This window comes from Monodon monoceros, unplaced genomic scaffold (genome assembly GCF_005190385.1).
Source record: "Monodon monoceros isolate NGI ecotype Baffin Bay Population unplaced genomic scaffold, NGI_Narwhal_1 Super_Scaffold_20, whole genome shotgun sequence".
Taxonomy (NCBI): Eukaryota; Metazoa; Chordata; class Mammalia; order Artiodactyla; family Monodontidae; genus Monodon; species Monodon monoceros.
In genome coordinates, this window is record NW_021703777.1 from 109,300,358 (window position 1) to 109,588,715 (window position 288,358).

The 288,358-nt window shown below is 39.4% G+C and overlaps 5 protein-coding genes and 2 pseudogenes across 9 annotated transcripts in view; 4 read left to right on the top strand and 3 right to left on the bottom strand.

Annotated features, from left to right (window-relative positions):
- FAM241A (family with sequence similarity 241 member A) overlaps positions 1–16,973 on the top strand; it is a 37,157-nt gene extending 20,184 nt beyond the window's left edge. The window contains exon 2 of the mRNA XM_029235897.1: positions 14,764–16,973. Within this exon, the coding sequence (XP_029091730.1) occupies positions 14,764–15,009 (246 nt within the window). The 3' untranslated portion in view covers positions 15,010–16,973. The remainder of the gene's footprint in view (positions 1–14,763) is intronic.
- A 50,787-nt stretch (positions 16,974–67,760) lies between these two features.
- AP1AR (adaptor related protein complex 1 associated regulatory protein) lies at positions 67,761–93,509 on the top strand. The gene is made up of 10 exons (XM_029235853.1): positions 67,761–68,197; positions 78,375–78,423; positions 78,916–78,942; positions 81,541–81,566; positions 83,874–83,970; positions 85,146–85,244; positions 87,189–87,247; positions 88,063–88,136; positions 89,197–89,325; positions 92,446–93,509. Exons 1-10 carry the CDS (start codon positions 68,115–68,117, stop codon positions 92,709–92,711), a joined length of 909 nt encoding a protein of 302 aa, XP_029091686.1. The 5' UTR covers positions 67,761–68,114; the 3' UTR covers positions 92,712–93,509.
- Positions 93,510–96,519: 3,010 nt separating this feature from the next.
- TIFA (TRAF interacting protein with forkhead associated domain) lies at positions 96,520–106,062 on the bottom strand. The gene is made up of 2 exons (XM_029235854.1): positions 105,776–106,062; positions 96,520–100,901 (listed from the first exon to the last, which is right to left on the bottom strand). Exon 2 carries the CDS (start codon positions 100,875–100,877, stop codon positions 100,320–100,322), a length of 558 nt encoding a protein of 185 aa, XP_029091687.1. The 5' UTR covers positions 100,878–100,901; positions 105,776–106,062; the 3' UTR covers positions 96,520–100,319.
- A 16,056-nt stretch (positions 106,063–122,118) lies between these two features.
- ALPK1 (alpha kinase 1) lies at positions 122,119–238,164 on the top strand. Of its 5 annotated transcripts, none has more exons than XM_029235607.1 (15): positions 122,119–122,577; positions 130,094–130,145; positions 177,955–178,186; positions 182,493–182,647; positions 215,659–215,857; positions 219,581–219,640; positions 221,705–221,791; positions 222,545–222,621; positions 223,496–223,591; positions 225,510–225,614; positions 226,292–228,422; positions 231,057–231,210; positions 234,427–234,589; positions 235,849–236,035; positions 238,039–238,164. In XM_029235607.1, exons 3-15 carry the CDS (start codon positions 178,066–178,068, stop codon positions 238,053–238,055), a joined length of 3,552 nt encoding a protein of 1,183 aa, XP_029091440.1. In that variant the 5' UTR covers positions 122,119–122,577; positions 130,094–130,145; positions 177,955–178,065; the 3' UTR covers positions 238,056–238,164. The 5 variants fall into 5 exon arrangements, with proteins under 5 accessions (XP_029091440.1, XP_029091438.1, XP_029091439.1 ...); XM_029235605.1 differs by lacking the exon at positions 238,039–238,164 and adding an exon at positions 237,190–237,842; XM_029235606.1 differs by lacking the exon at positions 238,039–238,164 and adding an exon at positions 237,190–237,842 and having other exon boundaries at positions 178,007–178,186.
- LOC114903296 lies at positions 193,040–193,206 on the bottom strand (annotated as a pseudogene).
- A 28,223-nt stretch (positions 238,165–266,387) lies between the features above and the next one.
- NEUROG2 (neurogenin 2) lies at positions 266,388–269,046 on the bottom strand. Its single transcript, XM_029235999.1, has 2 exons — positions 268,715–269,046; positions 266,388–268,337 (listed from the first exon to the last, which is right to left on the bottom strand). Exon 2 carries the CDS (start codon positions 268,334–268,336, stop codon positions 267,512–267,514), a length of 825 nt encoding a protein of 274 aa, XP_029091832.1. The 5' UTR covers position 268,337; positions 268,715–269,046; the 3' UTR covers positions 266,388–267,511.
- Positions 269,047–282,510: 13,464 nt separating this feature from the next.
- Positions 282,511–288,358, top strand: part of LOC114902448 — a 12,884-nt pseudogene continuing 7,036 nt past the window's right edge.

Below are 288,358 nucleotides of genomic sequence, written 5' to 3' on the forward strand. Positions count from 1 at the left end.
CTGAAGTTCCCCTCTCCTGCTAACTCCCAGTCTAGGGCTACAGTTTCACCTGCAAGGGTAGGCCTTCTCATCCCTTTCCTCCCTTCCCCCTCAGCTCCATGTTACAGGAAGTCTATTCCAGGCAGGCATGGCTAAAAGGACCAAGTCTCCCTCCCCCCAAGCAACCCCCACCCTAGGCACAGCAAGCTGAGAACACTGAGGCCGAATTACCCATCCCAACTCACTATAAGGTAGAGATTCCACACCAAGAGAGGCAAGCCATGACCAAGAGCTGCTCCCCACCCCCAGGACCTCCTTATAGAGCCAGATTGTCACTTTAGGAAAACAGGGTCCCTGCCCCCAACTCCAGTGCAGTGGTGCAGGTGTTCTGCCCAGGAGAAAAGGCAGACCATAGAAGTAAGGAGCTCTTTGGATCTGCCTGAGAAGACTGACTTCAACTGGAAGAAGGACTGGAGGACTCCATGCCTAAAGGTGTTGTTGAAAACAGTACAGATCTTGATGAAGAGCAATTAAGGGGAGGCTGGTAGCTCCATAATACATCAAAACAACAGAGCAGCCAGAGGTTTTAAAGAAAGAACCAGGGAAAGAGTCGGCCATGAAGAACCTTCTTGGGATCATAGTCACCTGTGAGGATCAGGAAGGCAAGTGTGCATGTGTTAGGCTGCACCCACTCAGGAACAATTGTAGCAGGATGTGGGGCAGACTTGAAAGTATACCCTAAGCTGCACACAGACCCATCAACACAGGGAAGAAGCCTTACAAAGAACAAGGGGCTTAAATACAACCTGTGACCAAACACTGATTGAACAATACGCTACTCTGACCCAGGGATAACTCCTAGGAAGCAAGGCTCCAAAATATCACAATCACCTGTGACAGTCAGAAAAATTGTATACATGCCCAAGGCTATACCCTCTCAGGGGTAGTAAGAGTAGGACCCTCCAAGCTACTAGTCCCTCGCTGAATGTGGGGCAAAGAAGTAAAATCTCTGAACTATGATAGCAGTTTCCAAGCTACAGATACAACCAATGGTAAGCATGAAAATAACTGGCTAAGGGACCGTAAGCACAATCTCTAACCAAGAAATGGCTATACTAGCCCAGGGACAACCCCTAGGTAATGAGACTAAAAGATGAAAATAAGGGGGAAAAATGTGAGTAGTAACATCAGAGGCTGCACACTGCAAAGGAATAGACTTTGCAGAATTAGTTCAGCCAAGTCACTAAACAAATAATCATGAGAATAACAACCACTGCCACCCCCAGAGTAGTGGTAGGGAATCAGTATATAGTGTTGCAAAAATATATCTAAAATGTCCAGTTATTGACAAAAAAAATTATGAAACATGGAAAGAAATAGGAAAGTATGATCCATAAGTAGGGGAAAGAATCAGACAATAGAAAATGTCTTTGACGGGGCCCAGTGATATACTTAGCAGACAAAGACTTCAAAACAGCTATTATAAATATATTCAAAAAACTAAAGGAAACATGCTTAAAGAGTTAAAGTATGATGACAGTGTCTCATCAAATAGAGAATACTAATTAAGAGAAATTGTTTTTCTTTTGAATTAAATGGAAATTCTGGAGTTGAAAGTACAGTAACCCAAATGAAAATTAAGTGGGCAGAAGATAAAAATCAGTGAACCTGTAGATTGAGCAATATAAACTATGCAATCTGAAGAACAGAGAGAAAAAAGAATGGAAAAAAATGAACAGAGCCTCAGAGAACTGTAGGACATGATTAAACACATCAGCACACAAATAATGGGACTATGAGGAGAGGAGAGAAAGGGACAGAAGAAATATTCTAAGATATATATGGCTGAAAATGTTTCAAACTTAATGAAAAGCATTAAGCTACACATACAAGAAATTTGATGAAATTCAAGGAGGATAAACAGTGATCCACATCTAGACACATTATGGTCAAAATGTTGAAAGAGAAAGAGAAAATCTTGAAAGCAGCAAAGGAAAAACAACTCATCACATAAAAGGAGACCCCAGTATGATCAATAGTTGATTTCTCATCAGAGACTTGGAGGACAGAGGCAATTGGACAACACATTCAAAGGGCTGAAAGTAAAAACCTGTCCACAGTCTTATATCCAGCAAAATTATCTTTCAAAAATAAAGGTAGGGGCTTCCCTGGTGGCACAGTGGTTGAGAGTCCGCCTGCGGGTTAAGGGGACACGGGTTCGTGCCCTGGTCTGGGAGGATCCCACATGCCGCGGAGCAGTTAGGCCTGTGGGCCACGGCCGCTGAGCCTGCGCGTCCGGAGCCTGTGCTCCGCGATGGGAGAGGTCACAACAGTGAGAGGCCCGCGTACCGCAAAAAAAAAAAATAATAATAAAAATAAAGGTAAAACACATTCCCAGATAAAAACAGAATGTTTTGCCAGCACACCTGTCTTACAAGAATGATCAAAGGAAATTATAAGGATGAAAGCATCTGATATTAGACACTACTTTGAATCCACACAAAAAAACAAAGAGCACTGGTAAAGGCAATAATGTAGATAATTACAAAAGATAGTATAATCGCACCATCTTCTCTTGACTGATTTAAAAGCAGCTGCATAAAACAATATGTATATATAATTGTATTGTTGAGCCTATAACATACTGAAATATAATATATTTGACAATATCAGCACTAAATACAAAGGTGGAAACAAAGTTGTATTGGAGTAAGGAAATGACACCAAATAGTGACTCACATCCACAGGAAGGAATAAAAAGAACCAGAAAGGAAGGTGTTGAGAAGACAGATTGTATACCAGCCAACAAACAAGAAAGATTAGAAAACTATAAATGCCTGAGATATTTAGGATTTAAACTCAACAGAACCCACTGATAATTTGGATATAGGAAATTAGGAAAAAGGTTTTGCAGATCATTCCTGAGTTTCTTACTTGCAGAAATTAAGGATGGATTTTATTCCTGAGAATCTGTTCATTGAATGAAGACCAGTTTTGAGGAGGAAAATCATGGGTTTGGGCTTGGGTGTGTTGAATATTGAAGTATATTCAAGATATCCAAGTGTAAATGTCGAGAAGGCAGTTGAATATATGGGTCTAGAGTGCAGAAGAAAGGTCTGAGCTGGCTATAATACTTAAATAACTGATTTACTGGTGGTAATTGGAACTGTAAAGTTTGGATGAGCTTATTTGGGAAGAGAATATGGAAAGAAAAGAGATAAGGGCTGGGGACTTCCCTGGTGGCGCAGTGGTTAGGAATCCACCTGCCAATGCAGGGGACACGGGTTCGAGCCTTGGTCTGGGGAAATCCCACATGCCGCAGAGCAAATAAGCCTGTGCACCACAACAACTGTTCCTGCGCTCTAGAGCCCGCGAGCCACAACTACTGAAGCCCGTGCTCCTAAAGCCCGTGCTCCTAGAGCCCGTGCTCCTCAGCAAAAGAAGCCACCGCAATGAGAAGCCCATGCACCGCCAGGAAGAGTAGCCCCCACTCGACGCAACTAGAGAAAGCCCACACACAGCAACGAAGACCCAATGCAGCCAAAAAGCAATAAGTAAATAAACAAATAAATTTATTTTAAAAAAAGAGAGGGAGAGATAAGGCCTTAAGACCAGAGGTTGAGGATCAATATTTAATAGCTAGGTTGAGGATGGTGAACCCACAAAGCAGACTGAGAAAGGCATAGCCAGAGGGATGAAAATAGAACGAGTAGAACCAGGAGAATGTAATACCATATAATTCAAAAGAAAAGAAAAAAATGGTTATTAATTCTACTTAGGGTTTGAATAAAATTAGAACTGAAAAACTCTAATTTTTTTTTCTTTTTTTTTGGCCCCGCTGCATGGCTTGTGGGATCCTAGTTCCCCGACCAGGGATTGAACCTGGGCCCTTGGCAGTGAGAGCGTGGAGTCCTAACCACTGCACCGCCAGGGAGTGCCCCTCCCCCCTGCCACCAAAAGAAACCCTCTAATTTACTGATACGGCAGTTTACTGGTAACCTTTTCAAGAACTGTTTTGGTGGTGTAATAGGAACAGAGGCCACGTTGGAGTAAGTTGAGGTCTGACTGGAAGATTGTGGGGAGCAATTCTCCATGGATCTCTTGCATTGAGAACTTTTGTCTAGGACTGTTTTTCAAGGATGTTTGTTAAATGAACAGACTTGGAAGATCGGAATATTGTCTCCTTTTGGAGCAGAGGGCAGATTGTCTGCTACACAGTGTAATAAAAATGATGTCTCCCTCTGGGACAAACATCAGGCAGATTTGCTTATAGCCCATTGTAAAAGATGAGAGTTCCCTAAGCTCAGAGTTCTTCAGCTGAGACATAAGCCCACTGCATGCAGCATCTACCTGTGCCACTCTGTCACCCTGTGGGACTTAGGAGGTAAAGGGGACCAACATCAACATGAAACTCAGGCTGCTTCCTGTGGCATGAGGAATAAAGTCCTTTGTCTCTGACCAAGGAGGCTTGTGTCTCCTGCCAGTATCCATGAAACCAAGACAGGCTAACTTGTTAACTTGCAAGTAGGATAAAACATCAGCCCCTTCACAGTTCCTGACAAAGATGAAAATATGGAAACAAGCAGAGTGAATTGTTTCAAACAGTTTGGTTATGAAGGAGAAGAAAAGGCAAGGCAGAGCTAGTGGCATTAAGGGGGAAAAATCTAAGCATGTATAAACACTGATGAGAAGCAGCCAACTGAAAGGGGAAGGTTGAATATATATGAGACAGAGGGATAATGGAAAAGGGATAATATAAGATATAAGGTAGGAAAGGATGCGAGCCTAAGCATAGGTAAGAGAAATTGGACATAGAAAGAGGAATACGTCCTTATTTCTTTATTTGTAACAAAAGAAAATGAAGAGAAGTTGGATGTAAACTTCGGTAGTTGATACATTTAGTATCACAAAGTTAAGGAAACTCTTCTGACTGCTTCTCTTTTTCCTGAGAAATAGGAGGTCAGGTAATTTGCTGGAGGAGAGGGATAAAGAGAGGAGTAGGAGGCAGTTCAAGATTTTTAAAAGAAGAGATTTGAAACAGCCCTGTGTAGAGAGCAAAAAAAAAACCCAAAACAAAAAGAGTAGAGCAGAGAAATGAAGTAGGAATGTACTTGAAGATCTGTTTGGGGTTGTCATAAACTCTTGGCACCCTATGGTGTGACTTTCTCTAGCACCACAGGTACTCAGGTACAGACATAGAAAATAGTTGTTACTCTAAGATTAGGGTTTCCCCTATGAGACAAAGGAGTTTTATTAAAGTTTTTTAAACTTTGCATCATAGAAATCAAGCTGAATGTGAAAAGTGAAGAAGAGGGCTAGTGGATTGAGAGAAGTTAGAGACGGGACTACAATCCCAGTGAAGTTGAAAAACAGTGGGAGTACAGGTATTCCCTGCTTTCGAAAATTTGCTTTCTGCCACTTCACTTTTATGAAAGACCTACATTAGTTTGTACCTGTTTTTGATAAGCAAAAGAAATCCAAAGAGGATTTTTGCTTTTAAGAAAAAAAGGTGTAAAGCAAAAATAGCATTCAGCATTTGTTTTGTAGCAAGTTAGAGAGGCAGCACACATCCCAAGTAGCTAGAGTGACAACATCAAGCTCCTTCCCCAGGAACTACACTCAGCATCTCAGCATCAGGCCACCATAGTTTTGAACTGTGTCTGTGAGCATCTGTGCTTTTTCTCAGTTTGTTTTGTGTATCCATTAGCAAAACGTGCCCTAAGATAATTGCTTCTTTGCTTTACACCATTTCGGTTTACGAAAGCTTTTATAGGAACACTTTACTTTTGGATAGCAGGGGAAACCTACAGTTGAGTAAACAAGTTGAAAGGAGAAGAGGTTGCAGCAAGAAGATTTAGGAGTTGTTCATTCATTCATTCGTTTTTTCATTCATTTAATAAACCTCAGTTCACAGACTACTATGTGCTATCCAAAAATACTTTTGCTCAGTATGTACATCTTGATATGTATACCAAAATAAATTTACCTTCCCAGTTATGATTTCCATGGGCTTGGGTTACTGAGGCTGGCTCTGCTTGATAGCTAGGGAAGGTTAACCTAAAGTGGCAAGGAGAAATCAGCATCTTAGTCTTTACTCTGTATTCGTGTTATCTGAATACAATAACCATTTATCCATGTATTCTTATGTAGTTTTTAAACACTTTTAGAAAGTTGTATCTAAAAATTTCTACTTGCATAACCCCCATTATTATTTTTTAATATTATTAATACATTCTTCGTGTTAATTATTGCTAGTAGCAATAAGACCAAATTAATGAGGAAGTTCTTGAGCACTATAGTTAAAAACACAGGCTTTGAAATTAACTAGTAATACTTATTATAATAAATAATAATTAGATGGCATAATGAATGTAAAGTGCTTAACACAATATCTAGCAGTAGAAAACATTCAGTTAATGGTAGCTATTACTATTTTTGGCTGCATGGCATGTGGGAACTTAGTTCCCCAACCAGGGATCGAACCCATGCCCTCTGCACTGGGAGCATGGAGTCATAAACACTGGACCACCAGGGAAGTCCCAAACCCTACTTCTGCCTCCAAGTTTCAGGCCCTTTTTTTGCCTGCACTGTGCAGCATGTGGGACCTTAGTTCCCTGACCAGGGATTGAACCCGCATGCCCTGCATTGGAAGTGTAGAGTCTTAACCACTGGCCCACCAGGGAAGTCCGTAATGGTACCTATTACTACTTTTTATCATCATAATCATCATCATCTATAGTCCGAACTCTTAGTTCCAAGCAACAAAAATTCAACTTTTACTAGGTTTTGCAAAATAGGAATTTACTGGCTCATGTTATTAAAAACAACAACAACAACAACAACAACAAAAAACAGGTAGATGCCCTAGCTGGATTCAAGTATTCAAACAACATCAACTATGTAATTTCTTGGCTTTACTTTATATTAGCTTCATTCATAGCCAGCTTTCTCCTCATTGTAATAGTGGGTTGGCCAAAGAGTTTGGTTAATGAGTATGTTGTTCAATAAAGTTCTTGGTGAAAATGAAAAATGTGTCTTTTATTTTTACTTAAAACCTAATGAACTTTTTGGCCAACCCAATAAGATGCCCTCCATTTTGCCAGCTAACCAATATCAGTGGGGGGAAAAAATGTCACTTTTTCAATAGTTGCAGCAAAAGTCTCAGAGCTTTCATTGGCCTGTCTTGGGTCACATGCTCATTCCTTAACTAATCATATGCCCAAGGAAATGAAATGTTCTGATTGTTCAGGCCTGGAACTGGGGAATGGGCACACATTCAACCAAAACACATGAACCAAGAGTGGGTGGGGGAGGGTTTTCCCAAAGTTAAATCAAGGTGATACCTGCAGAAGAAAGTAGCATAAAAATCAGACAGGCAAAAACAGCAGACTTCCAATACTGCACTCGGGAAAACAGCTGAAAGTGAATCTTAAATTGTCACCCACTCAGTGAAAGCCTGTTTATAGAATGTAGCTTGTACTCTTCTTAAAGTAAATAAGCAGGCTTTGCCATACTAATGTGCACAGATTGTTCCACAGGTAAGGATGTGCCATAGAAAACATCCCACCTCAACTTCTATATAATGAAATTGTCGTAACACTTGAAGAGAAATACAACTGAATTTAATTATCACAAGAAAGGTGATCATAAGGTATTAATTATCTCAGGCAGCATGTTACAATAGAAAGAGAATAGAAGTAAAAATCACAAGACATAAATTCTACCAAAACTGTAGTAATAATATTAGTTACCATATATTGAATGACTGTTGTATCTATTCTGAAAGCTTTTTATCTGCTTCCTCATTTTATTATCACAACTCTATGAGGTAGATATTAATATGCTCCTTTTATACCTGGGGAAACTGAGGGTCAGCGGTTAAGTAATTTGCCTTGTATAAGTGACAGAGAAAGATTTGAATCTGTCCATCTTGCTTCCAAAGCCTGTGTTTTTTGTTAATAAGCTGTGTGACTTAACCTCTTATTTCTTGTTTCTGAAGTAAGAGGCTTTGTTTAAATTATCTTTAAGGACCCTTTGCTCTTAATAATCCTATGATTATTTAAGGGTTCACCTTTAATTTCTTTTTTTTTTAATAAATTTATTTATTTATTTTTGGCTGCGTTGAGTCTTCGTTGCTGCATGCGGGCTTTCTCTAGTTGCAGCGAGCGGGGGCTACTCTTCATTTCGGTGTGCCAGTTTCTCATTGCGGTGGCTTCTCTTGTTGCAGAGCATAGGCTCTAGGCACGCAGGCTTCAGTGGTTGTGGCACGAGGGCTCAGTAGTTGTGGCTCGCAGGCCCTAGAGCGCAGGCTCAGTAGTTGTGGCACATGGGCTTAGTTGCTGTGCGGCCTGTGGGGTCTTCCCGGACTAGGGATGGAACCCGTGTCCCCTGCCTTGGTAGGCGGATTCTTAACCACTGCACCACCAGGGAAGTCCCCCACCTTTAATTTCTCATCACTAATTTTGCATATTTTTAAAGAAGGATTTTCAATCAATTTTAACACCCCTATGCACTAATCATGGACAAAAATAATAGCACTATTTTGGTGAGAACACTTTTTAATGTGCATGTCATAGTCAGTACTATCATATGGTCATGAAGGAAACTGTACATTTGACAAATATTCTTCCATTGGGACCTCACATACAAAGAATAAAATTTGGCAAAGACACAAAGTGACTAATGTTAGAACGGGGGGAAATGCCATCTGCACTTTGCATTGGTTTATTTTATGTGTGAAGTGTTTGTGTGTGTGTGTTTGGTTGGTTGGTTGGATTTTTGCCTAATTGCAACTCGGCCAAGCCTATCTCCTCATTCTTGCTTGGAGTCTTTTTTTTTTTTCTCACATTTGAATCTGAATTCTAATCAATACTGAAAGGGCTATGAAAAATTTGCTAAACTGCTGCAAATAGCTTTACCTTGTTTAAATTTTTATATAAGATGAAAATTAAAATTTGAGCAAGTTTTGTGCTTGATAAACTCACCTTCAAGTGTAAACTGAAAAAAGATGTAATGCAAAAAAGATACTGATGTTGATTTCACTATGTTAAGTGTACTCTTTCTATGAAAAATGAAAATGTGCTTACATAGCTTGTCTTTTTTCAGAGATCAATATTTCTCTCTGCAGCATTAGACAGCTGCTAGCTATTAATAATATAATAATAACTGGAGGGAGTATAACATAGGGATTAATGGTGTTGTCTCTGGAGTAAGAATGTCTGAGTTCATATCATAGCTCCTTCAGTTACTAAGTATAAGTCAATGGCCAGACATTTAACTCCCCTGCAAGTTAATTGCCTTATCCGCAGATGGGGAAAATAATAGTGCCTCCCTCACAGCCTGTTGGAAAGACTAAACAAGAGAATACATGCACAACACAGTGCCTGCCATACAGTAAGCCCTGAGTGTTAGCTGTTCTACTATACCGTTAACAATAGTACCACCACTACTATTACTCTGAAAATTACACACATCTGAGAGTGAGCCAAGGACTCAAGAACTCATCCGTTCATATTAGCCTCTGCTCTTAAAATGCAGTGGTTTAGGAATTGAACTGAGCATGTGAATTTTAGCTAACAGCTCCCATATCTTATAATCTAAATCTAAAACTTATTTACAAATATTTGAACAAATTCACAACTGTACTCATGGGGAAAATAAAATAATTTATGTTACATGTAAAGTTTTTATTTTTTGAGTTATTTTTTACCTGATATGTTATTATAGAATATTTCTATTGTTTATTCAACTAATATTTATTATGAGCCTACAATGGGCCAGGCACAATGCACTATACTAAGTACTCATGTTAGTACTATATGATATGGTTCTTGCCTTGAATGACGTGACCTTTCCTATCAAAGATAGTAAGAATAGATATATAAAGAAATAATTTTAAAATTAAATATTGTGGTGCACAGAATAATGGTTTCTCCCCACCCCCCCCAAAGATGTCCACATCTTAATCCTTAGTACCTATGAATATGATACCTTACATGGCAAAAGAGATTTTTGTAGATGTGATCAAATTTAAGGACTTTGAGATGGGGAAATGATCCTGGATTATCTAACTGGACTAGACCTAATCACATGAGTTCTTAAAAACAGAGAACCTTCCCCTGCTGTGGTCAGAGGGAAAAGTTAACTACAGAAGGGTGGTCTGCGAGCTGCAACATTGCTGGCTTTGAAGACAGAGGAAGGGGACGAGGAGCCAAGCAATATGGACCTCCTCTAGCAGCTAGAAAAGGTAGAGAAATAGATCCTCTCCTAGAGCCTTCAGAAAGAAACACAATCCTGATGACATAACTTCTAACCTGCAGAACTATAAAGTGATACATTTGTGTTGTTTTAAGCCACTAAATTCGTAGTAATTTTGTATGGCACCAATAGAAAATTAATACAAATACAGTAAATTCTCTCCACTTAAGGTCTGTATGTGGAGAAATAGAATAAGGATCACTTTCCAAAGTTGTATCAGAAGAGCTAGGAAGAATTTTCCCAGAAAACCCACAAAAGTCATCATTCCAAAGTAGATCACATGGCCTTTCCAAAAGCCAGCTTCTAGTAAAGGGAAGGGGATTACTCTTAGACCCATCACCTCTGAAGCTGTAGATGGGATTTTCCTCACATAAAGAATGCAGACTGGATTAAGGTTCTAATAGGAAAGAGGAAAGAGTGAATGGATGCTTATTAATATCCACAACCAAAAAGGACTGCTAATTCCATAAAAATTGATACATTGTTTTGAGATTACTATAATAAATAATACTTTGGAAAAATAAGACCATCTTTTGTTTGGCAAAAAGTGGAGCAGGTAGAAAACCTATCAAGATATTGCTTTAATGCTTGCCAGACACATGATAAATTCTCTCCATCTATTCAACAAATATTTACTGATACAGAAAATACTGTAATGAGATTAACTGTAATGCCAGTGATTTAAGAATGCTGCCTATTTTCTTTTCCATGTTTTTAAGTGTCTTTCCTCTAGGATTATTCAAACCCCCATCCAGTTCATTGCTGGACATCTTTGATGTTTCCACAGAACTTCATTTGTGAACATATGCCGCTTTTAGGCATTCTTCTAGTGACTTTACTTTTTTCCTCTCCTTTAGATTGCCCAGATTAAGAAGTGCTTCAGTAAAGTGGCAAATTTTTAGTAATTATTTAATCTGGTTGATAGGTATTTAGGAGTTCATTGTACTATTTTCTCTAATTTTGTGTGTTTGAAATTTTTCATATTAAAAAAGAAGCGGCAGGCTGCCACAGCACGCCTAGGCCAGTCCTTATTAGGCCTTCTACTTCCCTTCTCAGTCCCCCCAGCTGCTCCCAGGATCTGAGATGATATGATTAAATGCTGCCTCCCCACCTGGCCTCTAGGAGTTAACTAAGCATTGCAACACCTACCTCTTCCCCTGAAAAACCCACAAGCAGTTTGTAAAAGAATTCAAAGAAATCTTCAGAAAGAAGCATTTCAGATTAGGGTACTTGCTTTGTACTAAAACCACAAAAATACTGAAAAAGTCTTAAAAAGCTTCAGTAACAACAGAAAACCCCAAAGTACAATAAGTGCATAGATTAAAAGAAATTAGAGGTGGTAAAAAAGAAAAAAAAACTTTAATTAAAAAAAAGAGGCCAAAAATGATACCAGCAATGCTAGACACTGGAGTAGAAGAGAGAGTTGAGGGACCAGAAGAATTACAAACTAAATCAAGAGCTGTTCAAGTTCTTTCCTAAAGAAAAGAAAGCCTTAATCTCAGGAAAGAACAAGATTTTTGTTTTTCTTTTTTAATATAGTATATTATCATGGAACACATAGAAAAGTATGAGAAGCTGAGAAACATAAAATTGATTACAGCACATCAGTGAAGGAAAAGATAACTTAGAACTTAAAATACAAAAAATAAGGAAAGGTTAACAAATTATAATTCAAGAGGGTATTATCAGTATCAAAAGGGGTTCATATAATCCCATTTTATGGATTAGAAAACTGAAGCTCAGGAAAATGAAGTAACTTGGTCAAGGTCATTCAGTTGAAGTGTTGGGAGACTAAATCTGAACTCTCCAGATATCTCTACAACATTTGGTTTTTCTCTTTTTTTGGTAGAAATGGAAATCCAAAAGTAATTTATTAAATTATATGTACTTGTTAACTCAAAAATAATTCTGGCTTAAACTTAAAATATAGACTTAACAGTGATGCCCCTTTGAGTCTCATTTTTCCACAACACCAATGACACTCTGTGTGCTACACAAATTACTGTTATATGGGAAAACACCACCTTAAAATCATATTGAAAATCATTTTTTCTGACTATTGCAAATAAAATTAGATTTTTTCACTCTCTTCCCTTAAACTGTATATGTAGAACAGAAAATAAGGCATTTTTTTAAACGAAAAAATATTTTTAGTTATTTACATACTGATTACTGAAATGGTTAAGCTTTGGTTTCTACTAAAGGAATCTAAGTTTGATTCATGTGTTTGAAGAGTGCCTCAAGTTAAGCTAATTAACTTTTTTTGGCATAGACAGCAAAATTAATGGCATTTAATACTTACCTGTTATTATGTGAAACCCTATACCCAAAGTCTTCTTTTTACACATGAGTAATTTTCTACCTTGCACCTACTATAAGCAAGTATATGTTCAATAAATAATTACTGATTTGAATCATCACTCCTAAAAGAAATTAGGTTTAATAAATTATAATTACAACTATGTCATCTACATGACAGTTTTTCTTTTGTGACTGCATTAGGGGCTAGTGAAGAGAGGGAAACTATACCAATTATTTTAAAAAAGATAATCTAATATAAAGAATTGTTGGAAACAACCTAAGTGTCCATCATCGGATGAATGGATAAAGAAGATGTGGCACATATGTACAATGGAATATTACTCAGCCATAAAAAGAAACGAAATTGAGCTATTTGTAATGAGGTGGATGGACCTAGAGTCTGTCATACAGAGTGAAGTAAGTCAGAAAGAGAAAGACAGATACCATATGCTAACACATATATATGGAATTTAAGGAAAAAAAAATGTCATGAAGAACCTAGGGGTAAGACAGGAATAAAGACACAGACCTACTAGAGAATGGACTTGAGGATATGGGGAGGGGGAAGGGTAAGCTGTGACAAAGCGAGAGAGTGGAATGGACATACATACACTACCAAACGTAAAATAGATAGCTAGTGGGAAGCAGCCGCATAGCACAGGGAGATCAGCTCGGTGCTTTGTGACCACCTAGAGGGGTGGGATAGGGAGGGTGGGAGGGAGGGAGATGCAAGAGGGAAGAGATACGGGGACATATGTATAACTGATTCACTTTGTTATAAAGCAGAAACTAACACACCATTGTAAACCAATTATACTCCAATAAAAATGTAAAAAAGAATTGTTAAGTAGGCATTGAAGAATAGAAAAGGCAAAAACATTAAGGCAGTGATATTCAAAAGATGGTAAAAAGATAGCATCATAAGTATCCCCTGGAAACTTGCTAGAAGTACAAATTCTCAGACTCCAAACCCCACTCATGGCTTACTAAATCAGAAACCCTGGCAGTGGGCCAGGAGTCCATGCTTTAAAAGCCCTCCAAGGGATTGTAACTTATACTAAATTTTTAAAACCACTGCACTAAAGTAGGCTAGAGGGCCACAGATAGTAACAGCAGGAAGCAGCAACCACTCCTGGGCCTGAGGGAGTAAAGAAGAGAGGTAGAATACGAAAACTGAGAAGACTGGGGAAGGCCCCATCCCATGCAGCTGAAACTCAGACCTCCAAGAACTGATCACTGCTCACCTGGTGCTGGTGTTTCTGAGCTCAAAGGAGAGACACCATAGGCCTTGGGAACCAGATATCTGAGGAAAAGGAACCCCCAAGTTTGATCTGGTGTCTCAAGAAGGCACATTGAGATTGGTTCTGCAAGTGTTGGGAAGCCACTAAATTGAGATCAGTGGCTGCTACCGGAAGGACCTACTACTGCCAGAGTGAACTATGACTAGAGACTGACAGGATCAAGAAACCCATGAGAGGCAAACAAGGAAAGAGCAAATCCCTTCCTCCTCCAGCTGTGCAGTGTCTCTCTAGTTCCTCTATTGGCAGAGCCTAACAGGGAGACAGATTGTTTCCAGAATTCCAAAGGGTGGGATTGAAGCTGAGAGATAGTAGCTTAATTAACTGACATAAAGACCGTAATTGTAATAAGACTGAGAGGTAATAGAAATAGTACTTAATTTTTGGTATCTATAATTGGGCACAGATGGACATTTTCTAGGCGACTGATATCTAGGTAGACTTTTGGGCTTATTTTACAAAATGATTCCTATTTGGAGACTATATGTTTCTCCTGATGAGATTAATAAGAAACATTTAGGACATCTATAGAATTTGGACAGGAAACTACGCAAGGACCTACACTGAAGTGTTCTTAGCTCCCCAGCTAAAACTGAAAGATCACAGCTGTAATAGCTGAGGATGGCTCAATAGTAGCAGCAAGCCCTGCTCCAGTCAGCTGAGGCTGGGTTCCTTAAAGTCTTAGTGTCAAAGGAATGGACTAAAAAAGAGGCTTATTTACCAGGACAGAGCAATCAGAGCCTGCCTCTGTTTTTGATGACAATCAAAAGGAACATTCCCAAGTGTTACTGAATAATTATCAGAAGTGTGCCCAGTACATACTTTGGAAGATAAAGAAGAACTGTGAGATAGTCATTATTCTTAAAGACCTTCACCTATTTCTCATTTTATGTTTATGTTTTGTTTTGTCTTGTTCTGTTTTTTTAAGGATATTGAAGAATCACAAAACCCCACTGGTGAGCCTGTTGGAGATGACTACAAAAAGATGGGAACACTTTTTGGTGAACTGAACAAAAGCCTCATCAACATGGGCTTCACAAGGATGTATTTTGGAGAACAAATTGTAGAACCAGTAATAGTCATTTTCTTTTGGCTTATGCTGTGGTTCCTTGGCCTACCAGCCCTTGGACTAGTTGCTATTCTTTGCCTTGTCATTATTTATGTGCAACAGTAAAATATGGCCGAATGAACTACTGACATTTGGCAGCCATATATGTAATTAGTGAAGTTATGTATTTCACCACATAAAGGCTGAAAATTTTGCCTTGTTTCAAATTGTGTGCTGGTTTGTAATTAAATTTATAAGTTGATGTTGTTATAAAATTAAACTCAACTCGATTATAACAGGGTTGAATATATATTTTGTAGCTTATTCATAACACTTGTTTAACTACTGTGATCTGTGCCCACTTTTAAACACTCCTATTCCCATGCCAAATCTTGAATAACACCAAAAAGTGAGCAGGGAATGTTCCCCTGTTCACTCTTTTAAATGTTCTAAAACATTTTGGAAGAAAAAGGATGAAACAAGGAGCTAAAAATAAGTTGTAATTGGAGAACTGCTCCCCACCTACCCCCACCAATAAACCCATATTATCTGGGAAATAATTTGAATTTCCATTGTCCCTGCTTAGCCCAAACCAATATAAATGAAAACTTCTATATACTACCTTAATATTTTGATGAAAATCAGTAAAGCTAGCACATTTTCTAAAGATTGAAAAGAAATATATTTATTATTGCTGGGGAAACTTCCCAAGTTAAATGTAACTTTTTTATAATGTAATATCTGGGCTTAGAATCACTTCAGTATGTCATTTGGAGTTTTAGACAGTTTTGGTGCTAATTACTTTTTGTGAATTTTTAAAGTCTCATAAGCCAGGTTCATAGTTGGCTGTACCCCATGGTAATGAATATTTTCTTGTATCTAACCAGTTGTGTATTTTTTTCCTAGAGAGGCATTTTCAGTGTATTTTTTTCAGAAATTTATATTTTTTAGTTCTTTTATAGCAATTATTCTAAGATTTTAAAAATCTATTTCCTATCTTGACATGGATATTTTTCCCCCAAAATTGATTTGTACTATGGCTGAAATTCTTTACTATTTCTTTAAAAAAAAAATCATCTCATTTTCTTTGATATCTGTATTAGAAAGTACAGTATTACAGTATAAAACCAAATGCTTAAATTTGGAACTCAGCAGCCAATTGTATAATATTCCTCTAAGGCTAAAGCCAAGATAGTAATTGGCCAGGCATGTTACTAATGTGTCTTAATTCAGCACTTTGGGGTTTTATATTGAAATAAGCATTTCTTTCAATATACTTAGAAAATGAAAATGGCTTACTGATATTTTGGATTTTGTTAGAGAATCTAAAATCTTTACACTTTCATCTGAAAGACTTTCTATGTAGACAAAGGATAGGTAGTTAAGATAATTATCTGGACATTTAAGTTAAATAGAGGAAAAATGGAACAATGGAGCATTTTTATCTTTGGCAGGGCAATAACTAAAGTGTGTAATGTGTTTACTATTCTACTTTATAAAGTTTTTATCCAATACTAGTTTTAAAATTTATTCGATAAGTTCTCAGTGTCTTCCATTCCAAAGCAGAAAAATGATGAAAATGTTCAATTTAGATTTCTAAAATTAGATCATCCTGAACCAACAATACCAGTCAGAGGGCACTAAAAAGTATTGTGCATTTGTATAAATACAGAACTTTTAAAGTTTGACTTAAAAAAAAGACTTTGTACTATATTATTGTGTTTTTATTGGATTTGTAATATTTTTATAGAATATTTTATAGAACCTGGCATAAGTGCGAGTTATTTGAAAAGGTGTCTTTATTTGTGTCCAGTAGAATTGAGAGGTTTTTAATAGAAGTCATGAGATTTTGTATATCTGCATTCAATATTAAAAAGTGTATTCTTTTCTAATACTACTAAGAATTTTAATTTCCTTTTGGAATGTAAAAAGATATAGTATGCATAATAAAAGCTCTGGTTCCACCAGTGCCTAATATTGAAAATATTTTAAAAGTAAGTTTTAATTGTAATTATTTAGTATACGGTCAAATACTATGCATCTACACACTGCTGTTAATAGAATATATATTAAATTCTATAAAGAAATGAGATATTTTGCTGCTATTCTTTTTGCATATATTATTAGAGCAGTATACCATCAAATTATTTGCTTTTATAGGGAAAAAACAAACTTTGCTCATTTGATGGAAATAAAATATTTTCTCTTATGAAATATAATAGAATGCAAATTATACTGATATCTTGAAATGAAAAGAAACTGGTCATTTCTTTGCTTCATGATATAAGGCAGGGGTCCCCAACCCATGGGCCACAGACCGGTACAGTCGGGAGCCTGTTAGGAACAGCAGGAGGCGAGCAGCGGGCGAGTGAGCGAAGCTTCGTCTGCCGCGACGCACTACTGCCTGAACGATCACTCACATTACCGCCTGAACCATTGCCACCCGCCTCACCCTGTCCGTGGAAGAAAAGGCTTTCACAAAACCGGTCTCTGGCGCCAAAAAGGTTGGGGACCACTGGTATAAGGAATTTGTTCAAAAATGGTTCTCAGGGACTTCCCTGGTGGTCCAGTGGTTAAGACTCCGTGCTTCCACTGCAGGGGGCCCAGGTTCAATCCCACATGACTCGCAGTGCGGCCAAAAAAAAGTGAGGGGGAGGAGAAAAAATGATTCTCGATCATTTCAATCTCAGATACGAGCCAGTTGTAGAAACTAGTACTGCTATGAATAAAGAGATAGAAGTTACAAGGCTGCATTACTAGATTAGTGTATATATCACTCATACCACCAGCCCTCGATTCAAAGGGAAACGGTCAAGACCTACAAGTAAACTGACTATAGTTGAATAAATCAATTTTCATTAAGGGAAAAACTCAGTTTTGTAGAATTCAGTTGTCTCATATGTTAAGCTGTCATATACAAGGCATTCTTCCGTTCCTAGGCACCAGTCAGATCATTCTTGGTCCAGTAGTGTGCTGGAGCCAGCTTTCATTGGCTTGCAAGAGCCAACTGCATACATTTTATCCCTACTCTGCCTTTAGTGACATCAAGTTGGTAGCTTGTCATTGAGTATGGGGGCAGTATTTACACTATAAAAACTGGCAAACACAATACATCAGGGCTCTTTTTTCCCAGCAAGCCAGTTGTTAAACATATGCCAGCACATCACTGATTAGCCACTCTAGAGGCCCCATTTCCATTTCTACTCCTACAAATATAAAGGAAGCATATTAAGGGAAATCCCCATGGACCCATCCAAAAACTGTATTTGAATCTTTTCCATGTGGGAACTATGGACCATGATTGTCTTCTGACCAACATATATCTCTGTTTAATCACATTTTGATCAGAGAAAATCTCTCCGGGCTATCACTAATCTGCAAATCCATTAAAGACTATCCAGATGATCAGGAAATAAGAAACAGTTACAGAACTGATAGAGGGCAAATTACAGCCTAAGTAAAGGTCTGTTGCAAAGTATTAACCTCAAAATAATCAAAGCTAGGTATTGAGCAATAAAGGACTGTTTGGTTTGTGATTATTTTGAGTTATTTTACAAAAGTTTATTGATTTCACTTTATTTTAAATGTTTTCATTGCAAACTAATGGCTTTACAAGGTCAAAGAAGAGAAAAAAATCAAATAAGACTTTCATACCTATTAGGACTTCTAGTACTGGACTTGACCAAGGAGAATATAAACTAATGTACAAATTATGGCTTCAGTATTATTGCTGGACTTAAGTGTATTTTGTAAGTCCTATTTCTCTGCCCAACCCTTAATTTTTGGTGTTTTGACTGTTCTCTCATCACTCTACACCTTGCCCTGGGCAATATCACCACTCCCATGGCTTCAGTTACCATTTCATACTAACAGCTCTCCGGTCTACATCTCCAGTTCAGAGAGTTCCATACAGAATATAAGATTCATACATTCAGTTGCTTGCCCAACATTTGTACTTGCTTATCCCTTAGTACCCCAAATTTAATATGTCCAAAAAGGAACTCAACATCCTTCTCCCAAACTTTTTCTTCTTCCTATGTTTCCAGTCTCAGCAAATGACAAAATCCCCTCCTACACTGCCCACATTGTAACCAGTCACCAAGCCCTGCTCTTTTACTTCCTAAAAATATCTTTAACCTTTCCACTTCTCTCCATTCCCAGTATCACTTAGTCCATGCCACCATCCATAGATTGCTATCTCAGAATCCTCATTGGTCTCCTGCCTGCGTTTTTCCACTTTATAATCAGAATAATCTTTCTAAAATGTGACTCTAATCTCCTTGGCCTAAATCTCTTCAATGGCTTCCTGTTACCATTATGATAAAATCCTTACTCCTTAATATGTTTTACAAGGTCCTTCATGAACTGGTTCTTACAGACCTCACCTCTCTATACTTCCACTTTCTCTTTCCAAGATTCACTATACTGATATTATTTTCAGTTGAGTGATGTGTTTCTCCCTTCCATGACTCTGTGCATACTCTACCTTCTTTCTTTAACTCCTCCCTACCAAACTGACCAACATATCCACGACTGTAAGGCCGCAATTTAGACATCGCGTCCCCAGGGAAAACTTCTCTGACTCTTTTAAATCCAGTTTTGGTACTTCACGTGCTTTCAGAGAACCCTGTATTTCCCCTATCAGCATTTATCATGCTATTGACATATTGTAAAAGCTTATGGTCAGCTTCTTCCATTAAACAATAGGCTTCACACCGCAGAAAACATGTCTCTCGTGTTCATAACTGCACTGCCTAACAATGCCTGGCATACAGTATGTGCTCAAAATCTTTGTCAAATGAATAAATCAGCTTCATTTATTCATGCTCTCCCCAGAGTGCATTAACAGAAGATCTAGAGTTGGTTGTACTTGAGAGTTTTTTGACTCCAAAAATGTACTTATTGTGCATAGAGTGATTGATGTATATGTTATCATTTATAAAGTTTATTCGCTTTTGATGGAAGAATATTGCTGTTATTTGCATACATATACAGTATTGCTACTATATGCTTGCCTTTTTTAGGAGAAAATGTATTTTCAGTGCTGTGCTTGGTGGAATCACTGTTTCTCCAAAATGCATAGGGTCACTCATGTTACCTGAGTAACATATAAAAAATATTTCATATTTTTCCAGTATTTTTCAATAGACCTTTATTTACTAAACTTTAATTTTCTAAAAATCTCAGAATTGTGAGCAGGAATTCTCAAGTATGTAAGCTTGGTATTTTGGGCTCCAGAATAAATACTTTGTTATTCTTTCTAATAAATAATACCCTTTCACAACCCTGCATTCTGAGTCTCCCTTCTGGCTCCTTATATTGTGTTCTACTTGTCAGTTAACTGCTGCCACATCAAGTTTGGAAACTGTCACCTGAGAGTGAAAGCAGCTTATTTTCCTCATCCATATTGCTGGAGCAGAAAGCCAAGGCCTGATATGTGTATAGCTTCCCAGGCAATAGAGTAGTGGGAAAATCTAGATCAATAACAACCAAATTGTATTTCTTCTTTCTGTTGACTACTGTGTAAATTAGAATTATTGAATGAGCTTAGCAGGAGCCTGCTAAGATTCAGAACTGGGTCATTCGTATGCTTATTAAATTTGAATTGTTATCTTTTCAGCAGCTAAAGTTTTTTTTTTTTTTTTTTTTGAGGGGAGCCGAGTTCAAAGGTGGGACCATAGCATAGTTTTAACAGGTACCATCTTGGACTTTTTTTTTTTTTTGGAATTTTTGAATTTTATATATTTTTTTATACAGCAGGTCTTATTAGTCATCCATTTTATACACATCAGCAGCTAAAGTTTTATCATTTAACCTTTCATCAAGTTAATCAGTTGGAAATTTCTTTGCTAGTTTTCCAAAGCACCATAGAATATAGTGACTTTTACTACAAGACCATGGACCTTTTTTGTTACGGGTTTACCCCTGTATTACAAGAGGCTAGCTGATGGTATATTTTTTAATGTGAGATTTTTTTAAAGGGAAGAATGAAAATTCTATATACAATATAGTTATTTATACCATAGCTGCTTTAAGACAAAATCTTAAGAATTATTTTTGTGGGGCTAGGGGAGTGGGATATGTAAAAACTCAATATTTTAGAATATGTGCCATCTACTGAATGCCCTTCTCTGGTCTGTCATGATAGCTTGTTATATATTTTCCTGGTTTTACATATGTAATATAACAAATATCATGTCTATTATTTAATGTATTTTCAGCTTTTTAAAAGGCACAAGAGTATATGTGTAAACGTAACATACAAATAAAGATCAAGAAGAAACAATTACACTCCTTAGATGTTGGTTTGGAAAGATTAACCTACATAAATTAATCTTGCACAAAACCATAATGATGATTTTTCATATAAGGTGAAACATTGTTTAATTGCTGGATCAGTGGCCTTCAAAGGTTTTAGTTTGTTTTGCTTTAAGTGAAATCTTACATAAATATCCAATATATATCAATGATAAAAGCAGAGCTGCTATAATTGATTTTGCTGTAGGTCCCAGTTCCCTGGGCGGCAGACTCTGGGAAGACATTAGCATGCGAGAAATTTATTAGGGAGTGCTCTGGGATCAACACCTGTGAAGGAAGTAAAAGAAGCAGGATTGGGCAGTTCAATACAGTCACAGCAAGGCCTCAGTGACTCTACCGGGTGCTCCCAAACAGGGAAGACCCTTAGGGATTGACCTATAGTTGGGACAAGGGAGCCCTCTTCAGCCAAAAGTAACCGCCAGAGAGGACTGACAGCTGGGGGTTGTCATCTAGCAGCATTCCAGCAGCCATCAGAGAACCTTTGGTTCTGAAGGAAGGGTCTGAGCAGCACAACACAGCATCCACGTAGACTCTATTCTTTTCTCACCTCATCTTCCATGATCCCTGAGCCGCTTCCAAAAACCTCACTCTTCAGAGTACAGTATGAAGATGACTAACTTAAGTAATAAACTCATTGGTCAAGGTAGGTTAAAAAATTTTTAAATGGGTACAACCTTTATTCTGTTGTGTTGCCTGCTTCTATTATGAGATTCAGGTCTCCAATTATGATAAAGTTTTAGTTGACTAAACACTATGCCCAGAGTTCAAAAACGGCTTGAAGTTATTACAAACAGGTGGGCAAATGATTGACAGAAAGGCCCATTACTTAAAATCAGGAGTAGGAAATCTATGAAATTTTGTATATGTAAACTGCTTACACCAAAATTTATGCTAATAAGTCCCTCAGATAGTGCCTACAAGACATCAGGACAAACCATCAGGGCGTGTCTTGGGAGCTAGGTAGGTTCAAGCCTAGACGTAGGTAAGTGTTTTGTGCTTTCTGGCCCCTTTCCCAAGTTCCAAAGCAGTTTTAATCCTCAAACTTTTGGAGCATGTTTAAAATAAAATTTTCAATGGCAGAGCAGAACTCACTTGTAAAGAAACCATATTCCCCTTGCCCCCAACACACTACTGCAACTGATTTATGACTTGTGGAGATTTGGCCCGAATCATGGCTTTTCTATTTATTTTTAGCACAAAAGTCTCAGCAGCTGAATTTGGTAATTCAGTAGGCACTTGAACTTTCTCCAGTCTTGGCCCAGAATATTTTGGGGGCCTCTAAGGGTAATTTTACTTACTATTTTTATCCCTGGAATTTTAGGAGTGGGCAAAATCAAGCAAGACAGTGGCCCCAAGCCAGTTATATACTAAAGCTATAGCACTGTTTAGGCATGATTTCTCTCTTTGGTTATAGAAAAATTTTAGAAAAACGTACAGATAAAAAGATCAGATAAAAAGATCTCTTTATGTTAGACATGAATTTTAGACATGAATTTAAGACTTGGTTCTGCACTTACTAACTGTATAATTTGTATAAGTCACACCCACATCTCTTTAAACTCCAAGATTCTCACCTGTAAAATGGGGTAATTTTATGTAAGGCTGAACAAATTATCGCATATCTTATCGTAGTGCCTTACACATAGCCAGCTTTCAATAAACGACAGTCATTAAATATAAACATTCACACATAAGAGAGGACATTCTTCATTATCCATGGATACATTCAGAGCCATAAAAGATGAGTATTTTATTGTTGCCAAAAGATAGATAAATACAAGTGAATTCTATTACAATGCTATGGTTCACAATTCTTCATGATTGAAACTTCTGTGAATTGTCTTATTAATTTCAACTATTAGTGCTTCATGAATCAAAATGGTCATAAAAATAAGGAATCAAAAAAAAAGAAATAAGGACTCAAGAGCCTAAAGACTTGAATAGAAATGAAATATCCTCTGTACAACCACACCTTCCTTAACGAGATGTTGTTTTCTCGAAACACCTGCTTACCACAATACCATGCACTTTCTACTGCTCCTTTGCCTTAGTAAACTTAGGTGCAGAATCACACTCACCAATGCATACACAATTCTGCTGTGGATTTGCACAGTTTATAAAATGAAATCAAATCTGAAAATACTTTTCTAAGTTTTACTCCATTGCATAGGCCAAGAATACTATGTTATGTTTATAGAATTGCAAACGGTATCTTGCTTTGATTCCAAAGTGAAATTTCAGATTAATCTGTTGGTTTATATGTTATATTACATTTTCAATGTGCACTAGAAATGTTATCACCAAGATATATATAATTGAACACTAGTACTCTCACATAAAAAATCTGGTACATACATGGATACATTCTGTACACAGGTAGATAGTATAAGCCAGTAAAGATTATTAATATATAGTGTTTAAAAGAGTTTTATTAATTTATTCATGAAGTCTTATCTTTTTAGTCTGTAAAGACATGCTAAAAGCATATTATGATCTTAATTTCTATTGTAGTAAATCTTCAATTACATTGTTCCACCTTTCATACTTCCTTTTCTTTTAAGTATTCTCCCTACCTGAAAAGTGAAAGTTCCTCAAATCAGATGTTTATGGATATGAATGTTTTATAATAAACTATGGCATATCTTTAGTGCCATCTCCTAGTGCACTTCAAAACTGGTTCTCCCACATTTTCCTTAACTGTCAGTTTATGCTTTCAGATATTTTTATAAGATGCTCAGATAGAGCTAATGTTGGCAAAATAGAGCTCTCCTCAGGCATTTCTTCCTTTTTCAACTTGTAAGAAACATTTCTTGAGAGCTCCATGCCTAGCTACCTAATCATCACAATCTCCTTCCTCTGTAATGGAAAGATACTGTGCTTTTCCTTCCCCTGCCATATCACTGACACTCAAGCCAATGCCAGGCTTTTTTCCACCAGCCTGACTTGCAAAAGACCTAGGCTAACAAAGAAGACATTATTTTTGTAATGCAGAAAGGTTTAGACACAAAAAGGCCTGAACTTCCATGCCTGTTTTAAATTGCAGGTGCTTTACTGATATCACTTACTAGTGCTAGGTGCTGCTGCTTCATCTCTGCCAAAGCAAGTAAGACAAACTGCTGTGAAAACTACCTCTTTACTAGGTGAGTCACTTCTCTCCATCAGTGCCTAGTGGAAGTGGTCACATCAGGAAAAAATGATGCTAGTGAATCCTCAAAGTATTTCTAAACTCCATACTTCATCTCTTCAATGCCATCTAGTCAAAGAGCAAGGTTGTTGCCCCACCTTCCCGACTCTTCTATTTCCTCTAATGTTGACCGAGCTTCCAGGTCTATGCAGGGCTTTGTGCCTCATAGAACCATGTTTTTCAATACAATCTAATCTTCAGAGGAGGCCTAGAGAATGGACAATAATTTTTTTTCATAGATTTGGCACGTATAATCATAGCAAGACTGAAAGGAAACTTGCTGTGAGACACCATCTGTTGCCAACTTTTTTCTTTACGGAACAAGGAACATCAGTATGAACTCATGTTTAGCCTAATATAGATACAGATACATAAAGACAGAAATAAGTATAGATATGAGTATATGCAATGGCTTAGTATTGAAAGAGTTCAGGACATGCCACCCCAAAATATACCACTTTGGTACATTGATTATTTTGAGCCGAAAGCACCTGAAAAGCAGCAAATGCAGAGGAGGCTTTCTCTGAACTCCCCTTATCTGCCTAAAGACAGATCCTCTAAAAGGAACTCAGTCATAAATCCTCTTGACATGAGTTTCATCAACCAGGGAACGTTGACACCTATCACAGGGGAGGTGACTAGTGGACACCACAGCTAGATACACTTTGTCACAAACCATCATACCTCCCATCTCCCATTCTTCTAAGAGCCCATTCAACTTTCCTAAAAATCATTTTCTAAATTGCCTACATCCCCACTCCTCTTCCCCTATTAAGATGGTATATAAGTTCTCAAATCTCACCGATTGGCGGGGTGAGGGTTAATTCGGTTTTTTTCCTGTGATGCTCCCATGCATGAAATATTAAAATTTAATGAATTTGTATACCTTGTCTCCTATTAATCTGCCTGTTGTCAGTTTATTTCAAAGACACAGCTATCCAATCCAGGAGGGTAGAGGGGAAGTCTTTGCTCCCCTGCAGCATACACTCATATATTTCCAAACTGAGAGCACCTAGAAGTAAAAACAGCCCAGTGGTAATCAGTACACCAGCACCCAGACCTTTGTTTCTAATACCATTCTCTAATAAAAGGAACCCAGGCTTCCTGAAGAAATGGCCGATTCTAGCCTGGGCAGGGAATATACAAGATGAGCCTGGGATATCTAACAGTGCCAGAAAGTAAGGGCTAAAATCAGTCAGTCTCTCTCTTTCTCTCTCTGTGTCTCTGTGTGTGTCTCTCTCTGTATGTTTCTCTCTGTCTCTTTCTGTCCCTGTCTCTCTCTCTCTCTCTCAAACACACACACACACACACACACACACACACACAGAAGGGGTATAAGAGACAACTGAAAGAGTTCCCAATGACCAAAGCTGGAACAATTTGAACAAGAAAATATATGAAGTAGTATTGTATTGTAACACAAAGTATAATATAAATACCCATGAGTTCATCCTGATATAAATAAATTAATGTGGGAGAACAGACAACTCTCCTGTACAGAAGAATTCAGAATAATTAATATAGATACTGCCCCCTCAAGAAGATGGAGCATAACTCCTCACCCCTTAAGTATGGGCTTTTACTTTCCAAAGATTACTGTATGAAAGGGAGATGGGGAAGTAACTTTATAGTCGAGAAGCCTGACTACCTCAGCCATGTTATCAAGCTCAGTATCATCTGTGGTAAGTCATGTTAACAGCACGTACCCTTGATGGGATATGATAAGAATGTTACTTTACATCTGTGATCGTCCTCTCAAGAAACCATATCACCATGCTAACCATGGGGAAAACATCTGACAAATCCAGATTGAGTATCTTTCTACAAAATATCTGACTGGTACTCCTCAAAACTGTCAAGGTCATTAAGAACAAGGAAATTCTGAGTTACTGTTCCAGACAAGTGGAGGCTAAGGAGACATGACTGTTGAATGTAATGTGGTATCCTGGAAAGGATTCTGGAACAGAAAAAGGACATTAGGTAAAACTAAGGAATTCTGAATAATATATGGACTTCAGTTAATAATAATGTATCAATATTGGTTCATCAGTTGTGACAAATGTACAATACTATAAGTACAAATGTAAATGTAAGATGTTAATAGGAGAAACTGGATGCTTGGATAGATAGGAACCCTATGTACAATCTTTGCAACTTTTCCACAAATCTAAAACTATTCTAGAATTAAAAGTTTACTTTTAAAAAAGTAATTTAATGAATTCCACCTAAACCCTTAGTCATGTCAGTAACTGTGTATTATCCCCTTTACTGTAAATTTAATTTGTGTTATCAGACAACATGAGTTTCTGATGATTTCTTTTCATCCTCTTTATTATTTTATAATAGCAATATGAAATTCACGCTAATTCACTCTTCTTTGAAAAATCATTGACCTGTAACTTTCCATGTGAGCATCTGATTAATGCTTAATAAATTTCCAGGGGAAGGGAAAAGAATAGGAAACTAAATGTCCTGATACAAAGCAATTAGCTCATACCCAAGAGAGCCTTTGGGTTTGACATATACTCCTATACTTGTAGATGTTCCTTCTGGGTGTGGGGTGTGCTTCCAGAATGCCCTGGAAGTGGACACACTGTGAATGCAACAGAGAGTCTGCTGGCTCAGAGGTCCTGACGAGCCTCACCACTGTTGAGTGTTCTGACCTGCTCAGGACACACCAAGCTGGAACGCCGTCTCCTTCCCCCACCAACACCCAAAGAAAAGTCTTAATCTCAGAGCCTACCCAGAAGAGAGTTCCTAGGCTGTAAATATCTTAAAAAGTCTTTCCAGGGCAGCCTCCAAGGTTCATATCGATATGCCCCTGTGGCCTTAAGGGCCCTGGAGAGGAAGCATGCAAGGATGGGTCTTGCAGCCTGGCAACTTCCTTTCACTCATATCTGCATGTCACTAAGAGGCCTTCTCAGGGGAGAATAACAGGTGCTGGGTACTCTCTACAGGGCAAGGCTTTACAAGGTTTGATAACTGCTTCTGACAGCAATGCCTGTTTTCTTCTCATTAAGCGATCTTGTGCTTTCTGAGCGTTTGAAACTATTTCTGCCTGAGTATCTTCAGTATATTCCCTATCATTTTTTGAAGGCCAGCGATTCTAACTATCCAATGGTGATTATGGAGACTATCTATACATTGAACAGGTGACATAACAGAGAAGAAGGAATTTCACTTGCAATCTATTCTTCACTCCTGCCCTCGAGGAAGCAGGCTGTGCTTTGGTTTTCCTGTTTGTAAATGTCAATTTAATCTAACTCTCAAAGGGGTAAAACATTATCAGATAAGGTTTAAAAAACATCTTGACTTTGGTTAAATATTAAATTTAAATTATTGGGTTACAGTTATATATATATTTATTATGAATATTTATTATACTTATTTAATTTTTATATACATTTTCCAGAAGACATAGTAAGGTGTTAACAGTGGTGGACATGTTTTTATTTAATCATTTTTGCTTAATTTATTTTCTACAATGCAGTCCATGTACACTAGTAGCAAAAGGCTATTGTTTTTAATCTATGCTAATTTATGCCTTCAGTACATTAAATTTCTCTACCTTCTATCTGCTCCCTGCCTGGCAGAAAAGTGATTTTTTTAAAGGATACTCTATTTAATGAAATAGAAAAGCTGCAAAAATACATACTAACAATGTTAATAAACTGAGTTTTTATTCATAAATAAAATGCTTCTCGAAGTTTTCCATGAGGTATTGGCCTTCAAGATGGAAATTTCCAAACTGTTTTCACTTGCTACTATAAAAATTGCATGAGTGGTCAGGCCTGAACACAGATGGGGAAACTTGGTGATGTCTAGATGACAAAAAGGATAATAAGGCCCATATGCTGAGCTGTTTTCTTTACACTGCACCTGGTCTATGGGAGCCCAAAGTGCTCCAAAGCTGATGTCGTTATTGGTTGTTGGGAAAATGAGCTTAATGTCACAGAAGGGTCAATCGTAACACTGAAAACCATTTGAAATAACTTCTTATCACTGTACTTTGAACGTAATTTTTTTTTTTTTTTTTTTTTTTGGCGGTACGCGGGCCTCTCACTGTTGTGGCCTCTCCCGTTGTGAAGCACAGGCTCCGGACGCACAGGCTCAGCGGCCATGGCCCACGGGCCCAGCCGCTCCGCGGCATGTGGGATCCTCCTGGACCGGGGAACGAACCCGTGCCCCCTGCAACAGCAGGCGGACTCTCAACCACTGCGCCACCAGGGAAGCCCTGAACGTAATTTTTATACAGTTATTTTGTTCAACTGTTTGCATACCCAGGACAAATAACGAAAGTTTAAATTCTGGAATCCCTGAAAACATTTTTCAGGAAGTCCCTTACCTCTGCTGCTCTTCCACTCCCATCATAACAGAATGCTAGGAAAGAGGGGAATAATTCCAAACAAGGCCAAGACAAGTTCCTTTTGAAGCCCACTTGGACCATCTGCTGGAGCAGTCCTGTTCTCTCCCTCAAGTTGGCAAAAATGCCTATTTTAATCTAACTAATCAAATAAACAGCAAGTCCAAAATTCTTATTTCTTAAATCTTAATTCTTCCCTTATACATAATCAAAGTGCCTTGCAGACCTGCTTAACCAGGCTTTGCTACATTCTGGATAGTCTGGGAGTTAGGTAGTAGCTGAAACTAAATAATACGGCCCAGCTCTCAAGTGATTTGCTCAAGTCTAAGTGTCTATCTCCCAAACATTATGACTGCTTTCCTCATTTCCTTTCATGTAAAATTGTACAGAACTTATTTAAATATTGCAAAAGTAAAAAAGAAAAAAGTTCAGTTACAGATTTTTTGTGTGTGTGTGGTACGCGGGCCTCTTACTGCTGTGGCCTCTCCCGTTGCGGAGCACAGGCTCCGGACGCACAGGCTCAGCGGCCATGGCTCACAGGCCCAGCCGCTCCGCGGCATGTGGGATCTTCCCGGACCGGGGCACGAACCCGTGTCCCCTGCATCGGCAGGCAGACTCTCGACCACTGCGCCACCAGGGAAGCCCCAGTTACAGATTTTTAGAAGATTTTCTTACTTTCTTCAATATTTTCTCAAAACAATGGGCAAAGTAAAAATTTCTCACCTATATGTTATCCAGACATTTGCAGGGAAGAGAACCCTTTGGAAAAGCAGTCTGCGCCTTCACTTGGCATTTGCTTTCTGTACTGAGATTTTGGGGTTTTGTTTTATTTTGGTCTTTTGGAAAAATTTTGGAGGTCTGCTTTTTCTGTTGAATCACTCAACCTGCAAACACTTATTAAACACCTACAATCTGCAAAACAATGCAGGCATGACATGCTATAAGAAATTCAAATTATAAAGCCTGGTACTAGCTGTTACAGAGTTTATAATCTAGCTGGAAGAAATCAGAAATAAATGTGAAAATTTTAATAGCAACAAGACATAAAAATAGGTTATAGATCCAATTCTGTGGTTGAATATGATAAAGTTAGAATACTATTATATGGGGGAGTGACATCAGCAAAATCGTGGCATAGGAATTTCTAGTGCTTGCCCCCCGCCAAAAAAACAAACCATCAAATTGAACAATTATCCATGCATGAAAATATTTACCTTCACAGAGCCAAGGATTCCAGGCGAGGGATTACAGCACCTGGGTAAAGCATAGAAATAAGAAAAGATGCAGTGAGGAAGATAGGAAAGATAGATTCACATTATCCCCATCACTCCTCCCCCAAGCCCAGGCCCCCGAACATGGAGAGAGGACCCTCCCCGTGGAAGGAGAGTGAAGGGACCAGCCGCCTTCACCTCAGACCCCAGCACCAGGATGACTCCCACGGCCCTAGCTGGCTCCGTGTGGGCTTCTGTGAAACCAGGCCCCGGGCTCACCCCAGTGTCTACTGGCTCCAGCAGCCGCAGGTAACTCCTGAGGCCCCAGGCAGCTCTTGCAGCACCAGGCTCCCAGCTCACCCCCGTGCAGGACAGCTCCCAAGCCCCAGGCTCCAAGTCAGCCCCCACTCCTCCCCTGCAAACCCAGGTGCCCAACCGGGCCCAGGGCCAGGCCAATTACCACAGACGCAGGCTTTCAACCTACCCCAGCACCAGGCTGGCTCTCGCAGCCCCAGGCCCCCAGCCCTCTCCAGCACCAAGCTAGACTCTGCAGACCTAGACTCCAGATTAGCTCCCTCCACTAGGAATTGCTCCTTTCCCTCCTTGGAGACACTAACCTTAGTTCCTTCCCCTAATGTTAGAAATTATAGTTTTAGCTGCTCTCCTATGCACTTCTGGGAAGAAGAACCACTGCTTTCCTTGCTTGGACTGGAGATGCAGAACTCCTACATCTGGGTTTAGGTGAGCCTGGAATCACTCATATACAGAGAGCTGCATAAATCAGGATAGAGCATGGACTCTAGAACAAAACAGACCTGGGTCTAAATCTCAGCTTCCCTACCTCCTAATTTCTGATCTCTCAATTTTCTCATCTGTACCTTGTTGAGATGTTCTGACAGCTAGGGATAATGAGTCTGGCTTCTTATAAATACCCAACAGCGCAGTTATTATTTTCTCAGTCCTTGACTTACTTGCTTAGGTCTCTATTAACAGAATTTGACTAGATGTGATGTTTGCTAGCTCCTTACAGCTCAGTAGGACCCAGTCTTGATTCCCTATCTACCAGTCCTGAACTGAGTCTGTCAGGGAGAGAGATTAAGGGCAAATCCTTCCACTTCAGAGTCACAGGCAGACAGAAACCCACTGGGCAGTATTATTGAGCTACATGCTACTGAGGTAACAAAGGTAGGCAAAGAAATTATGATGAACTAGAATTTGTCTTCAGTGTTTGTCTGCCAGCCCCTTTCTTTAATTTCATCTTTTGTTTCGCTTTGCCATTAGTCATCCTGTCTCTCCCCTGGGATCTTTCTTTTTCATTCTATCAATTTTTTTGAACTAAAATCATGGCCTTACAAGTTGAGAGGGACACTGAATACTAAGTCCATCTGTGTCATTTTAGAAGTGAGAAAACTATGGCTCAGATTAGTAATTTGCCCAAGTAAAGCCAGCTTCTTTGTTCCAGACCTGGGATAACCACACAGGTCTCAAGGCTTCTGGTCACATGCTCATTCCATGCCTCCCTGCTGTCTTCATATTACAACTGAAGTAAAATCACCAAAGAAAAAAGTCTACAATTCAACGGTATGCTTTGGGAGTTCATTTAATTTTTTTTATTTCTTAATATACATAATAAAGATCAAGGATACATTAAGTATGAGTGTCTTTATGCATTTTAATTAAGAGGATATTTTGTTAATAAGACAGACAACCAATATGAAAGTTTTTAAATTGCAGTGGGTATGTAAATAATGTGGGAGTTTCTTAAGTCCAGAAAGTGAATATCTAGTAATTTACTCAAAAAATTACATTTTCTCTGACACCATCACAGATGATCAGATATTACAGAACTAAACTACAGGTAAGGGAAATGGTACCATGAGAAAATTAATTTTATGTCTAAAATCCCTCCTCTTATGAAAGGAAGGATGAAATAGTCAATGGTGGAAGGAAGGAAGAAAAAAAGAAAAAGTAGTAGAAAATGCTTATTTCAGAAAAGGTTTAACTCTGCTTCAGGAAGATTTCACAGCAAAGTATCAGCAACAAATTCCAGAAAGCCAAATTTATTATCAATTCAAAAGCAGAAACATTCCCAGCTTCTCTGTATATTTGTAAGATACATGATACTGAGAGTGAAATAGTTAAACCTTATGCCCCTAGGAAGTATTAATAATATTTCATAGTCAGGATAAAGATGCCCACGCTTCTGCTCAATGGAGAAATCCATTACTGGCTAAGGCTCAATCAAGAAATTACTTTTTCTGCCAAAAGGAACAGAATTTAAAATGCCTTGTGCAGTGCCTATAGAGGTATAAATTAGAGCACTCAGAGCAAGTTTAAGGGAACTATGAAAGGTAAAACTTTTCTTTGTGTAACTACTAGAGATATTTTACAGAGCATATTGTAGAAGTATACTTTCTTAGGAATACCATTTATAAAAACTCAATACTTCAAGTAAATATGGAACATACACAAAGAGACTGGTAATTCTGCAAAATAATAGGCAAAGAATAGGATCAACAGAAGTGGAGCAAACAAAAAGAAAAAGAAACCACATTAGACCAGAAAAGAGACCCATTGTCTTAAACCATCCATGATTTATAATTTTCACCAATAAATACTATAAAGAGAACTTTAAAACACGTGTGTGTGTGTGTGTGTGTGTGTGTCTGTATGTGTAATATCTCTGCAAGATTATACCAGACACTGGTAATAGACGTTGCTTCTGAGTAGGGAAACTGGGGCACAGGGGAGAGAGAGACTTAACATTTCACTGTGTTCCATGTGAATGTATTAACTAGTTTTTTAAAAAGTAAATAATCTTAAATGCATATATATAATATCCAAAAGGATTCATACCAGCATGTTAATAGTGGTTATCTCTGAAAAATACAGACTGATTGTTTTTCTTTTCTCTTTTGTATTTTATAGTTGTCAAATTTTCTACAATGAGTGTGTATTAATCTTATAATCACAAAAATATGTACCATTAAATGTCTTTAAAAACATAGAATAGTGAGTAACCAATGAATCAAAATAAATAAAATTAATAATATCAACATTCTTACTGTATAGTATTAGTTGTTGCATGTAATTTCACTTAAGTCAACAGTATAGAAAACTAAATAAAGTTGTCATTAAACAGTATTCACTTTCAACAAACTTCTTTTTTCTTCATTAATTTCACATCTTAAGGAACTCATCAGGTACAGATACCTGAACTAAGTGGTGCCTACCCTGGTACACTTGGGTACCTACCCTGGACATTTGGGTACCTAGGAAGTACAAAACTGGATAAGCAGCACTGCTAACAAGCTCTACCATGGCTAACTTCCACATATCACGTGCTCAAGGCTGGCCCTAGAGAAGCAGATGTAGCTGATATAAGAGTAATGTAAAAATTATAATTTCATACATAAAATATCTTTAAAACTTTTATACCTATATCTATTAATGTCTTGGATAAATAGGTGACATGAGAAAGTTTTTTAAATTTTTCATTATATTTCACCAAAGAAAATATACAAATGGCCAATAAGTACCTGAAATGATACTCAACATCATTAGTCATTAGGAAATAAAAATGAAAATCACAAGATACTAGTACACACCCACAAGGATGGCTATAATCAGTAACAGATAATAACACCTGTGCAAGGATGTGGAGAAACGAACACTCATAGATTGCTGATGGGAATTTTAAATTGTGTAGCTGCTTTGGAAAACAGTTTGGTAGTTCCTCAAAAATTTAAACATAGAATTTCCATATGACCCGGGAGTTCCACTTCTACATATATGCCCAAGAGAAATAAAAACACACATCCACACAGAAACCTGTACACAAATGTTCAAAGCAGTATTATTCATAATAACCAAAAAGTGGAAACAACATAAATGCCCATCAGCTGATGAATAACTAAACAAAATGTTGTATATCCACCCATACAATGGAACGTCATTCAGCCATAAAAAAGAATGAAGTACTAACACATGTTACAACATGGATGAACCTTGAAAACATTGTGCTTAAATTAAAGAAGCCAAAAACAGAAGACCATATGTTGTATGATAACATAGATATGAGATGTTCAAAGATAGAAAATAGATTAGTGGTTGCCAGGGGCTGAGAGGAAGTGAAAATGAGGAGTGACTGCTAATGGATACAGAGTTCCTTTTGGGGGTGATGAAAGTGTTCTGGAATTAGATAGCGATGATGATTGCATTGTCTTGTGAATATGCTAGAAACTACTGAATTGTACATTTTAAAGGGGTGAATTTTATGGTATGCGAATTATATCTCAATGATTTTTTAAAATTTCATTATGAGCTGCATGCCCCAGGTCAGGGTATCAACCTGGTCAAGTTTATTGACACACGGGCATAAGGATCATGTGGGCTGATTCTTTGGGAGACAAGGGTGTTATTGTTACTTATTAAATAGAATATTAAAACTAATGCAATACAGACCATATTTAAAATCTCCTCAGGGATATGCTAGTTCTTAAATTTTATTTTGGAACTTATTACCAAAAGAAAAGTAATATGACACACAAACAAGAGCAAATATGCTTTTTCACAGACTTTCATTATAATAGCATAGGGGTGCTGGTTATTTTTAGAGTTATTATCACCAATGACAGTGAAAATTGATAGCAATATGGCCTCAAATATTAATTTGACTCATAAAGCAAGTGTCTGGCAGTATACACGAATATGGCCATAGCCTGACTTCTAATATTCATCAATACATCTTGTATATTTTACACACAGATTATGCAGAATCCGTATTTTAATTACTGTAAACTAAACATTATTATGACTAATTTTTAAATTAGAATCCTTTTTCATGTTGAGAGTATACTGCAGTTATTAAATTTCTATGTATTATTGACATATTTAAATGAAAACATCTAAATTCTCTTGGTTTTTCTCCTGAATTATTTGGTTAATATTTTGTTAATATAATATTGTAAGAGGACAATAAAATTAATGAATAACAGTTCTCCACCCCTCATTTCCCTCTTCCTCCCCTACACACATGAAGTACTCACAGTTTTATTTAAAAGTGTTAGTGCCAATTAAAATGTTTTTACTTAGCATTTCATTAGGAAATTTTTTATGCCAATAAAGTTGATTTTACCTTATAATACTGAATTAGTTATCTACTGCTACATAACAAATTACCCCAAATCATAGTGATTAAAAACAAAACCATTGGGCTTCCCTTGTGGCGCAGTAGTTAAGAATCCACCTGCCAATGCAGGGGACACGGGTTCGAGCCCTGGTCCAGGAAGACCCCACATGCCATGGAGCAACTAAGCCCGTGTGCCACAACTACGGAGCCGGCGCACCTAGAACCCGTGCTCTGCAACAAGAGAAGCCACCGCAATGAGAAGCCCGCGCACCGCAATGAAGAGTAGCCCCCGCTCGCCACAACTAGAGAAAGCCCGCGTGCAGCAACAAAGACCCAACGCAGCCTAAATAAATAAATAAATAAATAAAATTTTTAATTAAAAAAAGAAATTTAGGGCTTCCCTGGTGGCGCAGTGGTTGACAGTCCGCCTGCCGATGCAGGGGACGCGGGTTCGTGACCCGGTCAGGGAAGATCCCACATGCCGCGGAGCGGCTAGGCCCGTGAGCCATGGCCGCTGAGCCTGCGCGTCCGGAGCCTGTGCTCCGCAACGGGAGAGGCCACAGCAGTGAGAGGCCCGCGTACAGCAAAAAAATAAAAAGAACAAAAAGAAAAAGAAATTTATTATCTCACTGTTTTCGTGGGTCTGGAGTTTCAGAACTGGGTGGTCTGGCTCAGGAGTTCCCATGAGTTTGCTGGAGCTTCAGCTGAAGGCTTGACTGGGACTACAGGATCCATTTCTACACCAGTTCTGCTACATGGCTGTTGGCAGGAGGCCTCAGTTCCTCACTGTACATAGAGCTGTTTGGTATATTTCCCCAAAGCCAGTGACCCAAGAGAGAAAGCATGGAGGCAGCCATGATGCTTCTTATGATATAGTTTTAGAAGTCACAACCATCATAATATCCACTGTATTTTATCATTAGAAGTGCATCTCTAAGTCCAGCCCACTCTTAGAAATTAGGTTCCACTTTTAGAAGAGAAGAATGTCAAAGAATTTGTAGACATATTTTTAAATCTTTGAAATCAATCAATCAGCATGAGTGTATAGTTAATGCAGTATAAATAAATTTCATGTTGTATTAATTTGGCTCCAAATTTCACTTGACTAATTTTAGTTCTTTTTTTAAAAAATAATTAATTTATTTTTTCAGTAGATTTGAAAGGTTTCTTTATTTCAAATCAAGAGATCTAATAAGAGAATCACTTGTCAACAGGCATTCTGTGCACCTTATCACATGCAAATTTTATAGACTAATGCTGCTGACCATAATCACTTTAGGGAAATGTTTCGCTAATAGAAATAAAGACTAAATATATTTAACTATGTCATAGAATATATTTCAGAGTAGGCTTAGAATCTGTTTTTTGTTTTTTTCACACACACACACTGTATTTTATTTTTACAAGAGATAAATAAACTGACACCAAGTATTGTAAATGGATGACCACAACAAAAGCAACAATGATTGCAATTAGAAACAGACTCATACTATGTTGCAATATTAACATTCATTCCAGTAATCCTCCACTGTAACAGGTCCTTTACTTTGCAGTGGAAATTGATTTGTATATTTTTTGCCTCTGAGTCCTTGTGGGATTTTTTTTTTATTCAAACAGAAAGTCACAAAAATTATAATCATCCTCATCAGTTCACTCAGTCCCATGTAATTAATTTTTTTTCATCTTGATCTTTTGTTAGCACTTTTATGAATTCATCAGTTTTCCATTAGAGTTCTGAAAATGCTTATTCATTCAGTTCAGCAGTATAGTCAGTTACCAGAAACCTGTACTCGTCAGAGTCTTTTCCATGAATTCCTTGAAGATGAAACCCTTTCATGGGAACATTTTTGCAAAAGCATCAGAGTACACCCAGGACTGTCTGTAAAGGACAAGAGACTTAAAAATGACCACGGTTAAAGATTTCTTTTCTTTTTTTTTTTTTGCATTACGCGGGCCTCTCACTGTTGTGGCCTCTCCCGTTGCGGAGCACAGGCTCCGGACGCGCAGGCTCAGCGGCCATGGCTCACGGGCCCAGCCGCTCCGCGGCATGTGGGATCTTCCCAGACCGGGGCACGAACCCGTGTCCCCTGCATCAGCAGGCGGACTCTCAACCACTGCGCCACTAGGGAAGCCCAACGGTTAAAGATTTGATGAAAGTTCATAATAATGCAATTGACAAGGAAATTTAGTTATTTCTGAGCTATACATTTTAAAGTAAAGGAAGTTCTATATTAGGATTCTAATTATTTTGTTTGAATTTTTTTTTCTCTATTTCATATATCACTTTTCTGTAAAAAAAAAAAAAAGTCAAGATTTAACAATAAAAGCAATGTGACAGAGACTATTAATTCTCCTAAAATATACATGTGCTTCTGTATATGTCATAGCCTTCCCTACAGTTAGATTGGGGCCATACATCAAGTCCTAGCCAATAAATTGTAAACAGAAGTGATGTCATATTCAAGCCGAGACAGTTAAAAGCTGAGTCGCCTTTTCAAGCCCTCTTTTCTCTCCCAAAGCAACTTTGAATAGTGCATGTTCCAGATCTATAAGAAGACATCTCAATCATTATTGAACTATATTGTGAATGAAAAGTAAACATTTATTTTGTTAGGTCACTAAAGTGTGAGGATTAATTTGTTAGCTAGCATAGCATAACAGAGCATAAAGTGACTAATTCATACTGCTAATACTTTAAATATTTAAAAGTACAATTTTTTATGTCCTAAACAAATGTTTTTATCCTTATTAGAAATTAGGATGTTTCCTTTCAAGAACAAATAAAAGCAACTGACACTAGAATATTTAAATCCAGTCAATGGAGCATCATACTGTATCCCAGTTAATTATTACCTAATGGGTAGAATCAAAGAAAAATAGCCTCGAGAACAAAGAAGCTATGAGGAAAAATTAATGGCAGCAATTTAATCTCAGAAAAACCCAGAGATTAAGAGAAATAGTAAAAGACGTTCATGACTTTATGTGAAATTCACTCTAAACTGATATTTCTTAAAGCTAAATCCAAGGCTTAAAACATAATTCATGGAAGAAACAAGAAAAAGAAACAGCTAAATTTGCACATTCCTAATCTTTGGAGGCTAAAATCTGAGATAAATAATGTTTTACACATGGCAAGACTTAGGGTTATGTACATACTAACCAATCGAAAATTAAATTCCTAAATCCAATCATTATTGTTTAGAAATCTTATCACATGTGTCTTTTGGTGTGGAGGATAGTTGAATAAGGGAGGTGAAGAGGATGATGTTGACAAAAGAACAAGTGAAAAAATGGGAATTAAAAAAAATAACAACAAAGGAAAATCAGGAAACACTGGTAAATCATTGGAAGAGGGAACTAGATTATTTTATTTTATTTTATTTACAGTAGGTCCTTGTTGATTATATATTTTAAATATTGCAGTGTGTACATGTCAATCCCAAAGTCCCACCCTATTATTTTAAATAAAGAAAAAATGAGTACTGATGATGAATTCAATCCCATTCAAAAAGAAAAAAGGCCCAGTGAATTGCTATTTTATTTTTTGCCTGCAGGTGGCAGCTCTAGCTAAATATTAACAGAGATATTACAAAGTATTTCTGTACTATCCTCACGTAAGTAATCAGAATTAAACCTATGCTCTCACTTTAAAAAGAAAAAAAAAATAAAAAAGCCAAAATTGTATTTCTGTCACTTCTTAATACAGTACTAAAATAGGAATTTTTCAAAATTTTTCATGGTTTTTGTCACTTTGCTAAATAGCATATTTTTATTACAATTTCAATTGCTTGCTGTAGTACATACAGAAATATGGTTGATTTTTGTATTTTGACCTTATATCTTGAAATCCTGCTAAATTCACTTATTGACATTAGTATTTTTTTATAGATTCATTGGGATTTTTTATCTACAGGTTCATGTCATCTTCGAATAAAGACAAAGAATGCCTATGGCCAATATGCATATATATTATTTCTCTCTCTCTCTCTCTCTCTCTCTCTCTCTCTCTCCCTCTTTGTCTATTTCACTGTCTAGGACTTCCAGTTTAATAGAAATGGTGAAAGCCAACATCCTTGCCTGGTTCTTCATCTTACCAAAAAAGTATTCATTCAGTCTTTCACCATTTAGTGTGATTATAGCTATAGGTATTTTATAGAGTTCCTTTATCAAGTTGAGAAAGTTTCCTTCTTTTCCTAGTTTGCTGAAAATTTTTATAATGCATGGATGTTAAATTGGTGAAATACTTTTATTGTTGTTGTTGTTGGAGTAATGGCTTAAGTATTTATTTTCTGCTTTTAACTTTATTTTTAAATTTTTTTTCACACACACACTGTATTTTATTTTTACAAGAGATAAACTGACACCAAGCATTGCAAATGGATGACCACAACAGAAGCAACAATGATTGCAATTACCAAACACGAAACACACTCATACTATGTCATAATATTGACATTCAGTCCAGTAATACTCCACTGTAGCAGCTCCTTTACATTGCCGTGAAAATAGATTTGTATATTTTTTGCCTCTGAGTCCTTGTGGGATTTTTTATTATTATTATTCAAACAGAAAGTCACAAAAATTATAATCATCCTCATCAGTTCACTCAGTCCCATGTAATTTTTTTTATCCTGATCTTTTGTTAGCACTTTTATGAATTCATCAGTTTTCCATTAGAGTTCTGAAAATTCTTATTCATTCAGTTCAGCAGTATAGTCAGTTACCAGAAACCTGTACTTGTCAGTCTTTTCCATGAATTCCTTGAAGATGAAACCCTTTTATGGGAACATTTTTGCAAAAGCATCAGAGTACACCCAGGACTGTCTGTAAATGACAAGAGACTTAAAAATGACCACGGTTAAAGATTTGATGAAAGTTCATAATAATGCAACTGACAAGGAAATTTAGTTATTTCTGAGATATACATTTTAAAGTAATAACTAGAATTATGACTTATAACGTTATACCAGAACTTATAAGATTTTTAGAAATTTCATGTAATGACTGAAACATTTATATTAACATATTTCCATACAAATAACCCAAAGAAAGTTTAGTATTAGTTGTTTTTGGTTTGTTTTTTTTATACTGCAGGTTCTTACTAGTCATCAATGTTATACACATTAGTGTATACATGTCAATCCCAATCGCCCAATTCAGCACACCACCATCCCCACCCCACCGCAGTTCTCCCCCCTTGGCGTCCATACGTTTGTTCTCTACATCTGTGTCTCAACTTCTGCCCTGCAGACTGGTTCATCTGTACCATTTTTCTAGGTTCCACATACATGCATTAATATATGATATTTGTTTTCCTCTTTCTGACTTACTTCATGCTGTATGACAGTCTCTAGATCCATTCATGTCTCAACAAATGACTCAATTTCGTTCCTTCTTATGGCTGAGTAATATTCCATTGTATATATGTACCACATCTTCTTTATCCATTCGTCTGTCGATGGGCAATTAGGTTGCTTCCATGACCTGGCTATTGTAAATAGTGCTGCAACAAATATTGGGGTGCATGTGTCTTTTTGAATTATGGTTTTCTCTGGGTATATGCCCAATAATGGGATTGCCAGGTCATATGATAATTCTATTTTTAGTTTTTTAAGGAACCTCCATACTGTTCTCCATAGTGGCTGTATCAATTTACATTTCCACCAACAGTGCAAGACAGTTCCCTTTTCTCCATACCCTCTCCAGCATTTGTTGTTTGTAGATTTTCTCATGATGCCCATTCTAACTGGTGTGAGATGATACCTTACTGTAGTTTTGATTTGCATTTCTCTAATAATTAGTGATGTTGAGCAGCTTTTCATGTGCTTCTTGGCCATCTGTATGTCTTCTTTGGAGAAATGTCTATTTGGGTCTTCTGCCCATTTTTGGATTGGTTCTTTGCTCTTTTAATATTGAGCTGCATGAGCTGTTTATACATTTTGAAGATTAATCGTTTGTCCGTTGATTCGTTTGCAAATATTTTCTCCCATTCTGAGGGTTGTCTTTTCGTCTTGTTTATGGTTTCCTTTGCTGTGCAAAAGCTTTGAACTTTCATTAGGCGCCATTTGTTTATTTTTGTTTTTATTTCCATTACTCTAGGAGGTGGATCAAAAAAGATCTTGCTGTGATTTATGTCAAAGAGTGTTCTTATTTTAAAGTCTATTTTATCTGATATGAGTATTGCTACTCCAGCTTTCTTTTGATTTCCATTTGCATGGAATATCTTTTTCCATCCCCTCACTTTCAGTCTGTATGTGTCCCTAGGTCTGAAGTGGGTCTCTTGTAGACAGCATATAGATGGGTCTTGTTTTTGTATCCATTCAGCAAGCCTGTGTCTTTTGGTTGGAGCATTTAATCCATTCACATTTAAGGTAATTATCAATATGTATGTTCCTATGACCATTTTCTTAATTGTTTTGGGTTTGTTTTTGTAGGTCCTTTTCTTCTCTTGTGTTTCCCACTTAGAGAAGTTCCTTTAGCATTTGTTGTAGAGCTGGTTTGGTGGTGCTGAATTCTCTTAGCTTTTGCTTGTCTGTAAAGCTTTTGATTTCTCCATCGAATCTGAATTAAATCCTTGCCGGGTAGAGTAATCTTGGTTGTATGTTCTTCCCTTTCATCACTTTAAGTATATCATGCCATTCCCTTCTGGCTTGTAGAGTTTCTGCTGAGAAATCAGCTGTTAACCTTATGGGAGTTCCCTTGTATGTTATTTGTCGTTTTTCCCTTGCTGCTTTCAATAATTCTTCTTTGACTTTAATTTTTGCCAATTTGATTGCTATGTGTCTCGGCGTGTTTCTCCTTGGGTTTATCCTGTATGGGACTTGCTGCACTTCCTGCACTTGGGTGGCTATTGCCTTTCCCATGTTAGGGAAGTTTTCGACTATAATCTCTTCAAATATTTTCTCGGGTCCTTTCTCTCTCTCTTCTCCTTCTGCGACCCCTATAATGCGAATGTTGTTGCATTTAATGTTGTCCCAGAGGTCTCTTAGGCTGTCTTCATTTCTTTTCATTCTTTTTTCTTTATTCTGTTCCACAGCAGTGAATTCCACCATTCTGTCTTCCAGGTCACTTATCCGTTCTTCTGCCTCAGTTATTCTGCTATTGATTCCTTCTAATGTAGGTTTCATTTCAGTTATTATATTGTTCATCTTTGTTTGTTTGTTCTTTAATTTTTCTAGGTCTTTGTTAAACATTTCTTGCATCTTCTTGATCTTTGTGTCCATTCTTTTTCCGAGGTCCTGGATCATCTTCACTATCATTATTCTGAATTCTTTTTCTGGAAGGTTGCCTATCTCCACTTCATTTAGTTGTTTTTCTGTGGTTTTATCTTGTTCCTTCATCTGGTATATAGCCCTCTGCCTTTTCATCTTGTCTATCTTTCTGTGAATGTGGCATGAAATACTTTTTTTTCCTGCATCTATTGAGAGGATCATATGGTTTTTCCTTTTTAGTCTATTGATATGGTGAATTACACTGATTAGTGAACATGAACCAACCCCACAGTCCTGGGATAATCCAACTTAGTTATGATGTTTTATTCTTTTTATATATTTCTGGATTTTACTAGCTAATATTTTGCTGAAGATATTTGCATCCATGTTTATGTGATATATTAGTCTTAAATTGTCTTTTCTTGAAATGTCTTTGATCTGAAATCAGAGTGAATGCTAGTCTCATAAAATGAGTTGGGAAGTATTCCTTTCTCTTCTATTTTCCAAAAACATTTGAGTAAAATTGGTATACTTCTTCCTTAAATATTTGATAGAATTTACCAGTGAAGCTATCTGAGCATGGAGTTTTCTTTGTAGGGAGGGTTTTAATCACAAATTCAATTCAATCTAACAATGTCTGCCATCACGTTGGGATGTTTGAAGCATTTATAGTTAATGTACTTATTTATATGACTGAATTTAAACCTACCACCTTGTTATTTTTTCCTTTTTCTCCAGCAGTGGACTGTCATTGTTTGTTACTTGATGGGTAGTTTATGGTGGGATGTAGAGGGTTCTTATTTCTCCTGCCCATCCTCAGCCTTAGGCAGGCCATGTGTACCCAGGTGTTTAGGTGTAGGCTTTCCCAATTCTTCTGTCCCTCCCAGCTCTAGGAATCAAACTCTTGGGAGTCTTGGGCTGGAGAAGGTTTTCTGCCTCTTCTCCAGCAGCATACAGCTCTTCTTCCCAGTACAAGACTCGTGGTTGGGCAGAGGAGTTTCCTGTCCTTCTCACTGTGACATATGTCTTTTGCTTCTGTCCCTTCCTCAGCAGCACTGTACCTATGCCTGGGCCCTGGGAGTAGAATGGTTTCCTGCCCATCCCCCAGAGGTTTACAGCTTTTACTTTGCATGTGAGAAAAGTCTAGAAAGTGGACAGATTTTCACCAAGGAGCAAGCTCTCAGATCTCCTGGCCTGTACCCAAGACTGTACCCACAGTCTTTTTTGTGAACACCAGGTAGAGACCAATGGACAAGAATTGACAAATGAATGGCTCAAAAGTTCCCATATACCCTAAACTGTCAGGGTAGCCCCCACTCAGCTTTAAGGTTTTATTAAAACTTTAACTGTTTTCTTTTTCCTGCTTTTATGACAACAACCTCTTCTGTCTATGCTCTGCAAAAGGTGAAACAGGTTGTCTGTGCCATTTCTCCATGGCGAGACTTGTCACCCTTTAGAATTTATCTGTTTGCCTTGCAACCTCAGTTCTCTGATGGGTTTGATAAGTTATTACCTGGCTTTTTTCTCATTGTTAGGATGCAAGTGACACTTTTTTTTTTTTTTTTGGCCATGGGAGATGTGCAAGGAGATAGATGAAACAAGACTGGCAAAATGAGTGACGGCAGATGGAGATTAATATTCTTTTTTTTTTCTAATTCTGTATATGTTTGAAATTTTCCAGAAGAAAAAGTTTTTGAATAATTGCCTGAAGATTGAAACACTTTAGAGATTAGGCTTCATATTCTAGAAACTGCTTTATAATTAATATTTATTCTAAAATAGAAGAGTCTTTGATAAACTGTATTTATAAAGTAAAGGATTTCACCTCTGAAAGCAGAAGGATGTTAGAAAGAATAGTGAGGAATTTGCCCTAATAATTAACTCAGAAGCTCTGATTATTGCATTTCCATCCCATGACCTCTGCAATCTTCTTGTTTGCCAATGTTGCTAACTTCACTCAGTGTAAAGAAGTTAATTTTCTTGTCAACTGAACTTTGAGTCTTTTTATTACCAGCTATTACAGATACTTGTTTAGATTTCAATCCTGGGAGAAAGGACCCCAATGATGAAGAAATTTTATTAAATACTCCAACCCTTAATAAAAAGATTCTATTTCTAATTTTATTTTTTTATTGAAGTATAGTTGATTTATGATGTTGTGTTAATTTCTGCTGTACAGCAAAGTGACTCAGTTATACACATATATACATTCTTTTTTTTGTATTCTTTTCCATTATGGTTTATCCCAGGAGATTGGATATAGTTCCCTGTGCTATACAGTAGGACCTTGTTTATCCAGTCTAAATGTAATAGTTTGAATCTACTAACCCCAAACTTCCAGTCCATCCTTCTCCCTCCCCCCTCCCCCTTGGCAACCACAAGGCTGTTCTCTTTGCCTGTGAATCTGTTTCTGTTTTGTAGATAGGTTCATTGTTTCCATATTTTAGGTTCCACATATAAGTGATATCATGTTATTTGTCTTTCTCTTTCTGACTTACTTCACTTAGTATGATAATCTCTAGTTGCATCCATGTTGCTGCAAATGGCATTATTTCATTCCTTTTTATGACTAAGTAGTATTCCATTGTATGTTTGTACCACATCTTCTTTCCTCATTCATCTGTTGATGGACATTTAGGTTGTTTCCATGTGTTTGCTATTGTGAATAGTGCTGCTATGAACATAGGGGTGCATGTATCTTTTTGAATTACAGTTTTGGGAGGTATATGCCCAGGAGTGGGATTGCTGGATCATATGGTAAATCTATTTTTAGTTTTCGGAGGAACCTCCATACTGTTTTCCATTGTTGCCTGTACCAACTTACATTCCCACCAACAGTGTAGGAGGGTTCCCTTTTCTCCACACCCTCTCCAGCATTTGTTATTTGCAGACATTTTAATGATGGCCATTCTGACCAGTGTGAGGTGGTACCTCACTGTAGTTTTGATTTGCATTTTTCTAATAATTAGTGATGTTGAGCATCTTTTCATGTTCCTACTGGCCATCTGTATGTCTTCTTTGGAGAAATGTCTATTAAGGTCTTCTGCCCATTTTTCAATTGGGTTGTTGGTTTTTTTGTTGTTGACTTGTATAAGCTGTTTGTATATTTTGAAGATTAAGCCCTTGTCAGTTGCATCATTTGCAAATATTTTCTCCTGTTCCATGGGTTGCCTTTTTGTTTTAGTTTTAGTTTTTTTATGTTTTCCGTTGCTGTGCAAAAGTTTGTAAGTTTGATTAGGTCCCATTTGTTTATTTTTGTTTTTATTTCTATTGCCTTGGGAGACTGACCTAAGAAAACACTGATACAACCTATGTCAGAGAATGTTTTGCCTATGCTATGCTTCCTTCTAGGAGTTTTATGGTATCATGTCTTATGTTTGTCTTTAGGCCATTTTGAGTTTATTCTTGTGCATGGTGTCAGGGTGTGTTCTAACTTCACTGATTTACATGCAGCTGTCCAACTTTCCCAGTACCATTTGCTGAAGAGACTGCCTTTTTCCCATTGTACAGTCTTGCCTCCTTTGTTGAAGATTAATTGACTGTAGGTGTGTGGGTTTATTTCTGGACTCTTTATTCTGTTCCATTGATCTGTATGTCTGTTTTTGTACCAATACCACACTGTTTTAATTACTGTAGCTTTGTAGTATTGTCTGAAATCTGGGAGAGTTATGCCTCCTGCTTTTTTTTCCTCATGATTGCTTCGGCAATTCTGGGTCTTTTATGGTTCCATATAAATTTTTGGATTATTTGTTCTAGTTCTGTGAAAAATGTCATGGGTAATTTGATAGGGATCACATTAAATCTGTAGATTGCTTTGGGTAGTATTGCCATTTTAACAGTATTAATTCTCCCATTCCAAGAGCATGGGATATCTTTCCATTTCTCTGAATCCCCTTTAATTTCCTTTATTAATGTTTTATAGTTCTCAGTGTATAAGTCTTCCACCTCCTTGGCCAGGTTTATTCCTAGGTTTGTTTTTTGGGGTTTTTTTTGGTGCAATTTTAAAAGGTTTGTTTTTTACATTCTCTTTCTGATATTTCATTATTAGTGTAAAGAAATACAACTGATTTCTGAATGTTAATCTTGTATCCTGCTACTTTGCTGAAGATTCTCCTATTTCTTAAACCACTCTCTCTGGCTTCTTTTTCTTTGCATAACCCCAATGCTCCTTGACTGCCAGTCCACTCTATAGCACTGACCATATATAAGGTGCATAGTATGTGCCAGGTGCTGTGGCAGATACTTTTATACATATTACCTTCACATCACACAGCCTCTCCTCCATTTCCACAGGTTCTCCTGTTGACCTCATCTGTTGCTCTGCCTCAAATCTCAATTCTAGCATCTCCAGGTCTGCCCTTTGTCCACAGGTCTAGGGCCACATTCCCAACAGATGGACTTCTTCATATTGTCCTCTCTTGTCCCTCAAACTTGATATGTCTGACATAGAAATACTTATGCCATTCCAGCTGCCATTTTATATTATGCCAGAAAATATGTGCTAAAAAATTACCACAGAAAATATTAAAGCATATTTCAAGTCACACTAAATATTGAAAAAATTCTACATACCTCAAACCCTATAAAGTTGTATTTTTTAATGATGTGACATTCCTTATCTATGTTATTGACCATGCTAAAAGGGGAATAACTCTTACCTTTTGGCAAAATAGCTGAAGAATTATCACAAAATATATTAAATACTCACTATAAGCTGAAAATATGAAAATGTAATTCCTAAAAAGGATGAACTCTCAAGAATTTGGGGGAAGAGCTTAATAAAAATCATTCTCTGAGTTAACTTTCACAATGTTAGAGTGTTCTCCCAAATTAAACTGCTCCTTAATTTTATCAAAGGGAATAAATATAAAGATAACTTTGGGTATTTTTTTATTGTTGTCTATAATGGTGTCATGCTATGTAACTGAAGAGTAATGATCATTATAGGGTCTAAAATAAGAATGCCAAAGAGCAATGTTTGTCAATATTTATCAACTTTATTCATAGCAGAAGGTAACTTGATTGACCAATTCAAGCATTTGAATCAGATTCACTTTATCTTTTTTTTTTAATTTTTATTTATTTATATTTATTTTTGGCTGTGTTGGGTCTTCATTTATATGCGAGGGCTTTCTCTAGTTGCAGCAAGCAGGGGCCACTCTTCATCGCGGTGCATGGGCCTCTCACTATCGTGGCCTCTCTTGTTGCGGAACACAGGCTCCAAACGCACAGGCTCAGTAGTTGTGGCTCATGGGCCCAGTTGCTCCGCGGCATGTGGGATCTTCCCAGACCAGGGCTCGAACCCGTGTCCCCTGCATTGGCAGGCAGATTCTCAACCACTGCGCCACCAGGGAAGCCCTCACTTTGTCTTTATATAATAGTAAGAAGCTCTTCTGGTTTGATGACAACTCTCCACAGGTCCACCCGGCTACCTTCCCTTTTTGCTGTACCAGATGGTCCTTCTTTTTTTTTTTTTTTTTTAATTAATTAATTAATGGCTGTGTTGGGTCTTCATTTTTGTGCTAGGGCTTTCTCTAGTTGTGGCAAGTGAGGGCCACTCTTCATTGCGGTGCATGGGCCTCTCACTATCGCAGCCTCTCTTGTTGCAGAGCACAGCCTCCAGACGCGCAGGCTCAGTAATTGTGGCTCACGGGCCCAGCTGCTCCGCGGCATGTGGGATCTTCCAGACCAGGGCTCGAACCCATGTCCCCTTCATTGGCAGGCAGATTCTCAACCACTGCGCCACCAGGGAAGCCCAGATGGTCCTTCTTATTGGGAAGAAATGCAATCAAAAACCAACTCCAAGATAACTGAAAAATTGAATTTCTGTGCCTTAAAGCTAAGACCTGGGCCTTCAACCACAGGTGACTGATCCATTTATAACACAGCCCCTCCCTAGGGCTGAACAAGCAGAATCTAGTTTCCCCTTTCCCTGCCACATCTTACAGTCACCTTCATTTGTGTAAAATTCTGCTTGGTATGACCTAATGAAGTGTTCCAATTTTTATTACAGGCCTAGAATTCTGCTCTTCATTCAAACAGTAAATACATTTGCATTTGCCTGAAATACTTGAATGGATTTTTTATAAAATTTATTTTAAGAAAAATTATCAATGTCTTGTTAAAATACTTGAATTTGTAAAAGGAGAGAAAAGTCCATAACTTTGTTATTTTAATACAGCTGTTATCATTTTTTTGTGTTCTAGTCAAACTGCTTTGCAAAAGAGTGACAACAGTTGACAACTCAGGAATGTATGTATACAGTGGCAATTTTTTTCAGTAAAAGGCCAGACAGTAAATATTTCAGGCTTTGCAGGCCATACAGTCTGATGGAACTATGTGACTCTGCTTTTGTGGTACAAAAGCAACCATAGACAATACAGAAACAAGTGTGGCTCTGTTCTAATAAAACTATGAACATTAAAATCTGAATTTCATATAATTTTCATGTGTCACAAAATATTACTCTTTCTTAATTTTCTCTCAGCATTTAAAAATGTAAAATACAGTCTTGACTTGTGGGCCATACAAAAGTCAGTAGCAGGTTGGCTATCCCTGGGTCATAGATGGCCAGCCCTGTTTAAGACCTTATCTCTAGTTGTAAACCATGTCCTGAGCTCCACAGCCACAATTTCGGCTTCTTCCTGAACATCCCATCAGCACCTCAAACCAAAACCATTTCAAACCTAACTCAGAACATACGTCTCATCTAAACTGTTTGCTTGTCTCAAATCTCCTATTTCTGTTCATGGAACACTGTCTCCCAGTCATCCAGACCTGAAGTTTAAAAATCATTCACTACCCTTGTCAGGTCCTGTCCTGTCTCAAATATGTCTCCAGTTTGCAATTCCCACACCCAGCATCTGAGTTCAGGCTTTCATTGTTTAGCCTGCATTGTTATTGTAGTACTATAATTGGTTTCCATGCTTCTAGCACTCCAATGTATCTAATATATTGTTGTCAGAATACGCTTCCTAAAGGGCTGCTCTAATTATGTCACTACGGAACACTATCTTAAAACTCTGTGTAACTCTATTGCTTGCCAAATTAAATACAAACTTTTCAACTAGCTTTCAAGACCATCCAAAACATCCCAAATATCTTTCTAGTCTTGCTTCACCCTAAACCTTTGTTCATTCATTCAACAAAAGTGAAGGAGCGCCTATTAAGTACCAAGGCACTGTGCTGGATACACAAGGGGATACAATGATGAGCAAAAACCACATGACCTCTGTCTTCATAGAGTTTACAGTATAGTTGTGGAAAAAGACATGAGTCAAATAATCACTTAAAAGGTATAAGAAGAACATGAAGCAATATTTTCAAAGTACTGAAAGAAAAAAACTTCAAATCTAGGGCTTTACATAAAACTAAACTATTATCTAAGTGTGTGGCTGAAATAATGATTCTTTCATGCACATAAGCATCAGAACATTCATCACATAAAGACCACCTTTGAAAACACTTCTAGAAGTGCAATAAAAAAACAAAAACAAAAACCTCTGGAGGCTCTGAGATCTATGGGAAGCAGGTCTACTTTAAACTTTGATAGGCCTGATTGTGGTGATATTTTACAGCTGTATACATACGTCAAAGCTTATAAAATTGTACTTTAAATATGTGCAGTGTATGTATGTCAATTATACCTCAATAAAACTGGCAAATATTTGGTAGGAAAAATATTTTAATGTTAATGTACAGTTTAAAGTAAAAGAATAAAAGGAAAAAGAGAATAAAAGATACACCTAGGTTATTTTTTAAATCCATAAATAAATGTAAAAATATGACTGTGACTATAGAGAGAGCATAGATGCTCCACCCCTTTTCCCATATCTTGCCCTATTTGTCTCTTCCATCTTAGGAATGGCTGTTCCTTAGTTATAGCCGTTCATAATGAACCAGTGATCTAGTAAACAAAATGTTTCTCTGAGTTCTGTGGGGTGCTTTGCAAATTAATCAAACCAAAGGAAGAGTTCATGGGAACCTTCAATATACAGCCGGTTGGTCACAAGCACAGGTAACAACCTGGGCTTGTGGTTGGCATCTGGAGTAGGGAGGGATTAGAGAGTACTGTGGAACTGTGCCCTCGACTTGTGGAATCTGATGCTGTCTCTGGGTAGATAAGGTAGAATTGTAGAATACGCAGCTGGTGTCAGAGCATTGCTTGTTAGAGGTGTGGGGACAAAATCTCCACCCCCATAACTTAGAATTGGGTGCTCAGAACCAAAAAGACCCCCCATTTTACAAATTAGGAAACTGAGGCACAGAAAAGCTAAGTGTCTTTCCTGAGGTCATACCGCCAGTGAGTAGTAGAACTGGGATTACAAACCAAATTAATCTGGTTCAAGAGTCCATACTCTTGACTATGAAATTAATAGATGAAGAGGGAAGAGAAAGAATTTCAAGCAGATGAAACAATACGTGAAAATACCCCATGTGCTTGGGGAGTATGGGGATTCAACGTAGGCCAGTGTGGCTAGGGCAGAGAGGGGAAAGAAACATGAAGACCTCTCTGAGAGGAAGTAGAGGCCTATTATGCAAAACCTTCTAAACCAGGTTGCAGAAAGTTGTCTTTATTCTTAGAACAATGGATACCATTTAAGTCTTGTAAGTAGGAACTAATAGGAATTTTGAAGATATTATTTTGGTTTCAATGTGGAAAAGAGATTAGAGAGCGCTAGAGTGGATGTGAATAAACTCATTATTGCAGTTGTACACATGAGATATGTTGATAGTTGAACTATGATAAAAGTCAGCTTGGGGCTTCCCTGGTGGTGCAGTGGTCGAGAGTCCGCCTGCCAATGCAGGGGACACGGGTTCGTGCCCCGGTCCGGGAAGATCCCACATGTCGCCGAGCGGCTGGGCCCGTGAGCCATGGCCTCTGAGCCTGCGCGTCCGGAGCCTGTGCTCCGCAACGGGAGAGGCCACAGCAGTGAGAGGCCCGCATACCGCGAAAAAAAAAAAAAAAAAGTCAGCTTGAAGAAAGAAAGGCAAGCTGGAAATAAACATCTTACTGCATAACTCAGAAGTCTTTTCCTTTGTAATAATTAAGAGGCAGATTGATATTGGGAGGGAATGGATCTGCTCCGAAACTCTCAAGGTGATGGTAGACATAAAACTCAAGTTCTGGTACAGTGAAGCCTGGAGGAGATTGCTAGTGTCCTGCCCACTCTAAGCAGAATTTTTAAAATAGGCTATCTTTGGAGAAGTGCAGACAGCCTTCTCCCACAGAGAAAGTATTAGAAGAACACAGAATATAGCCCCTAGTGAATAACTATTGTTTAATGTGTGCCAAGTGAAATTTTATTATGTACTTGGTTTAAATACTTTCCATAAGAACTCATCTCCAATTTTATAATGGAAGTCAAAGGGAAAATAAATTCCTACAACATTTAACTTGGAAGAGATATTAGATATTATGTAGCCACATTCTTCTTACAAATGAGGAACCTCATCTAAGCTGTGATGTTAATAATTTAATAAACAGTAAATTAACTTGAAAAGTACCTGGCACATCATGACACATATTAGCCACTTAATAAGTAATATTTATTAGTATTATGCTTAACATCACTATTTTTGATAAATATTATGTTAACAATAAGAATTCAATAGATGTTTATTCAGTGAGTTCTATGTGTCAGATGTTGGTCAAGGCTTGGAATATAAAAATAACTAAAACACAATCCTTATTTTGAACTTGAGGTGTTCACATCCTACTGATGATTAAATAAAATACGTAAAAGGCTAGATTACAACGTGGGGGGATAACTGCAACATAGTATTAAAGCTTTAAAGCTTTGTGGGAATTCAAGCCTTATTACTTACAGATCCCGTGTTCTTCCCACTCAACCATTTTGTCTATTCATATAACCCAATACACACACACATGTATACATACAAACTCAGAGGCAGGTTAAAAATAATACACTCATGTTCCAAATTAGAGAAACACCGAATTGAAAGTGAAATTGGTTTTATCATAGGGATTTTCACAGCGTGGACACTGTGAAAATCAGTATTCGAAGCTTAAAGCTTTTGTGGTTCAAAATTCAACAAAATGGCATATACCTCACAGGTTTTTCCTTTTATTTTAAGAACAATTTGGATCCCAAAGAAAAAATAACCAGATAATAGGCTATCAACCTAAACTTTATTTGGATTTTTATGTTTGACTGGGAGAATCCATGCTTATAAGGATTATTTTTGTTTAGATTAAGATCCCAGCAACCTCACACTTAGCAGAGTGTTAAATATATTAAACTTGAGAAGGTTTTCTGATACATGTAGTAGAGGACATTTCTTTTCTGCTCAGCATCCTTTCCTTTGGATTAATATGGAATCTCATCCATTCCATATTAATAGTTTCAGTCCATGCAAATCAGGTAAGACTGTCATGACTCGAACAAAACCTATTAAAATATCTCCAGATCATCAGAGATTTCATATCTGGTAACTAGGAGGGAGTGTAATGTTCTATTTTTCTGGACAAATGACTTTTAAAATGAAGTAGATTTGGAGCAACACTAGGCATCTTTCCATTTTGATATTCTCTTTCTGAGAATGAGGTCAGGCAAAGATGGATAATCTGAGTGATGGAAAGAAGTAAAGAGTCCTAAGGATATCATTTCAACCCTTGTATCTAGCTGTGCCTTAAAGCTCTAGCTCCTCCCACTGAAATTTCCACATATGGGAACCAAAAGAATATGTTTTCCACTTAAGCTTGTATGAGTTGAGTTTCTGTTGTTTGCAACCAAATGGTCCTGACGCCTACATGCTGGTAGTACATAACATTTATTGCTATTATTATTTCACAATTATTCAGCACCAGCAATACCTCAAACAAAGTACTGTACAATATAACAGGTTTAGCATCACAATTCCTATCATCTAGGAACTTATTTAAATTCGGTCATGACACATATATACAATGGAATATTACACAGCCATAAAAAGAAACGAAACTGGGCTTCCCTGGTGGTGCAGTGGTTGAGAGTCCACCTGCCGATGCAGGGGACACGGGTTCGTGCCCCGGTCTGGGAAGATCCCACGTGCCGCGGAGTGGCTGGGCCCGTGAGCCATGGCCGCTGAGCCTGCGCGTCCGGAGCCTGGGCTCCGCAACGGGAGAGGCCACAACAGTGAGAGGCCCGCGTACCACAAAAAAAAAAAAAAAAAGAAACGAAACTGAGTCATTTGTAGTGAGGTGGATGGACTTAGAGTCTGTCATACAGAGTGAAGTAAGTCAAAAAGAGAAAAACAAGTATCTTATATTAACGCATGTATGGGGAACCTAGAAAAATGGTACAGATGAACCGGTTTGCAGGGCAGAAGTTGAGACACAGATGTAGAGAACAAACATATGGACACCAAGCGGGGGGAAGCCGCGGGGGAAGCCGCGGGGGTGGTGGGGATGGTGGTGTGATGATTGGGATTGACACGTATACACTGATGTGTATAAAACTGATGACTAGTAAGAACCTGCTGTATAAAAAAATAAATAAAATTTAAAAATTAAAAGAAGAAACTAATACTAAACTTTCTTTGGGTTATTTGTATGGAAATATGTTAATATAAATGTTTCAGACATTACATGAAATTCCTAAAAATCTTACAAGTTCTGGTATAATGTTATAAGTCATAATTCCAGTTATTACTTTAAAACATATATCTCAGAAATAACTAAATTTCCTTGTCAATTGCATTATTATGAACTTTCATCAAATCTTTAACCGTGGTCATTTTTAAGTCTCTTGTCATTTACAGACAGTCGTGGGTGTACTCTGATGCTTTTGCAAAAATGTTCCCATAAAAGGGTTTCATCTTCAAGGAATTCACGGAAAAGACTCTGACAAGTACAGGTTTCTGGTAACTGACTATACTGCTGAACCGAATGAGCAAGCATTTAGAACTCTAATGGAAAACTGATGAATTCATAAAAGTGCTAACAAAAGATCAAGATAAAAAAAATTAATTACATGGGGCTGAGTGAACTGATGAGGATGATTATAATTTTTGTGACTTTCTGTTTGAATAAAAAAAATGTGATGTAAATTTATGTAAAAAGAACTTAATGTAAAACAATGCCACTCTTCTCACATATTTTTTCTTGTTTTGGAAAATATAGATATTTTCTGTTAAAAACGTGATTTATGCTGACACATAATAGGTTGATTATTGTTATTATAAATGAATTAATAAATATTTTTAAGTTTCAAAAAAAAGATGCAGACGTAGAGAATGGACTTGAGGACATGGGGAGGGGGGAGGGGAAGCTGGGATGAACTGAGAGAGTGGCATGGACATATATACACTACCAAATGTAAAATAGATAGCTAGTGGGAAGCAGCCGCATAGCACAGGGAGATCAGCTCAGTGCTTTGTGACCACCTAGAGGGGTGGGATAGGGAGGGTGGGAGGGAGATGCAAGAGGGAGGGGATATGGGGGTACATATATACGTATAGCTGATTCACTTTGTTATAAAGCAGAAACTAACACAACATCGTAAAGCAATTATACTCCAATAAAGATGTAAAAATGATTTAAATAAATAAATAAGGCCATGAAAATAAGAAGGATATTCACTTGTCAGGAAAGAAGGTGAGGTAAATAGAAAAGACTGTGATACTACACTTATCTCTCTGATGTGCTTTTCCTTAGGCATTGCCCTTACCCATTCAGAGGACAATCTGTAGTAATTTTACTAGATTAAAGCAAGTATGAGAAGGTAGAATAATAACCAACAAGAGGATAACTCAATTGCCATATACTCATAAAACTAGAATACAACAGCAGTAAAATAAATGCACCACAGCTCCACACATCACATTGATGAATCTCAAACACAATGTAGAGTGACAAAGCAACTTCAGAATACTATAAAATCATAAACACTTAATGTACCACTAGAAATATATAAACATAGAGTAAAACTATAATGAAAATTGAGGAAATGATCAAATTAATATTCAGAATAGTAGTTACTCTTGGTAAGAAAGGAGAGGGATGTGACTGGAGAGGGGCAGATAGAGGCTCTCAAAGGCATGGTTAACATTCTGTTGCTTAATCTGGGGTAAGAGCACATAGGTGTACTGGTCCCTATTGCTGCTGTAACAAATTATTGCAAACTTAGTAGCTTAAAACATTAACATTTATTATCTTTCAGTTTTGAAGTTTAGAAGTCTGAAATGGGTCTTACGGGGCATAAATCAAAGTGTTGGCAGAGCTGAGAGCTTTCTGGAGGATCTAGAAGAGAATACATTTTGGGGCTCTTCCAGTGTTTAGAGGCTGCTGCATTTCTTGATTTCTGGCCATACTGCTCCAACCTCTGCTTCTGTCATCACATGTCCTTCTCTGATTCTGACCTTCCTACCTCCCTATAATAAGAATCCTTGTGATTACATTGGGCCCACACAGATAATCCAGGATAATCTCCCCATCTCAAGATCTTTAACGTAATCACATCTGCAAAGTCCCTTTCTCCATGTAAGGTATAATATTCATATGCTCCAGGGATAGTACATGGACATCTTGTGTGTATGGTGGGGAGGAGGGCAGGGATTATTCTTTCCAATACAATGAGTGTTTGTTTTATTTCTTATGTCTTATTCATATTTTATATATATTCATAGTGGATGCTGTAGTGTACCTCTCAAAATTCTGTTCAGGCCTAAGGCACTCATGCCTTCTGGGGAAACTGGCAGCTGACAGTGCCCTCTCTAGGAACTGCCCTTAACCAAAGACAGGCACTTCACCCGATGTTTTCCCCTTCTCCAGAAGCAGCAGATACAGACAGATATAGGAGTATAAAGGCCTGGCCTCCAGAGCTGCCCAACAACTCCCTCTGCCCAGTCTTACTTCTTTTCCTCCCCTTATAGGCACTGATCTCAAGAACATGTCACAGTAGACTCCCTGAGCATAAATCTCCCTCTCAGAGTGTGTTTCCTGATCTACAATAATATCATTTTGTAAAGATAAAATATTTCATGATCATTTAAAAAAATTTAAGGACTACTTAGGGCACTAGTAGGGAGTAAATAAATTCAGAAACAAAAATGAGATGAACTGGAGTAAAAAGAAACTGGAAGCACTAAGTCCAATTTAAAATCCTATGGAAAAGGACACATGTACCCCAATGTTCATTGCAGCACTATTTACAACAGCCAGGACATGGAAACAACCTAAATGTCCAACGATAGATGAATGGATAAAGAAAATGTGATATATATATACAATGGAATATTACTCAGCCATAAAAAGGAATGAAACTGGGTCATTTGTAGAGATGTGGATGGACCTAGAGTCTGTCATACAGAGTAAAGTAAGGCAGAAAGAGAAAAACAAATATCGCATATTAACGCATACATGTGGAATCTAGAAAAATGGTACAGATGAACCTATTTGTAGGGCAGGAATAGAGATGTAGACGTAGAGAATGGACATGTGGACACAGTGGGGGAAGGGGAGGGTGGGACGAATTGGGAGATTAGGTTTTACATAAATACACTACCATGTGTAAAACAGATAGCTAGTGGGAACCTGCTGTATAGCACAGGGAGCTCAGCTCGGTGCTCTGTGATGACCTAGATGGGGGTGAAGGGCGGGGAGGGAAATCCAAGAGGGAGGAGATATAGGTATATGTATAGCTAATTCACTTCATTGTACAACAGAAACTAACACAACATTGTAAAGCAATTTTACTCCAATAAAAATAAAATAAAATAAAAATAAATTTAAAAAATAAAATAAAATCCTATAGATATCTAGATACCTAGTAAATGCTTTGATTGAGGAATTAGCAGTAGATTTCAAAAGAATTAGATAAATCCAACATTTCAGAATAACTTTCAATATGAATTAGCAACTGAATGGTTAACACTTTTAATTTGGACTTTTGGATTTAGTCCCAACTCTGCTTCTTAACTTCTGTGAGCTGTGATTTTCTTACTACGAAATGAGATAATTGGCTGCTGATCTCTAGTCTAAATAGTTCTAAAAATATTTTAATCCAATCACAAAAATAGTATTTACACCAATTAAAAGATCTGAAAAATGAGAACAGACATAAACCAAACAATTTGCCTTTGAAAAAAATGCTGAACCTTTTGTTCTGCTAGCTATTAGGTGCTCAACATGGTTCCTGTACTCTAAAAGAAAAAGTGTGGAAAAGTCCAACCTCTCACAGAGAGTCAGTGATAATTCAAAATCTACATTTGAAAATATTTTCCTCCCTACTGACAAAAGTCTGAATAGGTCCTGACTTTCATATTTTACACTGTGTAAATTTCAAATACAACATAACTAAAGAAGATTAACTCAGTATATCTCTTTATCTACTATTTCACTTGGAATATTAATATTGAATGTGTATATTCATGCCATGACCTGTTTTGAATAATACCTTTCATGCCTATTATGTCATTAGGAATAGTATATAAAATATTCTATATTGTATATAGCTATAATCTATCCACACAAGTGAGGATTTATATGGCTAGGGAAGATACATTATATGAACTGGTAAGCATAGACAGATGTTCCCTGCAATCACTGAGCCATTTGGTTTGAAGCAAGCCCTAGTAGCATAGATCTAAACCACCATGGGCTCACAGATTGGAGAAAAGTCCATTGTGGAGTAAACACTCATTTATCAGCAAGTGTGTGTAGTGCAGGACATGTGACAGACATTTCATCTGGAAATCTAGCCTTGGCCTAAAGCCCCAAAACAATTTTAGAACTCACTAGGTACTCTGAACTGAAAATAACACATCCAAAGCATAAGAACCAATTAAGAGACAAACCAACCAACCTACCTCTTAAGATTAAGAAAAGTACTGCTTTAGATTTGCTCTTTAGTTTCCCATGTCCAGTTTGATATTAGCCTCCTAGAACCATAAATAAAAAATGGTTTTGAAATCATATTTGGGCCTAAATCATAACTTTGCCACATTTTGGTTTTTTGAATTTGGATGATACCTAATTATTTTAGCTTCAGCTTTCTCATTTGTAAATCTAACTTCCTCATTGAGAAAGAAAAATGAAATAATTAATTTAAACTACTTTAGGATTCTAAAAGGCTATGCAACTGTGTTTCTGTTCTTGATGAAGTTGGTTTTGATGGTGAGGGGTTGACAGTGTTACCACCTTATTCATAATCAATAGAATCAAGACATTAGAAGAAAAAGAAAATGCCACAACAGCAGCATGAAAGAGGAGGCTGGTGGCGCAGGCTTTTTTTCCATTCAATAAATGACTAACAAAGGCAATTACATTGGAAATAATATTAATATGGGATTTGTATACTAAATCAATCCACCTTCTAGGCAGCCATCCTAGTTAACCAGTGAACCTAGCCCTTCTTCCCAGATGTGCAATTCATAAAACTTATCAATCCCATAGGAAACAGTTAACCAAGCCATGTGCCCATTCTTGTATATGTCAAACAACAACAAAAAACACAAAATCACTAAATTGATGGTCTCAAGATTATGTTTCTAATAACTGCAGAAAAATGCTAGCACAAGTTCAGCTCTTGTCAAGCCATTGGTTCAAAGGCAAAACAGATTATAGAAAAGGGGGAGAAAAGAGTCTAACTTAGAATATTATAAATGACACTAGACTAGCTGTCAGTAACCAGAATTCAAATGCTAGCTCTTCCATGAATGAACTGTTTTACTTCGTATAAGCCACTTTGCTTGGCTGGGCTTCTGCAATTACAAATGCATTCTTTGGCTTATTTATTCAACAAATATTTCTTGATCACATACTAAGTACCAAGCACTGCTTTAGTTGCTAGTGGTTCAATAGTGAGCAAATACAGATATAGTTCCTACCCTCATGGAGTTACTAAAACTTGTTTCACTTTGTAAATCAACTATGCCTCAATTAAAACAAAACAAAAACCTGCTTCACTGGATTATTGTGAGAATGAAACAAGTTAATATACTTAAAATATTTTGTTGTAATGTACTACAGGTAAAATCTAAATGCCTCAGTGCCCACCACTCTTTAGTTAGGTTTTGAAGCATTTAGAAAAGTATAGAGAATAACATAAACCTGTATGTACCTATCCTCCAGCTCTAGTCAATCTTGCCATTTTTGGCTCATTTTGTTTCTTTGCTTGCTTTAGCTCTCCTCTCCCTTTTTCCCAATCTTATTTCCCTTCCTTCTTCCCTACATGTAGCTACTATCCTGAATGTTGTGTTTAACATTTCTATGTAGTTTTTAAAAAATAGTTACTACATAAATTAGTACCTTACAGTAGCATTGTGTATTTTGGAATTCCATTTAAATTGTATTACACTGTACATATCGTTCACCAGTTTGCTTTCTTTCATTAAAAATTTTATTGGAGATTTTAAAAAATATTATCATAGTACTAGTTCATTCATTTCCAGTGCTATAGAGAAAGGACTGGCAAACTTTTTCCATAAAGGGCCCGATGGAAAATATTTTAGGCTTTTGGGGCCATATTGGCTTTGCAGCAACTACTCTGTGCTTTGACACAAAAGTAGACATACACGACACATAACAAATGAGGATGGCCATGTTCCAATAAAACTTTATCTACCAAAATAGGCAGCTGTGGATGGTAGTTTGCCAACCTCAGCTGCTGAGCAGTAGTTCTCAACCTTGACAGAACATTAGTGTTACCTGGAAAGCCTTTTAAAAATACCCATGCTAGGTACTGAGACTAGACTGGTTAAATCAAATCTCTGAAGGTGGCCCCTGGCACTACTGGCTCCCCCCTCCCTTTTTCTCAAGAACTTCCAAGGTGCTATTAAAAATTTTTACAACTGATATGCTAATCTAAATTACTATAGAAATCAATATATAGATTCAAATATTAAAAATGTATTTCACCTTTGTCCTCTATACTATAGAATTATGTAAAACTGCTTGTTAGTAACATAAATTATAATGTGTATCATTCATCAAATCATTCTAGTTATTTCCAAATCATTTACTGAATTTTACAAATTGCCATTACAATCTTTTATTTTACATAGGTGTCCCTTGCTGAATGATACCCCTCTCTTAGCCATGACTTGACATAGGAAACTATATCAAACTGTTTCAATAAACTCTGCACTAAATTGAGAGTAATCAGGCAACTTTCAGTCTCAGTACATAAAGAAGTTCTCTTAATATTGCTACCAAGCACGGGCTCGCTGCCAGACATGCAGAGACGTCAATACTATTGCACCAGCCTTTGAGAAAAGAAAGAGCTTTACTGCAAGGTCGACCAGCAAGACAGGAGGCAGGGCTCAACTTTTTTGAATTATGGAGGACAGGCTGGTATGCACAACTGCTGGCGGGGCAAGTTTCCATTGAAGATCTTTACACTTGGCCATAGATGGCAAGGTATGTAATGGTGGGTTTCAGCATCGGATCTTCCTGGACAATGGACCCCTTGTTTCTGAAAGGGTTCCAGTGTTCAGGTTCCAAGGGGAGGAGATGTAGGTTCTGAGTGTTATTTGAGGGGGGCTTTCCTTCTCTGCACATGTCCAGGTTACCTGACTTGTAGTTTTGGCTCTGCTGTATCTGCAGGACAACTAAACATCCTTTTTATCAACAGAAAAGGACCAGTTTGAGCTGGTCCTGTGGTTATATTAAAAATTTTAATTGTTAAAATATTGACTTATAATTTTTTTTCCAATTCTCATATTACTGTCTAAGATTTTTACATAGTTATTAACTCTATTATCTCTTACAGGATTATCATACTTAATTCGGTTAAACCTAATCCTACAATCCAGAAGAAAAGCACAACATTGCAATGATTATGACTGGCTCTGTGTCTAGGCTTCCTGGATTCAAATACCAACTCTTCAACTTATGTTTTGAATATCTTGTTTATGTTTTAGTATTGCCATTTGTAAAATGAGAGTGATAGTGATAATTCTATGACCCAAATGTGATTCTATGACCCAAATGTGTTAATATATGTTTATAGTGACGCCTGACACAGAGCAAGCAGTATATAATTTAGTTCTCATTTTTACTATAAAAACAAATGTTGTGTGCCTGTGATGGAGGGTGTAAAAATGGTTTTAACAAAGTCATCCTATTAAATAGAACTGAAAATAAACAGGATAAAAAAAAGGGCATCCTCTGGCTCCAAACCACCCATGTAGGTCTGCTTATCCTCTGTGGCCTTGTGTCTGCCATGGAATGTCTCCTATGCTGGAAGAACTTGGCAGCACCTGAGCAGGGACAAAGGTGGCCTCCGTTACTGCTATTAACTGATTTCTGTTTCTTCATAGCTTTCTCAAAGTCCTAAGGAGATTACAATTCCCACAAGTGACCAAATGTGAATCCAAAGGCGAGTCAGCCTGCAGCAGGTGGCCACAGCATTGGGGAGGGAGTCAGACTGGTGCTGAGCATTTGTCCCCAAGGGCTGCTCCAGTGGGACAGAAGCCCATTTTGGCCTGGAGAACATTGTATATTGGGTGTTACCACATGGGAGCCACAGCAACCTGGCTTATAAACCTGTAGGCTGGCAGGTACCTGCACATACTTCCAGTGGTACCCACGTTGACCTCCACCACAAGGACCAGGTGATAGGCTCAGGCAAAGAATAGGCCAGTCCTTTGGGGGTTCTCTGGGACATCCAATGGCAGTGCCTGGGAAGCAGGATTTGGCAGATGGGCAGGACCCAACCAATCAAAATAGACACCAATCACAGGGCTGGAACAAGGTCCTGGAAGCCTCTCTCTGTGCCAGGAATTAACCTTTTAGTTGTTAGATTCTATAGAGGTGGGAGGGAGGGTCTCTAAGTCTACTTTTATTGACTATTTTTCTTGATTATAGTCCCACTTTTCTGCTTATTTTCATGCCCATTAAAAAAATTTACAGATATTTATGTAAAACAGCAATGAAAACAAAAATGTAATTTGTTTCATTTTGATTATTCCCAGAAAGTGTAAGCCCTTTCCTCAGTTAGGGTGAGGGTGATTATTCAGATTATTCCAAAAGTTATGCTGAAGAGAGTCAAGCCACACTTTTTTTTTTAGCTTTAATTCACCCATAATTAGCCCAACTCCCAACACATTAACTCTATGTCTTTTTTTTTTTTTTTAAGTATTTGAGTTGGGAGGAGGTTGGGTACTTTCAGATAAGTTTGGCTCATTTTTAGATTCAACTCTGGTAAGGCCCAGAACACCAAACATTGTGAGGATGTAGAGGAGTATATTTTTTGTATCTATTTTCCAGGCTTTACTCCTTATTGCTGCTTTCTTGGCAATGTTTGGGTGTAAGTGGTATGTGGAGAGGGGAGAATTGTCAAGTTGTGTAATTTATTTTCAAATTTGGAGCTTATTCCAGTTATCTATTGATCCATCACACATTACCCCAAATTTCGCTGTTTAAACATTTGAAACAAAGACATTTGAACGGAAATAAAACAATAAAATTTGAAATAAGATCATTTTATTATGTTCAGGGATTATGTGAATCAGGCTGGAAGTAACCTGCCTCCAGGGAGCAGGAATCTTCTAGAGGTGGCTCCAATCACACACACGCTTGTGGGTTGATCCCGACCGTTGGCTGCGAACTCAGCTTGGGATGATCCAGAACACCTCCACATGACCTTTCCTCATACCACAGCAGCTTTAGACTCCTTACATTGCAGCTGGGGTTGCAAAGTCATGCATCGCGAGAGGTCCAGCTAGAAGCTATAACACCTTTTATGACTTAGCCTCAGAATTCACATATCATTATTTTCACCATTGTCACAAACTTGACCAGATTCAAGGCAAGGCCCATGAACACTACCACTCCGTGGAAGGAATGTCATTGTCACATTGTAGGAAAGATTCTGTAGAATGGAAGATACTGTTGAGGACATTTTTGGAAAACTCAATCTACTATAGTCTTCTTCCAAATTCCTGTGCATCCCACAAGCCCACATTACTGTCAAAATCTTGGTTGGTTTCTTCTCATCTCCATCTTTGACAAGCTAATTCTCCATCTGCCTGTATTTAGACCAGGTGCCTACTCCCAAGTGGGAAATTGCTGAGGCTTTCTGTTCATTTATGAATGCCTCATTTCTCTTTGAAAAGCAGTTCCTCAGGGTTTTCTTTCATTCTTCATTCCTCACTGACCTCATTGAAAAATATGATTTTAACTTTGTTGAGGTTTTTCTTGTTGTTACCATTTGTCTTTCATGTACTTCTACATCTTAACTGAAAGCAGAAATCTCTCCTTACTGTTTGATTTTAATATCTTCATTTTTAATTTCTATTAGTTGTTTAAATTAACTATTCTCTTGTATTTCCTTGCTTTCTTTTTTATGACATTAACTATTTTAAACATACTTATTTTAGAGTATCTGCTTGCTTTATTACATTTATTCTATAAAATGCATGGGATTTTTTTCCCTCTGCTATCCCTGTGTCATGCCTATGTCATGGTAGTTTGTAATATGTGATCGCAGGTTCATTTTCAGTGTGGTTTTATATCCACGGGAGTCCTGTGCAACCTAGAAGGAAGTTATATCCCTCCCTCAGACCAAATATGTTTTTGCTTTGCAAGAAATCTCAAGGGCATCACTGCATCAAAACCACTTTTATGTTAATTTCTTGGCCTGGCATTTCAAAACTCTGAGGTTACTGTAAATTCCAACTCCTTAAGTAGAAAGAAGACAGACCTTGTGTTTTTTGTTTCCTAACCCAGATCACATCAATATTAAAAAGCTTCCTTTATATCTCCCACCTTTCTTTGCCCTGTTTTCTGATGCTACAACTCAATTGTGCAGACTACCTTTCTCCTTTGCTGGCAGGCTCTATGCTGGGATCTTCCAATAAGGGTGCTAGAGGGACACTGCAAGGCTGGAAGAAGCAATTCACTCTTTTTCTGCTGTTCTGTTCTCCATATGGTGGCAAGCAGATGAGCAGGAAGGAATCCTGGCAGTGATTACCACAGTGGCCACAGCCCTCTACTTCAGTGGTGAATGCCCTAGCCTACAGAAGTGGGTTCACCGGCAGACAGCTTTCCATCTAGCTTCTCAGTTACCACCATGATAGGCAGCATGTTTCTATGGCATCCACACTGTCTTCTCAGAGGTCTGAATGTCTAGTATGTAGGGCCTTCCTCTAAATGTCTAAATTTCTTCCCTCTTTACTTTTCCTCAGTCCCGGGCTGGTGGCAGCTCCCAGCAGTAGCTACATCTGTTAGACCTTCAAGTTTCCTTCTAGCATTAACCACTACTTACCTACCTAATGATTCCTTGTGTTAAATTTTCCCTGCTCAAATCACTAGTACACAGTTTCTGAACAGGCAAGAGAGATCTGGGACAAACTCTACCCAGTGGAAGCACTTCATATTAATCACATAACTGTTCTTATTAATCCCTCTCTTTGTGAAATGTAAATGTTGAATGAGCAAAGAAGGAAGGAAATCACTCAGTGTTCATTTTACTCAGTGGCTCATCACACACCCAAAAGTCAGAATAAACGGGTCACTGGAGATTCAGCCAAGATTTAAGTAATTTCCCCTTCTACTTTCCCTTTTATCTTTAAGCCCATCTTTGCATCCCTTTGTTCTCAGAAAATCACTTAAACGGTCCATTTAGCTATTTAGTTATACACATGTAAAGTAAAAGACCACTGCAGAAATAAAGTCATTTGAGAAGTGATTTTAAGGAGCTAAACCCCTCTGTAAGATAATGCAAAGGCTGTCTGCATTGTAGGCAGAGTTGTTTCACTTGGACTTTTTTTGGAGAAATGTTTGTTTTTTAAGTATGAACTTAAGCTGTGACATGCCTGCAAAATGTCAGGACTTATTTTTATGGAAATATGCTCTTTTCAAGCCACTTTTGAGCATTCAGAAGGTGAAACGAGGTTTAGTGCACCTAAATTTTCACTTCATAATGAAGGTAAATATGTACAAAAGAACTAGGCAATGCTGGGTTAAGTTAAACCTGGATTGGACTATTGGTCTTCTACACAGTTAAGAATTAATAACAAGACTTTAGGAATCATAATGATACTGGATTATTGTGTTATGGTGAGATTGTGGGCTCCGAAGACAAACACTCCTAGCTGGTAGGGGATGAGGTCTCCCTGTAAGTCGGTGGATATTCTAACTTTCAATCATCCTGGAAAGAGGCAGATCATGGGACAGATAAGGCCTGAGAGTTTGAGAACTCATTCCCACGTAGGCCACACTTGCTTAGAGCCTGATCTCAAGTAGTAATGTGGGGTATGCCTGAATGCATGCCTAAGAAGTGCAATTTTGAAAAAGCTAACTTTTTTCATGGGATGCCAAGGATGTAGCTACAAACGAAAGAATAACTTGTTGATGAAAATCTCCTTTGGTCTGTGGATAATAATAACAGCTAATACTTATATTACATTTATGGTATTACAGATAATTACAGCATAATATACAGAGTACACGATTGGAATTATATGTGTAATTATATTATTCTAAGCACTTACTTTTATATTACTAAGCATTTGATTAAATGCTTAATCATTTATACTGACAACAATCCCATAAGGTAAATTTCATTATTATCTCCATGTTGTAGTGGTCATATCTAGTATCCTGTGTAAATTTGGTAATTCAAACAATGCTCCAATGAATTAAAAGGATGCATCTACATCAATAAACTCAGTGGACGAGTGCGGCAATGAGGAGCACAGAATTCTTCCCCAGCAGGGAACCCTTAACCCCCAAAACAGCACGATGGTAGCAACCAATCTCAAAAGAACAAAAAGTGATTAATAGTCAATACAGAGGGAGTTCTGAGCGAAGAGAGATTCCAATTTGGAACCACATAATCCAAAAGACAGTTCAAGGTATAGACTGTATCCTGATGGACTCCAGAGCATCTACAAGAAAAACTCTTGCTTTGACTTCAGGATAAACTACGAGAGAGAAAGGAACTTTGAAAGGGATGGGGAAGACAGAGAAAGGTCCTATTACCTGGAAGGTGGGCACATGGGGTCTCTCTAGAAGGCTGACATTAAGTGCCCATCATTGTAAATAATCGATTTGTGTCTCTTACTGGTTAACTTAATATTCTGCCTGGGCAACTGCCATATAAATGAATTCTTCAGCTGTGTTACACTTGTCTATTGTCTTTACTGATTTCATACCCATGCCCAAATGTAGGGTTGAGAAAGTGATACTGTATCCATTCAGTATAATTTCCTGCAGATTCATTTAAAGTGTGTGTATCAATAATATGTTCTTTTTTGTTGCTGACTAGTATTCCATAGAATGGAAATTCCATTGGAATAGAAATTCCAACTGGAATAGAAATTCCAGTTGCTTTAAACATGTAGAGTTAAATTTTAAAGACTATTTCACAAATATATTTGCTTGATTTCAGGGGCTGAAACGGGAAAAGAAAATACAGTCACTATTCAGGAAGTTATTCCGCCAACATTCACTGATGGCAGACTCTTGGGCCAAATATATCCCTATACACTTGATTATGAAAAAAGACTAAGACCAAAATAAAATCAAAATTAGTGAAGTAGCAGGGCTAAGGTTGAAACCCACGTCGGAATAGAATTCAGGAAGCAAGAAAATGAGGTCAAAGAATATGTTATCATTAATAACAATTTTCTAAAATGTAAAAATATTCCTAAAAATTGGCATGTCTGGTTAGTTAGTAATTAAAACATCCTATCCACTAGACCAGGCGTTTACTAAGCCATGACTTACACCCGATTTTAAGGCCAACCACAGAAAAAAACCTAGTTTTAAAGGAGCACTTGAGGAGGGTGCCGCAAACCAAGTCGCATCAGAGTAGCTGTCTCTTCCCACCTACTACTGTTCTGGGAAGCACGCTTGGACTGGCAAGGCTGGTGTCCCTGAAAAACCTTAGCCCTCTAACATATTTCCTCTGGACCCCAACCGCTCCTCCGAAATTATCTGACGGTTCGATTCTAAACAGAACAAATAAGGCCAGTAGGGCACTGTTTATAAACTTCCCTACAATGTTGACAGTATGGAGACTGAAACGCAAATTACAGACGAGAGAGAAAAAATTCTTAGTGCTTCAAAACAACCACAGTCAGTTCCCTGACTCTATTTGCCACTTATGGTGTAATATAAACAAAACCTAAGCACACACCTCACAGAGAAGTGCCCCCTTCACACCTGGTGACTCCTGGCCCGGGGCTCTAGGTAAGCCGCTCACAAGGCTTTGGTACAAAGTTCGAAAATTGAGCCTTGATAGTGTGACACCGGAGACGCTTGGGACCCAGAGGCGGGAAACTGCAAGGAAAAAAGATTTCCTAGTCAGGTCAAGATCCAACAAAACAAACACCCACACCCACGAATTGAGATGCGTACCCAAGAGTTGGCGGAAGTGACGTAAGGCCAGTCGCCGGAGGAGGCGGGGCAGCCGAGGGAACGACCTATTGGGGCCCGGGAAAGCCTGGGGGTGTGGCGGAGACGGTAGCTCCGCGCCGGCCTGGGCGCGCCGGAGGGCGGGGCCTGGGCGCGCGACTCGCGGAGACTGGCCTCTTTCGGCGCCAGGAGGCGGTCACTGGATCTGAGCTTGGGGATCTGAGGCGAGCGAGGGGCCATGAGGACAACGAGGGAGTCTAGAGCCCGCTGCCCGGCCCTCCTCCCTCGCACAGCGGCCACTCGGCGGCCGCTGGAGTAACCGCTGCCTTTGTTCCGAGCGCCTGTCCCTCCCGCCGCCCTAGCCTCTCACTCCGCCGCGCTCCGGCCGGCCCGCCCTCGGTCCCCGAACCCCCATTCGGCTCGTGCCGCGCGGATGCGGCTGACGGGTCTGGGTTTGGGCTTTGAGCTGGAGGAGGAGGAGAAGCGGCGGCACCTGGGCGGCATGCAATGGGGAACTGCTGCTGGACGCAGTGCCTCGGACTCCTCCGCAAGGAAGCTGGGCGGCTGCAGCGAGTAGGCGGAGGCGGAGGGTAAGCCCCCGGGGGGAGGGGCCCGGCGCTCGCTGGCTCCTCCTATTCGGCCCCTGGCGGGGAACCCCTTTCACTTCCCCAATGGCTTAGAGGAGGCTGGGAGCCCCGGTACCCTCACAGCTGAACAGGCGTCGAGCGGGTTGTCGTAGTGGAGGCCCTGGGAAAGAGGTAGAGAAGGGGGCGGGGTGTCGCTCTTGCCGCCTCCGAGCGAGATTCTCGCTGGGCGCGCTATCACGCGGGGAAAGAGTGACGGGAGGCATCATCTCTAGGAAGCACGGGGCACGCTCACACGAATGGTCAGTAGAACAGGATCCACGGCGACCCGAGCATTCCCTACGTTGAGCTTGGTTTATTGCTAAAGCTGGTAGTAGCTATGTGTTTGATTCTCTCTTTGGCTCTGACAGAGCAGGTGGAGACTCTCTTCCAAAAAGTTGATGTCTCTGAGAGATTTTTTAGTAGAAGTCATTTGGATGCTGGAGTGAAATAAGGTTTCAGACATTGAGCACTTCCTTGATACTTGCGAATTGCCGGGTTTCCACTGGGCATTCGGATTCTTAATGTTAATAACAAGAGGAGCAGTGTGTAGCTTTTTCATATTTATTTTTTGGAATTTCGAGGGGAATGCCATACCCTGATTGCTACCCACAAGCTCTGTAACACTAGGGAAATCACAGTCCTTCTGAAGTTCTCTCGATTAAATCTGGGATATGCCTAGGTTTTTCTACCCACACCATCCATAGAATAATAGAATTTTGTAATTATTCCATTTTTGTGTTTTTATTTCATAAGGTAGTGAAAAACTTAAATTCCTTGGAAATTGGCTTTGTTGTTGTTGTTAAATATTTCCCAGGAATTCAAACTTAGAATTGAAAATCTGAACCACACCACTTTATGTAAGGAATAAGACATTAATTTTGCACTTTCTGAAACAGATTGCTAAGTTTTCACCATCTGTCCCATTTAACCAACATCATTAGGTAATAAGATGTTCAACATACACATACTGAAAACAAATGATTTATCATTTGGGTCTTTTGGCGATGTAGATATTATATGAGTCACTCATTCGTTCATCAGGCACTGTGTGACCTCTCTGATGCAGAGTAGTTAGGGTTTTACACTAAGTGTCCCTTGAATGGAAAAGTAAGGACTTGAAGACTTTGTGCCTAGTTTTAGTATTTTGGTTTTCCTGACTTAAGGGTTATTACTGTTACAGGGGAACATGGCAGCTCTTCTATCTTGTCAGCAAAAGTCATCTAAGTTACTTCTAATTTTTATTCGTAGGTACTCATAATAGTCAAGCTGCTTAAATAGGCTTGCCTAAGGACTAGGTGCCACAGAATCTTTGGCTTTGTTAATATTTTTGTTTGTTCATTTGTAGTTGTATTGTAGAATAACTAAAAATAGGATCTTATATTCAAATTAGGTAAGCAAAAATCATTTATATTTCACTTTGGGGTACATTGTTTGGTGTCTGGGATTTTGGGGTTTTGTTCTTTCATGGTGATTTTACAAACTGAAAATGTTTTCCTTAGAGTATAGCATTAAAATTACAGGTTTTACTCCCTGAGCACATGAACTTGACAGCATAGGGAAGGGTGAGGGGAAAATCAGTGAATCATTGTGAGTGTTAATTGTCTGTAGATGTGTCATAAAAGCATAATAGCTGGATCTGTACTCTTCTGGCTGTGGGCAAAACGAACAAACAAGTTCTATTGCGGCAGTGAGAGTCTGTGGGTTGTGGACACTGTCATCTAAAACAATATAATAATGATATCCATCCTTTTGTTTTAGTCCATAAATGTAGGTTTGGACAGTCAGTTACTTGAATCTTCTGATTAACTTATTGTTTTATATTCATTTTAGGAGCTTCTAATAAACATGCAGAGAGGAAGGTGGTTATAGTTCATTGTTGTTTACAGAATAAGGTTAAACTTTACCTCTCATGTTAGTAGTTGCTTTTTTTTAATCACCTGGTAGTTCTGATTTTCTTTCGGTTATAGGTCTAGGTACTTAACTAGTAGTTCATCTAAGGGCAAAAAAGTTGAGGAGCAATCTGAAAAACTTGATTTATATTTTGTCAACGTAGTGACCGTAGGTGGAAGAATCCTGAGCTTTCTTAGGCTGCTTTAAGCTGGGCCTCACAAGGGTACGTTATAATCCAGGGCCTGATTTCTTAGCCTTGTAGATTTCCCAGGGGTAGCTCAGAGTCAGATCACTCACTTTTCACTATCCAATTTCAAAACCAGAATTACCTATTTTTAAATTTATAACATATTAGAGAATTCTGGTATTTTATATTCTAGAATATGTAGACTAGTCAGAATATCAATATCAGTGTTAAGGTATGTCAGAAACCTTGCTACTAATAAAGTTATTTGATGGTTAAAGCAGAGGGAGTTAAATATCTTCAAGGAATAACATTTAGGCATCCTAATGAGTCATCCTTTTTCACTCCAGGGAGTTTTGCCTACCACACATTCTAGAGGGCTCCATCTGCTGGTCAGCTCTCCTTCTTTTTGGGTAGTACGAGAAATCTTTTGTATAGACACTTATCGTGTTCTTAATTTTTTCTTTCTCAAACTGAAGGTCCAATTAAGTTTTGTTGTGTTGTATTTTAATTCCTATTTCTATCTTACCATATAATTGCACGTAGTGGTTCCAGTTAAGATGTACTGTAGGTTTATATGAAAGTATGCTCAGGTTTTATATCTCTCTTGATATTTAACATTTGTTGGCCTTTTTGGCTGCAGCAGCAAAGTTGCCTTCAGACAATAATTTACAATGATTTGCTGTTTTCTTTACTGGTAAATAATGATTTTAATAATAGCTTCCAACATATGATTACTTCCTGTGTTCCAGGCACTGTTCCTAAGTATTTTACACTATCTCATTTATTCCTCACCACAATTCTGTGAGGAAGGTGAGTACTATTATATACACTGTAGGTTGAAAATTGAAGCTTAGAAAGTTTAACTTGCCTAAGATAGCAGAGCTGAGATTGCAGCCCAGGTCCCTCTGAACTGAGAGCCTTTACCCTTAACCACTAATATCTCATGGTTTTGTATTAAACATTATAAACATTTTATTAAACATAAATATTATAAACATTTAGTTGCTCTATCTCTCTGTGCATTATCTTGTACTTTGTCACTGGGAGATCTTATGCATATATCTCCACAACTTGGCTCTTTATTCTGTGTGATAAGCTGTCTTCCTTTTCTTGAAACTATGCACTTGACCTCTGCAACATTGCTTTTATCTTTTTATTTTCCTGTTCCTGTCCTGACTATATTTACTCTCTCTACCCATTAAATATGGAATTTTTCTCTGTCTTTTCTTTATGTAGTTCCCTTAATTTCATCCACTCCTATGGTTTCAACCACCACCACTTCCAAATCTCATGTCTTCTGAACAGACTTCTTTTCAGAGGTTCAGCACTGTATTTTCAGTTGCCTATTGAAGAGATATACTTAGATGTACCAAAGCTCCTCAAATCAACTTATCTAAAGTATCTAATATTTAATATTTGTGTCCCATTAAATATCTGAAATAGTGCATTTCCTTTTCCCCTAGATTTTTTCTTCCTCTGCTTCATGTATTCCCTAATCAGGGATTAGGGACTCCCTTAACAGCTCTGTTCACAGTCTCTGTACTACCAACTTTATAGTCCTCACTAATCAGCTATTCAGTCTTTCCTTAATACATACTGAACCTGTTTCCTTCCTCTGTGCTTCTTCCTTAAACTTTGTCTTTCACATTGCTCTCCCTGTTGTATCTCTACGCTTCATGCCATCTCCCCTTCCTATCAGTAGAATTAAGCTTTCTAAAACCCACACTGGATCATGCCATTCCCTTGCTTAACAATTTCCATCTGCCAACTATTTCCTACAGCTAAGTTGTTCAACCTTTTTTTCCTTCTGTGACAGATGATGAGTTGCATAGCATTCAAACATGCAACATAATGTCCATCTGAATACTCAGGATTATATGCAGTTCTGCATTTGGGTAAAGAGTATGATCTCACTCTTTGTTCTCTCATTCAGAAAATCATGTCAGAATACAAATCAGAATAACATTAAAAGGAAAACAATGACTCTATTCTAATTTCAAAAAACTTAACTCATTCATAAACCTTAGTATTTTAACTTTTTTGATAAATGATAACCCTCCAATTCAGAGTAGTATGAAGTTCAGACCCCTGATAAGATAACTTAACCTTAATCTATTTTACCAGCCTAATTGCATTTTCTAATTATATTTTCCTTACAGCGTAGCACTAAAATTGTAGATTTTACTCCTTGTGCACATAGCGTGGCAGCACAGGCGGGGGGAATTAGTGAAAGGATTCTCTGCCATTCTTTCACTTGGTACATCCCCAATGGCCTGTATACCAGTTGGACTATACCTGTTTCTGTTTTCCTAAATGAACTTGTAAAATCTAGAAAACAGTATTTTCTCCTTTTTTTTTCCTCAAGGTAATTCCCTAACTTTGGCATCACTCACATAGTTAAATATATATCCTACCAGTTTTATGTTGACTTACTTTTTAAAGAGACCGTATAGAGAATGAGAATTTTAGATATTTTATCATAATGTACATTGCTAAAGTGTACTAATCAGTAGTTATTATTGAATGATTCAGTTTGTTTTCTGCATGTTTGTCAGCTTTGAGAAATATACAAGCATAAGATATTTCTCTTGAAATCTCAGAAGTTAGGAAGGAAAACAGTAGCAGACTTACATGGATATGAATTTCCTGAACATTCTGTGCTGTACCTTGAAGACTCCCCAGGGCTGTGTTCTGAATCTCACTCTGTTCTTCCTTAATATATTTTCCTTCCTTAATGTACTTTCCCTGGGTGATGGCAGGAAAACACATGACCTTACCTACTACCTGAGTACTAATGAGCTCAGTCATCTCAGCCTGAGCCCTGAATATCTTAATTGCCTACTGAGTATTTCCCCTTGGGTATCAAACATAACCTCAAATTCGGTTTTTTAAAGTTGAGCTCATCTTTCTTTCCTGCTCACAGTTCTTTACTCCTTTTCTTCATTTTTTTAAAGCCCGAACCATTTTTACTACTTTGTGTCCTACTTTGTGAGTAGTAAAATAATATACGGTTACCAAAGCCATGAACCTGCGAATCATAATAAACTCCTCCCTTTCACTCATCCTCCAAATCTGTGTTGTCAAGTTCTGAATGTCCCCTACCATTTTCTTCAGTGGTTTACCACACTTCTAGGATAAAGACTGAAATATTTAATGTAGCTTTCAAGACCTCACATTATCTATTCCTTGCCTTTTTTTTTTTTTTTCTGCCTCATTTGTGCCACACTCTTCCTTGAATCAGTTTCTTCCCTTTTTAGTTACATAACTCCTACTCATCTTTTAGGTGCCAGCTCAAGGATTATTTCCCACAGAAGTCTTCCCAATCTGTTTCCTACCCTCAGGGGATGAGTTCTCACACCATGATGGAACCATCTTCCTTATCCTCTCATCACTTCCTCAGGTTATAATTATACCGGAAATAGTGTCATTATTTGGTTAATGTCTGTCTTCCGCTCTCAGTGTAAAGGAACAAGTTCATGCCTATTTTGCTTACCATTGAATACACAGCTCCAAGTTATGTGCATAGTATGTAGTAGATGTTTAGTAAATACTTGTTGACAGAATTAATGTATGCAGTCTTGATCTTTTCATTCCCCTTTGCCTTTGGTAGCTGCTGCTCCCTGAAACATTCCTTTCCACTACTTGGGGGCCTGGCTAATTCCTTCTCCTTCAGCTGATTTTTGATGCTCTTCATCTGAACGTATCCCTTTCAGAGCATGGTAGTTGTTAATTTACCTGTGTGTCTACCCCATTAGACTGTAAACCTCCTGGGTACGTGGGTCAATTTTTTACTCACTTCTGTACTTTAAATATAAATACATAGCTATGACTGTCATTCAGTTATCCAGGGAAGTAAGAAAAATTAGAACATTCAAAATCATAGCCACATAAGTGGCAACAGTTTCTGAAAGAAGAAGGTGGTCAACAATTTCAGATGCTGCTCACAGACTGCAGAGGATGAACGAGAAAGAACTAAAAGACCTCTAAGATCCCTTCTAGTTGTTGGTCTCCTCTAAATCAGGCTCCTCTTAAAGGACAGTGACTCTTTTTGACATGTTTTCCATCTTCAACATGTTTAACAGGAAAATTTGTCTCTTCCAAGGAACACAATAAATGTTTTGAACATCCAGTCTTCCTAAATTTGCCTTCATTAGGGAGGGGCTTATTTAACAGTAAATATTATTACTTTATTATTACCACCTATGTTGATGCTGTTCTACCTGGAAAATCTGTTGATGGATCATCCCTTGAGATCTGAATGCTTAAATCTTCACTGAAGTATTTGGTACTAATTGAAAAACAATGTGTCCATCATCTTCAATGTAATAGTTTTTGCCAGGCTTCTATTTGTAACCTTTCCAATTTTTGTCTAGAAAAGAAGAGTCTTGGGAAGCTTTTAATTTTTAATAGACTGTGGAACAGTTTACCATGGTTCTTCATTATTTTTTTATAATGTCAAACAGAAGATATAAAGAAAGACGGTTATTTTAACAGATACTATACAGGAGAATATGAAGAAAAGGACCAATAACAATGTAGGATTTATGAGGATTTTTTAGTTATCTTTTACTTAAGTCACTTTGTTATGAGTATTTGCCTGCTTTCCATAATAACATGTAGAAGCATAAAAAACTGCATTTTCATTCTATTCTTGATGGGACTGATTTTATCCTTAATAAAAGATTGTCTTGATATCTGCCTTCACAACATTGACAAATAAATATATATGCAAGAATTGCCACTTTTGTACCTCTTTACTTTCAACCTTTTACAAATTCCTTTACATGCCACGATCATTCAGAGTATGATAGCCTATCTTTTCTACCTTTTTAATATCCTTTACATATTTGAGTCTACTTTCACATCGTCAGCAATAGTAGAATGGTTATATAGAAGCTTACATTACTTAGAGACAGCTCTCAGGGGCATAAGGATTGTGTATAAAGGAATGTCCATGGATGGCTTTGGAGAGCAACTAACACACCATTGTAAAGCAATTATACTCCAATAAAGATGTTAAAAAATTTTTTAAAAAGAAAATACAAAATATCAGGACAGTTTTTTTTTTTTTTTTTTACAGTGGTGTGTTAGTTTCTGCTGTATAACAAAGTGAATCAGCTATACATATATCCCCATATCTCCTCCCTCTTGTGTCTCCCTCCCACCCTCCCTATCCCACCCTCTAGGTGGTCACAAAGCACTGAGCTGATCTCCCGGTGCTATGCGACTACTTCCCACTAGCTATCAATTTTACATTTGGTAGTATATGTAAGTCCATGCCACTCTCTCACTTCTTCCCAGCTTACCATTCCCCTTCCTTGTGTCCTCAAGTCCATTCTCTACGTCTGCATCTTTATTCCTGTCAGGACAGTTTATAATGGGAAATACTGAAAAAGTCACATTCGAAATGTGTTAGGCTTTTAAGAATCCAATAATACAGAAAGATTTTAGTTTCAGTTTCTTTCATTTACTGCTTAAGTAATGGAGAGCACTCTGAAATCTGAAAGGATACTTTCAAAAACTGGCTTTCTAATTACTTTTAAAATGTGTATCACAAAGTTTCTTTTCAGATAAATTCCAGGATAAAGCTCTTCTAATCATGTTACCCCTGAGTTTGCCAAATTGCATATTACTTTAATCTATCAATATAATCTTAGCATTTATGGTAGTAGGAGTCAGTATGTGCCCTTTGTGAGTAATAAGGTCTCAATCTAATCTGTCCTAAAAGGAAAGCTTAAATTTTCTTCCAAACTTATTTTGCTTTTTTGTTTTCTTTCCATTAAAATTTTTTTTGCTATTTTTTTAATTTGCCCTTTTGCCATTCTATCTCTTAGACTCTTGTTTACTTATTAGACAGGACTTTGGTTATGGGGACAGAAACCCAAATCAAACTATCATAGGCAAAAGGTAGAATTTCTTATAAGGATACTAAGTTTGTCAAGTACTAAGGAAACTATGGGCAGGGCAGGGATGCAACTGGTCCTTAGGAATGACTTCAACACTGTCAGAACACTCTTTCAATTGATTTCATTCCTCTTTGCAGGTTGTCAGAAGTATAACCCCTAGCAGCTCCCTAGAGCTCTCAGGAGGGTATATGTCTGCTCAGTTTCTGTATAACCCTGAACCAATCAAATGAAGTCTGGGGGATGGCTATGATCTAGGTTGGTCAGATAATCAGGGAGTCAGGGTCATGCAAGAGCATGATTGTCCTCACCATAGTTAGATGTGGAGAGAGTGGACAGAAAAGATAGACATTTACAACAGCCAACACCTTGGGCTTCTACTGAAGTTAGCTATATATCTGTGTAAAATTGGGACAGAACACAGTACTCTGCCGTCTAATGTAAGTGTAGTGCAACAGTTACTTCCCTTGGTTTGTATTGAGACAGTCTTAGCTTCAGGCTTTGCTTCAGCAGTGAAGTCACACTGACGGCTTATACTGGGATGCTTGGTATTAATAAACTTTATTTTACTATTCAGTTATATCATTCAGTAAGCCTGGAAGAGGAAATAGATTAATCAGAGACAAACTCTTCATTCAGGGAAGAGAGTGATGGTTGCTGAGGGAGAGCGTATAGCACTTTATGAATGAATCCTAATGCCAGAACACAGTGCTACTGGAAGGCTCAACTCATTTCTGTTTTTATTTGAGAAATAGGGAAAATAAAAGAATGGGAGCACTAGATGCCTAGAGAATTGGGGTATTTTATTTATATTGGATATGTGCCATGAATTATTAGACCTATGGGATGACAATACCAAATGTTCCGTTTTTACCAATGATCTCTTAATGGGCAATAAAACTGCTTTGCATCTGTTAGCAAATAAAGATTGTACAGGAAAAATTGCTTTTTTTATTCTTTATGGTAATAAAAACTTAGTCATGATAATATACCATTCTCTTTTACTAAGCCCATCCGCCACCTCTGCACACATACAAACATAATACAAAGCATTCTGACCTGTCCTAACCCCAGGATTCTTCCCATCTCTCAAAGGGGTGGTTTTTGTTCAAGAGTCCTGACACATTAGGAACCCACAGTGTGATTCTGGATCCCCATGGGAGGATGGGGGGTCTTCTATGCCATCAATTTAGGCAGCAATAACAGGATCCACATTATAAGTGAAAGTCTTAAAATTTCCTGGTACTTCCAGTAGTAAAGGAGCTTGAGGGGCTCTGTCCTGTACCAGCTTTCATACTATAATATTTAGAGGACATATAGTTAATAGAATGTGGTGATATCTTTGGAGCAGATATAACAAAGGAGATGCTTATTTGACTACATGTAAGTTTCACTAGTAGGAACAGAAGATAATAACTAGAATTTTTAAATTTCAGCTTTATTGAGGTATAACTGTCAAAATTGTAAGACATTTAAAGTATAAATTGTGGTTATTTGTTATATGTATACATTGTGAAGAGAAATTAAAATTAAAGTCAATATTTCACCCTAGTTGAAAAAATTAATGTAATGGATTATTTGGTAGATGTATATGTGATGTATATTGTTTTTCATTTTCTTTTATTTGTGCAGGCATGGGATGAGAATAAAAAGTACCTAAGCTTTATATAAACATATATGATCCCACCATCTAGAGATAACTATTCTTAGCATATTGGCATATATCTTTTTTAGATTTTTGTTGTTTTGCAAATGTTTAACAAAATTGGGAACATGCTCTTACACATTATTTAACACAGCAGTACTTTAACAAGATATTTTTCTTGATACAGTAAAAATAATGAGATAAAATTTTAAATTTAATTGTATTCTGTTCTATGTAGTGAATATAGTAAATTAACTTATTATTACAGGTATAGTAAATATTAGAACCAATAGAAAAATATTGGTTGACTAAACACTTTTAAACCTACAACTAAGTTTAAAAACCTGGAGTGTTTATATTCTTATGTAAGTTTAGTGGTTCCTTTTTGTAAATATAAGATACTATACATTGGAGAATTTAAAGTCGCTTTTGAGGAAATGTTTTTATGCCACTATATTAACTCAGTTTTAGGATTGATTGTAATTTTTAAAGTTGTTTTCCTGTTTTTCTTCCCAGATCCAAGTATTTTAGAACATGCTCAAGAGGTGAGCACTTAACTATAGAGGTAAGTAGAGTCGTAAATCTGATTGAATAAAACTACCTTCGGAACAGCAGGAGAGACACTTTTTTTTAAGTAAGGGGAAGGCTCTGTACCTAAATTTAGTATGGACTCTTTATATTTTAATATTAGATAGCTAGTGAATAGGGAGAGAATTGGAGTGGTGGGGGAAGCATGAATGGGGAGAACAAGTTTGCAAAAGATTAAGATCCCATTCTTCTAGTAGAATTGTTATTTCTACTTAAGAAGTGGTGGGATTTTTTGTTTGTTTTTGTCTTTTTTCTGCCCTGTACAACTGAGCGAGAGGGTACACTTCTATCAATTATAGTGGCTTATAGTAGCCAGTGATTCTAGAAACAGATCATTGGTCTGCCCTAGTAGAGGTGTGGCAGAATCAAAACAGCAAGTTGATTTTGAGCAACTCCACCATATAATTTTTTGTGAGATATGTACCTTAGACAAATATTCATCCTAACACTCACTTTCTTGTTGTTTCAGTTTGAGAATCTAGTAGAAAGTGATGAAGTAAGTATTTTCACAGCAGTATAAAATCCATATTTGTTCTCATTAGTCATCTCATAAGTTCTGACAATTATTTTTTTAATTTTTATTATATTCTTTTATTTTAGAATTTTTACTTCTTAGTTGTTATTTTTACTTTTTAGTCCCTTATCGTTTCCTTCTTTTACTAATTTATATTAGCAAATTATTCAGAATTTTCTATTATTTAACATATATAATACTATATATACTACATATATATTATAGTTTCATACATCAGTTATATATTATGTGTGTGTGTGTATATGTATACATATATATAAAACGGGTTTTTAAAGTATTCTGTAGAACTTGAGGAACTTTAAAAAAAGATATTTCTAACATCTTGCCATCTTACGTAAGGTAAAATTCCTCAACAATCCAGAGTAGACCCATTGTTTGACCATAGTTTTTATAGATTTCTGAGGGTAGAATTTATACATGTTTGTTCTGCAATCACTTTCTGACTTTAGCCATTATCTTTTTTATAAGTTATTCTTTCTGTTGATTTTTGTATTTCACCTCATCTAAAAATCAATTTTAAGATGCATCCCAAGTACAGAAATGTTAAAATGGAAAAAAAAAAAAGTACATTTTAAAATTAGTGAAATATGGTATATATTTCTTATGCACTGGTATAGTTAGAAGAGTTTTAGTTTGTGTGTTAATTTCCAACTTTGCTAAACTAATTATATGAGTTTGTGTAAATTATTTAACCTGCCTTGGGCCTACTTTCCACACCTCTAAAGTGAATTTGACTAGAAGAGCATTGCAAGTTTTTTTTTTCTTCATCATTTTTGTTTTCTAAGGAAAGAGAAAAATGTATTAAACCAAATTTAAATTATTCTTTAGCCCAGCATTTCCCAGAGTGTGTATAGAATACTAGTCTCAGAGTGTAAATTGGCATATTAAAGGTTCTGGGAAGAATTATTAGAGAAATTGTTAAAGAACTGTTAAAGAAAATTATTTAAACTTGTCCAATTTAGCATTTCCCAAATTAATTTGGGTATAAATCTGTTTTTAAAGTAGTAATACATATTTATTATTATCTGGTAGAATATATTTGAGGACCTGCCTTAGCCTTTTGCTTCCCAGTAAAATTTCTCCCAAATATTTTAGTGTTTCATAGAATCTTGTTTCTTTCCCTTTTCAGAAGTAACATTAATTTTGTGTATTTTTTTAAACAAACACTTAACATGATATTTTTAAAGTTTCTGACAAGTACTAAATGTAAGATTTCTGTTAACCTTCAATATAGTTCATCCCCCCCATCATACAGCTCTTTAAAAGAATGTGTGATTCCAAGTGTTTTCCTAAGGTGCGTTTTGTTTGGTTTGAGTTTGTTTGTTTGTTTGTTTTGCTAACCAGTCTTTTCCTCTCTCATGTCATAGTTAATGTTTGGTTTAGTTGAATGTCACATCCTGCTTTGTAGTGCTTTTTCCTAAGTTAATTTGGACCATTTGAAATTTTATTTCTGCTGTTACTTAGTCATATATTTTAATTGTGAGATGTGAATAGCACAAATGTGTAAGAAATGCATAAATCCAAATCAGTCTTGAAAGTAGTTACAGTTTGCTTTGGAGGAAAGAACTATAGGTAATTTCAGAATCCCAGGAAAGAGAACAAAAGCAGTCTCGTTATCTGTGGTAGTTACATTCTATGAAGTTGCCGTGAATACTGAATTAGTGGATACTGGAATATTACTCCTGGGGAAATACAGAATTAGCTTCCTACAGGCTTCTGATCACAACATTTTCATCAACTGATCAATATATAACCTTGTTTTATGTTTCTGTTTGACACCTTATTTTAGTGTATATTATTGATTCATTAACTTTGAACTCACTACCAACAGCACTAATAATTCATGCCTGAATGAAGCTTATCTAACACATGTATGTGTAGGCACATGTAGGCATGTCACACCTTCTTAGGATTAGGAACAATAGACAGCACTTCAGCACTACACATGGGGGTCATTTTAAACAGCGAAATCAGGAACAAAAATGCAAAAAGTGATACTGCATAGGCTGCAAAGAGGGCACAGTAAGAGTGCTGAAACAGGAAGGCAGAGCATCACCTTCTACTTCAACTGGGAATGTGTATGTCAGGCAGCCAGATTTTTTGCTGCTCTGTGTATGCCCATGAATGACCATAAGAGTGAGGGGAGCATTGGTTTTGATGTTGCAAGTAAATTTTAACTCATTGGTGAATTTTCAAACCTGGAATCTGCTAATAATGAAGATCAATTGTAAATGATGAGAACATAGAGAATATGTTGTCTAGTACCATCTTGAACCCAGAAGGTTATTTGGAGTAGAGTAAATATTTGTTATAAAAATTTAAGAAATGTCCAACAATTGGTTGTTATATAATTAAGATAGATAGTAAACTAAATTTTGCCTTTGAGAAATAGTAAAATGTTAAAGCTTTTTGTTTAAAACACTTTTAATAATGAAATTTATTACCAAGGTAAAATAGATAAGCAGAAAATATTTTGATTAAATAAAAATTTTATTGGCTTGCCTTAAATAGAATTCAGCTAGTGAAATTTGTATAATTGTTTAATTAATTCTTGCACAGGGGGAAAGCCCAGGAAGCAATCATAGGTAAGGCTTTTTTTTTTTTTAATAAAACAAATGACTTCTATGTGAACTGTAAGAAGCTCTCTAAAAATCCAGGCTCTGTCATTTGCTTGCTTTGAGGCATTGAACAGTTTACATTTCAGGACCTTGGTTTTCTCTTTCATAAGATTGAGGCAATATCTCAAAAGGTTGTTTTGAACATTAAAGAATTTAATCTACATAAGTGCCTAAGTGCTTTCCTACTGAACGTAAGTTGTTATGTATATTCTAGTTTTAAAAAACTATTTAATATATTAATATTGATAAGTATATTTCTTTGAATTTGTAAAACTCTATCCCCCTTTTGCTTCCTTATGACATTCTAAAACTTGTTTTACTAATCATGTTTTTTATTTTATATAAGTAATACCTCAAAAAACAAACAAACAAAAAGCCCTAGGCAGAAGTTAGGGCTAAAGGAACAAAAGTAGGAGACATTACCTTATACATGGCTGGTTATAACCATGATAATTATCAAGACCTGAAGTTGGGGAAGGGGGAGGAAGTGGGGTGATTGGAGCATGGAGAGAGAGCAGTTGGTCTGAAGACTGAATAGGCAGACACTAGAAGAGGATTCAGAAGATAGCCAAGAAGCAGTGGGCAAAAAGAACCAGGAGAGCATAGAAAGCCAAGGGAGGAGGTAGAGACAGACTGACAGATGGAATGGAGGGAATGGTCAGCATTGCCATATGAAACTGAAGAAATATAATAAGGACTTAAACTGTCTCATGTTTGGCAACATAGAGGCCATTAATTAATTACCTTTGTTAGAGTTAGTAGAGTGATGAAAGCAGATGCAGACTGTCGTGAGTTGATGAGAGAATGGGAAGTAAGGACATGGAAGAGAAACAGTTGTTAGGAACAAGGAGCTAGACTACTTGGGTTCAGGTTCTAGCTTTGCCATATACTATATGACTTACTTGGACATAATCTGTCTTCATCTCATTTCCCTCATATGTATGATCTCTGTATCTACCTTACAGGGTTGTTTTGAGAATTAAAATTAGTCAATATATGTAAAGCGCATAGAAAAGAACCTGACACATAGTAAGTGCTAGATGTGCTATCAATAAACTTTTAATTTCAGACATTTTGGCTGAAATGGGAAGGAGAGAGGGAGCAGTAGTTAGAGATAGATATAGGTCAAATGAAAGTTTTTCCTTCTTCCTTTCTTTCCTTCCTTTCTTCCAATCTTCACAAGGAAGAGAGGTGAAAACAGACAAAAAGAGTAGACTGAAGAAAAGAGGTAGTAATTGATGGAGCAATGTCCCACAGAATTCTCTGGAGTGAAGGTGGTGTGGGGTAGCATCAGTGATGAATGAATCAAGTATAAGTGTGACAGGTGACCTTGAACAAATTAGGGAATACCACCTCTTTAGAGGAAGGAGGGAAGAGTAGGGAGGATAGACTTAGGTGAGAGGAGGACTGGCAAGAAGTTGAGGGATTTGATGGTTGGAGACATGCTCATCATGTCTCAGAGTGGGGTGAAATTGACTTCTAAGAGAAGAGAGTTTGAATGAAGAACTTAAGGAGTGTGTTTGTGAAGATTTTGAAGTAGTTAGCATAGGATGTGAGAGGGGGTTGGCCATGTATAAGTAAAGGGTTATTGCTAGGGGCAGAGGGCCAAACATGTAGGATTTTCTCTCACAGCTCTCAGCAGAAAGAGCTAATCATGGAAATGATCCAAGGTCAGAGAATGAGTAATCTGGGTGAATAAGGCATAATGACAGGTGTGCAGGAAGGCGAGTATGTGGGTAAGAAAGTACTTCAGATTTGCCACAGAGTCCACACTGGTTGTAAGTGAAGTAAAGCCAGAAGATGATCAGGATCGATAAACTGAGAGAAAAGGGAGGATCAAGGGCCTGGGGTGGTTAGAGGGATTGAGCAGGATAAATAGGGCAGTGGGTATGAGAGTTAAGAGTTCCAAAATGATATGAGGTCTGAGATCAGAGTATAGTATACTGAAGTTTATATTTTATGATGAACATTTTGGGATATAGTCAGATGGCTGAAGAGCCAAAGTAAAGGGAGTCCACATTTCTTTAAAGTTGATTTTAGGGCTAAAAAGTGGTACTCTGATAGTATATCATCTTATATACCAAATTATAACAAGTATTAGAATGTATGAGTTTTTACTCTAACAATTGAAATCATAGCATCAAATTGCTTTAATACGTTTTTGACAGTAAAATTTCATAATTTCACTGATTTTATGAGTATTTTATTTAACTTGGACTCATCAGCACTTTTTTTTTCCTTTTCTTTCTTTTTCTGCCTTATTTTTCTCTGTAGGCCTCTTACTGAGGAAGAAATTGTTGACCTAAGAGAGAAGCATTATGATTCTATTGTTGAAAAACAGAAAGATCTTGATATGAAAATCCAAAAGGAGGTAAATAGTCTTATGTTGCTTAAGTATATATTATCATAAAGTCTCTGTTTATATGGGAAAGATGTCATTAAATAATATATTGCATGTGAACGGTCATTGGACCTAAATTTAGATATATAGAGGTGAAAATGAGTTAAAAGTTAAAAAATTATTCCAGCCTATAATAATTTGGTTTAGTTTGGTTCAATTTATCAGAAATCATATGCTGCCAATAAGTGAAGAGAATACATTCTTCTGAAAATAATTTCTGAATTCACAAGTAGGGACTCTGGCAAGATACATGCACCTTTGTGTTTAAAACTAATTACTCTGTTTCACAATAAGTGGTTTATTTTTTTAAATCTTTTATTTTGTCTTGGATTTATTTATTCTTAGTAAGTGAACCAAGTACTTCTAACAATCATAAATGTTATATTTACTTTAATATATTTACAGAGGTGGCCTGTAATTATAGTTTTGCATTCACTAAACTAAATGGAATTAGTCGTATTCCATTATACATTTAAAAATAGTCTGTTTAGTACCAATTAGTGATTTCAACAGCATTAACTTAAGCTACACAATAAATGCTAATATTAGGCTAAAGAAAAATATTGTGTTGAAATTTGATTTTTAAATTTGATTTGACTTGCTGTAGATTATCATTAAAGCAGTTCGTATGCTATTATGAATGGCAGGAACTTAAATTTGGAAGTAATTTTTTAATAACTTGATGGTAATAAAATACAGGACATGTGTATCAATGCACCATGAACTTTGTGAAAGCTTACTTCACTTTGGTAGACAGTGATATGATTGACCTTAGTTTTAAAGACCTTGGACTAAGGAGGGCCCAAACCATGAAACTAATCAGGGTGATCGGCATTGGAACGATTGTTGAGAATGAAGATCACTGCATATTCTAAGGAAAGAAACAGTTTTGTATTTATGCAAACTAGATGGTCTACTTTATAATTCAGCTTCTAGAGAATTCTGTAACATGTTTGATATCATTTGAATTATTTTGTAAAAAGAGAAATTGAGAAATCACAGAAATTTAATTCTATTATGCTTTGTAGAGCTCAGTTATTTTTTTAATAATTTATTTTTTATTTTATAAATAGAAACATTTTATTTTTAGAGCAGTTAGACAGGTTCTGATTTTTGTTAATCCTTATTGTTTTGTTCATGTACAGTTAGCCTTACAAGAAGAGAAGTTAAGACTAGAAGAAGAAGCTTTATACGCTGCACAGCGTGAAGCAGCCAGGGCAGCAAAGCAGCAAAAGCTCTTGGAGGTGAGGGGAAAAGACCCTGACATATATTAGGGCTGCTTTTCTCCTGATTTTCTTTGACAAATGTTAGTTGGGACTTTTTCCCCCTAGAATCAAGGGCTTCTTGTTTAACAACAAATGTATTTATTCCTATACTCTTAGGAATTTTAAAGGGAAATTAGTTGGTCTTTAACAGCTAGAAATAACATCAAATTATATGCTTGTTACTGAGTGCTGTTTAGCTTTAAATTACCAGAAGCTAATTCTTGTTTATCCCAAAAATGAACTTTATACTTTTCCAAAATTCAGCATTCTTTTGGAAAAATAAATATACTCTTAGATGAAACATTGCAAAACTAACCTTTAAATATCATTTCTGCAGCATTTTTTAGTTTATTTTGTGAGGTTTTTTTTTTTTTAACAATTTCTTGAACTGCTAGACTTTCTTATACTTCCTAAAATTGGGTAAGCTGAGCGATTTTGCCCCATAGGAATACTCTGTATTTCTCATCTTTATACTTGTGTCTTTGGGAGATTGGGAGTTTGGGTCTTGGGAATCTTTGATGTAGTATCAGAAAAAACAACAGATTTATCATATCTTACCATGCTGTATTCAAACATGGCATTGTTATAATGCCAGACAGCTATTAATAATAGACATTTATGGAGCCCTGGCTAAGTGTCAGTAACTGTTCTGATTAGTTTACATGTTTTACCTTGTTTAATCGTCACAACAATCCTAGGAGAAAGGTAGTGTTTTTAATCCCCATTTTATAAGCGATGAAACCAAGGGACAGAGATGTTAAGTAACTTAAGATCCTACAGCTAATAAATGGCAGAGCCAGAATTCAAGCACTGCTTAGCCACTTTTCTATTTAGTATCTTCCTCCATCTTTTGCCTGTGTGAACTCTACTGCGGTGTTAACTGAAGTGTAGTACAAGGATTATGTCACATAATTATTGTAACTTAGATGAACTAAAAAATCATGTATCATTTTCTGTGTGATTTCTATGGGACCCGTGCTCTTCATCTCTCTCTCTCTTTTTTTTTTTTTGGTGTTTCAACAGATTAATTAGATTATGTGAGGGAGTATCTTTTATTTTTATTTTTTACTAACTTCTAAGTAATGGGAAAGTTTAAAAATTAACTCACCTTCTACTAAGAAAGGAAAGTATTTTTCTGGTTATAATTTAGACATCTCTTTTTGCTATAATAAATTCTCTGCTGCTTACCTTTTAAAGACTAAAATGATTCCATATGCAAAATCTGAGTTCCTGAGTTTTTTCTTCCTTGAATAAATATTGATATAGGAACACATAGCAGTCTGTACACATATGCTGACACAAAGATACACAGATGCATGCAAATTCATTTGATTTTAACAGTAGCCGTATGAATTTGCTAGGACAGTATTATAGCCATCTGTAATTTACAGATGAAGAAACAGAAAATAAAGGACATGCCAGGGACATACAGTAATAACTGTCAGAGCCATAACTCTGACAGGTTTTCTAAATCCTCTGTTTTTATTATTTCTGAGTCAAGCCAGCCCGGTCTTTTAGATTTTTTGTTTAATTGCTACTTATTTCACCCAGAATAGAACTTCATATACTGTTTTAACTATTACTTTCTTACCCCTCATCTTTCCAGTTATTAGAAGTTCTTAGGTGTAATAAGGAAGTCAGATATACCAATATATACTTTTAAAGTTATTTTTTAATAACAGTATGAATATTCTGACCACTTAAGGATTATACACTGAAAAATTGTGAGAAATTCTACCCATGAATAAGAGGATATAGAAGTGAACAGTGATTAATTTAAGGAAAGAAAAACTTCAGTGGAATAACTTTTAAAGTTTTTTTTTCCCCGAAACTAGAAAATAACACTTTTTGGCATTGCATGAATAGTGTTAAAAAACATAATTTTACAACAGAGTGATTTTGTGTTGCATTATGTTTCCAAAGCAAGAAAGACAGAGAGTTTTGCAGCAATACCATCCTTCAAACAGTGGAGAATATCAAAGGTAAATAGTGAAATATACTTCTTCCCTTTGTGGTAGAAAATATTATTTCCAAAGAGAACACAGTACACGTCTGGATGGTTATATACATATTCATGTGTATATGTTGCATAAAAAATGATTGCTTCTTGAAGACACTTGTAAGAATACTGAGAACATTTGTTTCTTTATGTTGGAAAATGATCATCATTTATTTTAAATTGACTTTATTGCATTCTTAAGAGTGGTCACATCTTTCATACAGAATATGATGCAATAGCACACTGAATGCCTTTGGATAAATTGTTTATGCCTTGGTTGTTTGTGTTTTCCTTAGCTCCTCTCTTTTCTTATAATAAAGTTTATGTGTGATCTTTTTTTGGCTGTGCCATGGGGCATGCGGGACCTTAGTTCCCCGATCAGGGATCAAACCTGTGCCCCCTGCATTGGGAGCAAGGAGTCTTAATCACTGAACCGCCAAGGAAGTCCCTATGTGATCATTTTTTAGAAGATACATTTCAATGTCACATTTCCAGGAGTATTTCCTACTCACTCAAAGAAAATTGTTCATGCTTCATTATTGTAAATTACAAGTTAGACTTATGGCTAAGCTTTGGATTTTGACTTCAAGACTAACCAAAATCTTATTATTTTTCAGTTTATTGCTAGCATTAGGAAAAGTAAGACCTGTTTTGACTAGGTTATTCTAATTGTACAGCAATTATGAATTTGTATGGGATAGACCTTTTCAAACCAAAATGCCATCATTTAACTTAAGCATGAATTATGTTGTATCTACTATGAATATATAAAAAAAAATTATTTCACTTTTATTACAGTTCAGAACCAGAAGATGACTTTGAATCTTGTTTGAGAAATATAAAGTCACAGTATGAAGTATTTCGAAGTAGTAGTAAGTCTTTTAAAATATCTGCGTTCATTTTAAGGTTACTTTATGCCATGTTAAACAGATAATTGAAGATCCTGGCTCTGTTTTTCTAGAAGAACTTTCTGCCCTTCAATTTATGTTGCCCAAATAAGTCAATTAACTAGTCCTTAATTATACAATTTTATCTTTCCTTTTTAAAAAGGAGTTGGAGAAACAGGAACAGACTCAGAGATACAGAGAACAGACTTATGGTTGCTGGGGGAGGGGGGAAGGGGAAGGGATTGATTGGGAGTTGGGGGTTAGCAGATGCAAACTATTATATATAGAATGGATAAACAACAAGGGCCTACTGTATAGCACAGGGAACTATATTCGATGTCTCATAATAAACCATAATGGAAAAGAATATATATGTATTAACTAAATCACTTTGCTGTACAGCAGAAATTAACACAACATTGTAAATCAACTATACTTCAGTAATATAAATTTTAAAAATAAATAAAAGGAGTTGGAGCAAAGAAAAACCTCAGGCTATTTCTGTAGATATGTATAGGGAATCAGGAATTCCTTTTTCCATTTCCACTCTGTTCTCACCTCTCCTCCTCCCAGAAAAGGGAAGTAGGTACACAAAAGTGTATTTATTTTACTTACTACAAATTACAAGATTAATCTTTTCTCCAAGTTTCAAAAGTCAAAACTCCTGTGCTCCCCAGATATGAAAGAATAGTAGTGGTTCCTTTTGAAAATATAGGCTGCTTTTCGTTTATCATTTTTAGTTTTTCATTTTTTTTGCCCCCTTTTGTAATTGACTATTAAAAATACTGCCTCGAGTTCATCATATTTTAAAAATTTATAATTCATTTAAATTTGCATGTGTACTGTGCTATATGGCAAAAAAAAAGTAAAAAGAAAGCAGGAAAAGCCCTTTATACTATTTCTAACAGAAACTTACCAATGTAATGATTTCAATAATTGTTTTTTATGATGTTATGATTTGAAGAGAGGTAATTATTGCAAAATAAATGGTTGTAGTAAAAGAGTATAGCTCACCACATCTAATTGTATTTGGTGTATATTCTAGGACTCTCATCAGATGCCACAGTTTTGACACCAAATACAGAAAGCAGTTGTGATTTAATGACCAAAACTAAATCAACTAGTGGAAATGATGACAGCACATCTTTAGATCTAGAATGGGAAGATGAAGAAGGTATTTTATATTTACAATTTTACCTGAATATTTTTTAAAGGAATTTTGCCTTTTTTTTTTTTTAATTTTATATATTTATTTATTTATTTATGGCTGTGTTGGCTCTTCGTTTCTGTGCGAGGGCTTTCTCTAGTTGCGGCAAGCGGGGGCCACTCTTCATCGCGGTGCACCAACCTCTCACTATCGCGGCCTCTCTTGTTGCGGAGCACAGGCTCCAGATGCGCAGGCTCAGTAATTGTGGCTCACGGGGCTAGTTGCTCCGCAGCATGTGGGATCCTCCCAGACCAGGGCTCGAACCTGTGTCCCCTGCATTAGCAGGCAGATTCTCAACCACTGCACCACCAGGGAAGCCCTACCTGAATATTTTTATTTAATATGTGTTAATTTATAGAAATCTACTTTGTGTTTTACTTTATTTAAACTGAAATGAATTCAAGGCCTTGAAAAATTAGTGTAAAAATTTCTTAGACTCTTATATTTTGTCATTTGTTGTAAATTGTTTAGAAAGTTTCTGAATTCTTTTTTTTTTATTGTTTTTATTTTTGGCTTCATTGGTCTTTGTCGCTGTGCATGGGTTTTTCTCTAGTTGCGGCGAGCGGGGGCTACTCTTCGTTGCGGTGCATGGGCTTCTTATTGCAATGGCTTCTCTTGTTGCGGAGCGCGGGCTCTAGGTGCGCGGGCTTCAGTAGCTGTGGCACAGGGGCTCTAGAGTGCAGGCTCAGTAGTTGTGGTTCACAGGCTTAGTTGCTCGGCAGCGTGTGGGATCTTCCCGGACCAGGGATCAAACCCGTGTCCCCTGTATTGACAGGCAGATTCTCAACCACTGTGCCACCAGGGAAGTCTGAAAGTTGCTTAGTTCTTAGTGTTTCTTGAGATTTAGAAAATAAATGTTGTTTCTCATTTTAAGGTTTTTGTAATCCAGCCCATTTTACTCTGTAGGAATTACTGCCCGCTTGTGAGCAACCTAAAGCCAAAATTTAATTAACTTTTGGTTCATAATAAATAAGCAATTTGTTAGTTCTGTTGGTAGTACAAAAGCCATAACACAGACATGAGTTTGAATTTTACCTGGTATATCTTCCCAGCTATAGAACTTTAGATAGGTTTCTTAATCTCTCTAAACTGCAGTTAGTTCATCATAAAAAGGGAATTATAAACCTACTTTGAAGAATGATAATTCACTATTATATACTGATGGTCTAAAAAAGCTTGGCACATAATAGACAGTCAATAAATATTTGAACAAATTAAATCATGAATGTTAGGAGGAGTAAATAAAATTTATATAAAACACCCAGTACATAGTGTGGCACATAGCAGGTACTCAAAATTATAGCTAAGTGTGGACTTTTTTTTTTAATTTTTTAAAAAAATATTCAGCTATTTCACTGAATAAGGCCCAAGTCTTTATTTTCATTTTAAGAAATAGGTAATCCCAAAAGGAAGAATCAGTTACAGAATATGGAACTTTAATTTTTTTTAATATTCAATATCAAATATTTCATAGAATTTTGAGATGGAATAGACCTTAGATATCCTCTAGTTGAGCCATTTGTTTTATCAATAAAGAAACTGAATAACTTTAGCAAAGATTGCGTTAATTTACTTAAGTCTTCTCAGCTAAACACTGTTTCCCCAACCCTATACTTTTGTTATTGTGTATTTATATCCCAATCTAGATTTTAAATTTATTTTTATTTTAGCATCTTGTTCAATTTGATCTAAAGCCTTTCAGGTGTTTTAATTCCTGATTTGTCATCCTTGCTGTATGCTAATCAAATTTTTAGATAACATGACTTTCAAGTTTGTTATTCAAATTATTATAACAGAATTATTAAACTAGGTAGAAGACAGAACCCTCTAGAAACCTGATAATGTCTAATCCAGCTTCCTTTAGACATATTATTCAATTAAATACAAATCCACAAACTTATATTAGTCTCCAGCTCATATTTTTATTGTGTCTATAAGGATGATTTCGTTTGCTAGATTGAGTGTGCAATTTTGGGGGAGTGACAGACAATAGTGATAGATTTATTTATTTTTTTTAAATGTATTTATTTGGCTGCACCAGGTCTTAGTTGCGGTATGCGGGATCTTTAGTTGCAACATGTGAGATCTAGTTCCCTGACCAGGGATCGAACCCCAGCCCCCTGCATTGAGAGCGTGGAGTCTTAACCACTGGACCACCAGGGAAGTCCCTAGATTTAAATGTTCTTTTATTATTGTAGGATCTGATTCTTTAAGCTCAGAAAACAAAATTATTGGGTGTGTCTAGAGATATTCTCTTATAATCTCTTTTCCTAGATTTTAATTCTATTAGCAGTGTTGATTCTGCACTTGCAAATTCAAATTTCTTTTCTGTCCTCCCTCTCTTCCTTCTGCCAAAACGATGTTTTTTTCTTCGAAGATTTTTGACGCTCACTTTACTGATCAATTTCTTTCTGTTCAGAATTAGATCTAGAACAGTTTCCCCTAGAAATGTCTCTACTTTGTTATACTAGAGTCAGACTAGCAAAAGAGCACAGACTTTGAAGCCAAACTGCATGGAATCTGTTTCTTGCCCCACTACTTCTATTGCTATGTGACCTTGGGCAAATCACTTTCCTCTTTCTGCCCTAGTTTCCTCAACTGCAGAATGGGGGATAATGATAGTACTGTAGGTAACTTCATAGAGTTGTTGAGGATCAAATCAGTTAATATATGTCAAGTGCAAACAACATTAACTGGAACCTAGTAAGTGCTGGAAATGTGTATATTGTTATCATTAGAGTTACTATTATCTCTGAGAAATGAAATTGTCATCTAGGTAGGAAAGAAGTTTTGCAGACACACTAATTTGGCCGTATAAGACTAATAGCAATTGAAATCCTCCATGCATTCTGCTTTACTTATGGCTCTTCAGAAATTTCATCTTACTAGATTACCAGTGTTGCATAAAACTGTCCTTTGTTGAGTATTAATGTTCACTGTAGGATTATACCCTAACATTTCCCTTAAGAAAGGCTTCCGTATGACTGGCTTTTTAAGTTAATTCACAAATCAAGTCTGATAGTTTGTCTTTTAATATAGCTCTTTAAATCTTTACTGAGATTTCTAATAACCCTGCCCATATAATAGGAATGAATCGAATGCTTCCAATGAGAGAACGTTCCAAAACAGAGGAAGACATTCTCCAGGCAGCACTTAAGTATAGCAGCAAGAAGACTGGAAGTAATCCTACATCTGCCTCGGATGATTCCAACGGGCTGGAGTGGGAGAATGATTTTGTTAGTGCCGAAATGGATGATAATGGCAATTCTGAGTATTCTGGATTTGTAAATCCTGTATTAGAACTGTCTGATTCTGGCCTAAAGCAATATGATGTGGATCAACAAAAACGGTAGGGAAAAATTGTGTGATCTTCTTTATCAGTTATGACCAAATGTTTAAAACCAACTAGAATGTATAAATGGTTGTGCTGAGCCTTTTTGTAAGAGGGGAAGTAAGAAACATGTTATAAATGCTTATCAGAAAGGAATAGGAATGATAGGTTATATCTGAATTGCTTCAGAATTAAGTGCAATTTCATCATCTGCCTTCTGCTTTTCAAAAACAATTTAATGGTTCTGTCATGTTATTAATTAAATTTCTTTAACTCTTTTCTTCATAGCAATCCTGTTTACTGTTTGTAGATTTTCAGCTTTTAAAATAGTTTTATTAATTTCACCTTGAATGCTTTCTTAACTCTGTTTCAGTAGCTAACTGCGAAAGTATTAAGGCATTTTGTGTTAATTCTCAGCAGATGTGAAGGGAGCATGAGGAGGGACTGCCAGATTCAGATTCAGAATAGTGTTCCCTTTTCCAGCATTATTCATTTCTATGACTTACTTAAATTTTATTATGTGATAGTAAGCACAATTAATTTGAGTAGATGACCGGAAAGAAAGGCCGAAGTATCAGTTTCTTTCTACACTTGTTGCATATCCTACTATAATAATGTTGACTCAATCTAAACAAGGTATGTGATATGTTAAGATAATCTTTCAGAGTTTGGACACTTAAAGTGAGTAATCAAAAGATATTTAAGAAAATATATATACTTAGGTGGGTTTTTTTGTGTTTTGTTTTTTTGGTTTTGTTTTTTTTGCGGTACATGGGCCTCTCACTGTTGTGGCCTCTCGCATTGTGGAGCACAGGCTCCAGTCATGCAGGCTCAGCGGCCATGGCTCACGGGCCCAGCCGCTCCGCGGCATGTGGGATCTTCCCGGACCGGGGCACGAACCCGCGTCGCCTGCATCAGCAGGCGGACTCTCAACCACTGCGCCACCAAGGAAGCCATATACTTAGGTTTTTCACTTCCTTTTCTGTGCCACTATAAATGAATGTTGACTTTAATTGATATAGTAAATTTCTATCTGTCATTTTTTAAAATTCTGTATTTCCAATGAATGGTCTTGAAAGATTTTACACAGAACATATTCTCTGTGCATGATTTATTAAGAAGGAAAAACCTGAAAAAGGTAATACGGGTATTTCAAAGTAAATAAAATCCTTTCTGGCATGAAAGAATCCATTGATTTTATTAAGCTTTCCTTTGCCTTGTAATACAACATGCTTTAATGGGATGGAACTAAGTAAATCAATATATATAACTGAATTTTACAATATACAGTTAACTTTTCTTTTCTCTAAAGTTTACGTATCAATTTAAAAGGCCAAGGATATAAGACACTCCCTGATTGCTTGTCTTGATTTTGCTGAGGATTGAATATGACTTTAGTAAGCAAACTGTTTTTCAATTTTTCCTTAGTGTTTTTTTTTTCTTTTTCTTGCAACAATGACAGTGCATGTTCTCGAAAATATAGGAAGGTCCAGATATAAATAGTAATTTAAAGTTCTTGCTATACTTTAAAAATATCATGTGGCCCTTTCAATATTTGAACTGCTGGGCAATGACATCTATAGTTTTGTCACCTTTTTTTATCTCATAGAAATAAATATGACACTTTAAATATGTAAATATATTAGGTAATGCTGTCATTTATGTCTCAACATAATTTAAGTTGTAGCTATGTCATTGGAAATATTTTAAAGATAATCTATATTCACGTTGCCTGTGTTATGCTTTTTAAAGTTTGTATACATCAGATGTATATTTTTGGTTTGGCATAAGCTACTATTGTAATTTTTCTTGGCATTTTGTTCATAAAGAATTTTTTGAAGGAATGGTAACTTCTCAAAGATTGTGAATAAACACATTTTTACATTTAAATAATTTGATTATTATAATAAATTATTTGATTATTACTAGTTTTACTCCATAAACATGCAACAGTTTTGACTCCTGGCTTGTAATTATTTTATTAAATCTGCTATGAAGACAAAAAGGAATGAATTGGTAAAGCAGGATGGAACTAAACTTGAAAATGTGTTTGAACTGCTAAGAAAAGGATATCAATTTTCTTGCTTTGTATGTTTATAAAAAACACTAGAAATAACATTTATTCAGCAAATATTGGAGAATCTACTGTATCTGGTAGGGTGTTAGGGAGAGTGAATTTTATTTGATGTAGAATAGGAAGCCACTGACTTTTTGTAAGCCAGAGTGTACAGTGATCAGATTTGCATTTTCGAAAAATTCCTCTAGCTGCTATGTAGAGAATGTGCTGTAGGAGGGCATAAGTGGATATATGTATAGTACCCCCAGTGGGACATGGTGTGGCTTGGATTGATAATTGCTATAGGAATGCAGAACAGATTACCTTTAGAGGTAGACCAACAAGATTTTTTTTCAGTTTTATTGAGATATAATTGACACAGAGCACTGTATAAATTTAAGGTATACAGCATAATGATTTGACTTACATACATTGTGAAATGATTATCACAATAAATTTAATAAACATCTATCATCTCATAGATACAAAATTAAACAGGAAAAAATTTGTTTTTCTTGTGATGAGAACTCTTGGGATTTACTCTCTTAACTTTCATATATAACATAACAGCAGTATTAATTATATTTATCATGTTGTACATTACATCCCTAGTACTTATTTATCTTATAACTGAAAGTTTGTACCTTTTGACTGCCTTCCTCCAAATTCCCTCTCCCCCTACCCTCCACCTCTGGTAACTACACATCTGATCTCTTTTTCTATTTGTTTGTTTGTCTGTTTTTGAAGTACAGTTGACCTACAACACTATGTTAGTTCATGTTACACAACATAGTGATTTGGTATTTCTATACATTTCAAAATGATCACCACGATAAATCTAGTTACCATCTGTCACCATACAAAGATATTATTACATAGTTATTGACTATATTCCCCGCACTGTACATTTCATACCCATTACTCATTTATTTTGCAACTGGAAGTTTTTACCACTTAATCTCTCTCACCTATTTCTTTCTTCCCCTTACCCACCTCCCCTTTGGGAACCACTTGTTCTCTGTCTTTAACTTTCTTTTTTGTTATGTTTGATCATTTGTTTTTTAGATTCCACATATAAGTGAAATCATACAGTATTTGTCTTTCTCTAACTTATTTCATTTAGCATTATACCTTGTAGGTCCACCCGTGTTGTCGCAAACGGCAAGATTTCATTGTTTTTTTTATGGCTGAGTAATAGTCACACACACACACACACACACCATGTCTTCTTTATCCACTTATCTATTGATGGGCACTTTGGGTGCTTTCATTATCTCTGCTATTGTAAGTAATGCTGCAATGAGCATTGGGGTGTATATATCTTTTCTAATTAGTGTTTTTGTTTTCTTCAGATAAATATCCAGGAGTGGAACTGCTGAATCATATGGTAGTTCTATTTCTAATTTTTTTTTTTTTTTTTTTTTTTTTTTTGCGGTACGTGGGGCTCTCACTGTTGTGGCCTCTCCCCTTGTGGAGCACAGGCTCCGGACGCGCAGGCTCAGCAGCCATGGCTCACGGGCCCAGCCGCTCCGCGGCATGTGGGATCTTCCCGGACCGGGGCATGAACCCGTGTCCCCTGCATCGGCAGGTGGACTCTCAACCACTGCGCCACCAGGGAAGCCCTATTTCTAATTTTTTTGAGGAATCTCCATACTGTTTTCCATAGTGGCTGCACCAATTTACATTTCTACCAACAGTGCACAAGGGTTCCGTTTTCTATACATCTTTGCCAACACTTGTTATTTGCTGTCTTTTCGATAATAGCCATCCTGACAGATGTGAGGTGATACCTCATTGTGGTTTTGACTTGCATTTCCCTAATGATTAATGTTGAGCATCCTTTTATGGCCTGTTAGCCATCTGTATGTCTTCCTTGGAAAAAACGTCTTCAGATTCTCTGCCCATTAACTGTAGGGTAATACATTCAGCATGGTGCCCTGGCGACCTTGCTCACTTTGCATATCTGCATAGCCAACACTCAACCATAGCCTGACCCAGGTCTTGACAGGAACCCCTACGATCCTTCCTGGAACATGGCAAGACAGGCAGTCTTAGAGGAGCCACCGCAAGGCCATTTATCATCTGCCTCCCTGGCTTGCAGAAGACTGCCGTGAGGCAGTTTCTCATCCCACTCCCTGGTTCCAGCAAGGCAAGGGATGTTCGCCTCACCCGCATTCAGGTACAGATGTAGGCTAACAAGACTGCTTGGTTGGAGTTTAGAGTTAGCTCCTCAGTAACAGAGCTACCCTCCACTGAAGGCATTTGTCATCTGGCCCCCTCGGTTCAGTGTTAGCTCCGGACATCCCTAGCGACCAGGGATGTGCGACGCTGACTCCTCACTGGTCCTGCTTTTTCTGTTTGTGTAAGTAATAAACTGTCTAAATCTATTGGAGTTCATTGCCTTTCTGTTGGCCAAATCTATGGAAGTATGACAGCCAAACTAGCAGCTACAGCTACTCTTGATGATAACTTACTGGTTTCTGACTTAATAAATGTAGTGGGAGGAACAGGTTTGGGAAATTGGAGGAAATTAAGAGCTCTGTTTTGTAAAGTTAAATTTGAGGTATTTATTTAAAAAAAAACCTGAATGAAGATGTCTGCCAAGTAGGTGATGGGATATATGTCTACAGCTCAGAGAAGAATAGGTACAAGTTTAGGAGTCAGTAGTAGGTAAATAGTAATTTAAGTAATTATTCCAGCTGAGATCCCCCTGAGGAAGCAGACAGGCAGAGAAGCCCAATTAAGTGTTGCCCTTCAGAAGTCGGGGGTAGAGAACAGGCCAAAAGAAGCAGATAGGGGAGGAATTCGAGGAACCAAAGAATGTGGTGTCACCATAGCCAGAAAGAGAGGAGTCAATGATATCAAATGCTGCTTGGGCACTGAGAGAAAGGGCAGGTGCATCAGCTGGGCTTGGGAACATGAATATTGCATGTTCCATTTTTTCAAATGAAGGGATGGAAACTGAGAAGTATCTTGTAAGGGGTGAAGAATAAAGAATGGCCAGTGTAGACAGTTATTTGAAAAGTTGCGGTCAGAGCAGAGAAATGGGGTAACTGGAAGGTATATGGAGTTGTGTGAGGGTTTTAAGATGCTAGAACTTTTAAAATGGTATAACCAGGAATTATGCCTGCTTTTATTTTTCTTTCCAGTAATTGGAGCGTTGTGCGACTTGTGGGGATCTTAGTTCCCAGACCAGGGATTGAACCTGTGCCGAAGCGCGGAGTCCTAACCATGGGACCGCCAGGGAATTCCCATGTCACACCTTATTTTGACTGTCTAACCCCACAAGTTTCCTGTTTTAAAATATTACTACCTTGATTTGGGTTTTTGAGAAATGATTCCACTAACAGTATTAAGAAAGCCGTTGTGTTCCCCTGCATCTCACGATGATCTCTTCTATGAAGATGCTAGTAAGCAATGCCAAACTGGTTCATCTCTAGTCCCTCAGTGGCCTTCCACCAGCAACAAAATGTTGAAACCAGCATCAGTGCTAAAACCACTGCTTTCCTATTTTTTTCACCAGTGTCCCTGCCCTAAATGCATCGCTTAGAGAGATACCTGGCCAAATAAATATTTTCATGTAGGTTTAGTAGAATGATGAGTGATTGGACTTGGGTACAACTCATACCAACTAGAAGCCCAGTAAATTCCAATCACAATTTTCCAAGTGCTCATCCTCCGTCATCACCTGAAATGGAAGATCTAATTGTTTCAATCAGGCTCCAGAAAGTAAAATAGTAACCTTACCTGTTATTTTAACAGATGATAACAATTACTGTAAGGAATTAAACAAGTGTTAGAGAACTGGAAATGTTAAAAGGGCCATGAGATAACATGGAATCAGCTAGTAAATATATACACACAAAATGTGAACAACAGTTATCTCCTGGTAGTAAAGATTATAGCTAATTTTTCCACAAGGCGTATTAAAATTAATACTACACTCATGTTAGAGCCTAAAAGTAATGCTTCTTCAAGTCAGTCAATGCAGTAGATAGTAGAGACAGAATCTTCTAGAATATGGTTATATAATCACATAGCATATGAGATTCCACTATTGGAAAGCACCCCCTTGTCATAAAGTTGCAGGTTCAAGAAGAGACTGCCTATGACTGTAACACTGGCACCAATTAATACACCCCTTTACTTAAACAGCCCAAGAAAAATCAGTTTCCTGGGACAAGTGAGTCCTTAAGAGGTGAACAGCAAGTCTCACAACTTAGCTGCAGTACCTAGTATCAAACACCAACATTTTTGTTTGCCCTCACCCACACCCCACTGTGGCCATTTTTTGAGAAAACTCTTTTCTTATCCACATGGTCACTGACTGGAGCAGCCATTATTTAACGTGACATGTGGCAAGTTGGTTGGTAGATGGGTGGGCACCTGACCCAAGCTGACCCTTCTCTTGGACTGGAATTGGGAGATAAGGTTCTCTTTGGGTGGGTGATCGGTAACATATAGAACTTGGGAGCTACTGGTGGCCATGGGCCTCCATGCGGGGTGAGGAACAAATAATGGAGCCAATATGCATTGAGGGGCACAGCTGGATGTGTCTGAATCCCCAGCCACAGCCTCTGCCTGCGGCCTACTGCAGTCCTCCCTTAAGAGCAGTCTAAAAACAGTTCCTCCCTTTCTTCAGAGTTTCAAAGAAAATGGTTAGAGAATTAAACTTTGGCTTTATTATGTACATGGATGCTGTTAAAAGTTTGAATTCATGGAATTTAAAACTCTGTAGTACATAAAAAACTATTTAAAATTTGGTAATAAAAATGAAAAATTGGGAATCCCTGGCAGTCCAGTGGTTAGGAGTCAGCACTTCCACTGCCAGAGGCCGGGGTTCAATCCCTGGTCGGGAACTAAGATCCCACAAGCCATGTGGTGCAGCCAAAAAAAAGGAAAAAGAAAAAGAATTCGAAACTTAACACAGTGGTTTGTTAAAATGTTTAAAATATTGGTTTTAGATACTGAATACAGATAAGGAAAGTGGTATTCTTGGGAATAAACAGTATAAGTCTATAGAGAAAAAAACAGAAAATCAAGGTATTATTGCTCAAATAAGTCTTCCCATATTAAAACCACAATGACACACTAAAAAACATGATGCTGTGTTCCAATGCTCTGGTACAAGTACCAACAGGCTACAACACCCATAATAACTTGTTTGTAGCCCTGACCTTGAAAACAAATGACTACTGTGAAATAATATGACCAAACCAAAACTTACAAACCAAAATGAAACGATATAAAACATAGGACCAAAATCAGGCATAAAAAGAAAGTAACATAACCATATTTTGAGAACACTATTCCTTCATCACAAAGGATACTATTTGTACATTAATGCTCACAGATATACACGTACAGTAATTCTTCACACATCCAGCAATGCAACAGGTGACTAAATCAATGACTAACACAAGTTACAGACTTCAAATGATAATACCATATCTCAAATTTGACAAAGTAATAGATGACAGTAATATACTACACTAAGAAACTCTTAATAAGTGGAATGTCTGTAAAGTGTCTACAGAGTTCTTCATCCTTCATGATTCTCTTAGCCCTGTGCGTTTACCATTCATTTTCACCCATTTCTATAGGAGAATTGTTTTGGGTGGAACAGGATGAATAACTGCCACACTCAGGTATGCGATTCTGTGGCAGCCAGTTGTTTTCTTGCAAGAGTGGTCTTGTCGACAAAGAAAATTCAATCTCAAAAAATTCTAATGACTCTCCATCTTCCTTCTCCATCAGGAACTGATAGTCCCCAAACCTAACCAGGCATTTGTGTGGCAGGTCCATTTTATTTAGGTAGCCCAGCTCCTTGTTGTCCACAATCAGATTGGTCTTCTTACTCATATTTTTAATTTCAAAAGAGAGAACTGAGCTATCAAACTTTTTAAATAGCTGCAAAGAAAACTGAACTCGGGAAACCTGTTTGTCCTGAAAGGTATAATGACAGGTGTTGGAATTTCGGCCAAATTTCACCACTTCGCTGGAGGGGAGTTTTTCTCGGTTAAAAAACCTTATTGATTGGAATATTCCATTTTGCTGGTGGCCAGGATGGTAAACAGTCATCTGGAGACAAGTTACTGTCTCTTCTGTGTCGGCATCTTCGAAACTGGACATGATGTACACCAGAATCTGACCCGCCTGCAACAATCAAGTCAGCACGTTAGTTCACTCCCATACATCAGGCATTGAGATCTTTGATTCTAATATTTTGATGAAAATCTTCTGATTTATTTAGACTTTAAGAAAACAATACATAGGCAGGATACTTTCAGTTAATGAGTAGATATGTGAAATCTTATACCAAACCCCATACGAACTGGTGCATTACTTTTTCCTCTCTATTTTTCATTTCTAGTTTGACAGTAAGACCATACATATAATCTGGACGATAACAAGGAATGACTATTGATAAAGTAATTTGGGGGAGCATAAAGAAACTTCTGTTCCTTTTTCATTTAAATAGAGTGACTTGGTCCCAGACCAAACATGACAGCTGTACTTTAAACAGAAAATCAGGAATAAAGAAATGAAGATATACACATGAAGAAAACCTACAGTTTATTAACTGAATTAAAACTTAATGTATTATGAATTTTGTATTGTTTTGGGTGGAACAAGATGAGTAACTACCACACTCAGGTATGGGCTTCTGTGACTTTTGAGGTATTATGTATTATCCTGATTAAAGACATGTAAAAGTTACATACAAATAACTGCAACATTTGTCCTTTATATCCTGATTTAGATTTCTAGGAGGTAAAGGGTTAAAAATAGTAAATGCTTTAAAAGTTTACTTTATCCTATAATTTTTTAATTTAGACATTACACACTTTTTATTTAAAAAAAAATCTCCATGAGCTAGTTCTAAATATCATAGTCTATACTTGTACTGGAATTATTCATTTTTGTCAATGGTTCCTAATGACTGGAAAAACTGTCATTAGCCACAAGCAGCTCAATCTAACTGCTGTTAACCCATCCCTCTAGAGTGCACGGCCCCGTGGTGCCCTCCACCTCCAACTCACTATATGTACCTTTAATAATCAGGAGTAGTTTAAACAGTAAAACAGAAGAATTAATTATTAAAATCTATGAGAGATTATTTTGACCCAAAACTGCCATTTTAAAGCCAATTTATTTTAAAAGAATTACACACACATGATTTAAAAATTCAAACACTTAAAAAGGATTTTTTTAAGTATCTTCCCTCCACCCTAATCCATTTTTTATTCTTCTAGAGTCAACCACTATAAATGTTGCTTTTATCCTTACAGAAGTCTTCTTTACAGCTCAAGCAAAACTGTGTGCACTCAAAGACACATAACACATTTCTACACAGAGAGAAAAAAATTTCTTACACAAATAGGAACATATTGTATTTAGTTCTAGACCTTGTATTTTTCAATTAGTAACACAAATGGGTGATTTTTTCCATATCTATACATATAAATATACCTCAATCTTAAACAGCTGTATAGAATTCCTTTAATCTAGTGTGGTAGTAAATTATACCAGTAGGTAGAGTGATGCTGAGTGCTGCCTGCATTCCTTAAATACTATACAGTATTTACAGTGGGGTTTGGGGAGCAATAGCCTTAAGCGAAGTTGATTTGTAGTTTTATTGGTTTTTGTTTGCCATCTATATTAGATACTGGTATCAAAATTATGCTGGTTAAAAAGAAAAAAACAATGTTTTCCTTTTCTTTCCATGCTTGCTACTGTTTACTTTTAAAATACAATCTTCTGTTTTTCAAAGTTGTGTTGCAAAAAATCAAACTCAGTTTATTCAATTACTTAACAAATAACTAAGCAAAATTTCTTTTTTATTGATTTAGAAACGTATTTTTAGTTTTAAATTTACTTTCATAATAGGTTCTTTTTGGACATTATTTTACCATATTGCCTTACCCAAGCAACAAATGTCCAGCTCTAAGCAGAAAAAGAGAAAGGAATGCTCAGAATCTTGGAGCAAGGGTGATAAAAATTACTATGAAACCAAAGGCAGCAAGAATTAACACACAGTGGGTAGAACTGGTTAATCACCATGATTTGAAAATACTTTAATTACAATAATAAAGTCGTTATTCAAGAAACAGCTTAGAATAAATATAATAAATCATGAGATGATGCAATTAATGGTTGACAGGAAAACAATTAGCTGATAACAAGTAAAGAGCCTAAAAAGAAAGAGCAAGGGCTTCCCTGGTGGCGCAGTGGTTGAGAGTCCGCCTGCCGATGCAGGGGACACGGGTTCGTGCCCCGGTCCGGAAAGATCCCACATGACGCGGAGCGGCTGGGCCCGTGAGCCATGGCCGCTGAGCCTGCGCGACCGGAGCCTGTGCCCCGCAACGGGAGAGGCCACAGCAGTGAGAGGCCCTCGTACAGCAAAAAAAAAAAAAAAAAAAAAGAAAGAGCAAGAATCTGTCATGATTTCCACCTTGTCTAGGATACACTGCCATCACTCTAATTCATTCTTGGACTTTGGACAATAACAGTTCCAAAAGGAGACCTGGATTTTAAAACATGGTATATTCTGGATACAGTCTTTTGGTAACACCCAAATTTGTGTTTTTTATGTAACCTAGTAGCTTAGAATTAATTCAGTCTTTTGAGAAAATCCACCATCAAGAAAATTTTGCCCCGTACAGGCTCTTATGCCTAGTACCCAGGGGAGATATATTAAAGGAAAAATTTGGCATTCTGGCTTATAAATCAGTGGCTATAAGTGTCTTGGGGTGACTCAATTCTAAGCTTTTGATGAACTTCTGGGTTCACAATTGTAACCTGTGTTACTATCAAGTATTTGCTGCCCCTCACTACCAGGCCTATCCCTACTGGTTCTGCCCCTTTAGAAAGATGATACTTCCCACTCCAGTGACAACCATATCAATGAAATGTGAATGGAAGTAACATGAAGCTTATTTCCAAGCGCAGGTTTTAAAAACCACTGTGTAGATAGACCTGCCTCTTCTCTTTCCGTGTGCCACCTCGGTGCTCCACAAAAGTAGCAGCTCAGCGTGGGCTCCCAGAGGGAAGGGCCAAAGACAGAGCCATAGAGACTCATAATATAAGCAAAAATTAACCCTTCTTGTAAGGTGTTACTGAGCCATAAGGTACCCTGACACATGCACTCACCTATCTTATGAATGTATGAAGTGATAACAAAGGCTGCTACTTACTGTATGCCTTTCATGCGCCAGGCACAGGGCTAGCCCTTTATACGTACTGTCTTACTTAATTTTCAAAATAACGCTATGAATCACCGCTTCACAGATGAGGGAGCTAAGTCTCAGAGGGTTTATCTAAGTAACCCAGGCCACAAAGACAGTGTCAAAGGCAGGATTCACACAACAGAAATGCACCCTCTCTCTTGCCCACTACAAACATTACTCCCAAATACCAGTTACTTCACAAACTATAGCAGCTAACCAGTAGAGAAGAGGGCCACAGAGGTGTCTGTCAGAACTAGCAGGACACCAACCTAGAATCTAGTGTTGGGGAGGCAAACACAGTTACTGGCTCCTCATAAGAGGAAGAGGCTGTGAAGCACCAGGTTACTTCGATTATCAGTTAACCTTAAGCCTGCGTGTATGGACGTTGGCAGGTCGCTAATAATTATGGCGGGTTGTTAGGGAGCTCCAAAATTTAGGAAACCATGGTATCTGACCTCAAGGAACTCAGAAACTAACATTCATTAGTTTGCAGAGCTGCAAGTTCCCTCTACAAAGTGACCTGAACCTCTGACATTTCAGAGTGGTCAGTAGAAAAACAGAAAAGACAGAAACTAACAAAAAAACCCTAAAATAATAAAATCGTTGGATTTTTTATTTAAAAAGTCACTAGCGTGCAGGTGCTCAAAAGCAGCTTTTTCAAATCTGTTTGGCCTAAGTTATCAAAGAAACATAGTAACAATGAGCTTATATAGTGGTATCAGTGGTTACCTCTGGAGAGGGAAACTGGGATTGACAGTGGAAAGACTTGTCACTGCACACTCTGTACTTTCGGAATATTATACCATGTGCATCTAATATCTATTCAAACATATAACAAATATTTTCTTTACAAAGTCACAAACCATCTGATTTTTATGGAACTAAATGGAGTTGGAGATTGTCATCAAAGTGGGTTTAAACCATGATCTCTGACATCAAAAAGCTGTAAAACTCTGTAATGATGTCTGACATAAAGTAATATTTGTGTTAACAAATGAACTACAATAACTTTACTGGCACTGAGCTAATAGGAAGGGAAGAGAAACTTGGAAGCACAGCAAAAGACAACTATCCTGACCCCCCTCACCAGGTCATCACCCTGTAGTGTGGCTTTGAAGACATCCGTGAACGCTATTGTTCAGCAGAATCAATACTTAAGCAACAGGTCTTGCTAAAGGAGTCGTGAAAGCCAAAATCAACAGGACGAAAACCTTAGTAAAGCTCAGTTTTTTCCAGAGACGATGTCTTCTTTCTCCCACTGTGCCTGATTGGCCTGTAGCCAGCCAACATTGCAGAGTCCTGTTCTCCGTGGCTGCGGACTTCCGCTGCGAGGCTCAGGGTGTATTCTCGCTCTAGAAAATTTGGGAAATTCCTCCTTTCAATCTGAAAGCTGGAGAAAGTCCCAGGAAACAACGGATTACGTTATTTTCCTAACCAAATAGGCTGAAGCAAGGCAGGTCTACATGCAACCGCTCGGCGAGCTACACTTCATAAATGGAATTCCTTTTTGTTTACTGACTAGAGGGGGAAAAAAACTTTGCAAAGCACAGGAAAGTACAGGAAAACCCATCTCCAATATTTCCTTTCAGTGCTCCCTCGCTTCATTTATAAATATTCCTATAGTTTGGGATCACGCCGTAAATAATCGCTCGAGCGTCTGCCCGCCACCGAGTCCGCAGGAGGAGCAGATGACTCTACGCAACACCCCGGAAGACTCCTCGACAAAGCTTCCCTCTCCGGGCGATAAACAGAAAAGACTCAGTCCCCACTTTACACCCCAGACCTCCCCTAGACAGGTACCTTGGGGTCCCAGAGTCCGTGAACTTCCCTTTGCTTTCCGGGCTAGGCACGAGGTTAAAGGACGCGACCTGGAGGAGGTCCTGGATCGAGGGGTGGTCTCCGCCCGCCGGCCGCGCCGCAGCCACTGCGGTCTGGGGTGCGAGGAGGGGGAGCAGGTGTGAGCCGAAGCGGAGGGACAGGGCCGAGCGGGGAGAGAGGGACGCAGACGCAACCCAGCTGGGGCCGCGGGGGACTGCGGCTTTCAGACGCGGCGGCGCGCACGGCGACTCCTTCCGTCGGCCGGCCGAGTGCGCCCCCTCCGCTGAGCCCTTAACACCGAAAGCGCGGAGATTCCCAGACTCCACCCCGGCCTTGCCAGCCCCACCCCGCCCCCTGCCTTCTCCGTGTCCGACGCTGCCCTGTCAGACCAGAAAGCCCAGCCTCCAGGTCGGGTGGGATGCGAGGTAAGCCGGCGAGGACCCCACCTCCCAAACGAGGGCCCTTCCGAAGAGGGTGTGGCTCTCGAGCCGGATTTTGAAAAGGGGACTGAATCACTTCAACATTAAGGGCGACTTCCCCCCACACACTGCGAGTGTTGGCCTGGGACCAGCGTGGGGAGAGGAGAGGAGTTGAATTAACCATAAAGCAAGACAGGTGCGAGGCGCACGTTATTCTTATGCAATCCTCACAGTCGGGAGAGTAGGTCCACTTTACAGATGAGTCAACTGAGGCCCAGAGAGTGATTAAGTTTCTGAGCGAGGAAGAGGCAGAACTTGCTCCAGAACTCCTGATCAGCCTCCTGGTACCCATGGTGCCCTCACCTTACACCCGAGCATCCAGGCGCTCCCTGTCTCCCCATCTACCTGAAGGCAGTCCTCACTCAACACCCAGGGTCTCGGGTTCCAAAAGTAAGGGCTAGTACCTGATGCAACAGGAAACAACCTCCCAGGAGTCCTTTATAGCTTAGAGTAAATAAGATGATACTATTTTCCTGCCTCAGGGGGACGATCTGGGATGAACTAAAGGTGGAGAAAGCATAAAGACAATAGGTGTCTAGAGGGAGACAGGAGACTGTATGAAGAGAAAAAGGGCTGAGAACAGCAGTGGGGGGACAAAGCTTCTGGTGACCGAGGTCATACTGGCTTACTTACTTCAAGGCTTGGGAAACCGCCCACCAACTCTGGTAAATGTCTGATGGAAGCCGCTCATTTGTCTAGGTTCCATCCTTGACCTCAGGAGAGGGCTTGTTTATGGGTCCGTTTCACTGGTAATAAAATAAGTGATGCTTGCTGCGTCACCACTTGATAAAGAGGTTCTGAGGAGGGGTTAAGTATTGAACTCTCAAAGTTACATGTAATCAAGAACCATAAGCATGAGGAAGGATCGGTGCATCTATAAGTGAGGCAGATTCCTGTAAGGCTGCAATTTTGTTCGTTAATCATCAACACTATTTCTCCCCTGAAAGACAGTCACAGTATCTTCTTCCAGTCAAAGAACATTAGAGCAGGTGGAAGATAAGACATGCAATTTGACTACACCAATAAGCTCACACAATGAAATAGTATTACCGGAATTGGAGTTTCTGATCTCTAACCTTTAAAATTAAATGAGATGTGAAAATGCTTTATAAACTGCAAAGGACTATTTAAGTAGGTGTTATCAATAACACTAATCGAGAAGACACAACAACTGTTAAAATTCATGATGCTGAACATTATTCCATTTTTCTCTTTCCTTTAAGATGACTTATTTGATTTACTAAATGACCCAAAATGAAATTTGAATAAGCCTTCAATTCCAGATCAGTATCTAATCTCAGTAATGGTTTTCACCCTCTGACAACTGGTTAAAAACAATGGGCCTTGAACCGAAAATGGCTTGTGCAAGTTGAGAAACAGCCAAGAGTGCACGTATGAAAAGTTTCTGTTCCTTAAAGGTTTGAAGGGACAGTTGGTGGTGGCTACCTGCTCCTGGTTTCAAACTATGCTACAAAGCTTTATAATCAAAACAGTATAGTACTGGCACAAAAACAGACGCAGATCAATGGAACAGAATAGAGTCCAGAAATAAACCCATGCACCTATGGTCAATTAATCTAGACAAAGGAGGCAAGAATATGCAACGGGGGAAAGACAGTTTCTTCAATAAATTGTGTTGGGAAAACTGGATAGCTACATGCAAAAGAATAGAACTAGACCACTTTCTTACACCATAGACAAAAATAAACTCAGGATGGATTAAAGACTTAAATGTAAGACCTGAAACCTAAAAGAAAACATAGGCAGTGTACTCTTTGACCTTGGTCTTAGCAATATTTTGGGGGTGTCTGTCTCCTCAGGCAAGGGCAACAATAGCAAAAATAAACAAATGAAGGTACATCAAGCTAAAAAGCTTTCACTCAGTTAAGGAAACCATCACAAAACAAAAAGGCAACATACTCAATGGGAGAAACTATTTGCAAATGATATATCTGATAAGGAGTTTGTATTCAAAATATACAAAGAACTCATACAACTAACATCAAAAAAACTAACATTAAAGAAAGGGTAGAAGACCTGAGTAGACATTCTTCCAAAGAAGACAATACAGATGGCCAACAGGCACATGAAAAGATGCTCAGCATCACTAATCATCAGGGAAATGCAAATCAAAACTACAATGAGATATCACCTCACATCTGTCAGGATGGCTATTATCAAAAAGACAACAAATAAATATTGGCAAGAATTTGGAGAAAAGGAAACCCTCCTGCACTGTTGGTAGGAATGTAAATTGGTGCAGCCACTATGGAAAACAGTATGGAGAGTCCACAAAAAATTAAAAATAAAACTACCATATGATTCAACAATTCCATTATTCTGGGGTATTGATCCAAAGGAAACGAAAACACGAATTTGAAATTGTATATGCACCCCAATGTTCACTGCAGCATTATTACAATAACCAAGATATAGAAACAACCTAAGTGTCCACCGATAGATGAATGGATAAAGAAGATATGGTAAATATATACAATGTTATATTAGCCATAAAAAGAATGAAATCTTGCCATTTATGACAACATGAATAGACTTAGAGGGCATTATGCTACGTGGAATAAGTCAGACAGAGAAAGATCAATACTGTATGATTTCATTTATATGTGGAATCTAAAAAGAAGTGAACAAATAAAACAAAACAGAAACAGACTCATAGATACAGAAACCATACAGGTAGTTGTCAGGGGGGAGGGGTATGGGAAGGTGGACAAAATAGGGAAAGGGGATAAAGAGGTACAAACTTGCAGTTATAAAATAAAGAATTCACAGAAATCTAACATACAAGATAGGGAATACCGTCAACAATATTGTAATAACTTTGGTGAGAAATGGTAACTGGACTTATCATGGTGATCATTTCATAAAATATAACAATATCGAATCACTATGTTGTACACCTGAAACTCATATACTAAGTCAACTGTACTTCAATTTTAAAAGATTTTAAATCACTAATATGTAAATTAGGCAAAGTACTCTGTAATAATTGCTTCATTTTGTTACTGTTTGTGTAAAACCACTAGAAACATTTTTAATAGAAGAGATTATTTTACAGTTCTACTACAGATTTTACTTTTTTTACTGTTATTCAAGATCAAAGTTTAAATACAGTAACAATAGCATTTACAGAGAAGCATGAACGTCGTCCTTTGATGATGAAAATGTCTTTGCTGTTAAAGGAACACAATAGGACTTTATGTGATGAAAGTACTAGATATTACAGGAAGAGGTTTATAAAATACCCTCATCTCAGCCTGTGATTTCTCTGAAAGCAAGAGAATTACTAAAAGCCCGTGTGAAAATACTTCAGCCAAAGTAACATCAGTCTGAAGAAATGTAAGGATTCCAGCATGTGCTACCATCACGCATGTGCTGATGAGAACATACCTACTGAAAAGCACTTTTTAGGGCTCTTATTTGCAGATTTCCGTTTCGGAAAGGAGCAAAACAATTTTTGTTTTGGTTTCGATACGGTTGTGTCATTTTGACAAACCCGTTCTTTGATTTTGAAGTTTCATGAACTTTCTCTTGCACTCAGAACTGCTCATGAGTTTTCAACATCTTTTAAATTACACGGAATGTGGATAGACTCCTTTCCTGTGAGTTTAATGAAGGAAGACTTTGGATGGCTTTAAAGCTTGGTTAACTTCACTTGACACAGCCAAATGCTGTGAGTGTTGCTGGGTATATATGGAGTAAGCTAAATGCTTTCTGGAGGGTTTAAGTATTCCTAGGCTGCTAATTAGAGAGATTAAAAGGAACCCTTCAGAGAAATGGCACCTCAAAGGTCAGACCAGAATTGTTTATCAAAGCAAAACAGAAGAAACACTAGGCATCTATATTGTTGATGCCGAAAAAAAAGAGGGATTTACTATCTAAATTAGTGATGAATCATTTAATCTGGAAATAACATAAAAATGCCTACAATCCAATAAATTTCTATCTAGCTTTGAACAATTTGAAATTTCCAAATTGTATTAATGTTAAACCATAAAGTAAAATTTTGTCTCAGCTCTCATATTCAATTGATGATGTCCCCTTCAGTAACTGTTTCCCCTTCTATCACTACCACTCACTTCCATGATATGGGTTGCAACATAATTTCTAATTCAGTTACTTCCATGTTCGGAATTACAAAAATATTTGTCCATGGAAACAACCTAAAAAACTGCTTTCAGATACTTTCACTAGCCCATAACTAAGCTGATATACCTGAAAGCCTACTGTATTTCACTTAAAAATCAAAAATAGAAGCTAATTTGTGGTAATACAATTGCACACTATAGAAAAAAATTAGAAAGTGTTGCTTTTTTGCGTCGCCTGCTGGCAACTGGGTTATACGATACTCGCCTTGTGCTCAGTGCACTCTAAGCACCTTGGCTACAGACTCATCTAACTCTCCCAGGCCCAGCTAAAATGTTCAGATTCAGAGTGACTCAGTTCAGGAGTGTCCCATCTCAGGGCTGATGCTCTCTGCAAACCTGTGAAAACATTCAGAATCAACTGAGATAACTCACTTAGCTCTTTTCCCATTATCTGCTAAATGGGAGACAGGAGTGGGCCCAAAGTATTGAGAATGAAGAAAAACTAGCCTAGACTTCACTTTCTCCCTATTTGGGGGTCAAGCATCTGCAGTTAAAACAACTTAGATCTATGTGGAAAGATCTGATGGATGCATCACTAAAGCAAAAAACCAAAGTGCAGAACAAAAATGCTATATTTGTGGGGGGGGGCGGGGAAATGTCTGTTAATGCATGAACTATCTACAAAGAGATCCAAGAAATGGAACTGTATACCGGTTAGTCTGAGAAAAAGAATTTGGGAGACAGAGGGCAGAATGTGGAGGTGGGAGAGATTTTTCATTGTGTACTTTTTCAAACTGTTTGGATTTTGGTCTCATTTGCAAGCAATATGGTTCCATGCACACACAAAAAAGCTTTTTTAAGAAGAACCAAATGAAAGAAATCTCCTGAGAGAAAGGTCTCAATGCTTTGATGCCTCAATATTTTTCACATGAGGAGAACTGCAATAAAATTCAGTCTCTCAAGAGAGTGAGCAGATGGTGAGGAGAAAATTGGAGCCCCCAGAGGCAGGACACCTGGAGGGTGGAGGGAGAGAAGGAGTCATGCTGTCTCGGGCCATTTGTCTGGCCCCTCCTTGGGCAGTTACGGGGAAGTTGTGTGGTAGGCAGAATTCTAAGACAGCCCCCAAGATTCCCACCCCATGGTATACACAGTTTGTAAAATCTCCTCGCCTTGAGTGTGGGCAGAATCCATGAATATGATAGGATATCTTCCTGTGACCAGGTTTCTAATCAGTTGTCTTTGAATCCAAAGGGAGATTATCCGGTTGGGCCGGACCTAAACATGTGAATCCTTAAAAGGGCTCAGCCCTTCAGGAAGTCAGAGACACATGCCCCTGCTGACCTGGACGCAAACATCCATGTCAGGAACTGTCTACGGAGACCACACGGCAAGAAACTGTGGTTGACATCTAGGAGCTGAGAGTGTTCCCCAGCCAACAGCTACCAAGAAAATTGGCAACCTTGGTCCTATATATGGAATTCTGCCAACAACCTGAATGGGCCTTGAAAGAGTCCCCCCAGGCCTCACACGAGAACTGCAGTGTTCTCAGCTGTAATGTGCCCAGATTTCTGACTGACGAGACCTTGAAATAATAAATGGGTGCTGTGTTTTTTTTGTTTTCGTATACCAAAGGACCTTTATTACTTTTCCTCTAAATTCTTAAATACTTATAAAATGTCCATGCTCTAGTTATATCATTTTATAGACATTTAAAATGCATCTTCATTTATAGATATTTTACATTTAGTTCATAGAACAGATCATTTAATGGGTGCTGTTTTAAGCTGCTAAATTTGTGGTAATTTTTAGACAACAATAAAACACTAATAAGGTTTTTTGATTAGAGGAGCCCAGTGGATAATGAGAGTCTCCAGTGGATCCTGATCCTGGAATCCCCAGTCACTTATTATGAGAGCTATGTAAGCAGGAAAAGAAGGGCCAGTTTTGGGGGGAGGGATGCATTATTTCTACCTGTCACATATCCTCCAAACCAAGTAACTTAATTTTGCCTTGTTAAATCTAAACTTTGTCATATAGTACTCCTTATTAGTGTAATTTTTAGTAAGAAAGAAAATAAAAACCCAAAACCTCCTCCTCTTTAATATTATATTTAAATATTTACATATCATTTGTTAGTGCTTTTCCATTAATTTTCTTTTGGGGGGGGTTGCACTGGGTGTTAGTTGTGGCAGGCGGGCTCCTTAGTTGCAGCATGCAAACTCTTAGTTATGGGATGCATGTGGGACCTAGTTCCCTGAACCAGGGATCGAACCCACACCCCTTGCATTGAGAGCACAGAGTCTTATCCACTGCGCCACCAGGGAAGTCCCAGTGCTTTTCCATTAATTTTTAAAATCTAATGAATTACTAGCATCCTAACAAATAACAACTTTATACTACTAATGAGGGATTAGACCATATACATTATTTAATTTATAATACAATAATTTCATTTTCTCATAAAATAAAACAGAAAGTCTTTCCCCAGAAAAATGCCATACCTGGAATAAGTTCTCTTTTTATCCTCCATCTCTGGTTCTTTCTTTATGCTTATCATCATTGTGCTGACAACTAATTGAAGAAAGTTCCAGAATGACATTCTGGCCATTATGCCCATAGAAGTCTCACTATTCCCTGCTGTTTGTGGCCTTCATGTTTATTATGTAGTTAGTTATATAATAAAAGGGTTAAGTTGGTCTTGAGATCATATTGCTCCATCACTGAAGACCTTTGCAAAGAATGTAACCCCCTCCAAAAATAGGCTCCACCTGGATATTTTATTTAATGTAGGCTTAGATTGAAAGATTCTCTTTCTACTCTATTTATCTTACAACGACTTTTAAAATATTTCATCTCCTTTCTACCACTACTCCACTGAATTTGTTCTTATTAAAACTATCCTTGACCTACTTGCCAAGCCAATGGACACTTTTCTATCCTCATCCTTCTCACTTCTCTGCATCATTTGGTACTGTTGACCACTCCCACTTTATTGAGATATGACACAACCACTCTCACCTACCTGGCTTTTAGGAAGGGCTGGCTTCATGAGGGTGTGACCTGAACGGTGGCACAGGGCCCCATACTCAGGGCCTCATGCTTGGCTCTGCTGTCGTCATCTTGAAATTCTTAATAATTTTTGGACAAGAGGTCCCACAGATTATACAGCCAATCCTGTTTTTAGAGCATAATTTTGTCTTGCTTTCTCTGCTGTGATCTACACATTCTTTTCCCATCTCGTTTGTGGCCCCTCTCTTCTGGCATGAATACTGATATTACCACACTTGCTCTTTGTGACTTTTCACATCCTCCCTCGGTAATCTCTAACTACAGTTATTGTTTTTGGACAGCCTCTAAGTCGTTTACCCATACTTCTATGTCTCTCACACAGGCCTGTGAACCTAACTCCTAAATATTTCTTTCTACTTTTTTTAAAAATTTATTTATTTTATTTGTTTATTTTTGGCAGTGTTGGGTCTTCATTACTGTGCACGGGCTTTCTCTAGTTGTGGCGAGCGGGGGCTACTCTTCCTTGCAGTGCATAGGCTTCTCTTTGTGGTGGCTTCTCGTTGCAGAGCACAGGCTCTAGGCACGTGGGCTTCAGTAGTTGTGGCACGCAGGTTTCAGTAGTTGTGTCTCGCAGGCTCTAGAGCACAGGCTCAGTAGTTGTGGCGCACGGGCTTAGTTGCTCCGCGGCATGTGGGATCTTCCTGGACCAGGGCTCAAACCTGTGTCCCCTGTATTGGCAGGCAGATTCTTAACCATTGCACCACCAGGGAAGCCGGTATTTCTTTCTGCTTTTTATTTCTACTGTTATTCTTATTAATTAAGCCCAGTCATCACTGCGGTATAGACCAGTGCAGTAGTCTTCTAACTCAATTTCCTAACTCCAGTCTTGCCTTCTAATCCATCCACTACCATGATTTTCTCCTGGAATAAACCTTGTCCCATAATCCAACCTTCCTACTACAATGAGCATTCTTTCTAAAATAGTTATATGATTTTACCATATTCCTTAAAATTTTCTATGATTCCCCAGTGCTTTCAAGATAAAAGTTCAAACTCCTTAGAATTAAACACAAAGCTCTCATATTATGAGCTAACTCCTATCTTTCCAGGTAATTTCTAGCCATATATCCACCAATCTATCTGTCGCTGTGATTGCATTAAGGGTATTTCTTACGTGATCAGTCTGAATCCATGGCACCAATGTAACACTAGGCACAATATAAATGCTCTAAACATGTTATTTGAACAAACGAATGATATCAGCTTGTTTTAGCGATTTATAGTCAAGATTAGAAAATAGTCAAACCTAGAAAATAAAAATGAATATGATGGTGCAACCAGTTTTTCTAAGTGATTCATAATATACTTCTTTTATGAGTGTACATCTCACAATAATTGAGGCTTGCATTATTAGTTTTCCATCTCAAAGAATTTTTATCTTTGAAATCTTTCTAAAGCTCAACATTGTGATCATAAATGAGACATTCTATCTTTGTGTTTCCATGGCTCTGGGAATTCTACCAGAAATCGCTATTGGAGACAGATTCAACTGTTGTCCAGATAGTAGGCAAGATAAATGCCTCATTGCATCCCTCAATTAAGGATGATAAAAGTATCAGTACCCTTTTCTCTCTTTCCATTCCCAAGTATCCAATGCCCTCTTTTAGGCTCTAGAATACTGAATTTCTAACATTTTTGCTCATTTACCCTCAAACAGAATTTTACAAAAATAACCCTCTCACACATTTTTAAGTTGATATCCATCTTTTATCATCACTTTAAATAGTTGCAAAGGATCTAAGTCAGATGTTTAATAACTCTTTTAGATGTACCCAATGGAAATTATATATGCTAGTAATTTGCTGACCCCATCATCCATTTAAAAACACAGGTACAAGTTCTTGTACATGTACAAGTTTAACAACTGGAAAGTTTATATTATTCATCTCCTTTAACTTTTATTTCCTTTCCACTTTCTCCATAGAATTTTCTCCTAATATTAGTAGTTTATATGCTTGAAAGTTATTTTAATCATATTTCTTGGGAATTCCCTGGCGGTCCAGTGGTTAGGACTCCGCACTTTCACTGCTGAGGGCCTGGGTGGGGGAACTAAGATCCTGCAAGCCAAGCAGCCAAAAAAAAAAAAAAAAAGTCATATTTCTTTACAATAAAAACATGTGCATACTAAAATTAAACATTTTTAAATTTTGTTTTTATTTCCTCTGACCATAGACTTTAAGTGTTAATTTTTTAAATACAGAGTTATACATTACAAGGATTATGAATTCATAATAGATTAGAAAGACAAAAATAAATGATATATTCTGGTGAATAACTATTAAACAGAATAAGATTTTATGGAAAATGCATTTCTCAGTGAGATTTATAAGGTTTTCTCTCTTTTTATTATTTAGTTATTTATTTATTTTTTTGTGGTACGCGGGCCTCTCACTGTTGTGGCCTCTCCCGTTGTGGAGCACAGGCTCCGGATGCGCAGGCTCCGGATGCGCAGGTTCAGTGGCCATGGCCCACCGGCCCAGCCGCTCCGCGGCATGTGGGATCTTCCCCGACCGGGGCACGAACCGGTGTCCCCCACATCGGCAGGGGGACTCTCAACCACTGCGCCACCAGGGAAGGCCGATTTATAAGGTTTTTAAAAATTAGTTCATGGATGAATGTTACTGAAAGCTGGAATAAACCAGCATTCTACAAAAAAAATGCATACAAAGAAAAGAGAAACTCTTTACATAAATAAAAGGAGATAGAAAGAGTTTTGATATACAATTCATTTGGTTATTTGAACTTCTTCTAAGGTCGTATAGTAAGAATTACATAGTAATCTATCATAAAAATTTTTTTAAGTTGTCTAAATACTGAGTATTTAGTACTTAAAATACTTAGTAGCTGAATACGTAAGTAGTTTCTTTTTCTGTTTTGTTGAGAAGCAGAGTTGGAAACCAACCAGCTTGCCGAAGGATTTGTCACCCACTTATTCGTCATTCAGTTTCTCAGTTTTGGGGAACTATATCAAAAAGGCTTTACCAAGACTTATCAAATTACTACTAATGAAATGTCTTACTCCTTCACTGGAGAGGACACTTCTTTAATCCAGCAGGCTCAGAAAGGACTGAGGAAATTAAAATACTGTTGACGTCAACAACTTTTCCAATAAAATGTTGTTAAACGTTTAAATATCTTTTCATGTACTTTTGATATTATTTTGTCAAAATTTGGAGCCGCAGATTTAAATTGAAGGACGATATCCACTATATAACACTAGTTGATAGTCCTCACTGTTAAGCCAATCAGCCCAATGAGATTTTCTATGAGATAAATTCCAACTTCATTTTTTTTTAATTTTTGAATTTTATTTAATTTATTTTTTTATACAGCACGTTCTTATTAGTCATCAATTTTATACACATCAGTGTATACATGTCAATCCCAATTTCATTTTTCAATTCAAAAAACTTGGTAATATAGGTGTCCTTGTAACAATAAGCTCAATTCTGCACACTAATTCTAAAATAGATGGAGCGCCGAATGGTGCTGTAACATGAATTTCTTTTGATAATAGATCACAAACAATGTCATGTTCATTGTTTCTTACTAACGGTCTCTTTCCTCGGCTCTCAAGGGGACTGGCCCTCCATTCTGACTTAGTCCAAATAAGGAGTTTTCTTGCACTTTCTTTAGAAGAAGGAACTTTTCTGTAGTAATACAACTCCCAGAATACCTTTCACTAAAGCAATTCTAGAACTGCTGAAAGTCCCGGAGTTGAATTACACAATCAAACTCTGAGACAATAACAGCCTATGTTTTCTTTCAAATTCCTACTTCCTGAAACGGAGGCCGTTTATGAGAAACAGTATATTTCAGGGAGGTTGTGCTATAATTAACTTTTTTCAGAGTTAGATTTGCCAGTTTTATAGTGTATTTCCTCTTCTTCGAGATAAAGGTGAGTATCAGCCTTTTAATGACAAAAACTCAGTAGTAGATGTGGGTATAAAAGATGACATAGTTTTTAAGGCAGTATTTTCTTAACTTGTGACCCTGTTTCCACCTGGTGGCCTTCTCTACATTGAAATAACTTTGGAGCTCCAAGAACATTTGCACTTCTGAAAACTCCCCAGAAAGGGAGGGGGAGGGGAGAAGGACCACCTACAGCAGTAAAGTTAGGTTATTAGGAAGAGAAAAGAAACCAGCTTCTTTATTATTTTTTTTGAATATTTTATTTATTTTTGGATGCGTTGAGTCTTCGTTGCTGTGCGCGGGCTTTCTCTAGATGCGGTGAGCGGGGGCTGCTCTTCGTTGCGGTGCTCCGGCTTCTTATTGCAGTGGCTTCTCTTGTTGCGGATCACGGGCTCTAGGCGCACGGGCTTAGTAGCTGTGGCTCGCAGGCTCTAGAGCGCAAGCTCAGTAGTTGTGGAGCACGGGCTTAGTTGCCCCACGGCACGTGGGATCTTCGCGGACCAGGGCTCGAACCTGTGTCCCCTGCGTTGGCAGGCGGATTCTTTAACCACTATGCCACCACGGAAGTCCCGAAACCCCTTTCTTTTAAAGACTTAAATAATGGGTACTTCCCTGGCGGTCCAGTGGTTAAGACTCCGGGCTTCCACAGCAGGGGGCGCAGGTTCCACCCCTGGTCAGGGAACTAAGATCCCCCACGCCGCGCTGGGCGGCCAAAAAAGAAAAAAAAAAAGTTTAAAAAAGTCCTCAAGTCATGAGACTTGCTAGAACTGCTGCTAGTGAACATCTGGCTTTATTTATCACTGAATTATGATCTTTGATTACAGGAATTGGGATTACTTATTTGAAAAATTAACCTTGGGACGTTTGCCTGGAGTATATAGGTAGTGATAACAGAAACTGTCACTTTTATCATGGCCTCAATAGTTTTGCCAGGAAACAGATAAGGCTGAAAAATTGCTCTTCTCATTTGGGATGAACCCCGAGGGGAATTCTGGATGTGGAGAAGCATTATGTAGAGAGAAAGTATGAGAAATTAAAATCCTTCGTATTTCTATTCAAAAGAGTCCTTTCATTAACCAATTTTAGCATTTAAAATTAGGGGTCCGGATGACTTTTTAAAGCCACAGATTAAAACCTTTAGAATTGTTTGGAATTTGCAGGTGGGTGAGGGCGAAAAGAGAGGCAGGATCAGAAGGGAGGGGACTTTATGTCACAACATAATGGCATCTCTGTTTGCTTCTATCTCCCTCTGCCTTTTCTTTTTACTTAGTGCACCTAGTACTCTTATGAGAAACAATATTCGGTTTTGGTTGGCTGATACTTCATTGTTAAGAACATTTTTAATTCTTCACATGTAATCACTGTTGCTGTACAAGTCTATACATGATGCTTCATCATAGTCTCAAGATTCTGTTGTTTCTCCTCTTTCCTCCTTGACCTCGAATTCAAGTGAACCAAAAAGAGTATTAGTAATTGTACCACAGAAGCTGTGCACCCCTAGGTCTGAGTGGCGTGTCAGCAGATTACATGACTGTACGGTGTGCATTATTTTGGGTAAGGGTGGGTGTAGGTTAATTTACAGCTTGGATAACACAACAGATGTAAACAAAAGCCAAGTCAAGTCTTTATATCCACTGACCAAAATAATTTACTTCTGTCTTCCCACCTCCTTTGTCCAAATCCTGTCAACCTGCAGCCTCAAAAGAAACAAAACACTTTAAATTATTCTAGCAATAATTTACTCTCCACTTCAAATGTCTTTTTGAGTCTGAGATGAATTCTTCAAGTTCTTCCCCCAACAAGACTCCAAAATTTTATAGCATCCACTTGCATGAGTAGAGAGACAATAACTACTTTAAACACTAAAATATTATTTTTTGAAGTTAAAAAAAGCTATGTGTAAATTATGATGGATATTATAAAATCTCACATAAAATAATACTGTGTAATGAGCACGCCCGATTTGTTAAGCTGTAACAATCCCCCCTTAAGTGCTATGTGATCTAAGTTTGGGTTTAGAACCTGGAATTTTCCTTAAGAATAAGTGTGTGCATTTCAAAATATTTCTGAAATTCCATGGCTTCTCCCATTCCAAAATTTCACTGACCCCTTTCCCAGAACACAGCACATGTACTATTTTCCTGTCCCTTAATCTTTTGCAGAGAATGACAGCTTTTCAAAATAAAATGTTCATTGTAAATGCTTTTATTTCCTGATATTTTAAGTTCTATGGGTTGAAGAACTTTAACAGGAATGGACATTCAAACTTTTGTTGTAAACTCATTCCATATTTATGGGTTTTTTTAATTTATTTATTTTTGGCTGTGTTGGGTCTTTGTTGCTGCGCGAGGGCCTTTCTCTAGTTGTGGTGAGTGGGGGGCTGCTCTTTGTTGTGGTGCGCGGGCTTCTCATTGCCGAGGCTTCTCTCGTTGCGGAGCACTGGCTCTAGGCGCGCGGGCTTCAGTAGTTGCAGAGCGTGGGCTCAGTAGTTGTGGCTCACAGGCTCTAGAGCACAGGCTCAGTAGTTGTGGTGCACGGTCTTAGTTGCTCCGCAGCATGTGGGATCTTCCCGGACCAGGGATCGAACCCGTGTCCCCTGCATTGGCAGGCGGATTCTCAACCACTGCACCACCAGGGAAGCCCCATATTTATGTTTATTGTATTTGTTGCCGCTCTATATGGGGGACTCTGTTTCTTGTTATTGACAGTGACATCTATTTTCTCAGGATGTTGTGATTTGCTCTGTTTATAGAGTTCAGTGGAGTAGATGAATTTAAAAGTAAGAATATTATCTGATGTTATCATTCTTCTATGTCTGAGAAACAGAAAGAGATGATCATAGCTTAAATATAGTTACATATTAATATCATTTGCCCAAAGTATGGTATACAAATTACTGATTTTAGGTGTCACATATCCAAACTGAAAATTTGAGTTGTGCTTATAGTTTAATGTGCATTAAAAATATAATTAGCTTTTAAAATGTATGATTTCATGGATATTATTGCCCAGAAAGATGTTAAGTAAAAAGAAAGTGAGCCACTTTACTATTGATTTTAAGGAAATGATTAAATAACTATTACAGATAATATGCAGATATGGTCAAGATTGTGAAAGTGGCATGTAAATGGCTAAAATTTTGGAAATACTGCTGTAATGTGTTTGAGAAGTGGATATTTTCCGAACCAGTGCAATATCTTTGAACTTCACTGGTCCTTGGTGACAGAGCTCAACTGATAATACAATCTTTTGAAATTCCTAATTATAGATGTACAAAATATAGATAGATAGAGAAATGCTTTATCAAACTTTTATCAGACCTGCGGTCCTCATGAATTGTCATAAAATCGAAGAGATGCAGCATGTAGCTAATATTTTTTGAAATAAGAATCATAGAGAGGGTGAATTATCCCAGAGTAAGCATTGTAACTCCATTTTGCTGGTTTCATTGAGATACCATTATCTCTGAAGTGGGGTTCAGGTTGGGGCTGAAGGGTGGGAGTTGGGGAGAGCATCATCTAGGTCCAGGGCCATTAACATAACATGGTATGTGCCAGTGACCATTAAAATGGTCATATTGGCAGTTTCTTTTTGGGAATTCATTCTAAGGAGGAAATAATTCTACGTTAAATCCCGTGGAGACCACGTAGCTCCTATGCTAGCAGACCAGGCCGACGCTGATCTTCAGTTACTTGCTGCTGAATTTTGAGAGGTGGAAATAGCATTACAGAATCGTAGAGTTGGAAAGGACTTTAGAGACCTTAGCAACTACCCCTAATTTTATTAAAAATTTTTTTTTCTTAACATTAAAAAAATGATTTTGTATTGGAGTATAGTTGATTTACAATATTTTGTTAGTTTCAGGTGTACAGCAAAGTGATTTAGTTATACATATATCTATTCTTTTTCAGATTCTTTTCCCATATAGGATATTACAGAGTATTGAGTAGGTCCCTGTTGATTAACTATTTTATATATAGTAGTGTATATATGTTAATCCCAACCTCCTAATTTATCCCTCCCCCCACCTTTCCCCTTTGGTAATCATAAGTTTGTTTTCTAAGTCTGTGAGTCTGTTTCTGTTTTATAAATAAGTTCATTGGTATAATTTTTTAGATTCCACGTGTAAGTGATACCATACAATATTTATCTTTCTCTGTCTTAGTTCACTTAGTATGATAATCTCTAAAATCCCCCTAATTTTAGAGGTGAGTAAATTGAGGTCTAGCAGGGAAAGGTGATTTGCCTAAATTCATACAACTGGTTTGTGACAGAGCCAGAATTAGAACCCAGGTATCCTAATGCGTGATGAATAGAAAGAGCCTGGGAGCAAGAGACTTACTGTGTGGTTGGGATCCAACATGAAGTGAACAGATCACAGAGTTCAGGGAATTCATGAACAGGCAGTATCTAAAAGTCTAAGAAGCCATGAAAGCAGGTCTCTCTCCTACTCACCATAAATGACAATCTGTTCACCAATGCTGAATAAAGATAGTTAATAATAAGTATCCATTATTCATTAATGCATATTTATTGAGCATATTCTGTACAGTAGTCCCCCTTTATCTATGATTTTGCTTTCCATGATTTTAGTTACTCTCCATCCGGAAATATTAAATGAAAATTTTCAGAAGTAAACAATTCCTAAATTTTAAATTGCCCACCCTTCTGAATAGCGTGATGAAATCTCGCGCTGTCTGGCTGGGGCGTGAAGAGCGTGGATCTTCTGTTTGCGGAGTGTAGCCGCCCATTAGTCACCTAGCGGCCATCTTGGTTATCAGACCGACGGTGGCGGTATATGATAGGCAGGCGCTGCGTTCAAGTCACCATGATTTTACTGAACCGTGGCCCTAAAAAGCCAGAGTAGTGGGCTTCCCTGGTGGCGCAGTGGTTGCGAGTCCGCCTGCCGATGCAGGGGACATGGGTTCGTGCCCCGGTCCAGGAGGATCCCATATGCCGCGGAGCGGCTGGGCCCGTGAGCCATGGCCGCTGAGCCTGCGCGTCCGGAGCCTGTGCTCCGCAACGGGAGAGGCCACAACAGTGAGAGGCCCGCGTAACGCAAAAAAAAAAAAAAAAAAAAAAAGCCAGAGTAGTGATACTGGCAATTCGAATATGCCAAAGAGAAGCTCTAAAGTGCTTCCTCTAAGTGAAAAGGTGAAGTTCTCAACTTAATAAGGAAAGGAAAAACAGTCGTACGCTGAATTTGCTAAGCTCTAAGGTAAGGACGAATCTTCTGTTCGTGAAATTGTAAAGAAAGTGAAATTTGTGCTAGTTTTGCTGTCACACCTCAGACTGCAACAATTTTGGCCCTAGTGCATGATTAGTGTGTAGTTAAAAGAAAAAGGCATAAAATTTGTACGGTAAGATATTTTGAGAAAGAGACAGAGGGAGACCACATTCACATAACTTCTTTTACAGTATATTATTACAGTTGTTCTATTTTATTGTTAGTTACTGTTAATCTTTTACTGTGCCTAATTTATAAGTTAAACTTTGTCATAGATAATGTATGTAGGGTATATATAAGGTTCGGTACTGTCAACGAAAATTCACTTACCAAGTTAAGAAAACGTTAGTGTCGAAGAAAGGGAAAAAAAAATTGACTTTTGCGGTTGAGCAGGCATTCCCACCTTTGAGGAGGTCTGGTTAATGTATAATGCAGATGAACACGGCACACTAAAGGGGGAGGGAGGAGGCCCAAACGGACAGAGAGAGAGAATTTTATGCTTAAATTTTCTTGTCCTACTTTAAAATACAAATTTTATTTCATCAGTACTATTCACGGTTTCAGGCATCCACTGGGGTGTCTTAGAACTGATCCCCTGTGGATAAGGGGGGACTACCTGTATGTCAGTCTTATTGCTACAAGGCTTATATACATTATCTTACTTATATGCACTACAGTTTTGTGAGTCAGGTACTATTATTTGTCGTATTTGTTTAATAAATGGTAATAATTATTATTTCCACCTCTTGGCTGTGCTGTTAGGGTGACTCCATTACTCTACCTCATGCAGTACACTTCCTCCACCTCTAATTGCAACCATTTGCTAGAACTCTGCCAGTGTCTCTTCACATCCCTTGCAAGTGAGATGACATACCTGCCAGACCAGACTTTCCCCAGTACCTGCAGCTGTGTTTGTCCTTCAGGTGCCTTCCTGGCTTGAACAGATAACTCCAAAGGAGGTTCTGGCCTTACTCCAGGCTCCTGCATCCTGCTATTAAGTGCACTATGCCTGCCCTATACACGACAGGAGAGATCTTTTCTTAGGAAAACTTTGATAAAGGTTAACACTCACTGATGAGGGTTGGGATTAGTCATCTGTGAGAGGTGGGATGTAGGGGGCAGGCAGAGTGGTAAGGATGTCTAGTTGCAAAGTAAGGCTGAAAGAAAAACAGAAGATAACACATGCAGTAAACATCCCTAAGTTAACCATAGGACATAGTAAAAGTGCCACCAAAATATGTACAGTGTCACCATGTTTTGTTAAATCACTTCTGAATATATGTAGGCATCGTAATTGAGAGGCAAAAATCAGACTGCTTAATTATAGTCAAAGAATACTCAAATTTTGAAAACTTACACTTTTTAAAACTTCATTATGAGTATTATAACCATGCACAGAAACAATGATATCAAAATATTTATAGCGCTTATTTATTAGTGAGACCATAGGTAATTCTTATTTTCTTTTTTACCCTACTTTTTCTCCAGATTTTCTACAATAACACTTTTTGCACTCATAATAATAAACTGTTTCAAAAATCTAAATTCGTGGGCTTCCCTGGTGGCACAGTGGTTGAGAGTCCGCCTGCCGATGCAGGGGACACGGGTTCGTGCCCCGGTCCGGGAAGATCCCACATGCCGCGGAGCGGCTGGGCCCGTGAGCCATGGCCGCTGAGCCTGCGCGTCCGGAACCTGTGCTCCGCAACGGGAGAGGCCACAGCAGTGAGAGGCCCGCGTACCACAAAAAAGAAAAAAAAAAATCTAAATTCTGAAATAATATATCAGAGATTACTGTGGCACAACCTTCAAGACTTTTATAATTTAAATACTTCTTGATCAAGGCTACTGGGAAGCATCCAGTAGGCTGGTAATACCTCTCACCTGCAAGCTAGTAGCCACTGTGTGTGAAAAAGGAAGTCAGAGTGGAAAAGAAAAGCATTACTTATTATGCAACAGATTTCAGAAGTTCCACAGCATCTCAGCACCGTAATTCCCCCAAGTCACGGTTGTCAAAGGAAAAGCTTTTTAGACTGAAAGCTGTACACTTACAAAGTGAAAGGCTGAGTGAACATGAGGGAACCAAGGAGTTCCCCTGGCCAAATTTTCCCGAAAATATGTATCCCTTCCAGTCACCCCATCTGCTCCCACTCAGCGTCTTCTGAATGCACAGCTCTTCTAAGAGCTGGTCTTTCATTTCACTCTTCTGGAAGGGTGTAGGCATAAGCTGAGGCAGATCAGGAGTTCAACGTGGACATCTTGAAAGTGTGATGCTTATTGCATATCCAAGTGCACATATCAAACAGTTGAAAATATGTTTCTGAAAAGTTCAAGAGAAAAGTTTGAACTGGAGATAGAAATCAGATGACTTTTAACCAATATGTGGTATTTAAAACCATGAACTGAATGAAATCACCAAGGAGTGGATCTAGATGGAGAAAGGAGGAGGGCCAGAGACTGAGCCTTTGCACATTCCAATATGATGGGGTCTAGGAGAGGAGAGGGAACCAACTGAAAAGTCTGAGAAGGAGTGATCAGTGAGATAGTAGGAAAACCAAGAGAGTGTGGTATCCCGGAGGGCAGTAGAGGAGGAAGGGACTGTGTACATGCTGTTGGTAGGTCAACTAAGATGAGGAGTGAGAACTGACCATTGGATTTAGGTATGTGGAGTTTATCAGTGACTTTGACCAGGGCAGCTTCAGTGGAGTGATGGAACAATAGTCTGATTGGAGTACATTTAAAAGAGAATGGGAAAAGACAGGTTGAAAGCTCAAGTAGGAACAATTCTTTCAAGGAATTTTTGCTGCAAAGAGCAATAGCTACTGACGAAAGTGAAGTCAGGAGACTTTTCTCCTAAGGTGAAAGAAATAATGGCTTGTTTGTAAATTGATAAGAATGAGCCAGTGGAGAGCAAAAACTTGGTGATGTAAGAGGCAGAGGAGAGCAAAAACGTGCATCAATGTGCTTGGGTAGAGAGAAGGGTAGAATTATTGTGTGAATGGAATGATTGGTTTTACATAAGAGAATGGATTATGGTTTTCTCTGGGTACATGTCCAGTAGTGGGATTGCTGGGTCGTATGGTAGTTCTATTTTTAGTTTTTTAAGGAACCTCCATACTTTTCTCCATAGAGGCTGTGTCAATTTACATTCCCACCAACAGTGCAAGAGGGTTCCCTTTTCTCCACACCCTCTCCAGCATTTGTTGTTTGTAGATTTTCTGATGATGGCCATTCTAACCGGTGTGAGGTGATACCTCATTGTAGTTTTGATTTGCATTTCTCTAATAATTAGTGATGTTGAGCAGCTTTTTTCATGTGCCTCTTGGCCTTCTGTATATCTTCTTTGGAGAAATGTCTATTTAGGTCTTCTGCCCATTTTTGGATTGGGTTGTTTGTTTTTTTAATATTGAGCTGCCTAAGCTGTTTATATATTTTGGAGATTAATCCTTTGTCTGTTGATTCATTTGCAAATATTTTCTCCCAATCTGAGGGTTGTCTTTTCATCTTGTTTATAGTTTCCTTTGCTGTGCAAAAGCTTTTAAGTTTTATTAGGTCCCTTTTTTTTTTTTCCATTACTCTAGGAGGTGGGTCAAAAGAGATCTTGCTGTGATTTATGTCAAAGTGTTCTTCCTATGTTTTCCTCTAAGAGTTTTATAGCGTCCAGTCTTACATTTAGGTCTTTAATTAATTTTGAGTTTATTTTTGTATATGATGTTAGGGAGTGTTCTAATTTCATTCTTTTACATGTAGCTGTCCGCTTTTCCCAGCACCACTTATTGAAGAGACTGTCTTTTCTCCACTGTATATCCTTGCCTCCTTTGTCATAGTTTAGTTGACCATAGATGTGTGGCTTTATCTCTGGGCTTTCTATCCTGTTCCATTGATCTATATTTCTGTTTTTGTGACAGTACCATATTGTCTTGATTCCTGTAGCTTTGTAGTATAGTCTGAAGTCAGGGAGTCTGATTCCTTCAGCTCCCTCAAGATTGCTTTGGCTATTCGGGGTCTTTTGTACCTCCAAACAGATTTTAAGATTTTTTTGTTCTAGTTCTGTAAAAAATGCCATTGGTAATTTGATAGGGATTGCATTGAATCTGTAGATGGCTTTGGGTAGTATAGTCATTTTCACAATATTGATTCTTCCCTAATGTTCATTGCAGCACTATTTACAATAGCCAGGTCATGGAAGCAGCCTAAATGCCCATCGACAGGCAAATGGATAAGGAAGATGTGGTACATATATACAGTGGAATATTACTTAGCCATAAAAAGGAATGAAATTGGGTCATTTGTAGAGACGTGGATGGACCTAGAGACTGTCATATAGAGTGAAGTAAGTCAGAAAGAGAAAAACAAGTATCATATATTAATGCATATATGTGGAATCTAGAAAAATGGTACAGATGAACCAGTTTGCAAGGCAGAAATAGAGACACAGATGTAGAGAACAAGCATATGGACACCAAGGGGGGAAAGTGGCTGCAGAGGTGGTGGTGGGATGAACTGTGATATATGAACTGACATATATACACTAATATGTATAAAATAGATAACTAATAAGAACCTGCTGTATAAAAAATAAATAAAATGAAGTTTAAAAAATAAAACAGATAACCAACAATGACCTACTTTTTTAAAAAATTAATTAATTAAAAAGAGTTGTTACAGTGTACACTCTCACAAAGTAGTATAGGCAAGTGATTTTAGCCCTGTTTCATCCAGTGTGCTTTGTAATTTTGCAATTATCTGTTTTTATTAGTTTCACATTTCTCAGATTTATCTACCTCCATGTGAATCAGATGGTCCAAACATGTTAATGAGACCAACACTATCCATTTAATTGCTTCAGGAGGTAAGAGTTTTTTAATCACTAGTTAAGTAAACAAATCAAAGGGAATGTCCTACTGATAGTAAATCAAGACCATCATTTCCATACACAAGAGACAACATATTAAAGTTAATATTTTTACTGACATAAACAGTTCCTTGATTTTTATCTCAAGCATTTAAAAATCTATTTTGTACTCTATGACATCTCAATAAACATTTGTTGATTTTCTTTTAAACACACACACAAAGAAAAAAAAGAATGGGTGATTCATCTCTGACAGCAGATGGGAAGGCAGGGTGTGGGGTGCAGCTGCTGTTAGATTGGTAGAGGGGGGTGGGAGTCTGTGGAAATCCTCTTCTGATTGCTGAGAATGAGGGTAGAGGAGGGAGAGAAAGTGTTAAATAGGCAACTAAGAGATTGGAAGGTGAATGGACCCAAGAAGTGCAGTGTGATTGCAGCATTAGTTGCTGAAGTTCTGTTTTGCTGAAAGCCTGTTTTCGGTTTTAAGGTTCATTGGATTCACTGGCAAAATAACCACTCGTTTCACAAAAATAGCTTTAATCAATTCTTTAATGAAAGGTGATTCAACTTAATTTCAATATACAATCATTAGAAGGAAAGAAACAAGAATATTAGGGAAATGTAACAGGGTATACATCACCGAATTGGGCTGACACCTACTTCCGGATCCAAATAGCAGCTGCGAAGTCTCAAGTGACAGCAGTCTGGAGCCCCAATTGGGAAAGGTCCCAGGCCGTGCATCCACCCCACGGGTGAGACTTCAGATTGGAGTTCTGGGGACTTCCGTTTATAATTCCAGGCCGCAAATTGATATCATCAGTTTGTGTGCAAAAATGCAGCTCTGGATTCACTTTTTAAAATGCTGTTGATTTCACCATGTGAGTCACAAGATCTTCCAGACCCTGGGGGACTGGCCAGGTCCCCAGGGCTCAGGAAATTCCAAGACCCACTCCCTTATCATAAGCGCCACTTGACTTGCTAGCAGCAGTTGTTAGGTGTGCAAGCAGGGGCGGCGTAGTCCGGGCAGGGTCACAGGTCTGTCAGAGGCCTGCTTCTGCCTCTAAAGCCTGAATATTAGTTTTCCCAACAGGTTCAGAGTCAGAAATTTAAAGTGAGAACAGGTTGCACAGTTATGTTTTCTTCCCATCATTGCTCAGCTGTGTAAAAGTTGGATTTAACTAAAGTTGTTATTTTGACATGCAAATATTAAAAACAAGGGAGTCAAAGGTGTATGTGGATGGTGATTATCATGATTGACCATGGAAATTAAGCTGGTTAAAAAGAACAGACAGGACCTCAAAGGGGGTGAGGGTCTATGGAAAGGTGATAGGATCAGTGGATTAGAAGTCCCAGTGGAATGTTAGGATTGTTGGATTTGGGAGACTCAAAAGGGACAAGATGTGTGGTAGTGGACAGAGAGTGGAATACATGAATTTGAAAGTATGGAAGAATAAATTTGGTCATAACAAAGTGTAGGCTGTATGACCTTGGGAACAAATACCTAAAGTTGGGTTAAGGACAAGATCTTTGAAGAAACGATTTCAAGGAACTGAGAACCCCTCATCACTATATAGTTGAATTCTCCAAGAGTAGGTGTGGTTTGGAGAGAATAGTAAGGATCCAGGAATTAAATGCCCTGGGAGTTGGCAGTTGACAGCAACAATGAGGGACAGTGGGTGATGACATGAAATTCAAAGCTGTGGGGAGGAGGGCTGTGCAGCTTAAACAAGGAAGGAAAAAGCAAGGTCCAAAGTGGCAATAAAGCACAGAAGGCTCCTTATCCAGAACTGGTGGTTCAGGGGCTGCCCCTTGAGAGATTTTTCAAGGTGACTGAAAAATGTAAAGCGTTATGAAATGTAATATATTGCCTTTTTTTTTTTTTCCGGCCGCTCTGCTCAGCAGGCATGTGGGATCTTAGTTCCCCAACCAGGGATCCAACCCTTGCCCCCTTCAGTGGAAGTGCAGAGTCTTAACCACTAGACCACCAGGGAGGTCCTGTATTGCCATTGTTAACATATGAAAAAGTAGTGATTATTACTGCAAACTCTTTTAACAAAATTTTTGTATAAATAACCAGGGGAATTCCCTCTCTCTGGCAAGCCCCAAAAGTGATAAATAGATTTTTTTTTAAGTCGGTGAATGGGAGTTAAGAACTTCAAGAGACAAGATATCCAGTAGGGTTTTTTCTGCAAAGGCTTGCTATTTCCTGCATAACAAAATTATCAGATAGTACCACCCCTGATAGTTTAGACCTGCAATAGTGAGGTTTCTCTCCTTTATGGTTGAACTGCTTCAAAAGTCTAAGGAGAGATTTGAGACCTCCTCCTCTATTTAAGGGGCTCGGGTAAGGGGGAGACCAAAAGAGATTTGTCCCCATCAAGCACTCTGGACAGGATCTGGTCTTCCTTGATGTGATATTCCTCTTCCTTGTGTATCTAAAGTGAGGAAGAGCGATGACCAGATGTAACTTCCCCACTCTCGCTGGGGACACAGGAACATGAGTTTCCTTTGTTCTCTTACCCGGATGTTTCAGATAGCAAGCATGCAACAATGCCTATGACATAATGCAGGAAATAAAGAGTAGAGATTATTTCCTACTGTGTTTATACTTTTATTATAAGAGAGGCCTCTGAGTTTAACTTATTTTTTCTTAACTAGGAAGTTCTCCTAAATCAGAAGTGGATTGAAATCTAATAAACACGGATTTTGGGTAAGTTTTCATATAAAACTTTTGAATTAAATTCTTTTTTCCTAATGATATAGCTATATGTAGTCATTGTAGAAAATATGAAGAGGAAAATAATCAAAAAATATTACTTAGAGGCAAAAACTCAATATTTTGGTGTATTTCCTTCTGATTATTTTTAAATTATTTTCTTAAATTGTGGTAAAATGCACATAAAGTTTACTTTTGTAACTATTTTTACGTGTACACATTTAGTGGTATTAACTTACATTCACGTTGTTGTGCTACCATCACTCCCATCCATCCACAGAATTCTTTGCATCTTGCCAAACTGAAACGCTGTACCATTAAACAAACACTTTTCATTCTCCCCTCTACCCGCCCCCTGGCAACCGCCATTCTACTTTCTGTCTCTGAATTTGACAAGTCTAGGGACCTCATGTGAGTAGAATCATGCAATATTTGTCCTTTTGTTACTGGCTTATTTCACTTAGTACAGTGTCCTCAAAGTTCATCCATGTTTTAGCAGTTGTCAGAATTTCCCTTTTAAGGCTGAATAACATTCCATTGTACGTATATACCACATTTTGCTTATCCATTTATCTGTTAATGGACACGTAGGTTGCTTCCATCTTTTTTTGGCTATTGTGAATAGTGCAGATACCTCTTCAAGCCCCTGCTTTCAATTATTTTGAGTATGTACTCAGAAGTGGAATAGCTGGATCATATGATTATTCTATTTTTAATTGTTTGAGGAACCACCATACTGTTTTCCATAGCAGCTACACCATTTTATATTCCCACCAACAGCGTGCTAGGGTTCCAACTTCTCCACATCATGGCCAAAACTTTTTCTGTTCCTTTTTTTTTTCATAGTAGCCATCCTAGTGGGTGTAAGGTGGTATCTCATTGTGATTTTAATTGTCATTTCCTTAATGGTTAGTAATGTTGAGCTCCTTTTCATATGCTTATTGGCCATTTGTATATCTTCTTTGGAGAAACGTTCAAGTCCTTTGACTGTTTTTTAGTTGGGATTTTTGTGTTTTTGTTGTTTGGTGGTAGGAATTCTTTATATATTCTGGATATTAACTCCTTATCAGCTATATGATTTGCAAATATTTTCCCCATTCCATGGGTTTCCTTTTTACTCTCTTCATTATTTCATTTGATGCACACAAGTTTTTTAATTTTGATGTAGTCCAGTTTATCTAAAAGTGGGATACCTCCAACTTTATTCTTCTTTTTAAAGATTGTTTTGATTATTTAGGGTCCCTTGAGATTTTATATGAATTTTAGGGTGGATTTTTGCTGTCTCTGGAAAAAACATCATTGGTCCTCAGTGACTTTTTAAAATATAATTGCTATCATACTGTATGAACTATTTTATATTCTGCTTTTTCTTAACATTGTATAATATAGTTATCCCATTAAAAAATAAACATTAGTTCTTTTTATTGAAACACTTCATGAACATACTGTACAGTGACTACATAAAGGAGAATATAAAATGGAAGTATAACTGAAAGATTAGAAAACATTTATGCCTCAAATTATGTGATATCTGTATACTTTTCAATACTATAATCATAAAAGTGAGAAAAATTTGATTTGAGACATGTCAGAGTGTTAGGATGCAATATTTATACTGTGAGTAGGAAGGAATGACAACCAATTGTATTAGTTTAAAAGACTGTTAAAATATATACTTATATTACTTTTGACCAAATACAACTCGAATTCATTTATTTACTCAGCAAACATTACTGAGTCTCTGTAGTTTTTGAAGCCCTGGAGACCTAGATATACATTAGATACGGTCTTCACCCTCAGGGAAAGGCAATAAATACTAAAATTTCATGGAAGTCTAGTATGTGTCATGAGCCATGTGAGATCTTAGTACCCTGCCCAGGGATGGAACCCGCGCCCCCTGCAGTGGAAGCATGGAGCCTTAACCACTGGACTGCCCGGGAATTCCCTCACTTTCTTTTTTAATCTTTGCATTAAACCTATGGGGAAGCAGTGTTAGCCCCATTTAGAGATGAGGAAAATAATGTTCATTTCATAAAAGCTGACCAAAACAATAAAATAATTTGGAAATTGCCTGACGGTCCAGTGGTTAGGACTCTGCGCTTTCACTGCTGAGGGCCTGGGTTCGATCCCTGGTCAGGGGATAAGATCCTCCACAAGCTGCACGGTGCGGCCAAAAAAAATAAAATAATTTAACAACAAGGTCCTACTATATAGCACAGGGAACTAACTATATTCAATATCCTGTGATAAACCATAACGAAAAGAATATTAAAGAATGTCCATATGTGTATAACTGAGTCACTTTGCTGTACAGCAGAGATTGGTACAACATTGTAAATCAACTGTACTACTTCAATAAAAAAAAATTAAACATTAAAAAAAAAAAAGCTGAGCTACCTGTTGAAGGTGACACAGAGAATGAGTGGCAGAACTAGAATACAAGCTCAGGGCTGTCTGTGTCCACAGCTCATGCCCTTTTCACTCTCCCAGGTTGCTTTTCAGCGATGATGACCTAGCACAGGAGACAGGAGTATATACAGCTAACTGTAACATGAACAAAAAACTGTGATAGCAATTCTGCTAGATAAGAGTCAAGAAAGGCTTTAGGGGGATGGCATTATAATCTAAGGCTCGAAAATGAGGATTTCATTAAAGGTGGGGAGAGTAGCATTCATTCATTCATTCATTCATTCACTTATCTGTTCATAAACCTGCACTGAGCTTCTCCTGTGTGTTAGTTACACAGCTAGCTCCAGTTGTGTGCTGGAGATTCAAAAGAGAACCAGTGAGACACTGGCCACTCTCAGGAGTCACAGTCTCTGGGAAGACAGTTAAGTAACTGATGTATGACAGAGCCTCGGACCAAGCTCTGCCACAGAGTCAAAAACAAAGTGCTGGGGGATGCTATTCCAGGATACTAAGGGCAAGTGCTCAGTGGCAGAAACTATGCTGCACTGTATGTAGTGCTGAGCGTGGCAGGTTGGACTCTCCATGCCAAGATCAGAGGCTTGGACTTCATCCTATAGGCAACAACAAGCCAACAGACATTTTTAAGTAGAAAAGTGACACAGTTCTGTTGTTAAGAAGCTATCTGGCAGTCCATGAAGAGTAGAATGTGGAAATGGGGGAAGAGATGGGTAGCAGGAAAACCAGTATAGAGGCTAACAGTCTGAACTGGAGAGGACCCAGTACAGGCAGCAACAGGAGAGACAGAGAGCGTGGAGACCACATTTATGAGAAGTTGGCAGACCTCCTCGACTGTAGGATGTGTAGTGAGAATAAGGTAGGAGTCAAGAGAATAGTGTGAACAGAGGATTCAGGTGATATGTATGTTCAGAACCACTGCATTATTTGAAAGTGAAGGTCCTATGGAGCATTTCATAAATAGATAATACTCTTTTGAATTATCAGTATTTCTTTCATATATTTAGTCATTCTAAAATACTCTAATAGTTTAATAGATTTTTTTCTCTCAAGCAATTTAAACATGCCCTGCAGTGCTATTTACACTGTTAATTTGGTTAGCAAACTCTTTCTCCGTAGTACAAGTGTAATTTTTATTGTTGTTATATTAAAACATCATAGAGATAAAACAATGGATTAATTTTTTTTCTATAATGAAATTCAAAAAGATTAATGGATTTTTACTGAAATGGAGTTAAAAGAAGATTATTGGTGAGGTAAATATGTCACATTTTAATGTTTCAAAATGTTTTCCATTTTCTCACATCATTACTCAGTCTTGTAATTTATTAGTATCTTTTTTGTTCTGTGGAGTGCAATATTTGTTTTCATTAAGTAAAAATATACATCTAGTTATCTCATGTGCCTGTGCTGTTATGTGCCACCAGAAGAGGGCGGCAGTGAGGCGTTAGAAAGAATAAATTTACAGGCTCTTCAATTGCTGAAAGACAGTTAAGATCATGATGTGAATGAAGAAAACATTTGTTCGGCAGACAACCTAATTAACTGACTCATTTTCTGAGCCAGAGACTATGACATAAACATTGTCACAGAATTTTCAGAAAATCTGATGATGATCTTATAAAGCAATACGGTAATAAATTTGTGGAAATTTCTGTTAAGATTGGTGAGGATCGACACTAAGAGATACTCTGAAAATTTTACATCAGTTTGCAAGGAGGAGATTGGAGGATGAATTAAAAGTAAGCATGTTGTTTCTGTCATTTCAACAGTGTAGGCAGAGAATGTAATAGTTTATAGAGACAATAAAAGGCATTATCTTCTTTGAACATTATAGATATTCCTGAAATAAAAAGAAACATTTCGAACTTATCAAACATGCAGTAAGCAATGCATACGACAAATTGACTAAGAGAGGTTGCCCAGACTTATCCGGTATCTTCTTTTATAAATATTTAACAACCACAAATTTTTTTTATTGAAGTATAGTTGATTTACAATGTGTAAATGTTGTGTTCTGATGTACAGCAAAGTGATTCAGTTATACATATATATATACCTTCTTTTTTTAATATATTATTTTCTATTATGGTTTATCACAGGATACTGAATATAGTTCCCTGTGCTATACAGTAGGACCTTGTTTTCTTTTTTTTTTGATTGTTCATCTTTTATTATTATATAGCTTAGTAGTGGAAGAAATGATTGTGGTCAGTACATGTATGAAAATTATGAAGGTCATGGTTTAGATAGTAGGACCTTGTTTTCTATCCATTCTATACATAATAGGTTGCATCTGCTAACCCCCAAACTCCCACTCCATCCCTCCCCCTTGGCAACCACATGTCAACAACAAATATTTCTGAATACCTCTTATGTGCTAGGAATTATTCCAGGTGCTGAATATTCCAGGATATAGAACAGAACAAAACAGGCACATTCCCTGCCCAGTTGGAATGTATATTATAGTGGGGAGGATAGACTTTACACAAAGCCTCACAATTAATTCATTAGTTACAGTTGAGAGAAAAAATGGAAACCAGTCTACCACAGGGCCCTAAATAAATTAGTTTGGGCTCAACCCCCAAATTGGAAATTCAGTGAAGTTTTAAAAAGGATTCAAGAACAACTTGTCTGAAGTTCTTAATACCCATTTATATTATTTATGTCTTTCACAATACATAAAATGGATCAGGTAAAATTTACAGAGTTGTGAAAATAACATTGTAAAAGAGTATTTGGGTAGTTGATATGCAGCAATAAAACACTTTGCCCATTTGAAGTGTTGTAAAATGCCCCTTGCCTCCTTAGACTTCTGTTTTGTTTCTTTGACCTCCATTGTATGCACTTCCCTCGGTTGGCTCAGCTCTCTAAGCCAGAGCTGAGACGGTTCCCCAGCTGACTCTGATGAGATCCATTAAGGTGAACCATAGCTGGGTTCTCAAAGATGCTTATCGATTCTTTTATTCATCCTTAATTGATTATCTTTCCAATTCTCCACAGCACCTGTTTCAATCCAGGATCTCTCTTTTCAAGCTGAACTCACTCCTGCCAGATTTCCATCTATTTGACTTAGGTTACCGGGTTATCCATGGTGAACTCTCAGTTTTTCTCTATATCATTAGCCATTCATTTCTCCTTCCATTCTGCCTCAGAAAAACAATGTTCTACCTTGTGTCCAAGCCTACTCCTTCTATCTTCTTAAACCAACATCTTTTTACCTATTTTGTGATTTTTCTCATTATTCATAGTCCCTTTCTTTCATCTTTTTTTAAAAAAGATTTTGCCTTCTGACATCTTCTCCTTAGCCTATGCACATGTTCAAATCTAATGATTCTTATGAAATATTCATTTCCCTTGAGACTATATTCTTTTTCCTTCCCTTAACAGCAGTGCTTCTCAGAATAGTTCTGTTAAACTTCCTTGTTTAACACTCATGCATCAACTCTTCTGGTCTGTCCTCTTCTGAAACATCTATTTACAAGATCAATGAGAACATTCCAGGCACCCAATCTAGTTGCCTCTTCCTAGTTGTTATCCTGGGGCTTCCTGTAGAATTTGTTGCACAGTATCATGTCTCTACACTCTCCTGGTTCTCACATTTCCAGCTGCTGCTTCTGCAGGCCACTGTTTCACTCTTTGACTCCTGGATAGAGGCATTCTCTAGAAGTCCATGTCTTCTTCATATCCAACCTTTGCCTCCTTTAATCTCATGTAATGGCTTCAATTATTGCCCCTGTGTGGATGATTCCCAGATTCATCTCCTATTCTAATCTCTCTCCTCAGTTTAACTAACATTTCCCACCTCTTGTAGAGAGCGCCATTTCTCTACAAGGTTTCATGGGCACTTCAAGCAGAAATGGCCTGAACTCATCATCTCTCAGTGGTGTCCGGGCACCGTGGACTACCTGCTGGTTCCTGTTATGATCTGCAAGATCCTTCTGCATCTTTGCTCTTGCTGTGTCCCCATCTCATGCCATCTGTCTGCAACGCATCTCTTCACACCATTTCCCTCGTTTCCTATACCCTGCCTCTCGCCCACTTTTCCCACTTGTTGGTGTCTCCGTCCTTCAGTGTTTGGCTCATGTTTGGACTTCTGAATAAACAATAACTGAACTAAATCTCCTCTCCCCCATCCTTTACCCATTCTTTGCTTAGAATTCAACTATATCTGATCACACTCAGTCTTGTATTTGAGATACACATTTGTGTTTGCTGTCTCTGTTAAACCCTGAGTCCTAAAAGTACTGGGACTATGTCTCATTCATCCTTACATCCCCTGCAGGCCCTGGCACATAGCAGAAACCATGGAAATTTTGCTTAGTTTGCATTGTTGGAAGAAAAGTACCACAGATCTTAATTTTTAAGAATTGTTACTTTTGAAGAGCATGGAATTTGTAATATGCAGGCTACAAATTTGGGAGAATGTAGAAAGTATAAAAACAAATTTATAATGAATAAAGTTGACATTTTTACCTTTGTCCTATTTTAGACAGACTTTTAGGGAATTTTACTCTGCAAGAGGCTTGTTTAAGGGTGATGAAATTCTTGGAAATTACGATTGTTTCAGGGTCTGGGATTTTATTTTACTCTCCTTAGAGTTAATAAGTTAGCCTGCTACTGTTCCATGGATGCTGGCAGAAGACATGAGACTCTTGGGTCAAAGGCAAAGGACTTTACTACTCAGAGCACAGCAAGCAGCATGAGCATCATGTTGCCATCAGTTCTTCATGTCCTCCTAGTCCAAAGGAGTGATACTGAGCAATCCAGGTAGATGTTAGTGGGTTTCTGCTGCAGCCAAGGAACATTGAGCTTGGGGAATCCACTGCTTTTATAGCAAGGCTACTCTTTGGCCCAGAGTAAGACATTACCTCATCCCTCAAAGTTGAGGCAAATACGAACCTAATAGATAGCCCAGGCAAGGAGAGATTGGTCTGGCATTCTTAACATCCAGCAAGAACTTGCAGACATGCCCACAGCCCAGGGTGGACTGCCCCTCCCCAAATCGTGTGGTGAGAATAAGGATTGTGGTGATCCTGGCACATCAGAGGGGCTTAATACATACTTGCTGAATCAAATTAATTAATGAGAAGAAGGGGAACCACTAAGGAACTGAAAAAAGGCAAAGAGTCCCCTGGTTAGGATGACCATCCCCTGAGAAAACAGTTCTAGATTTCAGATCTGATTAGGAGAAAAAAATAAGAGGGCTAATGAGAATAAGCTATTGTAGGCCGCCTGGTTTCATAACAAATAAAATTTCTAGACACCTTACCTCATGGCAAGTGAGTCTATGACTCATATACAAAATAACTGCTACGTCCAAACAACCTAAGGCAATGTCTGTAGCTTGCTAAGTTAGTATTACAGTAACTATAGTTCTTTACATCTGCAGCCTTTTGTCATATACTGAATTTCATTGCAAGTTTTAAAGAACTTTGGCCACTATACTCATTTGGGAACTTTTACCAGACATGATTTTTACTTTCTCAAAATGGTAAGTTGAACTACAAATCAAAGTAGAGCCTGCTAGTAAATCTGATCAGAATTAAACACTTCCTTAGAAATTTGCAGTTGAACAAATGACATATCTCACCCTCTCAACATTCTCTTGAAAGAAGGGAGTTAACCTGAAATATCTCGTCAGTGTATAGAAGTGAGGTACCTGAGACATTCAAGTTGGCAGTCCAGACTTCGGAGGGGAGTTTATTTTTACATTGATAATTATAATTCCTATTTCCAGAGACCACATTAGCCCTAATGCCTGAAAAACTTAGGCAACCATCACAAAAATTTTGTTATTGCATATTTCACCTTTTAGCCACTCCATTCCCCATTTTTGGGGAGTCTTTCCAGTCTTCATAAGCTATTGCTGCAGTGTCACTGTTCTCCATCTGTTGCTCTTAAAATTGGAAATTGACTGCCTCCAGGGTTTACAAATGTTTCTTCTTACCTTAGATAATTTGAACTTCTAAGCAGCCACAAGATTTTTTCAGACTTTTCAAGGAAGGCCTTGTTTTTAAGATCTGTAATTCCCCTGCTCTCTCCTCTCCGCTCGCAAGGAAAGTCACCTAGGTTCCCCTTATGCAGGGTTAGAGGGCTTTTGAGTAACCCGTTCTTCATTCAGAGCCTTCCACTCAGACTCAAGCTTGTGTCCCCACATAGGCCATATGTCTGGGAACCCTTCCATACCTCATGGTGAGTTTTCAGCCCTTCTGAGGTGCTTTCCTTTTCTTTTATCAAGTTATGGAAACTTTCATCATTCTTTTATCTTTTTCTTTTTTTTTTTTTTTTGCGGTACTCGGACCTCTCACTGTCGTGGCCTCTCCCGTTGCGGAGCACAGGCTCCGGATGCGCAGGCTCAGCGTCCATGGCTCACGGGCCCAGCCACTCCGTGGCATGTGGGATCCTCCCGGACCAGGGCACGAACCCGTGTCCCCTGCATCGGCAGGCGAACTCTCAACCACTGCGGCACCAGGGAAGCCCCATTCTTTTACCTTTGAAAATCTTTGCAGTAGAGATGAGATGATCATCATTTCCTTCACCGGTCATATCCTCCTTACCAACATCCCGTTTCCACACAATTTGCTCTCTTCTTCCCTGACTGCTGAGACTGTCCCATGCAACTACCCCTCCCTCCCTACCAGAGTCATTGTTGCTATACCTGATTGGACCAGGGGTGGATAGCTGATACCAGAGGTAACAAGCTGTGTGTTGTGCTAAGATTTTGTCTTTGAACTGAGGATGCTGAGACTGAGTCAGTTTCTGTTGAGGGCTGGAATCAGGAGGGCATGTAAAACCAGGGTAAGTAGATCAGATACGGATGGTCTACAGAGAGGAATAAAGCCGACCTTGTCTGTTCTGTTCATCTCTGCACTCTTACCACCTAGCATGGTGCCTGACATAGTAGGCTTTCATTAAGTCTTGGTGGAATGAATGAAGCAGACTGTGGAGTGAGAGAGAGAGATTATTTTTGCCTCCAACAAATTTCCATGTCCTGATTGTAATCCCTCATGAAGACTATCTTCATTTTCTGTCCTTATGTCCATGAGATATCACTGTGTCCACCCAATAATTTCCCCTTTATGTTAAAGCTAGTTTGGGTATGTTCTGTTCCTTGCAGCTAAATTAAACTGAAGAATCTCCTAATTCAGTCTTTAAAGTCTTCTTGTCCCCAGGGAACTATGGTTTCTCATGCAAACTAGTTATTTCGGTAGCCTATCCAAAAATTACTGGATTCCAGAAGTGGGCATGCCTCCACTTTGCCCAAGTGAACCTCACCTTTGGGGACAGAAAAGAATAGAAACTCAAATTCAACTAAAAATAAAGAAAATACCTCCCCAAATAAATCTTGTTCTTCTAAAAAGGCAAACTCTGAAGAAAAATATGACAGAAACTGCAAATTGAGGATCCTTTAGGAGAGAGGGTTGGACCTTAGGCATTGTTGATTGAACACGACTTTAAATTTAAAGTCAGTGGAGAGGGTCAGATATGATCAGGACACACTTGCCAACCTAAGCTCCAGGAAGAGGGAGAAGAAGAGTGGGTTACAGCTTTACCCCGGACTTCTGGAATGCTTCTGGAATACTACTGGACTAGCTCGATGCAAGAGACTGCTTCGCAGTTTCTGGTTGTACTCTTCGCTGTTGTACAGCACGTTGAGGAAAAAGGTTATTCTTTCCTGCTCCCTGCCTGGGAGGACACATATTTATATGTTTACCTCAAAGGCAGGGGAGTAGTTGAAAAATACATAGGCAGTCATCGTAGGCTTGAAACACAGAAAAATGGAATCCTTGGGGGCAGTATGGTGGGTTTTTCAAGAGCATAGATTTGAAGTGAGACAGATCTCCAACTCACTAACTAGCTCTATGTCCTTGGCTAAGCTGCTTAATCTCTTAGAACCTCAGATTTCTCATCTACAAAATGAGAATAAAAGTACTTCATAAATGTGCTGTAAGTATTAAATTAGATAATGTTTATAAGTTCTTAGGCCAATGGTACCAAGCTAAGGGCTCAGTAAATGGTAGGGATGATTAGGATTATTAGTGCGTTGTAATACAAGCATTGATGAATGTGTGTTATTTTTATGTTAACCAGAAGGAAGGTTGTATTTTTTTAAGTTAAGAAACATGACACTAAAACATGTATTTCATAGCTCCTCTTCACTGTTACCTTTTTAACGTAAATCCCTGCGTGTAGACAGATGTCAAAGAAGAGTCCAGGAAATATCTAAGACAGTAGTTATGCACTAAATAGCCATCAGTTGTGGTTATCAATCAACAGCAGTATAAACTCCCCCAAAAGGAGGCACATGTGAATCCTCCCATGCAATCTTCTCAAAAGTAATTGTAAATTGTATGACCTGCAGGTGGCGAACTTGGATCGGGTAAGTATTAAGCAATGACTACCTAGAAAAGAAAGCAGTGGTTTTTGTTTTGTTGAATGGAGGGCTAAGTAAAGTGGATACGTTAATAAAGGCTGTACAAGCCAAAAGCATCCTTTGCCGACACACTGGGTTCCTTCTTCCAAGGGGACCATTAATCTGTCTGTCAAAGTGAGTCCACCCTCAATCATATGTGCTGTGAGAGACAAGTCTGCATTTGCTTCTGGTAGAAATGTTTTGTTGAGTATTCATGCTGGTTGCTAGTCACTGATACAAAGAAAAGGAGTATCAAGTAGGGAACATCAATAGATTTCTTGTAAGTCTCTTGAGGGGTACAGAAATGTTACCTTCTCAGAATATCCATATGTAACACTATTTAATTATCTGAACCCGTTGTACATGTCCAAAGAGTCCACATGTTTTGATGTGTATAAGTAATTATATCCTCCCTTGCTTGATTACGCCACTGTTGAGTATTTGTTCTGTACCCTCCCCAAGGCAATCCTTTAGGGACCAATTACCATCCTTTAGTGACATCATTTCACTGGCTGAAGGAAGTTTCTAGAGTACCACATTGGGCATTCAGGACTCCTAAGGGAGCTCTGTAGTACTTTGTATAATCTATGTGCCCTACCTTCTGGAGAAACATATTTTTTTCCTCAAAATTCTACTTTGGAGTACAGGTTTTACTATCCCAGATCACAACTACATGAGTTTGTGGGAAAATTAGTGTGACTTTCCCAAACTGCCTGTTCCTGCAGTGCCCTGAGATGTTTTGTTGGTTCTTTCAGTTGTGAAAAAGCTCAGCAACTCACCCAACATGATGGATTGATGACTTTTTGCTGCATTATAAAGCAGGGTCACTGTCCCCAAAGAGCCTCTCAGCTTGTGGGTCAGGTGAAGGGACATCTCTGGGCCTCTATAGTGCCTCTGCCTTGTCACTTATCATGAGGCTGTAATTATTGTCTACATATCAGCCTCCCCACAACTATGTACTTCTAGAGCCCAGAAACAGTACCATGTTCATCTCTTTATCCTTAAACATTTTGTGTCTGGCACATAGTAGGTACTTACAAGAATGTTGAATGAATTAGAGAATAAATATATGTGCTTGGGTAGAACAAGCAGCCAGGAAGGAGGAAAGGTCAATTTAGGGGAAAAAAAGAGGAAGATAGTCCACCTACCCATGAGGGATTGTACCTATATTAGACAAGTATTATTCCTAAAGAATAGAAAAAGAGGAAAGAGCAGTGGATTGTGTGCAGCCTAATCCTTTTATTTTTACTAACCAAACTCTCAAGAGACTGACGTATACACCAACATCCTGGTTGACTATTGCCAGTGGAGAGCACATCTCTCCAGAGATTGCATTGTGTCCCAATTCCATGTATTTCACATCTTCATTCGTTTCACAATGCAGACTACTAACCACTATACGGTCACGGCATCTTCATTCATTTCAAAAGGAAGAAAGTCCCTAGCTCTCAGGATGAGGCAATTCTGGTTTTCAGGTAACTTCTAAAAGCTTCTAAAACGTTGTAGTTAGTCTAAGCCATGGTAAATAGAGAAGTTATCAGAAAATTCAGAAATTATAAGATCTTATTTAAGAGTGGATTTGGGTCTAAAGGCACCCACTGGTGTAAGACAGAACCTAGAGGATGGGACTGAGGAACAGTCAGAAACAGACTCTGAAAGACAGTCCAAATAAGAGGAGCCACACATCACATAAGTGTTGCCCATGGAATTGACAATGGGCATCTGACATGAAATAATAGGGATGGTCGAGGATATGAGGACCGTGCGCAGTGAAGAGTAGTGGCACTGTTGCACCTGCACATGGTAAGCACCCAACAAATCCTGGTTGAGTGAACAGGTCATTCTGTGGCTCAGCTGCTGCTAAGGGAAGTCATGAACTGCTTTGCTAAAGGCAGGGTTTATCTATAAATAGGAACCAAAGTGACATGCACCATCAAAAGTGGGTATAAACTAGTGCAGGAAAAGTTAAAGTGAAAAGCACTGATCAGAAACCATTTAGAAGAAAGGAAGGAAGCAGTGTCTGGAAACCTGAAGTGAATGAATCATTACAATGGAGTTTATAGGAATCTCTGAGCTTCTAGACAACCAGTTTGAAAGAGGAACATGCTAGATTGTACTGTTCTCATGAGTCAGTAAAGTGTGTAAATTCATCTGGAAGTGCAGACTCATTCTTAGAACTTAATTCTAGAAAGAATTTATTGTGTAGACAGTTAAATAAGAAAAAGAAGATGACATTTGATAAGTTTTGCGAAAGCTACATATATATTATTCACGGACTAAACTATAAAGATCATCACCACCGACACAGCCTAGGTAAAATGATAGGTGAAAAGAGATGGGGAAAAAACAAATAGATTACTGTATGAACATATACACTACCATGAAAGCAAGAAAATATAAATATTGACCACAGCTCCCCTTTTTGCAACTATTATGAGGCTAGATTTATAGCTTCCTTAATGCACTCTCAGTAAGGGGAGGAAGCGTAGTATGAGAGGTTCTACTCCCACTTCTTCCCTATGATCCCTGGATCCATGTGATCTGTCCTTGGGTGAAACACACCATATATTGGTTATTGATTTGGAGCATACACCATTTTCTCTATGCCAGTACCCCAACTTCATAAGATGTCCTCCAGCTGGCTCTGTGAGTCTTTGTAACAGACTATTGCACTTCTCTACAAGGCCAGCTCCTCCTGGGTTATGGTAAAACCAATGAATCCTGTGGGAATCCTATAGCACTCTTGGCCAGAAGTAATAGTATATGGATTACTGCGGGCTGAATAAGCTTTCAGTAAGTTCACAGAAAGTTTTGCTCATAGAAGCATAACAGGGAAGTAAAATCTATATGCATAACATATTCGAGTGAGAAAAATTGCTACCAAGTCCACAGTGAAAGAGGTTCAGTATAATCAGTCAGCAGGAGGCTAGCCACGCCACCCTGTTCCCCACACTTGGAGCTGTATGGAGGGCTCAGCATGGGTTTCTGCTGCTGGCATTTTAAGCGTTCAATTGAGGTGGTTGCTGGATCTGCCTTGGTAACAAGTTCTCGTGGTTGAGCCCATGGATAACCTCCATCTCTGTCACCACGGCCACTTTGATTTTGAACCTACTGAGGAATAGTCGTGTTTCTGGGGAGAAAGGATAGCTGACATTTGCAGTACTGAGCTTCCTGCCCATCTGATTATTGAGTCTCCTCTGTAGTGAGAGCCCTTTGCTGAGCATTCACATGAGGCGCAATATTCTCACAGCGTGAACCTATTTTGAGAGGTGTATACGTGTACCTCTACCCTAAACCTCCTTGTCATCCAATCTTGTTGCTTCCAACTTGCTCATCATTGAAACAAACCTTTAGGCTCTATGTATAAATCTTCACTATGATGATCTTTCTAGGTAAAATATACAATTAGATGTACTGCTCAAAGTTCTGCTTATTGTGAAGATTTATCTTCCTACTTGTCCTTCATGGCCAACAGTGTGGAAAACTCTAATGCTGCATCAATTTATTTATGGCCATTGCCAGTATATTATGCATAATCATTAGTAAATCAGTCTTGAACTGTTTCGTCCCTGTCCATAAGGTAGTCCCTTATATGTGTGGGTCCAGGAAGAGGTGGCATTACAGCAAGATTAGGGGCCACGAGAGTTGGAGCCATTTGCTCATGAAAGTTTCTTGTGCTTCTAGAACGTGGTTGAGGGTGACCTTGTATGTGCCATTTCATCTTGATGATGGAGAGCTGCTCTGCACATCCAAATTTAACAATAGGTCCGTCAAACAGCATCTAATTTGGGAGAGACAGCACAGGTATCATTATCAGTTCATTTCCCATGACCAGATATTCAGTCTTTACAAGAACCCAACAGAAAAAAACAGAAGTTTCTTGAGGACATTAGTTATTTGTCAGAGAGGTATGGCTTTGCTGTCAGTTCTAGGGGCTGTACTATTATTGTGTTATTTGGAAATTCCATGGGCTCAATGATCTGCTACAGAATGTTGTACACATTAGATTTCCTGGGTCACAAGAGCTAAGTGGCAAGAGTGGCTTTTTCTTTAAACTGAACTGGCTGAAGAATGTTCATTTGCATTGAGTCTTCCTTAAATATAGAAGCCTTATGGCTTATTCAATAAGTAGGAGGGAGCAACACCAATGTAATATTATTTTGCCTCTCTTATACTAGAATCCCACCAAATGTGTGTGCCTCTTTCTTTGTGGAACTGGATACAAGGTGCAGCAGCAAATTGTCTTTTAGTTTGGAGGGGATACCTCAGTGTACCCCAGATCTCTAGACTCCCAGAAACATCAGTGAATTAATAGATCTCTGAACTCTCGTGGAATTTGTCTCTTATCCTCAGTTACATGTGTGTCTTACCAAGGCGTCTTATGTATTTTCTACTTTCTAACCAAATTGTGATAACCAATCCCACCTAATGAAACAGCACAGTGAATCTAGAATCTCTGGTAAATGTACCCATGTTAATCATTTTGACCCAAGGGAGCTCTGTGTTCCTTCCTCCTTCCTTAGCGTAGCATTTTAGAATTTATTTTCACACACATTCCCCTAGTTTCTGTTGATATTAATATAAGTCAGAAAAAAATCATGCAATTTTTTTTTGGTGTGTAAGCCCACTCCTCCAGGTGTAACTTGGTCAGACTCTTTTTCTGCTATTTAGATACCTCAGTTTTAAAAGGTAAGACATTACAGCTTCATAATTTTTTTCCTTTCCCTTTCTTCCTCTCTCTCGCTCTCTCTTTCTTTCTTTTTTTGGAAACCAGAATAAATTGGCTTTATTTTTATTTATTTTATTGTTTAACTTAACATACAGTAAAATTGACCTTTAGTTTGGTCTTTATTTTATAATTTTAACACATATATAGATCTGCGTAACCAACATACAGTGGGGATAGATAGGGAAGTACCCTGCATAATGGAAAGTAGGTTCACTAATAGAGTGGGTAAAATGAGATTCAGATAGATGTCTTTAAGCATTCGATCAGGGGAGGACAGCAGACAGAAATTACAGTTTGAGGTATGAATTCTGATGTGTAAAACAAAAAGCTTTAACAGCAAGCAAGTTACTTAATTTCCTTGAGCCTCATTTGCCTCTTTTGTAAATAGGGATAACCAAAAATTAATGAATGAAACTTATTAGCTAAATACAATTTTTAACATCTTTATTGAGATATAATTTACATACCATAAAAGTTACTCATTTAACAGTACAATTAAATTCTTCTTAGTAAATTTACCAAGTTATGCAAATATCACCAAAATCCAGTTTTAGAACATTTTAATCACCCAGTGTTCCCTCATGCTCATTTACATTTAATCCTTGTTCCTATCCCCAGCCCTCGTTCTACTCCATTAATCCTCTTTCTATATCTCTTGACTTGCCTTTTCTTAAAATTTCTTATAAATGGAATCACAAAATATGTGGTCTTTTGTGTCTGGCTTCTTTTACTTAGCATGTTTCTGAGGTTCGTTTATGTTGTAGCAAGTTCCTTTTTACTGCTGAATAATATTCTGTTGTATGGGTATGTTACACTTTCGTTTCATCAGCTGATGGACATTGGGGTTGTTTATTAAAAGTATAGATGATTTAGGAGAGGATGACATCTTTAAAATATTAAGGCTTTGAAACCATAAATATTATTTGGTTGGTTGTTCTTTTGTTCATGTCAGTAAAGCTTTCTTTCCTCTTATGGCTCAGATTCACCTCTTATTAAATTTACACTTGGCAGTTTATATTTTGGAGATGTGAGTGGGCAACAACTGTGTCTACTATAGTTATCTTTAGTTATCTTTTTTTTCATTGTCTTGGTCGGATATTAATAGTAGTGTTATGTCAGCCTCATAAAATGAACTGGAAATGTCTTTTACACTTTCCTGTCTTCTGTAATAATTTAAATATCCTGGAAATCACATAAATCTGAAAGATTTGGTGGAAATTGACTCTGACACCTTTCTTTTGAAAGTAAGAGAATTTTTTCACTTATTATTAGTCTTAATTATATTCTAGATTTTTTTTCAGTTTTGATAGTAAATCAGAATTATCCTAGAGGGCTTCCCTGGTGGCGCTGTGGTTGAGAGTCCGCCTGCCGGTGCAGGGGACGTGGGTTCGTGCCCTGGTCCGGGAAGATCCCACATGCCACACGGAGCGGATGGTCCCGTGAGCCATGGCCGCTGAGCCTGCGCGTCCGGAGCCTGTGCTCCGCAACAGGAGAGGCCACAGCAGTGAGAGGCCTGCGTACCGCAAAAAAAAAAAAAAAATTAGAAGTGTGGGGGGAAAAGTGACGCTAAACAGACACTCAGGAAGAAATGTAAGAGAGAATAGGAAAATCACCCAGAAAGAGGTGCCTTAACAGCTTTAAAGTGGTACAGACACAGAAGGAGGCACGCCACCTAGGAAAGGTATTTGCTAATGTCTGGATGACTATAATAAAATCTTTCAGAGTATGTTTTACCTTGGAAATTACTGGAATATAAGAATAAGCAGAGAATTATACTAATTATAAATGAGGCTTTAGTCTGAATTTAGGTATTGCCAGGATTAAAGCAAGGGGTACAGCAAGAAAACGTACAGCAAAGTTTTCTTTGGTGTCTGGAAGTGCCAAAGTTGCCTACAGCAACAGAAATAATTGGTTGCCTGCCTCACGGCTCAGTCACCTCAGAAGAGCAGGCAAATAATTCCTGCCACTTAGTAGGTGTACGGCAAATCCAGGCCTATTTTACTCCAAGCGCTGAGTTCTTTCCATTGTTCCAAAAAGACTTTCTGGCACATGCTTGTGAAGAAAATGGCGAAATGAAATACGGAACACTGTTGTGAATTGTATTTTAACTTGCACACACGTTCAAAAATATTTGAAATTACCTATAAAGAGACACATTCATATGTCTAGAACTACTAAGCCAATGGTAAAGAATGTGGACCAAGTAACAAAGGGTCTGGGTTAGATGGTTTGTACAAGATTATCTAAGTGAAGGACAGCATGGAACTGATCACAAAATCTGAGTTTCCTGGGAGTAAAGGCGAAAAGGGACAATATGATGAGGTTTAGATTCTCATAGTCTAATAAAAAGAAATATTTCCATTTGGTATGAAAATCAAAGTGTCTCCTGTTTTAATCATAGGAAAATTTACCATGTGGCACTTTAAGTAAAATAACATTAAGCAGTATAATGGACATCTTCAATAGCAATTTTTACCAAATAATTATTTTCAAAATTACAATTTATAAACCATTTTTTACAATTTAATTATAATCAAATAAGAAAAACAAGATCAATTTTATTTATAGTACAATCTAAGCATTAGTAAGGGAATATCATCAGTAGAAGGATGTACTCTTGTTTTTAACTAAAAAATTACATTTTCTGCAATGTTGTACAACTTTTAGTTTGTTATATTTTGTTGAAATTGGATACTGGATTATCTATCTGCTGCATAGATAATGCTAGCTAAGTCATCTTTGTCTGCGGAGAAGTGAGCTACTACAAATGACTTCATCTAAATGTTTAATGTTATCCTATAAAAATAGGGTAAAGAAAAGAAGACCTGTGGCATCACTGAGTCTCTTTCCTCTGATTATCCATGATCAGATTCTCTAGATGAAAGATGTGGTTAGCACTTGATGCTAATCAAAGGACCCAAAATACTTGGATATAGTTCATTTTAATCTTAGTTGAAAACATTGTGGATAGACACTTAGGAAAAAGTGAAATCAGCATAACATCTCTTCAAGTACAGTCCAGCTTTCAGAGTGGTAACGTGGATTTCGGCCTTCTCATAATTCTCCTTGATGAAAACAGAAGGATTTCACAGCACAGAAAGCAGTGGTTTATGAGTCTGGGTACAGGGGACGCACAAGAGAACTCTGTTCATCGTCTTCAAAGTGATGCAACGATGGCACGGCTGCTGCTGTGGCTACATGTAATATAGCCTGTAGCTCTTTAAAGAGGATTAGCTTTAGTGTGCTGGGAGCATTCAATGCTGGATTTCACGTAGAGTAGAATATGCTAATGAAATGTAAATATCTATGGCAAACATGGCATAATATCGAAAACCCTCAAAACTGAGCTTTGTCTCTTGCACAGTGGGAAACCAAACTTTATCATATCAGAAGAAAAACTAAAAGAGAAACAACCTTTTACTCTTCTGCCTATGCATCTGCTGCTATGAAAAGTTAATTTAAATATATACTCATATTTGAACTAAATTAAGTTGCCATGTCAGTAGAAAAACGAAAGTTCAGTCATTCAAAAACATCCTACTAGATCTGTGTCCAGAGATGAACGTGAAATAATTCATCTTTGTAGAAAAGGATATACATATAATATGAATTTTTAAAAATATTTTAACACTATTTTTTAAGCACTATTTTAGGATTACAGAGGGCTTGCAGAGTGGGTCTTTTCCCCATTTCACCTTAAAATTTCTTGCTTGCAGTTTTTACTTTTTGCCTGCACAATGTCTTTCTGCTCAATATTGGACAAATGCATCTTTATCATAGTTTTCCATATAGTGTTTTTACTACTTTCATAGGAAGCCAATGTGAGATTTGATCGGTTTCTTAAAACTGCACGTATACTTAGTTAATATGAAAATTATTTTCACATATTTAGAATTTCAGACCATATCTGGCATTGGGAAGGTGAATTCATTATAAGGTGTGTGCTTTGCAGACCATGTAACTGTGTGTAGCCTCTTGGAATCTATAGACGTGGTTCCCAAAGATTGAAAAGCCCCCTAAAGATTTCATCTCAATTGCTGGGAAATAAAGATCCTGCAAACACATGGAACCGGGTGCCTGTGGCTCAATTTCCAATGCGTGATCTTTCATTAGTTACTAGCATTTCCCTACACTCAACCGAGTAGCTTAGGTTCTCCTGGTTTTTGTTGGTCGGTGGTGTGTGTGTGTGTGTGTGTGTGTGTGTGTGTGTGTTTTACATCTCCGTTTTGAAGGGTTTGTCTCTGTAGGCTTCGAGGGATGGTAATACATATTCATGAAAGAGCACTCTTTCCAGTCCTTGCCACCACTGACAAAGCCTTAGCTGTTTCACACAGCAAGCTGGCTGGGATTGTGTGTGGGGCTGCATGGCCAGATTAGTGCAAACAGCAAGCCCACTCCTCTGCTTGTTAGGCCTTGCCTTCCTGACAGTTTCCCCAATTGTCGTTTGTGACAAGGCTGTCATTAGGTGATGGCTTCTTTTGGCCATTTTCAGATAAAGATAATTTCATTAACTTCCATTTTATTTGACAACAAGCCGTTTGGGAGAGAAAGGAAGTGCTTCAGTAGTTTATGGATTAGGGTTTTGTCACTTCAAAGGCATCTTTGATCTAAAAATATGTGCTGTACCAAATTCATTATGTCTTTCCTTAAAGAGCTTTTAAATTTATTGACCTTCTCCTCAGTTATTCTCCTTTTACGTCCAGTAATGATGTGTGAGATGGTAGTGTTGGGAAAAGCCCAAGGACGAGGGTGGGGAAAATGCAGCCAACTGGTCACTTCTGAGGCCATTACGAGAACGAAACAACAGGTGCTTTTGTTTAGTGTCAATTCTCTTCTGAATCTCTATGCAGACAAAGGCCCCTCTGCTGTCTGAAGATCAACATGAAGATATCATACCAGTAGAATAAGAGAAAATTATGTTTGGCATTACAGCCTAATGAAGATTTTGAAAACTTCACAATTTGTATAAAAATTGTGCCCACAGTTGTCTTCGTCCTCACTATTGAGTCCATGAGTTTTGAAAGCCAGCAAATAAGTAATGGAGAAAGAGCAAGCACTTCTTTGTGGACCAATAATTTGGCTTCCCCTAGAAGCAATCCCACGTTTTGCTGAGGCTCACCTTGCTCCAGTTTTTATAACTGGATCATTAGAAGTCATACAGAGCAGAAAATAAGAGACTAAGAATACATAAGTGAAAATTTACTTTAAAAACACAGCAAGAGGAGCATGTACAGCTAGTGGCTCTCTTGTTTAGAAGGTCCACTTACCCTTTTTGCCCTCCTTTTGTTGTTGTTGTTCTAAACAATTGCTATATGGAATTAGTGTTTTAAACAATGCCATGGACAAAGAGGTAAATAGTTTATATCCAAACTATCACAGTTAACTGTTGTCTTCTAAAACGTCACATATAATAACCTCAATTTACAACAGCACAAGCTACTCACTTCCATTTCTACAACTAGGAAAAGGGGGTTAAAACAAATGCCTTAAATTTGGGGGGGTCTAAGTATTTTATTAGCCTCTTGACAGACTATTTTATATTTTAGAGATATTCAGATGCTATTGATAAGTTTATTTTAGCAAATCATAATTTCAGAATCTTACACATTAAAGGAAATATGTGAAGTATGACCTTAAGTTCCTAAAAGCAATACAAATTGTTTCTTTTGAAAATCAGTTTTGTGAATTTCTAAAAACTAATAGAACATAATGCCTTTCATTTTGAAAAATTAGTTTAGAGGTTTGGGCCTCTAAACCAAGCCTAAGGAGGAGGCTGGGGAAAATGGGCCCTCAATACTCCTCTTCATAAAGTCAGGATAGAAATAGCCCTCAAATAATGTCAGAAACATTTTCCATGTGTTAGGTTATTTTATCCTAATTAAGAGGTAGATACGATTATTAGCTTGATTTTACAGATAAGGAAAGTGAGGCACAAAGAAGTTCAGTAACTTGCCCACTGTGTCATATCCAGGAAGTGGTGGAGCCAGATTTGGGTACTTTGGGTCCAAAGCCTCTGTTCTTAATGCTTGGGCCTGGGAGACACGGGGCCTAAAATATCTAAATAGTCATTTCCTAATTCCTTCTGGTGCTGAACAAGTAAATGTTAGTTCTCATCTCCCCTGCCATGTCTTTAGCTCCCCAATCCTGGTCGTTTGCTCCATGCAATCCAGGGAAATGAGACGAGAGAGTGCATGGGGAATCTTATTCTCTGCTTATGTTCATCCAGTTTTCCTTCTGCCTGCACGTTAAACACAGGGGGATTGGCATGCCAAAATCTGGTAAATTCAGACAGTAGGGTTCATGGTTCATTTTGCTGTCTTTTCAAGGAATCCTCCATCACTTCATTGAAGTTCTGTGATGTAATCTCTCTTGACTGTTTTAACCAGAAACCCTTGATTTTGACTTCCTTGTGAAATCAGTAAAAGCTACTTTGGAGGAGGAAAGAAATAGATTTTGAGAAAGGTTTTGGGGAGAGATCTCTGTTTTGTCTTAGAGTTCACCTGCTTTGTGACATGTGAACGCACCACAAACTGGCAGACAGCAGCACCATCAGCCTGCCTCAGAAGAGACAAAAGTAAACACCCATCTCAAAGAGATTGCGCTGAAATATGATATCAGCTGCAAGAGAAGGCCGTCTCCTCCGGTCAAATGAGAAAAATCATATTATCCTCACTGTGGTATACAAATAGCTTGTAAGCCACATTCTCCGTTTGAAAGATAACAATAAAGTGCTAACCTCGCTGCTTCGGGCCAGCCTGATCCCATCTCCAAACACAAACACTCTGCCTCAGTTTTGGCTGCGGGCTGTGCAGTGGCCTCCCAACCCCACCCTTTCTTTCCCCCTGTTAATTGGCTGAGACCACCAGAATTTGGAGGACACAGATGTCACTGATAGTTTTCCTAGGGAGCACATTCATGCCCATCTGTTGCAGCCTAGAAGGCTGTTCGTATATCCACAAGGCCTTCATTTAATTCTTGTCAGAAAGTAATGTAAATCCAGTTTACCTCAGAGGTCGCAGCCAAGATTTATGCCAATGAGCCCCCTGCAATTTACACACACTGTAGTTGTATAGGATGAAAAGAAAGCCTTTCATGTTGGTGCATATTAACAAGAAAGCCTGCCTTCTGAGAGGGGCTTTTTGATTGAGGTTTTTCCTGATTTTAATACAGCCGATGCCAGTTGGTATACTCAGCTTTAGAAAGAGAAAAAAATCTAATCTTTAAACTGAAGTTTCTTCTTTTATAAGAGGTAAAAGAGAAAGAGAGAAATCCTAGCAAGTGGCACTGCCATGTCTTTAATTATCTTTATGAGACAAAACTCCCCCGAACTTGGAGAAGGTAGAGTGTGACAGGAGAGCGTGTTCTGGCCTGAGTTATTGCTGCTTGAAGTTTAGAGAGAATTCAGTTGTAAGCAGTTGTCTTTCCAATGTGAAAATAGTAGGAGTGACCAGCTGAATTAGTCTCTGACTTTTCAGCTGTCTCTCTCTAGTGTATTTAGAGGAAATTGTGGAATTTGATTAACTTTCTTTGGACCCGGCTGGGTAGAAATTGATTCATTAGTAAAATGGAAGCATACATACGTGATACACACATATATATTTATAGAATTATTTTATTGGAAGTCTAATAAGAGTACCTAGAAGGGCTTCTGTTAATCCTATCTTTCTGTATATTACTGCATTCTGAAATGTTCAGGACTATGTCAGCAAGCTGGAAGGCAAATGGTTTTAAAAACACCCATGGGGTCAAAATCTTCTGGAAAGTTTGAATATGCCCCTTATTCAGTATGTGACCTTAAGGCAAATTACTTAACCTCCATGACCCTCAACTTGCTTATCTCTAAAGTGGGAATAATAAAGCCTACATCATAAGGGATTATGTCTGAGGTACACAGTACCTAAAGTATAGAAAGTATTCAACCAATGAAAAATTCCCTCTCCACGCTGCCTTTTGGTGACAGCAAACTATGGATTAAAAATATTAGTTAACTTAGTTCAAATACCCTAAACATTCAAATCATCAGACTACTTCTTCATATTTAAAAAATGTTTAAAGACAGATGAAGTTGGAGATTTTCCTTCCATAGTTTGGAATTTCATTTTGTTTAACTTTTTAATTCTGTGAAAAGTAGAAAAATAAGAGCATGTCACATAGTTTTGGTAAAAGCAGCCATGGCCTCTCTACTCATTCACAGTCATAGCCTCTGATTTTCCAAGACAGTGTTAATAGCGGGTGTGCTTCTTGTGTTTTTATAGACAGAACTCATTTACCCGTGCTAATGGCTTTGAAGTATTTGATAGGATTATTTTTGCACCACATTTAACTTTTTGTTTATGTTTTGCTTAAGATAATATTAAAATTCGGGTGTGATTTCGAAGCACAAACTAACAGAAAAATGCAACAGAGTACACCAGAAATGTTATACGATGGGTGTGTAGGTAGAATGGGGCCATGATAAAAAACACAACGTGTTGTTGGTAACTCATTAGGCAGACACTCCAAATGTACATCATCACAGTCTGGGCTTAATTACAGAGTTGGATGAAGCCGTAGCCTCACTTTATAGAGCCTTACTTCACATTAGGGAACTAAAGCCCAATTTTGTTGACTATTGAAAGCAGGGACTAGGCAGAATTAAAATAATTTCAGAAATGTCTTTTGCTGCTTCTCAGAGTTCATCAAAGCCATTCCTTTTTGCTTACAGTCCTCAAAACAGTCTTTTAAAATTTTTTATTATGAAAGGTTTCAAATATGTGCAAAAGTGGTGGGGGCAATATAAGAAATCTGATGTAGTTTGATTCAGCCTCAACATTTAACGACCTATAGCCAATCTCGCCTTATTTACATTCTCACTTTCTCCCCGCTTCCATGCCCTACACCTCAGACTTCATATAATTTCATCTGTAAATATTTCAGAGTGTTTCCTTAAAAGATATGAACTCCTATTTAACGTAACCACAGTACTGTTATCTCACCTTGAAAATTAACAATGATTCCTTAATATTATTTATTGTGACTTAATATTATCAGTCAGAAAATGTCATTCCCCCCCACCACCCCGCTTTTTAAAGGAACTTGATTACTTGGCTTTCACGTTCCAAATTAGTTGTTTTGCTTCCATGACACAATCGTTTCATGAATACTCTTTCATAATGACTTTCATTGTGGATGTATGTAGTTGGTATGTTTTGTGATATGTTGTAGTATCTTCCTAGAATGAAAATTTATCACCTAATTGAAAAATAAAAATTGAATCATTATTCTAGTCCTACCCCACCTTCACTGATTCGTTTGGATAACTGTTCTCCAAACTTATTATCTTCAAATGAAATTACATGAGAAAGGCCACTGTAGAACATGGATAAAAATGAAACTGCTCTGGGGCTAAGCTGCTGACCACTAATTCAGCTCATTCTTTCCCTGTGTGGGTTCTTGCAGGTTTTGGTATGTGAGTGTTTTTTTAATAAATGTGTACCATTTTCCCATTTTGATTTCAGGGCAGACGAATTGCTGTGCAAAGCAATGTAAAGAATAAGAAAGGATTGCATGCATAGCCAGTATGACAAAAAAAGACAGTACAGTGCTTAGTTTTTAAGTTTACTACCACTGAAAAGAATGTTTCACTTAAAGTAATTAAAAAGTTTATTGTAATCAGAAAAATCCACTGTGCTCATAATGACCCCACTTCTCAGTTGGCTATATTGGGGCCTCCTGGGAGGAGATGTTATTTGTTCCCTGTCAAGATTAATCTGTAAATGCAGTCACCAGTTAGACCTCATCAGTTCTTTCCTTCCTCTTCATTGGTCCCCCTGGAAGTATATTGCTGCTTGAATAAGGTCAAATTAGGATATTTTTCCCAAGAAAAAACATAGCAGTTGTTATTTCAGTGCTTTAAAATTTGAGAATCAAGCCTGTTTTTTTAAACAGACCGTGTTATACATTTCTGTCACAGAATCAACAAACTACCAAAATAATACATACTTTTTTTCAGTGTGTGTATTGGTTTCTTCCCCCACAAAAGCCAGGACACAGAGTGGTCTCATGTAAAACCACAGTGGATTGGATATTTAATAGCTTGTGTCTAACTCCTGCAGATAATCCCAGTGAATTCCCACTGAACTTGGACAGGTCACTAAACTTCTGACTTTACTTTCAAATTGGCACCATATTACTTGCTACCTTCCTCACTGTAATGTTATAAAAGTAAAATTATCAATCCAGTTCTTCTATTTCCTTTTGTCAAGGTGTAATATGAAATGCCTTTTCTTCTCTAATAGTTGGAAGTATAGAATAAGTTCTCCAACTTGTCTAAATTTAAATAAACTCATCCTGTGAGTCAGAATGTTGCTTTGGAATTTTTTGTAAGTTGAATTATATACTCATTTTACTTCCCCAATAAGGTTGTCTTTGAGGGTTGGAAATGTTTATTCTGTTTCTTGGTAACCTTTAAAAGTTTGAAGTACAGTATATAATGGATACTCAATAAAGGCTTAACTACCATTCAGCAGTTTGCAAATACAGTCAGTATGTATTATTTTATATTTTAAACCTCTAAGTTAGCTATTAAAGCCAAGCATTAAGGGAACAGTAGGAAACAAAACTTTTTTGCCAGTAATAGATGGTGTAGAAAGCTAGTGTGTTTCACTTGCCTTTTTTGATTTTCTCATTTTTTAAAAATTTTCTGTATCACTGTTAATTCTGTACTGGCAAATATTCCTTCATTAGCTAAAAGTAAAGAATAGAATTAACACCAAGTCTCAGATCTCTATCCTCTTTATTAAAGAAAAGAGAAAATGAGAGTTCTTCCACTTGAGGAGCTACCAAAGAAAGTGAGTGGAGTGGCTCAAAAACAATCAAGTTATCCCCCAAATCAGGTGATTTAACACACTGAGAGCATTTGCTCCGTGACTGAGTGGCATTTTACTGAGTAGCACAACTTTTACAGAAAGCATAGAATCCTGAAATTCTAAAACTGTACTCATTTTCCAAGTCAGCCTGATGAAGTGAGGGCCTTGGGGTTCTCCGCAGGTACAGAGAGAACAGAGTAGGTCTGATGTTCTACTTGAGCCTTTTTGGTTAAGATGAGCCATGTTGAGGACTCTGTGTGTTTGCATATGCGTTGGGATGCCTACCTCAAGAGGTAAATACCCCCCAAATTAAATGTGCTATCTTTCCTTTTTAGACACTTCTTTTTCCTTTACCATCTTACAGAAGTAGTAAAATTCTGCTGTAAACTCTTTGTCCTACAGAGCCCCTTGCCTCCAGGCTCTACTTGGTTGTCACCATGTTGAAGTAGTTTGGTGTGTGGATGTTTGCCCCACTGAACGATATTTTTGCCTGTGGGCCCTCAAAGTGTGTGGATATCTGAGTGGTTCTCCATCACAGTCACTTGCCACTGGAGGAAACACAAGTCCGTACTTGTTCCCAGGCCAGAAGGAGGCTCCCTGCCAAGACCCATCGGTTGCTGCTGACATGCACACGCTGTGTGAATCACACGGCCCCATGGTGGACTTTTATTATGTCTGCCCAGGAGTGTGGTCTGCCAATCCCTGGTCCAGAGGCCCACCCCCAGGCGCCTTTGACATTTCAAGTATAAAGTAAATAAAGAGCTTTGCATGTGTCTCAGAGCAAAGAAGAAGATGAGGGGCTGGGGGTGTTTCTGTCTGATCTGTAATCCAGTGGACACACTTTCCCTTAGCCACTTCAGGACTCACTTTACTGACACTTCAGACAGCTGATTAAACCAAGTTGGCTGGGTTTAAGGGTTTTTTTTTTTCAAGCAAATAAAACTCACATCTTTCCTTCTGAAGATGTCTGACTGGTCATAATATTTCAATTCCCTAACAGCATGTCTATTCATTAATTGAATGTGGACCTGGAGAATTATTTAGGTGATAATCCCATTTATAACATGGCTTTATACTGGGAAAAATATCAAGAACCTGAAGACTTTGCATAGTCAAGCAATTTTCTTTCTCAAAACCATAAATGCTAATGAAGCCAACAAGGAAACCAAATCCAAAAATAAAAGGTAAACTAAGGAGAAACTGGGTGACCCTTTAAAAATAAAACTTTATTTCTTGAAAACTTTATTTATAACAGTAACTGATACCTACAAAGCACTTATTACATGCTAGGTAATGTTCTTCATATTTTACAAATATTAACTCAATTGATCCTTTTAACACTCTGGGAGATTGGTCCTATTACTACCTCTTTTTTAGAGATGAGGAAACTGAGACATGATTTGCCTAAGGCTGCTCAGCTAGCAAGTAGCAGAACTGAAATTGAAACCCAAGAACCCTGACTGCAAAGAGCAAGTGCTTCATCTGGCTGCCTATTGAAGACCATCACAGTGAAACTGCAGTTCTTCATTTCAATACCTTCATTTTTCTGCTGCAACAGTTTCAGAGCCCCCTCATCCCTTTTCTCCAATACAGACTGCTCCTTTGTGGGCTATCTCTAACTTCAAAATGTACATGGTTATTTGTAAAATAACTCTCTTGGCTGTGGGAATTATAGATAACAGATTTGAACATATTTTGTTGCAGAGTTAACCTTAATCCTCACATTTGCTGGCCTCATCAGAAGTATATAATGCTTCATAGCCCTGGCAATTTTATATCACAGTACGCTTCATGCCATTTGCGTATACATACCACACCATCACCTGGACTTTCCTCCTATTCCGTCCCTGGAGACTTCCAGCAGTTTTGCCATTCTGACTCTGTAGGAATAAACAGAGCATTTCAGTTGCTTCATCCACCACAGCACAGACTACTCCATTTCTTCTTTTAAAGAAATTTCTCTTTTAAAAGAAAACTGTTTCTCTTCTAGCAAATTACACTTGCTGAGTTTATCTCCAGAAATCTAATGTCTATTTAAAAGGAAGCAGGTGTGTTTTGAGGACAGGTCAGAACCCTGAATTCTTACCTGATCTCTGCTTGGGGCTTTGGGCAAGTTACTCGACCTCCTTCTGCCTCTTCACCCCCTCTTCATGGCTCAAATTCTTTACCTAGAGTTTGGGTAGACAGTATCTGCTTCCCAGAGGATACGCCTCAGATTGAAGGCCCTCCAAAGTTTATAAAAATCGCTTTTCCAGGACATCCCTGGTGGTGCAGTGGTTAAGAATACGCCTGCCAGTGCAGGGGACACAGCTTCAAGCCCTGGTCCAGGAAGATCCCACATGCCGGGAAGCAGCTAAGCCCGTCCGCCACAACTACTGAGCCTGTGCTCTAGAGCCCGCAAACAACAACTACATAGCCTGCGTGCCACAGCTACTGAAGCCCGCACACCTAGAGCCCGTGCTCCGCAACAAGAGAAGCCACCGCGATGAGAGGGCCACGCACCACAACGAAGAGTAGCCCCTGCTCGCAACAACTAGAGAAAGCCCGCGTGCAGCAATGAAGACCCAATGCAGTCAAAGATAAAAATAAATGAATGAATGAATTAAAAAAATTTTTTTTTCCTACTCTGCAAATGGCTCCCAGTATCATGGCAGCTCTGGATTTGGGGACATAATGGAGTCGGTATATGGGAGTGCTCTTCTCTTCTTTGAGGTGCAGAAATACAAAGAAAACTCTCCTAGCAGGACCATTTGGTAGTCATAAGCACAGGAGCCCTGAGCAGGACCAGATGGCAAGCCTGACTCACCTTGACCTGAGATGTCGCTCTTCTAGCCATGGGGGCTAGGCTAATAGTTCATCAGATGTCACCATGGCTGATGAAGTAGGTAACTGTAGCCGGGGAGTATGAGCAACAGACCCTGCAACTGTGGCCTTTTCTTTTTCCTCTTCTTTCTTCCTGAGGCCGGCAGGTAACCCGTTTGTGACCCGGAACACTCTCATTGCACTTTCCTGTGCAGTCAAGTTTGATAAATTCAGCTGCAGGGAACTGGAGAGGGTGGGGCACATTAGCAAGAGAGAAAGAGGGAAGAGGCAGCTTTGGCCTCCAGTCTCCCATTTTAACAAGGTGTGGCCCTCAGGCTGGAAATCTTGATATAAAAAAGCCATAGCGAAGAACTTCATTTTCACTTACAGAATTTTCTAAAATCTATTTCACTTTTTTTTTTTTAAATCACAGCACACTCCATTTTCTTTATAAATGGAGTGAAAGATAAATTGAATTTCTGGGCAATCTAGTGTTTGTTAAACTAATGGTTCAAGCTGCCTGTCTCATCAGTTACTTCAGTAGCCTATGCATACTCATGACTTCCCAACACAAGAGGAGAATCTCTTCCTTGAAGTCTCTGCTCACTTCATTCCCCAACTAGATTTCTTTCCTTATCTTCTCTTCAACTATTCCAAATCCTACCCTTGAAAAGTCCCTGTGCAAGTGCCCTTCCCTGCTCTGAAATCCTGTCTTTTACTGTCTTTCAGTGGAATCACTGGCTCCATCCCTGTGAGTGGGAACTGACTTCGGACCTACGCAATGCTCCTAGACTTGGGTTTCCATTTTATTATTTTTCATTTTTTCATTAAATGTCAAATAGATATCAAAAAATTGTAAAATAGGTGTAATATACACAGAACACAGTGAATACCCATAGATCAAACAACCAATTTAAGTAAAAGAACCTATCACTTTCTTTGAAATCTCCTGTGTCCGTATACCTACCTCCCATCTTCTTCACTCTTCCCTCAGTAAATCCACTATTATTTTTATTTTTTAAGTCCTTGTTGAATTTGTTACAATATTGCTTTTGTTTTATGTTTTGGTTTTTTGGCCACGAGGCATGTGGGATCTTAGCTCCCCGACCAGGGATCGAACCTGCACCCCCACCAGTATTGGAAGGTGAAGTCTCAACCACTGGACCGCCAGGGAAGTCCCCACTATTCTTAATTTTTAGTTCATCATTCCCTTTTGTTTGTAATTTTACCTTATATATTTGTATCCTATGTATGTTGTTTAGCTGTGAATGTTTATAAATTTTATGCATGTATTCATCTGTGACTTCCTTTTTTATTTCGAAGATTCATCCATGTTGTAACTGTAATTCATTCATTTGCTTATTCTATTCCAGTGTATAACTGTACTTCAGTTTTCTAATTCATTCTCCTATATTGATGGACATTCAGATTGTTTCCTTTTGTTTGTTTGCTATTACAAGCTGTCACTGTGGACATTCTTACACATGTCCTGTTGACACAGGTCCAGGAGCTTCCCTAGAGTATATGCCTAAGAGTGACACTGGGTCATAGTGTGTGTGCATCTTTGATTTAACTGGATAATACCAAACAGTGGTGGATGGGAGTAACTAATACTGACTGTTCTTGACAACTGTTATCCAACTTACATTTTTTTTCCAATCAAGAAGTTGTGAATGTTTTTTCATTGTGGTTTGAATATATATTTCCAAATTACTAATGAGGTTGGACACTTTTCATAAGTTGATTGGCCATTCATGTTTACTTGTGTGAAGTTCCGTTCAATTATTTTGCTCATTCTTTTTCTACTATGTGGTTAGTCCTTTTCTCATTGGTTTATAGGAATTCTTTACACATTCTGGATAGAAATTTTTTGTCAGTTACATATTTTACAAATACTTTCTCCCAGTTTGTGACTTCTCTTTTCACTTTCTTTTTTGATGACTTTTTACTAATCAGAAACTCATGTTTCCAGTTAATTAAATATATGTCTTTTCCTTTATAATTAGCATTTTTTTGCAAGTGTTTAAGAAATTCTTTCCTAACCAAAACTCATAAAGATATTCTCTTTTAGGTATTCTCTTTTAGAAAGTTGCATGGTTTTGTCTTTTTTTTTTTTTTCATGGTTTTGTCTCTCACTTTTTGGTCTGTGACTTGTATTGCTTTTATTTTATGTTTTCAAAATATTTATTTATTGGGCTTCCCTGTTGGCGCAGTGGTTGAGAGTCCGCCTGCCGATGCAGGGGACATGGGTTCGTGCCCCTGTCTGGGAGGATCCCACATGCAGCGGAGCGGCTGGGCCCGTGAGCCGTGGCCGCTGGGCCTGCGCGTCCGGAGCCTGTGCTCCGCAAGGGGGGAGGCCGCAGCGGTGAGAGGCCTGCGTACCGCAAAAAAAAAAAAACAACTTATTTATTTATTTGTTTGTTTGTTTGTTTTTGGCTGTGTTGGGTCTTCGTTGCTGCGTGCAGGCTTTCTCTAGTTGCGGCGAGCGGGAGCTACTCTTCATTGCGGTGCGTGGGCCTCTCAGTGCAGTGGCTTCTCTTGCTGCGGAGCACGGGCTCTAAAAATGAGGGCTTCAGTAGTTGTGGCATTGGGGGCTCTGAGCACAGGCTCAGTAGTTGTGATGCACGGGCTTAGTTGCTCCGCGGCATGTGAGATCTTCTTGGACCAGAGCTTGAACCCGTGTCCCCTGCATTGGCAGGTGGATTCTTAACCACTGCACCACCAGGGAAGTCCCTATATTGATTTTTAAAAAAACAATTAGCTCAGTGTCATATACTGAGCTCTGTAATAAATCAAGTTTTCATATGTACGTGGCTCCTTTGCTGGGCACCTGATTTAATTTAGAAGATCCATTTGGTCTATCCTAGTGCCAGTAATTTTTGTATCATTTAATGTCATTTTGTATTAATTATTGACATCTGGTGTGACACCCTCTCTCCTCCCTTGTTATTTTTCACTAGGAGTATCTTGATTATTCTTGAACTTTGTTCTCCCACATAAATTTTAGAATCATTTTGTAAGGATGCACACAAAGACAGGCACACACAGAGCTGTTTGTTTTGTTTGGAATTGCATTAATAATTTAGATTAACTTGGTGAAATTGATGTCTTGATAATATTGAGTTTTCCATGCCACTAACATGGGGTATCTCCTCATGTATTTAGATTTTCATTAATATCTTTCAACGAAGTAAGTTTTATAATTTCTCTCTAAATGTCTTGCATATTTATTATTAGAATTATTCTTAGGTACTTTATATATACACATATATTGTTTTTATTATAACTTACATATTTTATACCATTGTAAATGGTATATTTTTATTAAATTACATTTTCTAGCCATTTGTTGCTGATTTTAAAAATATTTTGCAAAAGATTGGATTTATTTGCCCAATCAAGTTTACCGGTAATTTGTCAATTTCATTGGTCTTTTGAATTTTATTTTCTTGATCTTCCTATTATTTGTTTTTTTATTTCATTAATTTCTGTTCTTTTTTTTCTTTCTTTCCTCTACTTTCTTTTAGTTTACTTTTTCTATTCATTTCCTTAGTTTTGGTTATATAAGCTTAACTCATTAATTTTCCATAATTCTTTCTTTCTCTGTTATAGGTATTTGGGCTATAAATGTCCTTCTACATTGCACTTTGACCGAATTCCACACTTTTTGATATGTAGTGCTTATCATTCCATTTTAATATTTTCTAATTTTCATAATGATAACTTCTTTGAACTGTGAGTTATTTAGAAGCATATTTCTTAATTTTCATTTATATAAGGGTTTTTATCTAGTCAACTTTTCATTATTGATTACCAACTTAATTGAATTTTGGCCATACAGTGTCATCTGTATATTTTTTTTCTTAATTTTTTCTTTTTTTTTTGCGGTACACAGGCCTCTCACTGTTGTGGCCTCTCCCGTTGTGGAGCACAAGCTCCGGGCGCGCAGGCTCAGCGGCCATGGCAAAGGGGCCCGGCCGCTCCGCGGCATGTGGGATCTTCCCAGACCGGGGCACAAACCCGCGTCCCCTGCATCGGCAGGCGGACTCTCAACCACTGTGCCACCAGGGAAGCCCTTTTCTTAATTTTTAAATTTTATTTTATTTATTTTTTTATACAGCAGGTTCTTATTAGTCATCAGTTTTATACACATCAGTGTATACATGTCAATCCCAATCGCCCAATTCATCACACCACCACCACCACCCCCCTGCGGCTTTCCCCTCTTGGTGTCCATACGTTTGTTCTGTACATCTGTGTCTCAATTCCTGCCCTGCAAACTGGTTCATCTGTACCATTTTTCTCGGTTCCACATATATGCATCAATAAACGATATTTGTTTTTCTCTTTCTGACTGACTTCACTCTGTATGACAGTCTCTAGATCCATCCACATCTCAACAAATGACCCAATTTCGTTCCTTTTTATGGCTGAGTAATATTCCATTGTATATATGTAGTACATCTTCTTTATCCATTCGTCTGTCGATGGGCATTTAGGTTGCTTCCACGACCGGGCTATTGTAAATAGTGCTGCAATGAACATTGGGGTGCATGTGTCTTTCTGAATTATGGTTTTCTCTGGGTATATGCCCAGTAGTGGGGTTGCTGGATCATATGGTAATTTTATTTTTAGTTTTTTAAGGAACCTCCATACTGTTGTCAATAGTGGCTGTATCAATTTACATTCTCACCAACAGTGCAAGAGGGTTCCCTTTTCTCCACACCCTCTCCAGCATTTGTTGTTTGTAGATTTTCCGATGATGCCCATTCTAACTGGTGTGAGGTGATACCTCATTGTAGTTTTGGTTTGCATTTCTCTAATAATTAGTGATATTGAGCAGCTTTTCATGTGCTTCTTGGCCATCTGTATGTCTTCTTTGGAGAAATGTCTATTTAGGTCTTCTGCCCATTTTTGGACTGGGCTCGTTTTTCTTTTGATATTGAGCTACATGAGCTGTTTATATATTTTGGAGATTAATCCTTTGTCCATTGATTCCTTTGCAAATATTTTCTCCTATTCTGAGGGTTGTCTTTTCGTGTTGTTTATGGTTTCCTTTGCTGTTCAAAAGCTGTGAAGTTTCATTAGGTCCCATTTGTTTATTTTTGTTTTTATTTCCATTACTCTAGGAGGTGGATCAAAAAAGACCTTGCTGTGATTTATATGAAACGGTGTTCTTCCTATGTTTTCCTCTAAGAGTTTTATAGTGTCTGGTCTTATATTTAGGTCTCGAATCCATTTTCAGTTTATTTTTGTGTGTGGTGTTAGGGTGTGTTCTAATTTCATTCTTTTACGTGTAGCTGTCCAGTTTTCCCAGCACCACTTATTGAAGAGACTGTCTTTTCTCCGTTGTCTATCCTTGCCTCCTTTGTCATGGATTAGTTGACCATAGGTGCATGGGTTTATCTCTGGGCTTTCTATCTTGTTCCGTTGATCTGTGCTTCTGTTTTTCTGCCAGGACCATATTTTCTTGATTACTGTAGCTTTGTAGTATAGTCTGAAGTCAGGGAGTCTGATTCCTCCAGCTCGTTTTTTTCCCTCAAGACTGCTTTGGCTATTCAGGGTCTTTTGTGTCTCCATACAAATTTTAAGATTTTTTGTTCTAGTTCCGTAAAAAATGCCATTGGTAATTTGATAGGGATTGCATTGAATCTGTAGATTGCTTTGAGTAGTACAGTCATTTTGAAAATATTGATTCTTCCAATCCAGGAACATGGTATATCTCTCCATTTGTTGGTGTCATCTTTAATTTCTTTCATCAGTGTCTTACAGTTGTCTGCATACTGGTCTTTAGTCTCCCCAGGTAGGTTTATTCCTAGGTATTTAATTCTTTTTGTTGCAGTGGTAAATGGGAGTGTTTCCTTAATTTCTCTTTCAGATTTTTCATCATTAGTGTATAGGAATGCAAGAGATTTCTGTGCATTCATTTTGTATCCTGCAACTTTACCAGATTCATTGATTAGCTCTAGTCGTTTTCTGGTGGCATCTTTAGGATTCTCTATGTAAAGTATCATGTCATCTACAAACAGTGACAGTTTTACTTCTTCTTTTCCAATTTGTATTCCTTTTATTTCTTTTTCTTCTCTGTTTGCCATGGCTAGGACTTCCAAAACTATGTTAAATAATAGTGGTGAGTATGGACATCCTTGTCTTGTTCCTGATCTTAGAGGAAATGCTTTCAGTTTTTCACCATTGAGAATGTTTGCTGTGGGTTTGTCGTATATGGCCTTTATTATGTTGAGGTAGGTTCCCTCTATGCCCACTTTCTGGAGAGTTTTTATCATAAATGGGTGTTGAATTTTGTCAGAAGCTTTTTCTGCATCTATTGAGATGGTCATATGGTTTTTATTCTTCAGTTTGTTAATACGGTGTATCACATTGATTGGTTTGTGTATATTGAAGAATCCTTTCATCCCTGGGATAAATCCCACTTGATCATGGTGTATGATCCTTTTAACGTGTTGTTGGATTCTGTTTGCTAGTATTTTGTTGAGGATTTTTGTATCTATATTCATCAGTGATATTGGTCTGTCATTTTTTTTTTTTTTAGTATCTTTGTCTGGTTTTGGTATCAGGGTAATGGTGGCCTCGTAGAATGAGTTTGGGAGTGTTCCTTCCTCCGCAATTTTTTGGAAGAGTTTGAGAAGGATGGGTGTTAGCTCTTCTCTAAATGTTTCATAGAAGTCCCCTGTGAAGCCATCTGTTCTTGGACTTCTGTTTGTTGGAAAATTTTTAATCACAGTTTCAATTTCATTCCTTCTGATTGGTCTGTTCATATTTTCTATTTCTTCCTGGTTCAGCCTTGGAAGGTTATACCTTTCTAAGAATTTGTCCATTTCTTCCAGGTTGTCCATTTTATTGGCATAGAGTTACTTGTAGTCTCTTAGGATGCTTCGTATTTCTGCGGTGTCTGTTGTAACTTCTCCTTTTTCATTTCTAATTTTATTGATTTGAGTCCTCTCCCTTTTCTTCTTGATGAGTCTGGCTAATGGTTTATCAATTTTGTATATCTTCTCAAAGAGCCAGCTTTTAGTTTTATTGATCTTTGCTATTGTTTTCTTCGTTTCTATTTCATTTATTTCTGCTCTCATCTTTATGATTTCTTTCCTTCTGCTAACTTTCGGTTTTGTTTGTTCTTCTTTCTCTAGTTCCTTTAGGTGTAAGGTTAGATTGTTTATTTGAGATTTTTCTTGTTTCTTGAGGTGGGCTTGTATAGCTATAAACTTCCCTCTTAGAACGGCTTTTGCTGCATCCCATAGGTTTTGGATAGTCGTGTTTTCATTGTCATTTGTCTCTAGGTATTTTTTGATTTCCTCTTTGGTTCCTTCAGTGATCTCTTGGTTATTTAGTAATGTATTGTTTAGCCTCCATGTGTTTGTGTTTTTTACGTTTTTTTCTCTGTAATTCATTTCTAATCTCATGGTGTTGGGGTCAGAAAAGATGCTTGATATGATTTCAGTTTTCTTAAATTTACTGAGCCTTGATTTGTGACCCAAGATGTGAACTATCCTGGAGAATGTTCCGTGCGCACTTGAGAAGAAAGTGTAATCTGCTGGTTTTGGATGGAATGTCCTATAAATATCAATTCAATGTACCTGGTCTATTGTGTCATTTAAAGCTTGTGTTTCCTTATTAATTTTCTGTTTGGATGATCTGTCCATTGGTGTAAGTGAGGTGTTAAAGTCCCCCACTATTACTGTGTTACTGTCGATTTCCTCTTTTATAGCTGTTAGCAGTTGCCTTATGTATTGAGGTGCTCCTATGTTGGGTGCATATATACTTATAATTATTATATCTTCTTCTTGGATTGATCCCTTGATCATTATGTAGTGTCCTTGTCTCTTGTAATATTCTTTATTTTAAAGTCCATTTTTTCTGATATGAGTATTGCTACTTCAGCTTTCTTTTGATTTCCATTTTCATGGAATATCTTTTTCCATCCCCTCATCCTCTCTGTATGTGTCCCTAGGTCTGAAGTGGGTCTCTTGTAGACAGCATATAGATGGGTCTTGTTTTTGTATCCATTCAGCAAGCCTGTGTCTTTTGGTTGGAGCTTTTAATCCATTCACATTTAAAGTGATTATCGATATGTGTGTTCCTATGACCATTTTCTTAATTGTTTTGGGTTTGTTTTTTGTAGGTCCTTTTCTTCTCTTGTGTTTCCCACTTAGAGAACTTCCTTTAGCACTTGTTGTAGAGCTGGTTTGGTGGTGCTGAATTCTCTTAGCTTTTGCTTGTTTGTAAAGCTTTTGATTTCTCCATCTAATCTGAATGAAATCCTTGCTGGGTAGAGTAATCTTGGTTGTAGGTTCTTCCCTTTCATCACTTTAAGTGTATCATGCCACTGCCTTCTGGCTTGTAGAGTTTCTGCTGAGAAATCAGCTGTTAACCTTCTGGGAGTTCCCTTGTATGTTATTTGTCCTTTTTCCCTTGCTGCTTTCAAGAATTTTTCTTTGTCTTTACTTTTTGCCAGTTTGATTTCTATGTGTCTCGGCGTGTTTCTCCTTGGGTTTATCCTGTATGGGACTCGCTGCACTTCCTGGACTTGGGTGGCTGTTTCCTTTCCAATGTTAGGGAAGCTTTCGACTATAATCTCTTCAAATATTTTCTCGGGTCCTTTCTCTCTCTCTTCTCCTTCTGGGACCCCTATAATGTGTATATTATTGCGTTTAATGTTGTCCCAGAGGTCTCTTAGGCTGTCTTCATTTCTTTTCATTCTTTTTTCTTTATTGTCTTCCGCAGCAGTGAATTCCACCATTCTGTCTTCCAGGTCACTTATCCGTTCTTCTGCCTCAGTTATTCAGCTTTTGATTCCTTCTAGTGTAGTTTTCATTTCAGTTATTGTATTGTGCATCTCTGTTTGTTTGTTCTTTTTTTTTTTTTCAGTATGTGGGCCTCTCAGTGTTGCGGCCTCTCCCATTGCAGAGCACAGGCTCCAGACACACAGGCTCAGGGGCCATGGTTCATTGGCCCAGCCACTCCGCGGCATGTGGGATCCTCCCAGACCGGGGCACAAACCCGTGTCCCCTGCATTGGCAGGCGAACTCTCAACCACTGCGCCACCAAGGAAGCCCTGTTTGTTTGTTCTTTAATTCTTCTAGGTCTTTGTTAAACATTTCTGGCATCTTCTTGATCTTTGTCTCCATTCTTTTTCCAAGGTCCTGGACATCTTCACTATCATTATTCTGAGTTCTTTTTCTGGAAGATTGCCTATCTCCACTTCATTTTGTTGTTTTTCTGTGGTTTTATCTTGTTCCTTCATCTGGTACATAGCCCTCTGCCTTTTCATCTTGTCCATTTTTCTGTGAATGTGGTTTTTGTTCCACAGGCTGCAGGATTGTAGTTCTTCTTGCTTCTTCTGTCTGCCCTCTGGTGGATGAGGGTAACTAAGAGGCTTGTGCAAGTTTCCTGATGGGAGGGACTGCTGGTGGGTAGAGCTGACTGTTGCTCTGGTGGGCAGAGCTCAGTAAAACTTCAATCTGCTTGACTGCTGATGGGTGGGGCTGGGTTCCATCCCTGTTGGTTGTTTGGCCTGAGGCAACCCAACCCTGGAGCCTACCCGGGCTCTTTGGTGGGGCTAATGGCGGACTCTGGGAGGGCTCACACCAAGGAGTACTTCCCAGAACTTCTGCTTCCAGTGTCCTTGTCCCCACGGTGAGCCACAGCCACCACCCGCCTCTGCAGGAGACCCTCCAACACTAGCAGGTAGATCTGGTTCAGTCTCCCCTGGGGTCACTGTTCCTTCCTCTGGGTCCCGATGTGCACACTACTTTATGTGTGCCCTCCAAGAGTGGAGTCTCTGTTTCCCCCAGTCCTGTCGAAGTCCTGCAATCAAATCCCACTAGCCTTCAAAGTCTGATTCTCTAGGAATTCCTCCTCCTTTTGCCGGACCCCCAGGTTGGGAAGCCTGACATGGGGCTCAGAACCTTCATTGCAGTGGGTGGACTTCTGTGGTATAAGTGTTCTCCAGTCTGTGAGTCACCCACACAGCATTTATGGGATTTGATTTTGTTGTTATTGCCCCCCTCCTACCATCTCACTGTGGCTTCTCCTTTGTCTTTGGACATGGGGTATCTTTTTTGGTGAGTTCCAGTGTCATCCTGTTGATGATTGTCCAGCAGCTAGTTGTGATCCTGGTGTTCTCACAGGAGGGATCCAGAGCTCGTCCTTCTACTCCACCATCTTGGTTCAGGGCCCTCCTCTCTTTTGTTATTTAGTTCATGTCATCTGTTTGATATTAATCCTTTGAAATTTGCTGAGATTTCTTTTATGGCGCAGCAGGTGTTAAATTCTTGTAAATGTTCCAGGTATGCTTCAAAATAATGTGTATTCTGCTACTGTTGAGTATGCTGTTTCATAAATATCTGTTAGATCCGTTGGTCAATTCTGTTGATCAAATCAATGATATCATTTCTGACTTTCATTTGCTTAATATGTTAGCTTCTAAGAGAAGTGTGTTAAATTTTCCCACTATTATTATGTATTTGCATATTTTTCTGTATGATTCTTTCAATTTTTGTTTCATATATATTAAAGTTATGCTACTAAATATATGCAAAGTTAGCTTTGCCATACCTTTCTGGTGAGCTGAACTATGTATCATTGTGAAGTGACCTTTTCATCGGTTCTAATGCCTTTTGCCTTAAAGTCTGTTTTATCTGATATTAATATAGCTACATCAGCTTTCTTTTAGTTAGTATTTTTCTATATCTTTTTTCATCTTACTACTTTTAACATTTCCATATTCTTATGCTTACCTAAATCCATGTAGCTATTTTTTTTGTTGTTTGTTTGTGCTTTTTTTTTTTGATGTTTTGCAGTACGCGGGCCTCTCACCGTTGTGGCCTCTCCCATTGCGGAGCACAGGCTCTGGACGCACAGGCTCAGCGGCCATGGCCCATGGGCCCAGCCGCTCCGTGGCATGTGGGATCTTCCCGGACCAGGCACGAACCCGTGTCCCCTGCATCGGCAGGCGGGACTCTCAACCACTGCGCCACCAGGGAAGCCCCATGTAGCTATTTTTTAATCTAGTCTATCATTATCATTTTACTGTAGTATTTAACCCATGTGTATTTATTGGAAGCATTAATATGTTTATGTTCCACTTTGACTGAATTCCATTTTGATATGTAGTATTTATCATTCCATTATAATATTTTCTAATTTCCAGAATAGTGACTTCTTTGACCTGTGAGTCATTTAGAAGTATATTTCTTGATTTTCTTTTTTTCTTGCCTTCTTTTAGATTGGTTTTTTTCATTTTTTTTCCTTTCACTAGTTTCAAAGTTATATGTTTTATTTTAATTTTTTATGGATTATCTTAAACATTTTATCATAGTCTAAAGTTAATGTCTCCACTCCTCCTGACCAACTCAAGGATCTTAGAAAACTTTAATGTCACTCACTTTCCTCCTGACATATATGCTGTTGGTGTTTGTATGTGTATTGTTCTATTTTTTTCATCCACAAGACAGACATTGTCTCTGTAGCGTTATACAATCAATGTTTGTTTATACTTAGCCAGTAACTTACCACTTTTATGATTATTACTTCTTCTTGAATCTCAAGCCTTTCATCTGTGACCACTTTCCTTTTATCTAAAGTACATACTATAGAGGTATGTTTGGAACTGTTGATGTTTATTTTAAAATACTTTTATTTTGCATGGTTTCCCCTCCTAGCATATTAAAGCTATCTTTTCACTGTCTTCTAGTTTCCACTCTTGCTTTTAGGTAGCTATCTATAAATTCATTGTTATTTCTTTGAAGATAATCTGTCTTTTCTCTCTGGCCATTTTAAAGATCTTCTCTATGTCTTTTGTGTTACCTAGTTTCACTCTGATATTTCTAGGTATGAATTTTTATTAATTTATCCTGCTTGAGTATTATGGGAATTTTGATTATTGTCTTTCTCCTGGTCTAAAAGTTGTTAGTCATTATCTCTCCAAATTTCTTCTGCTTCCTCAGCTTCTTTCCATCTAAGACTCTGAATATATGTTAGAGCTTTTCCATCAGTCCTATGTGTTTCTTAATCTCTCTTGTATTTTCCATCCCTTTGTCTTTTTCTGTTGCATTCTAGATGATGTGCTCTGATGTATTTTTCGGTTCAAAAATTCTGTCTTTAGCCAGAGCTAATATTTTGTCAAATATATCCAATGCCCTGAATTTAAAATTTTTATTATTTTTTTGTTTGTAGAAATTATATTTGATTCTTTTTCAATATGCTTGTCCCTTTTTATAGTTTCTTGCTCTTTACTCATACACTCAACATTACTCTTTCAGTTCTTTAAACATGTATATTTTGTAGTATATATCTGATAATTCCATTATCTATAGTCTTTTGTAGGTCTAATTTTACTATCTGTTGTTTCTGCTTTCATTCATTGTTTCTTTTTATCTTATGCATTTTGTGAGCTTTGACCAGGAGCTCATGTTTCTTGGTATTTTATAGGTGACAGTCTTTGAAACTTGGATTGAAATCAGATTCCTTTAGAGAAGATTATGTTTCATTCCACCAGTTGCCTGAGAAAACCACCAACCTGGGCTCATTTGTAAATAGTTTATTTAAAAATAATTATCAGCTAGATGGGGCTTCCCTGGTGGCACAGTGGTTAAGAATCCGGCTGCCAATGCAGGGGACACGGGTTCAAGCCCTGGTCCAGGATGATCCCACATGCTGCAGAGCAACTAAGCCTGTGCACCAAAACTAATGAGCCTGCGCTGTACAGCCCACAAGCCACAACTACTGAGCCCACGTGCCACAACTACTGAAGCCCATGTGCCTAGAGCCTGTGCTCCACAGCAAGAGTGGAGAAGACACCACAATGAGAAGCCCGTGCACCACAACGAAGCATAGCCCCCACTTGCTGCAACTAGAGAAAGCTCACGTGTGGCAACAAACACCGAACGCAGCCATAAATAAATAAATAAGCAAATAAAATCTATTAAAAAATAATAATTATCAGACAGCGGTTTTGCAGACCTGTGCCTTCCAATTCGCAAGGGAAAAATTTTTGTTCTCCTCCTTGAAGCAGCATGTTTTGCCACAGAAAATTTTCCTGGCAGGTAGGGGAAGAAGATGAGAATATATTTTTAGCTCACCCCTACACTAAAAGTGCAACCTTTTAGGATCTCAGTTTTATGCAGGGGGGAGTCTCCTCTTTTACTCCCTCCTGGGTAGGCCTTTGGTTTTATTTCCTATCCTCCCATGTTCCAAAACAGTGAAAACTAGTTTCAACTCACAGTGTTTGGCAAATACACTCAAGGCAAACGCTAGCCTCTGTGTTAACTTTCTGGGTTCCAGCTTTTACTTGATTTTTGTCTTCTGAGTAGTCCTTCCTTTTTTGCCATTTCATTGATATATTTTAGATATTTTAACACGCTTTTCCAGCATTTTTAGTTGTTTTCAGCAGGAATGTTGGTCAGAGCATATCGTCTTCCATACTGCTAGAAAGAGAAGTCTACCCTTTAGGTTTTTTGTGGCTTAGAAGTTGCCTTCTCCTTCTCCCTTTTCATGCAGTTTTAAAATGCTAACAAATGGCTGTCACCCAAACGTATCTAACCAAGCTGCACAGTTGTATTACCCTCCAGTCAGATTTCTTTTTCTCCTTTTATTTACCCATTTCGACCACCAACCAGTGCAAGAGGTAATATGGTCAGAGTTGATGTGTAGTGTTGCTCAGAAGAGGGTAAAAAGGTGGGAAAGGCTGCATTGTCATTGCTGGGGCCTGATTAGAGAAACTTATTCTTGTTGTTCTGTGTGGGAGACCAGAATATATTTTCTCCTAAAAACAATATGATACATAATTTTGAATGTAGATGAAAAAGTACTTTTAGTATAATTATTCATGTGCATATGAATTAAATGAGCTCTTTAAACTTGCTTATAAATTTAACCAACCATTAATTAAATTCCAACAAAGATAATTTAAATAGAGCATTTAGAATACAATCATGTGTGATATGCTTTGAATAGTTCATTTTTTATATATTTATGTCTTATTCCTCTAATTACATTGTAAACTTCTTGACAGTAGGAGTCATCTCTTTTACCTCTTTATGCTTCCCCACATCTTCAAGCCTAAGGATTCTCAGTAGTTGGCTGGTCATTTATTACAAAGGTGGCAGCCAGTAGACCATGGAATACCTTTGGAGTTCTTTTATTTTCCCTAATTTACCCCCTAATAAGTATACTGATTGTCCAGTGAAAAAAAACACAAATGCCAGAAGAAATGGGGCTTTGAATAATCCACTGATGTGCTTCTTTCTAATGATGGCTGACTTGCCAGTTATTCTGTAAATCAGCTACTCAGCTAAATTCTTAGTCATTAATAAAACTAAAGTATTCATATGCCAAAATCAAACACAGAGTGTATGAACAAATAACCATTTGGCTATGTGTGTGCATGTGTGCCTTAGAGTATGATTCTAACTTATTCTAGAGTTATCTGTTTGCATGTTTGTTTGCTTTTTCTGGTCTCTTTCTATTCGATTTTTAAAGAAAAAATATATGGGGGGACGTTAAAATAGAAAAAAATAATTCATAGATTATAAAAAATATTGGGAAACATCCATTTTCCAATTTAGAAATAATGTATAGCTCACAGAGCATCACAGTTCAGGGGGGCAAAAATCAATATGTGTTAAAATTGAAAATGATTCTTTTATAAATGAAGCTGACCAAAATTTTCAGCGGGACTGTTGCCTGAAGGAAAATTTCCTGGGCTCCAGCCTCTGTTATGCCTAACAATGAACCATACAAGTCTAGACAGATGGTTGGATTCCACAGTGTTTCTCATGTTACAATATTTCTTCCTATTGTCTCTCCTGAATTCTACAGGGAAAGGGAGAAATGCTATAACTTTCAAAAAGTATAAAGAATATCTTTGGTATAGTTTGGGAAGTCACAAGTAATAAACATTCATTATCTTGGAAATCTCTTCTTCTGTTTTAGACATGCTTCCTTGGTTAAAATTTGATTGCTTATGTTGAACTGTATGATTTAGCTTCCTTATATTGCTAGAAGTAGAAGGTGTATTTATGTCTTTTTTCGTCTATGTTCCCTGTCTCAAAGTATGCTAACATCATCTATTCAGTTTTGAGCTATGGTGAGGTAGAAATTTGGGACTCATCCTTAAGACCATTCATAGCCATCCAACACCAACAGTGCATATACTCCCTAAACAGTTCTCAAATCTGTCCAATTTTCCATATCTCTGATATCATCACTCTGGTCCAAAGTCCTTGTATCTCTCACCTGGATTATTGCAATAAGTACCTAAGTGATCTTCCTGCAGTCACCCTCTTCCTCCCTGCCCCCTTATATACAAACTACGTTCAAAACAGAATGATCACTCCCAAATGTAAATCTGGTTGTGTTCCTACTGCTACCAGTAGTTTTCTGTGACTCTTAGGCTAAACACAAAATTCCTTACCTGGCACACAAGGCCCTCCACAGTCCCTGCTTACCTCTCTAGCATCACTTCATGTCAGCTTTCTCTTTTTATGTCTAGTTCAGCCAACCTGACCTTCTTTCATTCCCTCTATATTTCCTTCTACGTTAGGACTGTTCCCTACCATTTTAACTTCATTAAGCCCTGTTCCTCTTTCAGAGGTTAATTCAGGCATCACATCCTCAGAGAAGCCCCCCTTGACCTGCCCTATCCTTACCCAAATGCTTAGGTCAAGTCCTGTTGTTTGCCCTCACAAAACCATGTATCTTATCTCTCTTTCACAGCACTTAGACAAAAGGAAGAGATTTATGATCCTGTGCATCAGGAATCAGGGTTTCAAGTGAGGAAACAAAAGCAAAGAAGAATATTTAGTAATCAGCCTCTAAGATTCAAGCCCATACTTCTAACCCACAGAGAAGAATATGCATAAAAATATTACACTTAAGGGTTCTGAAAAGAGCCAGGAATTTTTCAGTAAATAAATATCAGATATTCTTTAGTCTATCTATTCTTTAGATAGACAACCTGGTCTATCTAAACTGCTGCTGAGTATGTAATTTAAGACCTGGAAACATTTTAACAATTGTTCCCAACCAATCCCCTCAAAATATAGATGAGAAAAGTAAATCTCAAAAGTGAAACTCAGAGGTCTCACAAATAGTTAATAGTAGAGAATGAAGTGGAATTAGTTGTTGAGCACTATTATGTATATTAGTTTTCCTATTTCTAGGTCTTTTCTTTACTACATACTCTCTCTGCTTAAAATATTAACAGAAACAAAGCAGTTAAAATTTATAATGGAAGACTACTGTCTACCCTAAGAAGATGATACAGCACTAATAAAACATTAAGCCTTTAGACAAAGGGGTGATGTGCTATTAAAATTATATTATAGTGCAGTTTTATTTCTTTGTGCATGAGCTCTTCATATTTTCTTTTTATACCTCTATTTCTATATGAAGTCCTATAAAAAGGATCCTGGGAAAGTGAACTCCCTTCTTGATTTAATTTAGGACTTGAAGAAAAGTGAGAGTCCTACTCACCCATTACTCATTCCAAACAAAGTTTGTTCTTAGCTTTCTCATCCACCAACTGCATTTCCCAATTTCCATACTAACCTTCCATTATAGCCACCATCTCCCTTTTTCAGGGAATGGTGGGAATGGGCTATCATTGCTGCATGGCCTCTTGCTCACTCTAGTCTACTGATTAACTCTCTGACCAGCCCTTACTGTTTAGTTCTCTTCATAGAAAGGCAAGCTAATGGTCAGCTTGTACCACAAAACATTGACGTAAACACTTGAGCTAAAAGGGACACTGAAAACCATTTAGTCCAACAACCCAATCCATGCAGGAATACTCTATGAAACATCTTAAACAGAAAAGAGATTAAATTTATATTTACGTTTAAATGCTTCCAGTAACTAATTTCATGACTTATGTAAATGCTCTTTCAAGTAACAAGACTGTTGTATGAAAACTCTGCTTGTGTTCTTCATCAACGAGTACATGATTGTCTTCATGAAACAAGTCTGTTGCATCCTAAAACTTTGCTTTGGCACTTCTACGTGTGTGTGTGTGTGTATGTTTGTGTGTGTGTGTGTGTGTCTGTCTGTCTGTGTGTGAATGAAAACCTAAAGTACAGCGAGGATAAAATTCAGGTTAGAATGAAAATTACAGAGTTTAGATTTCACAGCTCATCCTTCATTTTCTGTTCCTGTTAAGTCATAGAATAGATAAAAGATAGAAAAACGCTTTCTTGCTATTTCAGATTCAAAACCAGCTTCTTAAAGTGAGGCCATTGTGTAGCAGAGCACATTTTCCCCAACACCAACACAATAATTCACTGGTTTAATAGTTTTAATGATTACTAAAACAGTGAAATATTGTGTTTCATGGATCTGCTAGATAACAGAGGGAGTAGATCATATATCTGTTGTACTTTCTTCCTTTTCAGGTTCTCTTTCTTTGGTAATAAGATTCTACATGCCATACAAGAGTGTCACAACCAGACAGCAGCTCCACTGTCTATTCTGGCAAATTCAGAGAGAGAATAACTTCCTTTGTTTTGTTTACAATGTATATTCTTTAATAAAAGGAAAACAAGCAAAATGATTTGTTAAACTACTATATAGAAAATAGATAAACAACAAGGACCTACTGTATAACACAGGGAACCTATACCCAATATTTTGTAATAACCTATAAGGGAAAAGAATCTGAACAAGAACATATATATATGTGTGTTTGTGTATGTATGTGTGTGTGTGTATATATATGAAATTGAATCACTTTGCTGTACACCAGAAACTAACACAACATTGTAAGTCAACTATACTTCAATTAAAAAAAATATTTGTTAATCAAGAGACTTTTCAGTATTTGTCAGGCATTTTTTGTACAGTCAGTGGGTTATTTTGTTCCTGAAATTACTTTGACTGCAATAGCTCATTACAGTATACTCATATTTATATAAGAAGTCTGTCAGCTGTATATGTGTTAAATGGGATATAAGTAGATCTATCCATATGATAGATCTAGGAAATTGGGTTTTCTGGGATTACATTTCTTTATTTTATTTGGCAATGTGCCTGGCAGTGAAGAGCTTTAAATTTGGCATCTGTCATTGCCTATTTTGGTCCAAATTATATGATGCTAAATACCATAAAGAATACTGCACAGGGGAAATCAGCAGTGGGTTATGAGAGTGGTAAACTTCATATTACCATGTGCTTGTGTCTGAATATTAGAGCTGTTAGCCAGATGCTTCCTGTAGACTTCCAGAGAGGCAAGAAAGTGTGGTGCCCCTGGGATCCAGAGGCACTGATATGAGGTATTCAGAATATACATGAATCATAGGGTATATTCATTTCACTTGGCTCCATATGATTCCACTGACTTCACTGTGGGTAACCAGGTCTGCACCAGGACCCTTTCCCTTCGGCTCTCTGATGACTTCGAGGTGCTGCCCATCTAGACCAGGCCCTGCAGTAATTTCACACACTCCCCTAAGAAAGTCCTCAGGGGCTGTCATGTATTTTCATGTGTTTGCTCTATTATTCCTCCCTGCTTGAGTCTTACAGATAATTGATGATGCTTCAGTTAATCATCTTTCCCCCTCTTTTGTTCACCAGGTACCTCAGGCTTGAAGGGGCTCTTTTATTGAGAATCGATGTCTTCTCCTAGGTAATTGATCACCGTAGACCCAGGGACACTCGACTCATCATCGAGGGAGGGTAATCATCATGAATAATCAAAAAGCTGTAGCTGTGCTACTGCAAGAGTGCAAGCAAGTGCTGGACCAGCTCTTGTTGGAGGCGTCAGATGTGTTAGAGGAGGACAAGAGGGAGGACCAGCGGTGCAGAGGTGAGGTCCTGATGGAAGGTGCTGGGGGGAATGGGGAGCAGCAGGTTTGCTCTCCTTTCCCCTGTCTGAACAACACATTTTCATCTCTGCCCTATTTTTCTTCTCTTGGCAGATGACCACAGAGAGATGAGTGGATTTCTAGGGCATGAATGGGACATGGGCTGTGGGTGGACGGGCAGGGGAGGAAGCCCACTTTGTTGCAGTGAATTGCTGTCAGTTCTAATTTTAAGCTTCAGTAAACATGAGGCCACAAGAAACAGTTTAGTTCAAGAAGAACAAAGGGTCCAAGTGGGCTGGTGCACGTAAATTTCAATTATTAAAAAATTGAAGCAACTTCTGAATGGTGGCACATACTTTTTTTTCAAACTAGGCTTTTGTGCCTCATCAGTTTCCATAGACTTCTACAGTTTCCACAAATATGTCATCTCATCAGTCCCATCTCTCTGTTTTGATCATCAGTACATTTTCTTATCTTGTATTTACATGCCATTTGTAAAATAAATCCACTCATACTGATAAATACTTATTGCATCATTATCAGAGTTTAAGAATTTGGCTTTTTTGCTCATTCATAGTTTGTGCCGTTCATAGTTTTAGATGAGTCATTGTTTGGGAAGTTTCAATCACAAAGTCTAGAAAGTTAAAGCAATTCTGATTTCTTCTCTAGCCAGTTTTGAAGAGGCAGCCTTCTTAGATTTCTTTTTAGCATTCAGATAAATTTCCCTTCATTTCTATCAGTGTGTCCCTTTTATGTGCTTTTAATATTTTTCTTTGTATTTTTAGTCATTTGCTATTCCTTACAGAAATAAGATCCCCATATAAAATGCACACTCCCCATCTCTTTTGTTATTGTTGATTATGTAATGGGAAAGGGTTCTAGGAGAGTCTTTTTCCCACATTCTTGTATATAGGCACATATATTTTTATAAGAGAACTTTTAGGTGCCTTTAGAAGTCTAATTTTTTGTAACCTGTCATCCAGGCTCCTTTCCAGATAACATGCCCCATGTCCAGTTGTTGCACAGCCTTAGTGTTTTCTTTCTTTACTAGCCAGACACATCAGAGTCTAACTTCGCTTGCTCCAGTGCTGGTCCTGGTTCTCCCAGGGCAGTGCGTTGTGTTCTGTTATTTCTCCTGAAGTTTTTCTCTTCTCCTTTTACTACATCATGTCCTTTGTCTCTTCAGCCCAAATTCCTTTAAGCTTTGTGTTCTCCTTAGTGAAGACTCTGAGCCCTCATTCGGGAAGGATTTTCTTTTTCTTTTTCTTCCCAAGTGCCACAGAATAGGAGAAATAATCAGTTTAGTTCCAGATAAGGCAAATCACGACTGCAAAATCACTCAGTTAGCCATGGCCCTTCAGGTAAGCTGCTTGGGGAAGTAAGTGACCAGAGAGGCAGAGGAGGCTACTGCTCGGTCAGGGGTGGACTGCTGGGGTTGGCTGAATCCAGTAAACCAATGGCGGAGGAACCCTGTGCTGAGCCATTGACAAACTCAGCATTCGCCCATCGCCACTGCATGTTGCGTGGTCCACCCGAGCGCCATCAGTGTGGTTGGACACAGTCTGAACACGGAGCCTGTCCCTCGGCAGGTGGTTTCTGAGCAGCTCTAGCTCACGGGTCGGGCTGCCACCGCCACTGATGTCATCACCCGCATGTGCTCCCAGAGAAAGGCATTAGTACAGGGTCACTTAAGGCGACGGGGCCAGCCGGTAGACTCAGACACGAACACTGTGGGTTTTATTCTTTTCCCTCTTCCTCTCAACCCCATCCTTTTTCTTCAGAAATTGTCATAGTCAGCATGGGTGACTAGTCCTAGCAACTCTAACCCACTGGGATAGAGAAGGAACTGAAATCCAAAAAGAGATATATTTTTAAAACATACTTCAGAGGCATCTTTTATTTCAGTATTCCCCAGTGGACTATCCACGTTCTGGCACGATCTGTACGGAAAGGGTGGTATGAGGAGGAAAAAAGGATTTGTGACAAATATATCATCATGAAGAAATTTTGAAAATATTTAAAGCTATTCATTGCCAAAATACAGTGAAATTCTGTGAATCCAGAAATCACATTTCTGTTGTCATTTAACTAATCCTTTGACTCCTGAGCTTGACACTCATGGACAGAGTATCCAAATAATTTATCAGAATTGAAGTACTTTTGAGAGTGAAAGAGCACTATTAATAAATACACTATGATTACATAGGACTGTCCTAAGCAAACAGAACTGAATAGTCATCCTATTCATGACTATTTAGAAATATCATTTAAGAAATTTTCTCTATGTGTATATTGGAAACATTTTCAGAGATTAAAATTATGTCAGTGGTGGTAAGAGGAGATTGTGACCACATAGGCTTCCAACCTTGTGGTTTTGCTTTCACTGGGGGAGTGCCATTGCACAGAGGGTGCTCAGTAGTTCTGGGTTACTGAATGGGGCAGGGGGTGGGGGGACAGTGGTTTCAGTGTGATACTTGTAAGTTATCCTTAGTAGTCAGTCCAGATCGATCCTTCATTGACATAGCCCATGCATTATCCCCTCAATGCCAAGCAGTCCTTCCCCTCAGGAGACTTCCTTACATTTGCCCAGCTGGTAGCAAGGACTCAAGAAGACATCATGAACCAAGGCAGAGTTAGCTTTTCTTCCTTCTCTTCTTTTTTTTCACTCTCTTTGTCATATCTCTTTTGTCTTATTTAGCATGTCTCATGTAAACATGAGACTAATCTTTCTTTTAACCATCATGGTGTGATTTACAAAAGTGATAAGATGTGATGCCAGTTTTCAGGGAGCTGACAGTCCACAGTTCAATGAAAGGATAGATGTGGCTAGAGAACAGTGGGATGAACGCTGAAAGAAGCATGCACCTGTGGGTTTGGGAGCACTCATGAGGGACATCTCAATTCCACTGGGAGATCATGGCAGGGCTAATGAGAAGTGGCAGTGTTTGCACTGAATGCTGAATGAAGTCAGTGGGCCTGAGCTTGGTCATGAGGCAATTGAGGGAGGGCAGTGCAAACAGTGAGGACAGGATGTGCAAAAGTATTGGAGAATTTTGTGCAGAGCAATGGCCTGGTCCATCTTGTTTTTAGCAAAATGGGAATCAACAGTTTGGAAGATGAAATGGATGGGGGGAGATAGAAAACAATGATTCAGGAAAGAATTACTGATAATTAAAAGGAAGAAATCGATTTTAGGATCCACAGAATTTGATAACCAATTAGATTCAGGGAGGAAGAGAACAAAAAGTCTAGACCAACTTCTGGGTTTCAGACTTGGGCGAGTCAGTGAATGATAGTAGCATTCATCAAAATAGAAAACAGAGAGGGAAATACAATATTTAGAAAAAAGGTGATGAGTTCAGTTTTAGATATGTTGAGTCTGAGATGTCTGCAAGACAAGCACCTGGAGATTTATAGCTGGCAGTCATATATACAAGTCCATGATACCTTATTCACAGCCCTGGAGGGGGGTCACATGTGCTGCAGAATTCAGAATTTTTTCAAATGTTAGGGAAGTATGGTGTGTATACCATCTGTTATACTAACACTCCAGTAGAAGCTGGGGCAGCATCTACAGTCAAACATTAAAATTTTCAGAACAAAATGTTGACTAATCTCACTATAACAATATTATAAATAGCCTCTAGTCAATTCAAGTCTGGTTCAGGTGCCAAACTTAAAAAAAACCTTCTAGTTTGCAGAGCTTTTTGGGTTTCCCAAGTTTGGATAGGAGATTGTTGACTTATATAATTAACTAGGTTTGATGTCTATTAAGAGATTAACTATATCTCCTAATGTGAAACAAGGCCATTTCATAATAAATTGATATGGGTTTTTTGCATTCATTGTCTATATTCAAATGTAGTCCACAGGGAAAGTCTGAGGTGAGGTGAGGTCTTAGAGGAGAAAAAAGAGGTTGTACAGATTGATTCTCTGCATTACCCAGCTGCCACAAGCCCCAAATGCCATTCCATCTCAGTCCCGTTCTCATTTTACAGGAAAAATAATATTTCCTTAGTTCCTTTCTCTGATTCTTCATGCAGAGATAGTCACTGAAGTGCTTTACTTCCTGCTAAAACCTTTTTTAATGCCTGACTACCCCAATTTACCCGTAGGGCGAAGTAGAACAGGGCCACCCCTGACAGATAGCTTTTTGCTATTATTCTTTGAGTCAGAACCACCAGGTTAGGCCAGCCAGCAAGAGGTAGGAAAAATTTTTTTGCCACTGAGGTGCTTCATCATAACATTGGTAACTCAACAGCCTTTTCTTTGACTGCAATTTCCTTACCTGAACTCTGACCTTTGCAGCTTCACTCCCCAGCGAGTTAAGAACCCTGATCCAGGAGGCAAAGGAAATGAAGTGGCCCTTCGTACCTGAAAAGTGGCAGTACAAACAAGCTGTGGGCCCAGAGGACAAAACAAACCTGCAGGATGTGATTGGCGCCGGGTTGGAGCAGTTACTGGTAGGAAGAGCCACACCACCTGTTCCTCTGACACCCCCAAGTGAGACATTTAGCCTCTAAGTGGTCTAATAGATTAAATTTCTTTGAAGCATAAAACAGCCCCTACCCTTATGGTCGGCTCTGCCAGATTGACTAATGTGTGTGTGGGGGAAGCTTTTTAAGAGGGTTTGCTTGCCCATAAGACCTTCTGTTGGAAAGGCAAATCAAGTACAAGTGAAGAAGGGTGGTCATGTCATGCTGAAATATTTGCATGACTTAAAAATATATATATATATTCTTTTCTTTTAAGTCTTTATTGAATTTGTTGCAATATTGCTTCTGTTTTTTATGTTTTGGTTTTTTGGCTGCGAGGTATGTGGGATCTTAGCTCCCCGACCAGGGATTGAATCCTCACCCCCTGCATTGGAAGGCAAAGTCTTAACCACTGGACTGCCAGGGAAGTCCCTATTTGCATATTCTTGGTGGGCCAGAAGCAGTAGTTTTGATTCCGCCATGCCTCATAGCATTTTTATTTTGAAATACTACTTTCTAAAAGTTGGGTAGGTTAAAAAAAAATAAATTCACCACTATTTCATCCATGTGACTTGCTGTCTAAGCTACTGAGGCCTGGCATGTCCCTTTCCTGAGCCCTGCCTGGAATCCTGTTCACTCCCTTATCTCCTCATGATTCACACTGTTCAGGAAGTATCATGTCAAAGTCATTGGCATGCTTATTCCTCAACTCATTTATTGGAAACTAATCAAATGGGTACCTCTACCTCAGGAGAGAGCCTCAAGAATAACACATGAACTCAGATTTGAGCTCAGATTTCAGGCTTAGGTTCTGGGGATGCTACTAGGAGTGCCATTTTCCTTTCTGATAGTGTTTTTTTTTTTCCTACATTCTCTTATATGATTATCAAAGAAGAGACTCTATTAGCTTGTATTTTTTTTCTCACATAAAATATAGACGTTTGTCTGGAGACCAGGCATTGATAATATTCCCAAAATTTTATTTTATTGGTTTACATGGGAATGTGTTTTGGGGTCATCCCAAAATAAATGTATAGATATAGACATTGTTTTTACCTATTAAAACAAAAATCCAGGGAAGATCCCCTAATCTATGTACACATAACAACATTGTTGGAGACAATGACTCCAACAGTCATTACTGTTGTCCAGTCATTACTGTTACTGGAGGAACAGTAACTGCCCCCCAAAAAACTTTCCAGCCCTCCAAAAAACAAACACCCGAGGTTAAGCAGACTGAGGACCACAAAGGAAAGTGAATACTTGGAATGAATTCAGTGGTGAACCAGGGGTTTTAAATAAGTGTGCTTGTTGTTAGTGGAGAAGTGGAATGGAACAAAAAATGTAGTGTGTATATCGCTGTAGAGTTTACAAAATGCTTGCACATGCATCATGTCATTTAATTCTCAAAGTAGCCCTCCAGTGGTTATTACCATTATCAAGCCCATTTTGCAGATGAGGAAATTAAGGTGCAGGGAGATTAACTTGCCTAGGGGAACAGACCAGTGAGTGGTGGAGCTGTGACTTAGCCCCTTCCTCCGTCCTCCAGTTCTCCCTCTGGAAGCCTCAAGGAATGAACTTGAGAGCACAGGTGGAAGTCCTGAAACTTGTTTACTCTAATGCAAGCTGTAGAGAAGAACTTTCTGCAATGTTGGAATTGTTCTATATCTCTGTTGCCCAATACATTTAGCCCCTGGCCACATGTGGCTCTTGAGCACCTGAAATGTGGCTAGAATGACTGAAGAACTGAATTTTCAGTTTTATTTAATTTTTAAAATGAACTCCTGTGTAAATAGCCACATGTGGCTAGGGCTACTGTTTAACTGGATAGTGCAGCTCTAAAGCAATGGTGCTTTAAGTTAGATCTCCCAACAACAGCACTAGCATCACGCAGAAACTGAGTCAGATTCCTGGGCCCTGCGCTAGTCTTACCAAATCAAAAACTCTGGGTGTGAGGGCCTAGCAGTCAACATTAGACAAGCCCTTCAGATGATTCTGTTACATGTTAGAGTTTAAGAATGACTGCTGCAAAAAATAGGGTGGCGATTAATTGGGCAGCTCTAAGAATCAGTCCATTAGGCTGCTTTAGCCCGTAATGTGTTTAACCTGGGAGCTCTTTGAACTCTGAGCATCACTTTCTTTAGATTACCCAGCAAGCTATAGATTAAAGGCAGACAGCCTGAACAGGAATGTGAGTGGAGAAGGGCTTGGAAAGCCCTGTGTGATTCGGCCAGTGGCATATAAGAACTTTCTACGGCTTCCCCGGAAGGTAAGAGCAGGATAGCTTCACAGAGGGAGTGACCCCTGCTTTGGGGCTTAGAAAGTTCCTCTGAATTTCCAGCATAGGCTGAGAAACTGAGATGCAGCACATCACTATAACCAGGGTTTTATTCCCTTCATTCCATGCACGCTTACCAGATCCCCCTCGCCGTATTCAAAGCTGGTGGTGACGTTGGCTGAAAAACTGAAAATGGTGTTTTAAAAACTTCAGGTCTCGCTGCATTTGGGGTTAATGTGAGTTGTGAGACAAACAGCTCATAGTTGTTAGACTATTTCAGGAATCCATTCATTATTCCTTCTACTTTCCCTCTATATATTGCATGGATGTCACAACTGGGGGGAAGTAAAGGCATAGAGAATTTAAGAAGTTTGTGCCCCGCTCACAAGATCACTCAGGCGCAGCTCTAAGAATCAGTCCATTAGGCTGCTTTAGCCCATAATGTGTTTAACCTGGGAGCTTTTTGAACTCTGAGCATCATTTTCTTTCGCTTACCCAGCAAGCTATAAATTAAGCAACCACACCTCCTAAAGACTCTCAGGATGCTTTCTTATTGTGTCAGACCCCAAGTGCACAACTGCTAAACCACTCTGTTTTGTAAATACGGAGAACTATAGCACCCTGTGAACTCGGGCTACTATTAATATCTTAGTTTGTCAAAAGTATCTCGAGGAAATTCCATGATCCATGATTTGTTTTTGTCCCGTTATCCACTGGTTTCAATATTACACTTTACTGAAGCTGGACGACCATGTTATAATTGTGAGATTCTGTTCTTACATAAAAAATAGTTAAAGGCTGCTAAGTTTGTCTTTTCAGTTATCTCTTCTTACCGTTTTTTTTTATAAATCTAAATTTCCGTGATTTTTTCTTACCTTGAAATGAATCCTTCCCATGAAAAGTTTCCCTTCCATTTTAAAAATTAGCATTACACTTGGAGTGTAAACGCTGTCTTTAAGTTAATTCCACAAATAACAGGGCAAAGTTAAGCATAGAATTGTGCTGAGCGCCTGAGTTAGTAAAATTAAGGGTCATTTCTAATGTTCCTCTCTTAGGCTTAACTTAATCAAGAAAAATCGTGTTTTGTGCTCTCCTTTCTGTTCTCCACAGCCTCCCCTGTTTCCTCCCTCTCCTAAGTCCCCATCCCCCCAATCTTTTCTCCTTTGGTGTGTGGCCACAGACAGAAATTTATGGCAGGGGCCAACCTCCTTTACACTCCACACAAAGCTTGCTGAGTTGAGAGAGTTTGTCTGCTCTCTCTCAGAAAAAACACCTGCAGCATGCTCCCCAAGAAACCTGGAGAGATGGGAGATTAATGTGGCTGTAATAGCTGGGCAGTGTTTTTGGTATTATGCCCTCTCCCCAGGTAGATGGGTCTTTTCCGAGATGATACCAATTATTTATTGCTGAAACATCTGTTGATAACTGCAGCTGCCCTTGCGAAACAAAGCATATCACGGGGTCACAGGCTATAGGGACCTAAAATCCTACCTCATGCTAGGTTTAGACTATTCAGCAACACCCTCAAGTCCATGGGTTACCGTCATCTTCAGTATCTTATCGTGCCATAGAAAATACTTTGTAAACACTGCCCTGCCCTGCCCTACAAGCTTTGAAGTATTATTTCATCTTCATCGGTAATTTATATTCCAGTGCCATTGTACTGTGGGAAAAAGAGGGGGAAACTTTTTTGTTTTCCATTTAATTGTATATCGCCTGACACTTTGACCTGTATTATTAGTATTAGTCAGAAAAAGGATTTTCTCCCTCTCTTATTTAAAAATAAAATTTCAAGGGAAAGTAAGCACTCCTTCAGCTCCTTTCACTCAAAACAATGTTTACACTCTGAGAGGGAAAGATGAAAAGCACAAGCAATTTTTTTCAACTGTCAGAGAAGGGCATTTCAGTTTTTGAAAGAGAACAGTAAGGCCCTTATAAATATCATTCAGCAAAACCTTTGATGGATTTTTCAAAAAGTATTGAAGGCTTTTAGCATTAGCTTCAGTTTAGCTTGGTTTTGGGAGGACAGAGCAGAGTTCTAACTAGTAAAACTGTCCTTGCTTGTGAGATGCCAGGACACGAAGGCACTGGCCTCAATGTGATTGCCAACTTTCGTGATTTCTTCAGTGACTTTCACACTCCTGAAAAGGACAATTTCTACATGATTAAGAGAAAATACGAAAAGAAAACTTTTGAAAGGGAGATAAAGGGCCTGTTTAGATTTGCGTGTCAGTGGCAGTTGGGAGCAGACAGGGCTGCAGGGCCAAGAATTGTTTCATAGACCAGGGTTTTGAGCATTCCCTGCAGATTTGGGGGTCCTGATGCAGGGACTGGCCTCTTCCCAACCCTGCTTCTGTTTGGGGAGGGAACCTGGATTTAGTGTGGTACCTCTGTAAAGAGACACACCGTTTATAGGTTGGCTAACTACATACAGTACAAGGAGATGAAGCAGGCTCACAATGAGGGTATTTTTTCCATTTCCTTTTCAACTTCACAACCATGAGGATGGACAATCTGATAACCGTTACTCAACAGACTTTTAGGGAAATATCTGTGCTACCTTGCAGGGATTTGAAGAGAGACCAAAAAAATAACTGTTTTCTTATGCTCGTATGGTTGAAAAACATTTGTGAATGAATCGAGTTTGATAAATTTAGCTTTCAGAATATTGTTTCTAATATGTCTCTTTAGATAATCTAGGTGCCTTTAAGTTGTTGATATTTGTAATTTTGAACTACTTAAAATATTAAAGCGTCAAGAATTAAAACATAAATAAATATGAATAAATGTAAGAATCGCTCATTACAAGACTGCAGGGAAATATTTTTAAATGTCTAGTGTGAGTAACCTGGAAGCAGAGAGGTAATAAAGAAGGGCCTTTAGCAAAAGATAACTAAAGTATGAATTTATTAGAAAATGAAATATGAGGTCGAAGAAAGATACGGGTATGAGGACAAAGTAAGGGGGTGAGATGCTATCCATGGGAACAATAAGATTTCCTCCATGAATAAGCTCTGGGTTAAAAGATGTTCTTAAAACTAATTTTAAGACCATTTATTTCAGGCACCAGTTTTCATATTAATAATAGAGAACTCAGAACAGTAATAGGTGCTTTTGGGGTTATGATTTGTTCAGCAACTTATTTTCTCAAATGAGGTTTTCATCTTTAACTATGTCCTTTGGGGCTTTAATAACTGAAATCTTTTTCATCAGGATGCTAAAAGCAAAGTGAATATGAACTGTATATTTATTCATTCAGGAAAACTTATTGAGTATTAACATGTGGCAGGCATTTGATATCGAGCACTGAGAGTAATGCAAGAGAAATAGAAGACCTAATTCATGTTCCAGAAAAACTACCAGAGTGAAGAGATAGGGCAACCCTTTGTCAAAGGCCTGCTTGTTGGAATGGTTCCTCCCATTTTTTAACCACCAAAAGTGTGGCGGGTAGTCAATACATATTCTTCTAATTCCTACAGACTTAGCCATATGACCTGTCCTACCAGTGAAGAGTGATTAGAAGTGACAGAAGCTTTATAAGCCATTGCGTAGTTCAGCAATTGGGCGCTTTCCTTTGCCTCATGAGAAAAAGAAGGGCTGCTCCCTCAGCCTGGATCCTGGAAAGGGCAAGATACATGGAGTAGAGTCTCCGAGTTGGAGACAGACTGCACCCAATGTGAAATATGAACAAACACCAAAAACTTTGTTGTTAAAGGCACTGAAATTTGGGGGGTATCACAGTTTTACCAAGTGTTATGGGTTGATTTGTTCCCCATCAAAATACCCTGATGTCCTAACTCTCAGTGCCTCAGAATGTAACTTTATTTGAAAATACTGCCATTGCAGATGGAATCAGTTAAGATGAGGTCATAGTGGCATAGGGTGAGCCCTTAATCCAGTCTGACTGGTGTCCTTATAGGAAGACAGCCTTGTGAAAACAGAGACACAGAGAGAATGCCATGTGACGATGGAGGCAGAGGTTGGAGTTATGCAGCTACAGGTCAAGGAATGCCACGGATTCTGGCAACACTAGAAGCTAAGAGAAAGGCAAGGAACCTTAGAGAGAGAATGACCCTACTGACACTTTGATTTCAGACTTGTGGCCTCCAGAACTTTGAAACAACACATCTTTATGTTTTAAGCCACCTCGTTTGTGGTACTTTGTTATGTCACCCACAGGAAACTAGCACACCAAGTGAAAGCTGGCTTATGCACATGTAGAATATAATGAAACAAGAAAGCTCTCAAATGACTTCAAGATTCTTAGCATGTGGTCCTCTGCCCCCATAGGGAGGAAGGCAAAATAAACCACAGTCCAGTCAAGAACAGAATTTGTTCCAGAGAACATTTCAACAAAAGTAGTGTCTACAAGGAAAAAAAAGTAGGTTCTGGTATCTAGTATCTGTATTATTTCATCCCCAAACATGACTGGAGAAAGTAGACTGGAGAAAACATATCATTCTTCCTACTTCATGCCGTTTTGAGCTGTAATACAGCAGCCCACTAAACATCTCCATTTGGATGTCCCAGATGGCTCAAGTCCAAGAGGTTCGAAACCTGAACTCCTCATCTCCCAGCTCCTTCTCCCTTCGCCAACTACGTTTTATCCTCCTCCAGTGGTCACGTACCATTAAATGGTACAATGAACCACCCAGTCACCCCGGTCAAGCCCTAGGAATCTCCTGTAACTCTATCTCCCCCTCAACCCTCATTTCTTATTGGTTATCAAATCCTAATTTTCCTCTTAAATATCTCCCAAATGCATCTTCTTCAACCCTAGTGCAGATATACTAGTTCAGCCCCTATTATCTCTTTAGACCATATCCAACCCTCTCCCTATTTCTAGTCATGTCCCATGTGTCATAAGGATAGTAAGGTTATACTGCAGGAAAAAACCCAAACAACTCCAAAATCTTAGGGGTTTAAAGCCATAAAGATTTGTTCCTTCCTCTTGCTACATGTCCATCTGAGGGAATGTTGGTGGGAGTTCAGCCTTATGTCACTCCCCTTCAGAGACAGCTTGATGGGATACCTATCATTTAGAATATTGCTGGTTGCCATGGCAGGGGGAAGGGGAAATTGTGACTTGCACAGTGGCTCTTAAATACTTCCATACAGAAGTGACCATTGGTCAAGATAAGCCACATAGTCACACCTCATTTCAAGGAGCCAGGGAAGCACAATTCTACCATGTGCTCAGAAGGAGGAGACCCAGAAATACATGGGCAGATAGTACCCATTATTGCCATGGCTCCCCAGCTTTTCTCCACACTGTAACCAAAGCCATCTTTCTAAAAGAGCAATCTGACATTTTTTCTTGCTTAAAATTTTTAGGGTGAGGGTGGGGGAATCTCAGTTAATTTAGAAATAATAAATAAATAACATGTATATTTTACAAAAGCATCTAATACTAATCCTGAACAATAAAATCTAAATAAATTTGAATGAACATTTTTATTAAAGTGGTGGGATTACAAGTTACTTTTATTCTTTATATTTCTTTGATTCCATAATAGACATCTCTTACCGTTATAAACAAAAATATAGAAGGGAATTGAGAAAGAGAAGAGCATCTGTTGTTCAGTTGCCCTTAAATCTAAATAGGATCAAATGTTCAAAAACCTAAGTGAGGATAGTAAAGTTATGCTGCATCGCTTCTCTAAGAGCATATAAAGTCAAATACTGAACTGCTCAGATTCTAATGGAGAAGCTAACATCATTAATTAATTGACATCGACCATGCATCTTTTCACTGATAAAGTGAAGATTCAAAATGCAGAGCTCTTGTTTCTGATTCTTTTCTTTTCCCATTTGATGGCCTGCTGTAAGCTAAGTATCATTATTCTCCTGTTAAGTTTTTGGAGATCATTTTAGCACACGTGTGAAGACACATACACACACTTATGTGATATACACATTATTATATATATCTACATAATTGATATTCATGAATACAAATTATTTCTTTATCAAATGATAGAATACCAAACCTGGAGGGCAATTTAGAGGTCATCTATTTCAAGCCCATCATTGGATACATGAGCAAACTGAAACCCAGAGAGAGTAAGAAGTGGCTTGCTGTAAGTTGCACAGCCCATCAGTGGGAGCAGCAGGACCACAGCACCCAGGTTTCCTAGCCTGAGCCTGGCGTGTCCTCCGTCAGTCTACACAATTCCATCCTTCACACAGGGCTGCTGCAGTGCTGGGGCAGCCTTTCCCTGCTGCATTCCTGTCGTCTCTGCTGCCCTGTAACCTGCCCTCTGCCTTCTCTGTTAATGCGATTTGACTTTTTTACTCAGAGCAGAATTAATTGAGACAAATTTTATAATTTCCAATTACCAACATTTAGAACTTTAGTTTCCTCTGCTGAACATTTTAGTTCTTCTTTTGAAAAGAAGCCAGCCAAAAGGTTCAGATCCATCAAAAATGAATTTCATTTAATAAGTAAAAATCAGGCACCAAGAGAATGGAGCCTTCGGAGGATAAATACTAGCCCCAAGGCCTCTGTGTGTTCAGACTTTGAGATAGAGTATGATTAAAATCACCAAGTATTTAAAGCCTGCTCTACAACTGTGCCAAAAAACTGCCCCTTTTTATACGGTACTTTCAAGCTTCAATGGAAGATAAATGAAAATGGTGACTTGTCCTTAAAATTCAACCAGTGAAACTTTGGTTGCCACAGAATCAGGCATGCGAGTTATCCCTTTGATGAGGACTAACCCTATGGCATGGATTTCATGTCTCTCCCCATAATGAGGCCCAAAAGCTGAGCCAAGTCTTGGAGGAATTCATCAAACTAAGACAAGTGGGCAGAGCAACCCAACTCAAAATGCAGAAAATGAACAGATTGAAGTGTTGGGCAGAAAAAAGAAAGTGATAACCTCCAGAAAATGATCAGTCCTAGGGATGTGCTTATTCAGTCCTGTCGGCAAGTAAGAATAACATCACCTCCATAACATATCTGATACTGTTTATATTAGTTGAACCACAGTGTTGTACTGTATGTCAACAAACACCAAATACAGGCAATTTCATGTGATTCGATACGATATTCTCTTCACAACATATAATATTGATAAAACCCTGCAAAATATTTAGAATTGATTATGTCCATTTTGCAGATGAGATGATTAGCTCAGAGAGCTTGAGAGATGTTCCCCATCCATACTACTAAGTGTGGTGAAGCTGGGATATGACTCCAGACCTCCCTTCTGTGCCACCCCCATCTGCTTGCCACCATCCTTGGATGATATAGAATCACCTGCCCTGCTTATTAAACCAACTTGCCTCAGAGGGCAGAAACCAAAAATGTTTAAGCTCAACAAATTCATAGATGAGTGGAATTACTTCCTTCTTTTTTCGGATGTGTTTGTATAGAACAAAAGAAGATTTTCACTATCCCATTGATTAATTCGTTCTGAATCTTTTTTTTTTTCTGAATCTGAATTTTTTTTTTTTTTTTTTTTTTTTTGCTCATCAGTAAAAACTTTTGAGCAGGCACTCTGATACACATTTATTTATTTGTTTAATAAATTATATGCATGTGCTGCGCATACTATGTTATACATATTTCTTTAGGATAGAAATTTAAGAAGAACGAAACGAAGATTAAATGAATATTTTTTTAAACTGCATTATTGGCACAAGAACCTTTTTGTTTGTGTTAAAATTGTAATTGAGTATGTTTAATTATTTTTTAAATTTGGCTTAGCACTTTCTTTTGAAGATATGGCTAGTACAGTTTATTTCAGTACTTAGTTCTGACTGTAATAGTTGAAAAATTGTCTCAAAGATATGTAGATCCGAATAAGAGATAGGCTGTGATTGCTAATCCATGCTGCTCGTATTTCAATCCATCTACCAATTACGAAAAATCATTTGATAAAATTCAGCTGGCAAATTTCCACTTTCTTCAGTGTCAGTTGTGTGTTTCTGCAAGATAATCAGAAGACATGTTTTAACAAACGATGTCAAAACTCATTCAGATTCTTCTTTTGGGAGATTTTTAAACAGGTGGAAAGTTTCCCATTTGTGTGAGTGTTTTTTATATGTGATACTTTCTTTTAGTATGAAAATCACAATGATGAAAACACTTCCAGCCTCATTATCTGAAAAATATTTTCAGAATACCTGTTGGATAACATACTATTGTCAGCTACTTGTCATCACAGAAAAGGTTGGCAAATTTGGAGCACTTGTCTGTTTCAATTAGCAATAATCGCACCTCGGATAAAATTTATTGGCTATGATACTGCCAAAGCACAAAGCTAGCACTTGTCTTTCTTTTATCGAAAGACTTCCAAACTCTTTACATTTGACTATTCTTTAAAGTACTTTGCCTTGAGATTTTTTGCAGTCTTTCTCCCTCTCATTATGAATTAACGTGTCTATGATTTGTGATAATATAGCCTGTAAATCTACTTAACCAGGCATAAATAAACTGCAATACAATAAGCTGAAAACAGTCCAGTGGGTGAGTCCTCATCATCAGCCCCTCCAAGATGAGGAATTCCTTGTGTACCATCTGTGATGAGTCACCATCTGACATACAGGCAAAGTAAGGGGCTGGGGTCTACCCAGTTTTTAAAATGTTAGTAAAGCTTACTTACTTTCTCATTGGTAAACTTTGGAGGAAACTTTTGGAATTTTCTTTATATTTTGAGATCTCAGGTACTGATTCCACAGATCTACCCTCAACCCACTCAAAATAATGTTATTATTTATGGAGCATCTACTAAGTGCAAGGCACTTTACATATATTTTTCTTTAATTTTCTCAGTAATCTCTGTGGTATTATTATCTTTATTTTATAAAGTATCTCCCTCTAGTAACTGATTTGACTTGCTTCCTCAGAATAGTCTCAAACAAATTGATTTCTTTTCCATACATATGTATAATCTGTCACATTTTGAAAGTATTACCAACGCAATTCTGGAACTTTTTATATTTCTTCACCATGTAAAGACTGGAAGCAAAATATGTTTCTTTCATGGTTACTGAAAACCTTCTATCATGTTAGGCATGAATTATTCCCACTGGCATTGTATAGGAAGTTAAAAATCTCTGGGCCTCTGGAGTCATTGTCAGGTAGAGTGTTAAAGGGGCATAGGGGTTGGACTCCTAACATTCTCTCTCAGTAACTCTCACATTTTATTACTTTGAACACAAGGCTATGGCAGCTTCTCTTCACTCTTTGTGTAAGGCCAAATCTTTGCCTAATATGCTTAAAATGCACATGATTTAGACTTACTTATGACTTTAATGATTTATGGTTGAGTTCTAAATGCTGCTCAAGGGGGTGACTGAATCAAGATTACCTGGTGTCTGTGTGCTTGTGTGTCTATGTGCGTGTCTGTGTGTGCACGTGCATTAGTTGGGGAGGGAGAGGAAGAATGGGGAAAAGTATGGCTTTTTAAAAAATATATATTCCCAAGTCCTACTACCCAGAGATTCTGATTTAATGAATAATCATTCCTTAAGTTGACACTTCCTAGTTTAGTAGTCTGCGATTTTTTTAATGAGGTTTTATTAAAGCAAAGCTAACCCTTACTGTTAAAACATTTATTTCTGCTTTGCTTATGTAAATGTGATTCTCTTGGATAATAAGATTCTAAAGTGACAGATCAGTCTGTTTCTCTAATCATGCATCGCTCCTAAAACTGCAAAAGGCACAATAAAGCTCTCAGTCCTTTCAGTGATAATTATTACTTTAAGAACAAGTAAAAAGCCCTAGGGACAATGAAGTTCAAACAGTTCTCTTTGTACTATATATCTACCACTATTCTAGTATATGGTTTTGATATCAGTGACAATGACAGTCTTGATAAAATTAAGGTCATATAGGTAGAGATTAAGGAAGCTAACTTGGGAGCTAGACTGCCTGAGTTTGAATCCAAGTGCTGCCCCTTATTAGCTTTGTCATCTTGGGTACCTTACCTAAACAGTTGGTTTCCATTTTTCTACCTCTACAGTGGTAGTAATAACAGTGCCTACTTCATAGATCGTTTGGAGTATTAAGTGAGTGGATAACATAGAATGCTTAGAACAGTGCCTGGCACTCAATGAATGATAGCCCTTATTATTGTATAAGCTAATTGACAAAAGGACATGGCTTAGGACCAGGTGGGATTATTATAGTTATGAGGCAAGACAGATAGAAGCTAAGATCAAATAGCGTAGTCAAGCCTCTAACTCAATTTTGCTATCAGGACATCAAAAAATGACTGTGATATATTTTCAGAATAATCCATTAACATGTATAGGCAACCTTTCAAACAATGCAAACAACTTAACATTCCAAATAGTATGTTAGTGAATCTGACAGTTTGAACTTCTCCATAAGAGTCCCTCCCCAAATACCACCAGATACGCACTGCCACTATTTAAAAAAAAAAAGAGGGAAGTGGTGATCAATAATGAAGTTGTGGGAGGACGTAGACAGCAAGACTTAGATTGTCATGCTAGCCACTTCCTCTGCAACTTCATTATTGATCACCTCTTCACTGAGTTAAGATAGAAGCTTCTTCTATCTCAGTGACAGCTACTGAGATAGAAGAAGCTTCAGGTCGTGGTGACTCAGTATTATGGATTGCTCCCTGCAGAGCCTTTGGGACAAAGCCTGAGACTTGTTAGCCTTAACCCTCGATGGAACACACTGGTCGTTAAAAGGGGTAATATCCACATGGGGTAGACTTAGTTCCCAGGAAACAAAGGAACACCCCACCATAAGTTACAAGGGTCTTCCAATTCCATATCAGTTAAAAAAGACTTTTACCTTTGACCTGACTTTGTACTCTTCTGGGAGGAGGGGCATGTTCCCATAAGCCCGAATGGTTGGGATATGAGAGAAGAATGCATCCTCTTCTTCATCAGATAACTCTTCCTCTCAGGACCCTTTTTTGGGGGACCTGCAGTTAATGCATTGACTCAAATTAGAATCCTAATTTGCAGTCTAAATATTAAGTTTTAATCTCCAACTCTGATACTCATCTGTGCTATAGTTTCTATAAGCCTCCCCACCCAACCCATTTAGCTGGGAATTTTCATCTTCAGAATGTTTATAGATCAGGTAACACCGGGTCTGTCTTTCACTGTTGTCTTTTCAGTGAATATCAGGTGCATCTAGGAGATGCTTAATAAATATTTTGTTGAATAAATGCATAAATTCCCACTAAACCATGTGCCAAGAATTGTTTGCTACATTATAAAGCTTCAGGTGCAAAATTTTCCCCTATTAATGTAGTATATTGCAATGATGAATTCCCTCTCATTTTTTGAGATTAAGCTCATGGGCCCCAAATCTGTTAGTTCTGTCCACAGCAAAGTGTTATTTTGATTTTCATTTTTATTTATGGTTATTTCTAGTGGAAAGGTCCTTTAAGAGAATATGACTTTACTATGGTTTTATAGGCATTTTCATAGTTAGAAAAGAAAAAGGATCCCAATTTCTCAGGCTTCTCTAACATTTCTTTGTCACTGCACATAATCATGACATCGGTTTCACTAATAAATGTTTTCATAAAAATATGGACTTTATACCCAATGATAAAAGTCTATATTTTTAAAGCATGCTAGCTTGGAAACTAAAATCCCTCTGTATTCCTTTTGTCTGTTTTTTTTTTGTTTGTTTGTTTGTTTTTTTTGCGGTACGCGGGCCTCTCACTGTTGTGGCCTCTCCCGTTGCGTAGCACAGGCTCCGGACGCATAGGCTCAGCGGCCATGGCTCACGGGCCCAGCCGCTTTGCGGCACGTGGGATCTTCCCGGACCGGGGCACGAACCCGTGTCCCCTGCATCGGCGGGTGGACTCTCAACCACTGCGCCACCAGGGAAGCCCCTTTTGTCTGTTTTGATCTTCTTTAATTATTTGGTGTTTTACTCCCTGAAAAAAACTTTGATCTATCAATATTTTCACTTATGCCTCATATAACAAATAATCATGATCTAAAATCTGAAGTAGCACTAAGGCAGCCATGCATGCATATGTGAAAACAAATGAATCGGGGAAACAACTAGAGAGCCATGAACTAATTCATTTATTCAACAGCTACTTATTGAGCCACTTTTCAAGGCACTGAGGCTACAGCAGTAAACAAAACAAAGTGCCTGGGCACTGACATTCAGTGTAAACAAAAAGCTTATATTTTGGTGGGAAAAAAGGAAATAAACAGGTAAACATTAAAAAATATACAATTTAATGTTGGAGGTTAAGTGCTATGAAGACAAATAAAGCAGAGTCAAGGAAAGGATAGCAAGTGGATATAGATACTATAATTTTAGAGAAATGCTCAGAGAAGGCTTCTTTGAAGGGTAACTGGGGCCCAGATCTGAATGGGGGAGCCTTGCAGATAGCTGAGGGAAGAGCATTCCAGACAGAGCGAACAGTAAGTGTAAAGGCCCGAAGCACAAACTTCACTTGGAGGGTGAGCAGGGAGGCTGCAGAACAGTGAGAAATAATGAGAATGAGAGGAAATAGTGAAGTAGTCAGAGGCACAATCATATAGGGCCTTGTTGGCCAAGACAACAGATTTAAATTTTATTTTAATTGTGATGGGAAGTCGTGTTGAAGTTGAGAGCAGAGAATCAACATTATTATTTGATTTACATTTTAAAGGGATCACTTCGGTTGCTGTGTGAGAAATGTGGGGAGAAGGGGGAGAGGACTTAGGTGGCAAAGGGAGGGATTCAAGTTAGAAAGCTGTTGCTTGTATCCAAGCAAGTTTATAATAATGGCTTGAACTAAAGTGGTTGCTCTAGAGGAGGTGAAAAGTGGTCAGATCTTGTGCATGTTTTTTTTTTTCAACATCTTTATTGGAGTATAATTGCTTAACAGTGGTGTGTTAGTTTCTGCTTTATAACAAAGTAAATCAGTTATACATATACATATGTCTCCATATCTCTTCCCTCTTGCATCTCCCTCCCTCCCACCTTCCCTATCCCACCCCTCTACGTGGTCACAAAGCACGGAGCGGATCTCCCTGTGCTATGCAGCTGCTTCCCGCTAGCTATCTGTTTTACGTTTGGTAGTGTATATATGTCCATGCCACTCTCTCACTTTGTCCCAGCTTACCCTTCCCTCTCCCCGTATCCTCAAGTCTATTCTCTAGTAAGTCTGCATCTTTATTCCCATCTTGTCCCTAGGTTCTTCATGACCATTTTTTTTTTTTTTTTAGATTCCATATATATGTGTTAGCATACGGTATTTGTTTTTCTCTTTCTGACTTACTTCACGCTGAATGACAGTCTCTAGGTCCATCCACCACATTACAAATAACTCAGTTTCGTTCCTTTTTATGGCTGAGTGATATTCCATTGTATATATGTGCCACATCTTCTTTATCCATTTATCTGTTGATGGACACTTAGGTTGCTTCCATGTTCTGGCTATTGTAAATAGAGCTGCAATGAACATTTTGGTACATGAATCTTTTTGAATTATGGTTTTCTCAGGGTATATACCCAGTAGTGGGATTGCTGGGTCATATGGTAGTTCTATTTTTAGTGTTTTAAGGAACCTCCATACTGTTCTCCATAGTGGCTGTATCAACTTACATTCCCACTAACAGTGCAAGAGGGATCCCTTTTCTCCACACCCTCTCCAACATTTATTGTTTGTAGATTTTTTGATGATGGCCATTCTGACTGGTGTGAGATGATAACTCATTGTAGTTTTGACTTGCATTTCTCTAATGATTAATGATGTTGAGCATTTTCATGTTTGAGCATGTGTTTGTTGGCAATCTGTATATCTTCTTTGGAAAAATGTGCATTTAGGTCTTCTACCCATTTTTGGACTGGGTTGTTTGGTTTTTTGATATTGAGCTGCATGAGCTGCTTGTAAATTTTGGAGATTAATCCTTTGTCAGTTGCTTCATTTGCAAATATTTTCTCCCATTCTATGGGTTGTCTTTTCATCTTCTTTATGGTTTCCTTTGCTGTGCAAAAGCTTTTAAGCTTCATTAGGTCCCATTTTTTATTTTTGTTTTTATTTCCATTTCTCTAGGAGGTGGGTCAAAAAGGATCTTGCTGTGATTTAGGTCATACACTGTTCTGCCTATGTTTTCCTCTAAGAGTTTGATGGTGTCTGGCCTTACATTTAGGTCTTTAATCCATTTTGAGTTTATTTTTGTGTATGGTGTTGGGGACTGTTCTAATTTCATTCTTTTACATGTACCTGTCCAGTTTTCCGAGCACCACTTACTGAAGAGGCTGTCTTTTCTCCACTGTATATTCTTGCCTCCTTTATCAAAGATAAGGTGACCGTATGTGCATGGGTTTATCTCCGGGCTTTCTATCTTGTTCCATTGATCTATATTTCTGTTTCTGAACCAGTACCATACTGTCTTGATTACTGTAGCTTTGTAGTATAGTGTGAAGTCCGGGAGCCTGATTCCTCCAGCTCCGGTTTTCTTTCTCAAGATTGCTTTAAGGCTTCCCTGGTGGCGCAGTGGCTGGGAGTCCGCCTGCCGATGCAGGGGACACGGGTTCGTGCCCCGGTCTGGGAAGATCCCACGTGCCACAAAGCGGCTGGGCCCATGAGCCATGGCTGCTGACCCTGCGCACCCGGAGCCTGTGCTCCACAAGGGGAGAGGCCACAGCAGTGAAAGGCCCGCATACCACAAAAAAAAAAAAAAAGAAAGAAAAAAAAAAAGATTGCTTTGGCTATTCGGGGTCTTTTGGTTTCCATACAAATTATGAAAATTTTTGTCCTAGTTTGTGAAAAATGCCAGTGGTAGTTTGATAGGGATTGCATTGAACCTGTAGATTGCTTTGGGTAGTAGAGTCATTTTCACAATGTTCATTCTTCCAATCCAAGAACATGGTATATCTCTCCATCTATTTATATCATCTTTAATTTCTTTCATCAGTGTCTTATAATTTTCTGCATACAGGTCTTTTGTCTGCTTAGGTAGGTTTATTCCTAGATATTTTCTTTTTGTTGCAATGGTAAATGGGAGTGTTTTCTTAAATTCACTTCCAGATTTTTCATCATTAGTGTATAGGAATGCAAGAGATTTCTGTGCATTAATTTTGTATCCTGCTACTTTACCAAATTCATTGATTAGCTCTAGTATTTTTCTGGTAGTATCTTTAGGATTCTCTACGTATAGTATCATGTCATCTGCAAACAGTGACAGTTTTACTTCTTCTTTTCCAATTTGTATTCCTTTTATTTCTTTTTCTTCTCTGATTGCTGTGGCTAAAACTTCCAAAACTATGTTGAATAATAGTGGTGAGAGTGGGCAACCTTGTCTTGTTCCTGATCTTAGTGGAAATGGTTTCAGTTTTTCACCATTGAGAAAGATGTTGGCTGTGGGTTAGTCATATATGGCCTTTATTATGTTGAGGAAAGTTCCCTCTCTGCCTACTTTCTGCAGGGTTTTTATCATAAATGGGTGTTGATTTTGTCAAAAACTTTCTCTGCATCGATTGAGATGATCATATGGTTTTTCTCCTTCAGTTTGTTAATATGGTGTATCACGTTGATTGATTTGCATATATTGAAGAATCCTTGCATTCCTGGAATAAACCCCACTTGATCATGGTGTATGAATCTTTTAATGTGCTGTTGGATTCTGTTTGCTAGTATTTGAGGATTTTTGCATCTATGTTCATCAGTGATATTGGCCTGTAGTTTTCTTTCTTTGTGACATCTTTGGTTTTGGTATCAGGGTGATGGTGGCCTTGTAGAATGAGTTTGGGAGTGTTCCCCCCTCTGCTATATTTTGGAAGAGTTTGAGAAGGATAGGTGTTAGCTCTTCTCGAAATGTTTGATAGAATTCGCCTGTGAAGCCGTCTGGTCCTGGGCTTTTGTTTGTTGGAAGATTTTTAATCACAGTTTGAATTTCAGTGCTTGTGATTGGTCTGTTCATATTTTCTGTTTCTTCTTGGTTCAGTCTTGGCAGGTTGTGCATTTCTAAGAATTTGTCCATATCTTCCAGGTTGTCCATTTTATTGGCATAGAGTTGCTTGTAGTAATCTCTCATAATCCTTTGTATTTCTGCAGTGTCAGTTGTTACTTCTCCTTTTTCATTTCTGATTCTATTGATTTGAGTCTTATCCCTTTTTTTCTTGATGAGTCTGGCTAATGGTTTATCAATTTTGTCTATCTTCTCAAAGAACCAGCTTTTAGTTTTATTGATCTTTGCTATCATTTCCTTCATATCTTCTTCATTTATTTCTGATCTGATCTTTATGATTTCTTTCCTTCTGCTAACTTTGGGGTTTGTTTGTTCTTCTTTCTCTAATTGCTTTAGGTGTAAAGTTAGGTTGTTTATTTGAATTGTTTCTTGTTTCTTAAGGTATGATTGTATTGCTATAAACTTCCCTCTTAGAACTGCTTTTGCTGCATCCCATAGTTTTTGGGTCGTTGTGTTTTCATTGTTATTTGTTTCTAGGTATGTTTTGATATCCTCTTTGATTTCTTCAGTGATCTCTTGGTCATTAAGTAGTGTATTGTTTAGCCTCCATGTGTTTGTATTTATTACAGGTTTTTTCCTATAATTGATATCTAGTCTCATAGCATTGTGGTCAGAAAAGATACTTGATACGATTTCAGTTTTCTTAAATTTACCAAGGCTTGATTTGTGACCCAAGATATGATCTATCCTGGAGAATGTTCCATGAGCACTTGAGAAGAATGTGTATTCTGTTGTTTTGGGATAGAATGTCCTATAAATATCAATTAAGTCCATCTTGTTTAATGTGTCATTTAAAGCTTGTGTTTCCTTATTTATTTTCATTTTGGATGATCTATCCATTGGTGAAAGTGGGGTGTTAAAGTCCCCTACTATGATTGTGTTACTGTCAATTTCCCCTTTTATGGCTGTTAGTATTTGCCTTATGCATTGAGGTGCTCCTATGTTGGGTGCATAAATGTTTACAATTGTTATATCTTCTTCTTGGATTGATCCCTTGATCATTATGTAGTGTCCTTCTTTGTCTCTTCTAATAGTCTTTGTTTTAAAGTCTATTTTGTCTGATATGAGAATTGCTACTCCAGCTTTCTTTTGATTTACATTTGCATGGAATATCTTTTTCCATCCCCTCACATTCAGTCTGTATGTATCACTAGGTCTGAAGTGGGTCTCTTGTAGACAGCATATATATGGGTCCTGTTTTTGTATCCATTCAGCCAGTCTATGTCTTTTGGATGGAGCATTTAATCCATTTACATTTAAGGTAATTATCAATATGTATGTTCCTATTACCATTTTCTTAATTGTTTTGGGTTTATTATTGTAGGTCTTTTCCTTCTCTTGCGTTTTCTGTCTAGAGAAGTTCCTTTAGCATTTGTTGTAAAGCTGGTTTGGTGGTGCTAAATTCTCTTAGCTTTTGCTTGTCTGTAAAGGTTTTAATTTCTCCATCAAATCTGAATGAGATCCTTGCTGAGTAGAGTAATCTTAGTTGTAGGTTTTTCTCCTTCATCACTTTAAATATGTCCTGCCACTCCTTTCTGGCTTCCAGAGTTTCTGCTGAAAGATCAGCTGTTAACCTTATGGGGATTCCCTTATGTGTTATTTGTTGTTTTTCCCTTGCTGCTTTTAATATGTTTTCTTTGTATTTAATTTTTGATAGTTTGATTAATATGTGTCTTCACTTGTTTCTCCTTGGATTTATCCTGTATGGGACTCTCTGTGCTTCCTGGACTTTATTAACTATTTCCTTTCCCATATTAGGGAAGTTTTCAACTATAATCTCCTCAAATATTTTCTCAGTCCCTTTCTTTTTCTCTTCTTCTTCTGGGACTCCTATAATTCGAATGTTGGTGTGTTTAATGTTGTCCCAGAGGTCTCTGAGACTGTCCTCAGTTCTTTTCATTCTTTTTTCTTTATTCTGCTCTGTGGTAGTTATTTCCAGTATTTTATCTTCCAGGTCACTTATCCGTTCTTCTGTCTCAGTTATTCTGCTATTGATCCCTTCTAGAGAATTTTTTATTTCATTTATTGTGTTGTTCATCACTGTTTGCTCTTTAGTTCTTCTAGGTCCTTGTTAAATGTTTCTTGTATTTGCTCCATTCTATTTCCAAGATCTCGGATCATATTTACTATCATTATTCTGAATTCTTTTTCAGGTAGACTGCCTATTTCCTCTTCATTTGTTAGGTCTGGTGGGTTTTTGCCTTGCTCCTTCATCTGCTGTGTGTTTCTCTGTCTTCTCATTTTGCTTAACTTACTGTGTTTGGGGTCTTCTTTTTGCAGGCTGCAGGTTCGTAGTTTCTGCTGTTTTTGATGTCTGTCCCCAGTGGCTAAGGTTGGTTCAGTGGGTTGTGTAGGCTTCCTGGTGGAGGGGACTAGTGCCTGTGTTCTGGTGGATGAGGCTGGATCTTGTCTCTCTGGTGGGCAGGTCCACGTCTTGTGGTGTGTTTTGGGGTGTCTGTGACCTTATTATGATTTTAGGCAGCCTCTGTGCTAATGGATGGGGTTGTGTTCCTGTCTTGCTAGTTGTTTGGCATAGGGTGTCCTGCACTGTAGCTTGCTGGTCGTTGAGTGGAGCTGGGTCTTGGCGTTGAGATGGAGATCTCTGGGAGATTTTCACCTTTTGATATTATGTGGAGCTGGGAGGTCTCTTGTGGACCACTGTCCTGAACTTGGCTCTCCCACCTCAGTGGTACAGCCCTGACGCCTGGCTGGAGCACCAAGAGCCTGTCCTCCAGACGGCTCAGAATAAAAGGGAGAAAAAAAAAAGAAAGAAGAAGATAAAATAAAGTAAAATAAAATAAAATAAAGTTATTAAAAATAATTACTAAGAAAAAAAATTTTTTAAGTAATCAAAAAACAAAACGGACAGACAGAACCCTAGGACAAATGGTAAAAGCAAAGCTATACAGACAAAATCATACACAGAAGCAACACATACTCACAAAAAGAGAAAAAGGTAAAAAATATGTATATATCGTTGCTCCCAAAGCCCACCTCCTCAATTTGGGATGATTCATTGTCTATTCAGGTATTCCACAGATGCAGGGTACATCAAGTTGATTGTGGAGATTTAATCCGCTGCTCCTGAGGTTGCTGGGAGAGATTTCCTTTCTCTTCTTTGTTCACACAGCTCCCGGGGTTCAGCTTTGGATTTGGCCCCGCCTCTGCGTGTAGGTCGCCGGAGGGCATCTGTTCTTCACTCAGACAGGACAGGGTTAAAGGAGCAGCTGCTTCGGGGGCTCTGGCTCACTCAGGCCGGGGGGAGGGAGGGGTACGGATGCGGGGCGAGCCTGCGGTGGCAGAGGCCGCCATGACGTTGCACCAGCCTGAGGCGTGCCGTGCATTCTCCCGGGGAAGTTGTCCCTGGATCCTGGGACCCTGGCAGTGGCAGGCTGCACAGGCTCCCCGGAAGGCGGGTATGGACAGTGACCTGTGCTCGCGCACAGGCTTCTTGGTGGCGGCAGCAGCAGCCTTAGCGTCTCATTCCCGTCTCTGGGGTCCGCGCTGTTAGCTGCTGCTCGTGCCCGTCTCTGGAGCTCCTTTAAGCAGCGCTCTGAATCCCCTCTCCTTGCGCACCAGGAAACAAAGAGGCAAGAAAAAGTCTCTTGCCTCTTCGGCAGCTCCAGACCTTTTCCCGGACTCCCTCCCGGCTATCCGTGGCGCACTAACCCCTTCAGGCTGTGTTCATGCTGCCAACCCCAGTCCTCTCCCTGCGCTCCGACCGAAGCCCGAGCCTCAGCTCCCAGCCCCGCCCACCCTGGCGGGTGAGCAGACGAGCCTCTCGGCTGGTGAGTGCCGGTCGGCACCGATCCTCTGTGTGGGAATCTCCGCTTTGCTCTCCGCACCCCTGTTGCTGTGCTCTCTTCCGCGGCTCCGAAGCTTCCCCCTCCGCCACCTGCAGTCTCCGCCCGCGAAGGGGCTTCCTAGTGTGTGGAAACCTTTCCTCCTTCACAGCTCCCTCCCAGAGGTGCAGGTCCCGTCCCTATTCTTTGTCTGTTTTTTCTTTTTTCTTTTGCCCTACCCCGGTACGTGGGGAGTTTCTTGCCTTTTGGGAGGTCTGAGGTTTTCTGCCAGCGTTCAGTAGGTGTTCTGTAGGAGTTGTTGCACATGTAGATGTATTTCTGATGTATTTGTGGGCAGGAAGGTGATCTCTGCATCTTACTCTTCCGCCATCTTGAAGCTCCTCCAGATCCTGTGCATGTTTTAAAGGTAGAGCCAACAGTATTTGCTGATGGATTAGATGTAGAGTATGAGAGAAGGAGAAGAGCCACAAACTTAGAATGAAACCTCTGATGTTTTGTTCCTCAGCAAATGAAAAAAGCAAGTATGGAAGAGAAAATAAAGAGTTTTGTTTTAAACATGTTAAGTTTGAGATACCTAACTGACATCCACATTGGGCTATTTATTGTCTAGGCAATTTCATACACCAGGCAGCATTGCAGGAAAGAGACTCAGGATGGTATTTAAATTTGGGATTGTCAACAGAAGTGATATTTGAAGCCATGGGACAGTCTAAGTGAATGTAGCTAGAGAAGGGAAGCCGTCTTAGGACTGAATCCTAGGGCTTTAACATTCAGAGGCTGGAAAAGAAGGATGCTCCAGCAAAGTAGAGTGAGCAGCCAATGAGGTAGGAAGAAAAGCAGGAGAGTGTGAAATGCCAGAAGTCACATGAATAAAAAAAGAGGGATTGATTGTCACAGCCAAATGGTTCTAGGAGTTTGAATAAGATGAGGATTAATAAATGGTCATTGGGTTTGGAGGTTGTTGGCAACCTAGAAAAGAATGGGTTCAGTGGAGTGCTGGGGATGAAAGCTATAGATTTAAGAAAGAGTGGGAGGTGAGGAAGCAAAGACTGAGTTTAGACAACTCTTGAGATTGGCTGTAAAGAGGGACAGAGAAGTGGGACAGGTGCTGGAGGCAGAATGCTGTGGACTGAATATTTGTATCCTTACCTCCCAAATTCATAGGTTGAAATCCTAACCCTCAAGGTGATGGTTTTGGAGGGGGTGCTTTGGGAGATGATTAGGCCTTGAGGACAGAGCCCTCATGAATGGGATTAGTGCCCTTATAAAAGAGGTCCCAGAGAGACATGGAGAAAAGATGCCATCTGTGAACCAGGAAGCAGGCCCTCACCAGGCACGGAATCTGCCGGTTCCTTGATCTTGGACTTCCCAATCCCCAGAACTGTGAGAAATAAATTTCTGTTGTTATATAAACCACTCAATTTATGGCATTTTTGTTATGGCAGCCTGAAAGGACTAAGACAGAGATATGTGGTTAAGGGAGGACTTTTTAAGATGGAAGATACTGTAATGTTTGTATGCTGATGAGAATGATCCAGTAGAGATGAGGAAATTAATGATGCAGAAGTGAAAGAAAGTACTTACAGGCATAATGTCCTAAAGTAAAGAAGGCAGGATAGAATTGAGTATTTAAGTGGGGGGTTGGCCTTAAACATGCCAATAGGAAAGTAGGGAGGACACATGGGTTACAGTACAAGAGGGTTGGCAGATTTGGGTAAGAGAATAAGGAAGATGTCATCTCACTGACTGTTTCCTTAGTGAGATAAGAAGCCAGGTCATCAGCTGAGTGTGAGGAGGTTAAAGGGGCTGTGGCAGCTGGAGAGGAGAGCAGAAGTATAATAGTAGCTGGGTTGTTAGGCCATGCTAAGGGCCAGCCTCAGGTCATGGTCATAAATTTAAAGTGTTATGGTTGTGTGTTTTTCTCCAGCCACATTCACTTGCTTGGGTAGAAGCTCAGATTAGGCAGAGAATTACATATAATTTGAAAATATTAAGTGACAATAAATAATATTCATCTTCCCCTCCTGTGTTCAGAACCAACTGAAAGATAGATGCAAAAGAGCAACCTTTATTATTCTAAAACAGATAGGAGAATGTAGCTTTAGGTTTTCAGACAAGTGGGTTAGAAAATTCTTCACTCCAGACACATCTTGTTGCTGGCAGGCCCCTTCCCTTACTGTAGAACAGGAAGGAAGACTTGAAGAGAGGAAAGAGGAAGGTCTGAGCCAGGTATGCTACTCCCATCAGATAACTCACTCCACCCCCAATAGGGAGGAGGAGTGAGGGGTGGGGTAAGAGGCTAAAGGTCAGGCTCGCTCCCGGGTTCTCAACTCTAGAATCATGGGAATCACCTGGGGATCATCGGTATCACCTGGGCATCGTTTAGAGAAACATGCCTGGGTACACTTCCAGAGATTCTGATTTAACAGGCTTGGGGTGCCATCTGGATTTTTAAAAGCCTACCTAGGGGATTCTAATACGAGGCCAACATTTTTCCTTAACAATAAACATGGTCAGAATTGCCAGACAAATATGATAGAAGTTGAAAGCAGCAAAGGGGCGAAGAATGCTTATTAAAAAGTTGCTATGTTGATGCACCATGGAATTTAAAGAGGCAAGTGAGGACATGAGGGATTGATGGCCTAGCACACACACACACACAAAACCCCAGGAAGGTCAGCAGACAGTGTGGTGTCCCCAAAGGGTTGCAGAATTACTGGAGTTGGGCTATCCAGGAAGGGAACTGGGAGAATAAGAGGTAAAGATTAAAGAATCAAATGCTGGAATTGAGATTCTGATTGTGATGCCACCAAAGTAGCAAGTTCTAAAGTGACTGACCATGAGAGTGACTAAGTTTAAGTGTAGAACAAGATCCTTGGAGATAAGGAGGCCATGGCAAGAGAGACCAGTGTGCTGGGTGAGTCATCAGTGTGGATGCTGAAATCACCATGGTGGCTGTAGCAACCTGGAGTCCAGAAGAAAGGTAAGACACGCAGGTCCATAGTACCTGGGGCCGTGAGGCTCACCAGGATCCTGGGTGGGTGGCCTCTGTTTTGATACTGCTTTCTCGTTCTTTTAACAGACGGCCCAACTCCATTCACAGTAGATTTGAGAGAGGGAGGGTAAGAAAGCAGGGGTAGATGATCCGAATTATTATCTTTAGGTATTGAGATTGAGAGAAAGGTTATAACTATTTCTGGAAAGTGATTGAATCTGCATGCCCCACTGGTAAAATGAAGGGAAGATTGGTGAAATGTTAACAGGCCCTGAACATAAACTGTAAGAAGGTTCAGGTTTTTTCCTCTCCTCCTCCTCACGTTTCGGTGGGTGGACAAACGTGGTGCATGCTGTGCTTGGTCTTCCCTTGACCTTGAGTAGTCCAGTTTGATCAGTTGACTCTTACTCTGCCTTATTGTTGATATATAACTATGCAGCCCTCAGTCACTTTTCATTTGTTTATTCGGCTAATTCCTCACCTCAGGACACTTCCCCCCTCCCTTTCTCCTGCCTTTTTCCTATCTCCCAATTTGTTATGCAGCAATAATTTCCCCTTACACTGCGCCTGCCAATTGCAATGCCAGATGGCTTCTGTTCTGAGTCCCCTCACCCAGCCCCCCTTGAGAACAGCTGCCATTGTCATTGCTGTGAACACATCGTGGCTTTGAATCCATAGCTGGGACCCAAACTTGATGCTCAGCGTTGGGAGGGGCTAGCACTAATGCCAGGAGCCATGAAAACAGCACACACTTTTCCTGCTGCTGTTCAGTAAAAGCCCTTAGAAAAGGCTCTTTCGCATTTTTTCAATCATCTGCGTATTGAAATCTCATTGTGGAGTTTAATTCCTTTACCACCTGACTCAGCTTCCTCGCCATGAAGTTCCCTTTGTGCCATAAACTCAGTTAGGACCCCATATTTCCCATCCCGAAAACAGATGTGAAAAAACTGTGGTGTGTGTGTGTGCACATTTGTGAGCCTGTTTCTTTAGAGCTCCAGCATACACACTCCCTTATCTGTATCCATATATTTTTATTTAAACAGGTTCATTCAGGAAGAAAAGCCACAATTCAGTGGCTATTGGGACAAGCTTCCTAAGTCAGCCTCTGAGGAAAGATAATAAAATACTTTTTTTTTTTTTTTATCTTGAGTTATCCTATGTTGGTTCCCTCACTAACATTCTGTTACTGTGACACCATCTTAAAAGATTATATTTTTGAGCCCTCTGTGATGGCAGGTCAGTCGTGGGTCTAAAAACCCAAACAAAAAGAATCCTGAATCAAATACCACGTAGACCAATATGCATTTCAAAGGCATTGCCACGTAGTCAGTGGGTTAGGGTTTTTGTGTTGTTTTCTTTCTTTTTGGGGGAGTGGGGGAGGGAAAGGGACTCTCTTTCATGTTAATCTAATTGTGCATAACCCAGGCACATTTTACCATGTAGGGAAACGTTCTCTTTAGCATCCTTCCCTACCACACACTCGGGCCTCCTTTCATTCCTCCCTTTCTGAAGTCAGAGTTCTCCCCCGGTGTACATTTGGGGGAGATTCCCAGGATGGTGATGTATTCTGCTTTGCTGCTGAGGAATTTACTATCCCCCCACTTGGCAACAAATGAAAGTGGTTATTAATTTCTCAGAGTGCTGGTGGAAACACGAGAGAGGGGCTGCAAGAATGATACCCACCTAAATCTGTATGTAGTGCACAGCAGGCCACCGTTTCAAAAGAGGGAGAGAAAAGACAATGACAAGAAAGAAAAGATTCCCCTGAGTTGACTTCTCTGCATTTTGCGTCGTTAGGTTTTGGAGAGAGATGCGAGAGGTTCGGGCCCTGAACAGAGTCAAATTATGCAGCTGCGGGGATGCCAGGTCCTCCAGAATAGGATGCTTCGTTTAGATTTTCCACAATGCTATTGAAGTGCTTATTTTCCTCCTGAAGAGACACAAACAGATGCAAACTTCTGTAAACACTTTAGAAATGAATTCAGTGAGTTTGGCCTCTCAGCAGTGCTCAATAGCTGACAGAAAAATGTCTAATTAGTGCAAGTGGAAATAATAGGGCCACTTGGATTCCTTCCATCCTCCTCCAACTCTACTTTTCCAAGGAACTCAAAGGGCCTTTGTCTGGCAGGTCACCCTCTCTCAGGCTTTGTGCTTCAAACTATTAAGAGTAGAAGGGGGAAAAATAGATGAGGGAATGTTCTCTGCTCAAATATATGGCGTGTTCACGCAGGATGCAGAATGGGGTGTTTGTGGCATCCTTTACAGGTGCTCGGGAGGGATTCCTCCATTGGCGACAGCCAAAAGCAACTCACACGTGCACGCTAAGAAGCCTCCCTTTCAAGAACCAGCTTTCCTTCACCAGTTGCCATAGAGCCTGCTCATTTTCCTTTTTTTTTTTTTTTTTTCCTCAGCTTCCAGTAACATCAGTCCTTAGACTTAGTGAAGAGAAGAAATTAAATGAGAGGTTTCACATTTTCTGAGATAAACCTTAGAGATGTTATATGCATGATCTGTTATTTCCTTTTTACTCTGTTGAAAATTCCACTGACATTTCTTTTAGGAGCCTGTCTTTGCTTGTTGTTATTTTATCATACAGGAGAATGGGAGCACGTGAATGGAATTCTTTTTTCCTATTTTTTTTCGTAGTGTTCCTCTTCATTTATTAAGCACCCACAATGTGCCAGGCTCTGTGCTGAACATTTGACCCACATTTCCTCTAATCCTAAAACAGCACTGAAAATAGGTACTATCCACATTTCACAGATGAGGAAATTGAGACTAGGAGAGGTTTAGTAACGGACCATGGCAAGCAAATGGAGGACCTTGGACACAGTCCAGATACCTGTGGTTTCATCTCAGACATTTTTTTTATCTCTAGAAGTTAGATTTGGATCACTTTTTATATCTCCCATGTCCCTAATCCCACCTAATTTTTACCCTACCTTCCTGAACTTATAAAATACAGTTAAAACTGTCATTCGGGGTTCAGTTTCTATTGATTTCTTTTTCTTTTTAGTGTAGGCTTCTTTCATGCCTGGTAATTTTTGACTGGATGCCAAACATTATAAATTTTACCTTATAATATGGCAGATAATTTGAGTGCCTATAAATATTCTTGAACCTTGTTCTGGAATTCAGTGAAGTTAGGAGATAGTTTGATCCATGCTATGCTTGCTTCTAAACTTTCAGAGTGGGCCAAGAGCCATCTTCCTCTGAGGTTAATTTTGTCTCACTACTGAAGCAATACCCTTCTGAATATTCTACCCCCTGCCCTGTGAATGACATGATTTCCTACTATGGCTGGTAGAAACAAACTACATGAGGCTTGGGGATTGTTTCCTCTGCTCCTTTCAGGTGGTTCTTTCCCCGGCCTTGGGTGGTGTCTTTTCATACATGAGCTGATCAGTAGTGTTCTGCTGGAGACGCAGAAGGGACCCTCTGCAGACCTCTGGACTTCTTGCTTTGTGCAGCTCTCTCCTTCTGGTTCTCTGCTCTGTGAACCCTGGCCACCTTAGCCTCTACAGACTCCTAGAAGTTCCATCTCCTCACCTTGGGAAGACCACCTCACTAGACTTGTAGAGCGTCCTTTCAGCTCTGTGTAAGAAATTCCCAGTTGGAGTAATCCCCAGCTAATCACCAAATTATCATTTGGTCCTTTGGTACCAACTTTCACTAGAGAATTTCAAAATACTGAAATTAAAGGCCATCTCCTGGAAGGTTTTCTTTTCTTTCTCTTATTTTTAAACACATAACAAGAACACTCTTTTCAATTGGGATTTGTTTTTATTTGTCCCTGTTTTTTTTTTTTTCTTATAATTTTTTTTTATCATAATAAGGGATACAGGTTCCTTAGAACCACTGTTTGGACTCAGTGAGTGGTGAGTTCAGCCCGAGCTACAAAGACCCAGATTCCTGTGCCCAGATTAGGCCCTACTCAAAATCACCTTCATCAGACACAGGTGGAAAGCAGAAGAAAAACTGACCCTTGAGAGACTTGGGTTTCTCAAGTATTAGCTGAGGATGTAAAGAAATTGAAACTCTGTGCACTGTTGGTGGTATTGTAAAATGGTGTAAACTCTATGGAAAACAGTATGGTGGTTCCTCAAAAAATTAAAATATAACTACCATTTAATCCAGCAATCCTATTTCTAGGTATATATCTCAAAGAATTGAAAGCATGGCCTCAAAGAGATATTTGCACACCCATGTTCATAGCAGCACTGTTCACAATAGCTAAGCGGTGGAAGCAACCCAAATGTCCATTGACAGATGAATGGGTATAGATTCATCCATACAAAAATTGGTATATACATACAATGGAATATTATTCATCATTTAAAAGGAAGGAAATTTTGTCACATGCTACAACACAGGTGAACCTTAAGGACTTTATACTAAGTCGAGTAGGCCAGTCACAGAAAGACAAAAACTATATGATTCCACTTATATGAGTTACCTAGAATAGTCAACTTCATAGAAACAGAAAGTAAAATTGTGGTTACCAGGGGCTAGGGAGAAGGGAGAAAGGGTTGTTGTATCAAGTTTCATACTTGCAAGATATAAAAGTCCCGAAGATCTAATTCACAATAATGTGACTATACCTAACACTACTGAACGCCATTCTTAAAAAAAGCTGAGATGGCAAATTTTACGTTCTGTGCTTTTTACCACAATAGAAAAGAAAAAAAAAAAGATAGAGACGAGTTCCTTCCTGCCTCACCCTGACCCTTTTGACTTTGTAACTTTGGAAAGTCAACTTCTCAGCCACGGTTTCCTTATCTTACTTAGATTTTGCAGTTACTATAGATTTAAATGAGTTCATTTGTGTGAACGTTTTTCATAAACTAGATGGTACTACGAAGATGGAAACCATTATTATCAGGGAGGAAAGGGTGGAGAATCAGCCCTAGAGAATTGACCGGCCTCTAAACAGTTACCCCAAAACTGAAGTGAGGCACCTGTGAGAATAGAGAGCAGAACTAAACATGAAGCATGTACCTCAAAGAGAGGAGACTCACTCTGGCTTGCTGAGTACCCTCTACAGGGTACATAGTCATGAGCAGGGTGACAGGAATAGAGATGCTGTTTCAAAGAAAGGTTTAAGGGAGGCTGGCAGTGGCAGAAGCTGCAAGTTCTACAGATGGCAGCTGAGGTTGCAAACCAAAGGGCTATATTTATGTGTAGCTAGCATAGAAAGGACTCTTGATCAGAGACTGTCCTTATTAAACAGAGCTGGGCATACATAAAATCATCAATTTCCTATTCCATCTTTAAGTTTACATTTCATGAATGTCAAATGACTGACATGTTCTCATTTTAAAACTTGTGTTTTTCAGATTGATAGTTTATTTGACAAACCTCAATTGCAGTTTTGAGCATTTCAGTTTTAGTTAGGCTTTTTTGGTTGGGTAAAACAGAGGCTCACACAAGCAAACTCATAAAATGGAGTGTACATTGTTATGAAGACACACATGGAGCAATAAAGGAAACCTGTAACTCTAAGAACAGCACTTGTGAAAAGGTGGCTTTGGAGTCATATTCTTGGATCTTCACTCTGGTGTCGTCTGTAAATGTAGCTTAGCTACACTCTACTCTCTGCTTCTTCCCATCCTGCAACAACTGGAAAATTTTTTCTATCCTTCTTAGTTCAGATCAATAAGTTCATTTTTCAGGCCAGGCCACAGAGTCATGGGCCAAGTGTCAGGTGGGTACTCTTAGGTTAGCCTTGAGCTGGTGGTAAGATGGGGAGAGGGGATCAAGGTCAAGTAGCAAATACATTGCTGCTTCAAAGGCAGTGGCTGTGGGCAGAGCAGTTTCCCTTAGAAAGGGTTACAGTATGTCAGGCAGTGATTAATGTTGGGGTAACTAACACCTCTCTTCCCCTCCTGGAGCAAACTAAGAAATAAAACAAAAGAGGAGTTAGGCAGACAAGAGATTAAATATTACCTTTAATTCTGACAAAGGCTAAATTGAAAGATATAGCTTGGTATTAGAACAAGGGGGTCTGCTAGATGAACCCCAGAATTATGTTGACTTCCCCATTCAGTCACAGAAATTACTGGGCCAAGCAGAACACCCCATATAGGGTGGCTTTCTGATATAGAAGAGCAGAGAAGAATCCCTGTTTCCTTTAGACAACTCATTCTCAAAAGAAAAAAGAGAGGAGCTAAGCCATGCATGCCCAGTTTCTTCTTCCCAATTTTTCTTAGTGTAGTCCACCTCTCCTGGGACAGAGTGGGTAAAGGAGTAGAGAGAGGCCAGGAGTGCTACAGTACTTGAGCTCCCTTCACGTGGAAGGAAACATCAAAGGAGAGAAGAGGTATTCCCCTAACGATTGGCATCACTATCACAGTTTCAGTAGTGATCAACTAAGAACAAAAGGATAAATACAAGAGCACATTATCACTTTTCAAACTTAAAAAACACAGCGATAGGTTAAAACCCTTAACAAGTTAAGAAAGCATCAGTTTGATAAGAGAAGGATTATTGTGCTGATTCTCGGTAGGCAAGGCATAAATGAAAAGAAATAGGATTCTAGGAGTAAGAATGGGAGGAGTGATTCAATTGGATGATTAAAATATTGGTTTTGACCTTTAAATAAATAGAACCTGCCTGTTAGGATTGTTGTGAGGATCGAATAAATTAATACATATAAAGCTCTTAGCACTGTGCCTGGCACCTGGTTTTGCCCAATAAGTGTTAGTACTTATGTGGTGAAGAAAGCAATGCTTGTATGATAAGATTGTGGTAGGAGAATGGGCAATGCTTACAATGCCTTTCTAGGCTTCATACGTGAGCTAACATGCCCAGAAAAAACTCTGCTTGATATAGTTTAGCAAATGGAGAAAGTACTAGTGGGTGGTAAACTCATTTATGCTAACAGCTGCATGACTTTCAGTGTCTTTTGTATAATACCTTAAGAGGCCAAAAGATGACTTTTTCCATAAAAGCTTGCCTCATTTATCTCTACTTCTCACTCTTTATACTTTCATTTCATGTCTGTTTTTTTCTTATTTTATTCATTAACTAAACATAATCATATTAAACGAATATAAAATATTGTCTAGAAGTCTATATTTCTTCTTTTTTTTTGGCAGTACACGGGCCTCTCACTGCCATGGACTCTCCCGTTGCGGAGCACAGGCTCCGGACGCGCAGGCTCAGCGGCCATGGCTCACAGGCCCAGCCGCTCCGCGGCATGTGGGATCTTCCTGGACCGGGGCACGAACCCGTGTCCCCTGCATCGGCAGGCGGACTCTCAACCACTGCGCCACCAGCGCAGAAGCCCCTATATTTCTTCTTAATTAAAATAGAGGCAATAAATGAAGCAGAATATTATGAACTGACATGGAAACTTCTAGATGTTATGATGACCAAAAAAATCAAGTAGCAAAAGAATATGTCTAGTGTAATGCCATTTAGGAAGGGAGGGAGGGAGGAAGGAAGGAAGGAAGGGAGGGAGGGAGGGAGGGAGGGAGAAAGCAAGGAAAAGAAAGAGAAAAAAGAAAAGAAAAATAGAGGGAGAAAATGAGAAAGGAGAGAGAGAAGGCAAGGTAGGACAAAGAAACAACTAATGTCTAAATAAACAGAAAAGGGTAGAGGAAGTTCTGGAAGGATCTCTGGGAAACCATTAACAGGAAGAATGAGAATGAAATTTGTGGAAGGGAAAAAATAAGGTAAGGTGCCAGAAAAAAACAAAGGGGCACTTTTAACTTTTACTTGGTGTTTGAATTTTTTCGTAACAAGAAATATGCATTTATTACGTGTATAATATTAGAAATGTAATAGGGAAAATGGAATGAAAGAAATATTATTTTATCCCACAAATGAATTGGACTTTTCATTATCGTTATTATTATCATTATTATTAGCTTTTTTTTCAGTAGCGTACTGTTTCCTCTCCTAGCTCTAGGTTTTGTTGTTGTTCTTGTTTTGATGATACCTAGAAGACTACTGGTCCCAAGACTGCCTTCTTTTCTGCCCGACTTTATTTCTTTCCATTCAGGCGTCCCTGAAAGCCTCCATCCTCGCCCGGGAGTGTGCCACCGCAGCTGCCATTGTGTTCCTGAGCGACCGGTTCCTGTACGGGCTCGACGTCTCGGGCGAACTCCTGCAGGTCGCCCAAGGGCTGCACAAGCTGCAGCCAGCAACGCCAATTGCCCCGCAGGTGGTTATTCGCCAAGCCCGAATCTCGATGCACTCAGGTAGGCTCCCTCCTGCTGGCCCTCCTCGTCCCGGAGTCGTCCCGTCTGGGGCTCACCTTCCTCGGGGCTCCTTGACTTCCGCGGGGACGGCGGGCACCGGGGCCCTCGGGCCTTCTTTTGTAGCCGCCGGCGCTCCCGCCAGCCCGCCGCCTTGCCCTTCCCCCTGCCTCTAGCCAGCACAAAGGCCCTGGCATAAAGGATTTCAGAGCCAAAAGCAATAGAGAAAATTGTGAAAGGGGGTGGAAAATACTAATTGGAGCTTTTGTCGTCTAACAAATCTGTCCTGCTGCTTTCAAACAGGGGTATCTGAATTGCTATACTTCTGACCAGCAGCCTTTAAAAATCAGATTAGAATTCTACTATTTTCTCTTAGCTCTCCAGTCTCCTTTCTGTAGGGCCACTTGACTATGCTAACAATAGACCTGACAAACCCACTGAAGTAATTTGAGATATTTTTCCATGACATGGAACACCAGTACAGTACCTGATTAGGCCTTAAAGTATCTTTTTTTTTTCCTTCTGTCACTTTGAATAAAATGAAAAATGAGGCTGACATTCTAACTTAGGCTGTAATGTAGAAGGGGACTGGAGGGGAGAGGGGCCTGCTATGTGTTACAGCAAAGTTCACTTTCATAGAATTCTTGAATTATTTAAATTACTGATAACCATGAGGTTTAGAAACTTGTAGCCTGCTGTTCTCTTTTCCAAGAGTGAAAGGATAAAGGATGAAAATAGAATGCAAGTTGCCTGTCCCAGAAACAGGACTGGCTCGTTTTTTAAATTGGGTTTAGCTATTGCTATTGTTTTAATAACTCTGGCCTTGAAGAAGTTAAAATATCTTTTAACTACTTCATTTCCTTTGAAAAGGAACTGTACTAACTGTAATGAATGGGACAGTTGCTGAGTACAGAGAGGGATAGAGATAAAAGGACATGAGAGACATGGGCTTGTGGAGGTTAACTTTTCACAAGCCCAAGTTCATTCACTCTCAAGTTCTTGCAGCTGTGCATAAATTGTACCCATATCTTATTATTTACTTTTCTAAAGTAATTGCATCAACAGAGTTGAACTTAGGAAAAAATTCTTACTTCAAATGTCCATGATTTGGGACATTTTATAATGTTTGGGGTTTATCATGTTGAGGGTATGAGAAAAACCTAACCACTAATACGCCTTCTGATGGCATCAGATGGAATAACGTGTGAGCAGAGCATTCTGTTAGGGGAACCGAAAGTTGAGGGCCGGGCGTGCGTGGGCAAACTAATGTTGGTTCTCATCAAATTGAACTTGGAACAGTCACTGAGGCATGTTTCATGATACACAGATTTACTATAGTGTGACATGGAAATCAAGGTCAAGTGGTAAGTAGTCATGGTGATAGCTTTGCTTTACACAACCAAATAATCTTTTCACTTACTTGTTTGGTTGATTGTTCCTCTCATGCCTCTAACTAAGGTGGTATAGACTTTTTCTTCTGATGACAATTAAGCCTTGATACCATCATGAGCAGCACGCTCCTCTGCCCTCACATCACATGTCTAAGGTAAAAGTCCTAGATCTTATTCTGCAAAAGCTGGGGTTGTCTTTTCCTCAAAGATACTACCAGAAATGCCACAAGAAAACAGACACAGCCTCAGAGTTAAAGTGCTTCTCTGTAAACTTCTGCCCCCAGATATCTCTTGAGGCTCTACGTACGCTGGGTTTCTCAGCCAGAAAGGGGGACTTAAGGCAGGGATGGTGTCCTGGAAAGAGAACAAGGTACAGTGAAAAGGGGTCTCAGTCCCCAGCATTTGGGAATCCTGGGATAGAGAAAGGAGAGGTGTGTACGATGTTATAAGGGGTAAGGGAAAGGAATAAAGATAATATGAAGGGACAGCACAGTCTGCCTGTTTTCCCCTTTGACCCAGCCCATCCTGGTATCCACTCAAAACCCATTCCAAAGGTCCAAGCATTCAATGTCGTGGGATTTCAGAGGCAAGAGAGGATGCCCTGGGCCTGCCCAGCTCACTCCTGCCTGAAATTAGGAGACAAAACCTTTCAAGCCACAGTTAAAAACAAAGAGTCAGACTTCCAGTTCCATCAGCGTGGAGGATTGAGCAAATGTGGAATCTTCTCCCACTTAAATATTAAATATCGAAATATTTAATTCACGGTACATAAATATCGTGAATTAAATATTTTTTTAAGTGCCTGAAACATAGAAGACATTCAAAATCAGAATAGTGGACTACTGCTCCTGACACTATAGCCAAAGAGATTTACACTTGGATATAGTCCTAGGGGAAGGGATTGCCACTTTAATTCCTGTGCAGGGACAAGAGACAGGGCCTTGGGCCTACGTGGAGTGAAATATTTGGATAAAGCTGGAATCCTTAAAGGTTTGCACAGCTGTGAAACGGGACTGAACTGCTCTACCAGCCCACCCAGAGAGGTGATGAGGAAGCTTATTCTCTGCCCAAGCTCTGAGGCGGAGGCCAAAAAAATCTCTGTAAAGAAATAAAAACCCCAAGTGTGTGCCAAATGTCTGTGTGGAGTCTGAATTTACCCGCAAGAGAGGGAATCACCCACCAAGTAATTAAGAAGAAATTAATTCAGGACTGAAATTTCTGGGACCTAGCAGGTCAAGTACAAAATTATGCTGTAGAGAAACACCCACACTCCAGAGGCATCTCTTAATGTCCCGACCAGAAAGGTACACAGTGTCACTTCTGCCACATCGATTGGTCACAACAGGTCACAGGGCCAGTTCAGGCTCAAGGAGAAGGAAAATAGATTCCACTTCTTGATGGAGGAATGGCAAGGTCACGTTGCAGAAGAGCATGTGGGATAGAAGATATTGTTGTGACCTCCTTTGGATCACAATCTACCACAGTCAGGTATATGTCTGTATCTGCACTTTGAAATAGGGTGGTCAGGGAAGGCCTTATGAGACAGTGAAGTGACATTTGAGCAAAGACCTGAAGGAGAAGGGAGCAAGCCTTGGAGATATCTGGAATAAACGCATTCCAGACTAAAATAAGTACAAAAGCCCTGACATGGGAACAAGCCTGGCAGATTCAAGGAGCAGTCAGGAGGCCACTGTAACCAAAGTAGAAGGAGTGAGGATGAGGGAAAGAATGCTAAGAGAAGAGGTCAAAGAAGTCCCAGGGGCCAGGTCATATGGGGCTTAGAGGCACCTGGGAGCAGAAATGGATAAAAGGATGAATGATTGAGTTTCCTCCTTACAGAAAAACAGCCATCCATAGTGTAGGCCCCTCCTACGTGGTGTTAATGAAATAAATGAAAAGTTTACAAAGAACCTCTCTACCCACCCCCTAAAAAAATTCCTTCCTGATAATTCTGTAAATAGACCTATTCACGGGCAACTCTCCTCCACTTCTGGAGGCATAGTTTTCACAAAAAGGAGACACAGCCTTTGACAAAGGTTTGCCTTTACTTCTCAAGCCTTACTCTATATGAATGGATTATTCATTCATATGAATGAATATGTGTGTGTATATGTATGTACATGTATATAAATTTAATTGCAATTTCAGATACTGTACAACTTCCCACCTTACCAGTTCCTGAAAACTTCTTCTTTTTCACTTTTGTGTATGATGAAGTTACTGATTTTAAATTTTAAAATAGAATGTTTCCCCATTATAATGTGTTAACCTTAGAGCATGAACAGCAGTATTTAAAGCACATGTTCAGAACTAATTATGTGTTGCTTCTTTTCAGGGAAACTTTTAAAAGCAGAGCATATCCTGAGCAGTCTAATAAGCAACAGTGGAGCAACAGGTAAGGTGCTCTCATATCTTCACAATGACCTTCACCCTCCGTCCCTGCCAGAGTTCCAGTTTAAAAGCAACTTAGTGGGGACTTCCCTGGTGGTCCAGTGGTTATGACTCCACGCTCCCAATGCAGTGGGCCAGGGTTCGATCCCTGGTCAGGGAACTAAGATCCCACATACTGCAACTGAGCCTGCATGCCGCAACTAGAGAAGCCCGCACATCGCAACTAGAGAAGCCCGTGCGCCGCCATGAAGACCCAGCACAGCCTAAATAAATAAATAAATATAAATAAATAAATAAATAAAACGTAATGACCTGGTAGTTACTATACACTAGACGTTCCCAGAACTACCTAGGACTGGCTCTGCTACTGATAAATGAAATGGCTTTGGTCAAGCAGGTTACTTCTCTATGTTTCCATTTTCTCTATTTAAAAACAAAACAAAACAAAAAACAACCCAACCAAGTCTTCTAATATCGCCCTGCTTTATTGTAGAGTGTGTTATCTAATCAACATTCGCTGTGAAGGTAGGTAACTCCCTGGACCTCAGAAAGGGCTCAGCTACAGCTTTGAAAAGAATTGTGAATGGAAATTGAGCCTATAAATTCAGGAGAATACACTTACAGTTTTATGTATTTAAAGGGTCTGGAAAATAAATTTTGTTTTGCTACAGAGGAGCTATAATAAAAACTTACTTTGAAATAGATTTCTTTTGATATTTAATCATACATGAGAGGAAGCAAGTCCAAATAGTTGGGTAACAATTTAAGCCTCAGATACCTTGTCTGAATTTCTGGGCACTTAAGTCAACAAGTTTCCTATTACATTGAACACAATTCCTTGTCGACTTTTAAGCTCAATATGCTTGGATATAAGGTCTTGAGCTCCTTGAAACTTGTAGACATTTCCAGTGGGGAGGCAGTTTGAAATAACAGATATTGACCACATACCCCCATTTGTGACCACCATCACTAACCTACAATATGCATACTTCCCATCTTCTACACCACACACACACATGCACGCACGCACGCACACACACAGATTAAAAGCTAGGGAGAAAGTAAGGAGGGTGATGTGACACAGAATAATAAGAGCATGTAATAATGAGTCTGACTTTATTTTTGATGTTTGGCAACTGGCAGCTGTCAGGCCCCAGCTTCTTCCCTCTTTGCCCCACATCTGAACAGGCTGATTTTTTTAAAGCTCATTTATCAGTAAACCCTGGCCTAGCTGTGGGAACCTTTACCCCAGACCCACACCCTAATCACAATAAAAACAAAAGCCACTCACCACTCCCTTCACTTAAGTCAAACGGACCAGCTTCGGTGCCTTCCCTGCTCTCCTCAGAAAGGCTCATTATGTGAGCACTGAATCTTTTCATATACTCTTAGTGCCTGTGTAGAGCCATCAGTTTCAACATTCAAACCAATTTTGGGTGGATGGGATGGATCCCGCCCTGCATGAGGCAACCACAAGACAGTGGGGTTGACACTGTAGTTAATTAACCTGGGGAAGCCTCGGAGGCAATAGCATTGAGGATAAGCCCTGAATTAGGAGCTAGAGGGGGTGGAATCCCTCCCTCTAGGTAGAGGGAATGGCAAGTGCAGATACCATGAAGCAGGAGATGGCTGCTATTTTAAGGAACACGATGAAGCTGCATGGCAGAGCCCAGTTGGTAACGGGGAGAGGTGGAGACCAGGCAGGATTCAGTTCCTGTGAAGCCTCATAGGTTGCAGCAAGAAGTATGGACCTTATTCTAAATACAAAGAAGAGATTGTCTCCAGAATTTATATCACATGTGTTCATTAAGGCTTCTATGAAAATCATTTTATTTCACCAGGCTATTTCTTTAATAATTCAAGGCCAGGGACTTCCCTGGAGGTCCAGTGATTAAGACTCCGTGCTCCCACTGCAGGGGGCACAGGTTCGATCCCTGGTCAGGGAACTAAGATCCCACATGCTTAGCGGTGCAGCCAAAATAAATAAATAAATAAACATTAATTTTTTTTAATTTTAAAAAATAATTCAAGGCCAAAAATGCTTTTCTTTTTTTCCTCTTTATTGTAGGTACCTGGCTGTACAGAAATGAAAGCGACAAGGTCCTGGTGCAGTCGGTCTGCATACAGATCAGAGGGCAAATTCTGCAAAAGTTAGGTACAGTCATCCTCTCAAGGCTCATTTACCAAGTCTGGCTACAAGATTTTACTATGGACTTTTCTCATTGTATCTGGTTGATACAGTTCATCCCCACTTCCCTTAGTTTCCTTTATGGAAAAGAGAATGACACTTAAGATGCCAGGAATATTATGAACATTAACAAAACAAAATATTTTTCTGTTGAGTTTTGTTAAAGAAATTTACAGTTGTATATTATGACTGTTAACCACAGGATTCTCGGTATTATTTCTGGCATCTGGCTCTCAGCTCATTAGGACTCCATTTGATATAGTGACACCTTATTCTAAACCCACCCTGACAGCTTACCCATTCGTTCCTGGGAAGGTATTCCTGAGTTTTACAAGCAAAGTTTATAGGACCCTAATTATACTTTAAAATGCAAACTAATGTATTTGAAATTTAACAGAGGATGGTAATTGTTATCTTGTAAATAATGGAGAAAATTATTTCTATATTAATATATCTTATATGTACACATGTAATATATAATATTTCTTACTGTTTCCCTGTGAAGAGAAAAATTATCTGTATTAAACCAACTGGAAAAACAGATTGCTATTTTTCCAGCAGATTGCTATCTGCTGATTGCTGTCAGTCTAATCTAGTCATATATTTTCTTAACAAAATCCAATGAATCTTCTTTCTGTATTAGTTTTTAAAGGTATTTTCTGACACAAGAGCACAGATACTCGCAGATACTAGCAGTTTGTCCCATCTCCTTTTTTGCAGGGATGTGGTACGAAGCAGCAGAGTTAATATGGGCCTCAATCATAGGATATCTGACACTTCCTCAGCCAGATAAAAAGGTTGTCTAGTGCTTATTTTCTCATTTCCTATACTTGTCTTTGAAAGATTATCTCCTTATGGCACAATTCAGTTTATCATTTATCAATTTTATTGGTCCTATTTTTATTGATTCTACACAGGCGTCGGACCAGGAACATTTGGTAACTTCCTTCTAGTGTCTTGCTCGTCCTCATTCACAGCTAGACGCCTGGTATATATTTAGTATTTCTATATATATTTGTAACTATTTATGCATTTATTTCTACCAATCCATTTATTTTTATTGATACCTATTTTATTATATATTTAGCCTTTACCTAATTCCATAGCAAAGTTGAGGTGGTCAAGTTGCTTATGTGTAAAATCATTTTTCTTGAGTTGAATGGGAAAAGACTTTGATTAACTGTTTACGCAGCATCTTTATTCAAGAAATTGAGAAGCAACATTTGCTTTCCTACTTGATATTTTCATTCTCTGTGACTCTGTGAGAATATTCTCCTTGTTAATTGAAGCTTTGGGTTATACATCTTCCCAAGCTGTGTCAGCAGCACTGCTGCCTACAGTCCTTTTAACAGCACAAGTGGGATGGGGTGTGGGGACTCTTGATTGGGCCAATTCATTATGCCTAGCAGTATGGACAAGTTAGTGTTGACAATCCAGTGAAGCCCAACTAAGAAATAGCTGAGTTTGCATTACTCCCATGTCCTCAGGATGTGATGATCTCTCAAGCCCAGTGACATCCAGTTGAGAAGTATCCACAGTGTCATAATAACAATAGCAATAATAATAAGCAATGGTTTATTTAGAAGGCTAATCATTGACTTTAGGCCTTGAGATGAGAGCAACAATTGACTGTGAATTCCTAATCTGTGTTTTGTTTGTGTTTCCTTACAGGGCATTTCCACATCACTAGGTATACTGGCAGATATCTTTGTTTCCATGAGCAGGAAAGATTATGAAAAGTTTAAAAGCAATCCTGAAATTAACTTGGTAACTATCACTTGTCAAAACCACGGTGCAGAGTGGCATCACCTGCAAAACGGTCAACATTATTTTGGGCGCTTGGTTAGTTCTCTCTCCAGGAGTCAGGCGGCACGGTGTCTCCCCTCTTCAAGTAATCTGAGCAGTCCTGGAGACGGTTCCTATGGTGTCCTGTTTGGCTTTATTATCCCAGCACCTAGCACAGTACCAGACCTACAGAGGGTACCGGGGAAAAAAAGATGGATGAATGAATGAATGAAATCAAAGTGATAAATGCTTTGAACCCCATGATTTCCTTTCAAATTATCACAGAATTCAGTTTCTACACTTGGGCTGTCTCAATGACAAAGTAAAGGCGTAATAACTTGAAGACTTTAATTACCATCTGTTCAAATCAGAGCATCAGTCACTTGCGTAGGCTCTTATCTGTGATAATAATGATTACAAATATATGTATATTGCTTTATAATTCAAAAAGTGTGTGTGTATATGTATATGATCCACATACACCACATCTACCTATGAGGTAGGTAGAGCAAAATGTGTCAGTCCCATTTTAGAGGAAAATAAACTAAGGTCCAGAGAAACTAAGTGACCTCTGCAACTTGTACAATCAGTAAGAAAGAGAATTGGAAGCAGAAGCCAGGTCTCTAAGCAGTTTGCAGCATCGCACAGACATTGACTTCTCTCCTGCACTGCACTGAAATTGAGATATTTAATGGTATCGTCAATTATTGCCTTTTTAAAAATACCAGGGGGCTTCCCTGGTGGCGCAGTGGTTGAGAGTCCGCCTGCCGATGCAGGGGACATGGGTTCGTGCCCCGGTCCGAGAAGATCCCACATGCCGCGGAGCAACTAAGCCTGTGCGCCACAACTACTGAGCCTGCACTCTAGACCCCACGAGCCTCAACTACTGAAGCCCATGTGCCTAGAGCCTGAGCTCCGCAACGAGAGAAGCCACTGCAGTGAGAAGCCCACGCACCGCAACGAAGAGTAGCCCCCGCTCACCGCAGCTAGAGAAAGCCTGCGCGCAGCAACGAAGACCCAATGCAGCCATAAATAAATAAATAAAATAAATACATTTATAAAATAAAATACCAAGGCAGCAACAGTAACTGTACTCAGTACTAATTAGTGTAGCTTAAGAACACATACAGCTTGCTGCTAGCAATCTGAATCTTAGCAAAATGTTGCTTTTGCTGTCAGACCAAAACACAGGAAAAGGGTTATGCCCCTTGTTCAGTGAAGTTGCCTCTGAGGACTGTTTAACATTGCAAACTACCCTTCCGCCTTTGACCTCCTCAGCCTCTTCTCACTTTATTTTCCTTTGGAACACTTGCTGCCATCTCAAATACTATGCATTTTACTTGTTTTGTGTATTGACTGATCTCCTCCCCTTAACAGGAAATAAGCTTATTGCAGGCTCACTGCCTGCTCTCTCCTTCATGGCTAGAACAATGCCTGGCACATGGAGGTACTCAATACATATTTCTGGAATAAATGATTCAATCTTAATTGCTGTAAAATCGTACATTAAAGGGCTCTTTGACAAGAACAATGCAGAAATCATCAGTGAATCTGACTGCAAGATGTGCAGAGTTCTGTGAACAAAGAGCTGCATGATCCTCCAAAGAAACTTGTCTGAATTACTTTGCACAGGCAGGCAGTGTGAATGTTTGCACACATGAGGCCTTCTCTGCGGTATGAGTTGGGGATGGATGATGTATGGGTGTGGGGGAAAGGACAGTCACTGTCCTGGGGTCTTTTGACCCACTTGCTCTTTCTTGGCCCTGTTCTGAAATGCTTGTGATGAGGCGCAGGGCATGCCTCAGAATCTTGAAAGAAAAGCAAAGGAATTTTATAGCCTGTCTTTTGCTAATGGATCAATAATTGTCAACAGTACACTCGGCCTCCTGTTTTCTCACAGGGCTTGCTGAAGGAGTTTGACCACCATTTGCTGTCAGCCGCTGAAGCCTGCAAGCTGGCAGCCGCCTTCAGTCCCTACACGCCTCTCTTCGTGCTCACGGCTATGGTAAACAGTGCAGCCCTCACTGTTCCTCTCTCCAGTGACAGATGTAACTGCTGGGAGGGAAGGGTCTAACCTTAAAATAGGCTTTGTGTATATCATTAGATAATTGTGATCAGACCTCACATATGTAAAGGTTTTATCAGTCAGAGTAGTGACATCCTGGTGGGAGCTAAGTTAATACAGCTGGAGGATTTGATGTTATCTGCTCTAGAACAATGGTTCCCAAGCATGTCAGAATCACCTAAAAGCCCTTTCAAAATACATATTCTTGGGCTCTACCCTAAATCCACTAAATGTAAATCCCTGGGGTTTGTACCCAGAAACCTTTCATTATGAAATACTGCCCGGGTGATTCAAATGCACAGAGGGGTTTGGAAGCCACTAATCTATTGTTTTGACTATTATTAAACAAATGATGTGTTTGTATATAGCAAAATTATTATGTCCACATTCCACGTATAGACTGTGTTTGCTAAAACTAACAATAGCAACAGTAACAAATTTATCATCTTTGATCAAAAAGTATCAGGGCTACGGTAGGATGGTAGCTGGTAGTTTCTGTATTTTTCCATGACATATGTTTATTTTTTTATAATATTTCTAATGACTGTCCTCCAGGGATGAAAAGTTTTCCCTGATTCACCTCCAGTGTCTGATTTTGTATTTGGTATTTTCCTCAGAATATACGTGGCACATGCCTGTTGTCATATAGTAGTTCTAATGACTGTCCTCCAGGAATGAAAAATTCATATCTGTCTGAAGCCAAAGAGGCCTTTGAAATCGGCCTTCTTACCAAGAAATGTGATGAACCAGTTACTGGAAAACAGGAGCTCCATAGTTTTCTCAAAGCTGCTTTCGGTCTCACCACGGTGCACCAGAGGCTCTATGGGGAGATGGAGATGGTCCACACAGCAAGTCAGCTCTGTAGTGAAGCTATGGGAAAGCTGTATACTTTCAGTACTTCCTCCAGAAGTCAGGAGAGAGAAGCTGTCTCTCAGGAAGTCATGTCTGTTATCACCAGGGTGAAGGAACAGTTACAAGTTCAAAGCTTCTCAAATTTAGATGACAAGTCTTATGTTCCAGAGGGTTTCAGGTGTGGGTTGGAGAAACCCATCTTGCATGGGCAAGTGGATTTCCAAAAAATTATTGAAACCTATTCACAGCACCACACTTCAGTGTGCGAAATATTTGAAAGCACTTGTGGAAACAACAAAAATAAACAGAAAGGTACAAAAACAGGAGTCTGTATCACTGATCTAAAAACAGAAACAAAAAACATAGATACTGTGAGTACTACTGAGGACAAACCACGTTTTGAAAAAGGCATGGTAATATCTTCCTCCCAAATGGCTAAGAATGGTTGGGAGAAACTCAGGAAGGTAGGAAGGAGAAACTTGGCCAGTTCTGATGCATTTCGAGTCTCCGTGGATGAAGATGTGGAGACTGAGGCTGAGTCAACAGACCATAGCAGTGGTGGGGGAGCTGTTTTGAACAAGTCTCTGAGCGACAGCCAGAGCTCCAGCTCTTGGAGCAAGTTATCAGGGTGTAGTTCTTCTACAAGCTGGGAGGAAGTAAATTACCATGTTGGTGATATGTCAGCCAGAAGAGAGCCTAGCAAGGAAGAGCATCATGTGGACACTCAGTGTTCCACTGCCCTGGCAGAAGAACTGGAGATTGATGGGGAGAGCAGAGCTGTACATCCACTGTCTTCAGAGCTTCATGGGCTCTCTCTCCAGGTGTCCAGGGATGACAGTTTAGAGTCTTCTCAAAGTCAACTACACAAGCCCATGCCCTTGACAACTTTTCCTCCTCATAACACAACAGGCACTTTGTTGGCCTCAGGTGCAGGGCTGTTAAAAGGAGCTCCAGAAGGTATGTGGGAAGCCGGAAACGTGGGGTCCAGAGATACTTCTGCTCATTCCAGACCCTCATTTGGTTCTGCTTCTTGGTCTTCTGATTCTGGTTGGCCCAAGAACATGGCCACATATCCTTCGATCCAAGAAGAAGAAACCTTTGAAATAATTGATAAGTTTCCAGAAATCAACTGTGACGCCAAAGACAGTCATGAAGAGAAGAGAGAAGAAATCAAAGGAGACACAGGTCCCACATTTAAAGGTAGCCCCTGCTGGGTTGACCCAGAAGAAGAAACAGCAGAGAGAGCAGAAGATAGGCCCGTAGACTTCCACATAGTTGTGGACGACCCTCTGGGCAAAAGTTCCATGATAGCATGTAGCACTTTCACTCCTCATTGGCTTGTTCAAAATCCTGACTCAGGGAAAAGTGGTGGCTCAGTCAAAGAGCAGGGCATTGACCCTGATGCCTCCACGGTGGATGAGGAGAGCCAACTGCTGGACAGCACAGATGTTCACGCCACAAGCACACATGGCTCTCACAGACCATGTGCTCTGAGGCAGCTGCGTGGTCGGGGAGCCCAGATCCCCAATTCCTCTGTAAGTGGTAACACTTCCATCCCTGTCCTCAGCGAGGACTGCATTACCACAGAGGAAGCAGATGAACCTGGAAACCTGCTAAACTGCAGCCAGAGCTCCAGCTCGTCCTTGGCATGGTGGTTGGAATCACCTGCAATTTCCAGTGGTTCTTCTGAGGGAGAAAACCCATGGTCCTTTCTGAATTCCAGTGGAAGTTCTTTTGTTTCATTGCCAGGAATGACAACACAAAAGATCCTTAAGGCTCGCACCCTGCAGCCTGATGACTTTGAAAAACTCTTGGCAGGGGTGAGGCATGATTGGCTGTTCCAGAGACTGGAGAATACAGGAGTTTTTAAGTCCAGGCAACTCCATGGAGCACATAGTAAGTACAGCCTTTCAGGAAGCATCTCTGCATGTTCGGGGCCCTCTGAAGCTCTTGTTACGTAGATCACTTAAAGCTCATGAAAGATATCGACCCCAGTTATGCTTTGTGAATATATAGAGAAATGTGTAGTTCAGGGACCTTCTTCCGTGCTATAAAGACACACAAGGCAGTAAGGGAGAATCTTACAGGACTCAGGAGCAGTCATCAGTCAGGGCTTAAAACAGCTCTGGATGCCATATACACTCAGCATTTGTCTCCTCCACTGATTCTCATTACCAACCAGTTGATTTTTCCCTATTTTTCCCATTCAGATGGGGTTTGACCTAGTTACACATCATCCTTCTAGTGGGCAGAGATTTTCACACCTGTCCTAAGTGGTTTCTTGCCAGTCAATGGATTGATCAGGTACAATTAGCAACTGCTTCCTGCTTAAGGAACAGCGCAAGGTCTCTTCCCCTAGCAGGAAGCCTCAGCTGGGGCCACCCAGCCATCAGCATGTCCACAACAGCTTAGAAGTGGTGGAGAAGCTGGGACAAAGACAAAAGAAGGTTCTTCTCTTAACCCAGAGGATCACATTGTAATGCCCTCCAAGGTACTGAAGAATTATTTGAATGAGAAAAATATATATATTGTAAAATGCATTTCAGAGGAAACAAACTACATAGATTGCTGAGCACTGGATATTAAAGTAGTAGTTCTCAACACGGGTATCGCATGAGAATCTCCTCCCAAAAGGCTTTTTTTTTTTTTTTTTTTTTTTTGTAAGGCTGCTTTGGGTCTTCATTGCTGCACGCGGGCTTTCTCTAGTTGCGGCAAGCGAGGGCTACTCTTTGCGGTGCACAGGCTTCTCATTGTGGTGGCTTCTCTCGTTGTGGAGCATGGGCTGTAGAGGTGCGGACTTCAGTAGCTGTCGCGAGCTTAGTTGCTCTGCAGCATGTGGGATCTTCCCAGACCACAGCTCGAACCCGTGTCCCCTGCATTGACAGCCGGATTCTTAACCACTGCGCCACCAGGGAAGTCCTGAGAATCTCCCAAGAGGCTTTTTAGCTTTTTTAAACTTCCAGTGCCTCACCCCAGAGATTCCAGTCTAATGGGTCTGTGACGTGATCCAGGCATCCTTATTTTTTAAGAGCTCCCCAGTGACTTTGTGTAAAGCCAATGTAAAGAACTTCTGTTTCAAAATATTTCAGTGTTTTGCCTGCCACCTTGAAGTCAGACTAAAAGATAGATCAGGTTGTTGCCAAAAGAAGCAAAATTTTCTACTAATAGGGTTTCCCTGCTTACTGTGAGATTCTGCAGTTTCAAAATCACATTTCTGAGAGTTAGGTAGCTGCCTTATTGTTTTCTCTGTGTGCCAATTTATAGGTGAAAAAACACATTGGAGGAAGCAAGGCCCAAAGTTGAAAAAACTGAACAAGTTATGCATTGTCTCCTTGCTTCTTCCCTCAGTTCACTGCCCTTTCTATGTGTGTGTGCAAGCAGCTCACCTTCCATTTCCTTCCCCAGCTTCTCTGATTGAGTCACCCAACCGCGATCACCATCTCCCCCAACCCCATCATCTCCCTTACTGATCCCAGACCTGTGGGTTTATCTCACTTTAAGTGTTTTCTCTCCCGAGTCTCCTGTTCATTTACCCTTTATCACAACCTAGACACTGGAAGTCTTTGTTCACTTCACTTTAACTTGGATCCCAAAATGTTGCATTTCTTCCTTAGGGTTCATGTTGGTCTTCCCCCTTAAAGAGATGTTTTCTTGCTAGCATTTGTCTTCCTTTCTTTAAGGTGGAAACAACCCTTACTTTTTCCTCTTATCTTTTCCTTTTTCAATTGAGTTTGCATCTTTGTAAAGTAGCTATATTTTCTCAGTAGTTCCTGGACTTTCCCAACTTAAACAAAATATGTAAGAGAAAACTAGGGTACACTTTCACATGCAATCTAGGATTCCTGGAGTTGCCAGGAACCTTTGGGGTAGAATTATTCGATTTATTTCTATCTGCGTGATCTGGCATAGGTAGCAGCCTCTATTATTTGAAGTCCCCAGATAATTAGAAGAAGATGCACACACATATCACTTGTTCCAAGATGGTCTCTGGGATTTTGCTGTTTAAAAAGCCCTTTTGGGCTTCCCTGGTGGCGCAGTGGTTGAGGGTCCACCTGCCGATGCAGGGGACACGGGTTTGTGCCCCGGTCGTGGAGGATCCCACATGCCGCGGAGCGGCTGGGCCCGTGAGCCATGGCCGCTGAGCCTGCGTGTCCGGAGCCTGTGCTCCGCAACGGGAGAGGCCACAACAGTGAGAGGCCCGCGTACCGCAAAAAAAAAAAAAAAAAAAGGCCTTTTATTTTCCATTACTTTCATACAGAAGCTCTGACCTTAATACGTTTCCATCACAAACAAGAGATTTTGTGAACCAAAGGCTATTCTTCACTGTAATTTCTCAAGCTTTACCTTTTTATCGTACTTCACTAACTTTTTAGTAATAGTCATAGAAGAGGATAAAGTTTGAGAAAATATATTAAAAAGTTGAATATTTCAAATGAGCTGGACTGGGACCTGTGTTACTTCAATTTTATCCATGAATTGTAAGATCTTTTTGAAAAATAAGATCAATATTCATCTTATCTTTTTTTCAAGATGCTCTTTTGTTAAAATATTCCAAGAAATCTGAACTGTGGACAGCCCAGGAAACTGTTGTGTATTTGGGGGACTACCTGAATGTGAAGAAGAAAGGCAGACAAAGGAATGCATTTTGGGTACATCATCTTCATCAAGAAGAAACTCTGGGGAGGTATTGCTTAAAAGCACCTATATCACTAATGTAAAAAGGGCCAATTTTTCCCTTCTGTTAAGTAATTGTTTATGAGACTTTGAAAGGGCTGAAAAAATGGCTAAAATGTATGTTTTCAGAATTCAGCTCCTTTTTCCTCCTCCTCATTATCATATATGGAGGACCCACATTATGTCAGCCATTGGGCTGGATGTTTTATATACATGATTTCAAACCCATTAGGGAACATTAAACCCCATTGTACAGATAAGAAAAATAGTGTTCCTGGCTATATGACAGGCCACAGAGTCTTAAACACTGTCACTAAAAATGGTGGCAAGAAAGGCTAAACTATGCAAGCCATATTTCTAAGTAAATGGACCAGTCTGCAAAAAAAGGCAGAAAAATCCTCTAAGGCCAGGGTTGAAGCATATCCAGGGATATAAGTGAATACTGAATCCTTAAGACACCCTCCACAGAAGTTTTGGGCAGGGGAGGGATGAGAGAGCAGCTAGTGACAGAAGTTACACATGGAAGGGGATGAGTTTAGAGACCACGGATATATATATATATATATTTTTTTTTTTTCCCCCAGTTGGAGTATAGTTCCTTTACAATATTGTGTTAGTTTCTACTGTACAGCAAAGCGAATCAGCTATACGTATACATATATCCCCTCTTTTTTGGATTTCCTTCTCATTTAGGTCACTATGGGGCACTGAGTAGAGTTCTCTATGCTGTACAGTAGGTTCTTATTAGTTGTCTATTTTATACATAGTATCAATAGTGTATATATGTCAATCCCAATCTCCCAATTCATCCCACCGCCCCCCCTTGCTATCCATTTGTTTGTTCTCTGCATCTGTGTCTCTATTTCTGCTTTGTAAATAAGATCGTCTATACGAATATTTTCAGATTCCACATATATGCCTTAATATACGATATTTGTTTTTCTCTTTCTGACTTCCTTCATTCCGTATGACAGTCTCTAGGTCCATCCATAGAGACCACCGATATAAAGCAGGGACGCAGGAATGGCTACATGCTCAAAAATAGGTTATTTAAAAAAATGCCACCCCACTGAGGCAAATAACCTGGAAAGTTTTTTGTTTGGCCTTAGTTCTTGATGACAACTTTAAGCAAAAACTCACCTGAAAATTAGTGATCACAGGTGGTACTCATTGGGTTTAAGGCCTAATTTTATACCATGTGTGTATTTTAAAGGGCCTATAGGCAAGACTTTTAATTTAATGTAGACCTTGATCTTTAGCCAAATCCAAAAAATGTAAGAAATAAATAGGAAGAGAAAAAAAGAGAGAAATTGGGTGACTCTTAAATAGTAGAAATACATTTCTTGAAAAGGTTGTTGATGATAATACTAATAATAGTAAACATGTACATTTCTTACTACTTCCCAAGCCCTGTTTTAAGTCATTGATATACTAATTTAATTAATCTTCAAAAAACCCTATGAGGTAGTTACTACTGTATTAGTATCCGCATCTTACAGATGAGGGAACTGAGACACAGAGATGTTAAGAAACCTGCACCAATTCACACGTCAAAGTGGTGAAGCCAGGTGTTACGGGTATAATTGTGTCCCTCCAACCCCAGATTCAAGTTGACTTTATAACGCCAAGTACCTCAGACTGTGATCTTCTTTGGAAATGGAGTCATTGCAGATGTAATTAGTTAAGATGAGTTCATACTGGAGTAAGATAGGCCCATCATCCACTATGACTGGTATCTTTATAAAAAGAGGAAATTTGGAGATAGACACACACAGGGAGAATGCATGTGAAAATTGTAGTTACACTGCCACCAAGCAGGAAGTATCAGAAGCCAGGAGAGAGGCCTGGAAAAGATCCTTCCCTAATGCCTTCCGAGGGAGCATGGCTCTGTTGACACCTTGATCTTAGACTTACAGACTCTAGAACTGTGAGAAAAATCAGTTTCTGTTGTTTAAGCCACCCACGTTGTGGCACTTTGTTACAGCAGTCCTAAGCAACAAATATACCAGGATACATGATAGGAGGATCTGAGATGGGAAATAAAAGAGAGAAGAAGAGACAGGGAAGATGGAGTGAAAGGGTCTAACATACATCTGACCAGAAAAAGATAACAGAGCAAATAGAAAAGAATTACTACTTTAATAGATGATTTCTGACAATTTTCCAGAACTGCCAAAATATACTAATCTTCAAATACAGGAATCACAATGAATCCCAAGTAGGATAAAAAGTGTTGTGCACATAATAGGTGATGATGGAAAACAAGTATTTGTACAGATGAAGTAATTATAAAAGGAAAGGGTAGAGGAAACCTTCAGATTGATTAGTTGACCTAATATAAGGTCATGCTGCAGGGAGTGAAAGATCTGCTTCCAGAGTCCATGCCCTTTCCAGTACCCATGCTGGCTCCCTTGACTTACCAAAGAAGTCTGGTGAACTGCTACACTAAGTGGACACTTTCTCTTTAAAATCAGTATCATCTGGGGTCATTGTATTAGGATTCTCCAGAAACACAAAACCAGTAATGTATGTGTGTGTGCGTGTGTCTGTGTGTATATATACATATACATATATATATATGTATATATATATATAAAGATTTATTTTTAGGAATTGACTCCCATAATTATGGAGGCTAGCAAGTCTCAGCATCTATAATTGGCAAGCTGGAGATCCAGGAGAGCTGATGATATGTAGTTCCAGTCCAAAGGCCAGCAGGCTTGAGACCCAAGAGGAGATGATGTTTCAGTTCAAGTCCCAAAGCAGGAAAAGATCAGTGTCCCAGCTCAGAAGCAGTCAGGCAAGAATTCTCTGTTACCTGAAAGAAGGTCAGCCTTTTGTTCCATTTGTCCCTTCAACTGGATGAGGCCCACACACATTAGGGAGGGCAACCTACTTTACTCAGTCTATTGATTTAAATGTTAAACTCATCCAAAAACACCTTCACAGAAACACCCAGAATAATGTTTGACCAAATATTTGGGCACCCTATGGACAAATCAAGTTGACACATAGACTTAACCATCAGTCAGCTAGTATGAATTATGTTCCACTGTTCAGGTGGCTCTTAACAAAATTATTTGAGTCACGAGATAAGATATTAACAATCTAAGGCAGAGAAAGAGTAACATCTTTCAGCTTTTTTGCATATCTCTCTTGATCTCTTCTTTCTTACTGTATAGTAGGATCACTTTGCATTTCTTTGTGTGGTTTTTTCCATTCACAGATATGTTGGGAAAGAATATAAGGAGCAGAAGGGGCTCTGGCACCACTTCATCGATGTGGAGAGGCAGATGACTGCACAGCACTATGTGACAGAATTTAACAAGAGACTTTATGAGCAAAATATTCATACACAGATATTCTACATACCATCCTCAGTATTACTGGTAGGATTAAAGAAATCAAGAGTTTGATTAAGCAGGACTGTAAATATATATTAGGTTAGATTTCTATTGCCAACCTACCATTCATCAACCTCCACCATCATTCTGGTAAAATACAATAAACTCAGTTACCAGCTTCCTTCATCTACCTCATCTGCTTCAACTACTTGTAAGATATGTAAGAAATATGACCCTCTGTACCCTGATGCATCATTTGGATCCTTCAAGTCACATTTGAAGATCTGTTGATCCTGGTACCTGGTCCGTCATGGTTGAGTTAGCATTTTTAGTATACTTTTCCTTTATGTTGTCTTTGTACTTTTAGAGAGAGAGAAGGGACCCTAAAGGTCATATCTAATACAAATTATTCCCTCAACATGATGCATAAATCCTGTTTCATATTCATTGACCCCCACCCCTTGCAATCAAGTGATAACTAAGCCATAGCTTAAACACCTTCAGTAAGAAAAAGATAATTATCCTTTTTTTTTTTACTTTAAATAATTCCAGTTGTTAGGAAGTTGGCCCAGATCTGTCATCTTCTAATTTCTACCTGGATTGTAGCTCTTCCCTCTGGAACCGTTGAGCCCAATCCCTCTTCACTATGATATCTGTTTAAATATTAAAAGGCACCCATCCCCACTGACATTTCTCTTCTTTGGGTTAAGAATACCCTGCTTCCCCAAAGATTTACACCCTAAAGAATTTTTTTTTTACTTTGGCCAGAGATATTTTTAGACCCATATTTTATTACTTATTTAATAATAGCTATTATCTATTTTGCAGTTTCTTTATGTGAAGCACTATGCTGGGCATTTAACAAACAAACATTAACTCTAACCTTTGAAACAAAATAGTTCTACAGTCTACAAAATAGATCACATTGCACAAAAATGCTTGAGCTGATATTCCAACCCAGAGTCACAGTGCATGATCTAGCTACATGCCCTGGCAAGCCAGCCCCCTAGCATAGGTCACTTCATGGACTAATTTTTATTTGCACTTTTTAATAAAAGAATAATAAAAATTTTAGGTTCCATTATATGCCACATACATGTTAAGCACTTTACATGCATGGTCTCATATAATCCTTTTAATGGTCCTATAGCTATTATTACACCCACTTAACAAATAAGGAAACCAAAATCTAGAGAAGTAATAGTGCTCCTAAGTGGCAAAGCCTGGGTTCAAATTGAGATCTTCTGACCTCAAAGACCATGGCCTTCACCATTGTTATACTGTCTCCCATTTCTACTTTTCAGATTTTAGAGGGCAAGACAATAAAAGGATGTGTCAGTGTGGAACCTTACATACTGGGAGAATTTGTAAAATTGTCAAATAACACGAAAGTGGTGAAAACAGAATACAAAGCCACAGAATATGGCTTGGCTTACGGCCACTTTTCTTATGAGTTTTCCAATCATAGAGATGTTGTGGTCGATTTACAAGGTATGTGAAACTGGGAATTATTTTTTTATTTTTCGTATTATTTATATGTAAATGTGAGGTTTTGTAACTAGCTCTACTAATCATTATTTAATAAATAGATTGTTCAGTGCATAGGCTACTGTTTCTAATTAAATTAATCAATTATGATGCCTAGAAAAAATGTTTAAAGCTTTCTACAACTGTCTAAGGTGTCAAATAATCAGTGAGAAGATCTGGCTCACATTCTCTTGGGCTTCATTCTAGAGCAAATCCGTAACAGCTTTTTTTAAAATTTCACTCAAGTGGATTTGAGTGATGTAGGTTTCTTATGACTGCATGTTTTAATGTGTCACAGTCTTTCCACACTTTCTTTCCTCTAGCTCTTTACCTTTATTACAGGTGTGATACTGGGTTTCATAACTGGAATCATTATGGAACAGAAAGCTGTGTGTACTTGAATCTAACTTCCTTTAAAATCTGCATTAACATTTAAATTTTGTTTCAGTTTGGTATTTTATTTATCAGAATTATTAGCCATTATTCTATACTTCATTTAAATGATAAATGAGTTTTATTATAATTATTTCTAGTAAAGATTCTATGACCATCCTCCAAGATCTTTTCTATCCCCCTTCCATAGCATTTATCACCACTCTGTTATATTACATATTTTACTTACTTATATTGTTTATTAATCTGTCCCCTTTCACAAGAATGTTACACAAATGAGTACAGAGATTTTTTTACTAACTTGTTCACTGCTGTATCTCCAGCACCCAAAACAGTGTTTTATACAGTGTGTACACTAAATAAATATTTGTTAAATGAACAGAGGAATGTATGAACTAATGAGCGAAGCATTAAAGAAACTTCTGAATCATGAAAATATTGTGATTTAATAATTATACTAAGTGCATGTTATTGCTCTCTAATTCCTGGGTCTGGTATGTCATATTTGACAAATTTAATTACCCAATATTTAATTATTCTTCTTAAAGCAATAATTGGAATATGCAACGCCAAGTCCCTTAACAGAAATTTATTTATCATAAACCAGAGGATGACCAGGTTTTTAAAGTGTCTTGTATATATTATACATATGTTTTTTTTTTCAGAAACACTTCACTGACATTTATAGAGGATTTAATTCTCAGACATATGTATTTCTCTTTTAGGTTGGGTGACTGGTAATGGAAAAGGGCTTATCTACCTCACAGATCCCCAGATTCACTCTGTTGATCAGAAAGATGTCACTACCAATTTTGGAAAGAGAGGAATTTTTTACTTCTTTAATAATCAGCATGTGGAATGTAATGAAATATGCCATCGCCTTTCTTTGACAAGACCTTCAATTGAGAAACCAAATAATTCATAGACTATCTAGAGTGATAATGACCACTTAGTGCTGCTCACCAGTGCTGGGCTCTCCCCTCCTTCCAGGGACACCAATTATGGCACAGCCTGGTCCCTTGGGTTTAGGTGGGAACATGGGACTGGTTCCAGCCAATGATTTGTGAGAGGCATTGATAAGTATCACTTTCAGGCCCATATTAAATTGCCAGGGCAACACCAGGGCAGAGTCTCTTTCCCTCTGCGCAATTACCAAGAGTACACCAGGAGATAGCTGCTCATCAGCATAAGTCCTGCAATGAGGAAATCACAGGAAAGAGCCCCACTGACCCACGATGGGCAGAGAACACACATGAGAAATAAACTTTTCTGGCTTAAGCCATGGAAATTTTGGAGCTTTTGTCACTGTCCATCAAGACTGATACTATTGGTGTTTTTCTTATTGACTTAGGAGTTCTTTATATATATATTAAAGAATTCAGGCCTTTGTGATATGCGTTCCATTTTTTTTTGTTTGTCTTTTGACTTTGTATGAACCTTTTTTCCATGCAGAATTTGTTTTATACACTTGAATTCATCAGTCTTTTATTTTATGGCTTCTAGGTTATATGTCTTCCGTAGATCTTCCCTACTCTGGGTTTTGTTATTTTTAATCCTCCCACATTTTCTTCTAGTGCATTTACACTTGTGAGAGGTCTGAGGGAAGATGGTGCGTTTTGATGGCCACCACAGTCTGCCCTTGCACCACACAGATCTGGTGCTTCACACAGGTTTGGGGATCAGCGCCTCCATGAGCTCACCGGAAGTTTACAGAAAGAAGATTGGTGAGCTATTCCCTTATTGCAGTTAGTCTTCGGGGTTGCAACTGGTACACACTCTCTCCCTCCTCCACTATTCATTCTAAATTTCCCTTAACTATTACCTCAGCAAATCTGAGCGCCTTACCTAGAGATGTGACTCAGGCCTACATACGTGCAGGTTCTGAATTCTAAATAGTTATACCTTTCTCAGTTTGAGTTTACTGCACATGTCTTTTCATAACTGCAGATGGAGCAGGTGAGAACCATTCAGATCTCCTGATACGGGGAGTATAGTTGACTGACACCCCCAGCTTGCACCCCTCTCGATCTACCACTGTGTTCACAATTGAAATCATGCTCCCCCAGTGTGCTCTCAGCCAGTGACTAAGTAAAGCAAGGATGCCAGGCATTAAGTACTTCTAACGGGTGACTATGCACAAGATCTTCCCATCGGCCTGACCAGAACCTTCTTAGCACTCTGCTGTGGTCTCTGTTGAGACTCTTCCTGCCCAGTCCTCCTCTGTCTGCCCTCTCCTTTCACAGTGTCAGACCTCCATCATGGTCTCCCCCATTGATCCTTTACAGTCATTTCTCCCAACCAATACCTTATATGTCTAATCCCTTTTTGGCATTGGCTTTTTGAAAAACCCAAACTAACAAAAGTTTATTAAAGAAAAAATTTTAATTTATCTTATTAACAAAATAAAGGAGGAAAATCATATTATAATCTCGAAGATGTAGACAAATCAGTTTATGGTTAAAAAAAGCTCTTTGCAAACTAGGCATAAAGGAAAAGGTTCTGAATCAGATAAAGGGTATTCTAACTTTTTTTTTTTAAGAATATCATAATTAATAGTGAAGCACTTAAAGTTTTCCATTTGAGAAAGGGGATAGGCAAATTAGCTCACTGTACCAACCCTATCCACCATTTGGAAAAATCAGAAAATATATATATTGTCTCTGTCCCTGGTTCCTGGCACAGAGCTCCTAAATCCCTTGGAATTTCCTGGTGATAGAAGTGTCTCTTGTTATAATGAGGTGACTCTACACCTCAATCAATCATCAGTAAAAGTGAGACAGTAAATCAATAATAAAATAACATTTGGGGGACAATTAGGGATTTTTAATGTGTATTGAGTGTTAGATAAAATTAATGAAGTGACGTCTTTTAAAAATACTAAAGCCAAAAAAAAAAGTGAAAGATGCTTGGCTTTTTCTTGATAGCCTTGAAGCAAGGAGAAGGGTACATAAGAATCCATTACACTAGTCTTTCCCCTTTTGTGTATATATATATATTTTTTTAATTAATTAATTTATTTATGGCTGTGTTGGGTCTTCGTTTCTGTGCGAGGGCTTGCTCTAGTTGTGGCAAGCGGGGGCCACTCGTCATCACGGTGTGCCGGCCTCTCACTATCGCGGCCTCTCTTGTTGTGGAGCACAGGCTCCAGACGCGCAGGCTCAGTAATTGTGGCTCACGGGCCCAGCCGCTCCGCGGCATGTGGGATCTTCCCGGACTGGGGCACGAACCCGTGTCCCCTGCATCGGCAGGCGGACTCTCAACCACTGCGCCACCAGGGAAGCCCCTGCTTTTGTATATATTTTTAAATCTCCAAAAATGTTCTTTAAATGTAAGATCGTATAAAGGAAAAAATACCAAGAAAACTCCAAAGGACTGGATAGATAGAGATGATCAAAACCAAGATTTACATCAAACAAACTAATCAGAAATGAATATAATGAGTGTTCGACAATGTAAAATCCTGCAGAAAAATCAAGAAGAAATAGAATTATGTATTGGGTGAGAGACTGAGGACAGTGAAAAGAGATTGCTAGCAGCAAAAAGAAGCCATTAACTGACAGAGTGACTTTTTTTTTTTTTTTTTTCACGCGGGCCTCTCACTGTTGTGGCCTCCCCCGTTGCGGAGCACAGGCTCCGGACGCGCAGGCTCAGCGGCCATGGCTCACGGGCCCAGCCGCTCCGCGGCATGTGGGATCTTCCCGGACCGGGGCACGAACCCGTGTCCCCTGCATCGGCAGGCAGACTCTCAACCACTGCGTCACCAGGGAAGCCCCAGAGTGACCTTTTGGATGTTGTAGAACAGGGATCAGCAAACTGGCCCATGGGTCAAATCCTGCCGCCATCTGTCTTTGTAAAGTTTTACTGCAGCACAGTCACACTCACCCAGTTATGTATTGTCTCTGGCTGATTTTGTGTTACAGTGGCGGAGTGGAACAGTTGTGTCAGAGACTATTTGTCCTGCAAAGTCAAAAATATTTACTGTCTGGCCCTTTACCAAAAAACTTTGTCAACCCTTGTTGTAGAAGATGAAAGCGGAAAAAAAAAAGGTCGGGATGTTTACACACTTTGTTACATATGGTTTGTTGGTAACATATTACAAAGAAATATATCTCTACTAACGTAAAAGAAAAAGGGGTAATAATGGATGAAGAAACTGGAAATTGAAGGTAATAGAGAAAGAAGTTATTAGAAAGCATATGTCAGAACACATTTTTCTTTGTGAAGTGAAAAAGATAGGATACCTGATAAGTGAGATGAGACTAGCAAAGTCAGGAATTTGAAAGGAATAAAGATTTTGAAACAATACATATCTCTGTATTTCAAAAGGCAGAAATAGAACTATTGAGAGGAATTTGCAGAAAATTACATTTTAAAAATCTCTTTAAATTGTTATTTATTTACACCAACACCCATATATCTGGCTTAAGAAATTAAATGTCCTGATCTCTACCCCCTCCTCCCCACAAGAGGCAATCGCTGCCCAGAAACTGTTGATTCTCATTCCCCTTAATGTTTTTACTCATTTATTTAATATGATACACTTATATTTTGTATAAAAGTAACAATAAATATCCAGTATTAGTTTTCTGAAATACTTTTAAGCTTTGTATAAATACAGGAAAAGACCAGCTGGGTTTAAAAAGAGCCACAGACTTTCTCAAAAGTGAAAAATACAGTCACTGATATTTATAATTTAATAGAAAGGTTAAACAGCTGACTAGGCATAACTCAAGTAAGCATTATTAAAATGGAAGGGGAATGTGAAGAAATTAACCAAAATTCAGCAGAAAGATAAAGGGATAGAAAATATAAAAGAGAGACTAAGAGATTTGGAGGAAAGAAGGAGAAGGCCTAACATCACTAGCTGGAGTTCTAAAAGGAGAAAAAGAGAATGAAGGAGAGGAAATCCTCTCAATCAGGTGAAGAAAATGAATCAAGGAGGGCATGATCAATTGTGTCAGATGCTGCTGATAGATAAGATGAGGGCTATGAACTACATGGTTGAAGTTAGCCATGTGAAGTTCCCTGCTGACCTTGATATGGGCAGTATAGTTTCATACTGGGGTTGAAAACTTGCCTGGAAAGGTGTGTTAGTTTTCTTTTGCTGCCCAATTAATTACCAGACACTTAGCAGCTCAAAGCAACACTCATTTATCATGTCACAGTCACCATGGGTCAGAAGTCTGGGCACAGCTTAGCTGGTCCTCTGCTCGGTGTCTCCCTGGGCTGTGATCAAGGTGCTGGCCAACTGTGTTCTCATCTGGAGGCTTAACAAGGGGAGAATGCACTGCCAAGCTCACCAGGTTGTTGCAGAATCATCTCCTCACAGTTGCAGGGCTGAGGCCCACATTTCTTTGTAGGCTGTTGGCAGAGGGCCACGCTCACCTCCCAGTGGCCACCTGCAGCTTCCTGCCAAGGGGCCCTTTCACAGCGCCTCTCATCAGCTAAGCTTCTTCAAGACCAGCAGGAGAGCATCTCTTTCCCTTCCAGTAGGTTAAGAGGGAGTTTTATGTAACATAACCTAATTAAGAGCCTATTCTGATGGATAGAAGCCACTCACAACTTACACCCACATTGAAGGGGAGGGAGTTATACAAGGGTGTGATTCGCTGGGGTTTATCTTAGAGTGTATCCACACAAAAGGGTTTAAGAGAGAAGAGAGGAAAAGAATTGGAGGAAGAGCAAATAGAACCATCTGTGTGTTTTGCTGTAATAGGGAACAAAGGAATGGTGTGGTAGGTAGTGGGGAAAGTGGAATCAGGAGAGATACAGTTTCTTTTTTTGTAAATGGGAGAAATTACAGCATATTGATGGGAGAGTTACAGAAGAGACTGAAGAAATGATACAGGAGAAACAGAATAAAGAATTGTTGGTGCAATGCCGTTGAGTAGGTGAGAGGGATGGAATCATTATACAAATGGAGGGAATGGCTTTAGACCAAAGCACGGATAGTTTACCCATGGTAACAGGTGAGAAGGCAGAGCCCTGAGTGCAATGCACACGGGCGTGAATAGGGATGTAGGTAATAACGTGAGGAAACTCTCTGTGAGTCCTTCTCTAGTTCTTCTTGAATTCATTTCTTTCTCTGTCCCTATGACCAGAACCATAATTGAGGTCTGCGTGATCTGTGACTCCTGTTTTGCCCCACATTATCCTCCGAGACACTGGTGATCTCTCTTAAATACAAACCTTATCATGTCATTAACTTGCTTTAAATCCTACCATAAAACACTAACAACCAAGGAGGAAAAAACAGACAGTGTAAATAGTGAATTCACAAAAAAAGGAAATACTATTTTCAGTCATCAAATCACAAATGGGTTAAAAGGTAATAATTCTGGAAAGGTTGGAAGAAACTCTCTTATAACTGAGGAAGGGAATGTAAACTATGACAGCCTTTACGGAAAGAACTTTAACAATCTATGATGTCCATTCTTGGACCCAGTAATTGTACTTCTACAAATCTCTAATGAGGAAACAATCAGAAATGTGAACAAATGTTTATATACAAGCATGTCTGTTATAACTTATAATAGTAAAAAAATAATTTTTCAAGAGCAGGGAAATAGTTATAATTTATCCATATGCCTAAATATTATTCATCCATTGAAATTGTATATTTCCAGAAATATTTAATGATATACAAACTTCAAAGTAAAAAAAAGCAATCTATAAACTAGCATTTATAGTATTGATCACAATCTCAGTATATATATGTAAATAGAAAAAATAGTATATATGTAAATGTGCATTGTGTTTTTCCCTGGCTAGTGTATTGGTGGTAGGGAATTTTATTTTCTTCTTTATTATCTATATTTTCCGAGTTTTCTGCAATAAGCATGTATTACTTATACCAAAAAATAGTATTTAATAAGAAATTCAAAGCGTTCTCTTTTTCAGTAGAAAGTCCACATTATGGACGATCATATAGTGCTTTCTCCTTTAGCCCACTGCTACTCCCAGTCTTGTAATATACTCTCTAGGAACACCGAACTGCTTATGGTGTCAGTTTGTAGTCCACCCTGCCTCCTTCCACCCCGGTACAAAGATGCTTTGTCACTTGGTGAGTGTTTTCATGCTTATACCTACAGGGACAATTACCCCCTATATCTTCTCATCCTTGAAGACTCACTTCAACCAACACCACCTTCAGAAAATCCTCCCTGATACCCTTCATTCTCATTCCCTCCCTTCCCACAACCTAGGTAAGTTACCCCTCCTTTGAACTCCCCGAATAACTATGCAACGATCACTGCACAGTTATCATGGAAGCTAATATACCCTTGTGTCGTATTATCTACACTATAGGTGAATTATAATTATCTGTCATATTATTTATGTATTGCTTCATGACAAATTACCCCCAAATTTTAGAGGCTGAGAATAACAGTTATCTACCATCTCAAAGTTACTACAGATCAGAAATTGGGGATTGGCTTTGCTGTGTAGTGCTGACTCAGAATCTCTCTTGAGGTTGCTGTCAAAATGTCAGTGGGACTGCAAGTCATCTGAAAGCTTGACTGGGACTAAAGGTTCTGCTTCCAAGCTTTCTCATGTGACTGTTGGCAGGAGGCATCTTCCTTGATGACTGTTGGTCAGAGACCTCACTTCTTCACCACGTGGGCCTGTCCATATGACAACATGGCAGCTGGCCTCAACCAGAGCAAAAAATCTTAAGGCCAAGAGAGACAGAAGTCACAACATCTTTTATAACCTAGCTTCAGACGTTACACACCATCACTTTTATATTCTGTTAGTTGCACAGACCAACCCTGGTACCATGTGGGAGGAGATCAAAAGGGCATGAATAGCAAGAGGCAGGGATCACTCGGAGGCCAACTCAAAGGTGACTCTGTCTATCTCACTAGCCTAAACTGAGCCTTGGGCCCCTTTGTCTCCCTCATCCCACACTTGCATTTTATAGTGTCTGCTTAACAGTTGGTAATTAGTTCATTTTTGTTTAAGTAAGTGAGTAAATGAATGAGACATCAGTGGTAATTCTATGTATTTTATATGCTCAGTAAGTGCTTATTAGCTAACTACCTCTTGCTACAATAAGGCAAGAGGCAATGATAATTTATGTCTTAATTATAGAAGTAAAGAATGTCTGAGCTCTCCAGCCTTCAGAAAACCATTCTGCAATAAGGTGGGTTGTGGGTAGATAAGTGGATGGACAGAAGGATGGAGAAAGTTGGAAGGAAAGAACAGCAAAGTTCCCCTCAGCCCCACCTCTGTTTTTATAAGGAAAATTATTTTGCTTCATCGTGTTTACTTTTTTCTAACTTCTTCCCCCTATTCTTTAATTTCTCATAGCAAAATTGATATTAGGAAACTTTCAAGTAATTTTTAGAAAAATTCCATTATCATTTTTCTAAATTGAACTAAATAATTAATTATAATCTTTTGTGTGTAGAGTTGTGAAATGACAATATTTTAAAAGCTAAGTTTGAGGAGTTGAGTTCAACGTAAGGAGACAATTTCTGTCCCTTCGAACATCAAAAATGTCAGGCTTTTGTTACTGTCTTTCAGCACTGCTATTGTTTTGAGGATGATGCTTGTTCTGTGCAGTTTGGTTATACAGATGTCCTCTGCCTGAACAGTTCAGTAGAAACTAGGTGTAAAGTGTAAGAAGCAAGAGAGAGTGAGAGAGAAAAAAAATAAATCTCTTTATTATGGTGCATAAACCTTCAGTGTGAGGGAGCTTTGCAGCTGCACAAGGAGAAAAATGCATTCAAAACTATAATGCCAGTGTGAATAATCCTTTCTCAAATGCTGCTTGCAGACTGCTCCAGCTTTGTCAGGTGAACTTGAACCGGGCCATCAGATTGGCCCCCATTCCCATTGCACACTCTGTCTATCACCCCAGGGCATTCACCATCTTGACTGTTGTTTAAAGAGAACAAGCAATCCATCATTGAACCAGGGAGTCACTTTCTCATAGAAAAGTAAAATCAGCATGTGACACTACTCAGCCCTAGTGTTTTGCAGATTAAAATGATACATGGCGACTCACGTGTTACTAGGAAGATTAAGTCAGTTATCTTGTTCTGCTGCCCAGACAAAAGAATTCCCCTCAAGCAGTAAGGGGAGCTTTACAGAAACTGAAAAAGTTGGACTCAACTATACGGTGGTAAATCAGAGAATCTAACAAGAAGGCAGAAAAAGAATGTCACTTTACATCTAGGCACCTTCCCTGAAAAAATGGTACAAAGAAGAATCCACCCCCGAAAGGAGGAGCTATTAAATCTTTGTACAAGCCTCTGCTGTTTGAGATGCCAATTTTATTACCAGAGATGGGCACGCAATTTATTGTCTGACTGCCTTAGCAATTGATTTAAATATGGTGAAATAAATGAGCAGCCGCTGGCCCTGGGGCAGTTAGCTTCATGAGAGTAGGTTGCAAATCCTGCAGCTACAGTATCTAGTTATTAACACTGTTATTCCATTGTGTGATCTACACAGTAATAAAATTTTTAATGAATCTCATACAGAAATGAGTTCACAATGGAAGGCTGGGATTACAGCCTTTAGTTTAACAAGCTGAGGTAAACATTTATCATATTACAGAAAATAGTATTTTTAAATAATTGATTCTGTAACTGCTATATTTGTTTTCAAAAGTAATTTTCAAAAGGAAGAAGACCCAAGTGAGTATCAAACTGTTTAAGATTAAATAAGTGCATTAATTAAAGTTAACATGAGAAAAATTCATTTCTCTCTAATTAAATTTTTTAACTTAAAATGATATTCAAGTTTAATTTGTGTTTTGCCATTTAAGCCATACACTGAAAATGACACAGGTTAAAGAGAAGGAATTCTGTTTTCTTTTAGGTTCTCATGAATTTTAGGCAACACTGTTGTTAGAAATGTCTTCACTATGTACATTTTGCCCATACTTTGCCAAGCCAAATTCTTCCTTAAAGTACAGACCGTTTTTCTAGTCAATGGGGTTTCAAATCAAAGAATGCCCTATTTTGTTACTTTTAACTAAATTTTCAAACATTGCTTATCTATATCCATCTATATATTCTATACATGTTCTATATGAATAAACGATAGTGCTGGAATATGCAAGTTTTCTCTGCCAAGGACAGACACCAGATTTAACCCTCTTTTCCTACACAAATCACCAAAAAGGAGAGGGACTATTTAAACACTTTTGTTAGACATTTGACATGGTCTTTTCCAAATAACAGAAGGACCCACAGAGACTGGCTTTGAAGGGCCGTGTTCCCAACGTGGTTTCAATAGGGAACATTCTCTCTGGGCTGAGCACCTGGATCGTGTGCAGCGTTCCCTTGGGCTGGACAGCAGTCACTGAGCCACCTGCATCGGAGAGGATGGTATATGAGGGACGGGAGCCTCTGGCCAGCTGTATCCTTCCCCAGCCTCCGGGGCATGTTAGTGCAGGAGCCAGGCCAGGCCCGACCAGCACACAGGCATCATCTGAGTGGCTGGCCTCTTTGCCCTACCATGGACATGTTAGCAAGGTCCTTCAATGGGTGTAGATAAAGGTTAAGTGCAGTGGAGCCTGGGGCCGTTGAAACATGCCTTGTGCAAAGACTCAAAGCCATAAATTGTACTGACAAAGGCAATTTAAAATATCAAAGTCCTAGGTCTTTCAGACAGCACCAAGGAAGACGATGTGAGATTGAGCTGGACGTTAGTGAGAGCTCTGCAATTCAGTGTGACCTCGACAACTACTGCAAAGAGACCCTAGCTCATCCCCTCCTGCCTGCTCTCCTCACTCCATCCCGGCAGCATGGCCCCTGCCCTGTCTGAGCTGAGCAAGGACACAGTCAACAAACAAAAAATTATTCCTAAGCATCTTGAGACAACATGATCACATATAAAGGCTAATTAAACTTGGCATCTCTAAAACTCTGCATTGCTAAGTATCAGCTTTTATTACATTTCACTCTTGGTTACCAGAGGGAAGGGAAAAAATGCAAACAATCAAAAAGAAGCCTTTTGTTTAAGATCTGTTCTACATAGGCCAGTGACACGTTGTTGTTGTTCAGTGGCTAACACAGTAGCTGATGATTGGGAGACAGAAAGCTCCAAATTGCCCTGGGTCTGAAGAGATGCCAGATTTTGTCAGTAACTTAAAAATTAAAAGACAGATCAAGATGAATTAAGTGCTTTGGTCACTTGGTATATGTCAACTATTTTGGTTCCTTGGTGATTTTTGAAGATGTGCCCAAAATGCCTTGCTCAGAACATTTACCAACCAGGGTGTATCTCAAATGCTAAAATGGTGAATTGAAAAAGGTGAATTGAAAAAGAAAAGTCAATACTTTATAAATTTTAAAAATCAGTCCAGTCATCAAGAAAATATTGTTTTCATGAAGCATTTTATAGTTCAGTACAGCTAGCTCATGCAATTGCTAGAAGAGAGAAGAGACCCTGCCAAGTGATTTGTGTATTTATTGTAGTGTTTCTACTGGAAAGACTAAATATATATTCCACCCTGCTGACAATCACTTCCCTTTTGCCCCTGCAAAATAACCCTAGAGTTATTTTCTCTTTCAAACGCTAACAACATCATGTTTCTTGTGAAAAGAACTAAGACTCAGAGAGCCAAAGGCACCTAAGTCTAAATTCAGAAGTATGACTTTTCAGGAAATACACCCACTTTTTTTTTTTTTTGGAGAAAACTGTTTAAAAATCCAGACTGAAAAGCTGCTTCTCAGTTGGAAAGGTCACTTTAAGTGCACTGTCCACAACATTAACTAGAAATGACCCTTGTCATCGCTCTCAGCATGTGGGACAGAAGAAACAAATGAAAAGGCACACCCAAAAGATGGTTTCTAGAATAGGCCACTTGGATAATAAATGAGACGCTGTGCTCGTGGACCACATGGGCTCCTGAGGCATTGTTCCCACTGTGAGAGCATGCTGGGTGGCTTCGAGATTACAAGGCTGCAGAGAACTGCAGCATCTCCACTGGACCATCATCCCAAAGTGATGAAAACACTGTCTAAAGTTTCCCAGCTAAGAACACTCCTTCAGTAATGTATTTCAGATTGTGATGTTGTATTTTGGTGATTGTATATTCCTTCTTATGCACATTTTTAGGAGAATAAATCAAGGAAAATGTTTTAATTATATGATGTGCACACAGTTTTTTCCCCCTGGTATTTAGCTGTTGTCGGGAAGGACTTCACTAAGCAGAATGTTCTTTGTCCTTGCTACAGTAAACAGTTAAATTATAGAGCCAGCTGGTTGCTTGCCAGGGAGGTTGGAGAGGAAAGAGCATCCTGTCTTCACTTTTCTTCCCATGTTACCGAACTGCTTCTTATAGACCCCATCCTCATCTCCTGCACCCTCTCCTCTTCCTCCCTCCCTACCTCTCTAAAGCCAAAAACATTAAAATTAAAAATCGAGAACTTCTGGCACTGAACTGATGGGTGGGGCTACACCGATTTTCTGGTCTTTCCTCTTCTGGGAAATAACTTTTAAACATCAGCAGGTGGTGACGTCACTTCTAGTTCTACCTGCAGTCACTCTCATTAGGCCTCCTTGAAGGGAAGAGTCTGGTGAAATCACAGGTATGTGCCCTGGCTCTGCCACTTACTAGAAGAATGGTACCTAGCCTCTCAGAGCCTTAGAGTTCCCACATGTAAAATGGGTGTAAAAAGACACACCTTGTGATGTTGTGAGGATGGAGATAATGCATGTGAAGGACCTAGCTCAGTGGCTGGCACATTTTGGTGTTCAGTAAGTGATAGAAGTTTGTTATCATTATTATCTAAACTCTTTCTCCTTTGCAGTCCTGCTGAATTCATTTCCCCAGCCCCACTCTCACTAACTTTAGTGGCCAAGGCCACTTAACTGCAGGTAACCTCAGACTCTCCCCCCAGATGCAGGAGATAGTCTTGCTTTTAAGAAGTCATTTCTTTTTTTTGAAAATTTTTATTGAAGTATAGTTGATTTATGATGTTGTGTTAGTTTCTGGTGTACAGCAAAGTGATTCCGTTTATATATATATATATATATATATATATATATACACATATATTCTTTTTCATATTCTTTTCCATTATGGTTTATTACAAGCTATTGAATATAGTTCCCTGTTCTGTATAGTAGGACCTTGTTGTTTATCTATTTTATGTATAGTAGTGTGTATCTGTTAATCCCAAACTCCTAATTTATCCTCCCCCCACCCTTTCCCCTTTGGTAACCATAAGTTTGTTTTCTGTGTCTGTGAGTCTGTTTCCATTTTGTATATAAGTTCATTTGTACCTTCTTTTTAGATTCCACATATAAATGATATCATATGATATTTGCCTTTCTCTTTCTGACTTATTTCACTTAGTATGATAACCTCTAGGTCCATCCATGTTGCTACAAATGGCATTATTTCATTCTTTTTTATGGCTGAGTAATATTCCATTGTATACATGTACCACATCTTCTTTATCCATTCATCTGTCAATGGACATTTAGGTTGCTTCCATGTCTTGGCTATTGTAAATAATGTTGCTATGAACATTGGGGTGCATGTATCTTTTCAAATTAGAGTTTTCTCTGGATATATGCCCAGGAGTGATATTGCTGGATCATATGGTAATTCTATGTTTAGTTTTTTAAGGAACCTCCATACTGTTCTCCATAGTGGTTGTACCAATTTACATTCCCACCAACAGTGTAGGAGGGTTCCCTTTTCTCCATACTCTCTCCAGCATTTGTTATTTGTAGACTTTTTTTAATGTTAGCCATTCTGACTGGTGTGATACTTCATTGGAGTTTTTTGTTCTTTTTGCGGTACGCGGGCCTCTCACTGTTGTGGCCTCTCCCGTTGCGGAGCACAGGCTCTGGACGCGCAGGCTCAGCGGCCATGGCTCGCGGGCCCAGCCGCTCCACGGCATGTGGGATCCTCCCGGACTGGGGCACGAACCCGTGTCCCCTGCATCGGCAGGCAGACTCTCAACCACTGCGCCACCAGGGAAACCCCCTTCATTGGAGTTTTGATTGCATTTCTCTAATAATTAGTGATGTTGAGCATCTTTTCATGTGCCTATTGGCCATCTGTATGTCTTCTTTGGAGAAATGTCTATTTAGGTCTTCTGCCCATTTTTTGATTGGATTATTTGGTTTTTTGTTATTGAGTTGTATGAGCTGTTTGTATATTTTGGAAATTAAGCCCTGTCAGTCACACCGTTTGCAAATATTTTGGAGAAGTCAGTTCTAATCAGGGTGTGAAGAAGTGGGAAATGCAAATAACAAAAACAGCAACAGTAATAGGTTCCATTCATGTAGTTATTTACTAATGCTTATTCATCATTATCATGTCATTTAAACTGTATCAAATTACTGTTTTCTAAGTCAAAATAGTCTAATATTGACAAGTTCATTATGGCCTAGCCTAAATAATACTGAACATGATCCTCTTGTTCTATCTCTCTTCAACCTCATCACCAGGTAGTCCCACATCCACCCAGCCTCATCTGACTGCAGGTCCCCAGGTAAACCTGCCCTCCTACAACTGTTTCCTGAGGCTCTTACCTTTGCCTGCAATATCCTCCCCTACCTCTCCTGGGAAGCTCTTATTTGCCCTTCAAGACAACTCAAGTTTCACCTCCTCAGGGAAACATTCTCTGACTCTTCTCCTACTTCCCTCTAGTTACACACGCACACAAACACACACTTGCACGCACGCACACACACACACACACACAGGCTCCATTACACCATCACCAACCTTTATGGTGGGACCTCAGCTGAGCAGTAATTGCTTGTTTATGTATCTGCCTCCCCCATTAGATTATGAGTACGTGAAAGCAGAGATTGTGAGTTCATTTTGTCAGCACCAGTGCCTAGCCTAGCACTTGGTCGTTAATAAGGCCCTGTTGAATGAGAGAATCAAATCATTAAAAGTCACAAGATTAATTAAGAGTGTAGTTTTATGATTGACCCATTGTGGCATAACTCCTGGTGTAATACACTATTTAACATTATGCCACGCACATTGCACGTGTTCCATAAATGTTTGTGAACTGAATGAATGAATGATGGCAGGTGAAAATCTCTTAATTAGATCCAGAGGGTCCTCTTTATTTGTACAATCCAAACAAGAAAGGCGTTCGTTCTCAGACACTGAAAAAAACTGTGCCGCCATCTTTGTCTTACAAAAGACTCATCTGAATGATAATGAGTGTGGAAAATGGATTAGCTCCTGGGTGGACAGGTTTTTTCTGTTTGTTTGTTTGTTGTTTGTTTTTGTTTTTCGGCTGGGTAAAAACGTAAAAGAGTGATGAGTGCTCCATGGCTTAGGGAGATTTAGTCCCCTCTTATTTTCCATGATTTTAATTTTAGTGCTTATTTAATTAAGAAAATTAAACTATTTTGGGTACATTAATTAAAATTGATAAAAAATAATGGTTCCCAGGGTTGTGTTAATGTTGATTTTTATCATTATTTTATAACTCTGGAGAAATTGGTTATCATCTGTTCTTGGATTCTAGTGATAAGGCATCATTATCACCAGGAGTATTCTACTATTATGTGGCCAAAATGTGTTAGTAATCAAATTTTTAAAATGATCAATAAATGTTGCTAACCCTCACTGTATGTATTACTACATAATATGCATCAAATAAAGTACTGAATTATTTTTAAAATAAGCAATAAAGAAGACCTAATTTATTGGTCTTGGCTCAGAAACCAAGTGTTTTAAAGTGCATTAAGAAGGCTGTTTTTCAAGTTTCATGAATTAAAGACTGTGGTTCATCCTTTAGCCAGAGCAGACAAGCATCATTGAGATTAAGGATACATCATAAAGCTAAAATCAAGCAAAACAGACTTCAGAAAAAAAAATTATCAGGGATAAAGAGGGGTTTTAATTGGGTAGTGTGAAGTCTATGGATCAAATTGGGAATCTAACAAAGTGTCTGACTCCATTTTTGATGTTTGATGATTGACAGCTATGAAGCCCCTCCACTGTCCCTTACCTCTCTTCCCCACATCTGGATGAGCTGACCAGAAAGCCTAGGTGCTTTTTTCTTTGGCACCAGCAGGAATTTAAAAGCATGAAACCCCAGCCCGTGGAAAGAACTATCACACCAGCCCTACCCTCTAAGCTCCATGAAACCCTAAGCCCATTCTTTCAAGCCATTTTACACTCGTTTGGGAGGCTTCCTTGTTCTCCCCAGGAAGCCGTGTTATGTGAATAATAATCTCACACCCTTTTGATGCATGTGTGGCATCATCAGTTTTGACATCCAAATTTTGGATGGAGCAGGGGATCCATTGTGCATCTGCAGGCTGACCACAGTAGGGGAAAATTGATATTTTTAACAACGTGGAATCTTCTGATCCATGAGTACCATACATCTCTCCATTTATTTAAGTCTTCTTTAATGTTTCCATAAATACTTTCTAGTTTTCAGCATGCACATTTTGCCCACATTTTGTTAAATTTTTCCTAAGTAGTTTATATTCTGATGCTGTACATAGTCTTATTTTCTTGTTTCAATTTCCAATTGTTCTTTACTAGTACATAGAAATATAATTGAAGTGACATCAGCAAGATGGCAGAAGAGGAGTTCTCCGCCTTCATCCCCCCACAGTACATCGACTTTTACAGTCACCCACGGATAAGAGCACCCTTGTGGGCGTCCAGGAGTCCAGCAGAGAAACCCCAGCATGCCACTGAAGCAGAAGAATCCAGGAATAGATTCATTGAAGATGGTAAGAGGAGCAGTTTCACTTTGCCCACATCACTCTTCTCCTAAGGCTCGGTGCCAGGAAAGACCCCCACAGCCATGACTTGTTTCACAGGGAAGACTGAGAGCATGTGAGTGAGTGCCCAGGTTCCCCAGCTGGGCAGGATGCTACCCAAGAGACCCACTTCTTTCTCACTTCACCCAGATTACTGAGGGGATCTGCAACCTTGAGTGTTGGGAGAAGTTGAGAGTACAGCAGCCAGGGCTCGGAATTCAGCAAAGGGATACTACTAATTGCTTCATGGTTCTGCCTACTAACTGATTCACAGACTCTTGTCAGAAAGTCCCTCCACGAGAAATGATGGATGCCTCACATGCAGCCCCCCCCAACGCCCCCCCACATGCACCCCCAACGCCTAACTGCCCCCCTCCTCGCGTAGCTGTCTTCTGTGGACAGTGAGAACAAGTACTTGCAGATGACTAGCAAGCAAGCGCAGAAAGCCAGTCTAATTCTGCAAGATTAGATGAAGACTCACAGACTTGAGCGTTTCAGAACACTTCATCAGGGAAAACAAATGGGACACTTTCAACACCTAGCCAGGCTTTGCAGGACTGAGAGAAGGTATACACTCTTAGGAACTTCCCCAAGAAGGAACAAAAAGTGTGGAGCAGGCACACCCATAGAAAAGGTCTGGAAAAGCCTCAGAACCTCTGGCTGGGCTATCAAGTGAAAGTATCTCTCTGCTAAAGCCAGTCACTAAAGCCTAGAGGTGACTGCTTCTTCAAAAGTGAAAACAGAAAAAAAAAAAAAACAAAAAGTGAAAACAGCAATATAAGACTTCAAGCAAGGAGCATGAAAAATCAAGGAAACATGATATCATCAAAGAAGCACAATAATTTTCTAGCAACTGACCCCAAAGAAATAGAAATCTATGAATTGCCTGACAAAGAATTCAAAATATAATAATTGTTCTAAGGACGCTCAGTGAGTACAATTCAGTGAGCACACAGATAGACCGTGTGACAAATTCAGTAAAACAATGTATGAACAAAACTGAGAGTTTCAATAGAGAGATGTAAACCACCTGAAAGAGAAATTAAGAAAGCAATCCCATTTACAATAGCATCAAAAAAAAATAAAATACTTAGGAATAAATTTAACCAAGGAAGTAAAAGATCTATACACTGAAAACTATAAGACATTGTTGAAAGAAATTGAAAAAGAGACAAATAAATGCAAAGACACCCTATGTTCATGAATTGGAAGAATTAATATTAAAATGTCTATACTATCCAAAGCAATCTATAGATTCAATGCAATCCCCATCAAAATTCCAAAGGCTTTGTTCATAGAGATATTTAAAAATCCTAAAATTCTTACAGAACCACTAAAGGCCTCAAATACCCAAAGCAATCTTGGAAAGAAGAACAAAGCTGGAAGTATCACACTTCCTGATTTCAAACTATATTGCTTAACTATAGTAATCAAGAGTATGGTACTGACATAAAAACAAACACACAGACCACTGGAACAGAACAGAGATCCCAGAAATACAGTCAACTAATCTGATAAGGACACCAAGAACATTCAAATGGGGAAAGGATAGTCTCTTCAATAAATGGGGCTGGGGGCTTCCCTGGTGGCGCAGTGGTTGAGAGTCCGCCTGCCGATGCAGGGGACACGGGTTCGTGCTGCCCTGGTCCAGGAGGATCCCACATGCCGCGGAGCGGCTGGGCCCGCGAGCCATGGCCGCTGAGCCTGCGCGTCCGGAGCCTGTGCTCCGCAACGGGAGGGGCCACAACAGTGAGAGGCCCGCGTACCGCAAAAAAAAAAAAAAAAAAAAAAGAGTTTCTGTAGAATAACTTCCTAAAAATAGAATTTCGGGTTCAAGGGGTATCTGCTTTTTAATTTTTGAAACAACCCCTCCAAAACCACGCCACATAGGCTCCTTTCATGTTCTACGATGTATTATCAAATGATGAAGCATTTTATTTCATTCTCCAAATAAATACATTAATTATAATTATTAACTATAATGTCATTCTAAAATCAATGGTAATTATGCTTATTCTAGATTTTTACTAATCTGGATTTTTCTTTGATACTTCAATAGAACTCATGTTGTTTTTTACCTTTCTCAATTATTACTTTATTTTTTTATTGCAGTAAGTTGCTGTACAATATTATATAAGTTACGGATGTACAACATAGTGATTCACAATTTTTAAAGGTTACATTCCATTTATAGCTATTATAAAATATTGGCTATATTCCCCATGTTGTACAATATATCCTTGTAACTTAATTTATACCTAATAGGTTGTACCTCTTACTCCCCTTCCCCTATATTGCCCCTCCTCCCCCTTCCCCTCCCTTCTCCCCACTGGTAACCACTAGTTTGTTCTCTCTTATTTTTGAAATAACTAAAAATCCGAAGTCTGTATAATTTTTATATTTAAAATACCATATTCATTTGTTACTGAACTTTGCCCCAAAGTCCAGCAAGCCAAATGCTGAGACGTGGAGGTTTGCATCAGACAAAAGGTTTATTCAGGAGGCAGCCAAGTGAGGACAAAGAAGAAAAAGTCTCAAGTCAGCCTCCCCCAAGGCGAGGGGCTCGGAATATTTATGGGATAAAGCTGAGGCATGGGGAGCGTGGGGAAAAGTGACTGAAGATAAGCAAAAGGTGAGGTACTTGTCCTGCCCTGTAGATGCCACAGGTGCAACTCAATAACAAGCCTCTTCGTGGAGGAAAATAGCGGTTAGCATGCTGTAAGGGTGGAGGTTTTGGCCCTCTGACATCACAGGGTCACCAGTGGACACTCGCACATGCCCAGTTGGAGGGTCGGTCGTCTCAAACCCGCTCGAACTAGACACAGCTTACTCCAAGTTCCTGATAGAACAACTTGGGCAAACATTGTTTAGGCTACCTGACACTTGAAGGACGTGCAAATTTTTGCAAAAATAATCAAAGTGGAGATTTATCAGAGAAGGTACGTTACAGTGCATTATTTATTAAACAATTTAAAGGCTGTAACTGGTGACTACCCTTGGTTTCACACTTGGTACACGTGTATTTCCAAAGAATAACCAAATAGCAACCATTTGTTGGGACTTACTATGTGCCAACCACATTACATGTACTAGCTCATTTAGCTCTATTTAGAAATAGGGAACTAAAGCCAAAATTAAGTCGACCACACAGCTAATAAATATTAGAAATGAGGTTTGAACCCAAGCTGACTGATCCCCAAGCCCAGGCATGTGATACTCAGAGGATTCAAATTTAACTTTTCTGTTTTACTGTGATAGAGCAATGTGAATGGAAGCTCAAGTATATTACAACGCACACAGAAAGGTGCTACTTAAGCCCACGCTCCACAGCTACCCAGCCCGAGCACTCTGAGGCGGGAGCACCAATACCAGAGAGAAGCCAGCGCTGCAAGGAATAGCCCACATGCTGCACCTAAGACCCAACGCAGCCAAATAAATAAAAACAGGGGGGAGAGCTTTGAGATGTTTCTTAATTGAGTATGCATATAAATAGGAATTTGGGACTGATTGTTCTTTGTCTATTAAAAAAATTCCTCATTCGTCAGCGTTAACTCCACAAATACTTGCTGAGCTCCTACTGTATGGGAGGCCCTGTTACAGACGCTGGAGAGTGAGAACCGGCGTGTGTGCACGTGCGCGCACACTTCCTCCTGGAGCTTACTGTAACAAGATAACTTGGTAAGTTCTTATACCTGTTGGTGATAAGTGTGAGGAAAATAAAGATGGTTTGACCTTTCCAAAGTGATGTACACAACTGGACAAGAATAAACAAATCATACATGTATTCAATACACTGTCTCCAATTGAATTAATATCTAAAAATAAGGTATAAACTTTAAAAGGAAAAAGCCCATTTGTTGACTTGGATCTCTCCAAGTCTCTGCATCATAAGGTGAAGAGCAAACCTCCTTACTAAAAGCTCCATACTTTTATTGCTTTTCATGAAGTTCCGTGACAGAGTAGTATACTTCATCCAGCCTTTGGAAAACAAGTATTGACATTAATCTAAGGTGAACCTAGGAGAACACTAGTTCATAAGGAATGAAGTAAAAATCCAAAGTGTCATGCTTGGGGCTGATTCCTTCAGCTTTCACTACCTCTCCTCTGCTCTACAGCTCTCTGGTCTGACGCCCACCGTCTCCCCTCTTCAGCAAACCAGACCATCATGTTAATAAGAGTTGATTTGTAAATAGCGTCTCCCTCGCGCCATCTCCATCCCCCTTTGGCCAGGCTCCTACTTTTCTGCTCAGTGGCACAGATGCGGCTTTGAGCTGACTGGGACCAGGCAGCTATTAGCAGCAAATCCAGTGAGGGAAATTAATGAAGGGGACAACTAATAAAAGACAGCTCAGGACAGCCAGACTAACTTGCTCCGAGCAGTAATTAACTTTTTTTCTTTTTCTTTTCTTTTTTTTTTTTTTAGCTCATGAAGGTAAATATGCCATCGGCACTGGTCCAGTCTAACTCTTCTTTATTAAAAAGGAGAGAGCAGAGCTATTCATGGGGAGCTGAGACTTAATCTGTTTTCGCCCCAAGAAGAACAATTTTAAATTACTTGTGTGATGTGTTTGTAGATCCTTGATGCCCAAATCAAGATATACCTTTAAAGATGAGGGAGAAAGGAGGTAGATGAAGAAATATGTCTCTGAATAAAAGAAATAGTCATCCTCTGCTCAGAGGCAGCTTGAAAGAGAGAATCTTGTTTAAAGGTTTGCTCTTCATCCATACCTAAAATGATTGACTTTTTCTGTTCAATGCAGGCGCTGAATAAAAAACAAGATTGGATTCAAAGTGCACTGCAAGTCTTACATGTCGGTGTTAAATATGAGCCTAGTTTGAGGGACGTTTCAGCTGCCTTTCTCCATCCTCCAGTTTCCATTTTTAAAGACACAGTTATAAAAGGCAACTTAAAATTTTGTGCCTTCGTCTATTTTTGAAAATCAACACAGCTTTTCTTCTGAAGATACGTCTTCTGAAAATACACGTACGAACATAAAACAGGGTTTGTCCAAAGGTGTTTCTAAAAACAAACCTATAGTATTTTATAAAAACTTTGAAAATCAGAACTAGAAAAGACTTTGGAAATACCTAGTCTTATCAGGCTTATCAGGCTGAGAGACTTACTCATGGTCACACAGCCAATCAGTAACAAAAAGGACCCTCACCACAAATTCAGCCTCTTGACTCAATCCAGTGCTCTGGCTTCCCCAAAATGAAAAGCCTCATCACATACTCTAAGTTAATAAGCTGATTATAGTACTTTGGCCAAATGTGTAATTTATCTTTACTGTCCCCTTACAGGCTTGGGTACAACAGGATCAAATAACATTATCACAGTGAGTTTTATCCATAGCACCCCAGGAGTCAATCTACTCTTCAAACTAACCTCCAGAACCTATGGAAGCACCTCAGTCGCTTTCTGTATAGGATGGGGCAAACACATAATTACGTGCAGGGCTCTCTCAAGAATAGATGGCTCTTCAGATAATGGGTGCCCTCCTGCAAAACTGCCTTCAGTCAATCAGTAACACTATACAAAGGAGAGTACAGCTGCATATTATTATTTCCCACAAGATAGCAGAAAGTTTATGTGTCGTGAATGACAGAACTTCATACATGCTTACTTCTACATCAGCAGTAGGGAGAAATAAAATTAAAGTTTATTACAATAGAGAAAATGAGGACAGTGACACTATATGCTTTAAAAATAAAAATAGCTTTTATTACATAAGGTAGGTAAAGTAGTCAAATTCATAGGAACAGAAAGAAGAATATTGGTTTCCAGAGGTTGGAAAGGAGGAGAAATGGGAGCTGTTGTTTGATGGGTGTAGAGTTACAGTTTTGCAAGATGAAAACATTCTGGAGATTGGTTGCACAACACTGCAAATATACTTAAAACTACTAAACTGTACAGTTAAAAAGGTTAAGATGATTTTTAAAAATCACTCTAAGAATGGCTGTAGACTTTGAGACATAAAGCTTTCTTGCATGGCCAAAAATAAAAATAAAATTGTCTTTTATAACAGAATCTTCGAACTATTCAGAGGTGAGCCACCAAGTTTTACAGACTTTTTTTTTTTTGCTACAAATAAGTTACATAGTCTTCAAATAAATATACTTCCCTATTAAAGTGGGTTTTTATGATGCAGCAACAACCTTCAAATCTTCCTGGCTTTCAACTCACAAGTTTTTTTCTCCCTCATGTAACATCCACTGTGAGTTGAGGTGACTCACAAGAACCACTACTCTTTATATGATCACTCAGAAGCCCAACGAGCTTTGATATGTTGGCCTCACCCTCTCAAGAGAAGAGGAAGATAGAGACCAGAGATGGAGCCCCACCCTACTGTAAGGGGCCTGAGCATGCCCAATAGGGTTAGAACATCAGATATTCATGGAGACTAGAAATGTCCTCCACAGTATCCAGTGGCAGGATTTTGTCCAGATGGAATGAAATGAAGTCACAGGCTTTGAATAAGAGTTCCAGAGTAGGATAAAGATAGTACCAATGAAATTCTGTTTCCTGAAACATGCAGGAATATTGCCTAGTGTATATGGGAGGCGCTATCAGGACAAGAAATAGTAATACTGAAAGAGTGATACCATGGTGAAGGGCAGCGGCTGACGATTGTGACTGTTACAGATTCTGTGAGACAGTGAAGATACTGTGTGGTGTAATCATAGCTACCTTGTTTAATGTTATTCGGAGACTCCCAATCCCTTCAAATATGCTATCAAAATTCTAAAGTGTGTCATGAATACCAAAAAGTTGAGAAGCCTAACATTTATGAATACTCTCCTTTTAGTCCCTTACGGAAGATCTTGTAACATCACTTGTTTTGCTGGGGTAGGAAAAGGGAACCATTGAACTTTGGTGTCTTTTTGGTGGAAAGAGATGGAACTAGCAATTATCTGGAGAGCTATGACCAGTAGTTGCCACCATAGGGATTTGCTCCAGCCTGCTTTGTAATGTGTTATCACCATTACCATCTTATACATGTTGTTATCGAAGACATGAGTATCTGAGAAATTCAGAGTAATGTGAAGGTGAGGGAAGTACTCTGGCCAGTGCCTTCAGCAGTTCAGTTTCATCTTACATAGTTTAGAACCATTTTGCTCTGACAAAAACTCTAGGAAGTCTAGACAAGTCTCCCCAGTGTAGGAGAGCAGAATGGTCTTAAGATTCCAGGACAGTTTTACTCAAGTAGAACTGAAACCCCTTTTAAATTATTTGCTCACAAAAAAATAAAACTCAGTTTTCACTACACTCTTTCTGATTCTTCCCAGACTAAAGATGTCATATAGACCCTCCTAGGTCTACTGAAAATGATAGGAATTTCTTTTGCAAAGCCATCAAGAGCTCTATTGGCAAGGCTTTCCTGTGCAGTGCCCATGTCATGCAGATATGGTGAAATCATTTTCTTCTAATTCAAGAGAAACACTGGATTTGAACTCAAAACTTTTGAGTTGCTTTAGTGCTCCACCAGCAAAATCATGTTTTCTTCTTTGTCTATTTCAAGCTGCTGCCATGGAAATTTTGAGTTAAGGAAGATATTAGTTCAGATAGGTTTGATTCAGAAAAAAATTTTTTTTGATCATGTTCTAGGAATGAAAGAAGTATTAATGCATTAATACAATAGTTATCTAAAGTTTATGGTTAGACTTTTCTCCGTACAGTTTCAAAGGTTTTACCTCATTTGATTTCTTTTCCAAAATTATCTGGAAAGTAAGGCAAAAAGATAAATTGATCATATCCTCACAATGAATCAATCTTCTTGTACATGTTTGCATGTAGTGTTTCAATAGATGTGAAAGGTATGAAGAAAAACCACAAAATCAAATTAAAGTTATCCCAGAATCTCTCATTTTTAAATTATTGCAATGCATAGCAAAATTTATGTTACAGAAAGAAAGCAATGGCAAGCCCGTGTGGTTGTCCTTTGTCACACTGGCACTAGTTTGGCTTCTTTCTGCTATTCTTATACCAAAGAGGCAATAAACCCCCTTGAGAGTCATAGAGCTGCCTGTGGAGGCCTGACAGAGCATAGAAGCTTTTATGCCAAAATACAATGCACAAAGGGATCATAAACACATGTGAAAAGGAAGATGACCTCTTTGTCACAAGGAATTAGGCTTTATTGCAAGCTGCTACCCTGGAAACCAGCCCCCAGCTTTCTCTGCTTATTTTGAAGGTTCCTGTTCCCATATAACATGGACTTCAGCACTTTTACTTAATTGTTTCTAGATCAGGTAAGATAGGTGAAAGATTTTGGTTCTTTGCTTCGTTGTTTAATGTCTCCAGGTATGCCTCCAGGTCCTGGAGTGAAGAGAATCAAGGAGAAGATGGTAATGGAATCATTAGAAGGGAAGGATGAATGAAGAAAAATACTGGTGGCACAGTCTGTTCTACACTTCAGCAAGATCAGAGAAGATATACACTTGTTTTTGAATCTTTGAAAGACCAGGTACAGTCCAAACAGCCTCTCTGGGAGATGTGTCCTTTGAAATAACTCTAACTTTTTGCCTCTTGATTTCTTACATCTCTGGAATTCAGTATACCCTACAGTGTCTACCAGGTAACATGACTCTACAGGGCTATTGTCAAAGTCCAAACAAAATTAAAAGTATGCTTCCATTGGGAAAAATCTTGAATCCCAAGTCCTTCTATTTCGTAAGAAGTATGACTTTTGTGAGAAACTTGATATGAAGGAAAACGATTGCTTATACAATTACAGCCTTGAAAAGTAAAAAGGAAAGATAAGTAAAAAGAGAATTTACAATGAGCTAAACAACTGTTGAAGCTCTGAGTCCAAAAGCTGGTGGGACACTTGAAGAATGCCCCGGAGTCCAGCTTGGTAAGATGCGGGGGCTCAGAAGAGGAATGGGACCCCGGTCGCGCAGGTGCTTCGCGGATCCCCCTTCGTTCCCGCCTGCGTCTCACCGCCCCCGCCTTCCCCGGAATCCTGGGCTTAGGGCCCGAGGAGGCTGAGCGTTTCTCCCACAGGTGAGACCTACCCAGGCTGGAGCGCAGAGCTGGCGGCTGTCCGGTTGCTCAGGAAGCCCCAGCCTCATCACATAGCGTTCCTAGTCAATAATCCAAGTTGGCTTTTCCCCCTTCGTGCTTGAGGGTTTGGAGAAGCTGGGTGAGAGAGAAAGCAGAGATGAAAGCAGAGAACTCCCACCGCCTTCCCTCCTCCTGCGACCCCGGCACCGAGAGGAAAGAAAAAAAAAAAAAAAGTCATTTATTGTAGTGCACACAGCATCAGGACTCTTTCCCACTCCATCTTCTGACTCCCGCCACCGTGCAGGGATATAATAGCTCCGGCCACACTGGCTTTCTCGATCCGCTTTCCGGATGACTGAATTTCTTTGCTCCTCTCTCCTGTCGGGGACCATCTGAAACTGCCCCCATCTTGCGTTCCCAGGGGCCCTCCCCACCCGCCTCGTTTCCACTCGGGGACCAAAGAGCAGCTCACTTCGGCGTCCTCCATAAGACGAACCCCACCCAGGCTGGGTAAACCAAACTGGGAAAGGAAAAACGGGTGGGGGACGAGGAGGACCGCTCCTGCAGACCTCGGCCCCGGCGGACCCCGGCGGGTGCCCACTGCGAGCCACGTGGGGAGGCCCCAAGCGAGGCGCACGCCCGCAAAGGCTTTGGAAAAGAGACTGCCGAGAACAATGAACGCTGGAGGATAGAGGGAGGTGGAGGGGGCTGAGAACTCTCGTCCTTCACCGCCTTCCCCCTTTGGGGACATTCCTTAGGTTTAATCATTAAAGTGGATCCTTTTTAAAAAGGAGGCAGGAGCTTAACGCAGCCGTTTCTGACAATCTGCCCCACACGCTGTCAGCGAAGTGAAAGACCTGGATCGAGCTTTGTTGCTTCGCTACCAATAGCAGACTTGGGGAGACCAAGCCTTCTATTTCTGGCCACATCAAAGCAGTGATTATGCAAATACCCATTTTTTTTTAAAGAATAAAATGGAGGGGGAATTATTTATCAAACAATGAACCCCCTGCCAGGGCGGGAAACAATAGATCAGACCAGATAGCCCTTCTAGCCCCAGGCTGGGGGAGCGGGAAGGGGGGTGCTGGAGCCCTCACGTTTTATTGGTCTAACCTAATTTCACTAATTCTCTTTTCACACATTTTTCTTTTGCGGATTCGGAGGCCAGGACTTTCACGCTCCCGAGAGCGCCCTGCGTTGGCGCGATTCAAGGGCTGCCTGCTTTATTTAATTAATACATTCAAAGCTCGCCTGGGACCCGAGAGCCTGGGGGTGGGGGAAGAGACCGAGGCCGGGCGTGAGGAGGAGGCGCTTTTAACGGGTTCCAGGTGTCGAGGCCCAGCAGTCACAACCTGCCCAAGGCTGTGCGATGCAGGGGGTGCACGCGGTGGGCGGCGGCGGCTCGCAACTCCCTGCCTCTGCCTCTGCCTCGGCCCTGCCGCAGCCGTGCGCCCAGGCGACCCGGGCCGGAGGGTGGGCGCCGCAGAAGCGGGCCCTGGGTCTAGATGCGCTCCGCGGGTAACAGGACCCTCGCTCCCTCCCGGCCAAGGCCGCCCGGGGCCTTCCGAAGCCCGCGCCTCCGCCGGGCCCGCAGGGCTCTGCCCGGGAGGGAGACTACCCTGCTCCTGCCCAGGTGCTGGGGGCTCCGGGAGCCCCAGTACTCCTCTCGTCCCTACCTCGCCCGGCGGCCCACCTCTCCGCTTCTCCGTTTTCTCCCTGTTCGCCCTCAGATGGATTTGTCTTAGATCTGGTGAAGGAAAATCAGCCCTGAGTCCTGGGCACTTCTGAACAAGTAAATACAATCAATGCCCGGAGCCTGGCGGCGCCGAAGCAGAGATCCACCCGGGCCAGGACCAACCCTCGCACCTCTCCAAGCTTAGGTAAACACGCCACCGCGCCCCTGGAGCTGGAAAGATCTGGCAACTTTTGCAGTGTGGGACTGTCATCAGAACAACATCTTCATGGCCTTGCTTGAAACGGCTCTCAGCAGAGAGCTCCAAAAATAGAATGGCTTGGCTCAGCGGCCCACGAACCTGCTTGGTGCAGACAGACCGAGCTGGTCCCAGGGCGGGAGGCGAATGGGTAAAATGGAAGAGCGACCATATTCCCTACCGCTGAAGCTTCGACCAGTAATTCTCATCTCTACAGGGAACGGGAGAGGACGACTGGGCCTCAACCCACAGGCTGCGGAGATTGCCGTGGGTGGCAAGGAGAACTCCCAGCGCGAAGTGAGGCAGAAAGAACATCGTTCTTAACCGCTGAAAGTGATTAGACGCCATAAAAAATAACTGCACCTACTTAGTGTAAAATTAGGTCTGCTGTAGATAGCGGAGGAAAAGCCCGAGCGTAGACCACAGACGGGAGATGGAATTCCTGCCGTATATGACGTGATGCTGGTGTGTAAGAGGAACTGCGAGCTCTTGCTGAACGGGTCTCTGGTCCTGGAGAAACTGCAGAGGTGGCTGCTAGATTCAACTAGGTCGCAGGTTGAGTCATTAGGTGTATTACCCATTACTCAAAACTATGACTATTGAACCCTCCCCCCATCTGTGCCTCTCCAAATAAGCTGTTAGGGTCACCACCTGTTTATAGGATCCCCCTCACCAGCTAAGGTTTCCTAAGTACCTGCACCTGAAGATTTACCTTCCCCAGACTTGTGTCATGAACCTGTTTCCTTGGCAAGTTTCCAGAAGAAGCCTATAATCACCATAAAAGCATCATCATCACTAAATTAACAGTTATTCCGTGATTTTAAAAACTCTCATACTACGATTGCTTTGCTTGCTGGCTTGGCTTTTTAAACACTAGAAACATAAAGGTGAATGTACGAGAAAAATCACTTTCTCCTCATATCAGATAATCGAGTGGCTAAGAATAATACAACCTTAAAACTAGAAGGGGTTTTCCAACAGGTCTCCCTTACACCCAGAGATGAAAGCCAGACAAACCCTGGTTGGTTCTTCCTTTTATTAAAAATGGAGTTATTGGGCTTCCCTGGTGGCGCAGTGGTTGAGAGTCCGCCTGCCGATGCAGGGAATGTGGGTTCGTGCCCCGGTCTGGGAAGATCCCACATGCCGCGGAGCGGCTGGGCCCGTGAGCCATGGCCGCTGAGCCAGCGCGTCCGGAGCCTGTGCTCCGCAACGGGAGAGGCCACAGCAGTGAGCGGCCAGCGTACGGCAAAAAAAAAAAAAAAAAAAAAAAAGGAGTTATTGAGATATTAAACACTCAATATTTTCCATATGGATGGAGAGGAAGAGCAGTGTCAGATAGACGTCTCAGGAGAGTTATCATTGCTTTATGCAGAGGAGTGGAGGATTTGGCTCAAACCAGAAGCAGATATGAAGTTCATGAGGGTTGGGGAGACAGTGAACAACCAACATTTCTTTACTGATATCTTTTTTTAGCTTGTGTTGGCCTGGACACCCTTCCCTAAGGGGCTTAAACCTAGAATGTGGTCAACCTTCACTTGGTCATCTTTGACCCAAGGCCAAAGGTCACTGATTTCTGCTTTGGAGATTGAGGTACAAGTTACAGAGTTATGTACCCTGGAGATTAGGAAAACATCTTTGCTTTTTCTTTGAAGAAGTTGTGTAAACTATTTTAACAAAGATTGGATTGGCTAATATGAAATCAGCTTTCAATAATGAATTTATAAATACTCAGTTACGTCACAGATGTTAGAGCTGGAAGGGGCCCTTAGAGATCACTGTCCAATCCCTTTAGTTCACAGATGGTAACTGAAGCTCAAAGAAGTGAAGTGTAAGAATCAAATTTCTACATACTCCACCAAGAAATTTCAACTTCACTGTTTTTTAAAATCAAGGATTCTGAACACTGGCATTTATCATGGCTTAATTATCATTAATTAAAATAATTATTAATTATCAAAATAAAATTATCGTAAATACTCCCCCATTTTTTTACTAATCTTGTTTGCTCCGAAATTGATTTCTTAAAAACTAAGTTTTGTCTGTATTGAGAGTTATACTTTTATATCAATGTTAGTGTCTCGAATATAATTCAGCTTCCTGTGATTGCTTAGACCTTATGTGTCAGTGAAATCTCTACACAAACATTGACAAAAAAATACAAGTACTCTACTCAATTTGATATTGGGAGAATTTCAGAAAAATGCAACTCATTCTTCTAAAAGCCACATAAGCAAGAAAAAATTGTAATACAACACACAAAAACTATGAAAATTAGATATTTTATTTATAGTTTAATCATGAGAACAATTTTCTTGTTCTTCCAAGATGTAAATACATACTAGAATAAACTCTGTAGAATATACAAAAAATACATACTTTTCTCATGAAATTTTTCTTTATAATAAATAGAAGGAAACACGTGTGTGGCTGATCCTGATAATGCTCCGTGTCTGCTTAGGTTTTCAGCCTGTTGATTTATTTTTAATCTCTTGAAAGAATAGGGGAGTTCCTTCTCCCCTAAAAGGTCGAGATAAATAATACATGAAGCAATCCTCCCTCCTGATTTTTCCCTTTTCCTCCACATTTCTCCTTTTGATAGAGAGTTCAGCCTAAATTTCCACGCTTGCATTCAATCATTACAAAGCCTACAAATTATACAATGACTTCTAACCTGGCCCTCTAACAAAACAACTTTTTCCCCCTTATAAATCATAAGAGACAGATGGCAAAATGGAGAAGAAAAAGGAAAGAGAAGGGCGGGACAATAGGCATTGTGACGAATCTGGGAAACAGAACAAAGTGCACATCAGAGAGGGAAAGTTTGGTTTGACAGGTGAAATTCCCACAGCCCGCAGACAGCACTGGGAATAAAGCAGATGCCAGCCATTGCAAATCTGTGGATAATATTATTACCGGTAAAATCATTCAGATGCTAAGATACATTTCTTTCTACTCGACATTAACATCTCTACATAGAAGCAAAGGTGAAGAGATCACAGGAATCAGTTGCATTCCCTCTGGGAGATTCACACGCACTGCACCGGGAGAGGGGAGGAGGTCAGTCCGCTCTGCAAACTCTTTCGACATGCCACCTTCATCTCTTCTCAGCATCTTTTTAGCCTTAAGAAGTGCCCCCCAAACTCTACCATCCTCTTTGACAATAAGCTCCATCACACCAATAAATTAGAGAGCCCGTCTGAATGAGGGAAGCCCTTCGCCAAGAAGGCAACAAACAACCCAGGAATCATAACGGCTACACCTGCTCTGAGTAGTGAGATCGTTTCTGGGGCATGGAAGCGGGGTCAGGAGAGGGGTGGGAGGAGGGCTTGAACGGGGACAGGAAAGGGTAGCCACTAAGGCCTGGCGTGGGTAGCAGAGATGGCGGCTCTAGATACAGTCCCTGACTATGGGCAGGTGAGGTGCGTAGCGGTTCTTGTCGGGAGGTGGGGACTGCCAATAGTCCATGTCTGAACCCGCCGGGCTGGCAGGAGATAAAGTGCAGCTGTAGGGCGAGGTGGAGTTGGAGGAGGCGGAGGAAGACGGCGCGGGGCTGTTCGTGCAGCTCCACGTCGAGGCAGGCGAAGGGCTATCTCCGCTGTTGCTCAGGGCGGCACTAGAGCCTCCGGGGCTCAGCAAGACGGCCTCGGAGAAGAGCGCCCCCGGCAGGCCGCCGCCGCTGCCGCCGCCCCCGCAGTGGTCAGCCAGGCGCAGCGTCTCGGTGAGCGCCCATATGTAGTTATGGGCGAAACGCAGGGTCTCGATCTTGGTGAGCTTGGCGTCCTCGGGGAACGTGGGGAGCACCTCACGCAGCGCGTCCAGCGCCGCGTTGAGGTTGTGCATGCGGTTGCGCTCGCGGTTGTTGGCCTTCAATCTACGGGTCTTCTTGATGCGCTGTACCGTCTCGGCCGTCTTGGCGCCGCGAGAAACGGCCCGCGCCCTGGAGGGGCGCCGCTTGCACTCGTGCACCAGACCCAGCAGCCGCGCTGGCCGGCAGCCCTCGGCGCCTCCCGGCGAGCCAGCCCGCGCCCCGGCCCCGGTCCCGACCCCACGCTGCCGACGCGCCCCGCCCGACGCGCCCAGCTCCTCCTCTTCCTCCTCGTCGGCGCTGGAAGATAGCGGGGTCAGAGCCGCCGAGGCGGGGGAGGCCGAGCCGAGCAGCACCAGCACGTCCTCTTCCTCCTTCAACTCCAAGGTCTCAGATTTGACGAACATCCTGGAGAAGAGAGCAGAGAGGGAGAAAGAACCAAACGAGGCGTCAGTATAGAAGCAGAGGCATGTTCTTGGTGTCACCGGGATGTACTGCTGCGCGCACCCGAGAAGAACCCCTCGGAACGGCGCCAAGGAGGAAGGTAAATTGGGGAGGAAACCCCTCCAGTGCTCCCCAAGCTCAGGAGCGCCCCTTGTTGTGACCCCGTCGCCAGCCAACTGAGTCCCGAACTCTACCGGCCGCCCTGACGGCTGTGTTCCCGCCCCGGAAAGGGCTGCGGCCCCCGTGACAAAGATTCAGCGCGAGCGAAGGGCGTTCGGGCGTGGTGGGACGGAGTGCGGGAAACACCCTTCCAAGTTGGAAGCCGCCGCGCGGATACTTACTTAGTTCGCTCTCTAAATGTGCCTCGGCGTCGCTATTACTTTGGCGTGTGCTGCGATTCTCCGAGTAGTCCGGAGCGCAGCGCTGCCCCTTCTGCTGCCTTGGAAGCAGCGAGACTGGCGCTACTGCGGCGCGGCTCCGCGGGGGACCTCTCCGTCGTGCGAGTTTGCCAAGAGCCCCGGCGGCCGCGGCGACCCGCCCGGGTCTCGTGTGTTGTGCTGGTGGTGCGTGTCTGTCTGTCAGTAAGTCCCCGGCCGTGCAGCTCCTGGCACGCGACTCCCAGGCACTCCAGTTAAAGCGAAGCTGCTTGTGGTTCAGTGGCTGCGTGTCTGGCACACGACTCTCCTTAAAACCCCTTATATACCACCAAGAAAACAATCAGATCTGCCCCCGGGGCCCCCATCTCCCCCCATCCGCGGCCGCCGCCGCCTCCTCCCCCTGTGCCGGCCCCCCTTCTCCCCCGCTTTTCCCTCCCCGGCTTACTCTTTTCATTGCATTATCATCATTCATTTCTTTCTCTTTCTTCACCCACTTCCCCCCTCCCCTGGCCCTGCCATCCATCCATCTCCTCCCATCGCCCCCGCCTCTCTTCTCCCCCCTTTATCTAATCAGCATAAAATGGTTCTAAAGCTCCTGCTGGAGCTCGAGGCTGCGGTCGGAGTGCTGAAGCAGTGGCGGCTGCACCGGCTCAAGCTGCGGCTGTTGTCGCCGCCGCTGCCCATTGTGATTGGTGGCTCGCGCTCGGCTGGAGCGTGCCGCTAATTTATTAATGAATGGAGGTCGCGAGGCGCAGCTGGCCAATCAGGGCGCCCGGGACTCCGGGAGGCCTGCGAGCCACGCGCACCGGAGCCCGCTCCCTTTCAGCGGCTCATTAGGGGCCAGGGCTCCGGGGACCGGCGGGGAGACCAAGGCGACCGCCCCCGCCCGGGTCCTTGCTGCTGCACCCCACCCCCGCCCCGACGCGCGCGCGCGCACCGCACCGGGCGTTGCCCGGCCTCCTAGCTCCCGGACGTCGGGATCCGAGGAATTAGTTAATGGGGGTCAGAATCCTGGGGAAAGCAGTTAGCCCTTTGGTGATGCCGGACGTCCCTTGGCAAAGCTTCTTAGGAGCTGTATCAAATAGTAAACTATTTAAAAACGCTTTCATTTGGTTAAAGGAGGAATGGGATATGGATGACGAGCTGTGGGCACTTGGTGGGCAAGCGTGTTTAGGTTCCAGAAGGACTGACGTGGGAGGATGAAGAGAGAGGAGATTGGAAGATTCATAGGGGCGTCTCCTGCCAGGGCAGATAGAGTAGGGGAGCAGCTGATAGGCTTTTAGGGGATGTGAGAATAAAAGCACTCACACATAAGAACGACAAGGGACCTCCTCATTTTACGTGTGACACACTGAGGCTCCGAGCACGGATATAGGTTTTTGGTTTGCTGGGGGTGGGGGGCGTTAGGGTTAACCCCAGTTTATGGCGGGGCGGGACAGCAAAGAGGCTTCCTGCGGGGGGGGGGCAGGGGGAAGAGCGGCCGACTCGCAGCTCCCTTGAGCGAATGGGCAGCGTTGACATCTCCATGACCTCTGCTCCGCGCTGGGGGGCGTTGTAGGGACATGGGGCCCGTCCTCCCGATTCTCCCGGCTTTTCAATAGGAAAAAAAGAGCTGGAGGGCTACTGGACCTCGAAGGGAACTTGTTCTGAATTGCTCAACAGCCCTCCCTGCGTCGTCCTCCTCCTCGCGCTCACGCCCACCCTCTTGTCGAAGTGGCTGACTTCTTAGAACCAGAGCCCCCAGAAATGTGTGCTGGGCCGAGTGTTAGACGGTGCATGAGTAGCGGGGATGGATCTGGACTCCAGTAGATTGGAGAGGAGTCCCTTTTGCAGATTTAAGTTTCAGCAAGGCACAGTTGGAATGTTAGGATTTGAAAAGTGGCCGGAGAAAAAGGATATTGTTTGTGGTCTCGGTCTCATTCGAATTGTAGGAATTGGAAACAAGTTGTATTTCAGAGAAGGGGATGATGGAAGTGTTTTGGAGTGGTTTCAATTTGTTTAATGTTTTCTGCAGGGAGATCATGCGCCGGCCTGGAAGACACAAAGTAAAGAAAATGAAAATTAGAATCCCATGAAAGAGACTGTTATCCGCTGCAGCTACCCACCCTCTAGACTTCCTTCTGTCCTGAATTTATTTGAAAACTGCCACGATTTTCACCTTGCTGGTTGATATTTGTGCTTTGCGTCTCCTCCACTTTAAAAACAAACTCCCTAAATTTAAAAGAATTATTTCCCCAGTTCCCTCCTCAATCCTTTTAGAACAGATTAATTTCATAAGGCAGAAATGCAGATATTAAAAAAGAAAGAAATGTTCAGTGTCTCCAGAATACAGCATTTGCCTCTCTCACACTTCTTTGGGTCTCTATCTCTGTATCATGAACCTGCAGAATAAGAACTTCATAAAAGAGTTTGACCAAGCAAAAGATGTGTCAGTAGTGAAAGATAGCAGAAGTGCTTACCATGGTTGCATGCACACATTAGCATTATTTTATAGGTGATGATCACTGATACCAAACAAGTAAATACTCTTTACAGTCCCCCTAAAAGAAAACCCTCTAATGTCTTGGCTAGCCAAGGTAAAAAATGGAAGGGACACATGGGAGTGTATGCAGGAATTTTGTGTTAATTTTAAAAGAAACAGAGGATGAGAAAGCTAGGTTCTGAGGAAATGATCAGACTACTAAAAACAAATACTGGAATGATGGGAGATATTATGGAGTGTCAGTCTTTAGATATCTACGTCTCATGGAAGGAGTTGCCTGCAAAGAAAGACAAACCAATAGGTTAATGTAATAGAAACAAAAGAAAGTTTACTTTAGCATCATAGAAACATGCTTCTTTGCACAGGTCTTAAATTTTTGGTTAAGCTAGGAAGTACTGGGTTGATTTTATGATAAAATATATTGGGGGGAAGAATAGAATCAGAATCCAGTTAAGTGGAGGACTACAGGAAGACCTGATTAGCTTTTATAACTCCAAACAAACACTGAGATCAAGCTGGTTCTAATGGTTAGGGCTAGTGAAAAACACAATGGATTTCTTTTTTTTTCTTAATTAATTAATTTATTTGGCTGCATCGGGTCTTAGCTGTGGCACCCGGGCTCTTCGTTGTGGTGCGAGGGCTTCTCTCGAGTTGGTGGCCTGAGCGCTCGGGCTTGGTTGCCCCGCGGCATGTGGGATCCTAGTTCCCCGACCAGGGATCAAACCTGTGTCCTCCTCATTGGAAGGCGGATTCTTAACCACTAGACCACCAGGGCAGCCCCACAATGGATTTCTTTAGTTGATTTTTAACAGTATTTGGGTATCTGACCCTCCAGTTTTTATGTTCTCCCAAGACTTTATGTTTTTATGATGCACTGAAACGGTGAATGCTTTTCTTTGTCAAAATCCAAACTTTCTCTACTGTCTATAAGAAGTTAATAGTGCATATTTAAGTGTATCCTGTGCAGATATGTAGTAACAGTAAAATATTATTAGGATGAATTGCACATTTCTGATTCTGGAAATTTCCAGGAAAGGAAATTATTTTCAAAAAGTATGCCAAGAAACTAATATATTGTGTACATATTCACATGACATAAATGAGTCTCTAATCTATGTAAATCGAAAGATATCAGGGAGTTTATATAACTTTATTTTTAAAATAAGGGCTTCTTTGGATATATGCAGTGATGTGTGTTAGATCACTGTGCAAAAGTACAGGCGTTTAAAAAAAAAGTCACCCTCTATATTATCATGGAATTTTAAGAATTTTGGTTGTGTGTTTCCATTGTAGCCTTCAAGAGAAACATCACTCTTGATAATATTTCTGGAAATATTTCCCATCATGAAGAGTATTGTTTTTTAAAAGAATACCAAGGACAACTAACTTGCTAGTGTAATCCAGAAATCAGCCGTTCACACTCAGTTGCAAAATTTTATATGTTCAACATTTTGCTCGGTTTTGCTGAAAGAAAGCAATTTCGATTTGTACTCAGATTTGCAAAGACGTGACCGACGCCAAATATCCTTAGCTGGACTTTTCTTACACTCTTTTAACTTAAATAAATTCAAGAGGCACTTGTGTGGTCTAAAAGATTGTCCAGATGAAATGAGACTGAAATGTTATGAGAAGGGGGAGGGGAGCGCGTGAATAGTGTCAGGGAGTTTGGTGACCGAGAACTGCTCCTGTCCATTGCGTGAACTGTCCTAAAGGGTCAAGCTGTTCATCTTCAGCCCCTCTTTCAGCGTGCAGTCCTACTTTAAGGGAACAAAAGCTCAAAGCAGGCAGTTGTCAAGAAATGGGAGCCCAATGATTTAAACTCATCCCCAAGCCTTAAAAAGAAAGGGGGACCGAGTGTGTGTAGGGAGAGAAAAGTGACGTAAGGGGAGGGGATGGGGGTGGAGACCTTTAGAAAGTCTTTGTTGTTTTTAAGAAGTTTGAACTTTGAGACGACCCAAAAGCCCCAAAGTTTAGGGTAGGTGTTGCTGTGGAGCCACAGGCTACATCCCCTCCACACTTCGACCTCACAAGTGGCCAGAGAGGACAAATGATCCCCACGCCCATACTCTTGCTGTTGCAGGTGAATGGGGCGAGGGCGGCGGCAGAGAAGGGCTCCTTTCCCAGAGCGTTGCAGGAGCAAAAGTTTGCCCGCCCATCAAGCCTGTCCCCCAATTCACAGTAAACCGCCCTGCCTGCAGGGGAAGGGAGGGTTTCTGCTGTGCTAAAAGGACCGGATGACGTATCTGCCAAGGGTGGCTTTGTAGCCTAAATCCTAGTCTGCCTGGTGAGCTCTCAGAAAGGCGGAAAGAGGGAGAGAAAAAGTTAGCCGGTCCTGAAGAGCTTTAGTTCTTCGCCGCGGACTAGAAGCACAGTTTCCAGCGCCGAGGAGGCCCGAGTGGGAAAGATCAGCTCCCCCCCCCACACCCCAGCAGAGGACTCCTCACCCTGTCAGAGTTCATTACCGATGATGGTGAGTGCTTGGGTGCCAGAGTGAGCTCGGAATTTTTGGCAGTTCCCTTCTGGGGAGCCAAGGAAGCCAAGAGCAATAACAGTGTAAACTCACGCCCCACCTTCTTACTGGACCCCTGTGCGGATTTCTCAGTCTCATCCTCGATTTTCCCTCGGATCCTGTCGGGGAGGATTTGTCAAATCTAGTCCTGCAGAGGTCCGAGCTAGGATGCTGCGCTGTCATTTCAGCGCGCCAGCCCCTCCCCCTTCCGTGTTTGGGAGAGGCGGGAGAATCTACAAGAGGAGAAGAGAGGCAGAGAAGATCGTAACCCTCCCCCGGGACCCGCATTCCGAGGCCCTTGCCCTGAACCCGCATAACGTGCTTTGGTGTCTCAAGTCAAACATTCAGGAAATCCAGCTTGACGCACAGGTCGTCTTGATGGCGGCGAAATCCGCCCGGCAGGTGCCGAAAGGCTCCCTTCCTTCTGCATCGACGCTACCCTCGCCCCACCCGCTCCGGAAAGGCAGCGCCCGGCAGGCCTCTCTTCGCTCCTTACGCGACCCGCTGCCCAAGCACCCCTCTTTCCCACGAAGGAAAGAAATCACTGTAGGAGATTTTGCCAATCTCCGCCAGCTTTCTGATTGTTTTCCTCAGGTAAGGGGAAAAGAACAGCCGGCGCGTGAATGGGGGGGCTGGGGGCCCACTAGGGAGAGAAGCCCCCCACCCCTCTGTGCCTGCAAAAAGGGACATTGGCCATCCAGGGGAAAGTGCAAGAAAGAGAGCACTAATCGCTGAACCAGGAGACAAACACGATTACCAGCTCCGAGCCTTGAGTCAGAAAGTCTCATAGACTTTAAGATGTTAATCCCCAGCATAATCCTTCCTTTGGCGTGTAGGAATAGTGCAGCCACAAGAGTTGTTTTGTTATTTATATTGGCGTTTAATAAAACTCAGCCAGTGGTGAATGGGCTGCCCACTCTCCAATGGTAATTAATTCCCTATTTCAGTGACCCAATTGTCCTGGGACAGAGCGGTGGGCCCGTCCCGGTGCCCCGGTCCCTCTTTGTGCGGATACACGGCCCTCGTGCTTCAACAGCTATGGAAACTCATTCTTTTGATGTCATTCAAGGAGTTTTCCTTGGGCATCTTCTAAACTTCAAGGACCCTTTTCTTTCTCCGTTTCATGAAAAGCAGTGCGAGCTTGACCACCTCTGTAGAATTTAATGATTTGGTGAAAGAACTCTTTGGGGTTTGTGTAAGGAGTTAGAAAGAGAGAATGGAAATTTGGCAGCCTGCTCCCTTGCACGGACAGTCCCGAACCTGGAAAACACAAAACTTATTCAAAGCAATGGATAAAGATCTGAAAGCCGATTTTCCCTCTCCTCTCCCCACTAAGGAAAAACATAACCTCCCAGAATTCTCTTCTGGAAATTGTTGTTTGTTGATGATATAGATTAAAAGGGTGAGGTGGGGTAAATAAGTTCGAATCTTTAGCAGAGAAAGTTCTTAAATCTGTTCCTTTGGGAAATAAGATATCATCCTTCTACGTTAGCGCATTCATTCAATCATCTCTCCCTTTTACCTTCAAAATGTACTTAATGAGCACCCAGTGTGTGCCAAGCACTGTACCAACCCCTGGGAACAATGCCATGCACAAGACAGACACCATTCCCACCCCCATAGAGCTTACACTCAAATAAGTAGACATAAAAATGAGAAAGTTACATGCCAGAAAACCGTGTGTCGGGAGAGGGCGAGGCTACCTTTTCTCTTCACGGATCCAAAAGGATACTTTAGGACACAAACCATTCGGGGTCAACCCGCGTAGCTGATTTATTCATTTTTTCATTCCCCCCGAATATTTCTGCAAGCGCCTGCTGTGTGCCGGGCGCCGTGCGAGGCGCGGAGTAGGCACCGCGAGCGAACCGGGCAGCTGCGGCCTGCTGGTCGTTGGTCCCAACCGCGCGACAACGCAGTCGCCGGTGTTACACTCCGCGGAGCCGCCGGGGCTCCAGGCCGGGAGGGGGCGGCCGCGGCGCGTCCAGCAGCTCTCCCTGCACAAGTAGCTCTTCTATGTCTTTATACGCACTTCCAAAAAAACTTCGCAAGTCACAGAAACAATTCAGAATTCAACTAAGAAAATACAGAGTGAACCATATGGCCTGGGTGGCTCGAGTCGGCTGCATTTTACTCCAGACAAAGAAGGGATTGAGAGTTGAAGGAAAGGAGAAAAAAACCAACTTTCCGGCTGATGAAGCTGTTGTCTGGAGGCAATGATCCCAAATCTGAAGGCTTTATTCCGGCTCCGACGGAGACGTGATATGTCATATGATTAGCATCTTTCATATTTACAAGAGTGGTATGGGCTGCCAGTCTTGAGAGAAAGGCGAGAGAAAGAAGGGGGCATATGCTGAAATGGATTTAGCATTTGAAAGAGAGAAAGGAGATCGGATAAATACACTTAAACGAGGATTTCGTTTTACTCCTGTTGAGTTCTAATGGATTGTTGATTGAGATTGTAGGGGCCTGGAACCGAGGTGTCAGCAGTAATTTAAAGAAGGCATTCAGCCTTCCAGCGCCTCTTTTCTCCATTTCCCCCTCTCACCCCTCCCACCCTCTCTCATTTACGCCTTCAAGCAGTACGGGGGCGGAGAAGGCTTTTAAAATAAAACACAAAACAAGGTCTTACGCTCGGGCGATAGCCGAGGGAGCCGGAGCGGATGGGTTTGGAGCAGGCGCCGGTACAGCCCGCCGCGGCCCGGGATCACGCGCCCTTCCTGCCGCACCTGAGCATTTTCAGGTCTCGCCTAAGGTCCGGGGCCGCTGGGCGCGCGGCGAGGTCCTGGCGCCCTCTGGCGGGGTCCGCGGACAAGCCCCCTGCCCGGCCCGCCAGCCGCAGACACCGCGTTGGGCTGGGCGTCGCTTCGCAGTCCCTCCCGGGACCGGCTCTGGGTCCTTCCCCTGCGGCTCGGGTTTCGAACGCAGGCACGCGGGCACCTGTAACCTTCAGGCTCAAAAGCGTCAGTGGTGTGCGCCTCGGAGCCGAAATAAACTGACCTATAAGACACCTCCTCCAGTGGTTCTGATGGCTGCCAAGTTTGAGAACGAGCGGGCCTCAGTCCCAAGACTTTTGTTTTGAGGAGTTAGCTATTCAGCCGCTAGAAGCGACGCCAAGACTCCATAGTTTTGGGGAAAGACTTAGACTCCAGACTGTTAAAAGGACCTCATATGCACTTAGCGGGTATATACTATGTCAGTACAGATCTGTGATTCTCCTCACACCCAGAGCCACTTCCAGATTCATTCTCCAGAGTACTTGTCGCTCCCCTGGTATTTTTTATTCTCTTCCGAATTGGTGCTTAATGCTCATTTTAGCTAGATGTCATGTGTGTAAAATGTTGGGGGAGGAGTCTAAGAGGCTCAAAGTGCCAGTCGCCTTGGGCCTCATCCCCTGGATCCAGACGCCCGAATTCCTATTTCCGCTCTGCTTCATCTCTTTCTTGCTTAAATTTGCTTGTCCTTAACTTTGTCAGGGAAATTGTGCTTTCCCAAGTGTCAAAGGCAACTTAAGGACGTGTTATTTTAGCACTTTACCTGTGAATCTTTTAAGCTGTCCACATTTACCAACAGTAGAGACTAACTAATAATAAATATAATACTGCCACAGTAACAAAATGTCGTGAAGACTTTAAAATCATATTTTTGATGGATATTTAATTTTTTTCAAATTTGATATAATGCTTAGTATGACCCCAATATGTAGATGATTTATATCTCTGAATGATTGGAGGGAAACAGAAACACAGACATCCAGGAGAGAAAAATATTCATAGTACTTATCTTTTTGTTATTGGTAATTTAAATTTTCTTTTTTGTGTTTTCCAAGTAAATTTTGGAACATTTATAGTCAGAAATTGTTATGTAAAAAAAAAATGGCCTTCTGGAAATGGCTTTGTCTTTTTTAGTCTCCATTAAAGATTGGGAGTAAATTTCAGATCAGAGATGTCTGAAGTGGGGTGAGTTATATCATAAACCTTGCTCACAGTTAAAATTAAGGCCCCAGGAGCTGGACCATTTGTGTTGACATGGGATACTGTAACTTAAAAACGAACATTTAGGGCTTCCCTGGTGGCGCAGTGGTTGAGAGTCCACCTGCCGATGCAGGGGACGCGGGTTCGTGCCCCGGTCTGGGAGGGGACGCGGGTTCGTGCCCCGGTCTGGGAGGATCCCACATGCCGCGGAGTGGCTGGGCCCGTGAGCCATGGCTGCTGAGCCTGCGCGTACGGAGCCTGTGCTCCGCAGGGGGAGAGGCCACAACAGTGAGAGGCCCGCGTACCACAAAAAAAACAAAACAACAACAAAAAAAACGAACATTTAATTATAATGGAAACGTTGTAAAGAAGAGAAACATTCAGTGCTAATTTTTTAATTTAATTTTTGTCAAATCACAATTCCTGGGATTGGACAGAGAAAGAAAAGCTCCTCAGTGCTATTATTTTCTCTTTTCTGGGTAAATCACGTCTAATTTTCCCGGAGGTGTGAGATCACATCCCAGGAACTGGATGGATTTTTTTTTTTAATTATTTATTTATTTAATTTTTGTCTGCCTTGGGTCTTCGTTGCTGCGCACTGGCTTTTCTCTAGTTGTGGTGAGCCGGGGCTACTCTTCATTGCGGTGCATGGGCTTCTCACTGCAGTGGCTTCTCTTGTTGCGGAGCATGGGCTCTAGGCGCGCGGGCTTCAGTAGTTGTGGCGCACGGGCTCAGTAGTTGTGGCACACGGGCTTAGTTGCTCCGCAGCATGTGGGATCTTCCCGGACCAGGGCTCGAACCTGTGTCCCCTGCATTGGCAGGCAGATTCTTAACCACTGTGCCACCAGGGAAGCCTGACTTCATGGATTTTTAAAGAAAGATTTTTTTACCAATGTCTTAAGGTCATATATTTCCTTATTTAATAATATTTGGTAACAGGAAATTATTTATGTCTAACCTTTCTTGAACGCGTTTCTTGACCACTCCTCAGTAGTGATTACAAACTTTCCTCCTCTGTCATTCTGTGCTTGAAAATATAGCATCTGATGCTTCTATTTTAAAAATAATCAGGATCCAGAAAATGTTTAGTTCTAAGTTTTGTTTTCCTATGCTTTTGGCTTTCTCTGTTGACAGAAGCCAACTTTACACTGAAGGAGGCTGCTGTGGGTTTCTGTTTAACTCTGCCTGTTTATAGCACCAATCACCACACTGAAATTATGTTGTATTATTGTCAGTGCATGAGGCAGCAGGACTCAGAATAAGAGAAAGGAAAGGATTTACAAGAGGATAATGGCATGCTTCTAAGCAAATTCTTTTTTCTCCAGGGTTTTTATTTTTGAGGATTTGAGAGTTCATTTTCTCTTGAAGGAAAAGAAAGAATAATCTCACAGTACAATATTGTACAGAAAAATCAATATATTTTTCAGGGTAAACGTTTACTAAGAAATTCTGAAAACATAAAAGAGGCTAGTATTAAAAACTAAAACTTCATGTCAATATTAACTCAAATTTGAACTCCTGTTAATGCCTTAAATAGAACATAGCTTTTCCCTTCCTTTTTAAAAATTTCCCAGCTGTGGAGAATCTAATGTGCCACTAAAAATGAGAGGAAAGTACAGTTTTATTATTTTCATGAATCTAGTGACCTCTACTCTTATACTACAGATTATTTGGGTTACACTGGATTTGAGACCAACACTGTTTCTCAGAAAATGAGTCATTGGAGGTTTAAGGACTTTTTTGGGGCTTTGTGCATTGTTCCTTAGGGTAAATTGCTGGCCACTCCCAAAGAATCACATGGTATTTTGGTTTTTTTCTCTGAATCTTCCTTTGGTCCTCAGTCTAATGAAATTGGCATCAACAATGCTTAGTTTTCCCCAGAGCTGGTGCTTGGAAACAATTCCTTTATTCAGAATAAGCTAATTATGAAGTAGCATCTTATTAAAATAGGAGCCCTTTCCTTTCTTCTTATCCCAAAAGCTCAAAGTGTTTTTCTTTTCCACACAAAATAGGGGTGAAATAAAATATACCATACAGAATTTTAAAATAATAGACAAAAACATATGCATACAGTCCAATAAGAAGTCAGTAATACATTCCTTTGTTCCCAGCATTTGGCCAAGAAAGAACACCTTGCTGGTGATTTCAAGTCATAATTTGTGGGCAACTGGAAATTCTAACTCAATATTTAAGAAGAAATAAATCTGTATCTATAGAACACAGAGTGAATTTAATCATTGTAGGGGAGCTAAGTCAGAATTTAGGTCAACAAGGCATTCATAGGAATGAGGACCATCACTTTTTTCACTTCCTCCTCTTAATTAATTAATATTGATTGGATGGTACATAGTTCATGGCTGTGCTAAGGCTGAGCAGATCAATATCAGCGCTCTTGACAAAACTGTGTTTTGTTTTTTTTTTTGGCCGCACTGCCCGGCTTGCAGGATCTTAGTTCCCTGGCAGTTAAAGCACTGAGTCTTAACCACTGAGTCTTAAAACTGTCTTTTACAGGAATGATTTCTTTTGCAGTTTTTCCTTCATTTAGTCTTTCTCTATATTTTTAGGTTGCAGTGAGTGGCCAAGGAGGCAGCGTTTTCTGGAGTGCTTTCTCATAGGCTTATCTGTGGCTGATACCTGATGAAAACTGAGGAAATAGGAACTACCTCTTGTGGAGGGGAAGCAGACCTACAGTGGGCCAGGCCCTGTACCAGGTAGGAATCTTCAATATATTATTTTGCTTAGTCTTCACACAAATCCCAAGGAGAGCGTTGTTGCCATTACCATCTTCACAAATGAGGAAACTATTGCCCAGGGTCACGTGTTGGCTAAAGGTCAGAATCCCAATCGCTGTCTAGACCTGCCACACTGTTTACAAAGACTTGACAATTCCAGGCCTGTGCACCTTCTTTGAGTAATATGTTGATCCTTCTGTAAAGGAAAAGATTCTCTGTGTTCCCCTCAGTGTAGACCATGGCTATTTTTATGATGTTGTTTAAAGATCTATAAACATAAATCTTGGTGTACATTTCTTATGTTTATATCTCTTATGAAACCATGGAAACCAACAAATGTACTAATTAAATATAAGCACAACTATAAAAGCAATTCCATCCAAATCAATATTAGTTTGATGTGATAGATTTTATATTGTTTTTCCCCTAAGGACCTCACAACACAAATTTTATACAGCCTGCCACTGTGAAGTTTCAAGTCTGGGTGCCTTTAGTATCACATTAGTATTATATGATGATGCCCACCACTTTTCTCTTTTAGATGTATTGAGAAATCTTAGGACAGTGTCATTTGGCTGTCATTAAGTGTCTACAAATAATGTATACACAGAGGATTTTTTAGGGAAGGGGAAATACTCGTATGATTCTTTTTTCTTTTACTACATATATATATTTTTATTTTTGGCTGTGTTGGGTCATCGTTGCTGCGCACGGACTTCCTCTAGTTGCAGCGAGCAGGGGCTACTCTTCGTTGTGGTGCACGGGCTTCTCATTGTGGTGGCTTCCCTTGTTGCGAAGCACGGGATCTAGGCATGCAGACTTCAGTAGTTGCGGCACACGGGCTCAGTAGTTGTGGCTTGCAAGCTTTAGAGTGCAGGCTCAGTAGTTGTGGCTCACAGGCTGAGTTGCTCCGCGGCATGTAGGATCTTCCCGGACCAGGGCTCAAACCTGTGTCCCCTGCATTGGCAGGCGGATTCTTAACCACTGCGCCACCAGGGAAGTCCCTCTGTGTAATATTATAATGATGGCTATATGTCATTATACATTTGTCCAAACCCATAGAATTAGAATGTACACCACCAAGAGTGAACCCTAAGGTAAACTTTAGACTTTGGGTGATTATGATGTGTCAATGTAGGTTCATCCTTGATAAAAAAAAATGTACCATTCTGATGAGTGATGTTGATAATGGGGAGGCTGTGCGTGTGTGAGAGCAGAAGGTATATGGGAAATCTCTGTACCTCCTTCTCAATTTTGCTGTAAACCTAAGTGCGCTAAAAAAATAAAGTCCTTTCAAAAAAAATTAAAAGATAAATTCAAAGGAATCTCCCAGAGTATAGAAAAAAAAAAGTCAAAGACTAAACAACAGTAAGGAAAAGATATTGATATTTATCAGTCCAGGAGTCCATCATCTGACCAGTAGGAGTTTCAGAGAGGATAGAGAAAATAGAGAAGATGAAAGTATCTCAGAAGTGAAGAACTGGTGAACAGATTTAAAACAATGACAACAAAATTCATACAAGAGAATATGACTCAGCATTAGAAGGAATGAACTGCTGAGACACGTAGTTACATGGATATACCTGAAAACATGCTGAGTAAAGGACTTGAAAGAGTAGATACTGTATGGTTTGATTTACATGAAGTTTTAAGTCAGGTCAAACTGATCTGTGGTGACAGAGTGGATTAGTGGTTACCTTGGGTGGAGGGATTGATTGAATTAGTGGGATTTTTGCATGTTTGAAAAATCATTCTGGTGGGAAGAGTGACTGGAGGCAGTGAGTTGAAGAGCTTATTAGGGACGTATAACTTCTGGGCCTGTGGGACCTGTGAGATCAGTTATCATAAATGTGTTGTGGCACTAACCTGCACACTAGTATACTTTTCCCTAGAACACCAGCAGCCCAGGTGTAAGAAAATGGAAAAGGATGTTTAGACTAATCCATGGAAAAACGTGTAGCAGAGAGGCAATGCACCAAGGCAACTGAGAATGATTCAAAATAATGGTGACAGGAAGAGATAAAAGGCAGCTGATAGAATAGCAAGGAGTCAGGAGATGCGAGATCATGATGGGGCTGGAAAGTATGTGTAGGGGAAGTGAGGGGGAGAGGCTGTGGTCAGTGGCGTGCTGGAGTAATCTAGGGGCTGACAAATCCCAGGCAATTCTTTAAAAGTCTAGACAACATGGAATGAACTCTAAGATGCGCTGTTTAGTGAAAAAGACCAGATACAGGAAGATGTGTATAGTAGGCTACCAGGTAAAAGGGGAGACCATTTATATGTATGTACTTGCATGTTAGTAAACTATTTCTGGAAGGAAATATAAGAACCTTATAATATCAGTTGACTCTGCGGAGGAGAGCTAGGTAGCTGGGGGACACAGGAGGGAAGGAGGCTTTTCGCTCTCTTCCCTTCTTCTCCTCTTGAATATTGACCCATGTGTATGTTATTACCTATTAAAAATATATAAATAAAATTTTAAGAACAAGGAAAAAGAAAATAGATGTGAGATAATGAATAAAAACAGAACGCAAAGTGAGGTATTCATGCTTCACATATAAAGGTATGCTTCAAATATATATACGCTTAGGCACATATGTGAACGAGTACTAGATGGTAAGAGAAACAAGCCCTAGTTGATTTGTTTATTTATTTATTTATTAGCCACGTGGCATGTGTGATCTTAGTTCCCTGATGGGGATTGAACCTGTGCCCCCTGCAGTGGAAGCACAGGGTCTTAACCACTGGACCACTAGGGAAGTTCCTGATTTGTTTTAGAATATAAACGTGGGTCTCCCTGGTGGCGCAGTGGTTGAGAGTCCGCCTGCCGATGCAGGGGACGCAGGTTCATGCCCCGGTCTGGGAGGATCCCACATGCCGCGGAGAGGCTGGGCCCGTGAGCCATGGCCGCTGAGCCTGCGCGTCCGGAGCCTGTGCTCCACAATGGGAGAGGACACAGCAGTGAGAGGCCTGTGTACCGCAAAAAAAAAAAAAAAAAAAAGAATATAGACGAAAATGCTTAAAAAGAAGGCAATCAAAAAAGAAAAAAAAAAGCAGATCACTGGACATTCTAGATTATATTATCTAATGGCTAAACACTTAGCACCTACCATGCTGGTGCTGATCCCAAATTATTAATGCAAAATTTGATTCTGAAGAGCCATTGGCACTAAAGTTATTCATGTAGCTTCTTCACAATATATGGTCTATTTTGTCCTTGGTCCTTTATATTCAGTCAGCTTGCTTAGAGTATGCCAGCACATAAAAGCAAGTCTCGGACTTCCCTGGTGGCGCAGTGGTTAAGAATCGGCCTGTCAATGCAGGGGACACGGGTTCAAGCCCCAGTCTGAGAAGATCCCACATGCCGCAGAGCAACTAAGCCCGTACGCCACAACTACTGAGCCCACGTGCCACAACTACTGAAGCCCACGCCTCGAGCCCATGCTCCACAACAAGAGAAGCCACCACAATGAGAAGCCTGCGCACCTCAACAAAGAGTAACCCCCGTTCGCCGCAACTAGAGAAAGCCCGGGCGCAACAACGAAGACCCAACGCAGCTGAAAATAAATAAATAAATAAATAAATAAAAAGAAAAGATTGACTTTGTGGCAATAATTAAAAAAAAAAAAGCAAGTCTCATACAACATCTAGACTGAGCAATTACACTTTGCCTGATGCCCTGATCCTGTACTCATGTGATGTCACCATGCGGGTTGAGAAGGTTATTATCCATTCAAAACACTAGATAGGGCCTGTGAGACCTAAAAGAAGTCACAGATGATCTGATTTTACACCCACATCCCCCCCACACACACACCATCTGTGCTGAAAGACCTAGGATCTTTTCATGCCTCAGAATTTGTCAACCATGTGTCTTCCTCACTGTGCATATCCGTCCCTCTTTTACTTCTCACTGCCTTACTTGGTCCTCAAAGATCTGGTCTCTGCCTCACAACCCAAAGCCTGAAAGCCTGACATTAACTCTAGAGATAAGGAACCTGAGGATATAGAGGACAATGTATCTGAGCTCCCAGAGCATCATGGCCATGTTGGTTCTTGTTTCATTTAGAAGTGTACATTCCAAAAGAGTGGCCAAAGAAGCCCAATTTTCTTACCTCAAGAATTCCACCAAGTTTCTCCATCAGGGAGAGCTTTAGCTTGCCCCATGTAGGGGTAGAGTGATATGTAACTAGTTCACCTATACTCCACGTCTGGGCTGAGAAATAAAACAAGCTGCACACGTCTTCCAGACTGAACCAGACTGCTCTCCATTTACACAGGACCCGCCACAGAGTAGATGCTCAATGAATGCACTGACTTCAATGGAACCAAAGAATCTATCCCAAGAAGCCACAAATCCATCATCATTCAGCCAATAAAATCAATGTACTGGAAGTTTTTGTTTTAAAAGAAGCAATAGGTACCTTAAAACTTTCACTTAGGAAGTCTCCTTTACTAATTTTTTAACCTGAAAGTTGACTGCTTCCTGATTTTTCACACACACGCACACCTTCATTTACTGTATTATCAAAATCAGATTTGCCCAATTAGAAAGTAGAATAGTAAGGAATATCTATAATCAAGAGACTAACAAGAGTTTTTTAAAAAAATCAACCTAACTAGTGTTTCAGGATGAAAGGAACTCAGGGGCTTGCAGAGATACTTGGATTGTATTTTTCCTTTACTTTATAATCAAGTCATGCTAATATAAACCAGAAACATAACTTGAATTAAACATACATTTCACTCATGACTAATTACAAAGCAGGCATTTCAAATCAGTGTTGAGCTAATGCTTTTAGAACAATTATTTAATTTTCAGCGTCCAATATCTGTCAAGTAAATCACCAATTTCCATTTCATTCTTATTTAATATAAAAAAAATCAAATTAGTATAAAGCTATTTCACAGCTGTCTTTAAATTAAAACATAATCAAGAGCATGCAGCATTTGGGACTTGCTTTGGCATCTCCAAATCAAACATTCTTTTTGTTCAGATATTAAAGAACAATACCAATAGTTATGTTTTATTTTGAAGTTTTAAGCCGGGCTTCATAATCTCAGATTTTAACTTGTGATTTTTCACAAGTAACTCAAATATTGAAATGTATGTTTCTTTTTTTTTTTTTCCTTTTGCGGTACGCAGGCCTCTCACTGTTGTGGCCTCTCCCGTTGCGGAGCGCAGGCTCAGCGGCCATGGCTCACGGGCCAGCCGCTCCGCGGCATGTGGGATCTTCCTGGACCGGGGCACGAACCCGTGTCCCCTGCATCAGCAGGCGGACTCTCAACCACTGCGCCACCAGGGAAGCCTGAAATGTATGTTTCTAAGGACAGGGGTTGGCTGCAGAGTGGAGCAGAGTATGCAACATAATTATTAGTTTTTAACTAACTTTTGATAATAAGAACAGAATCACCAGCTCAGCTATTACTACATTTTTGTTAATAATCAGTTTTTCTTGCATTAAATCTAAACAGATCTTCTAGTAGCAAATGTAGACCTTTAAGACCTTCAAAGAAAAATCAACAATCCCATTTTCTAGCAAAATTTATTTACCAGGAAGGTATAGATTTTTCAAACAAATAAATTGTTAATAAAGTTTTGCATAATAAATTAACCAAGTTAAATTATCAGGAAATGAGCCTGTTTGGTTCGGTCAAAGACGATTTTTGGTTTTAGTGTCTTTCACTGCTTGATAAAGTGAAGTGACTTACCACGCGGGCAGTGCAGTGGAGCAGAAAAGACTCCACTGGATTAGTCTGGGTTCCAGCCCTGCCTGTATCCTGCCTTGTATGGTAGATTAGATGGATCACTTCAGTTTCTCTGACTGTTGGCTTCATCATTTATAAAATGGGGAAAATACCTGTTCTCCTCCCTAGGGATCATTGTGACGTTTGTGAAAGAATCTTGGAAGAAACCTCACACACATACCCTGTGTAAAGCAAAGGCAATTGGTGAGTGGATTAAAGCCTAGAAATTTCATTGTTTCATTATGTGATGCCTAAACTAACAGACTTTTTTATAAATAAAAATCTAGAGAACATTCTTATTTAATTCTGTCACTTATTGAGCACAAGATGGGAAACATTGTTTTAATGTTATTTCTATCTGGGGACTTCCCTGGTGGTCCAGTGGTTGGGACGACTCTGTGCTTTCACTGCAGGGGGCACGGGTTCAAACCCTGGTTGGGGAACTAGGATCCTGCATGCCACGCAGCGTGGCCAAAAATATATATATATTATTGCTATCTGTAGATATATGATGGCTCTAGCTGTAAAACTGGCCTGCTACTTTGAGTATATTGTAAAATCATGAGAAATTTTAATATTTGTTGTTTATTGAATGGGATACTCCTTAAAGTTCAGTTTGTGTCTATCTAACCTTGGTATCTGAGATGAAAAAGATAAAGCAGGCATTAGTCTGGATTTGGGAGATTTTTCTTTATCAAGAATTGTTATGGCCCTTTTCTTCTTGAAAATAGAAATTAAGGCCTTACTAATATTCAGGGTTCAGACAGTATGTTTTTGCTCAGAATAGATCATGAACCAAAAACAACTCTACAGTGGTCAACACCACCCAATCAGAAGAATGTTTTGATTTATTAAATTAATCTTTGAGAAAGTCGATAGATTCCCCAGCTCCTCTTACTGAGTGAGTTTTTGAAGGAAATAAAGAAGTGAGAGCTAACTGTCCCTCACCCCATTTCTGTTGTAACAGCCTTGGGGAGAAGGAATGCGTGAAGCTTGATTGTGCTCTGATGCGCAGGAGCTAGGGCAAGAACACTGTGTAGGCTCTGACCCCTGCATGTTCACAGACCTGCTGCACCAGACAGTACACCCTGGGATGGTGCTCTGTGAGCCAATCCAGATAGTCTCTCTCCAGGCTAGGAAAGATGAGAACCAGAGAAAAAGACACCAACACCGTATCCACTGTAAGTCATGTCCACCCAGAGGGAAAGAAAGCCTAAACTGTGAATCTCCACCCTGGGCTGAGGGAAGCAAAAGAAGATAGACTGAGCCATTTCCATCTCTTCCCTTTTTTTCTCACACCACTATTACTTCTTTTTCTTTTCTAAAGTGCCTTGTGTAAAGGACTGCTTAATATGGTAAATTATGCAGGTGGGCTAGAAAAAAGAGAAAAGGTTGGCCCAGAAGCAATTCTGCAACACCAATGTTTTCTGTTAATTAGGTTTTAGAACTCTGTTAACTTTAATATACTGTAAATTATATAGATATATGCAACCCCATGTTCACTGAAGCATTACTTAAAATAACCAAGATATGGAAACAACTTAAGTGTCCATCAGTGGATGAGTGGATAAAGAAATTGTGGTATACAGTCAGCCCTCTAATCCACAAGTTCTGCATCCACAAATTCAACCAAACACAGATCAAAAATATGTGAAAAAAAATTCTAGAAAGTTCCAAAAAGCAAAACTTTAATTTGCCTCACTCCGGCAACTAGTTACATACATAGCATTTACATTGTACTAGGTATTATAAGTGATCTAGAGATTATCTAAAGTGTATGGGGAGCAAATCATAACTACATTGAGGCATCTCCTCACACCGGTCAGAATGGCCATCATCAAAAAATCTACAAACAATAAATTCTGGAGAGGGTGTGGAGAAAAGGAAACCCTTCTACATTGTAGGTGGGAAATTGGTACAACCACTATGGAGGTTCCTTAAAAAACTAAAAATAGAGTTACCATATGATCCTACAATGCCACTCCTGGGCATATACCCAGAGAAAACAGTAATTCAAAAAGATACATGCACCTCAATGTTCATAGCAGCACTATTTACAAAAGCCAGGACATGGAAGCAACCTAAATGTCCATCAACAGATGAATGGCTAAAGAAGATGTGGTACATATATACAATGGAGTATTACTCAGCCATAAAAAAGAATTA

What these genes read in the sequence shown, in the direction of transcription:
- NEUROG2 (XM_029235999.1), bottom strand. Translation starts at nt 268,336, where the DNA reads ATGTTCGTCAAATCTGAGACCTTGGAGTTGAAGGAGGAAGAGGACGTG.
- AP1AR (XM_029235853.1), top strand. Translation starts at nt 68,115, where the DNA reads ATGGGGAACTGCTGCTGGACGCAGTGCCTCGGACTCCTCCGCAAGGAA. An exon ending in CGAGTAGGCGGAGGCGGAGG is followed by an intron (nt 68,198 to 78,374) that starts GTAAGCCCCCGG and finishes TTTTCTTCCCAG; the next exon opens with ATCCAAGTATTTTAGAACAT. An exon ending in ATCTAGTAGAAAGTGATGAA is followed by an intron (nt 78,943 to 81,540) that starts GTAAGTATTTTC and finishes ATTCTTGCACAG; the next exon opens with GGGGAAAGCCCAGGAAGCAA.
- TIFA (XM_029235854.1), bottom strand. Translation starts at nt 100,877, where the DNA reads ATGTCCAGTTTCGAAGATGCCGACACAGAAGAGACAGTAACTTGTCTC.
- ALPK1 (XM_029235605.1), top strand. Translation starts at nt 178,066, where the DNA reads ATGAATAATCAAAAAGCTGTAGCTGTGCTACTGCAAGAGTGCAAGCAA. An exon ending in TTCCTCAGCCAGATAAAAAG is followed by an intron (nt 222,622 to 223,495) that starts GTTGTCTAGTGC and finishes GTTTCCTTACAG; the next exon opens with GGCATTTCCACATCACTAGG. An exon ending in TACCATCCTCAGTATTACTG is followed by an intron (nt 234,590 to 235,848) that starts GTAGGATTAAAG and finishes TCTACTTTTCAG; the next exon opens with ATTTTAGAGGGCAAGACAAT.